The following is a 280014-nucleotide window of genomic DNA, read 5'->3' as shown; positions in this document are numbered from 1 at the left end:
ATAATAAAATTTGTAAGAAGATCTTTTGGAAGGACAGAATGCAACAAAGCTTAATAACAACAGACTCGGTTTGACTGTGCCTGTTCATGGGAGGTAATGGAAAGTGCAACACCCCTCATGCCCTCTAGCGCCGGTTTAAGCGGACTTCGATTACATAGACACATCCATGATCCAAAACGACCAGAGACTATACAACACTGAATCAAAGTATGGGGAGACTATCTACGGCCACCAACTGTTTTTACTTTTCTTATTAAGCTAATATTTTACAAAAGTCTTAATAAACCTAAAGAATAAAGTTGTAAAAAAAAACCAAAACAATAAAAATGTGATGATTATTTTGAGACCATGTTTCTAACCGAGTTACCAGTAATTACTAGAGTAGTATTTTCAGACAAAAATCTGAGGCCAAGCGCTGTAAATATCATTTACTCATACAACAAACAATAAAAAAAAAACAAAACAAAACAACAACAACAACAACAACCTAAATGAAATCTAGTTAAACTCATAGGCTAGGTAAAGTCAACAAACAAAAGCAAAATATATAATGAATTAAAGTACATGTACTAACGTTTTCAACAAATTACATAATCAATTGCAAGTCAAATGCAACCAAATGTGAGGAAATGTTGGTACATGTACATATAAAATGGCATACTAAACTTGTCTATATCTATCAAAAGTCGTCGCAGAAACGTCTGGCAAATTCTATTGACGTAAGAATGCTTTTTATTCCTATAAAGAATATCAGAAACATTCTGGTTATCCTCTTTCTGACTTACAAGTCGGCCATAACATAATCAGAGCTTACACAATCTCTTTAATAACTAGAAGTTCACACTAACTGTCATGATATCAAGATAATTGACAGTACCAAATTCTTAAAGTGGAATTATGCACATTTTTCAAGTAAAATTCCGGCTGAAATAGCTGTATGTGCAAAAAGGGGTGGAGGAAATTATAGATTTTAACCCAGTTTTTAATCTGTTACCAGTACAAAATAATAACTTTCCAAATATGACTTTTTTTATTTTGGCTGGGGCAGTCTTTTTAAGAAAAGTCAAACAGCACGCAAGAGTTGCTTCCCTTCAACTTCAGAAATCTCTACTTATACATTCTCGCATACCAGAGGTCTACCGTGGTTCCCCGGACGTCTCGGGATTTTGACGAACATCTGATGGATGAGAATGTACCTATAGGGATATCACTGCGTAGAAGATTGAAGAAAAGAACTATTATTTTATTAGTCCGATTTCTTTATTTCTAAAGCATCAACTTCCAATACTTATGCGCCATTATCGTTAATTTAACACATTTAAATGCATGTAGCAACCGGAGATTGCTTTTATAAAACTATAAAACATTCAACAAAAACACACTATACAGTAAGATGCGCATATTGTCACTTTAAATGTACAATAACCCTTACCAAAATGAAAAGTTTGCGGCAAATTTGCCGCAACGTTGCGGTAAATTTGCCGCAAACATTTTAGTTCACCGGAACAGAGTAATAAATGTTTGCAGGAGTTCGCCGGTAGCGGCGACCTTTCGGCAAACGTTTCGGTGACTTTGCTGCAAACTCACCACAGACTTTACTGAATTAAGAGTTTGCCATAACATCGCCAGAAACTTTATCATATGATTTTGTTCACCAAAACGTCACCAGAATCTTTTATCTATATTTTCTTCTCCAAAACATTCGCCATATGATCTTTTAATTATCTGACCAGATGTTAAAGTTCGCCAGAGGATTGCCAGAACAGTATCACATTACTTCTTCTTTATTTTTATTGGCTGCATAGAGTTTGGCTCCATTTTCAAACTGCCAAACAGTAGTTGAACATCGATGTATTAACATGAATTATTTATGTTTCTTTACTAAACAAAAACTTCCACAAAAAGATGGATAAATCACCGGAGTAAACTGTGTTTAATTCCGTGGATAAATGTTGCGATGTAAGGTTAGTTTTCACATTATTACGCATGCAAAACCAGAATGATTTTTATACGGTTAGCCTTTGTTTATTTCAGACATGTGTCACCTAAATACCATTAGATACAATTAATAGATTGCAATAATTTAGTGAATCTGCAAATTTATTAAGACATTTGCACACGGAGGAAATTTTTGCAAATCAGTTTTCAGCTTTCACAACGGTTCCTTTGAAATATTTAAAGAGTTTCAAACCCATGTAAGCATAAAATATATTTACTAACGACATACTTTATCATAATGATCTCGTGCATTTGTATTTTTTCTTTATAATTATTTTGAAAATACAATACAATACAATACAATAATTTGTATCATTAAATCATTATTAGCAGATGATATTTTGCTAATTTAAATAGACCTTTCTTACTTTTCTTGAAAAATACACCTTTGTTCTTCAAAAACAAAAAGGTCTGTTACTTTAGCGCCAAAAGTTTGCAGCAAATTTGCGGCAAACAAATTTGCATAATTGTTTGCTGCAAAGTCGCCGCAAACTAATTTGCATAAATAGTTTGCCAAAAGCTCGCCAGAACATTGCCAGAAAGGTTTTGGCGAATTTGCAGCAAACTTTTACCATGCAAATTAGGTTTGCCGCAAATTTGCTGCAAACATCATTTGCATATTCATTTGCATAAATTGTTTGCGGCAAATTTGCCGCAAACTCATTTGCATGGTAAAAGTTTGCCAAAAGAATGTTTGCGGCAAATTCACCAAAACGTTTGCGGCAAATTTGCCGCAACGTTCGCCAGAAGCCTGATATTTTGGTAAGGGAAATAAGAAAATGTCGTAAATGAAAGCATTCTATGTCTTCAAAGGTGTATGGACGGTAAAAAATGTTGAAATGCTGTAAGTTTCTACTCTTAAATCAATATTTACGTATTTTTCAACATTCCAACTCACACGAGAAACATGATAGTTGAACTAATTAACAAATTTATCCTTGATCAGTATTAGAGAACGTCATTGTGTTTGCTTTTAAAGTGTAAGATCAAAAGGTCTCAACCAAATAAGGACACAGGTGTAATATTTTCGTATGACAAAGAAGATTATTTTTTTTAATCAGTAAGCCGATTTGTATATATAATAATATTGATTTTGTATAAGGAATAGCATCTCATGTTTAGTCTGTTTTGCCTTTGAAACCATCCGTCTCATTACTGCTGAAATGAATATCAACTTTTCGTTTCAAGCCTTTCATTTAATAAAACAATTCTATGCTCAAGCCCTCATACAGTCGGCACATAATATTGTATAAAGTGATTTTTTTGTTCATACTGAATTATCGAAAGAATTGCATAAAGTAATAAAAGAGAGGCTCTGCAAAGCATTTCAACATGTTTAGAATATTTTATTCAATAAATTTAAGAAATTCATTGTGTAAAGACACAAATGTAATACTCTTTTTTTTCAAGTTAGCTATTTTTATGAAACATCGAAATTTCTTTTTTTCATGTCTATTATAGACAATGTCAAACGTAAATGTCAAAATGTTATAACGTGTAGATTAAAATAGGAGAACGGTGCCTTTGAGTGATAATGGCCATGGAAAGGTGATAACAATATTAGCCCGAGCTCCCATGTATTTATATGTTTATTACATGTTTTACCTTTCATATGGTAAGAAACGTTTAGTATGCCATTTTATATGTACATGTACCAGCATTTCCTCACAGAATAATTTTACAGCCTTTATAGTTGGTTCAAGTATTACAGTTAGTATTTTTAAGAGATAATATATCTCATTTTGTGATTTGTCGTTGAATAAAATCACTTAGTACATTGCGATTTGTGGGGATATGGGCCGCCGTTAGAAAAATATTGAGAAATATAGAGACCTATACCACATTGTAGATTGAAGTGACTTATCGCAATTTTCCATGTATCTCTTTCCGGGCACGCGACTGGAAAACGTTATGACGTCATAAAGATGATGGCTAAAGAGAAAATTAGAAAGACAGAAAATATGTGACTGCTGAATAATTACATGTGACAACGTCCTTGAAAAAACTATATTATAATGGTAAAAATTATATATTTAGTAAATGTAATGTTTATTCTAGCAGATCAAATACTTTTATAAAAAAGAAGATGGAATTTATTATGCTTAAATTGAAACATATCCATTAATGTCAGCAAATGATTAAATAACGATATTAAATGAACAAATTTCTGTTTATTGGCGCAGTATGATCGATTAAAAATAGAAATAGTCTGATTATCTTTCACTTCCATAGTCGAATAGCATAATTTTATATATCTATATACCCTTGTTATTTGTATGAGTGTGTCAGATCAGGTTAATGCCCCGACACTGTGGTCAGAACGCAAAAATCAAGGGGGAAAATCTGTTACATTGTGCAATCTCGAGAATGCTGTTTCTAATGTATAAACAGCTTAAAAACGTAAACTATTTTATAGTGTCTATTCTCCTATTAAAATTGATAAATCCAATTAATACATACTTCCCCGTAAACCTGAGTTAAAGACATCTCCGAAAGGAATCATCAGAAGTTTCTTCTATTATATTTTAGTCCAGCATATTAGGTGGTCTATGATGCCATCATCGTTTAACGCTTACAGTATATTTACGTTTTACATAAAGAACTTTATAAAACCAACACAATGAGTCCTTCCAATGAACAGTATTTGGTCACTAAACACATCCCTGAAGTTCGTATTTTCAAATTTCGCATAGATGATTAGTAAGATTATGTTGGATTCCTTAACTGCATATACAATCACATTAAGCTCGTTTCATAGATACTACCTGTGAGGCAGTTTGTAAAACCTTCTCCTTTTTATTGAACAACATTAATGTCCAGTTAGAGAGGTAATTAGCATTCCGTGATACCTATTTCTGCCTTGCTTGTTGCAGATGTTTTCGTATGATTTATAAAACGTTATACACAGTCAGGTGTGGTCATTATATTAACAATAATTCACGCATTCTTGATGATGTTTTCAAATACGGACAATCAGTTGTTTCTCGAATAGTTGATATTTTTATGCTAGGGAGGTGCAGTTATTAAATGAAACTAACTATTCAAAGACTACAATACTGCATCGCTTACGACTGACATATCTCCACATTTAAAATAGATTTAAGTACACAGATTTACTCAAGGTTTTCTCTCTATTTAGATGGGGAGTGGGGATGTTTCCTGTACAATCAGCCCAGGTAACTAGATACCTGGTTTATCGCACAATATCTTTGTAGGTCATGTTGTCTATCGGTTACATGCAACGTTAAAAATGCCTTTTCCTTTACCGTTATATAATCGTCAATACATCTTTGAAAGAGCGACTTTCAAGAATTCAATGAACGTTATCAATATGTTCTTGTGCAGAACTACCGCTATTATCAACTGCGAGAATATTCTACTAAATGTCACTATCGTAATTCGAACTTGTCGTGTTTTTTTTTAAACAAAATTTTAGCAATTTAAAACACTTCTGTTACAAAGTTTGTTTGTTTGTTTTGGGTTTAACGCCGTTTTTCAACCGTATTTAAGTTAACCTAACCGGTGTTCCTGGATTCTGTACCAGTACAAACCTGTTCTCCGCAAGTAACTGCCAACTTCCCCACATGAATCAGAGGTGGAGGACGAATAATTTCAGACACAATGTCTTTTATCAAATCCTCACGGAGAACATACGCCTCGCCCAGGGCTCGAACTCACGACCCCGAGATCCGTAGATCTGCGCTCTCCCTATTGAGCTAAGCGGGCGGGCTTTCTTTTACAAAGTGTATCAACACAGTAGTTATTTATCAAATTAAATGGAAATTTTCCCAAATGCTAAAATGATAAAATGTTTTAGTATATGCGGTTCTGGCCCGCTTATTTGGAGACATATTGCATATTTGGTGTCCAGTCCTTTGTCAGCTGAATGCTGCACTTTCCTCTTTTATCGTGTTAGGTAGTTCTTAAAGCCCACTGGTACTGAGCTGTTTGATATATTTCTGCTTTCCTGATTCGTCGGATCTTTAATAATGTTCTGCTTTGTTCTGCTTTCTGCAACGGCATGGGGAACATGTATAAATGGTTTGCTAAAAGCTTTAAGGCGTTCCATTGAAAGTATAGAACACAACTAATCAAAATAATAGTAGACTTGGTTTGACTGAGTTTGTTCATGAGAGGTTTAGAAAGGTGATATACCTCTCACGCCCTCTAGCACCAGCTTAAGTGGAATTCTATTATGATAATATTAAATTAACTCCATAATACTAAATGACCAGAGCTTTTTCATATAATTATTTGCCCCATCATTTTTGTGTTTCACATATCGTGTATTTAGTATCCCTTGCGTGAATAAGACATTCGGCTGTTGTCGGGGGCTTAATTTTATATATCTGTTCTATCACATTGGAATATGGTTGGATATAGAGTGTGAGCATTCTTGCCAAACTACTGTTTTAAACACACCAGCGTTGTTTTGCAAGGCGTTGGTACATGACGTTGCGATTCAGATAATAAATCTAAAACTGAATTATTATCTTTCTTTTCGCTTGAAAAGTCCTGACGTCATTTCTGTTTACGGACGTAATGTTCCCACCCTAACGCCAAGGCCATTATCCATAATGGCCCTTGGGCCAGTTATACTAATGCATTATTATATACATTACTATAAATAGTAACAAAGAAGGCGCTTAAAACGATCATTACGGCCGCCACTGACGAATCCATCATGATTGGCGTAGTTTGCCTCACGCCCATAATCATCATGGCCCCGGGTAACCAGAGCACCAGTGCGTTCTGACGTTCACGTCATGAAGTAACGTCATTATGGCGGGTGAAAGGGTGCTGATTCTCAAATAATGATCGTTTTATTGATGAAAAAAGCAATACAAATGATGCTTAGAAATTATGGAACATATGTAAAATGAATATGAAGCAAAGATATATATTAAAAAGGTCGATACATGGCTCGTGTGTGTCTCCTAGCCTAATTGGCAAACCTAGTTTCAGGCATTATGGCACTAGGTATGACATTATGACAAGAAGGCACAACTAAGCCTTATATTAAACTCTTATTTTCTTGCCTACCTAGCGGAGAAAGTATACATTTGTGCAAGCACACGCCAGGGATAGATACTTCTGTCTTTCCCTAGGGAAAATAGCACGCACTTAGGTGACATTACATAGTACTGACGCTATTCTGACGTCATAAACTATAAAAATAATGCTAGAAAATACCCAGATCTATTTATCACCACTATCTATTTTGAACGTGATAGTCAAGAAAAATGATCTAACATGCCTGCCTGTTTAAGACAGCCTTTTCCCAACCCTCGCTAACGCTCGGTTTTTCATTCCACACTGTCCTTCGGGTAGGGAATATAAGGATCTTACATGCCTGCCTGTGTAAGTCAGGTATTTCCCTACCCGAGGGACAGTGTGGAATGAAGAACCGAGCGAGGTTTTTTATCCAAGCTGTCCCGAGGGTTTATTTTCGTGCAAACAAAATTGGCGTAACGATATCAAGGATGCCCCTTTCCGCGAGATTTCACGCGCAGTCTGACGTCAATTACAAAGAAAACATGGACAAAATGCAAATTATAGCTAAAACAAAATTTCTTACGATAAAGATCAACGTTGAATCGACACGACTTTTTGAGTTTTCACTGGATTTAACAATAGTTTAAATACTAGTAAAAGCAGGAACTGTATTTGTATTGGAAGACGAATTACAAATGGGCGTGGTCGAGTCTTTTTGGCCGTTCTATTTAGATAATCCTGACATATATTTTTACTTTCTGGTACTCGTGGAAAGCAAACAATTTATTTTGTAGCAAGCTACTAAAACATGTAAATATAAGAATCGAATACTATTTTTGTTCGTTAATACGGGAATAAACCACATTGGGACTTCTTGCAAGTCATCAAAGAATCGTTAGCGCGATTCATGGATTTGCAAGTTTGTTCATTTGTAAGCTTATTTATAGTCGCCATCGGGAACCCATATGGCCGACTCCTCCAGAAGACTGTTAGTAATGTAAGTCCCCTGGTTTCGTAGTCAGACAGTGTTACCACTGGACCACTGCGTCCGTTCTGTCCCAATATAACACCGTCAACAGCCATTTATTATAACGCTTATGGTCAGAGACCACCAATTCAAAAAAGTACAGGGGACTTACTGGGAATGAGATAAGTGTATACCTGGGAATAAGGTAACGTCTGTGCGTTCTGATTGGTCAGTCATGTAAACAAACCCAGGAAGTGATTATTTTTTCAAAATTGATATTTTTTCACTGCATTTACAGTATTTTATTATACATTTTGACAAAATTTGCTACATTTAATGTGTATTGAAAAAAAGTTTTATCAAACAAATTTCTCCCGCCATGTCAATGATGTAAACAGGGGGTCATCTCATTCACACGAAAATTACTTAAATAAAGTATCACTATTCATATGTTTTTTCTTCCGATATTTTGGTAGAACTAAGATAGTTCTTGAAAAACTTGTAATTAGATATACATGTTTCGATGTATGGAAGGCCGTACACGCCATAATGTTACAATGTAAGTCTATGGGAAAACAATTGGTGGTCTCTAACCTTATATAATATCGAGGAATATATTTATGTCTTACTTATAGTAGTTATATTAATGAATCGTAAAGTTGACCCGGAATGACAATCGTTACTTTCCGTCTGATTACGTTTGACGTTTCAGCATTTTTCGGACGAAAGGGCATAGGTTCTGAGCTGGAAGGGGAAACCCTCCCTCCCTCTAGGGATTTTTGAAGACCCTACATTTAGAGATAGTACCTAAGTTTTTCATATCATAGGTTTGAAGTTAAAAAGCTTTGAAATGAAGACAAATGTCCATATATTTCTCAAAAACAGAAATATAGACAATATTTTCACCAGAAGTGCGGACTTATGAGCATTTAATATTTTCATGTTAACGAAAATTTTGTGATCAAGGAAATGTAACTCTTCTTGAACATGGAGAGCATAAACATCAAAGGGACATAATATAGTAAATATTTTCTAATTGGGTGCATTTGATTTAACATTCAACTTTGATCTGGATTGCTAAATAATGATCCATGATACTGTGTGCTAAAAATTTAGAACATCTGGAACAGTCTATTAACAGCAAAACTATGCTTTAGCAGAATCTAAATAGTTAAGCTCTAACTGGGACTCGAACCCAGGACCTCTCACACCTAAGGCAGACACTCTACCACTTCCCTATAACAGCAGTAGCTAATAGCTATGCAGTTTAATTGCTGGATTACATTGCGTGAACTGGAACAATAATCGGTGAACTCCGGAATATCGGCGTACTCGCTTTGTTACCTAACGGCAATTTTTGTGTAAAGAAAAAATATAATCTAAAGCTGCCAACGTCATAATCGGTCAAATCTGCCCAAATTTCTCTGACGTGTTGTTCAGAGTATGAACTTACTAACTGGCAGTACCAATGAAATATTACTTACACTGAATCTTTTATATGTGCCCTTTTTGCAGCTGTCGAACGGCAAAGACGGTGAGTTTTGTCCAAATATAAGTAATTATTTTACCAGTTTTGAAAGGATTTCAATTGATGAGAAATTACAGTTACAAACTAAATACCTTTCTGCAACACATGGAGTCATTAGCATTCACTGTCAATCAGTATTATGACTAAGATCGACTGTCATTCATTCAGTTTCAAAGTTTCATAGACAGAGTCCGTTGTTTACATTTTTATCGTAACCGGTGCACTTGTAAAAATCACTTTAGTTTGAAAAATCAAAGTATGCAAAGAGCTATGGTACGGTCTCTACTACATTGCTAAAAGCACAATGTCTGTAGAGCATATTTCTGAATTCCGTCATCTGGCGATCGGGTTTTTGATAATTTACATGTTTTATGCGTTACCTAAAAGATAATTTTGATAAAAATCAAAAGGCATGCATTTACGGAAGAAACAACTGAACTCATGAGTTTTGATCAATGATTTGTAGAAAGTATAATTGTCAACACTGATGCTTTTGTTTCTGAACTCTAAATCTGTCAGTAAATGTTGTAATTAATGTCACAATATGTTTTATAAATACAGATGCAAGGTATTTCAACAGGTCTAATTGACAACAAGTCAACAGAAATATCCAAAAATATTAAATGTTGTACATGTATTTTAACAGATTTCAAAGGGTCATAATGCCTTTGATTAAAATGTGGCTGCTGAACATAGATTATATTATTTTTTGTTAAATCCAATGTTCTCTGTCATAGGTTTGACTATATGATTAACGTAATAGAAAATACTATAAAATGCACTGTTTTGATTATCTCCCTTTGTGACATTGACTTCTTAATTTCATGTGTAATATTGAAAGTAGCATTTTCCTAACTATTCAATTATGAGTAGTCTCTATTTGGACAGCAGCATTATCTGTGTTTAACATAAAATTAAGAGCCTTTTGGAACTTTAAATTAGTTAGTACGTAACAGTTGTGAAACAAGCACGTCAATGAATTACTATATACATTACTTAAACCTAAAATATAACTTTATTCAGTTCTCAATTAATAGATTGAATATACTATCCTTATAAGGATGTTCAGACTTAGAGAATAGAAAATATGACCAAATTTAATATAAAAATGAATGCAGCTCCCCGTTGCTAGCTTACATTACTATACGTTACCAAATATATGTTTAGTGATTAAGTAATCTTTGCATGACAATTGTATCTGCTTAAGCAGGTCAACATCTGTTTATAATTTTAGATACTTCAATTCACTTAGTATTTTGTATGTATATAATAAAGATATGATCTGCGGTGGCAAATGATTAGCTGGTAATGTAACGTAGAACATTTTTACACTTCATTGTAAAAAGATACAATAGTCAACCCTTTACTAAATACAATGAATTTCTATAGAAAGTTTGCTTAATCGGTTTAAACGTTTCTCAATCACTGTGTGTTTCATGTATATAGTATCAACTCGGTGACAAAAAACTTCACAACATTTACATGCATTTTAATTGATGATCGGCATGGTGGCAGTAAGCTCATGTCCGTTCAGAGCTTTTGCAGAATAAACTTTATATTTGCCCAGAAGCATGCATGTTATGCTTTAGTTTGTTGATGTCACTGTATGCTGCATGTCCACAGATTTCGCAAACAAGCCTCTCAGTGCTATTATAGAATTCAACAGAGCGCTGATGTATATGGCTTAACTTGACGTACCCTGGTTTTCCTCTTCTAGTTTCAGCAGTGCTATGTTTCCTATATAAACAAATGCAATGTTTGTGCACGTGTTACCGCAAAAAGTCAATCGATGCTTTCTCCTTTGCTTTGAAAAATATTCTCTACAATCAGAAGGCGCCTCTTGTTGCCTATACCAGTTTAAGACAAAAAAGTATCGAGCATTTCCAAAGCTTATTTCACTAGTACAATTGTCAGTCTTTATCAGGGCATTTTACTGTGTTTGTAGTCCTTTCAGTTGTACTCACATTAATTTATAAGCAGTGTAGAATGTGCCTGCCCCTTTCTGCTTATATAGAATAAAGCTGTACATTTGGGTGAACTTTGACCCCATCTCCACTAGTGAAGAAATTACTCTTTCACCAGCATTCATACCAGGGTTGAAAAAAAAAAACACAACATATCTACCTGTTTCGCGACAATCCTATAATTAATTGATTTCTTTTAAACATAGTAAATTCTGAGAAAACTGGTAATCAACACTCTATAAGTTATCCTTTTTAATTATACAATTTATTTTCTTTTTTTTTATAACCATTAGACATATTGCAATAATGCTATTTATTTAATCATCTGATGTAACAACAATTTCTGCCTCTTAACAATTTTGATATAAAACACTTAACAAAGTAGACATTAAAAACTAAATTATTATACAATAACCACTTGACCAGTTTGGTAACGTACACTTTGTAGTGTAAATTACATACCCATTAGATGTATTGTTGGTGATTAGATATACATCTATATATAATGTACATGACATATTATGTTAATGATTACGAACAATAGTGCCAATCATAAACATGTTAACGGAAACGTATAAGACAGACTGTAACCAACAAATAATCTGACCGCCAGACAGCAGCTTCTTTGAATGATACCTCCAGCTATATACTTTTTAAAATTGATAGTGCAGAAGAATTCCGGTCGAAATATACATTCAAATTTAATGATGATTTAATAACAGTATTTTGGTAACTTGCACCTGGTAGTCTAAATTTTTATAACTCACAAGTGGTATCTTTTGTGACTAAATATAAATCTGTATACCCTAAAATCCCGAAAATAAGCCGCGGCTTATTTTAATTTTTCGTAAGGATTTGGTGGCTTATTATCGAGACCGGCTTATTTTTGAGTCCGGCGAACTTTGAGTACATATGTTAGAGATAGTACCTAAGTTTTTCATATCATAGGTTTGAAGTTAAAAAGCTTTGAAATGAAGACAAATGTCCATATATTTCTCAAAAACAGAAATATAGACAATATTTTCACCAGAAGTGCGGACTTATGAGCATTTAATATTTTCATGTTAACGAAAATTTTGTGATCAAGGAAATGTAACTCTTCTTGAACATGGAGAGCATAAACATCAAAGGGACATAATATAGTAAATATTTTCTAATTGGGTGCATTTGATTTAACATTCAACTTTGATCTGGATTGCTAAATAATGATCCATGATACTGTGTGCTAAAAATTTAGAACATCTGGAACAGTCTATTAACAGCAAAACTATGCTTTAGCAGAATCTAAATAGTTAAGCTCTAACTGGGACTCGAACCCAGGACCTCTCACACCTAAGGCAGACACTCTACCACTTCCCTATAACAGCAGTAGCTAATAGCTATGCAGTTTAATTGCTGGATTACATTGCGTGAACTGGAACAATAATCGGTGAACTCCGGAATATCGGCGTACTCGCTTTGTTACCTAACGGCAATTTTTGTGTAAAGAAAAAATATAATCTAAAGCTGCCAACGTCATAATCGGTCAAATCTGCCCAAATTTCTCTGACGTGTTGTTCAGAGTATGAACGTACTAACTGGCAGTACCAGTGAAATATTACTTACACTGAATCTTTTATATGTGCCCTTTTTGCAGCTGTCGAACGGCAAAGACGGTGAGTTTTGTCCAAATATAAGTAATTATTTTACCAGTTTTGAAAGGATTTCAATTGATGAGAAATTACAGTTACAAACTAAATACCTTTCTGCAACACATGGAGTCATTAGCATTCACTGTCAATCAGTATTATGACTAAGATCGACTGTCATTCATTCAGTTTCAAAGTTTCATAGACAGAGTCCGTTGTTTACATTTTTATCGTAACCGGTGCACTTGTAAAAATCACTTTAGTTTGAAAAATCAAAGTATGCAAAGAGCTATGGTACGGTCTCTACATATGTTCAGTAACGGTTTAAAAATTAGCTTATTTTCGAGTACCGAAATACTGAAGATACGGATGTCATATTTTTGCTTTTTAGTAAAAACATCGACGTCGGTAAATACTTATACTTCTGACATATCTGTTTTGTTACAATTTCTTCTTAAAATAATCCGATGCTAACAGATAATTATTCATTAAAAAGTTTTGTCTGGCCTAACAAACATTATACACCTATGATTTAATCACTCAACAAGTATGAATAAGAAATATTGTTATACATGGCCTACGCTTCAAAAACTATATAACCTTTTGTCAATAAAGTCTAGAAATGTGTTAATAAATTTGTCCAAATTTTTATACCATGCAAGTAAAATCAGAAACTAAGTATATGTAAGATCTTCCGAAAAGCTATGTTCGTGTTGGAGTTGTCAGTTTGCTATAAACATTGTAAATGTTTAATGCAATAAATTTATTGTTGTTGTTGTTGTTGTTGTTGAATAACTTTCACAATACGTGATAAACACTGCATTGTGTTATAAAGACTGGTCGTTTTGATTAATAGAACTGACGTGACCAAAAAGTTTTTGGGACAGGAATTTTATTGCTTTTAAAGTTTCAATCTGTCCATGTTTTTTTTTTTAAATCAGCACAACTTGCATTGTTTTAAGTTTTTTTTTATTCCAAGGTATGTTTTATTGCTATTTGGAAATAAATCTGCTATGTACACGTTGGTAACTTTTGCTATCTTAAAAGGTGTCCTGACAAAGTCATTGATACTATTACTGATACAAAAAATATGTACGGCTTATTTTTGAGTGCGGCTAATTTACGAGCCCTTTTTGCCTGTAGTGAAATGGTGGCTTATTTTCGAGACCGGCTTATTTTCAAAACCGGCTTATTTTCGGGATTTCATGGTATTTTCTCTATATACAATACATATTGTGTAAACCATTTGTGACGAACAAAAAGTGCCAGTTAGTATTTTCCGTAGACATATTAACGGTAACGTATAAATAGACTGTAACGTGCAAAGAACCCGAACGCCAGATGGTTGAATTCCTGGAATGATGCCTCTAGCTACGCACTCTCAGAAAATAATAGCGTAGAACAATCCATAGGGATAGGGAGGGGGTTAATTGACAGCTCAAGGTATAGCAGCTCATCCGGGCACCTGGCTTTCCGTTCCTGCCGGAGAATGCCGAACTACGTAATCAAACGGAAAATTCCGATTGACATGACGGGCTCATTACCTTAAGTTTTAGAGTATATTTATTACATTTGAAAACGAAAACATTGTCTTAAGGAAACTCTGTTGTTGGATGTATCTGCTACTCATTATTTAAGTACATTTTCTTGTATCAAGTAATTTGCTGCCATTTTCATGAGTCGTAAAAATCTGATGTTGAAATAAAGTCAGTTTAAATGTGTAAATACAATCATGAGTCAGTTGTCTAAACAACGCAAAAAGCGCGGCTGTTTCTACGTCAATACTTGGCTAAAACTATGCTAAAATTCTGTATGGTTTCTGTTGGTGGCAAAAGAAATTATTACCTTTTGAAAAACGGATGCTGATTGGGGGCATTATCTTCTTATAGCGGACACATAATAATCAGAAAGTAATCAGATCATATTCATTTATCACATATACGTTAGAAAACCTATGGTGCTAAACCAGAAATGTTATTGTGTGGTTAGCGTCTAAAGTATTCAGATGTCATAGATTGAAACAAAAAATGGACACACAATTACTTTCGGATGAGGCATACATCTGTACTGGAATTTATCTAACTGTTATAGGTATGTTTTTTCTCTTTTTTCTTTTTTATAATTGAAATACTTATCCAGAATTCTCACTCTGCAACATGCAGTACATGGGCCACCGTTGCCGAGTGATCAAGGTCGTTGACTTCGAATCACTTGGCTGGCCCTTACAGATGCTCAATTGGAGTCATTTTAGGGTCACCCTTAATTAATTACCAAAAGCTGGTGTAGGTCGTCGTATGACCTAAATTGAGTCGGTTCGACTTTTTTTGTTTCCATTACATATTGAAATAATATCTTAAACTTATATTCTAACATAGCTCGATTTGTCTGCTAGTTAAACAAAGAAGAAGTTCAAGCTCTGTATATCTAACAAATAATCAAGGCCTTCAAAATTTTTGTTGCGACCAAGAAAGAGCGCTTCTATATTTTATCTACTGTTTAGATTAAGGGCATATTAGAATAGAAATAATTTATAGCAAAAGAGTATTTTAACACTATTTATACCCTCGGGCGGTCATACGTACAAACAATTTCACTCGGGCTGCGCCCTCGTGCAATTATTACGCCCGACGTATAACCGCTCATCGTGCATAAATAGTGTTAAAGCATAACATAACATAACATAACATAACATAACATAACATATAGTTTATTCGACATAAAATTGTACATTCAATTCATAGTCGATAATCAATTCCAGTACAAAGTATGAAACGTGAGATTTTTTCCCAGAGAAATATTGTACACCTTAACAAGTACAAAGTGTGAAAAAATGTGACATTATTCTAATAGCCGTTAATAAAACATTATTAGAAGTATCAATATTTGAGACAAATTTGCCTCGTATAAAACGCTACTAGTAAATAAGTGTAATGACAATGTAAAAAAAGAAACGTACATTGTGTAGACATTGTTTTGAAAAATGAGTAAATGAATGAATATCATTATTTGAGACACATTTACCTCGGATACAGCGCTACTAGGAAATAAATGTGGTGACAATGTTGAAAAAAAGTACATTGCATAGAAGTTGTTTCGAACAATGAGTAAATGAATGAATAGGCAAAACATATACTTATTCAAAAATGGCAATTGCATAAAAAATATAAAATGGATTCGCAATGAAAATGCAAAATCACAATCTTTCTTTTAATGCATAGTACAAATATTTTGCTAGATTGATCAGTACTTTATTATTTGTAGCAGACATGAGGGTTTCAAATTCCTATAGCGTAGGCCACCTAAAAAAATACGGCTTGAAGAATTTTCGACGCAACTGATAGTATTTTGGACATACTAATAAAAATGGTATTCGTCCTCTATCGAATCCATAGAACAATTTCGGCACTTTCTTTTTTCCCTTTGGACATTTTCATGCCTACCTTTTTCTATTTCCAAATTATGAGATGACATACGGAATTAACTTAGCGCTATTCTATATTTATTGATATTTATAGTATTTAAATATTTTTCTTGTTCAAATTCATGTTTAAATAAGCTATATGATGACAACCTGCTCGAATTATTTATGTTTGAGTACCAGCTTTGTTTGTATATGTCAAGTATTCTTTGTTTTATAACTTGTAAGTTAACAATTTGTAAGTTAACACCATAAAAGATTAGATTTTCCCGCATCGACCTTGCTTCAAGGTCCAGTAGTTTGTCCAGGATTTTTTCTTCACGTTCCTGGTAATTATATATATCAGATTCTAGCTCCAAACACATGGATTGTAATTTATTAATGTCTTTCTGAGATTTTTTTAGATCCTTTCTCTGTGCCTCATGTTCATTGTTCATAAATGTTATTGACTGGTCAGTTTCAACGGTTTTAGTTTCTAAGTTTGACACCTTTGTTTCTATTTCTGATATTTTGAGGTTAATTAGTTTGACAGCCTGCTCGATCTGATAATTTTTTGGAAGCGCGGCCTTGATTTGTTTAACAATCTCTTTAAGGGACACGGCCCAACTCGGAGGCACAGAAGTACTATGTGTAAATACCCCTTGTGATTGCGACAACGGAGGCACATGCATTCCTTGCACATTCATCATGCCCGGGACACCGACCGGGTATTGACCGTTCATACTCATAACTGGGGAGTTGGATTGCATCACAGATTGTACATAATCCGTACTGTCCACAAAACTACCCGCTAAACTATCCGCTAACGTTCCGCCTGATGAACTCAATAATAGGGTAAAATGGGACACTTTACACTTTTCAGTAAATTGGGGTAAATATGGGTTACGTTCCCTAAATAAGATCATATGTTGAAAAAGAACATTCAGTGTTAAAGCCTATTAGGACAAAAGTTTTCTGCCGATGGAATTGGGAAATATTTTAAGAATCGATTTACTTAGACATATGTTGAGAGTATTACTAATTAAATAAAAAATAAGAAAACATAAAATTACACGCTGTAAACAATTATGCCTATTGTTTTCAGATGGTGCATTAAAATACCCTTGTTATGTTCCTGTCTAGTGAAACACACAGTAGAAGCAGTCGCCTGACTTTATAGATATATTTGCTTATACGTGATCGGTATATCGATAAGATCTTAAAGATATTTAATTTCGATACGGCTTGGTCATAAATGTGACGTCATGATAATTTTTGACGCAAGAAGCTGATTCTTGTATATATGTAATATCGGATTAAACTTGTTTGAAATATTGAAGAGTATTATGTATCATTGCAAATCAAGGACATGGCATTATTCTTTTAAAATTCTGTCAAAAAGTATAACAATTTTGTTTTAATGACTTTCATTTTAAATAATAAAGTGGCCTGTCATGAACCGTTGCGTTGACGTCAGACAACGACGTTATAAAACAGGTGCTTGTTTGTGAAATACGGCATGTCCAAAATATTCATCTTAGTATGTGTTGATACCTTAAGTTATAGGAAGAGTTGCAAAACGTAGGTATCACATTACTATTTCATACAAATGAGATTTTTTTTTGAGAAATTACAACATACTTTGTTTGAACGTTCCTTTTCAAAGTGTCCCACTTACACAAATGTATTAGGGTAAGTGGGACAACTGTTGTTAAAACAAAGTTCTCCATGATTTATTTTTGAACAAACTGGATGCTGGAAGAAAAAGGGGATATGCTCCAATGGATAGTACGCAAAATGGTGTACATATAACTGGACATAAACCCCATAAATTGTCAACGTTTAATCTTTTTCCACGAACGAAATGAAAAAAAGAAAGTAAGTCTAGTAATGATGAAACTCTGATATTTTGTAAGTATACCTGTCAACTACTTCACAGGCGTGGTCATTACCTATATTAGCTTACATGTATATAACTTGGGTGCAATTACTGAACATTTTCTACCTGATACCAAGTTTATCATGATCGAAGTCACTGTTTAGTCACAACAGGTTTATCTAAAGCGCGATCGTACCGTGATCGAACCCCTCCCACTTATTCCGCGTAAAATCTGGTGAGTTTTAGAATGTTTAATAGCCTGATAGGCTAATACTGATATTTCTTTCATTTGTAAAGAAAATTGTCGACAAATCTTATATAAATAAATAGTATTTATACTAGTGAAGCGAAGGAACCAACATGACAGTCAAGCCAACTGGGTAGTTCTTTTCGTTAATTAGACGCTACTCCTTTAAAAGATGACGTTGTATCAAATATTCAGGCTTAAGCAAACACCAAATATTGGCCAGACAACACAATTTTAGGTACAGTTGCCAACAGTTTCCGAGAGCATATGATCATGTGTCCCTCTAGATCTCTACTCTCCTAAACCCTGCCTTAATTCCCCACATATCCCACCCCGCCACCCTGAGTCTTCATGTACGCAAAAAGCTAGTTATTGTCCTTATTTCTTTGTGAAAAAAGACGCACATTTTAATTGTCCCGTTAATATTTGAAAAAACTATAGTTTTAAGACTGTTTAAAATTTTGATCAGTTTCAAGAGTAAAAATCACATAATATAATACAAATACATAATGGATTATGTCAAGTTTATGTTTAATTCACACATAGTTATTTACACTTAATACATTTTTTATTAAATACGATTTTATATGTAACCATGTATTGAAACAATAATGACATTATTTGGGCAAAAATTGGACATACTGATTTCTTTATGCATCCTTGTTTTACAAAACAGTCATAAATTGTAATTAATACTGAGCTATATTTTCAGTTTAGAATTCTTTTTTGATCTGTGGACCTGAATGATTCATTTGTCATAAATGCGACTGTAATATACACTATTTTAATACAACTAAAATGTCCGAAGTTACCCCAACTGGTGGGATAACTTGGACACTCGACCAATGTTTAATTAATTTATAGTTAATCACAGGTTATCAGGTATTTGTAAAAGTTTATATTCGTCATTTATTATATAGGTTACGCATACTGAAATATCAATAAATCCAGTTTATATTTTGTCTTTCTAAAATATTACTCAACAGTGTTTCTTTAAGTGTCCCAGTTACCCCATTTTACCCTATATGTCCAGGTGTGTAATGGCCGATATCCGTACCTGGTGAACTACTAGCCTTTCTCTTTCCAGCCCTTTTTTGTCGTTTTCTTTGGCCTTTAGTTAAAAACTTTTCCTGTGACATTAATACTTAACACTTCAGATCCAGTTTAGTATAAAAATTATCCAAGCACAATGTTTTATTTCCGGAAAAAAAATAATCCCGGAGAAAACTCGCACATGACTTCATACTCTGTTTACCGTTACATGAAGCAATCTTTAGCTATAAATTATTTCTTAAATATACAGAGCTTGAACTTCTTCTTTGTTTAACTGGCAGACAAATCGAGCTATGTTAGAATCTGCGATAAACAACGGTTGACAACGGACTGGTAAGAGAACATTATGACGTCAATTATGACGTCATATTGATGCAAGACGTTCGGTTCATTACTACTTGGATAAAAGAAACCCAGCATATTTTTTATCAAACTGTTTCAATGGCCATGTAAGAATGAAAACAATCAATGCCTTTTTGTGGTTTGTTGTCTAATTTACCACGGTTCATCGTCTCGGGCTATCGCCCTCGTGGTTCAATTCCTGCGCATCTGAACTCTGAACCGTAATAAATTAGACGGCAAACCACTCGAAGGCCTTGATTATTTGTTAAACAGATATCAGGTTATCCAGTTATATAGTTACATTATTTTTGTCACAGATTTTTGTCTAAAATTTATGACGATGTGCAAATTGGTACTGGTATTTAAAGCAGCTTTTCAGACCTAGAGTAACTGCTATATAACTGCCAACCCATCTGCTCGTCCCCCATAAATCCAATAAACACCTTTAACCTTATTTGCATCCTGCGATCATGTAATAGGTTTTAACTGTATGGTAATTGGCACAGTAAGGGTCAACGTTTAATAAAGTTTAAAGATTTTTTATTAATTGCATTATCCCTTTTGGACCTCACACACAGAGAGAAGTCGACTTATTCTCAGCATGTGGTCAGTGCAGATTCATTAGCAACACATTCAAGCCCTATGCTAAAGTCACAGAATGAAAGAAAGTTTAAATAAAAGGACAAAATGATTTTGAAATGGATAAAACGAAATTCTTTTAAACAATTTCCGTATTTATGGCAGGAAAACGATATCCTGTTAGAGATTTTCAACTTACTTCGACGCGAACTGCGGACAGCGGACTGCGTACTTACAGTAGGGGTTTTCTCAAAATATTTAAAGGTTCGCAAGAAAAAAGATACCTATGGTATATATGTTTCTTTTACCTATATGTGTAGTTACTTTTGCCTTCTCAATTAGTGTATTGTGATATAATTATCTGCTAATACAATACATACGTTTGAAAATATATGGATAGTAAACAGGCTACATTTAACACTCGTAATCGCAATTTTCAAATGTCATACTCTATTATTTTTAGTTCATGTCACATTTAAACGAGTCGACTACATAAATGTCTTCATGTAGAGCGTCTCTAGATTCAGCTTAATACCGGTACTCCGTCGCATTTTACTTGTCTTTAGCATGTTCTTCAAATATCCGTATGCTTTAACATTTGTTTTGATATTGAGACATTTCTTCTGCGCGACACTAACGACTTCGAACCCCCAGTGCAAGGATAATACTTCATCTTAATATGTTCATGCATTTAAAAAGTCAACTTGAAACGTGGATTTGAAGATAACGGCGATTCCTATAAAAAAACAACAGTTTGGGTTTAATTTGTGTCCGTCCATACGGTTCCTAGACTTGTATTTCCTAGCAACAACATAAGAAAAAAGCAGTACAAAATATTATTGTGAAAAAAAAAGATACATTTTGAATAAAACAAACGTCCGTTTAATTTTTGTTGCATAGTATAAATACCGTGTTCTCGTAGACTTCTGTACTGAAAAAGTCATTGTTTTTCATTAATTTTGATAACTGTAGAATGTTACATAAAATCATGAGAAGTTTAATGAAATATCTTAAATGATTTAGTTCAACACTTTGTCAAAACATACGGGAAGTTCTCATACATGCATCTTTCACCCCTGTCGAAACGAGATCCGATATATTACCATAATTTAGCGGCAACATCCTGAATTAGTTATGTATCAGCATGTTTGAAAATTAAAAAGAAAGAATATCCACTTCATATTAACATAATCTGATATCAGATTTTGAAAAATGATCGAGACAGGCTCGATCTTGATTACTGAGATCACGCCAAGACTGAATTCCTGGGCTTCTGTTTTCAAAACATTTTGGGTCTCAGTTAAGTTTGATAATGAAACATTGTCATTGATATCAATATTGCATGTTAAAATTTAAGATTTAAATTCATGACTATTTTCAAGTGGCTATATATAGATACTTGTCTTCAGGGAACTTGAACAAAGATTTAAACTCATGAAAACTCGAGGTCTATATTGGTTTAAAATTCACTATGTAGCCATCACGTATATCATGGTAGAGTGACCAGGAATACTGAATGAATTCAGTATCGTATAAAACTGAATTTGTAGGGTTTGAAATGGTTCAGAATATAATAATACCACGCGCGGCATATTTTTACCGCGATGCATTACAATGTCACGCATCGTACCGTGCATATTCAAAATTGTGCGTCATACAATAGCATTTCAGCGCCGCGCGTGCTATAAATAAATACGAAAGCCCATGCTCCATATACACTATATACATTTTTGATACCAAAAATGTTGTTGTGATCCCCTACCGTAAGGGTCGGTGAACCTCTTGCGGCGCAGGGGAAGTTGTCTTTCTCCTCACCAGAAGGTCATAGGTTCAAATTCTGGTTTACAGGGTATGTTGATCGTTGAATCAACAGCCGTTTTCACTGCTAGCGAATACTAGCTAGAACCTCACGAAATTGACAGCAAGCATATAAATAAGTTGCAGCACTTCAAATAAAAAAGAAGTTTGCGATGCAGATCCTCTAGCTTCTTGTTCATAAATAAGGTAGTCGAAAGATTTGAATATACATTAATCAAAAAGCGATATAAAAGGTAAAAGGGTGAAAAAATTTAAAAAATTTCCTCACACTGTTAAGAAAATATATTGGTAATTCATATACAATAAAACGGATATTGATAAATCTTATAGCTGTCTTTTCTCAGATATTTTAAATGAAAACAGTATTACGGCATTAGAACCGGATGCTAAATATGCATCTGTTCAGTTATGCAAAACTTCCTCATATACAGTTTGAGAAAACCCCTATAGTAAGTCCGTAGTCCGTGGTCCGCAGTACGCGTCGAAGTAAGCTGAAAATCTCTGTTAGGGACAAATACATACCGAAATATTTTGGTACATAGTTAACCTAAATGTTACTGGATATCCTATTAGAGATAAATAAATATCGAATTGTTTTGGTAAATAATTAACCTTAATTCACAGATGCCACCTATTAGGGATAAGATGCATGCTGGAATTTCTCGGTAAACTGTTGACCTGATTGTAACAGTCGCCTGTCTCATTACGGATAAACACGTACTGAAATTTCTCGGCAAGTTGTTGACATAATTGTTAAACTTGCCGCTATGGTTGGCGAAAATATTATATTACGGATAAATACGTACAGAATTTTCTCGGTAAATGGCTGACCTAGTTGTTACAGGCGCCACTGTTGACGAATATATCCTTTTATTTTGTTTTCATTTGATCCACCGTGGATAATTTAAGAGTTCTCTTAACTGATACTGGCGAAATAGGGCGGTACGTACACGCTTTTAAGCGTGTGGAATTTATCAGTAAATCAATCTGAGATTATGTTCATCAGTTACTGATGTGTCCTGTTTTTATGACAATATGAATTTGCAGGTAAGAAGATTAATGAAAATATGCATTGATCTTAAGGTGAACTATATTACTATAGTTACACTGTTTTTTTAAGTAAGTGAAAAGTGTTGAAAATGGCAAATATTTTTAGAAATGACATCAAGTATGTGCGTGCTTTCCCTCAGGGCTGTAACAATGCACAACTCTAAGGGCAATTGGCCAAGTCTTATGAAATAATAAAATCTATATGAAGATCCTTTGGAAGCATAGAATGCAACCAAGCAAAATAATAGCAGACTCGGATTGATTGAGTCTGTTCATGAGAGGTAATGGGAAGTGCAACATCCTCAACGCGCCTTAGCACTTGCTAGGCGGAACTCTATTACATAGATATTAACGAATTCCATGATCCCAAAGCATAACAACACTGAATCCAAGTACGAGGAGACTTCTTACGGCCGTCAAACGGCACTTAAAGAGTGTTGTTGTGATAATGAAACATCAAACTGGCGTGGGTTCGAGCCCCACTGGGGTCACGATCATGGCTTCTCATATGATACCATTACTGGTTTTTCCAGGAAGCGGACTCGAGAGTGGTTACAATAAGCTTGAAGCTTTCATCACAATCGAGCTAAAACAAATTAGTATAAACTAAACTGGAAAACATACTATGACGTTGTTCCAATTTTTTTCTAGAATATTTACTTTTTATACTATTTAAACCTTTATCTAGTTTTTGCATAAGCTCTCATAAGGGTAAACTGCAGTAACTGATCTCAAAGATAAAACTATGAAATATAATGCCATGCTTTTTTAAATTTGCATTAATTTTGGATCCAGTTTATGTGTGCTTTTAAGAACCAAAGTAACATATACTGGACTAAATGGATTGCCATAAATGCCGATCTAAAGATCAAACTATAAACACATTCTCCAGTTGGTTCAATTTCTTTCAGAAATTCCATAATTTTAGTATGTTTGCCTTTTTCATAATGGAAGTAACATGCACTGGGTACCATAAAGGCAATTTCGTAAGGGCTGATATAAAGATCAAAGTATTCATATGTTTTAGTAAGGTTGATTGTCAAAGAACTGACCTCAAGATGAAACCTGAAATATACTACGACGGTTCTTTATCATGTAATATTGTATTTCTTCAAGAAACTTGCATAAATTTTGATTCCTTAAATGATTTGATTTTTATCTAGTATGTTTGCCCTTAACATAACAGAAGTAACATTCATTTGGTAAATCAAAGTTAAAATAAAGTGCATAATACAGTGCTCCCAACTTGATTAGAGAAATTGTGTAACTGATGTTGGGCAATGGTTCAACAGATTCAACGGAGCAGCTTTTCGGAATTTTATTTCACATGCCAGAGTAGAAGTGTAATAATGTTCCACTCTTTAAATAATGTTAATGCTGTTTTAGCCTACTTTCAATATGATCTTATCCATTGATCAATGCTCTTTGTTATGTAAGGATTGCACCAGTCACAAGCAGAACGAGTTAGTATATTATGTTTTCTGCCGTTTAACGTTTTTATGTTTCTCAGTTAGAATTTGGGATCAATAAATTGTTTTGAATATTGGCCATTTTTAAATGATATATCACTTCAGTCCATCTAATACAAATATGCTTCTTTTGCAAAAACAATATATGCCGTTCAGGGTGATCCTAATTTAGCCGACATAGGGGTTTGCGAAAAAGTATGAGACAAATCGCATTGTAGTTAAATTTTGAAAAGGAATTGTACTTTATTTAAGGTCCAGACATAAAGCAATAGTGGCAGTAACATATTTTACATATTGTGACTACAAATGCCTGATGGCCATCCAAACTTATCCTTTGCAGGGGGTCATGCTTTCAACAACCAGTTTTACAAAATAATGTACTCCCAAACAGAAGGACCGAACAGCTTTTATCCGTAGTTAGAGGAATACAAACATACGTTTCTGTCCTGAAATAATGGTATAGCAACAATGCCAGCCACACTGAATACGGAAGGAAGAAAATTATGCAATAATGTAAATCATGTGGATCCTTCTTTATCTCCATAAATATTGACAAGCTAGCTTTATTTTCCTACGGGATGGGGCTGAAACATTTGACATCCTCCGTCTAATTATGAACACTCATAGTTTTCTCTTTATAGAAAGTTGATGTTATAATTAGCTTCTGATGTTGACAGGTTACAATCTTATACATGTAAAATCAAAACTCGTGCTTTGTAAAGACAAATTGTACACTGAACAAAATCTGTACTAAGATCTTTTGGAAACACATAGAATGCACCAACCAAAATATTGCATGGCTTTGTCGAATGTGTCAACAAATTTACATATATGGTAGTTAAACTGGCGTAGGGTCAATATTGGATTCGAGTCTAATGGCAAATTCGTGCTTTACAATGGCAACCATATAGATATTACAGGAGTATGCAATAAATTTTGAGACAGCAAGCAGTTCTAACTAACGAACATTGACTGCTGATACGTACAATAGCGTAGTCACAGAAGGCGATCGTGTAACAGTTTTAAATATTCCCCTTATTCAACCACGTTTTTTTATTTGCGGGAAAACAAACATATTGTTTTCCGTTCGTAACTATGGAAACGACAGCGGCATCAGCTGTCTTGCCTTGATTACCTATCTCTTCTTTGGGTTTACCGTATATATTTTAGAAGTTAAAACTATTGATTGGCAGAAATTGGCTGAGCATCTTTATTGCTATAGGTGTGACATGAAATTTTTACTAATTTTGGTTAAACAGCGACTTTATATTATTTTTGAAAAAAAAAAATCAAAGAACAATCTGAAAAATATTCACAGCTCGTTTGGCGCCTCAGTTAATCCATACTAAAATTTCACAAAGTCACCTTATATCGCTTTTTCGCAGTGCAATAATTCCACGTCTATTGTTATATAACTGAATGTTGCGTTTATTTTACGTAAACTAAACGTGATGGTGTGAGATTCCCTGAAAAGATTTTTCGCAAATGCGCTAGTCTTTCACTGAAATATTTTATCATTAGATATTACTTTAAATCTAAACACCCTCATCGAACATATAAACTAATGTGTATCTAGATTTGCCATCAAAATTTGTAACAATCATTTATTAAAATACTTTCAGTATTTTCTGCGGCATTACACATAAAGTTTCATGTTACATTAACCTATAAATAAATAAATCAGCATTAAACACAATACAGTATTTGTTACATACTCATTTCTATTATCCGTTAAGTTATAATGGTACCGGAAACGTCAATATTTTTCCATACATTGACGCCTGAATTTCATATCGGGTGCGTGACGTAATTCAATGTGTGTCGTTGTAGTAATTCTTTATTTAGTTCAGTATTGTCAATCTTATTCAGTCTACTGAACAAATTCATAATATTTACATTATATTTATACGTGTAGATACGTATGTAATAAAAAAGGTTATTATCTTTGCATCAGGTAATATGCACTCGTTCTTTAGCGGAAGAATATGTCGATCCTAAAGTCGCGCAATATTTCCGCTGCAGAACTCGTGCATATTTCCCGAATACAAAGCTAATTACCTATAAATACAGACTTATATGTTTATTGTATGTTTATACATGTATATAAATACGATGTGGTAACTATTCGTATTACACTGTAACTAGCAAACCCTTTTTATGCTTAAAAACACTGAATTTTATCTCATTAGCATAACTAAGCTTGGTATAAATGAGGGCTACATCTTGAACCGGCACATTTTTTTCTAATTTAGTAACATTGACACTGACCCTGACCCATTGACATAAATTCAAATGATCTTGATCTTGGTACAAGCTTCTGAAAGGTATTGATACAAACTTTAATTATTGAGAAGACATGGATTTTTGGCTGAAAATATTGTAACAGATATGTTGAACTTTAAGCCATCAGACCCTTGCACACAACCTCGTGTACCATAACACTTAACTTGACAAGATTTTCTAAATATTGACATTGATCAAGGATAAAATAGACAATCGGATTGAACTAAATGTCATTTTAACAACCTAGAAACTGTTAAGATTTAGTTTAAGACTATGTAAAGAAATTGTTTGAATTTTCTTGTGTTTCTAGAATAAAACCTGCAGTTTGATACATACACGGACTTTTTATCATTTCTAATTGATAAAATAGCATTTGTCAATCGTAAAAGCAGCTAAAATTACCAAAATTCTTAACTCTTAGCCTGCTAAATTAAAAAAAAGGACTGGTCTATCAATCAATTTTGACAGTACCATTTATTGTCAGGGGAAAACAAGAGCAGCGTATATATTACCTGTTATCTTTTTGTTAAAACTGAATACTGCTAAAACCAAAATTGTAGTATTTTCGAAGGGAAGACATATGAATTATACTTTTAGTTTTAATGGACAACAGTTAGAAATTGTTAATGAATATAAATATTTTGGTATTTTATTCAGCAGAAGCGGTTCTTTTTTCAATGCAAAAAAGTTAATTGCTAAACAAGGAACAAAGGCAATATATAGTCTCATGAAGAAGGCAAAGTCTCTCTACCTACCTATTGACATGCAAATAACTCTTTTTAACAAAACTGTCAAACCCGTTTTACTATACGGCTGTGAAATTTGGGGATTTGGGTAATATTGAGGTAATTGAGAGAGTTCAGTTGAACTTTTTGAAATATATTCCCGAACTTTAGTCATCAACACCCAAATGGTGAGACAGGTGTTAAACCGCTTAGTAAAGATATGGAATCTAGAATTATTACATACTGGGCTTATTTGGTCAAACCTGTTTATCCAAAATTATCTAGTTTGTCTTATAATATTATGCTAAGTTATTTTAGGTACACTAATCCTGTTCCAGCACGCATGTTTGAATGGATTAAAAATGTTAGAAATATTTTTATAAAATGCGGATTATACAACATATGGGACACTCATGATTTTGTAAATTACACCTGGTTGTCAGCCACCATCATGCAAAATTGTCAGATTTGTTTTTTTAAACAAGTGGTATTCCGATGTAGACAGCTCAAGTAAGTGTAAAATTTATAAATTATTTAAAACTGAATCTAAATTCGAAGACTATTTGTTAAAAACACCGTCAAAACTATTAAAGTTTATGATAAATTTAGAACTAGAAATCATCAGATGCCAGTTGAAACTTGAAGCTGGAATGCAGTTGATTATAATTTTAGAATATGTAAGTTATGTAACACCAGTATCGGAGATGAGTTCCATTATTTATTTGAATGTTAGTATTTTAGGTTAAGAAGGAGAAATTTTCTTAAATCGGAATATTATACACGACCAAATGTAAACAAGATCAACAGTGTAATGAATATTGCAAAAATAAATGTGCCTGAATACAATAAACTATGCCTCTTTGTAAAGGAAATAATTGCTAAAGTTATGTAGATGTCACAGTGAGAATATTAATACCATATTTATATATTCTATATGCTACATATAAGTTAGACTTAAGTAAAATGTTGTTCTCTCCCGATAATCATATATCAACTATATATCATTAATCATGTTTTTATTATCTACTATTGTATACGATAACGATTATTTGTTTCTATGCCTTTTTTGTTGCCTCACATGTTTAAGTAATATTATGTTATATCTCATGTTGTCATGTATTGTGACCTGAGAGAAATAAATAAAATTGAAATTGAATGACATTTTGTATGGTATCAAATTAAAGCACATATTGAGTTTCTCTCACTAAGTCTGTCAAATAAGACATCAATTTACACACATGCCGTGTTTGCAACAATTCAGAAATCACATAACAGTGGAACAGAAAAAGTGGAAACTCCACAGGTAGCTCAACACGACAAAAACGAAAATGTTGCAGGCTTGGTTTGATTGAGCCTGTTCATGGACGGTAGTGGAAATGCATGCTACCGTCCACGCCCTCTAGCCCCGGGTTGAGCAGAACTCAACATTTACACATGCTACAGGTACAAAAATCAATTAAAAACATCCGCAGATGTATTCATACGGCGCTGCACATGGAATGATACACTAGCGTGTAATTCCATGAAAAGCGGCGTATGGTCCCCAGTTAAAACAATGGGGTTGCCCTAAACGAGAAAACAATGGGCAGAACTAAACAAATGAAATTTAGAAGGCTTTACAACTAGCTTGTTTATTTTCCAGGAAATATTAATGATTTCTTCATCTGAAACAGTTTTCAGTTTTATAGAACTATTGCGACCCTTTAAACAGTTTTCTACTCTAAGTGGTTAGGTCGTCCTGAAAACTGAAATGTACGTGGAAGCCATCTACCCGTTTATATGATTTAGCAAGTAATAAATGATGCGCTTACACCTAAAAAACTTCCGGAGGGCCCCCGATAATATTGTTATAACTTCTGGCCCAACCCTTTTGTATATTTACATTGATGTATTTATGTTTGCTTGTTGTATGTGTGTATTGAATATGTATATATATACAATAAAATATGATTAAACTAAAAACTTCCGAATTTAGCTATTAATAAGGCTAGCGGCCCGGATGAAATAAGCCACCAAATGTTAAGACAGACGTCAAAGTCAGTATGTTTCCCGTTAAAAATCTTATTTAATCGATCACTATCTGAACAAATCTATCCGAATCAATGGAAACTAGCAAATGTTATGTCAATCTTTAAAAAGGGCGAAAAATCTTCGCCTTCCAACTATAGACCCATTTCCTTATTAAGCTGCTTAGGTAAAGTAATGGAAAGAATCATGTTCAAGAATATATATAATCATCTCCATTCCAACAACCTTATATACAAACATCAGTCTGCTTTCTACCTGCATGGCCATTCCACAGTCTACCAACTTATCGATATCTATAATCAAATATGTAAATCCAACAACCGACATGTATGGTATTTTGTGACATATCTAAGGCATTTGATAGAGTTTGGCATAAGGGATTAATATTCAAACTTAGACAGTATGGTATCTCGGGCAATATTCTCAACTGGATAGTTAAATACTTAAAAGACCGTTCTCAAAGTGTATTCGTCAGACAATCATTTTCCGATACAAAATATGTGGATGCTGAGGTTCCTCAAGGATCAATGCTTAATCCCTTACTATTTTTAGTTTACGTTAATGATATTGCTGAGTCACTTATAAGTACTACTCGTCTATTTGCCGACGACAGCTCAGTTGCAGTTTCTACCAAAGACATTCCTCTCATAGAAGAAATGTTAAATTCTGACCTCGAATAAAATTTCTTTCTGGGCAAAGCAATGGCTGATTAAGTTTAACCCAGATAAAACAGAAGTGATTTTCTTCGGGCTATCTAATTCCACGAAACCATTCCTTATTTTTGAAAATACACCGCTTAGTTAGGTCGACCATCATAAACATTTAGGAATAACTTTCAGCCAAGATGGCAAATGGCATGACCATATCAATAATATTTTGGTATCAGCATCGAAAGTGCTCGGATCTATGCATCAGTTAAAATACAAACTGAAACGCGTTACACTTAATCAAATCTATATAGCTTACTTAAGACCTCTTATTGAATACGCATCAATTGTTTGGGCCAGTTGCACGGAATATGAAAATAACTCTCTGGACAAAATTCAATATGAAGCTGCCAGAATAGTGACAGGTCTCACGCGTTCCGTATCAATAGAACGTCTTACACAAGAAATAGGTTGGGTCTCCTTGTCAGATCGTAGAAAAATTCAAAAACTGAATCTGATTTACAAATATAAGAATGGTCTTTTGCCAGAATACCTTAGGGAACTTTTTCCCAACTCTGTTGAAGATTCGACTCCATACAACTTAAGAAACAATTCTGACTTTGTCACGCTATCAAGACGTACTGAAATGTACTCTAAATCTGTCGTCCCGTCATCACTGAATCTAAGGAATGAACTCGATAATAGTATCCATGAATCACCGACGCTTGCTTCTTTCAAATCCCAGTTAAAAATATGTTCAAACCACCAAACGTACTTAAATACTTCTTATACGGAGAAAGATTACATTCAGTTCATCACGCACGCATGAGAAACAGGTGCAGCAATTTAAATTTTGACCTTTTTACCAACCATGATCCTATTTGCGCATGTGGAGATGGAATTGAAGATACAGAACACTTCTTTTTCAAATGTACCCAGTTTCGAAATGCAAGACTACAACTCTTTCAAAGTACTCGCTCTGTCCATCCATTAAGCCCACGCAAACTTCTTTTTGGTGCGGATAATTTGACTGGCTCACAAAATGAAAAGATCTTTAATGACGTACAGGTATACATAAAAAATACAGGACGATTCCTTTAACGAGTATAATTATAGTGCTTCCTGGTCACAGAATACATGTAGTATCTAGTTCAACAGGGTCGAGAATCGGGTTTGTGTGTGGGGGGGTGGGGGGGGGGGTGTCGGTCGGTCGTGTCGGTGGCATTGCAACAGAAGTACAACTATAGTTTTTGTATAGTATTTTTTCCCTTTTTTGTTTTCACTTTTTCTTTTCTTTTTGTTTGTGTGATTGAAACATTTTTCTATGTGTTTTTCTTCAGTTTTTTAAATTGTAAAAACCGCCAAAAATTTAATCTACAATTATTTGACGCAGTGGGACGGGCTGCTTATAATGTTGGTATAACTTAAAGTCCAACCCATTTGCTATTTTCATACTTTTGTATTAGATATGTGTATATTATGTATATAATGAAGATATGCAATAAAATATGATTAAACTAAAGACTTCCCTGCTTAGCCTATCAAATCATTTCTCCATACCGCTTGTCTGAATATTTAGGACGCTTCGTTATAACCTAATGTTAAAGTGGAATTATACGCATTTTTCAAGTAAAAATACAGCAAATATAGATATGTGTGTAAAAAGGGTGGAGGAAATTATAGTTTTTAACCCAGTATACCAAACTCTTCCTGTTACCATTACGAAATAATAACTTTTAAAATATGACTTTTCTTATTTTGACTGGGGCAGTCTTTTTAAGAAAAGTCAAACTGCTTGCAGGAGTTGCTTCCCTTCAACCTCAGAAATCTCTACTTATAGGTAAGGGAGATCATTGCGTACAAGACTGAAGAAATGAACTATTTTTTATAAGTCCGATTTCTTCATTTCTAAAGCATCACTTTTAAATACTTATGCGGCATTATTGTTAATTAAACACATTTAAATGCACAGCAACCGAAAACTTGCTTTTATAAAACATTCACCAAAAACACACTACGTGCTGTAAGATGCGCATAATGCCACTTTAATCTGTGTCAAATGAGTGCTTTCTTATGCATCATCAATCTTTTTCGTACAACTGAACAATGCACGGACAGTATAAAACACCGAAATTCTCGTGCAAAATTAGCAAGGGTGACGGGTTGTAAGATGCAGCTGTTATGTGTAAATGTTCATATGTATTAAACATTGTTGATGGTTTCATATTTCAGGTAGTGATTATTCAAGATAACAAAAACATTATTTTGGTTAGCCTAAATTACTTATCAAATTACAATACATGTACTGTACCACTTTGCATGATTATTCTTTATGATTTATGTCGCCATATTCCGTTTCCAAGAAAGTAGGAAATATTTCGCACTTAAAAATTCTGATACAATTCGAGCGCCATAAAACCTGACAAGATATGTAACGCCGGTCTTGACGCTTACTACACCTGTTACGACCTACTTCCATAAATACTGGCGTAAATAACATTTAATTTAGTAGAAACATGAATCCTAATCATTTTACACTTGGAGATCTTAAATGTTATATCTTTGTTTTACTGTTCGATTCATTTTATCTTATTTTATTTAGATTTTTTTTCAGAATGTTACAAGAAACAGTTATACAAGAAGAACTATAAGTGCAATGTTATAATATATAATACATAAATATAGCGGAAACATGTCATATAAATATAGGTTGTCTTCATATATGAAACGATTATTTAGAGATTACACAAACAGTCATGTACCTTTGACTTTCAAAGTTAGGAAAAAGCTGAGATTCCCCCCCCCCCCCCCCCCCCCCAAATTTCCAACAACTTTTTCACATGTGTATTTATTACGTATGCATAATCAAACACATCATTAGTCTGAAAATATGGGTATTTGGTTTTCCCAATAATCATTTTATTATGTAAGTTAAACGTTTTCATTTTGTCATAAAGCGAATGAATTTCCCGATATAATAAAACAAATATCAAAGGCCTTGTCTATTAACAGACAGTGTTTGATCATTTTAGGGGTGTGTCATCATAAACGTTGTGAGGTAAAATGTTCGAAGGGAAATAGTCGTGTGCGTGTTACTTACTTCCTTTGATATTTGATAAAGTATTACTTAGAATTGACAACAGCAGAAACAAAAATAAACTTCGTTTTAACATGCCAGCTAGTTCACTTTTAAAAAGCCGAATTAATGATGGATTCCAGCTCAAGATGAAAAGTTTACACCTCAGTTAACTCCCTGTTTTCATTGACGTCTGTTTTAGAACATGCCTAAGCCTACATTAAATTTTCCGTAAGAAAGCCCTACACACACTTAACACGGAACAGATTCTGTGTATTCTTTAGTTCAAATGTACTTGCGTATAAAGAATCTGCAAAACACCCACTATAAATAAACCTATCACATCTCAGGCAAACAAGTAAATATCGTACTTTCATGTCCTGTTCACATAAAATACTTCTACTGTTAAATAATTACATAATTCTAATATGAAGGAAATATATTTCATGAATTTTTAGCTCAACTGTCACGTAGTGACAAGGTGAGCTTTAGTGATCGCCCTTCGTCCGTCGTCCGTTCACAATTTCTTGTGAACACGACAGAGACCACATTCTGCAACCGATTTTTATTAAACTTGCACACAACTTGTTTTGGCATAATATCTCGGTTCTTTCAAATACTGGCCAGATACCATTATTGATTCCAGAGTTATGGCCTCTTAAAGGGTCAACATTTGATATTTTGGCTTGTGAACACGATAGAGACCACATTTTGCAATAGATTTTAATCAAACTTGCACACAACTTGTATTGGCATAATATCTCGTTCCTTTCGAAAACTGGCAAGATCCCACCATGGGTTCCAGAGTTATGGCCCCTTAAAGGGCCAACATTTGCTATTTTGGCTTTTGGCAGCCATATAGAGACTTCATTTATGGTTTGATTTGATACAAACTTGCAAAATATCTTTAACAACAATAGATCTTGGATTCCATAATGAATCCGTCAGATCCAATCATAGGTTCCGGAGTTACGACCCCTGATTGACCCCTGAAAGAGCCATAATTTGTTATTTTTTACCTTGTGAACGCGATAGAAGTAACATTTTACATTCCATTTTAAACACACTTACACACAACTCAATTCACAATAAGATCTCAATTCCTTTTGACAACCGGCCAGATCCAATATAGTTACTGGGGCAAAATTTTCTATTCTGGCCCTTTAAGCCATATAGAGGTTTCCTTTATGCTTTGATTTGATACAAAATTGCATAGAATGTTCATCTTGATGATCTCTAGGCCAGTTTCGAAACTGGGTCATGTGGGGTCAAAAACTAGGTCGCCAGGTCAAATCAGACGGAAAGCTTGTTAACGCCCTAGCGGCCACATTTATGACCTATCTTCATGAAACTTGGTCAGAATGTTTATCTGATGATTCCTATGCCAAGTTTAAAACTGGGTTATATGGGGTCAAAAACTAGATCACCCGCTCAAATCAAAGGAAAAGCTTTTTAACACTCTTGAGGCCACATTTATGACCCTATCCTCATGTAACTTGGTCAGAATGTTTATCTTGATAATTTCTAGGCCAAGTTTGAAACTGGGTTATGTGGGGTCAAAAACTAGATCACCCGCTGAAATCAGAGAAAAAGCTTGTTAACACTCTAGAGGCCATATTTTTGATCATATCTTCATGAAACTTAGTGAGAATGTTTATCTTGATGATACATAGGCCACGTTTGAAACTGGGTCATGTTGGGTCAAAAACTAGGTCACCACTCAAATCAAAGGAAAAGCTTGTTAAAACCGTAGAGACCACATTTATGACCCTATTTTCATGAAACTTGGTCAGAATGTTTATCTTGATGATTCCAAGACCAAGTTTAACAGGTGAGCGATATAGGGTCATCATGACCTCTTATTATTTGATTTAGCCTAGACTAGTCAAACGTCATAAATCTTGCACATATAGTTGACTGATGGTAAAGAATCTTATGCTTATAATTCTAACGATCGATTTATGTGCCAAAAAGTCATAAACTATCTTTTTTTTCAAATTTTCAGGAGTTCTTGCTGTTATAGGAAATAGCCTGGTGCTTGTTGTATTGATATGGGGTCGTCCAAATTTCATCAAAATCCACACAGCCCTTATGTTTGTAATAGCAGTGTCAGACCTGACGGTGTCCGGAGTGGCATATCCTCTTACAGCTATTTCCGGTTATTACAAAAGGTACATGGAGACGGTGATAAGCATGTATATTAAAACAAAACAACAATCTGATTTATACAGGTTGCGATCTTTGTACAAAACCGTTTTGAAAACATTTTTTAAAAACTTTTTATTTTGTTAAATAGGGGAAATATTACTAGTTCGTTGATCTGGATGTTTGTATCTGTACCAGTTTTTGTTAAAACTCGGGCCATAAGAAAAGTAACACAAGAAACGAGATGTGATACAAAATTCAAATATCAATAAAATATGTGAAAAGATACATTGAAAGGATAGAGCGCAACCAATCAACATAATAGCCTATCCGGTTTGATTTTGTTCATCATCGTAGCTTTACATTTAGTACTTAAAACGTAGTCCGTCAAACCAGCCTACTAGGGTGGTACTGGTTCAAAACCACAGTGAATTTATGATTATACTAGGTTTTGTATCAAATTGTTTGATTAAGTCTGTATTTTAAGGTAATCTTTATTCGATATGATATTATAAGTTATGCATAACACTTTCATAACTTCGGTCCATTTGCAATTTTCGATTTTGGGTTGTCACAACATCCATGTAAGCTGTGTTTTGGTACAGATATAAGGGTTGAAAATAACATTTATTTTCTGTGAAAGGCAACACCTTTGACCACTGCAAATTCGTTCGTTTATAGATCTTGTGATAAAGTTTGAATAGAAAATAATTTTTTTTTTTTACATAGACAAATACAATTTTACAGCAACAAGAAACTATAATGATTTCGAAATAATTTTAACGACGATAACTGAATGTAAATAAACCTTATTATGAAATGAAATCTTCTTTTCAGATGGTATTTTGACGAATTTACATGTAAAGCATCCGCCTTCATTGTGTATTTCTGCACAATGTGCACGATAAACTCGCTTTGCGTTATGGCAATTTGCAGATACTTCATCGTATGCAGACCAGAATTAGGTAAATGTTATTGAAAAATATCCATTAGATAAGAATTAATAATAACAATTTAAAATTATTAATGCTACTTCATAACTTTATTGACTACAACTAGATTGTTTTTCATGAAAAAAGTATGTCTCTCACCACTTACTACGCAGAAATTATAAAATAATAAATACCCCAAATTCTGGGCTATAACTCCAGCGAATACACAGCTAGACTTGGTAGCGGTATTTGCTGTGAAGTTTCAGTAGTATAGGAGAAGTAGCACAAATCAAAGGATTTGGCAAATCAAAGGTAATCATGAGTCCGCTGAAAATCGTTTAATTAGAACATTACGATAATATGCACAACTACGCTTTACAGTAATCACTTGAGAGGTTTGGTGAAATTCGGCCAAAATTGTATACAGCAAGTAGTGTAAACACCGTAAAAAGTGACAAATCAAGGGCCGTAATTCTGCTGAAAATCAATGAACCGGAATATGCCGATGATATGTAAAACTAGGCTTGTCACTGATGACTCTTATAAGGTTTGGTAGTTATCTGCCCAATGGTGTAAGAGAAGTTGCCAAAATATCATAAAGTTCGAAAAAGAAAGGGCCAAAACTCCCCTGAAAATCATTGAACCAGAACATGCCGATAATAAGCGTAATAAGACTTGACACTGGTCACTCCTGTAAAGTTTGGTGGAAATCTGCCCTGAGATAAGGGAACAGGCTAAACCATAATAAAATTTGACACATCAAGGGCCATAACTCTGCTGAAATCACCGAACCGGAACATACACTCGATATGCAAAACTTGGCTTGGTAACCATGGGTAACGGTCACTTTTATGCAGTTAAGTGTAATTCCTCCTGGTTTTATCGAAGCAGATGCCCGGTCTAGGTAAAATACAATAAACCAGAGGCCATAACTCCACTGAAAATGACTGAACCGACCAAAATATGCCGACGAAATATATATTACTCAACTCCTGAAATGTTTGGTGGAAATCTGCCCACATTTCTATTGATTAGAGGCGTCACACGGTAACCTTGTATATTCCTGATCGGGAAAGCAATTCCTTAACAGGCAATAAGATAATGTTAAAGGTCGACTTTGGTTGTCCAGGGGAACTTTCGGATGATTGAAATTTATTGCTAACTAATGGCTCACTGACCCAGCAATCTGACTACAAGGATTATCGCCAGTAGGGTGTGAAATGTCTAAGTTTCAAGGAATTCTAAAAGATTCCTCTGAATGTTTGATAAACATAAAACACATTGCTTATTTGTTGAAAATCTTTTAATCAATACAAGGAATATATTTTGAATTTGACTTTCTCTATGTTAATTTTCTTTATAAACGTTTTAATTGCAGCAATAATATTAATTGAAAGCAAAAGCATTATGTTTGGAAATCTTTATGGAAAAAAAAAATAGAATAATAAACCAATTAAAATAATAGTTTTGGTGTACTCATTGCATTTGGGCTTCATGATATTTTCCAGCAATACTCAGGATACAGTATACGGCACATTTTAGCTAAAAAGACATTTGCCAAGCAGTGAAAATCACCTACTGTAAAGCACATATATATTGTTATCAGATTTTACCAATTGTTGTTATTATTGTTGACAGACATGCAGAAGGACTGACATACAAACAGACACACACACAGACACAGAAACGGGCATACAAATTACTCCAATCAAGGCCCATATACATGTATGAATTTCATCAGGGTTTTGATATAATCCTCAAGTGAATGATAACATAAATTCAGGCATTACTTCACATCTGCAGTACACAACATTCTTACGCTCTCTTATGTTCTCTTTTTTTTCCTTGTTCTGGTAAGGTAGTAAATTCTATCCTCCTAAATTATCGATTAACTCTCCAAAACCGTTTATAAATACATTTCTGAACCAGAGGGTTCAAAAAGTTGAACGGATGGATGGACGAACGGACGGATAAGGGCAACTCTAAGTGCCCCCCCCCCCCCCCCCCCCAAATAAAGAAACGGGGGGGGGGGGGGCACAAAAAGGATGGACAAAATTTTCATGGCATCGGTGCATTTGACAGGAATGTAATTGCATAGACCATTATGATGAATAAAGTGAATAGAACATGTTTTATTTGTATGTAAATAATGAAAAGAAAGTGTTTTGATATTAAAAGAAATAACTGTATAATTTTAGTATAATGAATAAGTCAATCAGAAAAGTCAGTACTATAAACTAAACTACTAAACATATAAACATGAAATACTATTACTGAACTAGACCATATGAATATAATTATGATATGAGCCGTGCCATGAGAAAACCAACATAGTGGCTTTGCGACCAGCATGGATCCAGACCAGCCTGCGCATCCGCGCAGTCTGGTCAGGATCCATGCTGTTCGCTAACAGTTTCTCCAATTCCAATAGACTTTAAAAGCGAACAGCATGGAGCCTGACCAGACTGCGCGGATGCGCAGGCTGGTCTGGATCCATGCTGGTCGCAAACCCACTATGTTGGTTTTCTCATGGCATGGCTCATATAAAGTTTACATTCTTTTAAAGCAGCTAACTAAAATTGTACTCACTGAGTTTCTTATATGAGTTTGTCACTTGCATGCACATGTAAAAAGAAGACCATGATTTAGTAATACTGATTCTTTTTGTCATATAAGATATATATTTATCTTTTTATTTGAGCATTGTATTTCAATGTTTTATGTAATGGGTGTTCATATATCTATATATATGAAGAAATTGAATTGAATGAAATTGATGTTTATAGGAATTGTAGTATTATATTACTGTACCAATAAACATTTTGTAATATGTTAGGTTATGTTAAAGTACAGTGCTGATGTATGGTTCCTTTATTTTGATTCTTTCCTTCTTACAAAATTTTTGCAAAATCCTGAGATGACCTGAGCTAACCACAGAAATGTCTACAGATGTTATCAATCCCTGGAATTCACACCAAGATAATTTGTTAACTTTATGGCCTGAACCCACAAGGTGTTAATGATACGTGCCAATCATCCAAAAGTTTCCCTGGACAACCAAAGTCGGCATTTAAGTTGTTTTTTTTTGGTTTCTAATGTCTAATAATGTCACCCGCAGCAAGTACTGACATTAATGTAGTTAACAAGATACCGTCATTACAAAGTGTGACGATAATCGGATACTATATTCGGATTCGAGCTGCGCTCTCCAACCACAGCAGATATCTTATATATGAGTGAAGGAACCAAATTAAATTGTTAGGTTATCATGCGATAAAATCAGTGTTTGTACGTCATAGCGTCAAGTGTCATAGCGGCACGCTGAAATTGAAAACAACAGTTACCCGTGATGTTGTGGAAGAATCGAAACGAATAAATGTATGTTTCAACCGTGATTTTATCGTTATCTAGAGCATTGTTTGACGTCCAGATACAAAATTATTATTGAATCACTCAGGCTGTGCCGTCCTGATATACCGATTTTTTTCGCATCTGAAATTTAAAGATTGATTTTATTCAACGTTAAAATCACGGTTTGGGATACCTTATTTCTTAACTATCACTTTCAGAGTATTACATACGTGGACGGCGTATTGCATTCTGGCTCATAGGGATCGGCCTTTATGCTTTATTTTGGACGGGTTCCCCTTTAGTCGGCTGGAGTAGTTATGGACACGAGCCATTTCAAACATCATGTACAGTGAATTGGTACGGCAAAAGTACATCTGACGTGACATACAACTCTTTATGCATTGTGTTTTGCTATTGCCTCCCACTTGCGATATATATATTCTGTTACTACAACGTGCTGAAGAAATGCCTCATCAGGTCTAGTGTTTTTTATATTCCCATTAAAAATATTTCTTCTAGAATTCTAGTTCAATATGCTCTTTTATAACCTTTTTATTATACACATGTATCTCTATCTGTTTCTGGGGCCTCCGCCGCCAAGTGGCTAGGGTAGCTGACTTTGAATCATTTGGCCCCGACATGGGTTCGAAATCTCTCCTTGGGTGTAGAGTTCTTAACCATGTGCCCGCCCATGCGTGAAACAATGTACGAACTGCTGTTGTTGTAAAAATCATGCTTAACCTTAAGTTATTTAGTTAGCACAGACTGTTAAATACATGAAGATAAATATGCAGCTAATAATATATGCGTAACTTATCGTACATGTCATTTATATAATATTTTGTCTTTGACTGAGTTGACTCTGGCCTGATATTATAGAAAAGCATAATCATCATATATTTAGATAATAGATATGTCTTTATTTTTTTCTGTAGAAATGCCCCTGTTCCTGACTCTTCAAGTAACAGACCAGATAAGGACAGTGTGATAGAAGAAATGACACGAAACACAAAAATACGGGCATCAAGACACACGACATATGTAAGTCATAATAATATTTAACAATATGATTATATAATAAAGGTAGTTAACGATTAGCATCATATTTTGAGAAAAAAAATCAAGCAATATCAAATTATAGAATAAAAGTGGGGTTTTATCATGAAATTTGAACAGCATATAAAACATGTATATCACTTTATAAAACAATTGTCAATTTACTGATATATATATATATATATATATATATATATATATATATATATATATATATATATACATTGAATTCCGGAAAAGGACTGCGTAAATGGACCACAATTTCGGACCGTTCGGCACCTTTAGAAGCTTACTATTTTCAAAGAAATGTTACATATCTTCATTTTGATGCATGCATTTGCAATAATGTCCCAGTGCTGAAATTTCACATAACTAGTTCAGGAATATTTTATTTATATTTCTTTATAAATGAAATTCATTCTTGAAAGCAGCCAACTTTATCAGAATACTAGTATTTTAAGTATCAAGTCGTACGGGACAGTACGGTAGAACATTAAGTGGACAGGTAGATTGTTGGTAAAGTTGTTTATTTACCAAATATTTCTGTGTTTTGATGATATACTTCTAGATTATCCATGATTTACTTTTCTAAGACTAACGTGTATGGATGATCATTAAAATAGTTTTTCTTGGCTGTACACATGCTACATGACATCACGTTCACATAAGAAATGATTATCAGTTCATACGAAAGTGTGATTGCAGACAGTTTTTGATATGGCATTGATCTTCTCTGTTGTATTTTGCATCTACACAAGGTCAAAGATCCAGTGAAAATTTATTCGACTAATTTGCATATTATTGTAATGCTGCCACATTTGACTGGAAACCAGTGATTATCATAGATCTTTCAAAGGCTCCCACCAGATACCAGTCTGTATTTGTGATAAAGAGAAGAACGTAGAAATGTTCTACATATACCTTGCAAAAAGTGTTCTGCGTATCGCATTGATGAAATAAATATGTTTGGAACTTAATAGGTACAATGACTTCCAGGCTTAAGTATATATATATATTATATATTCGGTCATCAGAATAATCGCCATGGACAACAGGTTCCCGTTCAAAATCCTAGACCACTTCGGCGCATGCTATCTTATGGTGGCATATACCTGCCATGATATAGATAGGTAGCTATCGCGATGCTTAAAAAAGTTATCTTTTTAAAACGCAGTTTTCTGAATAGATTATCTCAATTGTCGAAAGTTTCCTGGAAATATTATTACGATAATTTACATTAGTATCTCGATATTTTTCGTAAGTGCCCACAGTTGCCATTAATTAGCTGGATAGCTATCTCGATACTGTCAGTAATTATCTTGTTATTTCGAACCTTTCTGAAACGTTTTTGAATAGCCTAAAGTTTCCTGGAAATAAAAAGCCCATCTAGAAAAAGTAATTTATTGCGATAATGTTTTAGATAATTGCACAACTTCAGTTTATAATATTATCGTGATAGCTACCATGTAACTCGCACTAATGCGAAATTCTGCGCTAAAATACTTTCAGGAAAGAAATAAAATACCTGGAAAATATTATGTTTTGCTGAAATGTTTTCAGAAATAACGCACACATTTCTTAGAAAGTTTACAATATTATCGTGATAGCTACCTAGGGCTCGTGGAAGAAACTTGCCACCATAGTATCTGTATTTATTGCTTTTAGATATAAACGCGCAACTTTGTCAAATAAGTTTATATTTTATGGTATAATCAGAACCTGTAATATAAGCGCAAGTAGTGCTTGAACCCCTTTATGTTTCACAAGCTGATTTTGTAAGTCAGTTATAGTAAAGAAAAGATATTGTTTTTTATTGGAAAGATAGTAAGACTTATAACAACCAGTTTATAATTCAATGACCGTAACTATGGTATTATTAATGGAATTTTACTTATTGTCAAACTTGACAGAGGTTTCTTGTCAATATACAATCTAAAACTTGTTCAAGAAATGTAGCCAAGTACCTATAACGTAATTACAAAGTGAAATAAGTAATGTTGGCAAATCTAAGGGTCTGTTTCTCGTGTTTGTGACCTAGGGGGCATTGTCGACAAGTTGTCATGTCTAAGGTTTTGCAGTTGAGCGTTGCCGGGAGTTGAACATTTGGGGCTTGGTAGTTTGGCGTGACCGAAAGTAGTTTCATTGCTCCCCGTTTCCCTGTTCCGAATCTGCGCTGCTTTTAATTTCTGTGTGACACATCACTGAATTGATTTGAACTGTCTAATGTCAAGATATTAGATGTATGGAATAGGCCTGAGCCTACGCCTTTATACCATGAGCAATGAAATGGTATCTCTGATGTTGCGATGTCTTAGACTGCTAAGAAACCATGTTTCGTGCCCTTTGCTAAACCACAGAGCTGGTGTTATCATTGTATTTCAAATATATAACCACTGATTTTTTTTTCTTCAGGCTACCTCTCACTTATGATTCATAAACAAATGATTTTCAAATGATTTTTATAATGAACTTAATAATTTCACTGACCAATGAAAATCACTTAATCTTTTTAACTTACAACAGACAACTATTCATGTTCAGCTTAGCCTTCTATATGCTCGAACTATGTCGACACGATGCTTTAATATTATAATATACGAATCATATTGTATGAATGCTCAGTCTATGTCTTTCTACAATATATCTATTCTGACTCCTTGCTACACAATATCAAAAACTTGCAACTACCGTAAAGGTATAACCACCATGCTTCGGCTCTTTTATTCGCCTTTAACCTTTAAGCATTTTATGTCTGTAAGTAGGAACCCTCCCTCTGTCTAACTATGTCACTACCTTAGACAGTAGCTGGATTTATAACAGGATTTACGAGGTCAATCAATATATAATAATTTAAATTGTTTTAATTCTTACAATGTAGAAACATCTATCTTTAAAATCATATCGGTTACTTGTTCTCAGATCGATACATTGCCTAGTGTACTTCTTAATTTTCGCAATCAATCTTTTCTTGCCTAAGATTATTTACAGTTGCCAAGGGAAACCCATATAGGCGACTCCGTCGGAAGAATCTTTACTAATTTGAGTCCAAGGAGAGGGAAAACTACAAAACAATTTCCACTTCCCGGAACTTTTTTGGTTATTTAGCTTGCCAAGTGTAAAGCACCCATTCACGGGTCTCTTTTCCAAGAGTTAATAATCTTAGTTGGAGCGTGTGATTGAACTCATGACTTATAAGACCAGTGCGTTTTCTAATGTTTATACATATTTTTCAGATATGTCTGGCACTGGTGTGCGCATTTGTTTTGATATGGACGCCATACACAATTTTGACGTTCTGGAATCTTATAACTACACCGGTGCCCGCAAGTGTACAAGTTTTACCAACCATGTTTGCGAAGCTCAACTGTGTAATCAATCCCATTATTTACAGCACAGTCTGTGACAGATTCAAAGAAGCTGCATGTAGAGTGTTTCGTTGTAAGAATAAGGTATCACCGGACCGTTCAACCGAACAAAAGCAGAATGAACATGTGTAAGTATATAAATAAGATATCTGCTACCTATTCATACAACAATGATCAGGAAGCATTTTGTAAGACAGTATAAAGAACACAAAGAGGGTTTCCCATGTAAGAATAGGATACTGCCTCATGGCAAAAACAAGAAGAATATATACGTACGTATATACCTTTGACAGACTGAGTATAAATACCATATATTGCGTTTCAATGTAGGTTAAAATTCAAGAAAGGACACGTATATGCTGTGAAAACCATGTGCCTCGATTGTTCTACTCTGGTGCACAGTATGAAAATGCCAAATGTTATATTGTCGCTTTTGAATACCTCAAAGGAAGCAAAATTACTCAACTACTAGTTGCTTCATAATAAACTTTCTATGACAGTCAACTCGACTTATTGAAAATATAACAACACCCTTCTATGCTTGAAGAGAACTTACTTAGGTACAAAAAGCTTGATCAAAGCTTTCCTAATCTAAAAAAGGGTAAACTGTATAGAAATGTAAGCGAATTTGTCCAACTTGGCACTGTGAGATTAATTCATAATGCCAAAGGCAAATTTGTAGTTTGAAAGCATATATCTAGTACAATGTAGTTGCTGAGAAACCATCTTACATGTAAATTGCGACAAGTTTTGCAAAATGTAAGTCAGGGTGGTGTAACCTGTCTGGACTTTGTGTCAAGTAGTTGAGAAACTAGACTGCATGTACCACCTTTGTGAGGAGGATAACGACTAGATACAATGTAGTCAAAAATGTTTAACGCTGACACTAAAAATTATCAAAGTACTTGCACAGTTGTTTTCAAATAAAAGTCCACGGACAAAATTTCTATGTACTGACAATGTACAAGCATACGGATATTTTTTGTTTCAATATCGAACATTTGTTACATTTTCAATGAGGTATTATAATAGGGAAACAAGGAATAACTAAATACTCTTTTTCAGTGACATAACGGTGATGACGTTAGAAGATAATCGGAGAAGATCTAATATACCACACACCCAAGTCATAGAGTTAGATGTACTGGATGAAGTTGTACAAGAAGATGGGGAGCTAATAGAAAATATATCAAATGTTATTGTTAGTAAGACTGGAGATAAAACTTTAGTTGAACCAGAATCGAAACTTAGTACATCTACTGCAGTTGACAAAAGAGAAAGAACTTGTTAATAAGAAACACAGGAGCGTAAAATGCACTTGAAAAGTGAAATCAGAGACATGAAACTAAACTTTAGAATCAGCTGTATTTAGTGTTAAGAAAATCTAAATCAGAAAGAAAGATTTCCAGATGTCTTGAATTCAAGAACAATCAATAAAGTCAGACACAGGGCTCCGAAACCTGAATTCACCTGAATCCAAATATACACAGTTACATGACTGATATCCAGACGTATGTTTAATGTTACAGCGCTACAACCGAAGACAAAAGACAGACTTATCTCAATACGAGTTAGTAAACACTACTTAGATGTGTAGGTTGATAATCGAGCTTAATTGGAAATGTGCAAAGATAATAATAGTGAAATTGAATCGGAAACAAAGCAGTAGAAGTTGAGAAGTCCATACAGTGTAAATAAACATGTCCACTATTATTACAAGACTGCTTATATAATAAAATCTACAGGAAGATCCTTTTGAAGTATAGAATGTAATCAAGCAAAAATATAAGCAGATTCGGAATGATTGAGCCTGTTCAATGGAAAGCACAGACACTTAAGATGTGTAACACCTGCCTGCAACCCCGCCCTTCTCCCCTTCCCACCCCCATGTGTTACACACCTGTATAACATTTTTTAGCATCATTGTTTACCCCCGAGGTGGATACAAATCATACAACAGAGGTAAAATTTATCTAAGCTAGTTCTAAAAAATCATATCTCACTGTTTAAATTCACACAAGACAAAAAATGGTCGCCGGAAATTTTCGTGTAGCCATCTTCATAATAACCTCGTGTTTTACTATTTTTGCAGTTTCCCATGTATTTCTGGTGTCCTTCAATGCAGTACATATTATTCTTAACGACAATGTTCATAATAGTACTTTATCGTCACTGCTGTCAACAGAATATGCGAGAATGTTTACAATTGACAAACATTTCGCTCCATTTACAAAAGCTTTTCAAAATCTGTGGCTTTCAGCTTCGTACGGTAAATATTCATCGCGCAGTGTGTGTGAGAACCAGCTTGAACCAGCATTGACTGCGCGAAAAACATTTACCATACTAAGTTTAAAGCCAGATGAGCCAAACAGTAGGTATTGTACTAACTAATAAAACTAGATACGAACAGAGATAGCTTTTAAAAACTTGATTTTAAACTATCTTTTTACAAATAATTAATCTCGATAACGAGGTTAAGAACCACATGATTGCAAGCTATATACAGCTGCGATTAAAGACATCAGACAACGACCTCTAAAAGAACATGATTCTATACTTTATGCAGTTACTACTTAGAAGACTGGACCAAGGGCTTTACAGCAACATTTCAAACTGTATACAACAAATTGTATACAGTCACGAGTCATGAAAACTAGACAAAAGCTGAAAAATGCCAATGCATCGAACTGCAATTATGACAACATTGATCGAACTCCATTGGAATGTTTTGGGCCTCCGTCACTGACTTAAATTCACTTTTCCCTCGCCGATTTGGGTTCGGCTCCTTGGTGTAGGTGTACAATTCATTCATATCAGGAAGCAACCCATGTGACTTAAGGATAGTCGGTGGCTGTATGCAAGGTGCCCGCCGGTGCCTCAAATAATGCACAGAGATGCACCCGGAGGCTTCCTCCGCCATCACAAGCTTGAAATCTAGCCATATAACAAATTTGTATCGGCGTGATTTTAAACCGAACAAAAATCGTTGGATTGATTAGAAAACTACATGTTTTTATTGTAAACTACAATTTCAAAAAATGAATGTCCCGTCAATTTTAAAAGAAAATCGGTTGTTGCAAGATTTATCCTTTCATTACTTAATGGGTTTGTTACTGAACCGGTACGGTTATTTCAGATGTAAGTGTAAAAGAAATCGCAGCAAGTTAATCAGACATTAAGTTAATCAGACAGCAAGTTAATCAGACATTTATTTCAGTGTTTGCTGTTGTTTGATGATAAACCGTTAAAATTATATAAAAATGTCTTTACTTGCGCATACTTTACTAATTTTACTTCCATTGAAGAAATGTGCGTCATAGATCGACATGCATCGGGCTATTATGACAATGCACATTCATTACTAAGAGGCGTGGCAAAAAAGAGCAAGTCTGATCTCTATTGACTTATAATGATATATATGCATACCTTTGACCCAAGGCGACCTTACATTTTCTTGTTGGAATATTTCATCGTTTATGAACCATGATATCAGAGATCAAGCGTATCACCTTTGTTGCCCACATTTTTTTTATAAAATATAAAGTGCTGCTACGAGACGTTGCTACAGTTGATTATGCATTTTATGCGTGGTAATTCAATAATATATATTATCACATGTTTGGCGTCGTGAAAGTGAAATAAAGCCTTAACATAAATTAAGACCAATTCTCTGTAAGAACCAAAAAAGTTGGAAACTCAGTCATAGATTTCCTTTAAACCGATTTTTTCTTGAAGAGGATGCAAAATTAAGAAAATCATGTTTTTCATTTTTTCAATATATGTCCCGGTTACCATGGAAACGAGGATGCAAATCCCCAACTTGCTTAATTTTCAAAAAATCAGGGGTGCATGCCTATTTTGTTATCTTGAAAGTACTAGAAAGTGTCCTTTATTTTCGTACTTGCAAATTTTAAAGGCAAATGAACAATGTTTCATACCAAACTAATATTTCCAAATATTTATTTGATTCTTGTCTGATCTAGACTTTCTTTTGCAAGAAAAAATATATTTATGGAGCAAGACATACGTTTATATTGTGCTCTACATCTTGAAAAGTGCACAGGTCTCAGTAGAAAAGTATATTTGTTTGTATAAAGAGAGAATGATATTTCAAAAAGAGACATAAATTGTAGTGGATCATTCAGACACATTCTTGAAGATTTGGGCCAAAGTTTATGATTTGGGGTATTTTTCCTATCTTTATTACCTCCCCTTGATGTTCTTCATTTAGGAAACCACAAAGAGCTTAACTAAGTTTACTTCCTGGATTATGCTGAAATCAGATTTCTACTCGGATTTTGCAAATATTTAGTATATTAGTGCAATTACAGTCAGAGATTTTATGCTAAATGGGCATGTGATGCTTGGATGTGTCCCTTCAAACTAAGTCCACGTTTGAAATTTGCTGAATAGCGACATTGTTTGGGAAAATTTCTCTAGCAGAAATGAGTCTAAAGTGTGGATAACAATCCGTGTATCTCCATAAGTGAAGTGTGTATCAACTGATTGAAGGATCAATGTTAAAGGATAACATTACAATGAAAACAGGTGAGTTTAAGAATATTTTGTTTTAATCTGACATGAGGAGTACGCATGCGCGAAAATACAAGTCGCGGAAATTAAAATTTTGGAATAAAAATCCTTTTTCTAAACAAATTGGTGATAATTTAGAAGCACATTTTGTACCATCCAGTGCAGTTCACCTCCATTAACATTGGTTTGTTCAAAAATAGTAGCCCCGTGAGGATTGTGTAGTGTATCTGCCTGCCACCGTACCTCTGCCCGGAAGCCACCTTGTACCCCACCCACCCGGTTCAAAATGAGAATGTTACTCCACCTGCTTTTGTGGACTTTGCTCTGCTTGAAGTTGATCAATGTCAATGATGAATCCAAAACACCACCAGTGTCCGTCGGAATTTGTGTGACAACTTTGAAAAATAGATTTTGGTCGCCTAAAAACATCTCCACTGAAAACAAAAACTTAACACTTTTTGCTTGCTTATTGTTACTGAGTGGTGATATTCAGACAAACCCTAGACCATCTGATGATTCACGTATATATCCCTGTGATCTTTGTGAAATGCCAGTCACTTGAGAGCATCTAGACGGTATAACATGTGATGGCTGTCCGATATGGCACCACAGATCGTGCATTGAATTGTGCTCGGCAGATTACGATTTGCTAGCTAGCACTCTCACATTCAATGTCTTAAGTCATTTCTTACGTATCTTAAGTTTAAGCTGTTTTATGAATAGGACTTAAGTTTTTTACTTAGACTTAAGCTGAAATCACCACATGTACAAACTTAAGTAAAATCTTCAACTTAAGTCAAAACTTATACTTAAGATGCTTTATGAATACGGCCCCAGGTCTGATTTCAAATCTTTATAAATGCTTGATTAAATGTTATTTTTTGACAGAATATTTATGAACTTTGTTTAGAATTTCATGTATCTTTAATCAAAGTGTAGCAAAGTCAAAATTATTTAATGTATTTCATACAATTGTTCCTTTTAAAATCATTTCAAGGAGGGGGAGGTCTATGTGATAAATTATTTTCACTAAAAGAATAAAGGAAAGATGTATATATTATACATTTACTTAAATAAAATTTATTAAATGACTGAAATAGTATATGTAAATTTTACTCATTTACAAGTTTGTGAGAGGAAACCTCTAGCTGGCTTGTAGAAGATCAGTAGTTCTACCCAGTAACATGATGTCACAAATAGTATAACTGGAGAGCATACCCCCACCCCACCATCACCCATAGTCAAATAAAAGACATTCAGATTGTTATTGTCTCACTTCTCTATTTTTCAGTGAGAGCTACATGGTAAAAGTAAATGCAGTCAAAGACCTCTGATATCACCTGAACATACAGAATTCTCAAGATTCTGTATCAAATGAAAATAACAAGGACTGCTAAAAAGACTTTCTATAACTTGCAAATGTGCAGTCTGTGACTTAACTGTCTGATCTAGGTAGTTTAGTGTTGACAAAATGACATTTCATATCTAAAGTAGAGGACACAAGTTTGAAATGCAGTATGTCACTGTGAAGGCAAAATGTTTAAAAAATAGTGTTTTCCAAATAGAGAGGCTGAAAGTGGGGAAACATCAATCAGTGTTTTTGGAATAAGTTATGGACATCTGAATAGTAAAGATCTGTCCTTTTTTTTGGATTGCCACAGACCAAAAGAGTGATTGGTGTCTCTGACATAAATAGAAGAACTCACACTGGATACCCTGAAAATGGAATTATGTTGTTTGCATGAATGTTTCTTTTTCAGATTTATGGAAAACATTTAGAATGTCATTTTTTAAAAATGTTGATAGTTGTTTAACCAAAGGCCCTTTCATGGAAAAATATCTTAACTCTTGACTTTAAATGAAAATTAAAAAAATCTGATGTTGTTTGAATACTTTTGCATGTATAACATTAAATTTATTATATTTAAATTTGATAAAATTTAATGTATTTTAAAAAAGATGCACTTGAACATAAAAAATTATTTAAATGGAATAGACACATGGCAGTCTTTGAATATTTGTAAAAAAACGCATGTTTTGCAGCTCTCATTAGATCTGGTTACCAGTTTACAGCATAATTATACATGAAGGCTTATTACTCACAAACATATGCAGATCTAATGGTATATTTTCTACCATAGATAATTTTATTTTATATGGATTTTTTAAATCTTTAAAAAATACTGAGAAAACATAGCAAAATAATGGTTGAATTAGTATACTTGATTTTGTGAGATTGTTATAACATTACAATTCTTTTTCACTCTTAAGACTGTATCATAAAATCATATTTTCTGATGAAATTTATTCTTAAAAAATGTCTGCAATGTAGATTTTAATGAATATTCATACATTTGTAAAGTTACCTATATTGTGTTAGGTATATATACTAACTGGCCAATGATTAAAGAGAACATCCGAGTTCCTAGCTGACTCTCTGACTAATTTAAGACCTCATTCATGTAACAACATCTATTAATCTTCAGAAATTCAGTAAAATTGTCATCTGTAAAACAGGTTTCATTCTAAGTAACATCCTAATTTACCCGCATGTATTTACTTTAATAAATAAAGTAGATTTATTTGTGTATTTTGATAAATTTTGGAAAGAATTAGGAGATATGTCTGCAACTGCAGTTTGTATTTACAGAGTATTTACTGGCACTGGAATGTGCATGATTAGGGGTTTTCTGAATAAACTTAGTCAAGTCTTAATCTACATTATCTATATAGCTATCCTTAAAAAGTCTGGTCATTGTCTTGATAGTTTGAAAGAATTATATACATCTAAATTTGTATGTAGCAAAATATTAACTAAACTGTTCTGTAAGATCATTTGATTTAATTTGATTGTTAAAGGAAGAATGTGTATCTTGGTCCAGAAATATCAATTTTTAAAATATTCTCCAACAAATCGGCTGGATGGAAATGGCTGGAATATTTGTATTTCAAATCCCAATAATTGAGCATTGTAATTTCGTTACATGATTAAGTTAATGTAAATTGATAACAGAAACGTTCATTTTACCATTGAAAGTATTTAAACCTAATAAACTTTCCTAGATTGTTATTACATGAACATACATATATATATATACTGTATATTTTAAATATGATATTTTTCAGTCTTGGATATACACTGTTATTTGTTCATAATTTTGAATTGTATTTAAAATGTACATATTAAATTAAATGGCGAAATAAACATGATTTTGCTTTTACTACCATTTGTTTCCAGGGCAATAAAGTGATTTCCAAAGGTGAAAGGACACTGTCTTTACACAAACACACATAGAATTTTTTGTTATTTTATCCAAAAATGTCATTTAATATATATAGCTTTATAGTAACTGCAGCAAAAAACAAGAGCTGTCTCCATAGGATGACACATGCCCCCGATGGCACTTTAAATGAATAGTTATGGCCGATGTTCGAGTTTAGGACCTTTGACCTACGGAGCTGGGTCTTGCGCGCGACACATCGTCTTACTGTGTCACACATTTATGCGTAGTTATTTTAAAATCCATGCATGAATGACAAAGATATGGACCGGACACGCCCATCAATGCACTATCATGAAAAAAGACCTTTAACATCTAAGTGTGACCTTGACCTTTGAGCTACGGACCTGGGTCTTGCGCATGACACGTCGTCTTACTGTGGTACACATTCGCAATTAATTTTGAAAATCCAACATCGATGACAAGAAAATGGACCAACACCCCATCAATGCATCTAATCTTCTTAATGTTAAGTTATGACCTTGACTAGAAGCTACGGTACCTGGTTTAGCGCAGCGACACGTCGTCTATGTGGTACTACATTCATGCCAATATATTTGAAAATCCATCCTCGTGACAAAGATATGACCGGTACAGCCATCAATGCACTATCCTATAATGTCTAAGTTGTGACTTGACCATTGAGCTAAAGATGGTCTTGTGCGCACACGTCGTTTGCTGTTGGTACACATTATCCAGTATTTGAAAATCCACCATTGATGACAAAGATATGGACCAACACGCCATCAATGCAATAACTTTAATGTCTAAAGTGTGACCTTGACTTTGAGCTAGGAACCTGGTCTTGCGTCGGACAACGTGTCTACTGTGTACACATAATGCCAAGTTATTTGAAAATCCATCCATCGATGCAAAGATATGACGAAACGAAATGGGACAGCCACAGATGACAGACCGAAATGACGACGAACAGCGTCAAACTAAAAATAGCAGATTAAAGTTCCTTAATGAAAAATGAATGTGACCATGCTTAAAGTTTGACAGCTGATTCGTACCATACATTACTAGGCAGTAAAGTTGTTATGAGTATTCCAACTGCTTTTAAACTCAAAATTAGTTTACCCAAAAGAAATAAAAGTGCATACAAGGCTTTTGAGAACTGACCTTGTGAAAATGCTTTAAGTTTCATAGATCATTATTATGGTTGTATTTTTCTTAATTCTGCCCAGAATATGCTTTAGGTGCCTTAGATACATTGACAGCTTGCAGATGAACTTTTCTTGTGTTATAGAATACAAAATTAATACAGAAGGTGCTTAAAAAGGTCTGAATTATAATTTTCTTGTACGTTGCCATGGTAACGGAGCATTCTTTTTAAATTCTAGTAAATGTTTTGGACAGTATAACTTTGTAGAATGATTATACATGAAATACTTTTGTTTTGCTATAATTCTGTATCTGGCAATGTAATAATACTTCAGGTTATTCTGTAATTTAGGCATAAAAGAGTTTGCTGAAAACTCATTCTTTTTTTGTCCATTTTCAAAACTCTCTAAAAAGCTCAAATATGAATGACCCACTAAAAGTCCTCCTTATATTGAAATGGATATCATTGCTCTACTGATTCCATACAAGTAAGATATTCAGATGTGTGCACTTTTGTTTCAATGAGAAGTTAAAAAATATATAGGCAGACCAATTTTTAAAGATAATGTAAAATCTTAAAGTGGGGTATTTAGAAAACTGTTGCTTCTAAAACTGTGAAAATGTTGAAAGACAATGTTTGTTTTAAATATTTACTTTAGGTACGTATTTCAGGCAAATATGAAAATTAGTGCTCTATTTCAGACATAGAGACCACTTTGTGTAAAGAAAATTGTAACATTTTAGAAAAATTTGACGCTCAGAAATTGCCATTTTTCGCAAAAAGTATCTTATTCCCGTTTCCATGGTAACCAGAGCTGATTCATATCTTTTCACTCTTAATTCTTGATATATGGCTTGAATACTAAAAAGGGTGCTTCTTTTTTCGTCCCTTAAAGAGAACTGGTCTTAAGTATTACACTAGTGTAATAAAGCTTTAACGTTGACGTCGTTGTAAGTATAGGAGACGTTGGACTAAATTACGTGGTCTATGATAGGGAAAAAATAAGAAATTTTGATGCTTCAGTAGGAAAAGCTTGCATGTGTTAAACACAATATTACATTTGTATATTTCCACGTTGAATTTATTAAACTCTCGGCATTTTATTATTTTATTCAACTCGTTTAATAAATTCAATGTGTAATATCCTCTATTTAAAACGTTGTGAATCGCTTCTAGAGGAATATGCCTTTATTATATATTTATATAAATTCTGTAAAAATACAAATTGTATTTACAAGTAAATACGAACAGGCAGAAAATAAATTCCGTATTGTTCTATGTTGGAATCATATTCTTTATCATGTGTGTGTTCAGACTTCCTTATTTAATATATTCAAATGTCGGTTCTATTATATCCAAACAGACAGAAATTAAAAAAAAATATAATGAAAGACAAGCCTTATAGATTTTCCGTCATGACCATTCTAACATCTTATAATTATTTAGAATGACTGCGAAATCGGAAAACTATAGGACTTACAGAAACTGGCCCACAGACCATACGTACACTTGATCGAGATATAAAATTTTGTGAATAAAAAGACAGTAAAAATTCAAAGATATTATTTTTCACTTCAACATTAATATAAAGAAACTGTAAAAATTTGGTCTGAACAAGGAGTCAAAATTGGTAAAAAATATCTTGAATAAGGCTAAATAAATCATATCGCTTATAGTATATGGAACTGAAAAGTCAGGAAGCTGGAACTAAGTTAGGACTAAGAAGTATTGATTTTAGAAGCCTTACCATGGCTTCCATAGGCTGAATCTAAACACCATAAGCCCCAACATGTTTTTTATGAAATTATGGTCCATATATATTAATTAATTCATATTCATTCAGTAATGCGGGATTACATAAATAATCCGCCAGCAATTAGCTTTATATAACGAAGAGTTCAGACTCTGTTCAACAAGGGTTGCATAAGACAGGCATGAATCGTTGAATGAATACTGGCGCTGAAGCATAGCCTCTAGTGGTGACTAATTCCCTAAAGTGCAATGGATGATTTCTATTTTAACGCCTACAGCTTTGTTGGCCATAGATACAGATTCAGAAGTCTACAAATGCTGGTACTTGTTTACATAAAGGTCAAGGTCACGTAATGAATATCGGCAATTTCCGTTTGATTTCTTGTTCTCCGTATGCTATTTCGGACTTTTCCGGTTGGTACGGAAAAAACACTTGCTCGTTTAACCTATATCAATGGCTGAAGGCTTCTAAAACTAGCATGAGATAATATATAATCGAACGGAAATTGCAGATGGTCATCATGTGTCCACTACCTTAAGTTTTCTATTTACTCCTCTGGTGGCAAGTCAGTGACGTCACACTACTTCATTCGAAATCTCAGTTTCAATTTTTGATTAGTTTCAACTTTTGCCGAATGTGGACAATTAACGAAGATATGGCTACATATAGTCAGATAAGTCGCAGTACGTATGGTGGAGATACGGAAGATTTACTTAAAAATGGCAATTTCGAATTAGTTGTAAAATAATTTGCTTAGTTTATCATAACATTGATTTAGCATCTAAGAATGTTACATAAAGCACAAAAATAGCTACAGTTACATAAACTGCCTTCAAATTTCGCTAGTTTAGGTTTCTTTTAAATAAACTTGAAATTTGGTGAATTTTGTACACAAAAAAATGGCGAAAATGATTTATGTAACTAAGAATTTTATATGCTTTATGTGATACTTTTATTGGATAAAGCAGCAGTATACTAAAACATTTGTCATTGACTTTTGAAATTTCAGAATATTAGGGCACTATTTTTTTTTTTAATTCTACGGACTTCTTTGTTTTGAATGAAGAAATATTATTTTCATGTATACCAATATTCACAATCGCTCTTCTCTAATAGGCACGACATCAGATAAATTACTTTTACACAAAGGAAAATAAAATAAATTATGGACCTTAATAATGGCTATAAAAGGCTCCTTACCGATTTAATGAAATTCAACCAATTTCATAACTACATGGCGACGTGGCATTTTGCTGTAAATGGTTTCTTGATATTCATCGATTTTAGAATGAGCCGATGCCGCAGAACTTAAAACTTAGCAGGTAGCGTCTTTAAGAATACACATCCACGACATAACTGAACCATTTTTGTTCGAAGAATCTTCGTGAATTAGGGATTTAAATTTGTGCTAGAGGTTGCTCTTTAAGTCCCTAGGTACACTGGGTGCGTGGCAATATAGTTGTAATTAGTAATGTGGCCTTAAAATACATATTTTTCTGAACTGCCTAATGAAATCCATCTAATGAAATTCAACCACTGGAATTCACCAAAGGAAATTTTTATCCAAATCGCCTTAGGATTAAGGGGACGTAATCCATAAGGTGTAAGTAGTCATTTGTTATAACGTTCTTGTGTGGTTGATGCAATTCACGCAAACTGGTACCTACGAATCGTAATGCTTAATACGAATTCTATACACTTTCAAATGAAATACAAGAGTAGAACAGCTTAGCTGTGCGACCATCTTGGCCTACATTTTAAAAAAAAATGACATATGAAAATGTTTCTCTCAGTGGACGGGGTAATGGGAAGACAGAGGATAGAAACAACAATACACAATCATCACAGCTGTAAGTGATATTTAAGATAAAGATAAACTGAAACGTAAAGTTTAAACAAAACTGTCACGATAACTTTTTACACAGTATAAGTTTTTGTCAAAATTAGCAATATATACTAAAATGAGTCATTTGTTTGTTGTTGGGTCACGGTATGCCTGTGCATTGTCGTCATTACATATCCCTTTTCTTCTTTTAATCATCACCTACAAAATAAGATTGAAAAGGATTAATATTTATCAGAATTATAAGAAAATGAGGGACATACACATACGCACACACATTTTTCTATTTGAGAGAAAAAAATACAAATACGCAAAGATTGGCATTGTTTGGAACGCCGCAGCTTTCTTACCTCGGGACACTTCATGTAACATGTCTTGTTGTATTAACTTGTCCAAATAGCTTTTTTATGTTAAAAAGCTATGCTATCTTGTTAAGATACCTTGTGATCTTGTCTACGTATCGTGTTTTTATGTTAAAAAACCTGTTTTCTTATGATCTTGTCTATGAGCGTGCGTTGTTGTTAAAAAGCTATTTTATCCTGTTCAAGTATCATTTGATCTTGTCTAGCCCTTTTTGCATGAAAGTACGTTCCGTAGACAAAATCACATGATACTTTAACAAGATAACATAGCTTTTAAACATTACAACAAGCTCTGTAGAGAAGATCATACAATACTTTAACAAGATGACATAATTTTTACAATAATAACACCCAGGTTTACAAGATAACACGGTACCTAAACAAGATAACATAGCTTTTTAACATAATTAGAAATTGTTAACACATTCTTTGACATAGCCACATGACCAGTTAACAAAATAAGACACTGTCTTGACAAGTTAACACCACATTTTTACAAGAAAACCTAGCTTAAAAACAAGCTCTGTAGACAAGATCTCACGGCACTTGCACAAGATAACTTAGCGTTTTGACATAATAGCACGCCCCTGCCGACAAGATCCTTGAATGACATGATAAAATAGCTCGTTAATATAATAAGAAAGTATATGTGCAAATTAACGTTGCACATAGTTTTTAACATTATGGGACACTGTTTCGACGAGTTAATACCACACTTTGACAAGACAATATGAACAGTTAACATAATAAGACACTGCTTTGGCAAGTTAACATCACACTCCCGTCTGCAAAGGTTTATTCTAGGCAATTCAATATGGCCTTTAATAAATTTAGTAGTGGGTCACCCAATGAACGTGTCGATTAAACAACATTTGTATTTCTATTTCTAAAGCAGATCAATGGTCATTTGACGTTTTTTTTCTATTTTTTCTTTAGCTCTGGCGGTCATGCTTTTTTGAAAATCTGGAATATATGAACATTCTTAGTAGACTGTTCGGTGAAACAGTGATCAGTTCAAATCCATAAAATTATTTCAAGATCGTACCAACAGTTAGGGACAAAATGTTGTTTATGAGATTTGTTTACATTAAGCTCTGGCGGCTCTGTTTATGACAAAAAGGAATAATCTGAACAATCTTGATAAAGAATCACCTAAAAACCTTTGTGTCTTATTATTTCAAAATCAGACAGGCAGTTTCTAACAACAGAATTATAAACGAGACCTGGCATTGGATGTTTTTGAGAAAATTGACAAAAAAAAAGAACAGTCTTGATAGAGGGTCACCAAGGATCATTTCTGTGCAATTATTTTAAAATATAAAAATATACATATATACATATATACGCGTGCACACATACTTTTATATGTGTATTTACGCCTATTTATCCATATAAGCAAGCACCTTCATAATTAAGCGAGCACTAAATATATATATATATATATACGTACACGAAGTAATTATGTAGCGCTTGCTTTTATGGAAGAACACACGTAAATGGATGTATATTTCTAAATAATATAGATGCACTAATGATAATTGCGTGCATGCGTATTCACTTTTACCTTACGTTAGTTTAAGTCAAAACTCACTGCTCTTGAACGAACATGATCAGCTATATTTAAGTTAGTTTAAGTCAATGGGTCAAACTTGACACACTACCGTTATTTCCTTATAGGCAAAGGATCAATTACCTTTAAAACATGATAAACTATACATTTATGTTAGTTAAAGTCAAAAGGAACACTGTTTTTACAGACATGTGCAACTAACTTCAAATTTGTTTCAGTCAAAGGTCTTTCATCTTGGACATAATTAACTACCTTTTATGTTAGATTCACGCAAACGGTCACTCGTTTTGAATAAGCATGTTAACTGCCTACATGTTAGTTTAAGTCAAAACGTCACTGATTTTGAATAAACATGTTCAACAATCTTTATGTTCGTATAAGAAAAAGGGTCATTGGTCTTTTATAAACATATTAAACTATACCTTTTGGTCAGTTAAAGTCAAAACGTCACTGCACTTTTATAAGCCTGTTAATCCGTTTTATGTTGGTTTAAGTCGAAAGGGCACTAGCCATTCACTAACATGATAAACGACCTTTATGAATGTGTAAGCCAAAGGGTCATTGAGCTTACATAAAGAACTAAATTTAAGTTAGTTAAAGGTTGCTGGATATTCATTTGCATGATAAACTACAACTGTGTGAGTTTAAGTCAAACAGTCATTGGTCTTTCATCAATATGATTAACTTTTTATCTTTTACTGACCTTGAAGGAACATGATAAATCCCCTTTTATGTTAGTTTAAGTCAAAGTGTTACTTGTCTTGGAAAACAAGATACACTACTCTTATGTTAGTTTTAAGTCAGAGGGTCCCTGATCTTGAAACACATGATCAACTAAAGATTGTTCTTCTCGTAAAAGGTATGTCTCCCACTTCTTACCACGCAGAAATTGCAAAATGCCACAAATAAAAGGCCATAATCAGGAAAAATCATTGAACCATAACATTCCAACGATATACACAATTAGGCTTGCCAGTGGTAACTCCTGTGGAGTTTGGTGGAATTCCAAGCAGTGGTGTAGGTGAAGTAATACATTTAAAAGATTTTAACGAATGAAAGGTAATGACTCCGTTGTAAATCAATTAATCAGAACCTGACGATAATATGCACGTCTATGCTTCACACTAATCACTGGTGAAGTTTGGTGAAACTCTGCTGCTTAACTGTATACAAAAGGTAGTGTAAACATGGTAAAATATGACAAATCAAGCCCAATAACTCTAATGAAAATCACTGAACCAGAACATGCTGATCATATGCATAACTAGGATTGGCACTGGCAACTCCTGTAAGGTTTGGTGGAAATCTGCCCAACGGTGTAAGTGAAGTGCCAAACTATCATGTTATTTGACAAATAAAGTGCCATAACTCTCCTGAAGTTCATTGAACCAGAACATGCCGATGATATGCATAATTATAAAGATTTGGCACTGATCAGTCGTGTGAGGTTTGGTGGAAATGTACCCTGTCATATAAGACAGGCGACTAAAACATCATAAAATTTGACGAATCAAGGACCATATTTCTCTTGAAAAGTCACTGAACTGAACTAAAAATGCCGTAAATATGCAAATCTAGGCTTGATACTGACTGATAATTTCTTCAAGGTTTAATGGAAATTCGTCTTATAATACAGAAGTGGTAAAAATATCATAACATTTGACATATAAAATCCCGACGATATACACAATTAGGCTAAGCAACTATTACTCTTGCGAAGTTCGGTGTAAATCTGAGTATTTGCGTGGACAGACAGACAGACTGACAGACAGCACTAACTCAATTACGTCTATCACTACATGGCATTACTACCTTTTTGTTGGTCTTACTCAAAGGGTCATTAGTTTTAACTGAACAGTCAGATCACCTTTATAACAATGTAAGTCAAAAGGTCACTTGAGCCGCGCCATGAGAAAACCAAGATAGGGGCATCCGCGCAGACTGGTCAGGATCCATGCTGTTCGCTTTTAAAGCCTATTGAAATTAGAGAAACTGTTAGCGAACAGCATGGATCCTGACCAGACTGCGCGGATGCGCAGGCTGTTCTGGCTCCATGCTGGTCGCAAAACCACTATGTTGGTTTTCTCATGGCACGGCTCACTTGTATTCCATGAATAAGATAAACTACCTTTCTGTCATAGGAACTGGTCTTCATAAATATGTTATATTACCTTCAGGTTGCTTTAAGGTAAAGGTAGCTCGACTTCCGTTCGTATGATAAACTACTTTTTTATCAGATTAAGTCGAACGTTTTCTGGAATTTCAATGGCGCGATAACTACGTTTAAGTTACTTATTGTCAAAATGTCACTATCTTTTCATTAAACATCATAAACTATCTAAATAATTTAGTTCAACCTAAATGGGCACTGGATTTTTATTTGAATGATAAACTATGTTAGTCAAATGGTCCATGATCTTTCATAAACATGATGCACTGCCTTAATGTTTGCTTAAAACTAACGTTTATTGATCTTATTTGAACAGGACAAACTACCTTCTATGAAGATTTATGTTGAAAGGCCAATGGACGATTAGAAGCATATTAAAGAAACATTATGTTAGTTTAAGTCAAAGGGTCATTGGTCTTGAACGAACATGAACAACTACTGTTGTTTCAATCAAAAAGTAGTATCATAGTTGAAACAAGAGCTGTCAACGTAAGTGACAAATGCCCCCGAACAAGAGCTGTCAACGTAAGTGACAAATGCCCCCGAAATGTGCTCAAGAATGCCAGTTGTCTGTGCAAAATATGCCAGAATAGATTAGGTTTGAATCATTTCGTGACCAGACCTAAAAAATGTTCTCATACGGTAACCCAGAATCCCTCCATGGATAGCAGTGTTATGGACCGGACACGAAACAGACCTTGTTAACCTTTGACCCCTAAGTGTGACCCTGACCTTGGAGCTAGGGGTCTTGGTCTTGCGCATGAAATGTCATCTTATTATGGTGATCATTTAAGTGATTTTGCCTTTGCGGCCAGTGCAGACAAAGATCCGTGTAGGCTGATCTTGTTCTGCACTATTCGCTATTTAAGTCAGTTACCTCATCGAATGTTACTGCGCAAATTGAACAGACTCGTTCATTTTAGAAACTTAGCAGAGTAAAGGTTCAGAGCAACGTTTTAAAACATAACAAGAATTAAAATAATGTACTTACTACAAGAGTTATCAATGATTTCCGTCACTATTGTGTTGAGTGCTGTCAAAGTGTCATCAGAAAATGCGAAAGCGTTGTCAGTAGCAACTGCCTGTAATTCACTGAGCGGTGCTAGGCCGTCGATTCCAACAGCAAATACCTGATTCGAAGGATTCAGTATTAATATTATCAGAAATATTGGAACTGGGGAAAAGCATATACCTATAATTACTTTCTTTTCATGTATAGATCTACATTTTCTTTATTATTCGTATGCTATTTAAATATGATTATTCCTACCCTGTTGCCACCGTTAATGTGGAGAACTTTCAGTATCTGCTTGTTTTCTTTGGTAACCACTTGGTACTTTGATTTTCAGATGGAAAATGATGACGTCACAATGATGTGACGCAGCTTCATTTTAGGATTTTAAACGAAAAATAATATTATTCTAATCCGACATTAAGAAATTTATAGCCGTCGGTCCTCAACTTAACGTTGATGTTGTTGACGACACTTTTTTAAGTAAATTGTGACGATAGTGGGAAACATATGGATGACTCTCATAAATAAATACTAGGTTATAACGGCCTAGATCTAGATCTATATTTTGAAAATATGCATGATAAAGCTATTTCGTATTCTGTAGAAGACAAATTGGGGTTTTTATCACAGTGTAATGTGAAAAGGTGTTAGATATTATTCAATTCCGATTATTTTTGCATTTTTGCTTAAATATCATACTTTTGTAGATAGGGCCTATTCTGAGATTAAGGCTACTGTCTTTTGATATCAATTTGTCTGGACAACGCTGATATTGGCTGGAAGTGGTGAGGTTCTGCCGAGCTTAATAATACTGAAGTTTGTTATTCAACAAATTTCGTTATCTAATCTCATAGGATACTCCTGCTGAAGACTGTCAGTAACTTTACAAGGATGAAAGTGCAAGAAACTGAAGTCGCTCCTTTTAAAATGGATGGAAATAATTCAAGCAATATTTTAATCCAATGAACAGACCGACACCTTGCCTTTCGAACATAGTTTTGTGGGGGTATAATTTAGCACACTGAAGATATCATTTAGTACTGAGCTTATTGCAAACTCCGAGCAGCGGTGCCCACCACCACCCACCCCCACCACCAGCCCCACCCACACACTTCCAGCGCTACATCAACCACTGCCGTCTCCAAAACTATTATTTGACTAAGGAAACAACACGACTGTTGAAAAGAAATTGACTTAATTTTTCAATAAATCACAAGCATTAGCCTTAAATCTTTAAAACTATTATTACTCAGTTAACAAGGAAGACATTATGAGTAATGCTGCAACTCGATCGTAAAAGAAACCTCCATTATCAATGAAAGAAATAGTAGAGATTTTTAAAATTAATCTTATGCTCTTAATTATCTAATATCACTGATTAATCAATTTGCATCGAACTTAAAACAAATTAAAAGATAGACGAAAAGAACGTCATTGAACATGTGTAGGCCTAATTATAGTAAATGTACCAGCGTGGAAGCCATCTGGTCTAGTCGCGTAATGACGGACAGGTAAACACTAATTTTTCACTTGGCATTGCCGCAGAGGTCTAAATTAAAGCTGTTTTCTGTTTAAATTTCATTGTTGATGTATGTTTGACATTTTGATAGAGAAAATGGGAGAGAAGGTTGAATTTGTTGAAGTTAAACTCAATTTTAGCATGAGTAGTACTTCCAGATCAGAGCAGTGTGATTTTGATGTGATTTTACAGTAAGCAAATGTCACAAGAGAAATCTCTCTTAGAAGATATATGACCCCTACTTTTCTCATCATTTTATATCAGTACAATCATAACTCTTTAAAATGAGGTAAGGCTTTGTTCTCTGAAATGGGCCTAGCTATGTTTCTTAGTTCTTTAAAAATGTCAATATTATATAAAATGTATAGGGAATACTATTTCATGTAGTGTGACCTGTATTGTCGACATGTAACACTTTCATGCAAAACGTTCTATCACTGCGATACAAAAATATTTTCCTGTAAGGAAATTCGTTTTTGTTATGACTATTCCATAAACTTACTCGGTGTCTTTCTGATAATATATGTCCGGGGACATTCTGACACAGATAATTCATGCATGGCCGTTCCCTGTCTATTTTCATGAAGTCGGAAAAGTCGCATGCGTTTGTAATGCAATGCTTGCTCACTATAATTTCGTGAGATTTACATAAGAATTTTTCCACAGTAATACTTAAGTGTTAAAAAACAGGTTTTTGATGCCTAAAATCATATACATTTAAATTCGATTTAATCTTCGAATTTCCAGTTTTATTTTTAAATTTATTTTTGTCATTAATGCAGTTGTCAGCTGACAAATTTATGAAAGGACTTAGCACCATACGGGCGTCAAAATATTCTCATTTTCAAAATAGACCAGTAAGTCAGGAGAGTATTACAATCAAAGAAATTAAAATCATTTCTATACTGAATTCCACTTGTCCTTCCACATGTGACCCCGTGAATATCAAACTAAAGATTTTAAGAAAGTGCTAATCTTTCAAATAAGCCTAAAACTCTCTGTATCACTGTTTTTTTTTTATTTTATTTACAAGAAGTGGAATAAAGAAGCTTGTTTTTGTTTAACACATCTTTAATATATAATTGAGCCGCAGCATGATAAAAAATCCGCGCAGTCTGTTCAGGATCCATGCTGTTCGCTGACGCTTTCTCTTATCGGCTTCGAAAGCGAACAGTATGGATCCTGACCAAACTGCGCGGATGCTAGTCGCAAATGCACTAAGTTGGTTTTCTCATGGTGCGGCTCTAAATCTGGATACGACAGAGTTTAGTCTATATATGTAATTTGTCAAGCAAGGACATAAAATACCATACCTCTATGCCCGAAATGGCATGTAAATCAGTAATGGCAGCGTTAAAGTCAGAACTGGATGAATACGTGTCTCCGTCTGTGAGTAGAATGGCGTAGTCAGGTACTCCGGCCCGGTTTGCTCCCGACTGAAAAAATTCTGTCGCTTTTTCTAGACCAAGATGTGTCCTTCTTCTTCCACCGTTGCGGCTTGAAATAGAAATTACGTAATTACGTAATTTGTATGAGATACATATAAAGGAAAACCCCATCATGCTGTATCCCTCCAGTCCTTTTCGTGGTACAGGTTTTTTCTTTTGCTGTTACATTAAACCTTTGCTGTTTTTTGTAAGGAAGAATAAACGACAATTAATTTTCAATACTGGACGCAGTTTTAGATAAATTGTTCCTATCAAAGGAAACCACGAAATCCGAGTTTTGTCACATAAGATGTATTTATGGAAACTTTTATCCCCGGTAATAACGAAATAATGTACGCGAAATAACGAGAAAAGATGTGTTAATAACGTAAAAAAACCCAAGAGGGCCATGATGGCCCTATATCGCTCACCTGCTATCATTGCACTTAAGGACAAGAACGTCAAAAAGCATAATCAAGATCAATCAAAAGAATAACGAAAAATATAATTAAAATTTTCCTAAAGTTTCTTCAAATAAAATTATTTTCAAATCAGGCCAGTAGTTTTATACAAGAAGTTTTCTGTATAGCCATACTGGAAAATGAGCCCTCCCCTAGGCGGCCACTTTTTCAATGAATCAAAATCATTTGAAGGAATTTGTTAGAGGGTCGCCCAAGAAACATTTGTGTAAAATTATTTTGAAAACGGACCAGCAGTTTCTGATAAAAAATATTTTGTATATAAGCATATAGGGAAAATAAGCAAAACCCCTTGGGGCCATGTTTTTCGCTGAATCAAAACTATTTGAAGGAATATAGTAGAGGGTCACCTAAGGAACACTAGTCTTGTTTAAAAATTGTTTTTGAAATCTGTTTTCTATATAGCTATATAGGGAAAACATGCCCAACATCACAGTCAGGGGCCATAACTATAGAATCCATGCTGCGATTATCCCAGTTCAAGATAGGAACCGAGATCTCATAGTTATACAAGTTCAGTGAAAGTTTGGTTAAATTCAAACCATAAATGAAGCTGCTATTTTGCAGACAAGGTTGAAATAACTATTTCTGGCCTTTTCAGGGGCTATACTCTGAAATACATAATGGGATATGTCTGGTTCAAAAAAGGAAGCACGATCTTAAGGTTATACAAGTTATGTGCAAGTAAGATTAAATTTAAATTGTAAATGAAGCTGCTATGGTGCAGACAAGGTCAAAATAGCTAATTTTGGGCCTTTAAGGGAGCATAACTCTGGAACCAATAAAGGTACCTGGCCAGTTCAAGAAAGGAACCAAGATCTTATAGTGATACAAGTTGTGTGCAAGATTGGCAAAAATCAAATCATAAAAGAAGGTGCTATTGTGCAGACAAGGTTGAAATAGCTATTTCTGGCCCTTTCAGGGGTCATAACTCTGGAACCAATGACAGGATCTGGCCAGTTAAAGGATGAAACCAAGATTTTATCGTGATACAAATTGTGTGCAATTTTGGTTAAAATAAAATCATAAATGAAACCACTATCGTGCATACATGAAATTGTTGACGGACGGACGCATGGACTGAAGACGGACGAAGGGTAATCGCTAAAAACTCACAATTACAAGAAAATTGTCTCGTTATTATTACAAAATATCGACTAGACCTTCAAAAAACAATAGGTATTATCGACCGACCAAGGCCAGTGGTCATATTAGTCTGAAGGATTCTTAAGTAATTTAGCTGAAATGTTTTCCAAAGTTCAGGCCCCGGTTACCTTGGACCTCTGAGAGTTTGATCCAAAAATAAAGAAAAATCTCCTTCCTACCTCATATACCTCTATGACGTTTGAAGGTTGTTGGTCAAAGGGTTCTCAAGATATTGTTGGGACTTTGTGACATTGACTTGACCTATCACATATTTCCCAAAATCTTAATGCGATCAGGCCCTTGAACGCCGTCTTGATCGGGTTTATTGTTGGTACTAGCTTTATGAAGTCAAAACGATATGGAATGAGCACACACGTAAGCTATTTGACATTTGATTTCAAAGTGTGATCTTGACACTCTACACGTCATATTGATGAACTAAATAATTTATTTTAGTTTTTTGAAAGTCTTTGCGGCTTAGACGACATTGCTTGTTGGACACGGGGTTAAGTTATTTGGCCGTAAATTAAACTACCTGCAAAATCGACCACTCCAATCGAATGAACCCAAAAACAAAATGATTCATTACTTCCCTTCGACGATCTTCTCTCTAAATTTGTTATATGCCGATATAAAACTTATCTATTTAAGGTAATTTTAGTATTGACCCTAGAATTGCGAACCTCAATTTTGTATTACATTTTTCAAAAATAAATTTTGCGGTTAAAACATTAAACTTAGAGTCAGACAAAACGTGAGCAAGCATTTAAAAGAAAAAGAACACCTTACTTGTTGATTACAACCCTTTGGGTGACGTCAAAATTATTTGTCTCTACATCCATGTTGAATGTATCTCCAGAGTCGATACCACCCGCAAAATCGACAATTCCAATCTGGATATCCGTCGGAGACACGAGAAATGCATTGACAAGAGTATTTGCAAAACCTTGAATTTTGGGGAATGTTGTAGAAGTACCAGAAGCATCTGTGATGATTATAATGTCTGCCTCCAGATCTTCACAATCTGTAGAACAAAGGAACAGTCATATAGTATTGTAGATCTACAAAGACTTATAAATAGATTTATCATCGCTTTAAAAACTTTTATACTAGTTTGAAGCGTAAATCAACTGATATTACAAATATATTTGGACTACAAGGAGTCTACAATATGCTTATTCTTGAATAAAATGAGCCGTGCCATGACAAAACCAACATAGTGGGTTTGCGACCAGCATGGATCCAGACAAGCCTGCGCATCCGCGCAGTCTGGTCAGGATCCATGCTGTTCGCTAACAGTTTCTCTACTTGCAATAGGCTTTGAAAGCGAACAGCATGGATCCTGACCAGACTGCGCGGATGCGCAGGCTGGTCTGGATCCATGCTGGTCGCAAGGCCACTATGTTGGTTTTCTCATGGCACGGCTCAAATATAATGCGATACTGGTATGAAGCTTGTCACAACATTTGGACACATTAGAAATACCAGTCTTGAACAATAGGGCCTTAGTTACCCTAGATCGCTCACGTGAGAAACCCCGCATGCATAAACAGATTTGGTAGGTGATTATACGACGGAAATGTCTGTGAAATTACTTTAAAATACTGCCAGTGTTTCCTGACAAGAATATTTTAAAAGATCCTGCTTAATAAATACGTACGGTGTACGTACGTGCGTGCGTTCGTGCGTGCTAGCGTGCGTGCGGGTGTGGAAGGAGGGGGTGGGTAGGTGGGTAAAGAGATTGGGGGAATGCTGACATAGGATACCAAGAGACAATATTAAAAAAAAAAATTTTAAAGTCTCAACTGCATATACATAAGAGAAAGAAACCACACTTCCGGGCGACCGTGTTAATTGTCGAAACGGAACAATTTGTATAATCTTAGTGTCAACCTAGAACATTTGTGGAAAAAAAACGACCAGCAGTTTCTTACAATGAGTTTTTTTAAGTTTCCACAATAATTGTACATATACATATATGTTTTTGACGAAAAAGAATAATTTGACCAAGCTTGGTAAAAGGAAACACAGAAGGACTGTGAAATTATCTTAAAATCGGGCCAGCAGTTTCATGCTAGAAGATTTTCAACTATATACATACAGGGAAAAGTCACCACGCACTCTGGTGGCCATGTTTTTGACGAATCGGAATAATTTGAACAAGCTTGGTAGAGGATCACATACGCACTATTTGTGTGAAATTGTTTTACAATCGAGCTAGCAGTTTCACAAAAGATTTTTTTAAATTTCCACTATATACATGTAGGGAAATGTGACCACAGCCGGTGGCGATGTTCTTCTAAGGAACAACCTTGTTAAAGGATTACAAAAGGACCATTTTGTGTGAAAATGCTTTAAAATCGGGCCAGCAGTTTCACAAAACAAGATTTTTAAAATTTCCCCTTTATACAGATATGGAAAAGTGACCACACCCTCTGAATGCCATACGTTTGAATAAATCGAAATATTTCAACAATCTTGGCAGAGGGTCACAGAAGGATCTGTGCAAATTTGCTTCAAAATCGGACTAGCGTTTTAGGAAGCGTTAACAACAGTAATTCAGTCATGTAACGGCGGGCAGTTAACCTAACCCGTGTTCCTGGATTCTGTACCAGTACAAACCTGTTCTCCGCAAGTAACTGCCAACTTCCCCACATGAATCAAAGGTGCAGGACGAATGATTTCAGACAAAATGTCTTTTATCAAATCGTCAAGGAGAACATACGCCCCGCCGGAGGATAGAACTCACGACCCCGCGGTCCGTTTGAAGTGTTTTTTATTTTTAAAGCTAGCGGTGCCTATATGCAACCAAGCGGAGCCGCTTGAACAATTCTTTAAGATGCATACAATCATGCCGAGTTTCATCAACTTCCAACACATGATTTCAAAGTAGATGTCATTTAAAGAAGTTTTGACGGACGGACGTCGGACGGTGAGTGATCACAATTGCTCACCCTGAACACTCTTAGCTCAGGTGTGCTTAAAAACTTTGTATTCAAGAACTATGTGCACAATCTAAATCTACGGGATAAAGCAGAACAATGTTTTGGCATGAATTATACATGCAAACAATTCTTAACAAGAAATATCGGTAAAACCGAAAGATGCTCTCCGAAATTTGCAATGAAGAAAAACAGTGCATCTCCTCTTGAGAGTGCAGCGTCCTATGAATATTTGCTGAATTCCAGTAGTGATTGCTGATAGGTACTCATGACTATGATGGCGCTATAGTTTAATAATGAATTATATTCAAATTGCAATAAATCAGTGAAAAATAATCCAACTGAAACAAGAAAGGTAATATACATATCTCCTCTTAATAGTAAAGCTTCCTATGAAGTATGGTTAAATTCTAAGCAGTGGTTGCTGAGAAATACTATAAAATTTTACTATAATATACTACTACTTATCAAAGGGCACTAACTCGGTATAAAATCGTCTGATAGGAATACGAAAAAAGTAGGCGCATCTCCTCTTGATATTGAGCCGTCCTATTACGTGTGCCTAAATTCCAACCAGTGAATGCTGAGAAATACTCCGGACAAAAATTCGAGGGCTTAGAGCAAAACTGGTCTATCTGTATACAGAAATAGCAATCTGACTAAAGTACATATCCTATTACGCTACGCATAGGATCTGACAACGAGCTATTGATAGCCTCGTTCTGACAACCCTTCCTCTAGCCAACCAAAAGCTAACTTACAAAATTCTGCAAGCTTTAAAAAACCTTGGATTTTGATATCTACAATTTTTATGTCGAAAGATGTCAGATAGCCGGTTAGCTCAGTCGGTAGAGCACTTGCTCTGTAAGTGAGAGGTCCCAGGTTCGAGCCCTGCAATTTTTTCTTACTCTTTGACATTCGAACAAGTTGTCTGATTGGTTAAAATAAAAATAGATTTGCAAAAATAAAAATAGCAATACTGGAAATCCAAAATATACAGAAGACGAATGTGAATGGGTCGTTCTCAGATCTTCGTATAGAAGATCAAGTACTTTAGTCAGATTGATAGAAATAGATGCAGATAGACCAGTTTCGCTCTAAGTCCTCGAACTGTACTATAGTACATATACTATTATTGAATAACTGGGTGTAAAATCATCCGATCGGAACACGAGGACAATATGCGCATCTCCTGTTAAGAGTGAAGCTTCTAATTAAGTTTTAACAAATTTCAAACAGTGTTTACTGAGAAATACTCCGGCCATTCGACCGAAAAAAGAAGACGACACTATGCGCATTTCCTCTAGATAATGAAGCTTCCTATGAAGTTTCGCAACATTACAGCCAGTGATTGTTGAGAAATATCCCGGTCAAGAAATATAGGACGGACGAACGAAGCGGCGACTATATGCTTCCTCTTCAGGGAGCATAGAAACTTGGTACAGTCAGAAAAGTCACATGACGAGTGATATCTACAATGAAAAAGCCGTGTCCTGGGTTTTACCCAGTATGGGTGCAGACAAAAACGGAATCGGAAAGAGATTAGAACATAACTTTATCGTTTAAAAACAGTTTTGGAATGCTACTCTTAAATGCTAAACGTAAATGAAATAATTGAATACACATACCTTCGCAACAGTCGTCGTCAAGAGAATCTACGCATGCGCCACATGCGCATATACCAGAAACACATTGTTCATCTGCTTCGCATGAACCGGTCCCTTCTGTATAACGAATTTTAAAAGCAAATAGCTTAATGAGTGTAATAAAGACATCTTGATAAAACGACAGTCTGGTAGAATTTGTTTTACATATTAACTTTTAATCAGTATACGCCCCATGTGGTTCTGGGACGATCTGTGTATGAAAAGAATTGGAACCACTGCCTTACCCTTGCATGATCGTAAGAGGCGACTAATAGGGTCTTAACACTTGATTTTGTTGTAACTATGTGATTCCAGCAGGTATGCAAATTTTGATTCCATACCTCATGTTTTTATTTCAATTTAAATGAGATGTGGAACCAAAATTTGTAGTCTTGTTTGGCGCCATATAACCTATATTGTGTTGGTGTGCCGTAAAACCCAAATAAATAAATAAATATTTAATCAGTATACAGTATTTCCAGAGACAACAATTCCAAATACTATTATACATATGTCAATTTAGTAGAACAATTCTGTCGACTGTGGAAGAAAACGCATTGCAATACAATACAAGGATAGATATTTACGGGTAATAGAAAACTGGAAGAAAAAAATCAGTTTCTCAATTGACGTTAATCAACTTAATGTGTTTAACGACCGTATATTTTAACGACGAAAGCATAGATCGAAAGCATATAGATTAATTTAGGAGACCTAGGCCTCAGCGGAAAGATAAAGTATTTCTTTTAATTCTGAAAAAAAATCAATATTTTTAACTAAATTTTGTTAGAAATAAGGCGAGTTAAAAATGGTCAAAATGTTTTTGTTGAAATCCTCTTGATCCCTGACTGTATACATACTTTAAATAGATTTTAGTTTCGCGTGCTTTGTTAGCAGATAAAACACGGTTTTGAGTTCAGATGTGTATTAATCTAACCACGAAGGCCGAAGGCCTGTGCGATTAATTTTGTTTGTTTGTTTGTTTTGTGTTTAACGCCGTTTTTTTAACAGTATTTCAGTCATGTAACGGCGGGCAGTTAACCTAACGAGTGCTCATGGATTATGTACCAGTACAAACTTGTTCTCCGCAAGTAACTGCAAACTTCCCCACATAAATTATCAGAGGTGGAAGACGACTGATTTCAGACACAATGTCTTTTATCAAATCGTCACGGAGAACATACGCCCCGCCCGAGGATCGAACTCACGGCCCCGCGATCCGTAGACCAACACTCTACCTACTGAGCTAAGCGGGCGGGCTCTGGTGAGTAAAGGCGCTTGTAAATGAATGTTAGCAATGGGAAACGATTTAGGATTACTGCTTAATGTGATAAGCATTATCCTCTTGTGAGATCTTTTACCTGAATGTTAGCAATGGGGAAACAATTTTCATGTTTCTGGTTAATGTTAAAACATATCTTGTACAATTATTCTGCTGTCTCTTAGCTTCTAGAAATCCGAGGTCGAATATTAGTGGCATTTTGCCTAAAATTCGATATAAAGCGATATAGCGGAAATGTCTGGCAAAAGTCTCTATTTGCAGATTGTTGTTAATCCCAGCCTTACAAAAAAAAACTGTAAATATGATAAACTAGTCCTTATAGCAAGGATGTCGTTTGTTTCAGTAAGTTTTAACATGTTTAAATAAAAGTTTAACCATACATAAATGTTTAGTGTAAATACTTTACTTTGCTGACGGATGCTACCGTTGGTATTTATAGTTCAGAACAAGTTAACCAAACTTAAATGTAAAGTGAAAATACATTACTTGGCTGACAGATGCTACAGTTGTCAAGGTAATAATTTGTGTCACACCGGCATTCTGAGTGAATACAAACTTGGTTAGCACCGAGGCAATCGTCATCAGATGTACAATTACCGCAGATAAGAGAGTCTGAAATACACGGAGACACTATATACCTACCTGTATCTTCTAACAAAAATGGGACTATGTTCAAATCGTTAAATAATTCATACTAGCAGATACTAACGTATTCAAACTGACATCAAAATCTGCTTTTCGCACGCCTTTACGCGCAAAACATTCTATATCATGTACATTTTGCAGTTATTTCCAGTGGAATCAAAACCAACTACGTTTTTTCTTTTATTCATGAAAGTAAATCTGCAGAGAAACAAACCATTCACCAGATGAGGGGCCTGGAGTCTTGACCTGACTTCTGATCAACAAGGTCGAATTAATAAAAATAAATCATTAACAAGATTTTCTATCTGTAGCTCTTGAAACCCCTAACTGCCACAAAGCAGAAACATTTTAACAAAACTTAAAATACAAAGATGTTTCTGACCAAGTTTGGTAAACACATATCAAGCGGTTCAGGTTGTAAAATATCTTTTTTTAGCTGTGACACATCATAAGTGTAATCAAATAAAACCATTTATTCTATACTTATTTTATCTATCCAATCGCGAACGTTCATTTGCAACACGTGACCGTACAATATATTACAGTATTTGGATGCACGTGCGTACAAAAATCCTGTATTTTCTGTATTTGGACGCACGCGCGTACAAAAATCCTGTATTTTCTGTATTTGGATGGTTCAACAGTCCCGTGTTAAACATACGATAAAGCCCGAAACGCGTGAAAATGTTCCGAATGCAAATCGGATGAAGTAGGCGCTCTATGTACAGAGTTTGATTATGCGCTTTGAAATCTTGATTTAATTTGAGTTTTTTTCTCTTTCTTTTTGTTTACAACACACAAAAATGATTCAAGGGATAACAATGCTATCTGATTAAGATATTAAAACGTTTGTTAATAATCAAAAACTTAAAAATACAGTAAAAAGGATCATCAGGTGTTGGAATATTTGAAAAGTCGATAAAAGAAGCCGTTCCGGACGAAACCTAGAAAATGGTATCAGCCATGACTGTCTGAGTAGCTACCTCAGCAATTTATATTTACGGGTTAAGAAACAAAATGGAGAAGATTATGAATGGCAACGGACGGGCGGTCAGCATCCAAAACATGTCTGCTCTATAACTCAGTTTTCGCTGGATCTTCACCAGACTTGCTGACAATGTTTGTGAGCATTACATCTCGGCCAATTTCGATAACTAGCCAAATTGTACCACGCACTCTTTGATTATAATAGTCCTTGAATTACTCGAAAAACAGGGAATTTAGCCTTGTCCGCTCTTAAAAGTCGAACAGTTTTCATCCGATCTTCACCAAACTGACAATGTCGGTGGGCATAATATCTCAGCCAAGTATTATTACCACCCAAATCGCCAAATGGCTGTTGTAGGGATGTTGCACCATATACCTTTTTTCATGATGATACGTAGAAAAAAAAACACATTCAATGAATTACGTATATTACGTATGAAGTGAAATAAATATATAATAAAAAGGTTATTTAAGGTCAAACATTGTATAATATATATTTGCACTCATACCAAGCTGGGAAAAACTAGAAAAGGCAGGAATACAATATTCAGTGAAACTTTTTAATTTAAAGTATTAATATAGTAAGATAAAATAGATATAGAATAAAAAAGGTTATTTAACATTGTACTGTACAATACGAGATATATTTGGACTCGTACCCAGCTGAGAAAACTATATTGAACTCGCCTAGCGGCTCGTCCAATATGGTTTGCTCAGCTGGGTACTCGTCCAAATATGTCTCCGTATTGTACAGAACAATGTTAAATAACCTAATATTATTAACTAGAAATGTGTCCATGGGACACAGATGCCCCCCCCCCCCCACTACATGACACAGATCAACTTTGGGAAAACAATATGTTGCTATTTAAAAAAAAATGCAATTTCTCTTGTGTGTATTTATGCTGATGCTGTAAAAAACTAATTTCTCTTCGTAATGACTGTAGGTAAATATTTTCGGAGCTACGCGCGACAAAACATTAAAATGACATTTTTTTCCTAGGTCAGGGGCTATAACTCCTACAATACTGAATGAATCCGGACGCGAAACCCCAGGTGCACAACTGCACATGCTGACCAACATTCCTGTAAACTTTGGTGACTCTAGATCAAATACTTTTGGAGCTACGCGCGACACAACATTAAAATGACCAGCTTTTAGCTAAGTCAGGGGCCATAACTCCTACACGACTGAATGAATCCGGACGCGAAACCCCTGGTGCATAACTGCACATGCTGACCAACATTCCTGTAAACTTTGGTGACTCTAGGTCAAATACGTTTGGAGCTAGGCGCGACACAACACTAAAATGACCAATTTTTACAAAGTCAGGGGCCATAACTCCTACACGACAAGGTGAAAATGTGCATTTTGAACTATTTCATGGGCAATGACTCTGGAAATAGGGGGTGGAGGCAGAAAAAAAAGAAGGTGCGCAAGTTCATATCATGATAAAGACTCATGCAAGGTTTCATCCATTTATATCAAATACTTTTTGAGCTAGGCGTGTCACAAGGTGAAAATGTGCATCTTTTAACTATTTCAGGGGCCATAACTCTAGAAATAGGGGCGGATCCACATGAAAAATAGGAGGTGCGCTAGTTCATATCATGATAAAGACTCATGCAAGGTTTAATCAATTCTTATTAAATACTTTTTGAGCTAGGTGCGTCACAAGGTGAAAATGTGCTTTTTTGACTATTTCAGGGGCCATAACTCTGAAAATAGGGGTCGGAGCCAGATGAAAAATAGAAGCTGCGCAAGTTCATATCATGATTAAGACTCATACAAGGTTTCATGAATTACATCAAATACTTTTTGAGCTAGGCGTTTCACAAGGTGAAAATGTGCATTTTTGACTATTTCAGGCCCATAACTCTGGAAATACAGACAAAAAATAGAAGGTGCGCAAGTTCATATCATGATAAAGACTCATGCAGGGTTTCATAAATTTATATCAAATACTTTTTTAACTAGGTGCGTCACGAACTTCGGACGGACGCACAGACGCACGGACAAAACCAAATCTATATGCCCCACCACGCACGGGGAGCACAAAAATTCTGCATTTCGATTATATACTTCTGAAAATGTTTTGGTCTGCAGTAATGAGGAGACCCTTGAAAAGTGGACGTTTAAAGAGGTCTTTTGCCTATTTCAGCGCTGGTCACATTTTACTGTAGTCAAGAGGAATCTGGTCAACTGAAAATGGGAGAATGTTCATAGACTGTTGTGTATTAGCTCTAGCGGACAATGAATACATTCAATCGAAAATATATAAATACAATTCAGAACGGTTCATACAAGAATGTGTCTGTCCAAACAATTGAACTTCCATCTTGCGGTTCATGAGAAGTCTTTCTGGAGTTATTTCTATTTTATGTTTTCATTTGGCGACCTTTAATTACAGTCAAACGGAACCAAATGAAAAAAAAAAAACCAAAAAAGACCTGAACCGTCTAAACACTCTTAAAACGTATATTTCACCATCTGATTCACAACTTGTGTGAATTAACAAGAAGTTTTATCACCTTGTACTTCGTCATCAAAATAGCTGTGCAAATGCGATTTCAAGTACTCTTAATCCTTACTTTACTAACAGAATTATGATGCTTATTTGAGCCGTGCCATGAGAAAACCAACATAGTGGGATGCGACCAGCATGGATCCAGACCAGCCTGCGCATCCGCGCAGTCTGGTCAGGCTCCATGCTGTTCGCTTTTAAAGCCTATTGGAATTGGAGAAACTATTAGCGAACAGCATGGATCCTGACCAGACTGCGCGGATGCGCAGGCTGGTCTGGATCCATGCTGTTCGCATACCCACTATGTTGGTTTTCCCATGGCACGGCCCATTTGTTAATGATGGCAGCCCTTTTTCTGCTATTCTCAAGCAACACTTCACCAACAGAATTATAACACTAATTTGTTTCTGATATACATTTTTTTCCCAACTAATATCAACTTGTACTTCACCAACAGATTTATTTTGGTAATTTGCTACTCATGAAAACTCTCTTCTATTATTGTCAACCTTCATGTCACAATCAGACAAATATGTTAACTTGCTAATGATAAAAAAAAAATGTTTTCAAACAATTTGCAATCTGATCGTCACCGCAGAATTATATTGGTAATTTCCTACTAATGAAAACTCTTTTCAATAATTGTCAACTACAGTATAACCTGTCTTAAGCAGCCAACCAAGGAAGTGGGAAAAAGTGGCTGCTTACAGCAGGTAATTTATAGAATGAATGACCATTTTGGAAAATGAGACAATGGCTGCTTAGGACATGCTGGCTGCTTAACAGAGGTGACCGCTAAAGCAGGTTTTACTTTTCTTCAAATACTGGTAACTTACTTTACAATTAGAAAATTAGTAATTTGCTACTAATGAAAACCCTTTTTTAACTATTTTCAACATGTGCTTTACAATCATTACTTTATTGCTAACTTGCTACTGATTCAAACTCTCTTCAACTACTGTCAACCTGTAATTCTTCAGCAGAACTATATCGCAAATCTGCCACTGATAGAACCTCTCATCAAAGGCTTTGTTAATCTGTCCTAAACCGTTAGTATTGCATTGCTAAGTTCATACTGATAAATGAGCCGCGCCATGAGAATACCAATATAGTGGGTTTGCGACCAGCATGGTTCCAGACCAGTCTGGTCGGGATCCATACTGTTCGCTAACAGTTTCTCCAATTCCAATAGGCTTTCAAAGCGAACAGCATGGATCCTGACAAGACTGCGCGGATGCGCAGGCTGGTCTTGATCCATGCTGGTCGCAAACGCACTATGTTGGTTTTCTCATGACATGGCTCATTTCATTTTAAAATGTACATTGTATTATGACTTAACAAAAAATACATTAATATGTATTACTATAGAAATGCAAGTGTATACAAATTTATCGAATTGTTAAATTGTTCAAACAAGTCAGTGCTTAATAAGCTAGCCTTATTCATTACTAAAGCCTTAAAACTAAGACTATCTAATATCAGAAATGAGATATTATACAAGAGGGCCATGATGGCCCTATATCGCTCACCTGTTATCATTGCAATTGAGGACAAGAAGGTCCTCAGTAAAAATATTTAAGTCAAAAGGACAGGAACAACAAAGGGAAGAAATTTAACCAAAAAGAAAATACAATTCTTACAAGGTACAGATATGTCAAAATGCACCTAAAAATTGGAAGTACCATCCATGTTGTACCACAGAAAAGTGGTCTTGGTTTTTCCCTACGGCCGCTAATAAAAAAGTTACTAAAAATAAGCTATGTATAGTAACGTGAAAGGGAAGTAATTAAAAAAAAATTGTAAGTGAACAAAAGAAGGCTCTGCCAAATAAATCTGTTGACATAAATGAAATTTCAGATCAGTATCTTCATTAGTTACGGAGATATACCCATTTTAATTTGAAATAAAGGGAGGTAATTTGACATAAAATCAGTCCATAGTTATCTACCCTGATTGTCTCAGTCCAACTAATGACAATTATGAAATTTCAAATAAGTCCTGTAAGTACTTACTGATATAAATCCATTTTGATTACAATCAGGGGAGGTAATCAGAAAAAAATAAGTCTGGAACCTACGATTGGATCTGATTTGTCATGGAATCTAAGATTTATTGTTGTTGAAGATATTTTGGAAGTTTGTATCAAAATAAAACCATAAATGAAGTCTCTATATGGCTACAAAAGCCAAAATAGCCAATTTTGGACCTTTAAGGGGCCATAACTCTGGACCCCATGATGGAATTTGGCCAGTTCAACAAAGAAACCAAGACCTTGTGGTGATACAAGTTGTGTGTAAGTTTGGTTAAAATCAAATCATAAATGAAGCTGCTATTGTGCAGACAAGGTCAAAATAGCTAATTTTGGCCCTTTCAGGGGCCATAACTCTGGAACCCATTACGGGATCTAGCCGGTTCAAGAAAGGAATTGAGATCTTATGGTGACACAAGTTTTGTGCAAGTTTGATTAAATTCAAATCATAAATGAAGCTGCTATTGTGCAGACAAGGTCAAAATAGCTATTTTTGGCCCTTTCAGGGGCCATAACTCTAGAACCCATAATGGAATCTCGCAAGTTCAAGAAAGGAACTAAGATCTTATGGTGATACAAGCTGTGTGCAAGTTTGGTTAAAATAAAATCATAAATGAAGCTGCTATTGTGCAGACAAGGTCAAAATATCTAATTCTGGCCCTTTCGGGGGCCATAACTCTGGAACCCATAATGGAATCTGGCCAGTTCAAGAAAGGAACCAAGATCTTATGGGGATACAAGTTGTGTGCCAGTTTGGTAAAAATAAAATCATAAATAAAGTTGCTATTGTGCAGACAAGGTCAAAATATCTAATTTTGGCCCTTTCAGGGGCAATAACTCTATACCCCATAATGGGATCTGGACACTTCAAGAAAGGAATCGAGGTCTTATGGTGATACAAGTTGTGTGCAAGTTTGGTTAAAATAAAATCATAAATGAAACCACTATCGTGCAGACAAGAAATTGTTGACGCACGGACGCACAGACGACGGACGAAGGGTGATCATAAAAGCTCACCTTGTCACTATGTGACAGGCGAGCTAAAAAAACTTCAGAACTAAATTTGAAAATGTGTAAACTTACAACAAGTATTGTTAACTTGTACTTCGCCATCAGGACATTCACACTTTCCCCCGGGGCCGCAAACCAGACCATTTCCGCTACATGAACTGCTAGAGTTATCACATGGGTCATCAAGCTCATCGCCAACTACAATGCAAAGAGAGGCCTTATTTTTAAAATTCTAACACGGCCATGACTTATTTTCCTTTTAAACAAAAAAGACTGAAACAGGTGTTATTATGCGACATACTGTTTATACGTCACAATTATTACGTCAAAGCGTCAGACTTCATAGCCCGGGAAAAGAAAACCACATAAATTAGGCAAATCAAATATTTGCTGAGTATCTCTCGAAATAATATACCTCAAACATTGGTTTGCCCTCGAATAAAATCATTATTTGTCGTTAGGATGTTGTTATATCACTCTGGCTATACCCTCGTGATATTATTCCTTCACATCTAAACTCAATACAATGTTTCAATTCAACGACAAATCATTGTAACGGTTTGAGATATATCATTTCTTGAGCAAAGCAAGACATAATGTTATAGCGATGACGATTGTTACTCTGTATTAAGTGTAAAACTTAAACCGATACTTTAAATATATAAAAATGAAGTTAACATGTTCAGTGGAGTAAAATGTAAAAAAATGTCTTGCAATTTAATAGTCCATATGACTAGAAAATGACTTGCAAACTTACAGCAGTTTGAAGATTTTTAAACAATGTTAAACACTATAATTAAACGTTTTGCTATTGAGCGTTCATCGCGAGCGTTTCAAATGAATGAAGTAAAATCAAGAAATGTTCATATACAGATACAAAAGCTAATGCTCGGATTAGTGTCTATTCAGACAGATCTATACAGAGATTCGGACTATACAGAGATTCGGATTAGTGTCTATTCAGATAGATCTATACAGAGATTCGGATTAGTGTCTATTCAGATAGATCTATATAGAGATTCGGTTGTTGTCGTCAGAAAGAAAAGTATATGGAATGTCTGTTTATGATGTTACACCTTAAAACGTTAAAGACACTGACCTCCAGATTTTGGCTAAAAATGATCTTTCTTTCAAGTTGAAGTTTGGTCATATTATAAACATTAGAATATGACTGTTTGTTTCTAAACTATTTTAAAAATGCCAAATAAAAAAAAAAAAAGTACCCCGTCGAGAATCGAACCCGGACCGCCGCCGCAGTAAAGAAGTTTCCCGCTGTCGTTACCAATACCGCTATGGAGGATTTTGTGTTTAAGCGCATTAAATTTAGATATTTACAAGCAAATTCGATAAATTGGTATCCCCCGCCGAAAGAGTTTGTGGTGAGGAATGGCAAAAAATTTATCCGGCATAAAGTTAAGGATGTTACTATGAAGCAAATAATTTCATAAGTCGAAATCAATTTAACAGAATACATAGTATAAAGTGTACATAATAAATGTACGATACGTTGATCCTGACTAAAGAAATTATTTTGAATGGAATATGCTTACTGCAATAAGCTTAGCTTTCAAAATTAAATGGAGTTGTTTGAAATGTGAGCTTGAAGTTTAACTGGAACGAAATATTGTCTTTGAGTGGTTTGGCACCAAGTGTTTCTGTTTAACAATTCATTTACATTTGAACTTAACAGAACAGATGTCCTTAGGAGAACACAATCAAGTAAGATATCTTGAACATGGCTTAGGACAAGGTGGGTGCGGTTACAACTTCACATGTTAAAGGTCTGAACACGTTTTGAAAAAAAAAGGAATGGAAATATAAAACTAAGTATTTATTAAATGTTGATTATAAATATTGATGGAAAATTAAAAATTAAAAAAAAATTGAGGGGAGGGGATACATGATTGGTGGTGGGCATGACTGGGTGGAAGCATACTGAAGAATTGGGCAAAAATCGATTCTGTTATCTTTCCTTGTTTATCGAGATCAACGCTATACCTTGTTGTCTCCCTTAGACTGTCTAGCTAAATATCGATCACTATCGGATATTTTTTTAGCGAGTGTTGCAGATCGTTATGGTTCGGCTATCTCCGCTTATCGTATCACGGGAGGTGCCGATCATAAAAAACAAGGATTATAGATTAGAGATCTACTGTAAAAACGTAGTTGGAAGGGTGATTTATTTTACACCAATTTTAAGGACCGGTAAAACAACAACGACAAATATAGTCATCTTTATATTTATCAGGTTACATACAGAGTAACAACTTGGTGTAATCTGTTTTTCAATAATGTAAAAATACAGAACGGAAAAAGGAAGACACTTTATATTTTACATTAAAGAAACTGAGACATAAAAACAAATATAAATACACAAAATCGTGTATGTTAGGTGAGCATAACATACATGTACATGAAACTACTATTATCTTAAAAGGTAGAAAGCAGGAAAAAAAAAATATATTTTTTAAAAGTGATTATAAACTTGACAGTTTCATTTTTAGTTATTATTAACAGATGTGAAATACGTTTTTTATAACATTCATTGGAAATGAAAATTTAAGTCATTAATCAATTAATTGTATTTAACTCGTCAAAAAAAATTTTGCTATGAAATGAACACTTGAAAAACATATTGTCACAACACTAAAGAAAAATGAACAGAGAAACAAACTAACAAGCATACTTGACAATGTAAAAGGTATCTTTTTATGACACTAGATCCTGTTTAATTGGAAGTGTGACCTATTTGCCCCCGAGCCAGTCATTTTGTAGTAAAGTATGTGCGAATTATGACTTCTCAATGTTTCTCAAAGGGACTAACTACTGGTTTAATAAATGTCAGATTTTTAAAATAAGAAGTGGAAAACCTAAGAACAAAACAAGCTCATCATAGAAAAAAGAAAGATTTAGGATAATGTGACAATAATGTAGTGGCAAGGTTATTCATAAGAATTATCACGAATATTTTTACTATATGAACAAGAGATTACAGATTTTTCATATCTTTTAGCGCATGCTATGCCTGCTCGAGATTAGCTGTGCGTACATTCAGTTCAATTCAATTTCAATAAACTTGCAAAAAGCTGTTGATTGGTAATAATATACAGTTGCAACGTGCATCATGTCTTATGATCTTTTTTATTTATTAACATCTTTTCCTGTAACATTAAAATTTTAATTTGCGGAAAGCTAGTTATTCCCAAAAACTATGGTTTGCCTTAATATAACTGAAATTATTCCCGCATTGTGATCATCACTTCTATAATTATCTGCAATAATAAAACGTATTTTCTAAGTTGCACACCTGGTTAATTGATCACATACCGCTCCATTTGCACAATATCGTTGTCTTTAAACCAGATTAATAAAAGATAATAATTTGAAATTATAGATAATTTACATACTCAAGCTTCTTTTCTAAATGTGTATAGCAAACAGTAAAGTATAGACCATTTATATACTTAGCTTCTTTTCTAATTGTGTAAATTTACCTCATGAAATTGTTATGACTTTTCTTTCTTCTCTCTATCTATCTATCTTTCTTTTATATTGATGCATGCAGCAAGAATTACTAATTAATAATAATACTCTGTTGTAACAATCAGGTTTCTGTATCATCGGCAGCTAATCTCCGAGCGAGTTCGTGCGTTTCCGCACGCGTTCGGAAATACCACGGACATGTGCAAATAAAGAAATAATACGAAAATCACCAACTTTTAAACGCTTAGGGAAGCAAGAAGACATTAAAATAATTTCAAAATAAAAACATATTTAAAAAATTTATTGTCTGTAGAATACTTCAATAGGATAATAAATATTCTCAAATTATGAATAAAGTGGCTACAGAGGAAAGAATAAGATACGTATCACAGGTTTTTGCTTATTTTATTCGGTAACTGTATGCCGAAAACAGAGACTGATAGTGGTGTTTTTTAACCGCCAAGGGAAGCATTAATTCTTCATTTTAGATAAATATTTTTTATATCTTTGTAAAGAGAAAAGAATGACGAACACTTCAATAGGATATTTCAAGGGGGATAATTTTACCGATAAGACGGCATATTTTACCTAATTGTTGATCATGATGATTGGTGGTGGGCATGACTGGGTGGAAGAGCGAGGTGGTGGAATGGTACAACTTGCATGTTTTGCATATTGAGATAAATATTCATGGAAGGTTTGAAAAGAAATCTAAAATAAGAAATGATTTTTTTCCGGGGGGGGGGGGGGGGGGGGGGGGGGGGGGGGGGGGGGGGCAGAAGGGATGTGACCAAGGCAAGGGGGTGACCAGGTGTGGGTACACAACTTCAGATGTTTATAATAAGTGTTCATGGAAAAATGGAAAAGAATGAAAGAAATTTAATGAAATTCTACCAAATGGTAAGTTTGTTATGTACAAATATGTGGATTTTTATACTATCAAAGGACAATAACAACAATGATCTAAATTAGTTTAAGTTTCATAGTTCTTAGTCAAATCTATCAAAAGTTATGATGCAGAAATTGCCATATTTATAGTACCCTATATAGTTAACACTAGAATTTTCTAAGGGCCATAACTCTGGTGTTACTTGGGCAATTTGACTGAAACTTGACGGGCCGCATAACCTCATAGTGGTGAACATGTATATGAAGTTTTACTTAAGTATTTCCAACCACTTCCTAGATATGGCTCCGGAAGGACGGACGGACGGACGGAAGGACGGAAAGACTACATATGGGTATTTATGTGGCTATTCTTTTGTTCTCTCTATTGTTCTTTTAGCCACGTAAAAGAAAAATAGCCACATAAAAGCCTTACGGAATGAATGACATCAAAGAAAAAGTACAGTTACCTATTGTTCCTATAGCCACTTAAGTATGTAAATGTTGGCTCGGACGGACTGACGGACAACGCCAAAACTATATCCCTCCGACTTTCCTTTGTTTGTTCGTTTTGTCCTCTTGTGTAGGCTTTGTATGTGTGCGCGTGTATGTTTGTGTGTTCCTCTCGTGTGTTGGCTTTGTGTGTGTGCACGTGTATGTGTGTGTGTTTGTGGTGTTCACGTCTGCGTGCTGTAGGTTTCGTTTTGGGGAGGCTGCGATTTTGGTACGTGGCATTCCCTGTTTGATATTTGTCTTTGTTTTTTTTTTTCGTCGGGGGATAATAATCGAGGCAGTTTACCTCGAGTAAATTTAATAAAGCGTTACAAATACTTTTCGATTTTCATCGTAATAAGTAGTAAAAACAACTAATTCTCATGTATTTCCGTAACATATAGTCTGTCGGTAACTTTCAAAGCATTTTTAAGAAATATAGCACTATTTTTCATATATCTAAAAACATTTTAGTTTGTTATCGAACTATCTGGAGACCAGTGCCTTTGAAACAATCCATCGGACTTTTTTTTAAAGTGATAGCAGATTTTTAATTTTACGTTGCAAAATGCCAGTGAAGATGACGTTGACATAATGTGAAAAGTTCACATGTAGACGTTGGCCATGGAACGCCGCTAGAACTTAACTTTTGTAACTTTCAACTGCCGCTATAATTGAATGCTGTTTTTACTGACGCTATATATCGCGTCAATAAAAGATTTTGTGCAACACCTATCACTGGAAATGGCAATTTCAACTTTAATAATAGTAGTCGGGAAATTTCGAAAAGAATGGCTGCCCATGTGTTGTAAACAAGTCATACTTGCATAATTAAATTTAAATTTTATTTGTAAATGGGCGCTTTAAACTTTGTATGATGTCAATAACAGCATGAGCTATACGTGCAAAAGGGTCAATGGTCACGCTTCTAGTATCACGAAACATTTGGTGAATAAGTAAATATTATAATTAAAACAATTGAATACAGGTTATAAGAAAGAAATAAAAGCCACATACTGTTGAAACTTTTAGGTGCATGCTTTATAGCATGTTTGCCTATAAAAAAAAGAAGCTATAAATGAATTTTATGCATTACCGCATATATAACCGTTGAACGTAAAATCGGGTATACATGAGCACACTCCAGCCGAGCATTCAGCATTGTCATCAATGCACGAGTCAGCGACAGATGTGCAGTTGTCACCAATGCGTGTACCATCTGCAAGTAATAAACGAATAAAGATATTGAAAGGAGCTGGTTTTTGAACTGAAAATGAAAGCATAATCTGCTCGGATGACGCTTGTGAATAATTTTTCATATTCTAATGCAAAATTAGCGTCAATACACCATAGTTCATGCATTGACGTTTGCATATGTTGAACCTTTTAGACTGTGTTATGTAAAGATTATGGCTTCAAAATATTTCCTGAACTTCTACTGTTTCTTTTTATTCTAAAACAAAACAGGAGCTGTTCATAAGACAACATGCTCGATTTTTCTCAGTGCTTGACTCTGAATTAGGCCTTTGCCAGTAAAAACTTCATAAACTTTGACCAAAACATTCTATGTTAAAAAGGGCATAACTTTGTCAAAATTCAAACCAGAGTTGTGGTAACTGTTTCTCTCTCCTGGTGAAAACTTTGATAGTAAATAACTATTTTAAGTTTCAAACCAAAAGCTTTGATAATAACACAGATATTGACTTTATATAAAAACCTTAAACCAAACAATTCTAAGTTAAAAGGAGGCATACTTCTGTCAAAATTCTGATCAGAGTTATTGTGATTGTTTCTCCTGATGTAGACGTCGATAGTAAATATAATTATTTTAAGTTTCAAGTCAAAAGCTTTTGACAGTAACAGATAATTTATGACTTTATATAAAAAACTTAGACCAAACAACTTTAAGTTAAAAAGGGTCATAATTCTGTCAAAATTCTAATCAGAGTTATAGGGATTGTTTCTTCTGGTGTAGACTTCGATAGTGAATATAACTATTTTAAGTTTCAAGCGAAAATCGTTGATAGAAACAGAGATATTTGATTTTATTAAAAAACTTTGACCAAATAATTCTTAGTTAAAAAGGAGCATAGCTTTGTCGAAATTCTGATCAGAGTTATGGGGATTCTTTCTCCTGGTGTAGTCTTTAATAGTAAATAATACTTTAAGTTTCAAGTCAAAAGCTTTGTTAGTAACAGGTTTATTTGACTTTATCAAAAACTTAAACAATGGCGGCGTCGAGCTAACAAAACTATATTAACAAAAATAAAATCTAATCTCGTAAACAAAATGTAAAATTGTATGTGTATTAAATATTTCTGCATTAAACTCACAGCACACGTGGTCAATTTGGACCGGTGGGGTTTCGCATTCACATCTCTGACTAGTGGAGCCACAAGCGAGTCCAGGGCCACATGAATTGGCGTCACAAGGGTCGTCCAAGTTAGGTCCAACTGAAAACAAAGAACGTTTTACCTATTTAAAACAGATATGATGGTGAAATATAGAAAAAATCCTATTTATACGGAGGTCTATAAAACACCTCAGCTCACAATTACGTAATTATCGTTTGGAAAAAGTGTAATTTGGACATCAATCCGTGCAGGTCTCCATTTTGTATAGGCATGCCCATGACGTCAGTATATTTCAAAGAAAAGTTATCTTATAAGTCAATTATATATATGAATTCAAAATAGTCAATGGCATTTTTGACTAAATAAGAATATCTAAAAAAGGTTTTCAATGATAGATATAAACCATTACATGTCTATATTACAGCATTTCCTATTGCAACAATATACGAAAACACTGATTTCAATGATGGGTGTAAATCTTTTAAATGTATGTATTACCATATTTTTCTAGTATAGCATTTTTCATAAACGTTTTCTTCTTCGTTCAATGACGGATGTAAATTCTTAACCTTTAACCTGCTGGAGGCAAATGATTCTGCCCGTGTGACCATGATCTGCACTGTTCACTATTCAGTCAGCAAAATTTTAGTGAACACCCCTTTGAATAATAAATGGTATTGTCCAAATTGAATAATGGACCAGTCCATTTTAGAAATTTAGCAGGGTAAAGGTTAAATTATGTATTTCAGCATTTTCCTAGTATAACAATATACGTTAACGGCGATATTTCAATTACGAATGTAAATCCTTAAATGCATGAATTATTGAATTTTAGTATTATAGCACTTAACATAAATAAATGGTGATGTTTCAATGATGAATATAAATTGTTAAAGTGTAGTATTACATCATTTTCTGGTGTAGCAATATACGTAAACAGTGATATTTCGATGATGGATGTAAACCCTAAATGTATGAATCATCGCATTGTCCTAGTGTAACATTATACATAAATGGTGATGTTTCAATGATGAATGTAAATTGTTAAATGTATGTATTACCGCATTTATCTAGTGTAGCATTATACGTGAATGGTGACGAACAGGCGCAGGTCCCTCCATTACACTCAGCATTGTCATCAATACATGTATCTAGTGCTGTTGTACAATCTTCTCCTATAAGTCTGCCATCTTAAATAAAACAAGTATTTCTTCCTCATGGCAAAATACAACAACAACTACAAAAATTGCTAAAAAGTAACTTTTCATTTCATTGCACCAGTTTTCGATAACAGTGTCAGCCATTCATATCAACGGTTACGAACTTTCTTCAATTTTGTGATCGAGTTAAATAAAAAAAAAATTAAATACCATCAAACAAATTAAATTCCGATTAGTTTTCTTCAAAATTTGCAATCAACGAATTTATAAAGATAATTCCTGCTCGCAAAATAAGATATTGGGACGATAAGTTTCAAATCAACGATCGTATTATTCTTAACTGGCTTGAGTATTAAAAAAATACCTTCAATTAATTTTACAAGTAGTTCTGACATATATATGAGCCGTACTATGAGAAAACCAACATAGTGGGTTTGCGACCAGCATGGATCCAGACTAGCCTGCGCATCCGCGCAGTCTGGTCAGGATCCATTCTGTTCGCTTTCAAAGCCTAATTGCAAGTAGAGCAATTGTAGGCGAATAGCATGGATCCTGCGGATGCGCAGGCTGGTCTGGATCCATGCTGGTTGCAAACCCACTATGTTGGTTTTCACATGACGCGGCTCATTTGTTCTTAAAGGTATTGATATATAAAAGTCACATTAGTGTTGGGTTTAAAGTCATGCCGACACAGTTATATATCGTTTGGCGACTCTTTCGCTTTTGATGGTGAAGGATCTGTCAAAGGTGACTCTTCGGGCATTAATTCAAGACGGGCGGGCACTTGGATAGAACCATGGCCCTTCCGTAAACCAGATGGACGACTTCCTCACATGAAAAATTCAAAACCCAAAACAAGGTCTCGAATCAATTCCGAGCGATGAAGAGAAACTTTTTAAAAGTCAGCGACATAACTACTATGGAGGCTCTGAAAAAAATAATATATTACACATACTTTCCTCACATAGACAAATCAGACTTTGTGATTAAATTCAAAATTTGTACAAACGAGGTAATCGTGTGCCTAATGCCTGACTTTAATGATTTCCGCTGCTTGTGTAGATGCTGGCGGGTCGATTTCTTGTAAGCAAAGAAACTGTCCAGGTGGTTTACACTAGGTCTCTGAGTAAAGTGCTGACTGTAACTGAACTAATGCCCGGATGGCCTACTATCATTTTCCTTTCAAATGAGAATAGTTGGAAAGTTGCATGTTATGCTGGAACGAAGACAAATATTTTAGAATATCGTCAGTAAAGCCTGACTTACCGCCTGTCAGTCAACAAAACGTAAACAAAATAAGTTGTTTAAACAGGCTGCCCTACTTACAGCACTGATCTTCGATCTGAACATATCCAGACGGACATTCACATCTGTATGTGTTACTGCTACATACTAGGCCTTGTTCACATGACAGTGTGTTAGGATCACATGGGTCACAAATGCTGGAACTAACTGTAAAACAACAAAAACGTAAACACTTTTATAACTGATGTTTTGATTAAGTCATCATTTCAAAAGTTTTGAAAGTTCCAAAAAAATGTAGAGTGTAATTGAAATCGAAATGGGCCTGTATTTTATAATTATATACATGTTTTGCATACATGAATTCAATCCATACATCATGTCATAAGTTATCGATTTGGAATAGACATTTTGCAAATTTTAATGTCAGGAAAGGCCATAATGCTGTCAAAATGTTAAATTGTAACTACAATTCATTTTGGCATATGTTTTATGATTATGTAGACATCCGTTTACTTAAGTGTGTACTTATGTATCAAAAATGACTTTAAACGGGTACACTGTGTCGCGGGTACACTGTATCGCGGTATCAAGCAAGAACCAGTGTATTCAGGGTTTTAAAAAAGTTCTCTTTTTAAAAATATCTACATGCTTATATTTTTACTATTAGCTTTACATTGAAGAACATGACTGGAACTTAAAGACTGGTTCTGTTTAATTATGCCTCAATGCAGTATATTTTTTTAAATATTTACCACAAAAGGAACCATTCCATATGAATCCTGCTATACAATCACAAATAGTGCCGTTGCATTCAGCATAATTGTCAATACATGTGTTCAAACCCTGTGTACATGGCTGAGTCACAAGTGTTCCATCTTAAAGTATTAAAAATGTATCCACATAAATCGTCATTAAATACATGTATGTAATGCACGTGAAAAATAATAGTTCGCGCATTTGAAACATTTAAACGAATCACGACAGATGCATGTAATCCACCTAAACAGTCACCAAAGTGATGTATACAATCCACCTAACTAGTCATTATAGAGATGTATGCACTCGAAGTTTGCATTAGAAGTGGTCCACATAATTAGTCATTATACAGATGTAGGCCGTCGATGTTTACTATAGAAGTGGAAAAAATCAGCCATTATACAAACGTATGCACAAGAAGTTTGGTATAGAAAAGGAATTTGACAGCTGTAAGCCGTTACACTTCACATTTAAAAAAAAATGTGGATACATATAAAAATCTTTATGCAATTATCAGATACGTTTTCCAGTAAATTGTTTTGAAATCCAAGCATAACTACGCTTTCTCTAAGCTCCGGTAAACCTTCATTCAATGTATATGAAGCAGAGTAGATTCAATAAACTTATACAATGTTAACCTTTTACAGTATGGGGAAACTTCCCGTTTTAAAAATCACGAGTTTCAGTACGTCCAAAACTGGAAAGCTGTAACTAAATATAGTAACAGGTGATTTTCCAAAAGGGAGTTTCCTCTATCATTTCGTTACTACAGTCATCTCTAGCTTAATCATACTTTCAATGTAACTTATAGTATCGGTCAAGCATAAAGTCCTCGGCTGATACTTACAACAGGCACCTGCTATCTGAACTCGGTCAGATGGACATTCACATCTGTATGTGTCTGGGTCGCATACGAGACCAGATCCACATGGAAGTGTTGAAGGGTCACATGGATCACACAGTTCAAATCCAACTGTCAACAAAAAACATTTTTAGCTAATGATCAAATTTACCAGTGAAGGAGGTCCAGTGATTTGATGGAATAATGCTATCACGCTGCATGAGAAGTGCAGCCTCCACAACCGATACACACAACTTTAAATTCCAATTTCATAGTCAGAACTATGACATGATTCTTTATATAAAACGCCGGTCCATAGTCTGTGCTATTGACCAGTCTATTGTCAACACTATACTTTGCTGGCTCGTATTCATGTATTTTATATGGGCAGCAAACTTTATACAAAAAACTAATATTTCACCACGTATCTACAGCTTGACATACTAAAGCAATGTGTTAAAAAACAGTTATAATCTGCTCTTGTATAGAAGAAATTCATCAAGTCAAAATGAAGTCAATCTGAATTTACATTGTTTACTTTTATTCTATGTAACGTATATTTTCATTTCAAAGCATGTACATTCCATTAAAAAATAAAGATATATATCATATATGAACACGAAAAGTAGAATACGAGTTGGCCGTCAAGTGACATCAACATTAACTAGAATGTGTCCTTAGAACACAGGGTGTGCCCGCCCCCACACCCCCACCCCCACACACACACACTGGTACATTTGTCACAAATAAGGGGAAATAATTCAAATATTTGCAGTCTTAATGGGGTATAGCCTAAACAAACATTTTATGAAAAGGATTCATTATTCTTGGCCATATATTTTTTGAGCTATGAGCATCACAAACAAAAAATCCACTATTTTGGCTATTTCAAGGGCCATAACTCTGTAATAAGCGCTAAGATTCTCAAGAAGAATGCCAAGTGTGCAAGGTAACATTATGATAAAGACTCTAGTAAGGTTTCATGAATTTACATCAAATACTTTTTCAGCTAGGCACATAATTAGGTGAAAATGTGCATTCTTTGACTATTTCAGGGGCCATAACTTTAAAAATAGGGAAAGGAGCCAGCCAAGAAATAAGAGGTGTGCACGTTTATATCATGATAAAGACTCATGCAAGTTTTCATCCATTTATATCATATACTTTTTGAGCTAGGTGCATCACAAGGTGAAAATGTGCATTTTTGACTATTTCAGGGGCCATAACTCTGAAAATAGGGGTTGAAGGCAGACAAAAAATAGGAGGTGCGCAAGTTCATATCATGTTAAAGACTCGTGCAAGGTTTAATCAATTCATATGTAATACTTTTTGAGTTAGGCGCGTCACAAGGTGAACATGTGCATTTTTGACTATTTCAGGGCCATAACTCTGAAAATAGGGGGCGGAGGCAGGCAAAAAATATGAGGTGCGTAAGTTCATATCATGATAAAGACTCATGCAAGGTTTAATCAATTTATATGTAATACTTTTTGAGTTAGGCGCGTCACAAGGTGAAAATGTGCATTTTTGACTATTTCAGGGGCAATAACTCTGAAAATAGGGGGCAGACCCAGATGAAAAAAAATAGGAAGTGCGCAAGTTCATATCATGATTAAGACTCATGCAATGTTTCATGAATCTACATCAAATACTTTTTGAGCTAGGCGTGTCACAAGGTGAAAATGTGCATTTATGACTATTTCAGGGGCCATAACTCTGGAAAAAGGGGGCGGAGCCAGACAAAAAACAGGAGTTGCGCAAGTTCATATCACGATAAAGACTCAAGCAAGGTTTCATCAATTTATATCAAATACTTTTTGAGCTAGACGCGTCACGAACTTCGGACGGACGCACGGACACACGGACAAGACCAAATCTATATGCCCCCACCACTCATGGGGGGGGGGGCACAAAACAGCCCTTCACACATCGTTACCCTCGAAACACCTGGACCTACACCAAAACGGACAAAATACTGTCACTTGCAAGCAAAACAACGGAAGAAATATTGTCTGTTCCTATATAGTGACTATACTACATTTAAGAAATATGTCATATCGTTAAAAAAAGTGATGACCGCTATAACCAAACATTATAGCATTATTCATTACATGTATATAAAAACAAATCTCCTACCACAAATTGTGTCATTCCAAATAAATCCTGGTAAACAGTCACATATTGTCCCATTACAGTCCGCGTTTTTGTCGGTGCATGTGTCGGGATTGAGTGTGCACGGTTCAGTTACACGGGTTCCATCTTGAAAAATAAATAAATATAAACGTGGTTTTAAAGAATAGTCTAAAACGGACGTCCCTTTTCATTATTACAATACCCCACTTTAGATATTTCTGACTTCAGATGTACCTCTTTCTGTAGTTATGTCTACAAGTTTTCAGTCATGTATGATTCCAATGGCTAAAGAAAGAAATATGTACAGGACAACACTCAGAGCGGTAAGTCGAAATTAACGAATGGACGTCTTTTAGAGCAGTTTCTATTCAATCTCATATTTCAAAAACATTTAGCATCTTAAATACTGACATAAAAAGCTATGTGATTACATGCTATATGTGAAAGTGTTTATTGACAACGTTAACATATAAGAATGTACCAATTTCTATGGATCGGCTTGTATGAAAACAAATAACACTATTTGGCATTTATTCCGTTAATAAACTGTATTAAGACTGGGCTTTTGACAATATTAATAAACTTAAAATAAGGTTATTTCTTTTTATTCAACAAACGCTTTACAAAACTATTGTTACAGGAACAAAACATTATTGTTTTGTAAATATATTTTATAATTACAGCAGTTTTCTCCCACTTGTACTTGATCCGTCGGACATTCACATCTGTATGTGTTCGGGTTGCAAACGAGGCCTGGTCCACACGTAGGCATTAAGGGATTGCATGGATTACACAGATCTTCTCCAACTGTAAATTAAAAAATCAGCTTCAGTAACTATGTAAAAACTATAAATATTTTTAATGAAGTCACAGTTTCTGGGCCTGAAATTGTGTTATATATAATATCATAGTGAATAAGCGAAGTGATGGTTCGGAATCATTCTTTCCATGCACTTTTGTCCAAACAAAGCAAAACTGATTACAATAGAAGTTGTAATCATATTCCTTGACATATTATGGCTTTTTAGATTCGTAACTTCTAACATAAGAATTCTAGTAAATATTTACTCGCATATTTTTAAATTGCGTGTGTATATCATCATACAATAGTTCGACAACACACGAACAAAAAATTAACATACATGTTAAACTTACAGTGAATATTACTAACAAGTAAAACTGCATATATATGCCGAATTATTGGAACTAAGTATGTTTTAAATGGTAACAGTGAAATCCTTACAAGACTTTCAGTCAGTCAAATGGTGTAACACAACTCAGCACAGAACGAGTTCCATACAAAATATTTAATTCCGTCTAAAGAAAGGTTATTACACGTTATATATAGTAATTATCGACTTAATGACATAAAATATGGTTGAGCGTTATACTGTAGATTAAAACTTTGAAATTATTAAGTGCATAAAAGTAGACATGTATAAATAATTTAACAAAACTTCTAAAGAAAAACTTGAATATCGCAGATTTAGATACATCCAGCCATACTATAACTAATTTCAGTACCAACAATCACTTAAAATAAACAAGTATTCAATTTTTACTATAACAAATGGCTGTTGCAGTTTCAGGAGCGGGTTGTATTCTGAAAAAAGTATCAGGAAAATATATAGAACATTTACAACAATGGTTATTTTTTAAGTTGAGTATTTTCGACGATGGTAGAGATTTATATAGAAGTGTCTGCATTTCTCATAGTGTAAGCTAGAGCTCACAAAATGTTACATTTATAAGATGTTATACTTAACCTCATTTGTAACCCATTATCAACAAGTTTCGAACTCGATCTAAAATTAATTTGGAAAATATTTTGACATAATTTCGTGTAGATCAAGTACAATGCTAGCAAAGTTTTCATATGATTTGACCTAGCGACTTAGTTTTGTGACCCAGTTTCAAAATTGACCTTAACTTCGTTAATAGTAAAACCCGCCACACGGCACTTGATAAACTGCTTATGTGATGGCTGATAAAATCTACAAGAAGGTCCTTTAGAAGCATAGATAACACAAATAAGCAATATGATAGCAGAGTCGGCTTGACTGAGTCTGTTTAGGAGAGGTAATGGAAAGTTCAACTTACCTAACGTCCCCTATATTCATAAAGACACACGTTTTGACCAGGTCTTCTGAACAACAAACAGAAAATCTGGCCTGTGTATTGTAAACAAGATTTGTGAACTAGCAATATTGTGCTCTGCCTTACAATCGTACAAGACGAACTTGACTGTTTTTGACATGGGAAAGGAACAAGTCCGACTTTTGAAGGATGATGGGGATACCGATTTCACATTTACTCAGTTTCAAATGGAGGTTTATTACTTACGACATTTAGATCCGTTCCAGATAAAACCCGCTATACAGTCGCAAATAGTTCCGTTGCATGCAGCATATATATCAACACACGTGTCTACAACAGTAGTGCACACCTCAGTCACTCGTGTTCCATCTTTAGAAGAAAAACAATTTTATATGTGACATTTCAAAAATAAATGAAATTATTGATATATAATGAAATTGTTTCACATTAATCAATTCTCTCCCTGTACAAAACATAATTTTGGGTCTTTTCCGAATTGTTAAGTTATCCATTTGTTTTAAAATATATAAACATACATGTTCACACACAACGAACACTGTGTTGAGATGGACATTTCTATTTTATTAAGTAGGTCTATGTAAACGCAACTGGTATAGGCTCTACACAAACAGGTTTTTACAAAGCAAGTTTGATTATTATGTAAGTTATATGTAAGCTATTCAAGTAATCGGAATACATTGTCAAATAGATATAAATTTCGTTCGATAAACAATGACAGTCATATTACATTTTTATATGTTTACTCGCGTATTTTAGAAAGTAGACCTGGTGTTAAGGTTTACTCACATATTCTAGAAAGGAAAGCTAATGTTTTTTATTTTATTCGTATATTCTTGAAAGTAAATACTTTTGTTCTTTTTTCGTCTATTCTAGAAAAAAAGTGATGGTGTTTATCTTTTCTTGCGTATTTTGGAAAGAAGACATGATACCTGCATTCTAGTAAGAAGAATTTATTTTACCGTTTACATGCGTATTCTGGAAAGTAGAAGTGATATGAATGTGTAATTTCTCGCAAATAATAGAAAGAAAATATGATGTTAATGTTTACTCGCGTATCAGATATTTTTTCCTGGGTAATAATCAACAGTTTCAAGAAGAAAACTTTTCATATTTACAGCAACCATCTCCAATTTGTACTTGGCCAGACGGACATTCGCATCTGTATGTATCCGGACTGCATTCAAGACTGGAGTCACATGAAGTTGTTGAAGGGTCACATGGGTGACAAAGCCAATGCCCAACTGTAAATAATTACCTTTATTAGATTTTTTAAGTCTTTTTTTTAATTTTGCATTGGTTTTTCACTTACCTGTTAATACATTTATTACATTTGTCAAATAAAATTCAGTATATGAAACAGTTCTTTTTGGGCCAGAAATTTATTTATAAACATTACAAACAGACGGACATGTTGCAGATTTATCGTATTTGATATATCAAAAACGATATGAGATAATATCTTAATACTTTATAGTTCTATTTAAATAATCCAAAACAAAACTAAAACTAATATTTCAATTTATATCTATTGCTTAAACATGTTTTCGGCTCTATGCCTTCATCAGTAACAACATAAATGATACAGGAAATGACGTCATGCCAAAACGACGTCGCCAAATGACGTTACATATTTTGGCACAAAATTAACTAATGTTTTTTTTTAAATTGTACCAATTATCAATGTATTACAATTTTTGTATAATGATTTTTAGTATTCTTATTAACTGGATCAAAAAGATGCAAATGTTTTCCACTGTAAAACTAATCTAGTACATGTATAAATTAAAGTGGAAAATAACAGCTGATAAAAATAAGTATTATAAAAATAAATACAGAGGGTTCTATTCAAACTATTTATAAACCACTTTGGTATTTAAACCTTTTGAATACAGTGTACATGTATCAAGTTGGTGAATCCAATATGTTTCTTTTAAAAGTCTGTGAAAACCATCAGAAACAAAATCAAAACTCATCTAACAAATGATTATCATAATTAAAATGAAGAGCAACATCTGATAAAAAATTATATATAATTCTATATAACTTGCATACAGCAGATAAAAACTTTATGAAATTTTGATAATTATCCATGGTTTGTTAGTACAAATTCTTGATTTTGAAAGTGTTTTTATATCAAGAATTCTGTGCATTTTTCAAGTAAAAATCCAGATGAAATAGAGGAGTGTGTAAAAATGGTGGAGGAAATCAGATGGCCGATACTATAAATTTCCGGTCTTGTAAGTATAATTTAAAGAAATTTTTACCTGTTAGAAAACGAATCAAATGAAAACGATGGGTGCACCTGAAGCGCAAATGTGTCCATTTTTTAGCACATGTGTCCATAAACGGCACAAATCTCAGCTAAATGGACATATGTGCTGAAAAATGGACACATTTGCGCTTCTGGTGCACCCATCGTTTTCATTTGATTCGTTATCTAACCGGTAGAATTTTCTTTAAATCATACTTACAAGACCGGAAATTTATAGTATCGGCCACATTTCTCCATCTGATCTGCGTAAAATTCACCGCTCAAACAACGTTGGAACTACTTGATCTGATAAAGCTATGACCAGTGTGTTGAAATTCTTTTGATTGGTGTTAATTAACTATTAGTATTTTACAAAGTATTCGAAAAACGAATCCGGAGTAGGTAGAACACAGGTTTGTGCTCCCATCAAAACTTGAAATAAGAAGACAAATGAAATCGAACAAACATCTTAGATCAAGAAATTTTTACTAAAACTGATATATTACCACATATTGAACCATTCCAGATAAAGTCCTCCTTACAATCACATACTGTGCCGTTGCATTCAGCAAATTTATCTATGCACGTGTCCAATGTTGGCGTACATGAATCAGTAACATGGGTACCATCTAAAATCAAAGAGAATCAATGCTTACCTCAAAGAAACAGCATGTGCATCATATAAAACGCTGTCCGGAAGTTTAAAATATATTAAATGCAAATACCAAAACGCTTAATGTATGGAGCTGTTGAACATACAGAACTTAACTTTAAGTGAAATTGACTGAGCTGCAGCTTGCAAACTGGATTCACAGGCTTATCTGCGTGCAGATAATTTAGAAGATATAACTAAATGCAGTAAACAAAGTGCCGTACCGGCGGCTGCGTTCTTGGAACGTGGTTTCTCCTGTTAGATTGTTGTCCTTGTTTTTAACTGATTTTATCGGTATCAAAATAAAACATCTGCTTATCAGACTGGATACAAAGCCAATTGCTTCATGTGTGTAGATAAGAAGTTATGAATGAATGCCGTAAAGCCTAGACTCAAATACGGTCACAAAATATTGCTTCATACTGAATGCTGCCTTAGTGTTAATTAATTGAAGCGGCAACACTTGAAAATGAATATTGATTATAATAGTACAATATGAACTGTTTTCAAAACTACAATGTTTTAATCCAATTTTACATTACTTGTGAAACTGTATATTAACATAAACATCCTAAATGACATACAGGTTTTTCAGATTATCTGTAAAAATTACAAAATACGTAAACTTTATACATTATTCTCTGTGAAAATCTAGCGCAGATATACGAGTGAACATGTATTCTTTGAAAAAAAGAATTGTCAACTAAAAATGACTGTCAGAACTTACAGCAATCGTTTCCGATTTGAACTTCGTCTGGTGGGCATTGACACCTGTACGTGTTTGAACTGCATACCAGGTTACCTTGACAAGTAGATGCCGAAGGATCGCACGGATGACAGAGATCGAATCCAACTGTGAAGATATATGTGAAAAATGAAAATACAAACTACTTTACTATTCCTCAATCCGAGTTGAAAAATCTCCCTTAAACAGAATTCGTATTTTGTATGAAAAATGCGTTATATTTCTGTAAATTTGATTATTCAAAACTCTCTCTCGAGACTTTGTATATCTATCTTTAGCAACAAAGATATAAGCATTGAAGAATCCAAGGAAAACCGTTGATTTTCATGAGATCAAAGATAATATTTATTTAATATTAAGCTAATGTTTGACGTTGAAGAGTGAAATCGAGCCATTGTCTTTTACATATTTTTGGTAGTTTATCGAAAAATAACGATGGATTATATTCAAAACTTTCACTGTTTCAAATCATGGGATTTTAGTTTATATTTTACACACTTTCTTATTAAAATTTTTAATCTTTATAGAAATATATAATAAGTTTTGGCCTTGAACTTTCTTATTCAAAATTTATCTTTTACACAACTATAAAACATGCTATGGCTGTGCACATACTTTAAAAATGATACGGAGTTGCACTTTCTTTTTCAAATTTCAACCCTTTACAAGATTTTGAAAACTGCTATGACCATGCAAAATTTTATTCATATCTTTATCCTTTACGAAACTATAAAACACACCATGGTCGTGCGTTTTCTTAAACAAATTATTATCCTTTAAAATAACTAAAGAACACGCTATGGCCGCGCACGTTCTTATTCAAAACTTCATCATTTACAAAACTATAAAACACGCTATGTGCGTACATTTTCGTATCCAAATCTTTATCTTTTACAAAACCATAAAACATGTTATGGCCTGCACGTTCTTATTCAAATCTTTATCTTTTACAACTATAAAACCTGCTATGGCCTATCTTTATCCTTTACAAATCAGAAAAACACTATGGCCGTGCACCTTTCAACAATGATAAACATTACCACAACTAGATCCGTTCCAAATGAAATCTGGCAAACAGTCGCACACTGTTCCATTACATTCGGCATAGTCATCTACACATGTAGGCAAAGACGTTGTACATTCTTCAGTGACCAGTGTCCCATCTTCAAATACATTAAAATTCAAACATTAAAAGTAATCTTGCCCAAACCAGCTAAAAATAACAAAAATAATATAATTAAAACAATCAGTGTATTGACAATAATATTTTTCAAATACCCCAAGGTCTCGTTATCAACATGAAGATTTTAAAGTATATTCATTAGCATATATTTACTTTTGATTAAAATATTTTATAATTTCAAACAACAGTTTCACTGCAATATTTCATCAGTTTTACTACAATATTTTGTTTCTTAGATATTGAAATCACTTCATTTCGGAATTTACGAAAAGTGTCATATTTACAGCAAGCATCTCCTATCTGAACTCGGTCAGATGGACATTCACATCTGTAGGTGTCTGGACCACAAACCAAACCAGGTCCACAAGGAAGCGTTGAAGGGTCACATGGCTCACAAGGATTCATACCAACTAAAAATGGAAACAGATGAATAGTAAGAATTCCAGATATTTAAAGTTAAACTTCTTTACAAAACACATTTGTTCGAAAGGGTATAAAGTGCCGTTTTGGAATAAACTAGACACTTATTACAAATCTTCCATTTTCAGTTTTAATTTTGAATATCTTCCAACTTGTTGATCATTACTTTTACAACAGTCTAAAAATGAAAAAAAAAGAAGAAAAATACACTACTTGCATCGTAAATGCTACAAGTTTCTCTTCGTGACTATCTTAGAAACCGTGTCCTCAACAACAATTATGAGCTTAATATACTTAAAGTGAATTTTACAGGCGTCTGAGAGTGAGTTCAGTACGTTGGAAAAGATAGCACACCATCTACGGTATACTTCGTAGTTAGCACTTGTATTAGTCCTGTATTGTGCGCTAGATAATATAGCACACAATCTACGATATACTTCGTATTTTGCATTTGTAGTATTAGCTCTGTATTGTATATTGTCAATACTGTTTGTTAAATCATTCTTATGTTTAAGGTAGTACAAAGTTCTGTTCTAAAACTTTACATCTTGCAACTTCAAATGCCATCTTTAGCTATTTTTACAGCGGTTTGTCTGACTGATAACATTTTATGCATGAAATGTCTATAAATCTGGTATAATAAATAAATAAATAAATAAATAAATAAATAAATAAATATAAATATAAATGAATATAACCCTCAGTTTTCATTTAATTCTAATGAACACGCAAGTACAAAAATATTGTATCAAGACATTTAAAAACCGAATGTCTACATCCAGTAAGCCTAACGTGTTCCACTGTAAGTGCATATATGCATATTTTTTAGAGTGTACGCATATGTCGAGTATGCCATACAGGTTCTGTTCAATCATGTGTACTACAAGAGCGTATATGCAAAACTATTTAGACACAGAATGAATTTTGTTACCGCATAAAGAGCCGTTCCAATGAAAGCCCGGATCACAGTCACACACTGTTCCATTGCAACCGGCATTATCGTCAACGCAAGTGTCCAGTATTACCGTGCAAACCTCCGTTACAAGGGTGCCGACTTTGTAGAAGAAATAAAATTTAACGTTCGTTTCATTTTTTTTCCCAAATATTTAGGACTACTTAATACACAGGATGTCGAATAATACGTGACACCATTTTTTTTTTATTGTTTTTTTCTTTTGTTTTGGGTTAAACGCCGTTTTTGTTTTCAACAGTAAACGACGGGCAGTAACCTAACCACTGTTCCTGAATTCTGTACCAGTTCAAAGCTGTTCTCCGCAGGTAGCTGCCAACTTTCCCACATGAATCAGAGGTGGAGGACGAATGATTTCAGACACAATATTTTTTATCAAATCGTCACGGAGAACATACGGCCCGCCCGGAGATCGAACTCACGACCCCGTGATCCGTAGATCGGCGTTCTCCATAGTTAGCTTAGCGGGCGGGTTGACACCATTTGTATACCTTTATTGCATTGCATACAACATACCACGAAATCAATTGAAGTACACCTAAATTTTAGTTTCATCTGATACATAAAAAGGAAGATATTTATCTTAGTTGTACACTTTTTCTGTTTTAAAGCTTCAAATATTCTTCTCTGAAGCGTAATGATTGTTGGCATAATATTGCATCTTTACATGACTAACAAAATAATTAAAACGTGATAAAAAGACTGAAAATAATAACAAATGGTTACATTTAAAAAAAAAAATTCATCTCGATAGATAATCAGCTCAACCACATTTTTTCACAGAAAAATCAAAAGCTCTGCTTACCGAGTTAACATAAGCGCTTACGCAAGAAACGATGCTAAATATACATATTTTAGACTTACCGCACACGTCACCGACTTGAACTTGACCAGATGGACATTCACAAACATATGTGGTCGGGTTGCACACAAGCGGGGATAGACACGAAGGCGTTGAAGGATCACATGGAGCACCCAAGTCGGAACCAACTGCAAAACGTCGTTTTCAATTCTTAAAATCACAAAATCAATTTTTTCTTTTCTCAGTTTGTGATTGTTTGAAACGTTAACAATTTTACCTTATTATTCAAATATCGAGTTTCGAATTTGCGTTTGCCGCGAAAAAAAAGAACTAAATGTAAACTTCATCCAGCCAGCAAAGTAAATATTGCAATTATCTGCTTTAAAGTATTGTAAAACGGGATGAACATGTTTATCTTAACAGGCCTTATTTTAAAGTATGGAAGTTTGCATCTGATTATCTTTCTTTGGGTGTTTGGTCATTTGTCAAAAATAGCGTTCGCTGCAGGCCTGTCATGGAGAATAAAGGTTTAAAGTGTGACAATATTTTACCACATTTTGATCCGTTCCAAATATATCCAGCTAAGCAATCACAGATCGTGCCGTTACATCCAGCATTGTCATCAATACACGTGTCGGGGGAATTTGTACAAACTTCTGTTACAAGTCTCCCATCTTCAGTATAAAAGGTAGACGAAATGTGTATTTACTTACTTACTATAAAGTAAACTTCTTATTTTTATCTTTAAATTTCAAATTATACATGAATGCAATAAATGGCAAGATTGTTATACTTTAACAGTGAAAAGATGAACCTTTCATTAAGTTATATCTGTCAATTTTACGTATTTATTTTTTTCCATCGCAAACTTAGTCGAAAATGCCATACTAAATTTTCCAAATAAACAGTACTAGATTTAAACATTTTTAGAGCATAGTGCAAAATATAGACAAACAATTTACTTATTCAACTATGGATTAAAACGCAGAACGCATATCATATCATATATAAAACAGATATTTACAGCAAGCGTCGCTAACTTGTACAAAGCCCTGTGGACATTCACATCTGTATGTGTCGGAACTACACACAAGACCGGGGTCACACGAAGAAGTTGATGGGTCACATGGGTGACACAAATCATGTCCAACTTTAAGAAAATATATCAGTGTAAATAAAGATCATAGGACGGCATGAAATTTTTTAACTCTATAAATAAATATACTACAATATCAATGAGATTTTTTTCTAATAACACTAGATGTATATATAATCCAATTTTTATATATTAAACTATCAGAATAATGATTTTGCACTGAAGTATTTTTTTTTTCAAAAATGCACACCATTTAACTTATTCAAATTGAAAATAGTAAGTCAAAATTTAGGTTACAACTTAAAATATTATTAAACAAAATTATTACGGAAATCAAACTACTTGAGAGCTACGACATATTTTCTGACTACCACAATATTTTTCTGCAGCTCTACAAATTTGAAAGGTTTGGAAAGGAAAATTTGTAAATATTTGATGTAATAAAAATGTATTACGGCAGATAGAGCCATTATAAACAAATCCAGGTTCACAATCACATATTGTGCCATTGCATTCAGCATAATGGTCGGTACAAGAGTCCAGTGCTGTTGTACATGCTTCCGTTACAAGTGTCCCGTCTTCAAATATAAGATTTTAATATTAACTGAAATACTCGAGAAGTTTTTTAATTGTCTTCTAGATATTTCTGGAATTATATTGTATTTCAAATATTTTGCACGAAATATCAGTAACATCTACCTGAATCCTGTTTTTAGAGCTACACGATTGATATATAACAAACATTTCATAATATTTGAAGCAGATATATCAGATGACAATTTCTTCTAGCGTTTTATTTTCTCTCTCTAATTTAAATTGGTTTGTTCTTACCTTTATAATTCTCTTATCCCAGTCTATAGTCATGGACTATAAATAAATTTACTCTCTGATTTCTACGGTGGAAAAACATTCAACTTAGCAAATTATTATTTCTTTTTGCCTTTGGATTAAACAAGAATGCTCCTATGATGACCTTTCCTATTTTCAGTCATGAGATAACTTTGACCTTGCCTTTTGACCAACTGACTCCTAAAGCAATAAGGGTCACCTACTTACCACCGGCAATAATATGAAGTTTGTGGACTGTAAGCCAAAGTTTTCTGCAGTTATTGAGCGGAAGCTTTTTTCGTATCGCGGTCAGTGTGAACTTGACCTTTGAGATACTGACCCAAAACAATAGGGGTTATCTCATGATTGCAGTCTGGCGATCGACTACAAGCCAATGCATTTTCTAGTTATTGAAGTTATTCTATGAAGTTTGTCTCTATAGATTCTTCAGACATAAATCGGAAACTGACTTCCAGCAAAAGGTAACTGTGTCATTGAACTTTGAACTACTGAACTCAACAAGAGCTCCGTCAAGCGGGGCAATATACGCCCGAAGGGTTACATCAGAGAATGGGAGAAAAATTTAAAGAACTTGACTGTTGAAGCCCAAAGGACAGGAATAACAAAGGAAGAAATTTAAAAAAAAATCCATAAAAAATATTCAAAGTCCACAAAAAAATCCTTACCAGGTACAGGTATGTCAAAATACACCTAAAAATTGGAGGTACCATCCATGTTGTACCACAGAAAAGTGATCTCGGTTTTTCCCTATGGCCAATGATAAATAAGTTTCAAAATAAGCTCTTTATAGTAAATTAAAATGGAAGAAATTAAAAAAAAATTATTGCAAGTGAACAAAAGGGATCTGCCAAATAAAAACCAGAGCAATGCAATGCAGAGCAATATACACAAAGCAAAGTCATAGTCATATATGACCTTTGACCCTTAAGTGTGACCTTGACCTTGAAGCGAGTCATCCGAAACATGCGCTCTGTACGTTGTCTCGGGGTGGTGAACATTTGTGCCAAGTTTCTTTGAAATCCCTCAAGCAGTTAAAGAGGTACAGAGCGGACACGAAACAAACTGATATGACCTTTGACCCCTATGTGTGACCTTGACCTTGAAGCGAGTCATCCAAAGCATGCACTCTGCACGTCGTCTTGGTGTGGTGAACATTTGCGTCAAGTTTCTTTGAAATCCTTGAAGGGGTTCAAGAGTTACAGAGCGGAGACGAAATTGCTAACGGACGGACGGACACCGGGGGTATAACATAAAACGTCCCTTCGGGCGTATAAAAAGCAAAAAAGGTCAGGTACTGGCCACAAGCATAATCACCCCATGAAGTTTAACGGTTGCATATCAAAGTGTTCTTCAATTACCGATCGGAAACAGATTTTCAGCTCAACATCACAACGACCTTTATATCTAAGTAACTAATATCAAAATCATCTGAGGTCATCTGCCGATCATAATATTATTTAACGTGCCTACTAATTTTGAGGTTCGTGTATTTTCCAGTTATCACTCGGAAACCGAGGGGACAGACGAAAAGATAGACAGACGAACGGTCCGATTACTATATGTCACCCGTTCGCGGGGTAACAACAGAAATAGTTTGCTTTCAAGATAAAATACTTTTATAAAGTATGATTAGATATAAAATGACAAGTCAGTTTCTGAAAATAAAATATGGTTTTATTGGTCACATTACTGTAAATGAAACGAGCATTGCTTTAAAGGATTTTTTAAATAATAATTTAGTTATCTCCTATCAGCACTTTAACATTGGTAAAATCATCTTCATTTTCACAAAATATAACAACATAATGTACTTTTGCTATAAATACATGTACATAAATAGATAAAGTATGTATTTTCAATAAGCAGATACGTTTAAATACCCTGATAAATTTGACTCAGTTATACGCACTTGTCTGCATGTCATCCAAACGTACAATTTTTACAGTTGGCAGGATAACTTCATTTTTTCCCATAAAATTTCCGATAAAAGACCCATAATAACAAAGAATGTCAATTATTTTAATGTGTTTTCACTTAATATTCGGAAGTTTCATATGTGACCCACTTAACCGAATTTCCGGCGCTAATGCCGTTTTTCATTTAGCATACGACGATCAAGTAACCTTACAAGCCTTCCCAGATTATTTACTCCTTAATTCCATTTGTTTTCAGTTGTATATAACAAACATGAATCAGGTGATAGATGAATTATCATAGGAGTATTGATTACAGCAAAGTAAATAAATAAATACACCGCTTCACGGATTCAAACCTACATCCCCGAAATTAAAAGTACAATAAAACACCGGTGACTCGAGCAGCAGGACTGCATCAAGCACTTTTCACGGTCCCCGACAGCTTTTCTTATATATTTTATGACTGGATCGATCCAAACTCTGGATAACTCAAACATTCTGTCATCCCCTCGCAAGTGCTACGGACCATCGGTGTTTTGCTGTATTGGATTTTAACCCTTACACTGCTAAATGTCTATAATGAACTTGTCCATCTTTCAATTTGGACAGTACCATTAACTTTAAAAAGAGGTTAATGAATTTCAAAATAAAGTCTGAATACAGAAACATGACTAGTAATTATTCGCAGCAAGTACATCATACGTTTATAAGATACAGCTGAATCTACAAAACTGTTTGTTTAGCACGATTTACTACATTATATGTTTACTGGATAAATAAGTCTAAAATAGCATCGCTTACAGCATGCGCCATCAATCTGTACTTGACCAGCTGGACATTCACAATGGTATGATTCCGTGCTGCACACCAACGGCGATACACATGGCAATGTTGATGGATCACATGGATCACATAGTTCGTCTCCGACTGGTAAAAAGAGATATTCTGATGTAAACTATCAAGCATGTGTATCGAGTCTATATAGACAACACCCATAGAAGACTGTTCGATGAAAGTTAAAGATACAGCAGACGCCTCAATTTCAAGAAAACTTTCCTGGTTCTTAAACGCTTCAGGTGTAAAAGCACTCAAATTCGGGAATCTTATTCAAATTTTAGTGACTTAAGTAACAGAAGGCAATGTTTCCACTGGACAACTTCGTCCTCTCTGAACACATAATGTTATACAATGTGTATCCTTGTTTAAGAGACACACATTGTAAACATATAAACCTGATGTATATGATAGTTACTCTGTATCATGTCGAATGAGTGGCAGCAAACCGTCGAAATTCATATTTAGTAAAGAAGGAGATGCCCAAGTTTTCTTTCTCGTTCAAACTTCTATGTATCCTTTCGTCTTGGTATACACAAATAAATGAAGCATAAATGTTTTTAAAACACAGAGTGATATGGTGATGTTTGTTGCATACAGCTGGTTTTGCTGATTGTCATATTCAAAGGATGGATTTGTAATTATTAGTCATACTTGTCAATTACAGTGGGTTTTGATGCTTACCATATTACAAGGCTTCGTAATTATTTGTCATAAACAATGAGTTTTGATTATTGCTATATTCAAAGACTTTGTAATTATTTGTGAATTGCAATGGGTTTTGTTGCTTGCCATATTCAAAGACTTTGTAATTATTTGTCATAGACAATGAGTTGTGATGATTGCCATATTCAAAGACTTTGTGATTATTTGTGAATTACAAGGGGTTTTGTTGCTTGCCATATTCAAAGAGTCTGAAACTGTTTGATGATCGTCATATTCAAAGGCTTCGTAATTATTTGTCATATACAACGGGGTTTGTTGGTTGTCTTATTCAAAGCATTCGTACTTATTTGTCATAAACAATGAGTTTTGATCATTACCATATTCAAAAGCTTCGTAATTAATTGTCATATACAATGAGTTTTGATCATTGCCATATTCAAAGACTTCGAAATTATTTGGCAATTACAATGAATTTTGTTGCTTGCCATATTCAAAGACTTCGTAATTAATTGTCAATGGGTTCTGTTGCTTGCCATATTCAAAGATTTTGTAATTAATTGTCATAAACAATGAGTTTTGATGACTGCCATATTCAAAGGCTTCGTAATTATTTGTCATATACAATGGGTTTTGTTGCTTGCCATATCCAAATGCTTCGTAATTATTTGTCATATGCAATAAGTTTTGAAGCTTCAGTTATTTGTCATATATAATAGGTTTTGATGCTTGCCATATTCATAGGCTTCGTAATTATTTGTCATATACAATGGGTTTTGTTGCTTGCCATATCCAAATGCTTCGTAATTATTTGTCATATACAATAAGTTTTGAAGCTTCAGTTATTTGTCATATACGATAGGTTTTGATGCTTGCCATATTCATAGGCTTCGTAATTATTTGTCATATACAATGGGTTTTGACGCTGAAATTATTTGTCAGATACAATGGGTTTGATGCTTGCCATATCCAAATGATTCGTAATTTTTGTTTTATAAAATGGGTTTTGTTGCTTGCTAAATGCAAAGGCTTCGTAATTATTTTTGCCATATTCAAAGACTTTGTGTTTATTTGTGAATTACATGGGGTTTTGTTGCTTGCCATATTCAAAGACTTTGAAACTATTTGTCATAAACAATGAGTTTTGATGATTGTCATATTCAAAGGCTTCGTAATCATTTGTCATACACAATGGGTTTTGTTGCTTGCCATATTCAAATGATACTTAATTAATTGTCATATACAATGGGTTATGTTGCTTGCCATATTCAAAGACTTCGTAATTATTAGTCATATATAATGGGTTTTGTTGCTTGCCATATTCAAAGGCTTCGTAATCATTTGTCTGTTCAATAGGTTGTGTTGCTTGCCATATTCAAAGACTTCGTAATTAATTGTCATATACAATTGGTTTCGTTGCTTGTCATATTTAAAAACTTCGTAATTAATTGTCATATACAATGCGTTTCGTTGCTTGCCATACTTAAAAGCTTCGTAATTATTTATCATATACAATGGGTTTTAATACTTGCCATATTCAAAGACTTGGTAATTAATTGTCATATACAATGGGTTTCCTTGCTTGCCATATTCAAAAGCTTCGTAATTATTTGTCATATACAATGGGTTTTGATGCTTGACATATTCAAAGACTTTGTAATTATTTGTGAATCACAATGGTTTTTATGCTTGCACTATTCAAATGTGTCATATACAATGGGTTTTAATGCTTGCCATATTCAAAGGCTTCATAATTATTTGTCCGTTCAATGGGTTTTGTTGCCTGCCATACTCCTAGACTTCATAATTAATTGAAGCAAATATCCGCAAAAAAAAGGAAAATATATACCACATTTGGAACCATTCCATGCGTATCCGGCAAGACAGTCGCAAACTGTGCCATTGCATCCAGCAAAATCATCAATACAAGTATCCAAGAAAGTTGTACATGATTCAGTTACCAGCGTACCATCTTGAATATACAGAAATAGCATTGGCGCATTATAACAATGTTTTGGATGTTTTATTTATTTGTTTTGGGTTTAACGCCGTTTTTTATAGTATTACAATAATGTGACGGCGGGATGTTAACCTTACTAGTGTTTTTGGATTCTGTACTAGTACAAACCTTTTCTCCGCAAATAACTGACAACTTTCCCATATAAATCAAAGTTGGAGGACGAACTATTTAAGATACAATGTCCTTTATCAAATCGTCCCGCCAGGGGATCGAACTCACGGCCCCGCGATGCGTAGATTTGTGCTCTTCTTATTTAGCTAAGCGGGCGGGTAACACTATTTTGAGTCTAAATACTACATTGCTCGGTTAAATCAAATCACTATGATATTTAAGTTGTAATTAAACAAATGTATATAAGGTATGCTGTTAATCAAAAAGGCTTTGTCAAAGCTCTGAGGAATTACTAATGGAAACGAAACACCTACACCATAAAAAGTATCATGAGTTCAAGATCAACATACAATGTAGACTGTAACAGTATAAAAAGCAAATATGTCGTAATTACAGCAGTTGTCTCCTATCTGTACTTGATTCGACGGACATTCACATACGTATGAATTTGGACTGCACACGAGACCTGATTCGCATGACGGTGTCGAAGGATCACATGGGTCGCCTAATTTAGGTCCAACTGTAAAGTGATGAATTTCCAAGGTATAGATTACTTGTGCGTACAGTGAATCATAAACTAATGTACAGGAACAAGACAAAATTGCAGCTGAAATATTATTTTCTTGTAAAATATTGATAAAAAAAAAATAAATAAGTGCAAACTTACTACTACTGTTATGTCATATGTTACTTCTTGACAATGCAAGGCTAAATATTAAAAGCTTTCATATACCCTTGCGGTTCGGTGCCAGCCTGGTTAAGGAGTTTGGGTAAGGGTACTATACAACATCATCGAGAAATGAAAATTTTAAGATAAAAGCAACTGAAGGTTTGAAAAAAAAAGGTTTGTAAGTTGGGATGGGGCAGGTAATTCTAAATAAAACCACTACAGCACAATTTCAAATGCTGAATAATATTCCAACTTACTGAGATATGTGTGACATAACATTTTAATCTTGTATGCATATTTTTGACTATGGCACGGGACACGCTTACGATCTTTCAGACAGAAATCCCAAACAAAACACCAGGTGCACATCTTCGCATTCTTAACAATAATCCTACGATATTTATTTGATAACTCTTTGTCAAATACTTTTTGAGGTATGCTTGACACAGATTCGGACTGACGGACGGAAATTCAGACAGATGTAAGGGCGGACAGACAGGCGGACAAATTCTAATGTAAATGCCCGTAACAAAAATTGTAGGGACACAAATAAAAATGTATGAATGGCTACGAGATATAACACGAGTTATGAATTGGGATTACCCTGAATAGTACAAATCCTTATGGCATGTTACGCCTTTGGGTTATGAGTAAACCCAACATTTTGTATCAATACATATATATATATGCATTATTTCTGTTTTGCTTATATAACAATCATTTCACATTATGAGTTATAGAAGTTTAAAAATTGATCACAACGTCTGGAAATTAACTAGTGTTTAAGCTCATTAAACTCTAATGTGACCTTAAACTTTTAAACAAGCTAGGGTACATGTAACGCATAATATTGTAATACTTCTGTCCTAAAACTGGTTTTCAGTTAATTATCTTCGAGTTTATATGTAAGGTGCTTTGAAACCCCGTTTTTCAAACAAAAGTTACGATCTCAAACTTAAGTTTGTTTAACATGTATAAATATGTATTTAATAGAATTTCAATAATTACAACAAAACTTTAACGTTATATTGAAAGAAAGAAAAAAAAACACCAAAATAATCTTACCACATCTGGAACCATTCCATATAAAGTCTGGTACACAGTCACATATTGTTCCGTTACACTCGGCATATTTGTCAACACACGTTGGAAGACTTGTTGTGCATGGCTCAGTCACAAGAGTCCCATCTTTAAAATGAAGCTAATTTGAAAATCGTTTTCAACGAGAATTTCATTACAATTAAAAACTATATAAAACAAGGCAGTCTGAAAGACAGCTAAATCCCCCGCCACTGCTATGGATAGTAATAGGGTAAACCTTTGACCTTTAGCTGTGACCTTGACCTTGAACTGACATGGCTGACTCATGAATTCTGCACAAAGTCTTGATGAGGTGATCATTTGACCAAAGTTTTATAAAAAATCCTTCAAGAGGTTTAGGAGATACAGAGCTCAAACCTTTGAACTTGAGTTGTGACCTTGACCTTGAGTTGACATGGCTGACTCTTGAGTTCTTGATGAGGTGATGATTTGACCCAAATTTGATGAAAATCCTTCAACTCTGAAGGCGTTTAGGATATACAGAGTGGACACAAAATGGAAGGCTCAAACCTTTGACCCTAAGTTATGACATTGACCTTGAGCTGGCATGGCTGACTCATAACTTCTGCACATTGTTTTGATGAGGTGATCATTTGATCCAAGTTTTATAAAATTCCTTCAAGGGGTTTAAGAGATACAGAGTGGACACAAAATGGAAGGCTCAGACCTTTGAACTTGAGCGAGCATGGCTGACTCATGAGTTATGCACATCGCCTTGATGAGGTGATCATTTGTCCCAAGTTTCAAATGAATCCTTCAAGGGAATTAGGAGATACAGAGCAGACACAAAATGGAAGGCTCAAACCTTTCACCTTCAGTTGTGACCTTGACCTTGAGTCGGCATGGCTGACTCATGAGTTCTGCACATTGCCTTGATAAGGTGATCATTTGACCCAAGTTTGATGAAAATCCTTCAAGGGGTTTAGGAGATATAGAGCGGACACAAAATGGAAGGCTCAAACCTTTGACCCTATGTTGTGACCTTGACCTTGAGTTGTGACCTTGACCTTGAGCGGACAAGGCTGACTTATGAGTTCTGCACATTGTCTTGATGAGGTGATCATTTGACCCAAGTTTCATGAAAATCCTTCAAGGGGTTTAGGAGATATGGAGCGGACACGAAAGTGTTACGGACAGACGGACGGAAGGACAGACGGAAGGACGGACGGAGACCATTCCTTTAACCCCCCACCACTTGTGGCGGGGAATTAAAAAAAAACAGGCGCCTTTATATAAACATCCCATACAACTCCTATCCTTTAAACAAAAATAACCTCTTTAAGTGTGTCGAATTCAACAGGTAAACCAGTGAATCGTGAAATAAACGGCAAATAGCGTTTAAACGTCATTTATTATGTTAGTTTTGATTGTACAACTGCGGACTGATTTACGAAAAGGTAACTGTTACTAACATTAAAAAATTAGTTTTAGTACTTAATCAAGCATATAATATTATAAAGGACGGATCACTATACGATGTTTTTGTTTCGTCTTATCAGAATGTGCCTGTTATTGCAAAGAAAGAACATAAAGCTATTTCATATCAAAACTTTAAACAAAGTTGTATTACTTCTTGTTCTTTGAATTATCGAAACTGGATTGAAATGTATCAAATTACGTCACACTGAAAAAAATTAAATATGTTTTCACGGGGTGAAAGATATCATTTTTACAAAAACTGGTAAAAGACGTTGTTTGTTTTACATGTAAGATAAGATATATTTCTGTTTTATCCATGTCGTTATGTACATACACGCCTTGTCTTACTTAATTTACTAAGAAAAGAAAATGCATTTAGTACATACAGCATGCATTTCCATACTGAACTTGGTCCGACGGACATTCACATCTGTATGTTAATGGGCTACACACAAGACTGGAGTCACACGTAGATGCGGAAGGATCACATGGTTCACATAGGTACTGTCCGCCTTTATTGGAAAGAAAAGAAAACGCTCCGGAAAGTTACAGATATGATTTAACTTAAAGTTAAATTTCAGTTCAGTGGAAACAAAAATGCTCAAATGTCTTGAATAGTGAATTTGCATTTGGCACATTTATGTACTTGTAGATACTAAGATACCTATATCTTTTTCAAAACTTTACAGTGTGAGTGTGGAAAATATAACGTTTACCGCAGCTAGAACCATTCCAGAAGAATCCAGGTATACAGTCGCAAATTGTACCATTGCACTCAGCATTATCATCAATACAGGTGTCCGTACCAGGCGTGCATACTTCCGTTACAAGTCTTCCATCTAACATTATAAAATAAGAGCACCCACATAATATTTATTTATTTTAAAATTATTTATTTATTTGGGTTTTACGGCGCACCAACACAGTATAGGATGTATTAGCGCCAAACAGGACTACAAATTTCGGTTCCACATCTCATTTACATCGAAATAAAAACATGAGGTATGGAATCAAAATTTGAATACCTGCTGGAATCACAGAGTTACAGCAAAACCAAGTGTTAAGACCCTATGAGTCGCCTCTTACGATCATGCAAGCGTAAGGCAGTGGTTCCAATTCTTTTCATACACAGATCGTCCCAGAACCACATGGGGCTCAACATAATATAGCAGCTGACAAACTAGCCTACGGACAGAGCTGTATTCCCACATAGGTTATGGGATAGACACAAGTCTGGGATAACAGGGCCTCTAACAGCAATTTTTTTACACTATTTCAATACCGTATGGGTCAAAATAAAAAGCGGATTATCAAATATAAGAGCTATACAGTAGGCTTAATGTGATATGCTTTTAACTTTATCTTATAAACATCGGAGTAGTCATAGGTGTCGTGGTTCATATATGAGCCGTGCCATGAGAAAACCAACATAGTGGGTGTGCGACCAGCATGGATCCAGACCAGCCTGCGCATCCGCGCAGTCTGGTCAGGCTCCATGCTGTTCGCTTTTAAAGCCTATTGGAATTGGAGAAACTGTTAGCGAACAGCATGGATCCTGACCAGACTGCGCGGATGCGCAGGCTGGTCTGGATCCACGCTGGTCGCAAAGCCACTATGTTGGTTTTCCCATGGTACGGCTCATATCTTGAATATCAAAATCTAATCGAATAAATATATAGTCTGGACCTAATAATTACCATATCTTAGATCATTAAGTTCTTTTGTTCTCTTTATAGCTTTAGATAAAATCAGGATTACAAAGTTACGAACCAGACAAGAAAGAATATTATTTACAATTCTTTGATATATCCAATCCTTGACCTTAGAGATATGAAAATGGTTCCGCACTGGGATTACAAGTACAGATGTACGTGTAACAAATTAAAATAAGTTCATGTTAATGGTTACTAAATTACGTGATACTGCTCTTTCACGGACAAATTGTAATTAGTATAGGTTTTTAGCCCAAAAGCGGTTTTATAAGAGACAAATATTAGTATCTCCTAAAATACAGCGTTATAAAAGATGGAAATCGCCAAGATGATATTTCAGTGAGAAATATAAAATAAAATTCTTCTTCCTATAATAATTACATATATTTTTCTTGCGTATTACCGCTTTTGACAGCCTTTCTACCTATTATATGTGAATGTGTTGCTAGAAATAAATAAATACTATATAGACAGTACTTTCTTCTTTTCGACATGAATCGAGAAGCGTGAACTTTCCAAAAAAGTAAAGCATAAACTTACAGCAGCTGCCGTCGATTTGTACTTCGCCTGTTGGACATTCACATCTGTATGTGTTCGGGCTGCAAACAAGACTGGGATCACATGAAAGTGTGTAAGGATCACACGGGTCACACAGGTCAGTCCCACCTGCAAGGAAAAATGTAAACTGAATTATCTAAAACTGTATTTAATTTCGGGGTTAAAATTTCTTGAATGTTTTTTTTTCGTTTTGTACCTGATCGACACGCTATTCATACACGTCGCTTCGGGTCAAAGGTTACTACTAAAGTTGCAGCAAGGTTCACAACGGTAAAAACAACAATAAGATAGCCATAATGTTTCCATATGAGTGTAAAGTTGATCAAATTATTCTTTGATACGAGATTCCAATATAACTTCACATAATATTAAGTGACGAAGAGTTTGCTGTTTTTAAACCTGTTATTAAACATAACAGGGTAGTTCATGCATTACACACCATACGAAACAGTGTACCACTAAATGAAGTTTCTAATAGAGCTTCGTGCTACATTTAGTACTCAGAGTCAATTTTTTTTTGTTGGATTTAACGTCGCACCGACACATGATAGGTCATATGGCGACTTTCCAACTTTAATGGTGGAGGAAGACCCCAGGTGCCCCTCCGTGCATTATTTCATCACGAGCGGGCACCTGGGTAGAACCACCGACCTTCCGTAAGCCAGCTGGATGGCTTCCTCACATGAAGAATTCAACGCCCCGAGTGAGGCTCGAACCCACATCGATGAGGGGCAAGTGATTTGAAGTCAGTAGTTTCATCAATTTATTGTCAGTAGTTTTATATCATGGACTATGAACTATCTAATGAAAACTTAATTACCGCAATATGAACCATTCCAGACAAAACCTGCCATACAATCACAAACCGTTCCATTACATTCTGCATAGTCATCAATACACGTGTCCAACAGTGTTGTGCATACCTCGGTAACAAGTTTTCCATCTACAAACAGAACATAAAAAGTTTAGCAGTTATTTCCATTCAAACTAGTTAAGTGTTGACCTAATTGTATGTAGCTGATAAGAAATACATTGAAGTATTTACAGTGTCCGAGTACAATAGACGTTGTAAAAACAGGAATCTTTAAATTTTCATCCCAAATTTCACACAATGGAATGAACACAATTCAGCAGTCACGATGTATTTTCAAGATCTGCTTTACGTCCAACTAAAATTAAATTAATGAAGACTTTTGTGATGATTTTATTTCACTAATATTTGCAAGTTACTGATATATACATACAGCATGCATCTCCATACTGTACTTGGCCCGATGGACATTCACACCTGTATGTGTCCGCGCTGCACACAAGACTGCCGTCACATGAAGGTGTTAAAGGATCACAGGGATCGCAAAGGTCTTCTCCAACTGTAAAGGAGAAAAGATACACCGAATCTTATATAAAAACTGCGAGACGCGGAAAAATGAACGATGGTGTTTATTGTGATATTGGCTGTGCATCTATAAAATGGAGTCAAACTTTACAAGAAATTCTGAAACAAATATAATGAAATTTTGACCCGCACCATGAGAAAACCAACATTATGCATTTGCGACCAGCATGGATCAAGACCAGCCTGCGCATCTGCGCAGTCTGGTCAGGATCCACGCTGTTCGCTTTCAAAGCCTTTTGCAATTAAAGAAACCGTTAGCGAACAGCATGAATCCTGGTCAGGATCCATGCTGTTTGCTTTCAAAGCCTTTTGCAATTAGAGAAATTGTTAGCGAACAGCATGAATCCTGGTCAGGATCCATGCTGTTCGCTTTCAAGCCTTTTGCAGTTAGAGAAATGGTTAGTGAACAGCATGGATCCTGAACTGTCTGCTTCCATGCATGTTCGTTTTCTCATGGTGCGACTCAGATTATAATGTATATAATGTGTAAATATCTAAATTAACGATTCTATCTATTAACCTATTAGTTTGTATTTTAATCATTTGACATGATAAGATTGTATGAAATGTTTTTCAATTTCGGAACAATTTCATGTGACAAAATCTAATGAAGTTTATGTCTGTTTAGGTCCCGCTTTTGCTCCTTTGGTTTATCAAAAGTAAACAGTTGTCCTAAAAAATCAGAAAGGGCCAACATATAGCTGAAAGTATTATCAAACGAACACAATACGCTATTATAACTCTTGTTTCTTGTTCCTGTCAAAGTAATAAATCAAAATAGTGAGAAAAAATATTTTGGGAATGTCGAGTATTTTTAATTCCAAAACAAACAAAAATGCATATTTTACCACATTTTGATCCATTCCATATGAATCCTGCTACACAGTCACATACAGTACCATTGCACGCGGCCTGTTTGTCAACACACGTGTCCAATGAACTTGTGCACGGTTCAGTGACAAGTGTACCATCTTAAAATTGAAATAGGGTGCATTGTGTGATATTCAAATACAATAATGCATGCTATATTCTTCCACCTGTGTGTCATATAATGCCATATTCATTCGCCAAGTTTACGCTATCGTTATATTTACTTGCCTTATTTCGTCTGTATCTGTTTATACTTTGTAACAATGATATATGTGGTGAAAAAAGCAATTTATTTCACATACTTAAGGTGATAAATCGCATTTTTGCTTCGCACATTCTGTTTACTGTAAGGATATGTTGAACAAACAGTATGGCTGTGACTGTAAGTTACATCTATTTTTTATAAAATCTCGCTATTATCTCCCTTTTAAAATAATCTTTGTAACTACTATTTATTTCTCGTTAACCCTAGTAAAAGTTTACCTCAGCAAAATTTAATGTTGTACTGTTCCATTCTAACTGAATAAACAACCAACCATAAAAATCCACATTTTATAGCAACAGCAACAGAACATCCAAGATAATGAAAAGTGAGTTGCTCTTTGTTTTCGTAATTTTCCATTTTATTGGTTACATGTTGCAAAAAACTATGTTTCTTATGTTTACACTTATGTTTGAAATGGTATATCTTGATTGATGAAAAATGTTTGAAAACCCAGAATTTACATACAAATTTCCTTTATCTTTTAATCGTTATCCTAATGCTTTGAGAATTCATATAATTTGCTTAAGTTCCTTCCAGATAGCAAAGACAAGTTCAAAATCTGGTAGACCACCTTTAGGCTTGAAAATAAGATATTCATTCATATTTACAGCAATCATCTCCAATTTGTACTTGATCAGGGGGACATTCGCATCTAGATGTAGAATTGCTGCATACAAGTGGAGAACTACAAGTAGAATCTGACGGGTCACAGGGCTCACACAAATCTGTTCCAACTGCAAAAAAAACAAAAATCATTAGAAAAGGTAAATTTTTGTCTAAATGAAATTTGAATTCTTTAACCTCTGAATTCTTAGGTTTTATACGTAATTCATTTAGTTTTATAGTTGTAACACAAGTACCTATATTGTAGGGTGATGAAAAAAGCGTTTTACTAATGAATAAGATGTTAGTTTACATAGGCAAACACTTATCAAGTGTAAGCACGAGAAAGTCATTATAAGTGCTCTGCCTAGTCTGAATATCTTACCGCAAATCAGACCATTCCAAGAAAATCCAGGGTCACAGTCACAGACTGTACCATTACATCCGGCATTATCGTCTGTGCATGTATCGAGATTGGCCGTGCATGGCTCAGTTACACGTGTTCCATCTTCAAGTATAATTTTAAGATATAAATGAGAAATTTGACATTATCTAGTTAAATAGACAACCATTAAAGGCATCAAGTTCCTGTTGACTTTAGAATGTCTACCTCAAAATTTTCTAGAATTATTGCTTAATGGAGAAATATGTATATTTTACTGTTGCATGTAGAAATTCTTACTATTTTTAGCCGTAATAAATCAACGAGGATAGCATTTTATGACGAAAAAAATCCAAACTGCCTGTGGCGGGTTTCAAACCCGTGTCGCTCAGCTGTTAGTGCAATGCTCTAAACACTCAGCCAAAGAGTCGAATCCCTGGCGCAGTTGTTAGAGATTGGCTTTAAACGCACATGCTATGCGTAAGCTATGGCAACACTTCCCCTTTTCAAAAAAGTCATCATTTATGATGACATTTAAGCCATTTTTGTCAAGAGATAAAGTATGTATCCCGGATGAGCCCCCACCTTACGACTTAATCAAAGACCATAGCATTTTATGACGAAAAATCCCAAATGCCTGTGACGGGATTAGAACCCGGGTCACTCGGGTGCTAGTCCAAAGATCTAACCACTGAGCCAAAGAGTCGACTCCCTGACGCAGTTGTCAGAGATTTGCTTTAAACGTACAGGCTATGCGTAAGCGCCATAACAAAATGAGCGTCAAAAATATAGTGTAAAACAAGAATGACCGTAGCAAGTTTACATCTGTTCCATCGTAACCATAAGAACGATATTTTAAAAATTTCCCTTTAGGTAAAAGACAATACTATTCACAATATATATGTACATCAATATAAAGTACTTCAAGGGGGGGGGGGTAATTGGAACTATTTATAGTTTCAAAATGTATTGATTATTTCTAAATTTAGCGTCAACATATTGTGACAGGGACAGTCATTACGGACTTAGAAAGTTTTGAAATATTGACTTTGACTTTCTTTGTTCACTGATAGTTATAAAACTGTCACGATATTTTAGTTAGCGTAGGAAATTTCGTCTGAAAGTTTTGTTTCATTTAGGAAAAGGGATTATCCCTAAAATAGTTTGAGAATTTTATACATGGAACAATATTCTTAGCCCTGAAATTGACATAAGATAATCTATAAATTAAAAAAAATTCTACTATCACCTCTATCACCTCTGTATTGTCACTGGCTGATTGTTCGAAAACGAAAAAAGAAGTTTTTCAGACATCTGGAAATTAATGTTGTATTTCTTAAGAATGCTTTGAAACTTAATTACTGACAGATATATGTTACGGAAACACATGGGAATTAGTTGTTTTACTACTTTTTACGATGAAAATCGAAAAGCGTTTGTAACGCTTTACTCGAGGTAAATTGCCTCGAATATAAATATCTATATTTAACGCGCAGTGAACAATAAATCCTCTATAGTGATATTGGTAACGACAGCGGAAAACTTCTTTATTGCCACGGCGGTCCGGGTTCGATTCCCGACGCGGTCATCTTTTTTCTTGATTTTGCATTTTTAAAATAGTTTAGAAACAAAAACTCATATTCAGGCTAATATTCATAATATGACAAAACTTCAATTTGAAAGAAAGATAATTTTTGTAGCCAAATTCTAAAGATCATTGCCTTTAAGAATGCTGAATAAGATGTATCTAGATCTTGCCAAATGAAACAAGTGAATGAATATTGCCATGCAAAACAAAGTCCCCTACTGGAAGGCACCTAATTTTCTCTACTGCAGTATAACATAATGAACTGATATCTGTCAATGATGTATAAACAATATTGTACTATATATACAATATAATATAACAAAGCACTTGGATTAAAATTTGCATATATAAAAACGTACAGTTGTTTTCATTTGTATTTTTTTTTTGCCGATTATATAAAAAGTTAACATAAAAGTTATTTATAGAATACACCTAAAATTTGGATGTACCATGCACAAAAAAGTGGTCTCGATTTTCCCCTACGGCCAGTAATAAAAAAAGTTACAATATAATTTATTTATAGTAACAACAAAGGGACATAATTCTAAAAAAGTGTGCCCCATAGTGGTGAACATTTGTGCAAAGTTACATCAAAATCCCTCCATGCATCCAAGAAGAAATGCTCCGGACAAAGTCATTCTTGAATTTGACATTTAACCTCTAAGTATGACATTGACCTTAGACCTAGGGACCTGAATCTGGCGCGCGACAATTCGTCTCATGGTGGTGAGCATTTGTGCCAACTTACATTAAAATCCCTCTATGCATAAAGAAGAAATGCTCCAGACAAAGTCATTCTTGAATTTGACCTTTGACCTCTAAGTATGACCTTGACCTTAGACCTAGAGCCGGGGCTTTGCGCACAACATGTTGTCTGATCAAGGGAAATGTTTGTGCCAACTGATACTTAAATCCTGTTTTGCATGACAAAGTTATAGACCGGACAGGAAAAAAATCCTACTGACCTTTGATCTCAAAGTGTGACCTTGACCTTTAAGCTAGGGTTCTGTGTGTTGCGCATGACACGTCGTCTCATCATGGGGAACATTTATGCCAAGTAATATTGTAATCCCTTGATGGAAGGCAGAGTTCTGGACCGGACAGGAAACAGACCCTGTTCATGCCTTGTTAACACTTGACTGCTAAGTGTGACCTTGACCTTTGAGCTAGGGGTCTGAAAGTTGTGTTTGACACATCATCTCATTATGAGGTACAACTGTGCCAAGTGATATTAAAATCCCTTTATGGATGGGAGAGTTATGGATCGGACAGGAAAAAAGCCCTGTTGACCTTTGCCCTCCAATTGTGACCTTGACCTTTAAGCTAGGGGTCCGGGTTTTGCGCAAGACACGTCGTCACATCATGGGAAACATTTGTGCCAAGAAATATTAAAATCCCTTCATGGATAAAAGAGTTATGGACCGGACACAAATTGCGGACGGACGGAATGACGGAATGGCAGAATGCGACGGAATGACGGAAAAGCGCATTCCTATAGTCCTCGAGACTGGGTTTCAACCAATAGGGGACTAATAAACCAGAACTTATGGAAAACCTATAAGAAATTTGGTTTGCCCAGAACTTACTACATAGAATTTGTGCATGTAATGATACGTTTTCAGCAATTTACGTAAGTATAAATAATGAACTAAAGCACGTAAGATATGACAGTTGTAAAATACGGGCACTTACAGCATGCATCAGAAATTTGCACTTGGTCAGATGGACATTCACATCTGTAAGTGTCTGAACTACACACAAGACTGGGGTCACACGAAGGTGTGGTGGTAGGATCACACGGTTCACACAGTAATAGTCCAACTGAAAATAACAATAGATATGTTATAATGTGATCGTAGGTCCTGTTCATAATATTATTAGGTTATTTAACATTGTTCTGTACAATACGGAGATATATTTGGACGAGTACCCAGCTGAGAAAACCATATTGGACGAGCCGCTAGGCGAGTTCAATATGGTTTTCTCAGCTTGGTACGAGTCCAAATATATCTCGTATTGTACAGTACAATGTTAAATAACCTTTTTATTCTATATCTATTTTATCTTACTGTAATAATAGTTTAAATTAAAAATGTTTCACTGAATATTGTATTCCTGCCTTTTCCTAGTTTTTCCCAGCTTGGTATGAGTGCAAATATATATTATACAGAACAATGTTAGACCTTAAATAACCTTTTTATTCTATATTTATTTCACTTCATACGTAATATACGTAATTCATTGAATGTTGTTTTTTCTGCGTATCATCATGAAAAAAAGTATATGGTGAAACCTCCCTACAACAGCCATTTGGCGATTTGTGTGGTAATAATACTTGGCTGAGATATTATGCCCACAAACATTGTCAACAAGTTTGGTGAAGATCGGATGAAAACTGATCGACTTAAAAGAGCGGACAAGGCTAAATTCCCCGTTTTTCGAGTAATTCAAGGACTATAATCAAAGAGTGCCTGGTACAATTTGGCTGGTTATCGAAATTGGCCGAGATGTAATGCCCACATATATTGTCAGCAAGTTTGGTGAAGATCCGACGAAAACTGAATTATAGAGCAGACATATTCGAGCCTCACTCGGGGCGTTGAATTCTTCATGTGAGGAAGCCATCCAGCTGGCTTACGGAAGGTCGGTGGTTCTACCCGGGTGCCCGCTCGTGATGAAATAATGCACGAAGGGGCACCTGGGGTCTTCCTCCACCATTAAAAGCTGGAAAGTCGCCATATGACCTATCATGTGTCGGTGCGACGTTAAATCCAACAAAATAAATAGAGCAGACATGTTTTGGATGCTGACCGCCCGTCCGCTGCCATTCATATTCTTCTCCATTTTGTTTCTTAACCATTAAATAAAAACTGCTGAGGTAGCTATTCAGACAGTCAGGGCTGATACCAATTTCTAGGTTTCGTCCGGAACGGCTTCTTCTAGCGACTTTTCAAATATTCCAACATCTGATGATCCTTTTTACTGTATTTTTAAGTTTTTGATTATTAACGAACGTTTTAATATCTAAATCAGATAGCATTGTTATCCCTTGAATCGGTTTTTTTTTGTGTGTTGTAAACAAAAAAACTCAAATTAAATCCAGATTTCAAGACGCATAATCAAACTCTGTACATAGAGCGCCTACTTCATCCGATTTACATTCGGAACATTTTCACGCGTTTCGGGCTTTATCGTATGTTTAATATGGGACTGTTGAACCGTCCAAATACAGAAAATACAGGATTTTTTTGTACGCGCGTGCGTCCAAATACAGAAAATACAGGATTTTTGAACGCACGTGCATCAAAATACCGTAATATATTGTACGGTCACGTGTTGCAAATGAACGTTCGCGATTGGATAGATAAAATAGGTATAGAATAATACGTAGTATTTACACTCTGCTGTAAAATCTGCGTAGGCGAAAATATACTTAAAAGTAAAAGGTCCTTGGTGCAAACAAATTTACTCCCATCGTTTGGCTGACAAAATTCAATAGTGCTTTTTAACCCTAATTATACTAATTGATAACTAATTGATTCTGCCTTTGGCCTTTGCGATCAGTGTAGATCATGGTCAGCCTGCATATCCAAGCAGAGTGATCATGATCTGCACTGTTCGCCATTCAGTCAGTATATCTTTTGTAAGCACTCCTTTTAACAGTTAATGGTACTGTCCAAATTGAAAGATGGACAAGTTCTGTATAGAAATTTAGCAGTGTAAGGATTAATCTAAATCCAAAATTGATTTCAAACCAGTATGCAATAGCCAAGTTTCAGTTACAGTCAGGAAGACTACTTAATTAAAAAGATTCAATTTGATAAGGTAGTATAGTATTACTAGTGTAAAACTGATAATTAAAATGGTCTTGTTAATAATCTGGCCCCATCTTATAACAAATGAATTCTCAGTTGTAAAGGATATGTAAATGGTTAAATATTTTACCACATCTGGAACCATTCCACGTGAATCCTGCTACACAGTCGCAGACTGTCCCATTACAATTAGCATACTCGTCAACACATGTGTCAATCACAGTTGAACACTCCTCTGTCACGCGTGTGCCAACTTATAACATAAAATGGGATCAATTATTTCAATAAAAATCTTCACTAGATGTTTCGATAATAGTTCAGAACTCATCTGTCGCACGTGTTCCAACTTCGACCATAGTTTTGATTCAATGAAAATCGTCAACTTGTGTGTCGATAATAGTTGAACATATGTCACACATACATAAATTGGTAATGCGTGAATAACGATATAATACGCCTAATTTATAACCTAAAATTAGGCTACATAAAGTTAAAATGCGTCAGCAAATACACATGAACATGATGGAATCATTTTATTTCTTTTCCATAAAATAACGTATGTCGGTCTAAACGGCTATTCGTGTTTTTCAAATTTAAATGATAAAATAAAGTGGACTGTCAACTTTTCATTGGGATTATTATTATTATTATTATTATTATTTAATTTGACTGACTGACATGAAGTACACTTAAAGTGTTCTCCAAATAATATTTATTTCACAAAAAACTACAAACAGAATTCTTTTATTGTTTATCAAAACATTTTTCCCAAGTAAACCTATGAACATCAAACATGAAAAACAGTCAGAAAAAAAAGGAGTCATTTTGAAATCAGCGTAAAAACAGCCAGTTCTTTCAGCTAAAAACTATGTGAACATGTAAAGTCAATTCTTCAAATATCTAAGATTTTCGTTTTCATTTTCATGCAAAATTTATAAATTTGACAATAAAGTTTAAAGCAATACATTAGGCATAGGAAATAGAGATCAATATAATTGCACCCTTACTAATCCTACCAGGTGTTCTGTATTACAAAAGTGCTTCTTTGTATTGTGACATTTTGATACAAGCAAAACTGTATTATCTGCACTATTAGTTACTTACTGGTTCTTCGTTTCATTATTGGCTTGTTGAAAGTTAATTTTTTACTATTTGTAAGTTGACAGAATCATAGGGACCATGTTTTGAGGGGTAAATCAAACACAAATGAATAAATCCTAAATGTTTTTGTTGTGCAAAAAAGTATGATATTGTGTCTAAAACAGTTTTCATTTTCAATTCAATTGTGTAATTGAAAGGGAAGTAAACTAATAGATATCTCTGCTTAAAAGTACTAGCCCAAGGCAAGAGTTGTCATTCTTTGTGGATCACAACTTTATATTTAAAATTAAAACTTCTGTTATTGATATTAACAAAACTATCATGAACTTCACATTTCTGAAATCATTTTTGGTTATTTCAAGGACTTGGAAATCAATTTCTAGACTTTATTTAATGTATTACTATCATTGAAAATTTTAGGGTCTATCCCTAAATACATATGTCGATAATCAGATTTTATATAAATTTTTGTTTTTGTTAGAACAATACCAAACATACGATACTTGTTAACATATTAACTTTGTAAAAAATAAACCTACTTAATTTTTCACACTTCGTTTTGAAGTCGTGGTTATAAACTTTTTTTATGCAACATATTTAAGACATCTATCTTGGCACTTGTCTTTGAAATTATGCAAAATGAATATATAACTGAGTCTTTATCTATGCAATATGAACATATTTACCGCATTTGTCTTTGAAATTATGCAAATTGAATATATAAACTAAGTCTTTATCTATGCAATATACATATTTACCGCATTTGTCTTTGAAATTATGCAAAATGAATATATAAACTGTGTCTTTATATATGCAATATGAACACATTTACCGCATTTGTCTTTGAAACTATGTAAAATGAATATATAAACTGGGTCTTTATCTATGCAATATGAACATATTTACCGCATGTGTCTCCGACTTGAGCTTGATCTGTTGGGCACTCACATCTGTACGTGTCTGGACTACAAACGAGTTCCGGAAGACACGTATTTGATAACGGGTCACATGGTTCACAAAGAAATTGTCCTCCTGTAAGAAATTTAAAAGCGAAAAATGTAAATAACTTGTTGGTATTCATATTGTCTCTACTGTAGACAGAAAAAATAATATCATAACGATTTTAAATGTCAAGATTAGATCGATAAAAGTTTGCAGTGAAAGGCTTCTAAGTGTTGGAATATAGGTTTGTATGGTTTGTTTCTTCTAAATAAAATCAAAGAAAAAGAAAAACAGCACAAACTTTACCACACATTGAACCATTCCAGACAAAGCCCTCCACACAGTCACATATAGTGCCATTGCAGTCAGCATATTTGTCAACACACGTGTCAAGAGCAGTTGTGCATGGTTCAGTCACTAGTGTTCCATCTGCATGTAGGAGTTTGTTTAATAAATATCACCTCGTTCGAGTAAACTTACATGTAATCAACTTGTATATTTCCATAGAAAAATTTATGTGGAATTATGCATAATTTTCTAGCCAAAATCTAAAATAATATCTTTTAACCCAATATACCAAACTCTTCCTGTTACCAGTACGCGATAAAACCTTCCCAAATACGACTTTTCTTATTTTGACTGGGGCAGCCTTTTCAAGAAAAGTCAAACTACATGCAGGAGTTGCTTCCCTTCCACTTCAGAAATTTCTACCTATAGGAAAGGGAGATCACTGCGTAAGAGACTGAAGAAAAGAACTATTATTTTATTAGTCCGATTTCTTTATTTCTAAAGTATCAACTTCAAATACTTATGCAGCATTATCGTTAATTTAACACATTTAAATGCACAGCAACCAAAACTTGCTTTTATATAAAAGTTACCTAAAACACATTATGTACAGTAAGATACGCATAATGCCACTTTAAAATTTACTATAATAGAATAAACGAATAAACGAGTAGGGAACTCTAGGTCAATAGAAAGATATATATCTTTTAGACTATCAGAGAACAAAATATAAGCGGAAGGTGAAATTTGGGATTATTGTCGATTAATAGCAACGAGAAGAGGATGCTAAGGCTGAGAAGAGCAACCGAATATTGGCGACAAGTGAATTGTAGGCCCCAAGGCTAGCAACCGAATGATTGGCGACAAGTCGATTGTAGGCCCCAAGGCTAGCAACCGAATATTGGCGACAAGTAGATTGTAGGCCCCAAGGCTAGCAACCGAATGATTGGCGACTAAGAACAAACGAGAATGGGACTCTAAGGACTAAGAATAGCAACTGAGTGAATAGCGACTAAGAACGAACGAGAAGTGGACTCTATGGCCTAAGAAAAGCAACTGAATAATAAGCGACTAAAAAGAAACGAGATGAGGATTTTCGGGCTAAAGAATAGCAAATAAGTGTTTGGCGACTAAGCTTTCTGAACTGTTTACACATGTTTCTTCCTAACAATGTACTAAGACACACCTTTTCTGAAATGATTAAAATTATCATGGGCTTTCTGTGATTGTGATAGACACAAAACGGGTATAACTGTCACTGAAGCATCATGTTAGGCCATCAGAAAGATGTAGAGGACTTCAAATTTCACTGTACTTGCACAAATTTGCAGCACTTGAATTCCAGTGCTCGGGCATGGGACCCCTGAACTTCGTCTAAATCCTTTATTTGCTAAGCTAAGTGGGCTAAAATATGCTTTAAATTTTCTTCTAAAATACCAAGTTCACTACATTTACGATACGCATTATGCTGATAACAGGTTGCCATTCCTTCATAAGGAGCTGTAATTTAAACGTAAATGTAAGCATGCTAAGTACCCCCGTTTAATTACCTATTAATGAAAGCATGATGTATAAACAGAAACTAGAAACATATTATGTTTACTGGACAGGAATGTCGTCTAAAAATTAACAATGTGTCAATAAATGATTTACAGAAATGATGAGAACGTTGGTAACTGTTGGTCATGCTAACAATTAAGAACTCAGGTCTGGACTTAAATTAATGTATTAATGTGAGAAAAGTTCAACAAACTAGTATTTCGGAACATACGTACGTGATGAATGGCGTACAGGTCTATAATATAACTCCAAAGAGGCAAATTAAGGCAAAGTATTCTCCTACTTACAACATGTATCTTCAATTTGTACTTGATCGGCGGGGCATCCACATACTGATGAGTTTAGACACACCAGGTTTCCTGAGCATGGGTTTGCAGGAGAACATGGTTCGCCAACATTGCCAGCAACTTAAAAACAATGACATGTTTTAGATATTTAAATATAAGAAAATATATATTTGACTGTTTTGTATCTAAATTTGATTAAAACATTGAATATGCTAGTTATTCCTATATGACGCATCACCTTTATCTGTGTAACGTCGTAGTAGTGTTTATATTCATTAAAACACACTTTTGCCAAATACAACGTCTAAATTGAATGTAAATAGTACATGATATTGTAAATTTATTGTGTGGAATTCAGTTTTTTTAATACCAGGTCCTATATAGAGAAGTTTTTTAGATTAGATATATTATTTTTAGATACTGTACATGTTAATTGTTAAATAAATAGAGACAATTATAGTGAAATCAAAAGCTACAATAGTTTTATTACAAGATATCATCCAATATAGCCAATCGAACATTTCCATTTTGGTCACATTTAAACACCTTTGCATTTTCTTAAGGCGGATGTATCATATTGATAAAAGAAACAAAATACATGAGCCGCGCCACGAGAAAACCAACACATTGTGTTTGCGACCAGCATGGATCCAGACCAACCGCGCAGTCTGGTCAGGATAAATGCTGTTCGGTTTCAAAGCCTATTTCAATTAGACACACTGTTAGCGAACAGCATGGATCCTGACCAGACTGCGCGGATGCGCAGGCTGGTCTGGATCCATGCTGGTCGCAAAACCACTATGTTGGTTTTCCCGTGGCATGGCTCACATATGAAAGCAAGAACGCTGTTTACCATTTTCAGATTTATCAAACAAAGTCATTTAAGATTTTTTTTACCACAGAAGAATCCAGTCCAGGTAAATCCGGGAAGACAGCCGCATACTGTATCATTACAAAATGCATTATCGTCTATACAAGTGTCACGCTCCGTAGTACATACTTCGTTCACACGTCTCCCATCTGCAAGAATGAAGTTGCATAATAAAACTTCATAAAACTCTAAATATCGTTTGCACAAGACCGTGTCAAAATTCCTAGTTTATACTTCAGTCACCCGTCTCCCAACTGCGAAGGAATTAACAACATAGTCCAGCCGGATCTACTTTTTATTCCAGTTAAACAAGGAAAACTGAAATTGTTACGTTTTAATGCAATTCGAATTGTTACGTCATGGCGCCAAACCATATTAACTGCATATATTTGACGGATATCGTCAAGTATGTACGAGTAATACTACATATGAGCCGTGCCATGGGAAAACCAACATAGTGGGTATGCGACCAGCATGGATCCAGACCAGCCTGCGCATCCGCGCAGTCTGGCCAGGCTCCATGCTGTTCGCTTTTAAAGCCTATTGGAATTGGAGAAACTGTTAGCGAACAGGATGGATCCTGACCAGACTGCGCGGATGCGCAGGCTGGTCTGGATCCATGCTGGTCGCAAAGCCACTATGTTGGTTTTCACATGGCGCGGCTCATATCATGTTCGATTCGAAACACATTTATCTTAACAGTCTTGAATAAAATAAGTGTTTATAACTGTAATGTAATTCCTTCGCATCTGAACTCGAAACAACGATTTTATTTAATGACTCAATATCATATTTCGTAAATAACTTCACTAAATTCTAAATCATTGTCTCTATACATGTCACAGTTTCAAGTTCATACTTCATTCACTAAACAAAAGTGCGGTCTCCAAGAATAAAATCACACATTAATAACTTCATTTAATTTCTAATTTAGGTGATTCATGGTTTAGTAGTTAAGATCATGGCCACTCAAATCAATATATGACGGACATATGGAATAAGGGACGGACGGACACTTCTTCCGGATATTCGGCACCGATTGCATAAAATACTATCATAAACTGACATCGTCTTGTCTACAAAGGTAACTTAAATTTATTATGTGTGTTATTTTATTTCTATTGAGTCTACTGATATAGATCCCGAACATCTCCAAAGCAAACTGTTAATGTATTTCATTTTAATCTTTCTTTATTGAAGAAAGAAATAAAATCTTCTAACACTTCATGGTATTTAATTATCAAATCATCTAAATAGCTAAACAAGAGGGCCATGATGGCCCTATATCGCTCACCTGTTATCATTGCACTTGAGGAGAAGAAGGTCCTCGGAAAAAATATCTAAGTCCAAAGGACAGGAACAACAAAGGGAAGAAATTTAACCAAAAAGAAAAAAAAAATCTTATAAGGTACAGATATGTCAAAATACACCTAAAAATTGGGAGGTACAATCTATGTTGTACCACAGAAAAGTGGTCTCGGTTTTTCTGTACGGCCAATAATAAAAAAGTTACTAAAAATAAGCTATTTATAGTAACGTAAAAGGGAAGTAATTAAAAAAAATACATATTGTAAGTGAACAAAAGAAGGATCTGCCAAATAAATCTGTTGACATAAATGAAATTTCAGATCAGTATCTTCATTAGTTATGGAGATATAGCAATTTTAAATTGAAATAAAGGGAGACAATTTGACATAAAATCAGTCCATAGTTATCTACCCTGATTGTCTCAGTCCAACTAATAACAATAATGAAATTTCAAATAAGTCCTATAAGTACTTACTGATATAAATCCATTTTGATTACAATCAGGGGAGGTAATCAGATATAAAATAACTCTGGAACCTACGATTGGATCTGATTTGTCATGGAATCCAAGATTTATTGTTGTTGAAGATATTTTGGAAGTTTGTATAAAAAAAAACAACTATAAATGAAGTCTCTATATGGCTGCAAAAGCCAAAATAACAAATTTTGGACATTTAAGGGGCCATAACTCTGGAACCCATGACGGAATCTGGCCAGTTCAAGAAAGGAAGCAAGATCTTGTGGTGATACAAGTTGTGTGCAAGTTTAGTTAAAATCAAATCATAAATGAAGCTGCTATTGTGCAAACAAGGTCAAAATAGCTCATTTTGGCCCTTTCAGGGGCCATAACTCTGGAACCCATTATGGATCTGGCCGGTTCAAGAAAGGAACCAAGATCTTATTATGACACAAGTATTGTGCAAGTTTGATTGAATTCAAATCATAAATGAAGCTGCTATTGTGCAGACAAGGTCAAAATAGCTAATTCTGGCCCTATCAGGGGCCATCACTCTGGAACCCATAACGGAATCTCGCAAGTTCAAGAAAGGAACCGAGATCTTATGGTGATACAAGTTGTGAGCCAGTTTGGTTAAAATAAAATCATAAATGAAGCCGCTATTGTACAGACAAGGTCAAAATAGCTAATTTTGGCCCTTTCAGGGGCCATAACTCTGGAACCCATAATGGGATCTGGCGTTCAAGAAAGGAACCGTGATCTTATGGTGATTCAAGTTGTGTTCAAGTTTGGCTAAAATAAAATCATAAATGAAACCTCTATTGTGCAGACAAGAAATTGTTGACGCACAAAAATAGCAAATTCTGGCCCTTTAAGGGGCAATAACTCTAGAACTCATGATGGGATCTGGCCAGTTTTTGAAAGGAACTGAGATATCATGCCAATAATGTTTTGTACAAGTTTGATCAAAATTGCTTGCAAAATGTGGTCTCTATCTTGTTTATACATAATTTATTTTAGGTCGATTGTGAAGGAAGTTCTACAACTTATATTAATCACTCTCGACACCTCATTCCTGATGGAATCCATCGCCACGAGGGTATCTATCTTGTTCACAAGAAATTGTGGACGGACGGACGGACGACGGACGAAGGGTGATCACAAAACCTCACCCTGTCACTATGTGACAGGTGAGCTAAAAAGCTAAATTTCCAGCTACTCAGAAGCTCCCCATCTATAATACATGTACCGTCATTATGACTATTGAAAAAAAATTGAAGCAGCATCTAATGTGACTATACCATAATTATAATCCCGATAGTTCAAAATATGCATAATAAACAAGCACGTTAGACTAATTTTATTAGCTTCCTGTTCTTCAGGAATGAACTGACGAGTAGTACAACGGTGTATAGACCAGGGACGAGGTCTTTTTGTGTAAGAAAGCCCTGCAAACAAGCTTCATGAAACCTCGAACGCGCATAGTGCTGTAGCTGATGGACAGGTCTTTCATACACTGAACACTCGATTCAAAATATAAATGTCAAAAGAAGAACAAAAATAAATATATTTAAAGTATACACAGCCGCCACGATAGCTGACTAGCATCAAAAGTTAATAGTGTTTGTAAATAATGAGAATTATTTGTTTGTACTTACAACACGCATTTCCATATTGCACGAAACCTGATGGACATTCGCATCTATATGTGTCTGAACTGCATACAAGACCAGGCCCACATGTAGAGTCTGAAGGGTCACACGGGTCGCAAAGGTCTTCTCCAACTGTAAGGGAGAAAATATACACTGAATAATATTTGAAAAAGGCGAAACTGTGGTGTTTATTGTAATATTGGCTACGCATCTATGACAGTTACTGTGTTTAGTTAAGTTACAATAAAAAGAAATGTTTAACTATTTAATTTTTATTTGCTCCTAACGAAAGCCTAAAGCTCATTTCTGTACACAGGCCGCTTTCGTTGTTTTTTGTTGTTTTTTTTTGTTGTTTTTTTTTGTGCGAAACCGTACGTGACCCTTGTATGTTTGGAATAGGGAATAACTAGTTGATCCACTTTTCCCGTAACAAGGGCTTCCTTTGATTTCTCTTGAAACATTAGAATATCAATCAAAATAATCTCTTAGAGTAGTAGTGGGAATTATTCAAATTTCAAAATGACTTGATTAATTTTGAACTTATCGTTAGAAACGCGTTTGACAAGGTACTTCCATAGTATATGTGAACTTTTTTGCATACCGGAAAGTTTAGAAATATAGTAGTTGGCCTAATTTTTATTGCTATATTGTTATTAAACTTCAAGAGAGAAAAAAATTTTGTAAACTTTCGAGATTTTTTTTGTCATTCTTTTTTTTTTTCATGGACTAGAATTTAACAAAGGAGGGGCAATACAAATCATAGTATTTAAGATATCTTTAAAAATATCGAACTGATCCTACTACTAGTACCACGCCAAAATAATAAAGATTAATGTATAACTTTTCAATTAATTTTTCTGAAAATCAGCAGCAGACATTTATGTTATTGTGCTTGCATTCTCATCTGTCACACTAGGACACACTGGCAAAATACTGATATTCTATGCTTGTTGATGTAGACAGTATATTTAAAGAATGACATAAAAATTATTCTGATGCCAAGATTGTTAGATATGCCTCCGTATATTGCACAGAATTTTCGAAAATCTCAGAAATTGTGTTATTTTAGAATATATAGTGGGAAAGTGGGAAAATAAGATAGAAACATCAACAAAATACTTTTCAAACACAGTGGATCCCAAAAGAATACAAGAATATGATAGAGTTTGAGAAAACAATTGTTCATACAGCGGAAAGCGCTCGGGTTTATTTTTAAATTTTTGACACTGTTTGAACATTTATTTTCCCAAAATCTGTGTGTATATATATATATATATATATGTGTGTGTGTATATAACCACATATACTGATCCGTGTAGAAGTTTGATGACACTTTATTGTTTCGTACGGTTTAGTTCACACACACTTATTTTAGTCATACATGTACGACGACTTTCCAGCTCTAATGACAGGCCAAGACCAGCAAGTGCCCCTCCGGAAATTATTGCACTGGCAGGTACCTGGTAAAAACCACCGTAATGACTAGATCAGGGCTCAAACACACAGAGGTAAGGGGTATGTATTTAGCTTTCTTGTGTCTGAATTAGTTTATTACACGATTAAACTATGAATAACATTATACTGGCTCCTTCTGAAGTTGAAAATACTTTGTCACATTTAAACTTATCACTTACGGCAATATGTCCCGTTCCAGACATATCCCGGTTCGCAGTCACACACTGTACCATTGCATTCTGCGAAATTATCAACACAGGTCGGCAGGGAAGTTGTGCACGGCTCGGAAACGCGTGTTCCATCTTAAAAAAAAACAACACAAACTGTTTTTCAATTGTGTATATAAAAACTACTAAATCAATCTTACCGTGGTTTAAAAATAAAATCACATCATTTGGTGTTTGCAACGACTGTTTAGAATAATCAATTCATTTGAACAATCTAAAATTGTGATGACTGTTTTCTTTCTGCGCATTCTTAACACTTTCTTTCCAAACGTTTGGAATACTAACAAATAATATCTACAAATAGGCCGAGGGGTGAGAGCAGAAGTAAATTTTGAGGGCTTAGAGCAAAACTGGTCTATCTGCTTCTATTTCTATAAATAGATAGACCAGTTTCGCTCTAAGCCCTCGATTTGTCTTTCTATTTATGCATTTAAATATCAATCATTTCGAAGAGATTAAAGAGAGGAGAATTATGTTATATTTACAGCATTCATCTCCAATTTGAACTTCCTCAGGTGGACATTCACATCTGTAAGTGTCTGAACTGCATACAAGACTGGAGTCACAAGTATTCTGTGATGGATCGCAGGCATCACAGAGATTGGATCCAACTGTAACGGATATGTAAGAGTGTTGGAACACATTTAAATGAACTTTGTGAAACAAATAGATAAGACATTTTTGCATTTCTATTAAAAGTGTTATCGTTAATATATAACTTAAAGACTGTAGGAAGTCGCACGACAGATGCTCTTAGATCAACTGTCTATGACTGGGAAGATAAACATTTTTTTTTTGGTTACAGTCTTTTGATGAACATGTATTCAGCGGATCAGACTTGTTTTTGCCCAGGGAAAATCATAACAATCGTGGCAAACGGATCTAAAATATGACAAGAAACAAATACAAAGTTAAAACTAAAATCAAGAAATATATTTGCAAACTGTGTTTCAATGTTTAGTTTTATCTGCAGTGTGTTACAAGTGTTTGCTCTATTAAGACTCTACCAATGAGGCAAGTCTACTTTCCTATCATAAACTTGTTAGCAGAGTGAAAATGCTATACAACTTACGACATCGAGACCCATTCCAATGATATCCAGCCATACAGTCGCAAATTGTACCATTGCATACAGCATAGTCGTCTACACATGTATTCAGGATACTGGTACAATCCTCGGTAACACGTGTTCCATCTTGCGGTAAGGTAATAATAGAAAGTTAATATATTTTTACCACAAAGTAAATTTCATTTCTCCTTCGCTTTGTTCGTCTATATTATTAATATGAGTCCTAGCTACGTATGTATCAATATTAGATGCGTGACGGGGTTTTCAAATTTCATTTTGCTTCCATTTTTAATTAAATTATAAATCGGCGAAACCTACAGAAATGACACCAGTTACAAACAATTCTGTTTCAGTTGCCATGGGAACCGAAACGATTTTCTGATTGCCCCATACAGCATCTCAATTTAAACTTAAAACAGATTATGGTTCGTGTATTGGAACTTCTTGAATAATCTCTTGATTGAAACCAAAGGTTTTCTATTCGTGAAAATAATACAGATAAAGCCTTTACCCTAAAAGATTATACAGAAAGACAAATTTATATTTTCAATAAAAATGGCTGCTATAACTTTTTACAATATTCAGATAGAAAAATGCAAATTTCAAACTTTTTGTACAAATACTTTTTACTTTGACTTCTTGAATATAGGCAAAATAAGAACAAGAGGGCCATGAAGGCCCTGTATCGCTCACCTGACCTGTTGACCTAAAGACCATCAAGATTAACATTCTGACCAAGTTTCATTAAGATATGGTATAAATGCGGCCTCTAAAGTGTAAACTAGCTTTTCTTTTAATTTGACCTAGTGACCTATTTTTTGACCCGACATGAGTCACATGACCCAGATTCAAACTGGACCTTGAAATCATTAAGATTACCATTCTGACCAAGTTTCATGAAGATACAGTCATAAATGTGGCCTCTAGAGTGTTAACAAGCTTTTCCTTTGATTTGACCTAGTGACCTAGTTTTTGACCCCACCTGACCCAGTTTTGAATTTGACCTATAGATCTTCAAGATTAACATTCTGACATAGTTTCATTAAGATATGGTGATAAATGTGGCCTCTACAGTGTAAACTAGCTTTTCCTTTGATTTGACCTGGTGACCTAGTTTTTGATCCTACTTAACCCAGATTCAAAAAGGACCTTGACAATATCAAGATTATCATTTTGACCAAGTTTCATAAAGATACAGTCATAAATGTGGCCTCTACAGTGTTAACAAGCTTTACCATTGATTTGACTCGGTGACCTAGTTTTTGACCCGACATAACCCAGGTTCAAACTTGACCTAAAGATTATCAAGATTAACATTCTGACAAAGTTTCATAAAGATACAGTCATAAATGTGGCCTCTACAGTGTTAACAAGCTTTTCCTTTGATTTGACCTAGTGACCTAGTTTTTGACCCCACCTGACCCAGATTTAAACTTGACCTATACAGCCTCAAGACTAACATTCTAATCAAGTTTCATTAAGATATGGTCATAAATGTGGCCTCTACAGAGTAAACTAGCTTTTCCTTTGATCTAACTTGGTGACCTAGTTTTTGACTCCACATGACCCAGATTCAAACTGGACATTGAAATCATCATGATTAACATTCTGACAAAGTTTCATGAAGATACAGTCATAAATGTGGCCTCTACAGTGTTAACAAACTTTTCCTTTGATTTGACCTGGTGACCTAGTTTTTGACCCAATATCGAACTTGTCCAAAACTTTATTGAGGGTAACATTATGACCAAGTTTCATTAAGATTGGGCCCAAATTGTGAACTCTAGAGTGTTAACAAGCTTTTTCTTTGATTTGACCTGGTCACCTAGTTTTTGCCCCCAGATGACCCAATATCAAACTCGTCCAGGATTTTATTGAGGGTAACATTCTGACCAAGTTTCATTAAGATTGGCCAAAATGTGACCTCTAGAGTGTTAACATGCTTTTCCTTTGATCTGACCTGGTGACCTAGTTTTTGACCCCAGATGACCCAATATCGAACTCATCTAAGATTTAATTGAGGGTAACATTCTGACCAAGTTTCATTAATATTGGCTCAAATTTGTGACCTCCAGAGTGTTAACAGTCAAATTGTTGACGCCGACGCCGACGACGACGGACACAGGACACAGGGCGATCACAAAAGTTCACCTTTGAGCACTTCGTGCTCAGGTGAGCTAAAAATGTTCTAACTAAAATGGCTTGTAAACTTGAGTTCGGTACATGGAAATATAATAAAGAATGGTCATAATTACAGCAGTTATTCCCAATTTGTACTCGGTCAGACGGACATTCACACGTGTAAGTGTTTGAACTACACACAAGTGGTGAGGCACATGTATCGTCTGAAGGATCACATGGCTCACAGGGTTGAGTTCCCACTGTTGATAGAGAGAAAAATGAATTGTTGATAAAGAGGAAATAGACATGATAAAATGGAGAAAAAACAACACTTTTGATGAAAAGGGCAATAAAACTCTTCAATCGCAAAATCTGACACTGCTTATAAAAACTAAAATTCAGCGTTAAAAGAGAAATAGTCTCGTTGATAAAAAGAAAAAGACACTTTGAAAATGTAAAATTAAAACTTTTGATGAAAAGGAAATAGTGCAGGGCGCAGTTGTTCGAAACTTTTACCGGCTGTTTAATTAACCGCCGGTTCAACTTTTTTTTATCTAAAATATCAGTCTTGGTGGAAAACATTGGTATAGTAATTTGATTTTTTCATTGTAAAAACATTTTATTGTCCATTATCCTTAACTCACATATTTGTTTTTCTAACCCTAGAAATAAATCAACCGTTAAATTAATCACCTGATAAAGTCTGGAACAACTGGATCCTGACGTTAAAAAGAATATAGCGTAAATAACGAGGAAACATACATGTTGATAAAATGAACAGACACAACAGACCATTTGATAAAGAAAAATACTTCATTTTCGATAGATATGAAAACTTGTTACCAAAATGGTAAAAAAGGCACAGTGCAAAAGGAGGAAAACACGTCTGCGGAACAGCAGAACATTATGCTTACAATAAGTAGATTTGTGTTTCGTATGAAAATATTTAAAGATGCTGAAATAGCTATGTATCTTGCCAAACTATGTAATAATAATGACGCCCTTCAATTTAACTGACTTGTATTAATACTCATTAAATTTCCTTTATCATTTAGCCTGCCGGCGGTAAGTGATTCTGTCTCTGAGACCTGTGCAAACTATTGTACAGGATGTTCGTAGTCTGCACTGTTCGCTATTCTGTCAGAAAATTTTCAATGAAGACCCCTTTGAATAATAAGTGGTACGGTTCAAATTAAAAGATAGACAAGTTCATAATAGAAATTTAGCAGGGTAAAGGTTAAGGAACATAACAGAAATATGTATTACCGCACACTGAACCATTCCAAAAGAATCCGTCCACACAATCACATACAGTCCCATTACAATTAGCATTCTTGTCAGTGCATGTATCCAACAGTGTTGTACATACCTCCGTGACAAGGGTCCCATCTTGATTAAATGAATAAACAATCAAATTTATCCTTAATATAAAAATATGATTAGTTCATGTACAAAAGAAATAGATAAAACATTTTTACCTACGAAATATTTATTGCTTGTTGAATAATTGTAACAGTTGAACATTGAAGTAATAAAGTCGAATAGTAAATATTCTACCTAAAGTATCTTTGATGTCACTGCATTACACTGATCTTGTGATAGGAATGGCTTACAATTGCTAATCTTGCAATAGTTTAGAAGATTTGCATTCGAAGAGGGAAAAAAACTGCATATGTTTGCCAAATACCTTATAAGTCGTTCAACTGTGGAAAAGCTACGGAACAGAGCGACTACCGGTCAAAATCAAAATGCCTAAGCAGATTTGCAGTGACATGGTTATTAAGAACTAACAATGAAAAGAGTGCGATCGTTAACTTTCAAAAATCACGAAATATGTAGTTACCATGAAAGCACTATTTGAGCAGAATAATTTAATTATATTAATTCAATCATATTTACAGCAATTATCCCCATACTGTACTTGGTCTGTTGGACATTCACATCTGTATGTATCCGGGCTGCATACAAGACTGGAGTCACACGAAGGTGTTGAAGGATCACATGGGTCACATAGATACTGTCCGACTGCGGGAAAGCAAGAACTTCTTGTAATTAAGGCAGGCAAATTCATGTATTTGTAATTAATAATTTAAAAATACAATATACGCAAAATAATGTTTAAATGCAGAACAAACAAAATTATTGCTCCTTGGTGCAACTAGAACATTAAAAGCAATATCAAATAAAACTACAGCATGCAGAGGACCTCCCGGTCGAGTGCGGCTATATTACTACACACTAAACATTACATATTACGACTTTGTCTATATAACAGTGTTTTTAATTTAAAATACTGCACAAAGTATGAATATGTAATGTTGTAAAAATAACTGAAAATAATTAGAGCTGGTAAGCTTTTTACAAAGTGTCTCTCATATATATGTCATTTTATTCTAACTTCTGATACATTCATAGATAAATTATAAATTGCGCTAGTGCTACCCGAAGAACTATATTTTACCGCTCTGCATGTTCTAGTGTTATCTGTAGACCTATTTTTACTTCTCTGTATGGTCTAGTTCTATTTCTACCAAAGGAGCTTTATTTTTACTTCTCTGCATCCTTTAGTTCCATCTGAAGACCTTTATCGTAACTTCTTTGTAAATCGATATATTTATACAGCTCTTCATGTTTTAGTTCAACATAAATCACTATATGTTACAGCTCGTCTTGCTCTAGTTCTACATAAATCGCTATATAGTTACTGCTCTGCATGCTGTTTTTGATTTATTATTGATGCGTGAAACGTCACACATGCGAAATTATAGGCCATGTTGCGACTTTCCAGCTTTTGAAGATAGAGAAAGACACAAGTGTTCCTCTCCGAGCATTATTTGTCGTAAAAGCGGACACCTGGATAAAATCACTAAAATTCCGTCAGGCAGCAAGTTGTTTCATCACATCAAAGAACTCTACATCGCGGGCGAAATTTTGAGCCCACAGCGTAGAGGGGCAAGTAATATGAAGTCAACGATCTAGACAACTCGACACGGAGTCACCCTGCATGCTCTAGTTTTATCTATAGAACTATATATTTGTTGCTTTCTTTGTTCGAATTGCATCTACGCGCAACAGTAATGTTGTTATGCATCATATTGTTTCACCTAAACTGTTATATTTGTGTTGCTCATCATGTTCTAGTTGCTCCAATAACTGTGTTGTTATTCTATATATTAGTTACATCTACAGAGCTCTGTACATTAAGAGCTATACCGTTCTTGTTCTGCATGCTTTATTTGCGTATATATAAAGAGCTCAAACTGCATTTTATTCTTTGGTTGTTGCTCACTATGAACGAAACATTGTTGATCTGCATGTATTCCCGATATAAAATAACATAAATATTAAACATAAAGTAACAGTTACCGCATATTGAACCATTCCAAAAGAAACCATCTTTGCAGTCGCAAACGGTACCATTGCATACAGCAAATTTGTCTGTACAGGTATTGATAACATTTGTACACACCTCCGTCACACGTGTTCCATCTTCACATATAAAATAAAAATGTTTTAAGAGAGAAGATGACAAAAAAGCAAACCAAAAATAACTTAAGATAGTGGACCCATAGTGACAATCAGAATTTTCCGTTTGATAACGCATTTCCGCATCCTATTTCGGAATTTCGTAATTTCACTGCTGGCTTGTTTTGAGCTACATCAACAGTCGTATAACACCTGAGTGGGATACGGAAATTACGTAACTGCACGAAAATGGCCGACAGCCAATACATGCCCAATGCCTTAATTAACTTTTTTGTTAGATATAACACTTCAATACTGTTTCAGTTCCATACTGTACAGTCAATCCAATCAGTGTTAAAAATTGTGTTAGTTTCTTTGTCAGATGATAGCAAGCACTGAAGGAATATGCTGAGTAATGCTTTCATGAACATATTAACATACAACAAAGACGTGGACATACAATATCGCTGCTAGCAGTGACATGTATTTGATTTACTACAGTGGTCCGTTAATGATGTGATTTAGAGGATCAATAGATGATGACTACAATTTTCATAATAGATATTCTGCTATCGTACCTTCAAAATAGTAAATATTTCACATACAACAGGACGGCTTCATTTCAATATCAGTTTTCTAATGTTTAATGCAAAATTGTAGAACGAATTAAGTTCTTGGTGTTAATTTTACAGAACTTATCCAGTTGTTGTCAAGGAAAAAATGCAATGCGTAATATTTATTGCGCTATATTTGTATTCACTTTTTTCTACAATCAGTGAAGACACACAAGCTATCAAAACCATTATACAGCAGAATCCTTTCTTGTGTATTTAACGTTTTTAAGAAATTGTTTTCAGAGAAACAGTGTTTATATAGGTGATAAAACAACTATACATTAACATACTTCATTTCATTTACTAGTACCATCGTAACGTGAAATTTGGAACGACAGTAATTGATTTACGCAAGGTGTTGTAAATACTAGGGATGTTTTGTTATGGCATTCTCCAGCTGATACTTACAGCATGCATCTCCAACCTGAACTTGGTCGGATGGACATTCACATCTGTATGTGTATGGGCTGCACACAAGGCTGGAATCACATGAATCTGTTCCAGGATCACAGGGGTCACAAAGGTCAGGTCCAACTGTAACAGATATCATCTGATTAAAAAAAGTAACAAAGCTACTGTAACATTTCCAGTTTGTTTATGCTTAATTGAATTTAGAAATTCTCATAAAACAATTTTTTCCTCGAATACTGCTTCTGTGAAAATCAACCAATACTCGCACTTATGACGCCTTTGGTCAAATTCCGTCAAAGAGGGATACGAACCCTTTACCGCCGAATTAATGAATGAGCAAGTTGGAATCTACAGCAAAAAAGAATTAAACTGAAAAAACAACAACTGAAAACATGCTCATTATCGTATATAAAAACTTCTGTGTTATAATTATTAGTTCAGTGTAAACCTAATAATATTGTAATGAATATATCATCATTTTCAGATTTCACAAAAGATAGATACACGTCCACGCAGCAATTAAACATGTCCAAGAGTAAATGGTGCTTAACATGTTATATTCAGGTTATTTTTTACTCGACATTAAAGTGGAATTATACGCATTTTTAAAGTAAAAATACAGCACAAATAGATATGTGTGTAAAAAGGGTGGAGGAAATTATAGTTTTTAACCCAGTATACCAAACTCTTCCTGTTACCATTACGAAATAATAACTTTTTAAATATGACTTTTCTTATTTTGACTGGGGCAGTCTTTTTAAGAAAAGTCAAACTGCTTGCATGAGTTGCTTCCCTTCAACCTCAAAAATCTCTACTTATAGGTAAGGGAGATCATTGCGTACACGACTGAAGAAATGAACTATTTTTTATAAGTCCGATTTCTTCATTTCTAAAGCATCACTTTCAAATACTTATGCGGCATTATTGTTAATTAAACACATTTAAATGCACAGCAACCGAAAACTTGCTTTTATAAAACATTCACCAAAAACACACTACGTGCTGTAAGATGCGCATAATGCCACTTTAAGTGGTTATTATATAAAATTGCGGTAGCGGTTAATGGGACCATTAAATACAGTCCCCGCACCACCGATATTCAGTTCAGTATTTTGTTTAAGCCTTTTATTTTTTGTGTCTGTTGAATTGCTAGTAAGTACACTGTTTTCATGTTTATTATTGGGCAAATATATTTTTGCTTGACGTTTGTTAGACATAACTGCTGACTGTTTTCTGACTACCGAAACTGGAGGATGCACGCTTGGGGCAGACTAAAGATCTGTTTGAGTGAACGCATCATAATATGTGTTCTTTGTTTGATTAAGATTTTGTCGATGACGAATCTGATGCTGCGTGTTTGTGAAGTGTTGTATTAGCTTTTGGCCTACCGTCTGGAAATCCAGTTCTTCGCTGTGTCACTTAGACATGAATAATTTCGATCTTCCATGTCTTGCAGTCACACAAAAACTAGGCTGAGTGTTGCTCAACGCAATTCATACACTCAGTGAACGAGTATAGGTTCTACTTTCATGACAATAGCCACTCTGGTTGCAATTTGGATACGTGTTATCTCCTTTGTACATGAAGTGTAGCAATGAAGATGATTTGGTATCTATATGGTGACTTTTGTATGCAGACAGCCAACTTTTATAAATGAGAAAAGAAATGGAGCGCTATAAGTAAGACGGGGTGGTTGTAAAGATTTTTTCCCAGTCGTATTTTTCTCATGCGCCTTGCAGCAGAATCATGTCCAGCAAGCTCTTGCACAACGTCCGTCTCTGATACACCAGCACGATCAGTACAACGGATGATCCCTGGTATGGTATGCAATGCACTGAGAAAGGCGTTATCTACAGTAGATTACGTGCATGTCCTGCGTTTTCTAATTAATTAGGTGAACTCTTGTATGCATTTGCCTAACAAAGGTCTGTACACCAGCTATACTACTGAATGTTTTTTTTTTCAATAAAAAAAGATGTTTGTCATTTTGAAAGTGTCGTCAGTAGGCTGAATCAGCAGAACCCATGAAAAATGCCATGTTTCCTGTGACTGACCGGTGAGAATTCGGCCGTGGAGAAGAATTCTCACCTTCTGTGCTGTCAGGGTCTGTTTCGGTGTGCGATCACTCATTTTCATATTTTTTGTCTGCATTTAAATAACTGAGATTCTTCACACTCAAGCCCCATCCGCCGCGAAGTCCAACAAAGGGACACATAAACAGAGCGGACACACTGCTCATACATGCTAGAGATTCTGTAGAAATATACTCTCACAAGAGTTTTACGATCTAATTCATATCAGCAGCTGTATTGCAAAACAGAAATACGGAATTTAAAGATTACGATTTTACCCGCCCAATAGGCCCTAAGCCACCGCCTTCTAGTTAAGAAGCAGACACACTACTCATCATACAATATGCAACCACTGAACACCCATTTTGACCATTGGCAATATCGTACATATCTGACTGGGTTGAAAACAAACTCAGAAGGTCTCCATTCTCAAAGACATTTTCTGATTCATAACAAAAGAAAAAAGCTTTGGAAAATTACTTACGGCAACGTGTACCATTCCAGATAAAGTCTTCTCGGCAATCACAGACTGTGCCGTTACATTCAGCGTACAAGTCGACGCAAGTGGGTAGGGAAGTGGTACAACGTTCAGTTACAAGCGTTCCATCTTAAAAAAAAAGAGAGAATAAAGTTAAACATATTGCACTACACGTAGCCAACAATAGCATTTGATGATTTATGAGATATCTAGGATTATATCATTCATTTATAATTACAAATCATAAAACTTTTTTCGGAAACACAACTAGAAAGCTAGAATTGATAGCAAATTTTACGCCAAACTTTAAATAAAAAGTAAAATAAGCACTGTACTCGCACTATAAATCAGATAGACGGACCGTTATAGAATATAACGATATTACATACTCGTGAAAATCATGCAATTGTTATTAAAATAGTTAAATGATATAAGGTAAACACTACTATGGAACTTGAATAGTATGGTGGCTTATTTCTACTATAGGTGTATAGGTAAGATTCGCAAATATTTTGTAGCATGATGAGCGTACGACTAGTTTAATGTTAATACAAACAGTTATTACTAATATGGTTCAAGTTTGCACAACTTTCTGGATAGTCATTTTAGTGTCAATTAGTTATTAGGTCGGTTATATTTCTAGAAATAATGTCAGAACCTAAAACTAATTCCAACATAAAGTTTTATTGATGAGTTATAATCTTTAGTTATTTATGCACCGCAGGTAAAATGTCCTCAAAAGAAATCCTAGCCAAACTCTGAAAATTAGGTGATATCTAAGGGCAGCTTCCATTACATTTTAATTTTAGTACTGCAAATTTATCTAAAATAAAATCCATTTAACGAAATATTAATTTCTTTATTCACATGCATGCAATACATAATAAAGCAGTTCAAGAAACATTTTAGAAATAATTACTGTAGCTGTTTATGAATTTCGAACAAATATTGATGTTATCAAGTACCCCACCCATCTACAGTATCATTGCGTTTACATGTTTATTTCACGAGTCCCTTTGGATGTCTTTTTTTTCTTGTTTCTGACTTTGAGATACACATTTTAGAGTTCAATCCCTTTTAGCTCCAAAGCCGACGAGTTTCTTTTAGAAATCTTTATGAATAAATTTGTTAGAAATTCTATGTTCCGAATTCTGCCACCCCGACGCTTTTTGACAAAGATGGTAAAATACTAATCGTATCCTACGCGTGCTTGACAGAAATCTTAAAATACATTTTTCTGATATGAAAAGAAAACAATATCTCAAAAATGTGACATGATATTTTTGAGGACTTTTTTTTCTGTGTTTCACTTCCTCACATACTACTTATTCCAACCAAAACATTTATGTTGGAATCAGTTCAACCCCAAAAGTTAAAATGACCAGCTTATATAAGTAAAACTAACAAAAAAGCTCCGGTAGAACGAACCGCCTAAAGCGATTTTTATTGTAACACGAAAATCCGCATATTTAGTTTGGTTTTGGTACCGATACTAAGTTAACTAGACTAATTTGGAGATTATTTGAGCCGCACCATGAGAAAACCAACACAGTGCATTTGCGATCAGCATGGATCCAGACCAGCCTGCGCATCCGCGCAGTCTGGTCAGGATCCATGCTGTTCGCTAACGGTTTCTCTAATTGCAATAGGGTTTGAAAGCGAACAGCATGGATCCTGACCAGACTGCGCGGATGCGCAGGCTGGTCAGGATCCATGCTGATCGCACATGCACTATGTTGGTTTTCTCATGGTGCGGCTCATTTCATGGTTACGTAGAATGTTTTCTTTCAAAAACCTAAGACAGGATATTAACATCATAGAAAGTTAAGAAGACAGAAGAGACTAATTATCTTAACCATGTCCTTAAAAAGAGTCTTTTTGTTTTGGTTTCGGTGGGTTTACACCGACACAATTAAGGTCATATTGCGACTTTTCCAGCTTATGATGATGCAGGAAGACCCAAGGTGCCCTCCCAGGCATTGTTTTTATCATGGCTGGGCACCTGTGTAGAACTTCCGTGTAGCAACCGGATGGTTTCTTCGTAAAGATGAATTCTACATCCGAAGCAAGTTTTCGGATATTTGAATTGGTTTTGAACCCTCCGGGCACTGTTTCAAGCAGAATCGGGCATTTGGACTGATCCAACGACCTTCCTTAAGCCAGCTTCCTCACATGAAGAATTCTACACCCCAAGCGAAATTCAAAACCCATACTGGTTAAACCCCGATAGTCATTCCGAGCCACGGATGCCCCTAGTGTACAATCAATATAGGTATCATGCAAAAGCTATACTTACAACATTCGTCTCCAATTTGAACTTGATCTGCTGGACATTCACATCTATATGTGTCAGAGCTACATACAAGATCCGATGCGCACGAAGGTGTTGACGGATCACATGGGTCACAAAGATCATCTCCAACTATGAAAACATTAAAATAAGCATATCAATTACAATGGAAATGGAAAACAATGTTGATTAATATACCATATCTTATCAATACACTTTTAAAGAACAACTTTAAACAGAAATGTTTCATAAACACTAGTGTAAAAGTCGCAAAAATGCTATTATATTCAATGTCTATATGCGCTATAATTCAGATTAATCAAATCTCAAAAGAAAAAATTTGGAAGCATTTAAAGTGGAATTATACGCATTTTTCAAGTAAAAATACAGCACAAATAATATGTGTGAAAAAGGTGAGAAAATTATAGTTTTTTACCAGTATAAGAAACTCTTCCGTTACCATTACGAAATAATAACTTTTAATATGAATTTTCTATTTGATGGGCAGTCTTTAGGAAAGTCAAACTGCTTGCATGAGTTGCTTCCCTTCAACCTCAGAAATCTACTTATAGGAAGGAGATCATGCGTACAAGACTGAAGAATGAATTTTTTAAAGTCCGATTTCTTATTCTAAGCAACATTTCAAATACTTATGCGCATTATTGTAATTAAAACATTAAATGCCAGCAACGAAAACTTGCTTTTTAAACATTCCAAAAACATAAAGTGCTGTAAATGCGCATAATGCCCCTTTAAGGCAACGAAATTATAGTGGAATTATTGGTCTGTAAAGTCAATGAAGGTGCGCTATCACACCAAACATTATTTATGGCCCCCGTTTAATTTCGGAGAAAACAATCAAAACTACAAAATTATCGATTTTTCAAACAGAGCATATTAGTATGAGCGTTTAGTACAGATAGTTGGATACGTTAAACCGAACTGTATTATAACATTGATCGGGATCCATAATCCAATAGAATCAGAAATAATTGCAACAATGAGTCAAAGTACGGGGCAAAGTTTATGATTAGTGCGAGACAAATAATTCGGCCATTTTATTAAACTAAATGTCGTTTTTTTTGTCATTTGTGTAATTAAATATCAGTTTTTGCAAGTCTTCAAATTAGTGTGTGTAGCCACTTACGACAACGAGAACCGTTCCAGATGTATCCCATGATACAATCACATATTGTACCGTTACAGTCGGCAAAGTTGTCAATGCACGTGTCCAATTTAGTTGTGCATGGTTCAGTTACACGTGTCCCATCTTTGAAAAAAATAAATAACAGCGTGTCAATATGTTCAAAACCCCCAAATAGTTTGCTTGTTAATTGAAATGAAATAACAACATTGCATAGTCGTTGTATTTTGTGTTGATAAACGTTACAAGGCATGTGACATTATCTAGCCTCCAACCCTACAAGTTTCTGGCATTTCTATTAGTTAAGAGACGTCACGTGCTGGTCCAATATATTCAATACCATATCGGGTAGGTAACCTTCTGAAATAGACTTTGTAGTGGTGTCAAGTTAACCAGGCTACTAAAGTACAAGGTAGTTAAAGTACAAAGTAGTCGCCGACAAGATAAGATCACCACATGATTTGAAAGTGACCACGCATACTCTTTTTCGTATCAAGTTCTAAATAATTTCACGCCAGATACGAATTTCCTTGACAATTTATATACAGTCACAAACAAACCATGCTACTAATAATAAATAATTGACTATTTCTGGGAAAGTTGGTTCCTTTGGCATATTACTCTGAGACTCTCTCTTTCTCTCTCTCTCTCTCTCTCTCTCTGACATTTCTCTAAACACTTAAGTATAACTGCATATGAATGGTTATTCTTTCAAAATATATATTTCATTTATTTAAGATATTTAATGTATAAAACGCAATCATGTATACATAACACCTTTAAGGACTGATACTTAGCGATATTAATGAAATTGTATTGTTAAATCACAACAGTTCAGAAATATACAAAGAACAACGGGCAGTCGGATTTGGGAAATCCAGTGCTTGTGTTTATACGAAAGGTTTGTCTACACACTAATTGATAGATCAAATGCTTCGAATATTGCGAGACAATATTTGATAATTACAGCAGTCATCTCCGTATTGTATTTGATCTGTCGGACATTCACATCTGTATGTGTACGGACTGCAAACAAGACTGGCGTCACACGATGGTGTTGCAGGATCGCATGGATCACAAAGGTCTTCTCCAACTAAAACAAATGATGATACATGCTGAACTATCACAGCGGTGTTGTTACACGTCTTCGAGGGACATGTACTGATAACTTATTCTATACAGTGGCTTAACTGGCTATTTTCTAGCCGTTATTAGCATGTGTATGCACATTTGATTCCCGAAAATATCTACATTTTACTTAATAATGTGAATTTTAAGTGGGTCGCGTTAATTTTATTAAATGATGAAAAGTGTATTATACACATTTTTTACAGTTGTCTTATCATACACTAATCAAATATCTTACTTCTTTGAAATTCACTGTCTGAGACATATAGCTGTTCATCTAAATGCTGTGTATTATTGTTATCATGTTATTTTTCAAACGTTGAATTAATACCGAGACACACTAACCTCTTTTGTTCAAAACGGTTTTAGAAAAAAACATCAATTTTACACTGTGAAATCATTTAACGACGTTGTTATAAAATGTCGTCGTTGTGGTAAAACGACTTTTTCAGGAGGACATTAATATTTGTATTTCAAAGTTTATAGGTAAGATAACTGTATTGTTTTGTTCGTTAGAATTAAATTCCGTAGACTGACGCAACCATAAAGACCACGAGACTTAGTTTCAACGAAAATGAATGCTTTCAAGGTACTTCAAGGTATCTAGAAGTAATTTTTGATAATGATACAATCTAATTGACAGAATTTGTTTTTAATTAGTCCCCCATTAGACGGCGTTTGAATTATGAAAATGAAGATTATGTGAGCCTACTAATAATTATTGACACAGACTCTTACAAACTGCGCTTCAAGAAAATGACGCTGTCTATGGTAAGGTAGCTTTATTGAATTTAAGAAACTCTAAAGACAGCGTTCTAATATTATGTTCAAATAGAGACCTAACTATTTTAACGACATTATGCTAATAACATATTATTACCGCATTTAGAACCATTCCAGACAAATCCTGGTTTACAGTCACACACTGTTCCGTTGCAAATGGCATAACAGTCGGTACACGTATCCAACAAAGTTGTGCATGGCTCAGTAACGAGGGTCCCATCTGCATAAATTCGGTTATATATAGTCACTTCTCATAAAAAATTCTAGTCTTAATGTCCTCCAAATTTATTTCCTTAAAACTATAAAACTCTTCCCCAGAAGTTAACTATCGGTCTGTTTTACTCAAAACATTTGATTATTTTTTAATGATAATTTGACCAAAAAACATGAAATTTTGCAAATTATACAATACAATTACGTCAAAAATATGAAAATATAAAATCGCATAAATAGCTTTACACCAGTAATCGCCTAAAAGCACTTGGTCAAATTATGTAAATGACAAAATTATAACATTACAGCATTCATCTCCATATTGTACGCGATCTGTCGGACATTCACATCTGTATGTATCCGGACTGCACACAAGTCCTGGTCCACACGATGGTGTTGAAGGATCACATGGGTCACATGGATCTTCTCCAACTGTAAGTAGAAATATGTTCTCTAGGTTATCCCCACACAGTAAAAGCAATCGATACATATAATGTATTGTGCGCATGCGTGAATACCTTTTGTTCCTGTGCTAATGCGAAAATTGGATGCGTTTTACAGCAAGACTTTTTAGCAACTTTTGTATGTAAAATACGGCGGCTTCTATGCTTTTGATGGAGGCGGAAGACCCTTATGCCCCTCTGGACATTATTTAAGACACAAGCAGTCGCAATGGTAGAACCATCAATCTTCCGAGAAACTGTAAAACGTTCACACATAAATAAGTCTACCCGATTAGGGATTTAACCAACAGAAATAAGGTTTAAGTAAGTTTGTGGCCATAATCATGCTGCTGTGTAATCATTGTAGATATATCTAAACAAATGTGAAATAACTGATCCTTACCACAAATTGACCCGTTCCAAACGAATCCGGGTAAACAGTCACAGATCGTTCCGTTGCAACCAGCATTGTCGTCAATGCACGTCGGATAGACAGGTGTACATACCTCCGTCACACGTGTTCCGACTTCATTCATGAAAATGTATTAAGTAATTCAATATCAAACTTACAGTAAAATATGGACGTACATTATTAATCATTAATTACTGCACTAGTTTTTCTATTAAATAACACTTATACATAATCAACCAGATAAAACTTGATGGGAAATGCATATACATGTAAATCAAAATTTGTAGACAGAAAAAAAATGATAGTAAGTTGTTGGCCAATCTGACTAAAGTACTTGATCTTCTAAACGAAGATCTGAGAATGACCCATTCACATTCGTCTTCTGTATATTTTGGATTTCCAATATTGCTATTTTTATTTTCGCAAATCTATTTTTATTTGAACAAATCAGACGACTTGTATCAACAAGCATTTGGCTGAGCCATCAAAATAGTGCCAAATGTCAAAACTAAGAAAAATGTGCAGTCAGTCCAGGGCTCGAACCCGGGACCTCTCGCTTACAGCGCGACTGCCCTACCGACTGAGCTAACCGGCTGTCTGACACTTTACGTATACCATGACATATGATTTCTTTCAAAACAAGAGGGCGTAGTCGCGATGTGGTCGTCGTAAGAATTGTAAATATGAAAAACCCAGGCTAAATATAGATTTACAAAATGTTGTAAAAAAGGCTCTTATGCGCGGATAGGAAGGGTCTATCAGTACAAGGCCTTCATTCATAAGAACGTCTCTTCAAAATACCTAAAGCGTAGGACGTAATTATAACATTACTTATCAGATTGGTTGTTTTGCAAAAACACTTATAATTAAATCAACCATAAAGTTGATAAACACAATAAAGATGTAAAACAAAAAAGAGTAAGTGTTGCAATAACATAAAACATAAACATAGTCTTAAAATTGTGAAAATTGACAGGGAACATGATATAAATAAAAAAGTATTACTCAGATTTTATTATACTTAATAGGTTCTATCTGATTCTAAAACTTTCGATTTTTGACATACATCTGTGAGCATGCAACTTTGAAGTTGTACTATGAAAAAATGACAGTGACTATCACTTGAACTTGTAACTACTTTAACAACATGACAATTATCTTACCATTGAACATTTAACATTTTAACAAAATGTCTCAATACAAGTTTGTACAGTACTTCAAGACCCACCACAGAATAAACGTATTCTTTTGTATTTCAATGATGGTAATTATACACGAATTGCATGATAAAAAAGTGAAATACAAGTACAAACTGACAGTGACATATGTCAGGCCAAGACAATGTGTTTGATGTTTAAACATTTTAATGAATGAATTAGCATTATGCACAGATTTTGATGTCTTAAGTTGAGTTTAGACCGCACTTTGTTTCTACAAAGAGAGATAGTTATCTATCTATGTTTTAAACCTATACTGGAAAGAGACTGATTATTTTGATAAATTTAAATATCATTATGGGAAATAATTTTATTACAGCAGTTGTCTCCAATCTGAACTTGGTCAGATGGGCATTCACATGTGTGAGTGGTTGGACTGCATACAAGCGGCGAATTACATGTAGATGTCGAAGGATCACATGGATCGCAGAGATCATTGCCAACTGTAAAGGAAAGATAATTCGAAGTTAAGTTGTCATTATTGATAAAGGTTAAACTTTCGGTCCATTTTGGTATTTTGAAATCTGCTATAAAACAATTACGATTTGTACAAGTCCGACAACAGTAATCCGGTGTTTGACTGCTCTGGAGTTTTGCACGATCAGATATAAGCTATCTGTATGAATCTGGAGGTAATAAATCTTGGTTAGCAGAGGAAAGTTTGGTACAAGTCTCTAACCATAACAGCAAAAATGATTTTACAAGGCTGCTTGTAAGACCAATAGGCAAAACAATATTTTAGAAGAAAAGAATGTCGCCATCAATTTCATATCATATGTAGCATAGCACTGCGTTTTTGGGAAAATCAACACGCTAAATTACATAGACAATATCCAATAGCTAAAGTCACGTTACTGGAACGCAGACCCATAACACAGAGCCTTACAGTAGTATGTCGTACTGATGTCTACAAAACTGATATGTGCACTGAAACAGATAAACAAATGGAGGACAAATTAAACAAATAAAGGATCATATATTCAATTTTACAATAATGGAATCTGGCTTAAGTCGGTCCTAAGGGCGTGAGGGGTTTGCACATTACATTATCTCTCATAAACAGGCTCAATCAACCCATGTGTGATATTATTTTGCTTGGTTGCTTTCTATGTTTCCACAGGATCTTATAAATTTTATTAACCATTAGAACAGCAGTTTTCGTGCCATTTGGCGACTGTTGAAAGTCTCCCCGTACTAGTGTTAATATATTTTCGAATCTTGGAATACATAAAAGATTTCTACTTAAGGCGGCGCTAGGGGTCGTGGGGGTTGTTGCACATTTCATTGACTCTATCAAAAGAAGTAAACTATTATTTTGCTTGGATGCGTCCTGCAATTTTTAAAAGGATATTCTTTTAGATTTTATCAAACAAGTAAAGAAAGAAACAGTTCAATACTTACGGCAATGGGTACCATTCCACGTAAATCCTGGAAGACAGTCACATATTGTTCCATTACATGCCGCGTAGTTATCAGAACACGTGTTCAACTCAGTTGTGCATTCTTCTGTTACACGTGTCCCATCTTCAATAAAACCCAGTATCACGTGTTAAAATTGTATAGTGAATCGCGCTTTTGCCGTTTCTCGGCAACTCAAGTGCCGTTTTACCGAAGTACATCGAAATTAAAACGAAATCTTACGTGTATTTACAAATGTAAGTAATTCGAGACAATCCACTGGATGTGAAATATATCAACATCTAATTGCGACAACATATTTTTCTGTTTTGCAAAGGGCTTTATATTTAATAAAAAATAAGAACAGGACAAAAAGAACTGTCCAGCTTCTGGAAGTCAAAAAAACATTCAATACACATCATGTTTCGAAACAGATAATCAAAAGCGTTAATAATATTATTTTTTGCACTTAAAAACAGTATACTCTTCATAGAAATTAAAAGAATGCTTTCTTCAGCGACTTCCCTTATACCATGCTTATTCCTTTTAGCATCATCATTGTACCTGTATTCACTATTATAATGAAACCGATAAGCATTGTTAAAGTGACACTCTTGTAGTTTACAATTAGATTTTAAGGCCATTTACGGGAAAACACACCCCGCGCACAGCATGTAATTAACAGCATATCCTCAGGCAAACTTACAACAACTGTCCCCATATTGTACTTGATCTGTCGGACATTCACATCTGTATGTATCCGGGTTGCACACAAGACTGGAATCACACGAAAGTGTTGCAGGATCGCATGGATCACATAGGTTCGGTCCAACTGAAAGAAAACAAAGATAAGTTACGTGGTGATGATATCATAAATTCTGCTGACATGACGAAATATTTACACCTGGGTGTAACACTTGCCTTCTTGCAATATTTGCGTAGGCGCAATATTTATAGGATTTTGTTCGCTTGCAGTAAAGGTTTCTAAGTGCAAATGCCTTTATCTTTTATTTTCTTTGTTTGGAATACTAAATTAGACAAGTAGGTTCCTTTGTTTTAAGAAACTTTACACAATTGTAATTAATTATGAGATTGATAAAGTTAAGACATAGTATGGTACACCGCAGACATTTTTCAATATAGCAGCATCTTCAGGAAACTGAAGTTTCATACCCTGCTTAATTTCTATAATGAACTAGTCCATCTTTCAATTTGGACAGTACCATTAACTGTTAAAAGGGGTACATACCAAGAAGACACTAGCTGAATGGCGAACAGTGCAGATCATGCACAGATTGCACGGATGGGCAGGCTGATCATGATCTGCCAGAATCAATCGTGTCCAGCATGATAAGGGTTAAAATCATTGTGCAACAGACAGTTTTACATCTTGTTGAAAATATATTCATTACTTGAGATGAAATATTTTATAATTTATATGTTTAGAATATGTAATATTTTTTCTTACGACAATGAGAACCATTCCAAATGAATCCTGGCTCACAGACGCATATTGTGCCATTACATATAGAATTATTGTCACTGCACGTTGATAGACTGTTTGTGCATGGTTCAGTGACACGTGTTCCATCTGAAATAATGGATTCCGAAGTAGAATGTATCAAGATCGTAGTACAGATATTCTATAAGATGATATGATTCAAAAAGCATGTTTTATACAGACTACGTAACAATATCTTAATTTGAATGAATTCTGTAATGATATGCTCATCCAAGCTAAAAGGTCCGTCTTAATACACCTTACAAAGAATAAACATGGATAAATATCCAACAGGAAAAGCCACGGCTCCCCAAACTACAACCCGACAACAATGTACGCATGCGCAGTCACACGACAAACATATAAACAAAGCAAAATATGATATTCTAACGCGACCATACTTTGTCAATTTTTCAGAGGGTATTAGTGTATATAGACATTGAACTTACCAGACGAGTTGAATAAAACAATAAAAACAATAAAAAACGAGGCTCTGCTGAGCATTTTATTAATTTTATTTAACAAGTTTAATAACTTCAATGCGTAAAGACACAAATGTAATATTCTTTTAATCACAGGTAAGCTTTTCCTGCTTCTTCTTTCCTTTACCTAATACAGACAAAGTCAATTCAACCAACGCCACCTATACTTAGAACGACGTAAAAGTCAAAGCTTTATTAAACTAATGTAATACCTAAAACTATGTAATGGCTTTACTTCACTCCTACAACGTCAAACATGTGAAAGATACGATTTATGACATTTCTCACATGTTTAGAATATACCTGTTTGATAACATTTTCAAATTCTAACAAAGTCGAACAATGCAACAGTAGAATTTCATTTATTTTACGGCTACTTTAAGTTCACAAAATCACGCGAAAATTATGGGGTTTTTTTTGTGTGTGAGATTATATCATTTATAAGGATTCCGAGGTGTATGTGTTGATTTTCCATGATATTTGGTCAAATATCAATCCAAATTTAAACTTCTTTCTCAGGTTTTACAGAAGAAAAAAGTCATATTGTTTATTATGAAATTTTGTGATGTAATACTAACAACAGTATTATTATGTTAAAATCAACCCATGGCATGTTTGTGCCATTCTCGCATACCAGAGGTCTAACATGGTTCCCCGGACGAACTCGTGATTTTGACGAACCTCTGATGGATGAGAATGGTTTGCGCTTACGCTGTTTACAAATAGTTAGGTATAAACGGCTGGAAAATGGTGTATGTGTTATTGGCAACATAATTGTAAAAAAAATACCGGCTATATTTCATACTTACAGCACGTATCTCCGTATTGTACTTGATCTTCTGGACACTCGCATCTATATGTGTCTGAGCTGCATACTAATGAAGGATCACATGATGGCGTCAATGGGTCACATGGGTCGCACAGATCTTCTCCAACTGTATAATAACATTGTACTATATTAAACAATATTTAATGCAATATTCGTACTTAAAATCCCGAAAGTCGTAAGTATTTCACTGTAACATTACAGAAACGTTTAAACATGTTAAACCAAAAAAAAAAAGAAGATGTAAGAGGTAGTCAGATAAAAAATTTCTGATTATCTACAGAATGCCTTTGTATATTAGTGTTATAAATTTCCTACAAATGGAGGTAACAAACAGTGTCAAACTGTATTATTAAAACAATTTGTAACCACATTTAAATCACTGAATAGTGTGTCATTCTGGGTAAAATTAATACATATAGCCTTGGATTAGATGACATTTATGACAAAAGGTATTTATTTACATTCTAGTAAAATAAAGTTCAACCTTAAATCACATCAAAAGCAATGTAACAGATGATGTAACAGTGTGTAACTTAGATATTAGTGCAAGATAAACAACTTCCCTAAAACCAGATACATTATCACATTATGTATGGGGGCCTCCGTGGCCGAGTGGTTACGGTCGCTGACTTCTAATCACTTGCCCCTCATCGATGTGGGTTCGAGCCTCACTCGGGGCGTTGAATTCTTCATGTGAGGAAGCCATCCAGCTGGCTTACGGAAGGTCGGTGGTTCTACCCAGGTGCCCGCTCGTGATGAAATAATGCACGGAGGGGCACCTGGGGTCTTCCTCCACCATAAAAACATAAAAAGCTGGAAAGTCGCCATATGACCTATCATATGTCGGTGCGACGTTAAATCAAAAAAAAAAAAAAAAAAAATACCATAATATAAAACAAGATATAACAAAATAAATTACGGCATTTAGAACCATTCCAGATATATCCAGCTACGCAATCACATACTGTTCCATTGCATCCGGCAAATTTGTCAATGCACGTAGGAAGGCTTGTCGTGCATGGCTCACCAATAAGTGTTCCATCTAGATTTGAGTTATAAAAAAGCTTATGTCAGGCTTCTGAGCAGTTCAAAAATAAACAAAACAAAGTTCTAATGTGAATCATCAGTTCGTTTCTAGAGTACATTTTAACCCTTAGCCTGCTAAACTTCTAAAACGGACTGGTCCATCATTCAATTTGGGCAGTACCATTTATTATTCGAAGGGGTACAGGCTGATCTTGGTCTGCACTGGTCGCAAAGGCAAAATCACTTGCCGCCAGCAGGCTAAGGGTTTTAAAAAACAATGAGGTTTAGGAAACATTTGTATGAAAATAGCTGTGAAAATTTTTGTACAATTGTTTCAAAGGAGTTTCAATAAATTATAGACTCGATCCAAAACACTTGAAATAGAAATTTTGGATAAGACCTACATTTACTCGCGTTTCTAGTGCGTAGAAGTGGGAGACCTCTGTGTCGCGTTCTATAAAAAGCAACTATGTATTTAATACCCAAATGGAATCCCTCACTTTTACATTCGTTTAATTCTAAACAGTTTTGTTCTTTTTTGAAAACAACAAAACAACTAACTGCGACTGGTGTACACGTTCTTACTTCGCGTCTGAACGCACGCTACATACGGTATAAGAAATGTACATTTAAATGCATGCATCCTATATCATTACGTGACAATTGTAAATATATTTAGTCCGTCTTGAAAGCGTTGTGACCACTTTAATGTTCCATTCCGTCTCTGCGTGACGTTATAGCCTTGTGAGTTTATTTGAAATTGTAAATATATACATGGGCCGCATTTGTTAATTGTTTCAATGTAAGTATGTTCTTTTTGTACAGAACATTTCAACTACATACATATAAAATCTATGTGAATGTCATAACTGCAAACAAAATAAATGCATATTTACAGCATTTGCCTCCAATTTGCACTTGGTCGGTGGGACATTCACACCTATATGTGCTTGGATTGCATACAAGACCTGTTCCACAAGATGGTGTCGAAAGGTCACATGGGTCACATGGGTCGGTTCCAACTGTTAAAACAATGTTTACATGAAATCAATTTAAACTTTGGTTTATTATTAATCAATATCAATTTCATACACATTCAAATGATTTTTTTTTTGTTGATATTTATCCAAAATGACTACCCCAGTCATTGTAGCTCTTATTTTAAATTAATTTTCATCTGTTTTTCTTTACTTTGCTTATCAAAATGCCTCTGCTTATCTGTCAAGTATAACTTAACTTGCATAAAAAGACGTCTGATTGAGTGACATGTATTTTATATCATATCCCATACTTCCCAAGGGAAGTGATAATGCAAAAAATATAAGCCAAATGTCTTTTGGGCAGACTACAAGATGAGGTATAACTTGCGTACTACGCTTATTTGTCCTAATAAGCATGACAATGTTGCAAGTCGAGTTTGTAATTTTGGTTTGTAAAATAATAAAATTTTGTTATCTCAAGTGATATAAGATGTAATCATCTAAGAGAATGGCCAACAATTAATTATCCCATTCCTTGTAACAAATAAATAAATTCTGTATTAGTGGATAACCCATTTCCCAAACTGATTATAGAAATGTTAAAATATTGCAGGGTTTCATCTTTTAAATTACCAAGATCGTCAGAAAGTGAGAGATAAATGAAAAATTCGATTATTGCTTTCAAACATCAAATGTAAAAAGTTTGATATTTTCATCTAAGAATAAAGCAATTTACGGCATTTTGTGCCATTCCAAACATATCCGGGTTTACAGTCGCATATTGTGCCATTACATTCAGCACTGCAGTCAATACATGTGGGTAGACTCGTTGTACATGGTTCCGTCACACGTGTTCCATCTGTAATTCGGAAACCAAAATGCTTGAATGCACATACCGTACGTGTTTCATATATTGTTACACAATAATAACGTAACAAATTTCCTAATGCAACACCTGATTTTAGCCAATATCTTACAAATTTCTGAAAATACACTTAGTTTAAACATATTTATTCCCAAAATAGTGTACATATATTTATACGTATGACATACTGTAGTGAAGACAAAACAGGAAAGGATAAGCATGAAAGGCAAGTGTTATAGAATTCTTCCCCTTTTGCGGACAAAATATAACAGTATGGGCATATCGAGCTTTAATCTGTAATGGGGCTAGGAATATAGTCTTAAGATATGAAAAAATAGATACATGAAAAAAAAATATTAATCGCTGTGAATGTAAAAAATGGAAAGGGGACAATGTATATGGTAGAAGGAAAGTATTTCCATAAATGTAGAGATTAGAACAAGTCAAAAGTAGAATAGAAGAGAGAAAGTGGGAAGAAATGGGAATGTCTCAGGGTTGCTGACCAAATCTCTTACTTTCGGAAATATATGCCTGTACATGAGTAAATATAGTCATGTTATTCTGATCAGATAGGTCTGGGTTTCCAAACAAAATAGTATCCAAGTCAATTTCGAAATTCCGCAGATTATTAAGAAGATCGTTGCGACAAAGATCGAAATTTCTGCATTCAAAAAAGAAATGGAAATTAGTTTCCATCTGTCCACACTGGCATAATGGTGTAGGAGAAATACTTTTTTAAATAAAGATGTTGATTCAATGCACTGCACTTAGTTCGTAGTCGTGTATGGAGCACCTTTGAATTTTTTCACAATATTAAAAAGAAATGCTGCGAATAATATTCTTTTAATAGCAGCATGAAATAGTATTTATTATGTTGTTCTTTAAATGACCTTATCACATTCTTATAAACGACATTAACATATACATAAAGAAAAATTACGCTTTTTATATGTGTGACTTTTTTAAGGAAGGGATTAAGTTTGTAAAATAAACAAAATTATATGAGGACACATCTTAATATTGTTGAAAGTTTAATATATTTTTAGAACTTATTTCGAACTTTCAAAAATGTTATTTTTTTGAAAATATAAACAAAATGATTTGTTAAGTATTAGTATACTAACTCTAGATGCACGTGCTCAGTACATTTGTAGTGCTTCCATGACAGGTGTGCGATCAGAAGTATATATGTATAACAGTGCAGAAATATACACTAAATCTTAAAAAAGGTTATAGTTAAGTTGATTAAACATATCATTATCCCAGTTCGATTCAAAGTAGCTATCTATTTTACACGTACCATGTTTAATTTACTGTAAATCTACATCTTTAATACGATCGTTGACCAACAAGTGACTTTTATTGCGAGCTGCTTGGAATGACTTCCAGATTATGAGTCAGGGGTATATTTCATTCAATTAGGGTTGTATTTACTGATTAGTAGGAAAGACCGCTATGTCTCACGTAGATCAAAATATATTTAGTAGGTAAATACTAAAGCAGAATAAATAATATAATTACAGCATGAATTTCCGATTTGAACTCTGTCCGTTGGACATTCACATCTGTATGTGTCTGAACTGCATACAAGACTGGGGTCACACGAAGGTGTGGAAGGATCACATGGGTCACATAGGTCCAATCCAACTGTAAGTCAAAACGCAGATATACATAAATATAATTATTTTATTGATACAATATTTGTGACGCAGTGCACTGTCCTCAAGGAAAAGTAATGACTGTCGTCTAGGAAAAGACAGAACGCTAAACAAAAAAAAAATGAACTGGCCGACCTTCAAAATTTTTAAAATTATTTCACTGACCAATGATATGATGCAAACCGGAAAAATGGAATCCTCATGTAGCTTTGAAGGGAAGTATCTATGTAATATATGCATTAAAACATGCAATACATCCAACTGATTTTGTAAGATACAAAAGCTAAAAGTAAAGCATATTATATAAATAACACATGGCAGTGAGTGAGGGTGCTATTGATATTGTCAACCCTCAAAATGTATTAACGCCCGAGCCGATGGCAGTGAGGGTGTTATTGATATTGTCAACCCTCAAAATGTATTAACACCCGAGCCGATAGCAGTGAGGGTGTTATTGATATTGTTAACCCTCAAAATGTATTAACACCCGAGCCGATAGCACTGAGGGTGTTATGGATATTGTCAACCCTCAAAATGTATTAACACCAGAGCCGATAGCACTGAGGGTGTTAATACATTTTGAGGGTTGACAATATCAATAACACCCTCACTGACATGTGTTATTTATTTTATTATACCGAAGCAACCAAAACAAGAAAAATATTAATAGCAACTGAAATTTTAATAACACCTGCGCAAAGGACACCTCTGCGCAGGTGTTGTTCAAATTATTACCCGGGGATTATTCGAAAACGCGGATCGGCGTGAGAGACATTAAAATTAGTACATTTTGAGAGATAGGGATAAGCATTAGGTGTTTTACATCAGGTATAATAAACATCAATATCAAACACTTCTCTGGCAAATCAATGTGAATTACCGCATTTAGAACCATTCCACATGAATCCTGCCACACAGTCACATATTGTTCCATTACAATCAGCATATTTGTCAACACACGTGTCAAGACTTGATGTGCATGGCTCAGTTACACGCGTTCCATCTTAAATGAAAATGTTATTCAAATAGAAAATGAACAAACTTGTCAGGCATGTCTTTGAAACTGATTTTCAAAGGTGCTTATTTCACAATAGATATGCATTGTGTTTTGAAAAAAAAACACCCCCACCCCACCCCCCCCCACAAAAAAAAATAAAACAATAGAAGTAGATCATAATAAAGGTTCATTGTTTCCAAGCGGTGAATGCACTCAATCTCCCATTCTAAAATCTTATGAAAATAGTGTAACTGCGTTGAAACACGTTCATTGTCTCCAAGCGGAGAATGAACTCAATCTCCCATTCTAAAATCTTATGATAATAGTGTAACTGCGTTGAAACAAGTTTCACGAGGCACCCGAACTTATAGACAAATTTTGTTCAAACAATCTTGGCCAAGGTTTGTGAATATCCAGGGCAGAGTGTACATGTTCTTATGTATTTCCATGATGTTTACTGGTATAAGAAATTCAAGAATTTAATGTAACTATTAGATATATAGGCACTTCGAATGAGCTTTACTTATAAATTTATTATAATTGATATATGCATTAACCCTTAGCTTGCTGGCCGCAAGTGATTCTGCCTTTGCGACCAGTGCAGACCAAGATCAGCCTGCACGTCCGTGTAGGCTGATCATGGTCTGCACTGTTCGCTATTCAGTCAATAAATTTTCAGTGAACACCCCTTTGAATAATAAGTGGTACTGCCCAAACTGAATGATGGACCAGTCCATTTTAGAAATTTAGCAGGGAGGTTAAGGGTTAATGCCCAGTGAATATTGTCAATGACCTCAATGGATATGTATTAAGGTTGTTGGACTTTTTTATACCCAGTTTAACCTTTACCCTGCTAAATGTCTAAAGTGAATTCGTCCATCATTCAATTCAGACAGTACCACTTATTATTCAAAGGGGTGTTCACTGAAAATGTACTGATTGAATAGCGAACAGTGCAGGCCATGATCAGCTGATCTTGGTCTGCACTGGTCGCAAAGGCAGAATCAGTTGCCAACAGCAGGCTACGGGTTAATGGTGACTTCGGAATAAATATAGACTAATATTGATCATTTAGATTAAGATCTCTAACCATACAAACATTTAAGAAGAGTCTGTTAACTTTAACAAAACACTGTGCAAATTCTTTCGAGCTATTTGTGTCTTGAGCAATCTGTAACTGCTGAGAAACCACCGCCAGGTGCCCAAGCGACACGGTATCTTCTAAATATAGCGTAACTTAGGTCTTTTTAAAAAAATTCACTTGTGTGATATTTGGGTTTTAGTCAAGATTCAGATTCACCCCCATATTAACTTATCATGGTACCATATTTGGTAAAGGAATCTATAGGCCTATTACTTATTCGTGTTTCTTGTTGACAAACTGCAGTTGATAACTAGATCTTTATTATTTCACTTGCTAGTTTGGGTGTGCGATGAAGTGTACGTCACGGAAAAAAGAGCGATCACTGGATTTCGGTTGGTTAAAGCATTTAAAAGAAGATTTTGTGCTTCAAGGGTGTCCAGGTTTGTTACTGGATTCATGGTGATATTAATGCTTTCACAGAAAATGCATTTCCAAACCCTACCCCAGCTGGTATTTCTGAATTTGTCATACATAGAGTCATCAATGTTCTTGCAGTCAACATGATACCAGACATTGTACTTGTCATACTGAAAACATGGGGTTTGACAATTTTCACAAGGGAATACTGTGGAGTTTCCTTCAAGGTATTGATCAACCTGTTCACTATTGAAATGGTATCATTAGATGGTATTTTCTGGTCCTTTTGGATCGTAGAGTATGCTCAGTTTTACTATAGACGAATCTCTCTTAAACCGTTGCTAGGGGACATGAGAGGTGATGCACATTTCATTACTTTTCATAAACAGACTGCATCAAACCAAGTCTGCTATTAATTTGCTTGATTGTGTTCTATGATCCCAAAGGATCTTCTTATAGATTTATCATATCATATCATATCATTTGACAGGGATAGAATGTCAATTAAATAATGTCTTAGATGCACTTATGTCATATCAACAGTAAAAAGAATAGTAAATACGCATAACGCTTACAACACGTGTCCATGATCTGTACTTGATCAGTTGGACATTCACATCTGTAGGTATCCGGGTTGCATACAAGGCTGGGGTCACATGAAGATATTGCAAGATCACATGGATCACATATGTCTGGTCCAACTGTAGAATATAAATTCTTTTGAATATGTCATAGATTTGGATGAAAATAGCAGTCTCACTGTATTAAGATAGAAAACTCGTAACTATATTCGGCAATTTCCGTGCGAATACGTTTTCTCGTCTGCTTCTTTTTTTTTCATAATAACCGGAGAATGCCGAAATCACAAACACAGAATACGTAATGGAACGGAAAATGCCGAATGCCATAACGGGTCATCTACCTTACAGTAAAGTGTTTGTGTCCGTTAAGATATGCACTTTCAGTATACTCCAGTTTGACTGGTAATGTTTTAAAGTAGTATTAGAAGCTAAAATAAACATAAAAACTATTACGTAACCCTTGGTTATATCGAAAATGAAAAAAGCAGTAGTAGATATGACCAGTTCGACAGAATGATAAATAAATCAAATAAATTAATAAATGAATTATGTACTTCCGTTAAAATATGCGATCTTAGTATACACCAGTTTGATTGGTGATGTTTTACAGTGGGATTTGAAACTACAATTAACACAAAAACAATGAAAACACTAACGTCCATCCTACAGTTCTAACATTAAATTTCTATTTTCAATATCATCAGGTTAAATAAAGGGGAAAAAATAAACTTGTTTTGTTTTGTTAAAATTATCATATCAACACGGTGCCTGTACCACGTGACTTTTATGGCTATGTGTGGGTATAAAAACCATAAACCATAAACAACCGTCGGTTCAGGTAACATTTTTCATGATAACTTTCTTAATCCTGCACCAATTTTATTCAAATAAAGACGAGGGCCCGGTCATAAGAAAGATACAATCAAGGCCCATCAGTTTGAGAAGAATAAATTCGTATTTTTGTCGAAAAGTGCAACCGCGCATTTTTCAGTCAGATTGCCGACGTGCTATGTGTGGGTGCATTCTGTTAAATTCGTTTATAAAACTCTTAAAAATGCGTTCAACGACAGGGCAAATGGAACCTAGAATGTATTTTTACCTTGTTTGACAGTTGCAAAATGATCGTTAAGAAATATAGCGTATTCCTCTCGTTTTTTAAATAAATAAAAAATGCTATGTGTGGGTGCCGCTAAATTTATGCTATGTGTGGGAGTAAACTGTAATCAGGTAATGCGTTTACGCTCTGCCATTGAACGTGCATATATAAAAAGGTGTTATAACAGCACGTGAGCGCGAGAATCTCTCTGTTAACACACGTTTTCTCGCCTGTTAAAACACCCCCGAAAAGTGACAATAACAGCAGTTTTATGCTAGAATAAACGTTAAAACTCTGATATATGTTTGAAGTAAAATTTATGAAAAAGTTATTTCCAATCTCCTTCAGTTGTGTTGAAGTGTTTTTTTTTATCTTGATGCATAAACAACGTTTTTCATAAACACGCAATTGAATCAGTGTCCCTAAGGTAGTTTTAAAGGGCAGTATGTGTGACAATATAGTGTAGAGCATATATCGTAGCCTTGGATGCTCCATTGTAAATATTAATTCCGCTGCTCACCTAGTTCGTGGTTAGTTGCAGCTAAAATGGTATTTATTGTTTGAAACAACACAAATTACTACTACTACAGGGTTGTAGTTCAAACCACTTTTCAAGCATAAAGAAAGGGCTTCAATCCCTCGAACGAAAGTAAAGCACCTGCGGTAGTGCATGTAAAAAACTGCTATTAAATTCATACCACACACGTAACACATGGAGTCATTTCATCAGAGTCGCTAACCTACTTAAGAAATAATATATCTCATCCAGTGATTTGTCGCTGAATAAATCATTGTTTGCAATTCAGATGCAAAGGAATTATATCACGAGGGCGCAGTCTTGTTAGAATGAATGTAGGCGCTTACAAAACCAATATGTAGCGCGTCTATCGCTAAAAGTACAGCCAAATATTTTTAAAGAAACACTCAATCAATTACATTTCTTGATTATTAAAATTTCAGTTTATGATTTTAGAAGAGTTCGTCCATGGTCTGTTGTGAGATAATATCCGTCATTATATACGGTCATAGCTTTTGTTTTTTGTGTTGGTTTTGTAAGCGCCTACATTCATTCTAACAAGACCATTGCAGGAAATAAGGCTCCAAAGAAATTATCAAACAAATTAAGAATAAAATTGTTTGTTATGAAGTAAGTGAACTGTCCAAGGAACTTCTCTTAAAATGATCTAACAGACATAATTTTACCAATATTTTGATTGTCTTCTACTTTGTTAGTGATAAAGGACACTCCATTATACTTATCTACAATGACCTGCCTCCGTGGTCGAGCGGTTAAGGTCGCTGACTTCAAACCACTGTAACCTCTCATTGATAGAGGACCGTAGGTTCGAGCCCCAGCTACCGACTATGTATCTTAATGTGAGAAAGTATGCAGTTGTTTACGGAGGATGGGAGTCCAGTATACTGGTACTTCCCAGGAACGATGGTTAGGTGAACTGCCCGCCTCATATGACTCCGACTGTTGAAAAAGGGTGTTGAAATCATTGTTTATATACGAAATATTTTCAATAGTAAAATGGGTAAGTCAGGCAAGTAAACTCTACATGCAATATGATTCACCTTGTTGTTTGGCACGGAAGAGTTCACCATATTGTCTTACCTTTTTACTGTTTCTGTATATAAACTTTTGTCAAAATATCATTCTTAACTATGTGTTTATATTTTCGTGTGAACAGTTAAGACGCAATACTGACGTACAGTGATTTAAGTTTGAATAACGACTCTGATGAAATGACTCCATGCTTTATGTCTGTGGTATGAATTTAATAGCAGTTTTTTACATAAACTATCGCAGGTACTTTACTTTCGTTGGAGGGATTGAAGCCCTTTCTTTATGCTTGAAAAGTGGTTTGAACTACAACCCTGTAATAGTAGTAATTTGTGTTGTTTCAAACGTATAGCGCAAAGCTACAATAAATACCATTTTAGCTGCAACTAACCACGAACTAGGTGAGCAGTGGAATTTACAATGGAGCAGCATCCAAGGCTACGATATATGCTCTACACTATATTGTCACACATACTGCCCTTTAAAACTACCTTAGGGACACTGATTCAATTGCGTGTTTATGAAAAACGTTGTTTATGCATCAAGATAAAAAAACAACACTTTAATACAACTGAAGGAGATTGGAAATAACGTTTTCATAAATTTTACTTCAAACATATATCCGAGTTTTAACGTTTAAATAATTATGTTTGATAACACGCGCTCGTAATCAATAACAAAAATGAATCTGACGCGCTATTCTCTATAACACAGCGACTTTCTAAAAAAATAAAAAGATCAGTTATGCTAGATGGATACTCATTTCTATGAACGTAACACGAGTAAGTTAAAACTCACTTAGTGCAAGTAGCTCAAGCAACGGTATCATTTTTATGAGTTTACTCCCACACATAGCATAAATTTAGCGGCACCCACACATAGCATGTTTTTATTTATTTAAAAAAACGAGAGGAATACGCTATATTTCTTAACAATAATTTTGCAACTGTCAAACAAGGTAAAATTACATTCTCGGTTCCATTTGCCCTGTCGCTGAACGCATTTTTAAGAGTTTTATAAACGATTTTAACAGAATGCACCCACACATAGCACGTCGGCAATCTGACTGAAAAATGTGCGGTTGCACTTTTCGACAAAAATACGAATTTATTCTTCTCAAACTGATGGGCCGTGATTGTATCTTTCTTATGACCGGGCCCTCGTCTTTATTTGAATAAAATTGGTGCAGGATTAAGAAAGATATCATGAAAAATGTTCCTTGAATCGACGGCTGTTTATGTTTTTTATACCCACACATAGCCATAAAAGTCACGTGGTATAGGCACCGTGATCAACTTGATTTGTTTCAATAAAACCATAGATGTACTAGTTTTCTAAATTTTAGCTTGATACTTCCGTTCTTCCATCTTACCTATGCCATCTTATGATCTCTTATTGGAAAATAGTATATATCATATATAGGTAACTCAATAATTTCTTACGGCATTTGGATCCGTTCCAGACGAAACCAGGTATGCAGTCACAGATAGTTCCATTGCAAGCGGCATACTTGTCAACACATGTGTCCAGTGCACTTGTACAAGGCTCCGTGACAAGTGTCCCATCTTTAGAAAAGAACAGCATATTTTAGTCTATACATGTATTAAGACACTATAGTCTATATGAGCCGTGCCATGGGAAAACCAACATAGTGGGTATGCGACCAGCATGGATCCAGACCAGCCTGCGCATCCGCGCAGTCTGGTCAGGATCCATGCTGTTCGCTAATAGTTTCTCCAATTCCAATAGGCTTTAAAAGCGAACAGCATGGAGCCTGACCAGACTGCGCGGGTGCGCAGGCTGGTCTGGATCCATGCTGGTCGCATACCCACTATGTTGGTTTTGTCATGGCACGGCTCATATTAAGATACTATGTTTTTTTCATAGGAGGTGACAAATGAAGCTATTAGCTTATATATTAATGTCCCTTTTTGTCTACCAACAAACGATAGATAATATGTGCTGCGACGGCATTTTTGCTGAGATAGTTAACGTGAAAGGACAACAGAAATTTAGAAAATATTAACTTTCTTTGACGCAAAATCTAGTTGGTTGCCAAACTACTTTATTCTCAAATAAAGAACAATTCATAATTTAACCACAAGTTCCAAATTCTATACTGAATAAGCTTTTTCATTCCTTTCTATTGTTTTCCCTATTCAACTGAATACACTTAAGTGAGCAATTCAAAATGGCTACAGCTGTTCTGAGTTTCAATATAATAGGGTTATTATAACAGTAGCTCGATCTGGGATGCTGTATTCGGCTCTCATGGATTTTTGCCAGATCGGATCTCACGAGGCGCGCAAGCACCTAGTGTGATCCGACCTTGCAAAATCCACGAGAGCCGGATCGAGCTACTGTTATACACGCCATGTACCCGGATAATCTTAACTCTGTTCAGCGACCCTAACTCAGTGCCAATATGGCGGATGTAAAGCCGATACAACTTTGTTTTCTGTGTAATTACGATGTATAAAGGAATGTTTCTGTTGTTATATCTATCTCCATTGGTCAAGTGTATATTTATTTCAAAATGTATCATGTTAAATATATCAGCCCTTGTGTTTTCAGGTAGAAAAACGACGAACAAGGCAACTTTTTCAATGAAAACATTTACAAAAAATCTTTAAAAATACTTTTATGCTTTTGATGCCTCGACTATTTTGTTGTTTGAAAGCAAAGATATACTGCTTTATAGGCCCGTTTACACAATGTCGTTAACCAACTACATGTTGACACAATGCATGTTCAAATGTACTGACAGCGAGAAAAGGGATAAAAACCTAACTTTGATTTGATAAAAACCGAACTCAGTTTACATGAGGAATGGATAAAAACCTAACTTACACGAAATTGTGTGACGGATAAACACCTAACTGACTAGTATACTATAGAAATGAATGAGCTGACATGTACATGGTCTGATTATTGTAAACATTACTTTATAAGCGGTATTGTTTTCAAACTTTGTCATTAATTTTACAAGATGTTATATGTATGCCCACTACAGTCAAATATTTTTTTCATAATTTCAATATTATGCAAATAGCAATGTTTGGAAAAATCTGGATAAACCCTCAAAAATAACTTAGTATAAAAGTCAAAACTATTATGTTATTATATAAGAAATTATTTAATACCACCGATGTTCGAAGTTCCGTACTCCCCACCCCCCCCCTCTCTCTCTCTCTCTCACACGCACGCACGCACGCACACACACACACTGTTTCAGAAGAATTGTGTTTGTTTCAAATCTTGTATATCGTATAGTGCAAGAGATTTTTTATAGAGGTGCTAATGAAATATTTTTGATATTGTTTAAATGGGATTAGATTTATAATTATTTGTTAAATATGATATATTTCAGACGGTAAATAGGGAAGAAAAGTGTGTGTGTGTGTGCGTGCGTGCGTGCGTGCGTGCGTGCGTGCGTGTGTGTGTGTGTGTGTGTGTGTGTGGTGTAATGGGGTGGGGGGGGGTGATGCATGGACTGACGGGACAGGGGTGTGGGTATCCTTACATTTTTCACTTGTCCACGGACACTTAAAAATCCACTTGTCCATAGTCAAATTTCACTTGCTCTGATTTGTAATATTAAACCTTCATGAAAGCGCAAATAGACTGGAGATCGAGTTCTTTATGTAGGACAATGAGAAGAAAAGCATATCACAGTAACTGTGATAAAAAATAAGCTGTTGAAATATTTGCCTTTTAACGTTTATAAAAGTCTGAAATCGCGTAAGCAGTGTTCGGAATCTTTTGAGGTCATGCCCGAAACACTGCCCACGCAATGTTACAAAGCCAGATGAATTCTGAGAAAGGCTGTTAAAACGTTCCGACTTGTTTTAGTCATACTTGCGATCTCTGTGTGCTTTTGGTTTTAATTTGGCTGACTACTTCCTTTGACAGTGACTTATTGTCTCAGCAGTTGGAATTCTACTTACAAACTTGTCATAATACTGTTTTAAGTTGTTTACCTTTCTGATGTCTTTAAATGTCCTTTTAGTTCTGTGTGTGTAACCCTTGTTTTCCTTTTTTAGTTTTTGTTACAGAATGCTATATGCTGATGATGCAAATATTTTTCTTCAGCTGCTTTAAGTAGTTCTTATTCTCCCTTTAGCATGTATATGATTTCTTCTTTTATGTGTGTGTTTTTTAATGCATGTTGTAAAATGTGACTCTTCTTATTTTTGTGTAGTGTCAGCAGTAGTATAGTAATTGTTTGTGCGAGCATTATTTGGCCCTACCTGACCCTTTGCCCCTCTTTTAAAAAATTCAACACCGGCCAATTCAAATTTAAAAAATCCAAAACCAGCCAGAGTGGGGCCAAATAATGCTCGCACAAACAATTACTATACTACTCATGTATGTGAATAATTTGTGATTTGTTTCTTATCTACTTAGAGCCAGATGCTTTATTTGCTTTAATGTGCTTTAACATATTTGCATTTTATTACAGCGGTTTTACTTATGTTGGGCTTATTTACATGTGTTTGTCGGAAAATAGCTTTAAGCTAGTGTTATATGTTTATATTTATTCGACGTTAAATAAATCTTCGTGTATCTAAATCTTCTCTGATATTTTATCATAGTCACCGAGTTACAGTATGCGCGAGACCTAGTCAAAGAACCCATTATCTTTATCACCTCCATACACTTGAAGCAACACATAATCTCACAATCTAAATAATATTTTATGTTTTCTCATTTTATACCTGAAAAAGTATGCTTGTCCGGGACACACAGACTGAAAAATGCACTTGTCCGCCGGCAAAAAATCACGAGTCGGATAAGTTGGACATAGGAATCCCATATCCCTGCAGGGGTGGGTAGGTGAAAGAACTTCGAGCATCAACAGTCCATAAAAAAAGCACAGACGAACAGCAGTTTTCGTTTGGTTAGGTGTTTATCCATTCTAAGTTCGTATTTATCCAGCACTGTATCCTATACCAGTTAGGAATTATCCGCAAATTTAAACTCACCTCATAATCAATACAATTTTTAAGCTATAAAAATCAATTTCAAACTTTGATACTGTTAAACATTGTCAAAGAGATGTTTATGGAACTAATACATTTAATAAGTAAGGTCTTACTGCAATTTCTGGTACTTTAAAACAGTTAGAAACATAAAATATGTTCATTTCGAAGACTTCTTTGAGTACATTTAATGAATTCCAGCCACATAATGTGACATTTCGATTGAAATATTTAGTGCACAAAACATGCTATCAATACATGATATTATGACTATCAAAAGTTTTACGATAACATTGCATACTAACATAAAAACATGAAAAAAGACAAGGAAATTAACTACATACATCGTCTTTATGTCAGCCATGTTGGCACTGAGTTAGGGTCGCTGAACAGAGTTAGGATTATCCGGGTACATGGCGTGTTATAATGACCCTTTTGTTATATACATCTACCTTTTTGTTTGTTGTTTTGTTATTGAACGAAATCTACAATATTTATCGATATTAAAATGGAACTAAGTGATGTTTTTATATGCGCTATTGATAGAACTGTGTCAGGTCATGCATATTAATGAAAGTAGTCCGGCAGCATACAATACAAAATGTACAATACGGAATTTAAAAGGTACAATACACGATTTTTTTTCTACCTGTTCATATTTAATTGTGAAATACAAGCCGATTCTTTTACAGAATTTATTTAGGTATATAATAAAACTGAATATCACAGTCAACTTGAATACCAATAGGATATCCGCCCATTCACCACGACCCGATGGCACTCGGTAGACTTGCATTACAGTTTTAACAAGGTGTTATTTCAACAATTTAATGTTGGCTGTACTGCTCAATTAATAAATATCTTAATCATTATTAAGTTAAGGAAAGACAGTAGTGCACTAATGAAAATACTTGTTGCAGTTGATTTTTCTAAGCAGTTTTATAAGGGAGGTAATCAGTAAATCAATACTTACAGCAGTCATCTCCTATTCGTACTTGATCAAGTGGACACTCACACCTGTAAGTGCTAGAACTACACACAAAAGAACCGCTGCACGTATCGCTCGACGGATCACATGGATCGCAAGGATCTTCTCCAACTATAACAAAAATATAACATATAATGCAATTAACATTTACCCTGATAAATTTCTAAAATGGACTGGTCTATCATTCAATTTGGGCAATACCATTTATTATCCACAGGGGTGTTCAAAAAATCAATGACTGAAGAGCGAACAGCGCAGACCAAGATCAGCCTGCATGGATGTGCAGGCTGATCTTGGTTTGCTCTGGTCGCAAAGGCAGACTCATTTGCCGTCAGCAGACTGAAGGTTGATAAAAAAAATATTTATGGTCAATACAATGAAAAGGGCAATGGCACCTTAACATGTACTGGTCAGATATAGAGCCATTCCATGGAAACATAGTACTACAAGATTATTTATATTCTATTATGTTAAAAATGTATTCGAATTAAACAGATCCATAGTTTGTGCTAAATCAACGGTTTATATCCAACACTACAATTAGCCTTGGCTGAAGACATAACCTGATTATGAAAACTGATTTATTTCTCATAACAAAAAAATAAACAATTATTGAACGGCTTGTCTGTCAAAATCAAAACTATTTACACAAGTTTCGACTACTAAATCTGATACGATAGACAATGCAATGAGTTTGAAAAATGCATTTCAAATGTACTCACCGCAAATGGAACCATTCCATACAAATGGTGGTATGCAGTCACAAATTGTACCATTGCATGTGGCGTAATCGTCAATGCAGGTGTTAGGGGACGTTGTACACGGCTCGGTAACGCGTGTCCCATCTGTAACAGGATCGAGTTGGTTGATAAAATTTAAGCCTCGTTTACATATATTTATATATAATATTGATTTTTTTATCACTTTGAAAAGATCTGATTAAGACAAAAGTAACTTGATAAATCAAGTTCTAACCTGATTTTGCTCGGGGTTAAACATATGATGTACAGGACAGAATTCGTAGACAATAAGAAAAGATAAAACTAGGCGCCGACAGAATTTTATTAGGATTTGTTGGTTATAGTGTGGTCTTGTTTTAGGGTGGGGTGGGAGGTTTGCTCCGTTTTGGAAGTCGCCTAGTTTAAAAGAAACGTTATTCAATGATAAGCGTAAATGAATTTGCTAATAAACTGAAATTTGTAAGAATATCAATTATATTAAAAAGATCAAGACCGACAAAATATTAGCAATAATTTTACTTATATCATTTTTAGAATATTGAACACTTCAAGAAGCTGATTGACAGGTCAGCGCTGCTTTCGGCTCGTACTGATTAATACTATATAGGTCGATTCATTTGCATAAAATCAAATATATACTATAGAATATTTAAACATGTTTTACACTAAATATTGTACGAGTAAATAAATATTTTTTTAACCAATGAAATTTTTTGAAAGCCGGCATAACCTATTGTCCATTTTTCTTTAAAACAGAAAAACAATAAAACTTACAGCAGTTGTCTCCAACTTGGACCCGATCCTCGGGACATTCACATCTGTATGTGTTCGTGCTGCATACAAGACCGGAACTACATGAAGGTGTATTAGGGTCACAGGGGTCACAGGGGTCTGGTCCAACTGCAGAAGCAAACATTATATTGATGAGAACCGAAGGAATTCAAATCAAATTACTTTTTATACAAAATAGATAAGTGTCAAACTATAGACTATCATATACAAATGAATATGATACAGTCCGCAAACTCTTGGGATCTGGATTCCAACTCTACCGCCCCTGTCAACTGTAAGTCAATATATCTCTGCATTTTAAAACGAAATGACCATCTGGTACCCAGGGCATGGGCGATCCAAAGCGGGTATCCAGCGCAAGGAAGTGTTCCCAGTGTCAGTTTCTCTCTTTCCAATCTTGTAGTATTTAGATCATTGATAGTAAGACGTGTATTTCATAAAATATGCTGAAATTTTGACAAAACACGTTCTATGATCACCACATATGTTTCGTTCTTGTTAAAATGCTAAAAGATATTGACTTACAGTTGACAGGGGCGGTGGAGTGGGGGGTCCTGACCCCAAATGTCTGTGATACAGTCGTGGATGTTTATTTTATTTACAGCTTACACGCCAATTCAAGTGGAAATGATAATTCATGTATGGTTATTATTAATTATATGATTACATAACAGCCTTGATACTCGACTTTGGAAAGTGGAATTTGCTTAGGTCCAAGACATTATAACATGGCTACTTTAGAATATTTTAACTGGCGGTTTTATTAAATAACTGTATATATGTATTACTGTAATATGAGTCACAAAACAAAGAGAGGTATGGATGCAAATTTTAGTACTGAACACAGATGGTCATTTTAATATGATAAAAGAAGGTTTTTATTACATAATCGGTCAGTTTGTCAGACAAACAGTATAGTTTGTTTTCATTTTGCCGTATTTTTTATTCCTGCCGTTTTTCTGTCGTGTTTTTGTCGTTTTGTTTTTCTTTCTTTTTCTTTTTTCTCTTTGATTTGGTCGTTCTACCTTATATTTTAGTTCATGACATTTTGAAGTTCTGACGGAAAGATGTATGTTGTTGTATATAAAAGTTTACCACATCTTGTGCCGTTCCACACAAAGTCTGGTTTACAGTCACAAATTGTACCGTTACAGACAGCGTTGTTATCTATGCAAGTGTTGACAATAGTCGTACAACGTTCACCTATTCTTGTCCCGTCTACAAAAACAATAATTCTATAAATAGATACTTTCCAGAAATAGTACATTATATCCCTATGGGGGATGTTCACATGGAAGCTCTAGAGAAGGGTAAGCTGTTGTGTAAATTATGCTTACTCCCACCAGTAAAGTAACCGACCAATCAAAAGTTGGGCCCTGGAAATATGTAAAACTTTTTTTCCCTGCACATTGAACGCTGTGATGAAAAGCAAGGAACCAGTAAACCCTACCACGCCGTGGAGTTTGCAGAGTTAAGCTCTTCAAGAGGGAAAGTATGATTGGTGTACTAACTTATACCGTTCAAATGGGTTGACGAGTATAGAGTCGGTCTCTACTCTACCCTAGAGCTTCCATGTGAACTTATCCTTTGAGACTATTTTAGGGTAATATCTAACAGAGGGTCTGTTGAATGGTAACATCTCTATTAACTACTCATTTTTGTGTAGCTGTTTCACTAAACTTATCTTAACACATTTCTTTTACATTTTCTCGTTGTGCTGATAAAAAGGTTACATGGTTACATTTCCATTCAGACTAACTCCTCAATTGACCGTGTGTTCCAGCTTTCTTTTGATAGCAATTCAGAATAATAAATTCAGATGAAACATTAAAATGCTATAATTCCATAGCCCATTCAACATTTTTCTAACCTTCTAACCTTACCCCTGGACTATATTTAAACAAAACAAAAAACTAGAGGCAGCTCGATGCTACAATAGCCAAGGAGCAATAAAGCAGGATTTTATTTATAAAAACAGGCATGCGCAATCGATCAGCATATATGATGCTATTTAGGAAGCCGTGTCATACTCACATATACCCATATATAGTAAAGGCACGCACGGCAGACTCAAATGAATGGCGATACTTACAACATTCTCCATCCACGGCGACCGTGTCATTAGCACATTCACATACACCGTTATCAGAACATTCTGTATCTGCCTGAGTGCACGAGTCAGGGTCTTGAATACACGGGTCACAGAGCGTTCCATTCACTAAAACAGATATTAATTATTTACAGGTTTGGTCTTCAATCAAAACACCTTGTAATGACATTACTTTTTATGAAGTATAATATTCATGGATTCCTTGGAAGTGGTAAATGGTCTATTTCGGAGAGAAAAACACAATTAACTGTGTCTTTAAATCCATAGAATCCAATGTCCATGGTTCTTCTAAATTTTTTGAATAAGTTTGTCTTTATATTTCTCTTTACTTTATTTCAGATTAAAAGCCCAGATCATTATTCCGGTCCACCTTGGCAATACGTTAGTATTTTTGTTGAAAAAACAATGAAAGAGGCTTAAGTTTTCGAATCCCTGTTTTTTTATCTTGCTTGCTTTGCGAACAAATAGAAAATGGGTTGACAGGCTGAGGCCCAGCAATTGCAATATCCAAGTATATTAACCCAATGGGACTCTTTCTAGATGAAAGTTGCTTCTTTTTTGCGTAATTGCTTGATGGTTTACCAGTATGCATTCAGTCTCAGAGCATTAGCACCATAAACGGGTGGCTAACTTGCTTTTACAAAAGGCTACGTTTCTCATAACAGATCTGGTGCAGTCGTTCTGCGCATGTCGCAAAAATACGCAAATGGTTGCATGTCCGCACGCATTTAGTGTATAGCATGTATAATATACTAACTAAAGGTTAGGGTTATGATTACCATGGTTATAAAATATATACATTAATTTAAAGATAAAAAAATCAAACCGCTTGAATCCGGTCTGTAATATATCCTGTTTTTAGTCATAGCCAGAGCTATTTTAGACGGTATTTCGTATACACATTTAACCCATCCTAAGATATGCAACAGATGTAACTTGTTCATAGTTACCTTCTACGCATTGCCCAGCGTCGTTTACGTAATATCCCGTCTCACATACACATATATTTCGGTCAGTGTCACATTCTACATTGTCATCCTTACATTGATCAGTACTGTTACAGGGGCCACCGAGGCAACTTTCTGTCATAAAAAAGGAAAAGAAGAAATATTTACGAGTATCGTTTTCCTCTCTTCCAGCTCTCTTCCAGAACTGAATTGAAGGAGACAGCGTATGTAGCATCTTAAATTTCACGTGTGAAAGATATTTCAACCTTGCACTAAAATAAACAAAGTTTCGTTTAATTTTATTACTTACAAATCAAAAAAGTTTCAACATCATAAGCAAACTTAAGACACACGATGCTTTAATATTGATAAAATGTATTTTTATTTCTGTAGATTTTTAGATTTTAATATGTTTATGTTTTGTAGTATACATGCATATCTACACGGATGCATGTTATGGAAATTTCTAATATTTTATAATTAATATTCTTCCGTGATGAAATGTAGTTCCCTACAAACTGGTTATAATTAAACTGATACACTCAATAGTTTTAACATATGAGCCGTGCCATGAGAAAACCAACATAGTGGGTTTGCGACCAGCATGGATCCAGACCAGCCTGCGCATCCGCGCAGTCTGGTCAGGATCCATGCTGTTCGCTAACAATTTCTCTAATTGCAATAGGATCTGAAAGCGAACAGCATGGATCCTGACCAGACTGCGCGGATGCGCAGGCTGGTCTGGATCCATACTGTTCGCAAACCCACTATGTTGGTTTTCTCATGGCACGGCTCATATATATATTTTGTTGCGGGGGTGAATCCTTAACCCCTTCCAACGCCCCTCCCTAATACAATAACCTGATATTAAAACTTCTTACGTTCTATACATTTTCCATTGTTATCGAAGTAGCACGGGCGGCATTGGCACGTGTCATTGATGCACAGAGCATTTGGATCTCGGCACTCAATGTCGTCGTCACAAGGGTGTCCATTAGGTACCTCTACAATTATTAAAAAGATCCATATTGTATATAAATATGCAATAATGTACAATATAAATTCTTAAATACCAAAGCATATTTTACTATTTTCCCGCAAAAAAGGTCATTTATTTCAAAAACACACTATTTACAAGTGAAAAAAACACACACTATTTACAAGTGAAATACTGAAGTTTCAGGTCTCTATAATGCAAACTGGATAAGAAAGATATTAAAGCTTTATACATTTAAGATTTTGCAAGCAGACGTAAAATGGCTTACTTTCGGTACAGTTTCCGGAATCATTAAAGAATCCTTCCGCACAAACGCATGTACACGTGCATGGGTCACATACTGTATTGTTCCCGGCACACTGAGAATGACAGTCGCACGTGCCGCCAAGCGGAACATCTGTAAACATAAAGAATTTGTGCTCGTAAAATATTTGTATATCATGATGTTAAACTGAAATACTTTGTGCATCCCACATATAACTGACATTCATTTTTGGAATTCGTGTTTGTAAGTCGCATTATTCTTTAAAGTAGATATTCTATAATAACAGTTATGGCCTGACCAACAAGAATGAAATAGATAGTTTGCTACAGTTGAATTAAAACGTATTCGCTTACATTTAAATAAAGTGATAGAATAAACATATCTGTTGTCGCTTACCCGGTGTTGGTACACACTTCTGTTTAAGACAAATCTGCAATGATATGAAAAAATATAAGACTAATCTTAGGTACAGATCAAGCTTGCCATATTCCTTTCTTATTTCTAAAGACAGTTATTTACAATAGTCATTAGAATCTCTATTTGTCCTAACTAAGCAGACAAATACTCAATTAAACCAAATTTAAATTTTAGGTGCCTCTCTTTGTTGATACCATTACTGTAACAGTGATTACTATCCTTTTATTGGAAGCTTGTCATAAAAATACAATTGAAACCAGATATCTGATACTCATTTATCTCAAAGTCCCGGTTATCTCGAAGACATTTTCAAGTCCCGTCACAAAAACACATACACAAAATATCATCCGCGCCATGGGAAAATCAACATAGTGCATTTGCGACCAGCATGGATCCAGACCAGCCTGCGCATCCGCGCAGTCTGTTCAGGATCTATGCTGTTCGTTTATGGTTTCTCTAATTGCAACAGGCTTTGAAAGCGAACTGCATGGATCCTGACCAGACTGCGCGTATGCGCAGGCTGGTCTGGATCCATGCTGGTCGCAAAGCCACTATATTGGTTTTCTCATGACACGGCTCATATCATTTTCAAGTCATTTCGGTTATCTTGAAGCAAAACGCTTGATCTCTTGGAATTCGAGAGATACCGAATTTCAGCTGTTACATTTCTTACATGTCTCCTCATATAATTCACCTTGCATATCTGTGCTATATGAAAGGTATCAATACTTTCTTGCTGAGTTAAAGTCAAATCTTGAATAAGAACGTTTTTGAACGTTTATCTCTACTTACATGTGGAGGGTATTTTTTTTTCAGATGAAAACTCTTAGAGTAGAGTAAGCTTTCACGCTATTATACAAAAGCTGAAACTCGACATCTCGAACTAGCTTATCTCAAAATTTCCAAGTCCCGTCCCGAAAAAAACGTGCTCAAAATATCATTTAAATCGAATTAATACTGCCGTCTGTAAAATATAATTTTGTCTTGGCAGTAAGTAAAATTGCTGTAGCCCTGTCCATTTTGCCCTACCATTGACAAGCTTAAACCAGTCACACAGCACAGGTACATGGTTGGTAGAGTGATACTCTTCTGTGAGAAGGTACGAAAAGCAGTTTAATACCATAATCTGAAAAAAAATCCGATATAAAACACCAACTGACCTCAAGCAAACAGTTTATATCATTCAGTAAGTATATATAGTTACCTTTGCCTTTCCACATGGCGTTCCAGACGACACCTTTACATTACAAACACAACTCCCGTTGCGTGTGCACCATATATACCTTGAACACATGAATTCTGGGAAAAGCTAAAAAAAAAAACAAAACAAAAAAGTCGAAACTTTCAATTAGACAATATATTTCCTGTTAATTTGTATGCACAGCATTTCTTTTTTGTTACTGAGATTAACTGTTCTGCTTAAAGGGAAAGGCAACGTTGTTCTTATGTTAATTTCGTCAGCTGTGATTTCTTAAAACATTTAAAGAAGTGAAAGAATTTTCAAAATCAGACTAAAAATGAGAAAGTTATGAGCATTTGAATATTTGGTCAAATAGGCGGCCATTTTGTTTCCATGGCAACAAAAACAAAATGGCGGATTTATTAAATTTTTAGATACACATTTGAACCGTATTTACTTATTTCAGTAAAATAATTTCTCTACTTTTTCCAACTATAATGAAAGAAATTATCCTGTTTTACACCTTACACTCAAAAACATATGAAAATTAATCTATTTAAAGGGTTATTTGCTAAATAAAGAATTCAGCAGTGTGTAAATGACGTCATAAACACACTAAAATGGCTGCCTCTATGATCAGCCATTTTCTTAAATTTCAAACTGCCATATCTTTTTTCAATAGTGGTCCGATTTTAAAAATTCTTTCAGCGTTATAAAAGGCTTGAAGATGGCTTTTAGATAAAATTAATTTATTTTCAGGCTTTCCTTACCCTTTAAGATAATGCAATAACTGTCCCCTCCATATAACTGTTTAATTTACTTTTAGGGCATACCGATAAATATTATGTAAAAATTGTTCCAATAGCATATCTAGCGAGTGCCTTGACTTCTTTCAGTAGAATTCATTACCCGAAAAAAATAGGACATTTTTATATTCAATTTTGAATAAGTGAAAATTAACTTGCGCCACCCGCTTGATTCCTGCCTTTCAACTTCCCTGGACAAAGCAAGCTTTTGCTAAATTTATAACTTCATAATACAGAAGTTGGCAGTTACTTACGGAGAACATGTTTGTACTGGTACAGAACCCAGGAACACTGGTTAGGTTAACTGCCCGCCGTTATATAAATGAATTACTGTTGGCAAACAAAGTTAAACCCATAAACGGTACGGATTGGTCACGTTAGGGAAGAAAAATGTGCAGTCAGTCTGGGGCTCGAACCCGGGACCCCTGGCTTACAGGGCGAGTGCTCTACCGACCGAGCTAACCCGCTGTCTGACACATATTCTCCCCTTACTTGACCAAGTCTGTACCGTGACACAAACAAACAAAATCTATTTTACATGCTGCACAATATCAAAGTCTTTAAGATTTAAGACAAGCACGTAGCAATATAATATGATATTTGTTTTGCTTGTACCATTTCTTCTTGCACCAAGTGCAGAACCATATAATGCTGTTTTATTGCATGTACAACTCACAGAGCCATAAAATGTTGGGGTTTTTTGCCTATAGTACGCACAAAACCATTTGTTATTTTTGCTTGTACTACACGTAGTCATACAGTATTTGGCTATTTATTTCGCTAGTACTATGTGCATTATCATATAATGTTTTTTTTTATTTTCTACCACGTGCATAACCAAACTCGTGAAGCCAGACAATGGCATGTTTCTTTCTTTTACCATGCGCGTGTCATGTTTGTTTTTATTTTTCCAGGAAGGCTAGGCGGTTATACATAACCTTTATAAGGAAGTGTGTTTGAATTGCAAAATACATGTAATCATTATGGCTCTACAAACACAAAGGCTACTAACATTTCCTTGCCCTGTCGGGTCACACTGTACAGAGTCATTGCCCCATTTATCCTTGCATTGATCGTTAGTAGAAAATATTTCTCCAGGTAGAGGTGTATGTGCCCAGTCGTCCCATTTCTCTTCATCAAAATCTCCTCGTACTCGCATACAGTTGTCATTGCCGTCATTCAAACTATAATTGTTAACAGGAGTATATAAAAGGAAAAATGACGCTTGTCAATAGACCTGTAACATGTTTACACCCATTTTATTCATTTGGTTTAGAGCTACTCGCCCACAGTTTGGGTGAAATTTTTTATCAGGTTTATTTCCTTCAAGTTCGGCAATTAGTGTATATATGACACTAAAAATAACAAAGTGGCTGAAAATAAAAATTTGATATTGGTAAAATGCAAGAGGAATGTAAATTTTCTGCATTATTTTAAAAGCATTGCAACGGTTTGCTCTCTGGATTATAAGCAATTTCAATTTCGTACGGACGTATGCACAGATGAACAACAAGACTGAGAAAGCCAAATTTATATCTCTCCATCTTCTGCGGGGATAAAAACATGCGATTGAAATATAACCATTTAAAACTTATTTTTTTAATCAGTCAGGCGTGGAGTTAACGGTGCATTATAAATCCGGGTGCAGACGACGCATTTAAGGTTAACCTACTGATATATGACAGTACAATACTAGCACTTGTATGGGCTGTTTAAATCTTTAAATTTTTGAATGTTAACGTTTTACTTTGAATGTATTGATATAATTTTATATCAGTAGAATAAATGATTTGAAAAAGTTTCAACCTGTGTCATTTCCCGAATTGATATTGAGTACATCAGCAAACTGAAAACCAAACTGTGGCGAGGCGTATGTTCTCCGTGACGTTTTGATAAGACATTATGTCTCAAATCATTCGTCCTCCACCGCTGATTCATGTGGAGAAGTTGGCAGCTACTTGCGGAGTACAGGTCTGTATAGGTACAGAATCTAGGTACACTGGTTAGGTTAACTGCCCGCCGTTACATAACTGAAATACTGTTGATAAACGGCGTTAAACCCAAAACAAAGTTACAATCGCCTCCTCCTCCACCACTACCTCCTCCTCCCGCCACCGACATCCTCCTCTTCCTTTTCCTCTTCCACCACCACCACAACTACCTCCTCTTTTTCTTCCTCCACATCTTCCTCCTCCTCCTCCTCCTCCTCCTCCTCCGCCACCTCTCCTCCTCCTCCACGACATCCTCCTCCTCCTTTTCCTCCTCCACCACTACCACTACCTCCTCCTCCGCCACCTCTCCTCCTCCCCCACGACATCCTCCTCCTCCTTTTCCTCCTCCAACACCACAACTACCTCCTCCTCCGCCATCTCTCCTCCTCCACGACATCCTCCTCCTCCTTTTCCTCCTCCACCACCACCACTACCTCCTCCTCCGCCACCTCTCCTCCTCCTCCACGACATCCTCCTCCTCCTTTTCCTCCTCCACCACCACAACAACTACCTCCTCCTCTTCTTCCTCCACATTTTCTTCCTCCTCCTCCCCACCACCTCCACCATCTCCACCTCCTCTTCTTCCCCCACCACCATCACCTCTTCCTACTCCATCACATCCTCATCCCCCTTTTCCTCATCCACCACTACCTCCTCCTCCTCTTCCTCCACATCCTCCTCCACAACCACCACCACTTCCTTCTACTCCACCACCTCCTCCAACATCTACCTCCACCTACTCATCCTCTCTTCCTCCCTACTCAGGCGATGGTTACAGAAGCTCCTTCACAGCTAAAGTCGTTCCAAGCATAATAGAGAAAAGTTGTACTTAACGTTTTTAACAGGTATATAGTAAAAACCAATTCGTGTTCAATTGACTGTCGCATAAATCGTTATTCACTATTTTTATAGTATAACCGTCTCGTTATACCTTAAGTCAGATTTCATTACCGTTTTATTCGGGGAGAATTTTTTACTGCTTTATAACATGTTAAACCTAAATGTACACTTTGGTCTTCTGTTTTCTTATGTACTGAATATTAATTCGGGTAATTACACAGGTTGAAACTTTTTCAAATCATTTGTTAATTAACAAACCACTGATATGAAATTAAAAAAATACATATACATTCAGCCGATACAAGTAGTGTACTTGTCACATCAGTAGGTTAACCTTAAATGCGTCGTCTGCACGTGGGTTTACAATGCACCGTACTCCACGCCTGACTGACTTCAAAAATTCCCTCCAGATGTCGGCTTTATATAGAATACATAGGGAACTCACTCCATATACGTATGGGACTCACTACTCAATTTTGCGGCGTACGCTAGTTCGCCGCGGGCAACCGACTAGGGTTCGTTTGGCTTCAGCACGTGATGAATCCGGGTAAACGATGGTCACCCGTCTTGCGAGATAGGCAATGCGGACCATGTTTTGCGATACATAAGTCGGTAACATTGGAATTGGGTAATACATAACGTAGAAACATGCAAAGAAATATAATACTATTGAACAGGAACAATGGCCAAAAATAGGCTTTATGACAGGAGATTAAATACACATGTAAAACCAACGTCGTGATTTATGACAGTCCTGTAAAACCAAAGAAAGGATATAAGAAAGCCCTGTAAACTCGATGGAGGGTTTAAAGATAGCCCTGAAAAAAATATAAAATTATAAGAGGCGCTTGTTATAGCTATACAAAATGACCGTATTCACGAGAGCCCTGTAAAAATTAAAGAACAACACCATATCAAATCAAAGTCCAGATTGATGATAGCCATGGAATATCAACATAGGTGATTATGTTAGCCCTGTAAATTTAAAGCAAGGGTGTATCAGAACCATATGAAATCAAATGAGGGACTTATGATAATTATAGCCCTGTAGAATACACGATGTGGTTTGTAACAGCCTTGTCAAATCACCAGGTGTATAGTAGTTTTGTAAAATCAATAGCCCTATAAAATCACCGGATGTATAAAAGTACGAGAATTATGTTAGCACTGTAACATCAAAAGAGGTGTTTATAATAAAACTGTAAAATAAAGGGAGGAGTTAATGATAACCTTGTAAAATCAAAGGATTGATTATGATAGTCCTGTGAAATCAAAAGACAGTTTTAAATAATGACAGTCCTACAAATTATGTTACCCTGTAAAATCATAATAGGGGTTTAACCCTGTAAAATAAAAAGGGTGGTTTAACAATTGCCACGTGAAATCAACGGAGGGTATATTAACCATTTTCAAATCATCGTAGGGGGTTACTGAAAGCTATACCAAATCAACGGAACAGTTCATGAAAGTATTTAAAATAAAAAGAAGAGTTTATGGAAATTTTGTTAAGAATAGAACTATTTGATAAACGAGCATTATCTTTACCAACAATCTGTCCTACAATTTCCTACTGCCCTGTACGATGTATACTGAATATTTTGAAAACGTTGTCCCCCTTTAAAAATGAATACCATTTGTAAAGAAATGAAAATAAACAATTGCTGAAAACTATGTTCCACCTAGTTATGTGAAATTTCAGTCCTGGAACATTATTGCAAATGCATCGAAAAGAAGATATGTAACAGTTCTTTGAAAATGGTGTGTTTTTAAATCACTGAACTGTCCGAAAGTGTAGCCCCTTTATGCAGTCCTTTTCGGGAATTCAATGTATATATTAGTATACTGACAATTGTTTTGTAGAGTTATATACATGTTATACATGCTGTTCAATTGTCATGTGAAACAACCCTTTCTTTCTATGACTTTGTGTTATTTGAAAATATTTTTCTCAAAATGTAAGGCTAAGCGTTAAATAAACAGAGGGCATTGTGTTAGCTCTTGCAACATTATTATGAGACGCCATGTCATTTTTCAGTGACGTTACGGAGATGTAAACATGTGTAATCCGTGCCAATCCCTAATTTCATAACAACGTACATACAAGAACAGAACTAGAAAAAGAATACAACACTAACACTTACTTTTTTACATATTTACAAATGCTAGAGACTGTACAGTCTGTGATATACCAGTTCTGTCCCCAAAATCCTGGATTCTTGGTCTTCAGGCTCATGTGCTCCTTCATTAGGAAGTAAGCGTTTCTGTTACAATTTTTGTCTTCATCATTGTAAGCATCCAACCTTCACGTAATATATGGAAAACAGTATTGACGTTGCAAGTACACTGAGATTTAAAAAAAACAACATATGTTATAATATGGATGATTGTTATCCATGCAATCACACCCTGCTTGTATGTTAGTTGTTCACAGCATGTGACGATTTTCAGGTTTTAATGGCGGTGTCCCTATGTACATTATTTCAGGCACGGCCGCCAACTGTGTAGAGTAACCAACCTCAGGTAAACAGTTGAATTGTTTACTCATGTAAAATATTGGGCAGGGATCGAACCTGATATGGTTAGAAGAGATGGTTAAATTTACGGCTCACACCGGGGCCCTTGTGTCATGCAGTAATTTGGTTTCGAAATCAGGTCAGTACAATAAATTACAATGATTACTACCTGAAGCGCATTTTTTTCCTTATCTTGATCAGTTTTTTTCCTCGAATATATTTATAAATAACCAAGCCTTGCTAGCTTATTGTCTGCTAACAACTTTTCAGAACCCAATGTCAAAACTAACTCGAGGAAAGTAACGAGCCATTTTGTTTTGAAATCGAAGTGTCAAGATTATCATGATTAAATGACTTTTTCCTAAAAATGTCTGTCAGATTTTCAATAAAAAATATCTGCATCAATGTCCATACTTTTAAACTAGCTAAGGTTTTTAAATTTTATTAGTGATTCACTTTAATCTGAAAGACCTGGAAATAATGATATTATCTAGTGAATGAATATGACTTTTTGGTGATACATTCAAAGCTGTACGAGATATTTTTGAAAAACAAAAGTTGTTACGACCCTTTCATTTCTGAAGTTCGTCATTGATTATCAGTCTAACAAGATCCTATTTATTTCTCTATTAAACAGAAAAGACTGAAACTATGTGCTATTATGCAACACAAACACAGTTTGCACGTCACAGATATGACGTCATAGCGTCAAGCGTTATAGCGGCGCGCTTGTAAAGAGAACCACATAAGACACTTACCATTTGTGAATATCTTCTCAAAGACGTAGATAATACTGCTTAATAATAATAATATAATAAATAGTACTGTATACAAATAGATCTATATCACGAACATTGACATACTCTTGAATATTGTAACACCACTTGCGCGGCGTCCTTATGATATAATTCCTTCGCCACTGAACTTCAAACAATGAGTTTGTTCAGTGACATAGATCTAGAATCTATCACTGTGTCAAATATATCACATTACTAATTAATCAATCATGTAGATCTATTTAAGAAAATCCTGACTCAATGTATTAGATATATCTACAGATTTCTATGTAAATAAAAATAATACATACCCATGCATAATTCCATGAGCTACTTGAATTTCTACACCGTCTCCCCTCGCTTCAGTTACTGTTACTCTATAGTATTGATTGCTGTGACACATTGAGGGTCGCCATGATACAGCTGAAAATAAAAAAAATTATATATTACTGGGCCAATTCGTTTCACATTCGCGGCAGACGCCTTTTTTTTCGCTGGCAACTGACTAGGCATTCGTTTGGCTTCCCGGCACCGTCCGGGTCTATCCGTCGTACGCCGATGTGTGCCTGTCTTGCGAGATAGGCAAAGCGGCAAATCATATGTTTTTGCGATATAAAAACGGGTAAACATTTGGAAGTTTGGGATTAATACCTGTAATGTAGAAATAAACCGCAAGGAATATTTGCTTTCTTTTTTTGAACAGACAACAATAGAATATTATTACAAATTGGAAATTCATCTTTTTTTATGTGCAGCTCACGTGGCCGGTGTACGCCGAAGCGCTCGTTTATTGAAAAACTGACGATATTTTTTCCTTGTTTTTCACGTGACCGGCATATCCGGGGTTGAGTGAAATGAAGTGGGCCATTGTGACGCATTTAGGCACAGGTGCCCGTCCAGTCTTGGTGCTCATATGGGTGCCGCCCCCTCCAAAAAAAAAAAATAAATAAATAAAAGCACTGTTTTCAGCCAACGAAAAAAAAATTTTTTTTTTCGTATATATACTCTTATATGGAAAAGGTGCTTGTGTTGCCGTAACGCTATAAAGGTTTACTAGGACACGCTGTGGAACAACCAAAATGTCAAGTTCAGTACCAATGCAAGCTACCCTGCTGCCATTTACACATCGGACATTTAGAAAACAGTTCTATTCTACCTAGTACACATTCTTGAATAACTTACATTTCAATTCTAAGACGCCAACAACGGAATAGGTTTTCTACTTTCGTTTTGAAACAAAATGGCCGATCGTCACTGTTATTTTGCAAGTGTGTAGACAATTTGGCTTGTTTGAATTTAAATGTAGGTTATTTAAGGCTGTTTACTAGGCAGAACAAGATTGGTTACTGTTTTATAAATGCATGATGTGTAAATTGCAGCAAGGTAGCCTCTTCTGTTACTGAACTGGACATTTTGGTTGTTCCACAGCGTGTCCTAGTAAACCTCCATAGCGTTACGGCAACACAAGCACATTTTCCATGTAAGAGTAGTCTATATATAGGATTTTCTTTTCAATTTTTTTTTCGTTTTAGGATTAAAACAGTGGTTTTTAACTTTTTTGGGGGTGGGGGCGGCACCCATATGGGCACCAAGACTGGGCGGGCACCTGTGCATTTAGGGTCCACCTGATAAGCTTCAAATAACAATAATGTAAAAAATAGTTATACAGTGAGGGTAGTGAAGATACAACTGCAAATAACAAAAATAATTCATAAATTCTATCAAAGTTATAGCATATCTTGTCATTTCATTAAGATAAATGAGTTTTTGTTTTGAGGTTTATTAATTAGTTTTTTTTTTTTTTTTTTTTTTTTTTTTTTTTTTTTTTTTTTTTTTTTACAGAATATTGCATAATTATGTTTCTAAATCTTGTAATATTATTGTACTGAATTTTAATGTATACGATTAGCATAAGGCCGATATTAGTGTCCACATGAGCTGATGTGCCATATATTGATACTGACTGAAGTAATGTGTGTGTTCTCCTTGATTATAATAATTTTGAGTAGGAGAACCATATATTTAGTGACACACAGGAATTAATGTTATATCAAAGTCAAAGATTTATTCTTTATTCTATTATAATTATAATTATCATTGATAATATTTTCATACTTGCTGTGTTTCTTTACAGGATTTCATGATTTGTAGCAGGAACAACAAATTTAGCAAACTGGTACGGAGTCCTTTAAGTTCCATAGCGTTAAACTAAACGCGTTCGAAAATGCAGAAAAGTAGAACGCGAAATGTTGATTGGGAATTTTCACATTTGTAACAGTTTCGACCAAATATTTGAGTAATTATTCAGCAGTCTGTAACGCGAAAATGCGTTTTCAACCGCTTAATTTATAGCATTAGTATGTTCGGTATACGGAAATGTTAATTTTACATGTACTTACTTCTGAAATAGTCCTGCCATTTACCGTCCTCGTAAAGTATAATGTTAAACCTGAGAAAGAAAGCAACAAATTATTATACCAGTTACGCGTTCATACTAAGCGTAATAAATTGCTTAATGAATAGTGTCAAATATGAACTTAAATGATAATTTTCAAGCGAAAAATTAACTCCAATGTTACAAAACCACTTACTTATAAACTATTTTGAAAATTTGGATTTCAATCTTCGAGCTGGCTCTAAGTTCAAAGATAGCATGAAGTTAAAGGTGCTGAATTTCGATCTCCGAGTTGACTCTTAGTTCAAAACTGGCTCGAAATTCAATTTCGTTTTTCAGTCTTCGATGTCAGTGTTAACTTTTCCATGCTTAAATATTTGGTGAATTTCTTCAAAGATGTAGACAATTATCATCGATATTGTCTAAGAATTGAAATAATATATCTCAAACAGTGATTTGCTCTTGAATACATTCATGGTACATGACATCTTAACTCCAAGCAGTAACCTTATTCAACGACAAATTACTTGATAAGATAATCATTTCTTATTCTATTTCTGTGTCCCCATTTTTTTTCTTCGAAAAAGGCGTGTGAAAATAAAGATGTGAACATATCAGCTGATACATGTAGACCGACTTCAACTGCCAATGTCGTTTTAGAAAACTCTTTTCGTTTTGAAACTTTTTAGAATAAACACAGAATGACTGAATGGCGAACAGTGCAGATCTTGATTGGACTGCATGGATGTGCAGGCTGATCATGATCTACATTAGTCGCAAAGGCAGAATCAATCGTGTCCAGCATGGTAAGGGTTATATAACCAGCATCAGCCCGTAAAGAATAAAACTCGGCCCAGTCAGTATTGGTTTTTAGAACAATGAATTAAGTAACCTGTATTACCTCATACAGAATACACAAACTGATTCCAGCCAGTTTGGCTGTTGGCAAAATATTAATTTCTTCAAGCCATTAAATTTTGTTTGGATGTCGATAGTAATATATTTGTTCAAGCCATCAAATAACCAGCATTACCTCACAACAATACAACAAGAGGGCAATGATGACTCTATATCACTCACCTGAGTTTAATTGCTTGCTTGATGGTCTATCTAAGCTCTGGGTCTTATGGTTTCAAAACATTTTTAAAGGTTTTCCCTAAATAAGCCAATGTAAAAACTGTTGACCCCGGGGCGCAGTCAGTTTTGACCACAGGGTCATTATTTGAACAAACCTTATAGTTGACTACAAGAACACTACTTAATACCAACATCTAAAGTCTGGGGCTTATGGCATGTATGGTTTAAAACAAGAATTTTTTAAGATTTTTCCTTATACAAGTCTATTTATACCATGTGTCCCCCCACCCCACTACCCCGGGGCAGCCGGTTTTAACCCAAGGGGAATAATTTGAACAATCTTGGTAAAGGACTACTACACGATGCTTCATACTAAATGAGCCGTGCCATGGGAAAACCAACATAGTGGCTTTGCGACCAGCATGGATCCAGACCAGCCTGCGCATCCGCGCAGTCTGGTCAGGATCCATGCTGTTCGCTAACAGTTTCTCCAATTCCAATAGGCTTTAAAAGCGAACAGCATGGAGCCTGACCAGACTGCGCGGATGCGCAGGCTGGTCTGGATCCATGCTGGTCGCAAACCCACTATGTTGGTTTTCCCATGGCACGGCTCAAATATCAAAGCCCTAAGCCATGTGGATTTGACTAAGAAGATTTTTCAAAGTTTTCCCTATATAAGTCTATATAAATCATGTGCCCCCAGGGCGGGGCTATATTTGACCCTAGGTAGATAATTCGAACAATCTATGTAGAGGACCGAGATCTTAAGGTGAAACAAGGTGTGTGCAAGTTTGGTGAAAATCCAGTCATAAATGAAACCGCTTTTGTGCAGACAAGACCTAAATAGCCAATTTCTGGCCCTTTCAGGGTCCATACTTTGGAACCAATTGTGGAATACGACTGGTTCAAGAACGGAACCGAGATCTTATGATGATACAACTTGTGTGCAAGTTTGGTTAAAGTCCAGTTATAAATGAAACTGCTATTGTGCAGACAAGCCCAAAGTAGCCAAGTTTTAGCCCTTTCAGGGGCCATACCTCTAGAACCCATGGTGGAATATGGCTGATTCAAGAAAGAAACTAAAATATTATGGCGATACATGTTGTGTGCAAGTTTGGATAAATCCAATGAAAAATGAAACTGCTATAATGCAGACAAGATCAAATAGCCAATTTCTGACGTTCATCTAGACAATGCTACATACCAAATATCAAAGGCCTAGGCAATGTTACATACCAAATATCACAGGCTTGAACTTTCAGACAAGAAGATTTTAATTTAATTTTTTCCCTATATATGTCTATGTAAAACTTGGGACCCCAGGGCAGGGCAGGGCCTCTATTCACCCCAGGGGCATAATTTGAATAATCTTGGTTGAGGACTACTAGGCAATGCAACATATCAAATATCAAAAGCTTATGCCTTGCAGCTTCAGAAAAGAAGATTTTTAAAGTGTTTACCAATATAAGTCAATGTAAAACTTGGGACCCCCTGGGTGTGGCCTCTTTTCAACTCAGGGGCATAATTTGAATAATTTTCATAGAAGACTATTAGGCAATGCAACATACCAAATATCAAAAGCCTAGGCCTTGCAGTTTCAGACAAGAAGGTTTTTAAAGTTTTTTTCCTATATAAGTTTATGTAAACGATGAGACACACGGGGCAGGGCCTCTTTTCACCCCAGGGCAATAATTTGATCAATCTTGGTAGAGGACCACAAGGCAAAAACCAAATCTCAAATTGTGGTTTCAGACAAGAAGATTTTTAAAGTTTTTTCCTATATAAGTCTATGTAAAATTTGGGACCCGGGGCGGGGCCTTTTTTCAACTCAGGGGCATAATTTTTAACAATCTTCATAGAAGACCATTAGATGATTTCACACGCCAAATATCGAGGCTCTACGCCTGGACAAGAAGACTTTTTAAGTTTTTCCTTTGGGTTTCCATGGCAACCAGAGTTCTGCTTGGAACAACATCATTTGAACAACTTTGGTAGAGCACAACCTTATGATCATTCCTGTGAAGTTTCTTTAAATTCGGCCCAGTGTTTTCAGAGGAGATGTTGTTTGAAGGAAAATGTTGGCGGACGGACGGACGTACGACGGACATTATGCGATCACAAATGCTCACCCTAAAAAGTCGTTCGAAGCGGCCATTATGGTCGACATAGATGGATCTCAGTTTGCTTAATTAACGCGCCATAATTATAATGACCCCGGGTAACCGGAACGTCAGCGCGTTCTGATGCTGACGTCATGTAGCAATGTCTTTATGGCGGGTGAATTGGTGCCGGATCATTTTGATTGATTGTCAAATAGTGATGACATTGTCGATGAGCATTACAAAAATACGAAAATACCAAGATAAATGCGAAGTGAAGGTATATAAAAATGTCAATAAACGGATTATAGTTATTTCGAGCCGTAATGTCACATCTAATTTCATAAGGGCCTCGGTCTAGGCGCAGCCAATGAGTAGGTTTAGAGGATATTACACGAGTGTCTTTTCATGTTGAATTTATTAAAAGAGTTGAATAAAATAATACAATGCGAGGCTGTGCCGAGCATTTTATCAATTTTATTCAACGAGTTATATAACTTCAATGTGGAAAGTCACAGATGTAATATTCTTTTTATCACATGTTAGCTTTCCCAGTCGAAACATCAAAAATTCTACTTTTTTTACTAGATATAAACAAGTCAATTTGACCAACGCCTCCTACACTATAAACGGCTTTTTTTTTTACACTAGTGTATTATCATTTTAAGTAATGGCTTTATTACACTCCCGCGACGTCAAACATGTGATAATACCAGATAAAGAACCCTATTGTACGGCTTTCATTCTAGCCAACACATTATTAGCATTACCTCGTAAAGGCTACAAAATAATCCCACTTAGTGTTGCTGTTAGCCATATCTTTGTTGATTTTACTAGCTTTTTTTAAGGCATCAACTCCTTTGGAGAATGTAGTTGTAGTACCGTCAGGAAATGTCTTGGTTTTATAAGTGCCCTCAGTGAACGAAGATGTCTGTAAATACATAATAATAATTCATTCAATCTGTGTAAAGTCAAAATTAACTGTTTTTAAGCAAAGAAGCGAGGTGTTATAGAGGATACAAAAACTAGATCTGATGAACTGAATCTGATGTTGCACAACTGAAAATATGCAATTCTGTCTTTTTTTGCCATTGGTTTATTTCTATTCTGATGCAAGACCGGTTTTAACTCAGTTTCATAACCGTGAAACCAGATGCAGTATTTTCCGAGGGACTACGAGTTATATTGTAAAGTATTTTGTTTATATGTAAATTATAAAATAACATATAATAATGACGGACACACGGACAGGAGTAAATCAGTATATCTCCCACCACATCTATCTGCCATTACACGACAGACCAGATGGCTCCCATGCTGGTTTCTTTACTATAGTTAGGCCTTATGTGTGTATAATCAAGAGCTAAAAAGGAGAGTAACTCATAACTTACTAATACGAAAGTTATTTTTCTCGTAAATTATACTCATCGCTGTCTTCCAACAATATTCCAAGTTTGGAGTCAAATCTCTTCTACTATATTCATGTTACTGATAAAGAAAGCCTTTTCCAACAGGAAGGGGTGATGATAAGTGTTGTCAAAGCTGTTGCTTGCCATGTTCTCTTTTGTTATGATGTATAATATCATTCAGGATAGCATATAGGTTAAGCAGATTCATTTAAACACGTGTAGTATTTGGTATGTATCAACCAAACACATCATTGCCACAACTACAGCCGTGTTCACCACCTTTATGTGTTTAATATACTGATTTATTCATCTGATGTGTTATCTTGAATGATTAGTAACTATATGTTAGCATGTTCTAAACATGTGTAGCCTTTGGTATGTGTCAACAAAACACATCATTGTCACAACTACAGCCTTTATGTATTTAATATATTGATTTATTCTTAAATGATTACTGAATTATCACAGCTTTATCTTCTAATGTGTTTTAGAATTTTTGCATGCACTCAGTCTTTTTTTTTTTCACGAATCTTAAAGTTTTGAAAGCACAGCTACTAGTAATTGAGCCGCGCCATGAGAAAACTAATATAGTGCATTTGCGACGAGCATCATCATGGATCCAGACAAGCCTGCGCATACACGCAGTCCGGTTAGGATCCATACTGTTCGATTTCAAATACTATTGCAATTAGAGAAACCATTAGCGAACAGCATGGATCCTGACCAGACTGCGCGGAAGCGCAGGCTGGTCTGGATCCATGCTGGTCGCAAACGCACTATATTGGTTTTCTCATGGCGCGGATCAATTAATAGCTTGCAGTGTAGAAACAAAGTTTGATCGACCTAAATTTAACTAAATACATCAGGTACTGTACACACTTCTATAGTAATCTTATAAAACCAGTAGAAAGTAAACATATAGTCTGGACCTCATAAATGTAGATGCCGAATGTACAGAACAGTAGCTGTAAAAACAAAGGACATTCTTGTTTTTATCAACTTTTTATGCAAATAATGAATAAATACCATAATGGAAACACAGTAGATTACACCTGTTCTTTGGTAGGTCTTTAAGGAAGCGGTCATGTAATGGAAATAATTAAGTATTCTTCGTATGCGATTTCGACATTTCTCGGTTGGTACAGAAAGGTACATTAAAGGCCGGAGAATGCCGAAGTAGGCCACGGAGATGACGTCATCGTTTGAAATTGCAAAGCGCCGTTATAGGTCTGCTACCTTGAAAGCACAGTAAACGAAGCAATAAATCTTGACTTACTTTTGTGATCACAAGATCCACTAAAATCACACGAAGACAAGTAATACCACAGGTTCCATCGTAATTTTCGAAGTAAGTTTTCAGACATTTGAATCTGAAGTCAACCTGTAATTTCAAAAACACCGTTAGACCTGTACATAATGACACAGAACAGACATGTCTTTGTTAGCGAGTTGTCTTTTTCAACAGTAGCTAAAACCTAGCGACAACCTGTATAAAACAGCCACTTGGCTGACATAGGCCGTCAGTTAATATTGCAAATTGACTTTCCGTTCTAATTTCAACTTTTCTTACGCTAGCGCTTTTCTTTAGCGCCCAGAATGTTTGTGTTCCCTCGTCCTTAAAGTGGCATTATGCGCATCTTACAGCACGTAGTGTGTTTTTGGTGAATGTTTTACAAAAGCAAGTTTTCGGTTGCTGTGCATTTAAATGTGTTTAATTAACAATAATGCCGCATAAGTATTTGAAAGTGATGCTTTAGAAATAAAGAAATCGGATTTATAAAAAATAGTTCATTTCTTCAGTCGTGTACGCAATGATCTCCCTTACCTATAAGTAGAGATTTCTGAGGTTGAAGGGAAGCAACTCATGCAAGCAGTTTGACTTTTCTTAAAAAGACCCAGTCAAAATAAGAAAAGTCATATTTAAAAAGTTATTATTTCGTAATGGTAACAGTAAGAGTTTGGTATACTGGGTTAAAAACTATAATTTCCTCCACCCTTTTTACACACATATCTATTTGTGCTGTATCTTTACTTGAAAAATGCGTATAATTCCACTTTAATATAGGATTGACACACTGCAGATGATGTTCAACCATTTGTTTCTTTGCTTTTTAAGATGCGTTGCTGTTTATATCAATTGCACAGAAAAATCAAATGAAGCGGGGAGAAAAGCAAGTCAGTCTTGTGCATGCCGGACAGGATTTTCTCGAGTTTTTGCCGTTGCTAGAAAAACTCGTCTTACATCCCGGGGTGTAAGACGACTCACGTGCTGCAATTTATGAATGAATGCATAAATTCATACGCTACTATCATAAAGTAGTGCTAAAAAGAAAAACATTCGTTTTACTTCATTTCTTATATTTATTAACGAATGCAGCATGCAAGGAAACGAATCTTTTACTGGTTGAGGGTGCGGATGGAAATATATCTGGCCCCTTTACCACATAAACAGTAACCCTCGAGCCAGATATTTCCATCCGAAACTTCAACTATTGAAAGATTCTTATATTATTTTCCGTTGCTTACATCTTCTACGCGCGGAACAAAAAACTAACGGCACTTGACATGCGGGAACATTTTTTTCTCAATGTAACCTTAAATTTGAGACAAAAAATAACAACAATAAAACAACAACAAAGAAAACACTGTGGAAAATGGTCCTTAAAAACTGTATCGTGCAAGATGAACATCATTAATTTTATCTTGTCTTGGCAAACGTTGTGGCTCTTACAAATAAACCCTCAACCACAGCGCGGTTGTAAAGTATATATCTGTAATTGTTAAATATGAGCAGAAGGGTAGGATAGAGAACTTCTTTAGTGGACGTTCGTAGGTTGCAAATCACTTACCATGCATTTATGTGCGATCATCACCGTAAGTCGATTTTTTACATGATATAAAGCAATCTAGCTGATACGGTTAATGCAAGACGTTCACCTCAAAAAGGTTGATTCTTCACCTGGGAACGAGGAGCCTGGGAGCGAAGAAAGTAAAATCCTAATTACTCACCTCCGCGAATATACTGTAGAAATATTTTGTAAGTCTCTCCTCAGCCTTAGTCTCATCTCCTCCAAATTTTTCTTTGTAGCTATCATAAGAAAAAATAGATATTTTGGGCGATAAAACATTAAAATATATTAACTAACACTACTAAATTTCGAACATACCTGTATTACGACATGTACGCCTAACGCATATTTAAAGATTCATGCAATAACTGGAACTGTCGTTGTAAATTACAAAATATAGTTTATATGCTGCGAGGTAGTTGCTATGCTGCAAATTAATTGATACGACCCCTTCGCATATTTCCAGCTTCACCAAAATGTCAAAACTTAATTTTTGAAAACTGTTAGTCGCAAATGTTCAACCTAGTTCAAAATAGTCATTCCATGTTGCCAAAGATTTATGAAGTATTTGGAAGTTTCAGTACCATATGTCCAGAGAAACCTGCTTATATGAAAGATAAAGTTTGACAAGCTGTAAACGTCAAAAACTTCTATTTGAGATCATGGCTTGTAACGATGTTTGAAAACATCCAGCCAATTTTCCTCTTAGAGGCCGCTTACATGCAATTTCCACAAAATTTCTCTGTTAAAAACAGCTGTCTGATGACATGCGCTAGATTATTTGAAGCCATTCCATCTGATATAAGCTTACACACAAAAGTTTTAGAAAATGTTTTTAGCTTGAATAAGAGGCGTAATTTTGATAAAAGATAAGCCAGAGTGAGGAAGCTTGCAACATCAGGCCACCCCATAACGCCAAAGACGTGTGCAAAATCTGAATAATTTGCTTAGTTAATTCCCAAAGAACACGCTTGCATGCCAAACTGTTTCAAAATTTTAACAATAAAATGGGGCATAATTTTGATAAAAAGCTAGAATTGTGGTCCATGAGGTCATCTCAATAATTATACCGAAGTAATGTGCGATGCTTTAAAGCGTTTGGCCAGGTAGTTTTAAGAACGCTGCTTACATTTTGTACATACAAAACTGTGAACAGCATTTCTATCATATGTTAAAAAGGGCTATAACAGAGACAAATTAGCTGGTAAAGTTATGTAACTTGCATAGTCAAGGCAACTTCTGATGCCTGAGACGTGTGTAAAGTCTTCACGCATTTACAAGGGGTATGACGTCAGTGGTGTCTTCCGGTGGTTTAAGTGAGAAAATTGTGTTTATCGGGTAAATATGGCTGATTTTGTTGACAAATCATCACCGTAGGGCGGATATTTTGCCAAGTATGTGAGTTTTTCTTTTACTTTGGAAACATTGCATACGTGCATTCTGTGACCACGCTATTTATCTGATTTAGCCTGGTAGTTTTTGAGATACCTGCTTACATGTAAAAATTTACCTGAAATTCCAAGTTTAAAAGAGAAAAAAATATAATGACAAAAAGAGGTCAGAGTTATGTCACTTTTCCTGTGAGGTCATTGTATAATTCCAAATACACGTGTAAAGGTTGGAAGCACTAGGCATATTGGTTTTAGGGAAACCAGCTTACATGGAAAATAATTATGACATAGAAGCCGACAAAATGATGAAAATGATTACTTTTGTAAGAATAGAAATCAAATAGCCGAGCTAAAAAGGGGCATAATGTTGGCAAATTAAAAGCTAGACATGTGTAACATGTCGTTAGAGGTCATTGTAGCACTCAAAGAACATGATCACTTGGACCATTAGTTTCTGAGAAACCTGCTTACATGCAAAACCTTGACCAAACAAAGTTTCCAAGTTAAATCGGCATAATCTTGACAAAATAAAAGCTAGAATCATGCAATTTGCCCTGTGAAGTAATCTTGTGTATTAAGTTTGAAAACATTTAGCTTATTAATCATTGAGAGACTTGCCTACATGCAAAACTTCTAAGGCACGGACGCTGTCTTTGACACCGGCGAAAGCCTGAGAGAAAAAGCTCCCATACTTGTTAAAAGAAGTCTTTCTCTAATCAAAACACGTGTTCAAAAGGATTTTTGTTCATGTTCTGTCCCTTTGAAGAATTTTCAAATTAATGCTTACCATAATGCGACTACGTGCAAAACGCAACTTTTGGTTGTTTTGGTCAAAGGTCAGTGTTGTTTGGTGTAATCAGAGGTTAAACATGCGCAGAATTTTGTGTACGCTTTTCAGTTCAGACCTTTGAATAAAGCTCAAATAACTTGGCACAATGACGTGAGATGACGTGCATAATACAGTGAGTGAGTTGGGTTTTACGGTGAATCGACACAAAATGGTCATACAACGCCGAAATACAACGCCAATCATGTATGTTCATTGCCAAAACATCCGTTTAAGCTACATGTATGACCAGAAACATATCAGTTTACCCTTCCATATGATGGGACTCGCTGCTGTTAAAAAAGTAGTGTCTCGTTTACATATGAGCCGCGTCATGCGAAAACCAACATAGTGCGTTTGTGACCAGCATGGATCCAGACCAGCCTGCGCATCCGCACAGTCTGGTCAGGATCCATACTGTTCGCAAACGCACTATGTTGGTTTTCTCATGGTGCGGCTTATATGTAAATTATAATATTTGCAGATTTCTATTTCAGTTCAAAATTCTTCTTTTGTAGAATGACGGTTTTACTAAATTACCATATTCAGACATATAGTACTTACAACTCCCAAACGGTGTCGTCTGCAAGCGCCTTGACCTCAATGATGTCACAGTCAGGAATCGAAGAATCTGATCGCCTCCTTCTCACAAGCCCTATAAAAGACACATCCAGCAATGCAATGCTGAAAAATGTTGCGCAATTATGATAACACCCTCTTTTAGCTGTGACTACACCTCCCAGATGGTATCCGGAAATAAGAATCAGGACTCGTACGGTTCATTTGGCTACACAAGTAAAGATATTTAAATGATTTAGGTTTTTTTTACAAGAATTTGAATGAAAAAAATCGAAATTGTAAACAAACGTTCGAGTCACACAAGCTCAAGTTATTTTAGAGTTAGGATTTTCGAAGAACGATGCTATGTTTCTACTAAAGGATATAGCTGCGTTAATAGATGTATTGCAAGTACCTACATAAGTTGATCATCCCTCTCACTTGTAATTGTTGTTTTTTACTGACATACTTGTCTTTGTGATTCACCTTTTTTGTAATAGAAAAAGCTAAAAAGTAGGGTTACAAAATGCTGTAAGATATGCACTTTAAATGTATTTCCTTGACAAATTGACAACATTTTTAATGTAACGACACTATGGGCATTAAATATACAAAAACGGCGAGGAGTGATCTAAGGATTTTTTTGTAGCTACTCAACCCAGTGGTTGTGTGTTGGAGTCCCACAAGGGTCATGAACACACCATCTCATACAACAATGGTACAGGTTTTCCAGAAAGCGGACTAGAAAATGAATCAAATGAGCTTGAAAAGTTTGAAATAGCTCAAATAAATTGTATCTACCAATTATACAAACACTCACCTTGGGGCGTAGGGGTGTCCTGGGTGTCCCCGGTGATCGGTGCAGTATCCAAGGTATATATTGACTTGCTTAACTCTTCCAGTTCGGGCAACGCCCGTTTCTGTATGGTGTGGTATTTCAAATCTTCCGAAGAATAGTCTGGTTCAATTCGGAAGGACTCGCCCTTTATTTCCACGGAGCCGAACTGCAATTTGATAAGATTATATATCTTTAATGTTTGCGATTCAAACACAATCATTACAATGTCATGTTATTTCACCGTCATATAAATAATAGACTTGACATTACTAAGACAATAAAGACTGGCATTACTAGTGACAATCTTGTTGTTATAAAGCAAAGTGAGCTGTTTTTCACGTTGCACGTGCAATGTATACTTTTGTAACACAACAAACAGCCTTAAAACTACAAGCGTTAAGAAATTTCAGACATGGAACATATATCACAAAAGACATTTTGAAATATTAGAAATTAAGAAAATTTCAACGAAGTATAAAAAGTCCATATCCACCAGGAATGAAGACTCTCAACATTTAATTGCGTTTTATTCCATATCTACTTCAAGCATTATTCTATAAATTACCAGTGCCACATTAAATGACTTTAATAACATATACAGTATAAACTGTAAAAACAAATCTAGGGGAAATGGAAGTATGGTCAGTTTTAAGAAATGGCCTATAAACACAAGCATATTTACACTAATTATGGTAAAATGACAAAAAAGAGGCTTCATGAGCAGGTTTTGCAGTTTTTGCTGATTCGGAGATGTTCTTTGGCACAGGTGTATATGTATTGTTTTAGCAGAAAAGAAAATACTTATAACTATAATACTTATAACTTTGAAACTGATTCTTTTTTTTTAAAAAATCATTATTTTTTTCCGGGCGTTGATTTTCCAATGTAAAATCATTGTTTCCTTGAATAAAATGATTGCCTCCTCTAACAAAAGCAACTATGTCAGAATGTTGTATATCATTGACTTTACCAGAGTACATAGATATTCAGTCAGACATTCAACCAGTAAGGAGGCGCCATTTTCTTCACTGTGATACACGCCGACACGTGACTGAAAAAAAAATAAAGCAGACGTGAAAATTCTACAAGGTTAGCTTTTAAAAGAGCTTGTGAATCGTCTCAAAAGTTAAAAGAGATGACAGGTGTACACATGATGAACAAGTCCATAAAACCATCCAAGATTTGTGTACATTCAGACGTTCTATAGTTTAATTATAGGTTATCAGCACGAAAGTTTCGTGCATTTGTGGGAACCTAGAATGGTTGTATATTCTCCACTCGCAGAAATTGTCTTAGACTCATACATGTAATACAAGACCTATGTTTGTATTTCTTCCTTTAGTTTTTCTACAAAAGTATACACGACATTTCGTTTGACCTTACCATATAGTCATGTTTTATTTCACCATGATCATCTGATAGTCTCACGTTGGTTTGAGTGAAGCTATTCCTTGTCAGATTCAGTACCAGTAAGTGTCCCTTTGCCTGGATGATGAATGTCATTTTGTCCTCAAAGTCAAACATGTGAGAAGACTCGCTTTCAGTGTCTTCAAATGCCGACTCGCTACGCTTTATTCTGTGCACGTGTGTATGTTGTGTGACATAAGCTGTAGAAGATATATTTTCAGATACGTAATATTTCTTCAATTTTTTACTCACGAAAGCTTGGATATTCTTAAGTTATTGAGTGCAATGCAAATGAAACAAATACTGTTGGGTAGAAATGATTACACGTGTACCATAAATGTTATCCTATGACAGTTCTAGTCTTATTTTCAAATCTGTTTAACCCTTACCATGCTAAATTTCTATAATGGACTGGTCCATCTTCCAATATGGGCAGTACCATTTATCATTTGAAGGGGTGTTTACTAAAAATTTACTGACTGAATAGCGAACAGTGCAGACCATGATCAGACTGCACGGATGTGCAGGCTTATCTTGGTCTGCACTGGTCGCAAAGGCAGAATCACTTACCGCCAGCAAGCTAAGAGTTAATAGCCTTTGTGATATACTGGGCAATTCCTTTAAATGGGTAAGACACCATTGACATTGTTTATTTGGTTTAATTCACATCGACAAAATTTATGTCATATTTTTACCTAGTTTATAAGTTATATTTACCAAATTCGGATTCTACTTGATTATCAACCAAATCGTCGAGGATGATGTTCTGCGCAGATGTTAAGACCACCAAGGCCGCCAATACCAACATTGGTACCAGCCACGGCTGGTCACAGTTATACATATTGTTACTGAAAAGAATGATCAGTTTTATTGAATTTTAGCAAAGACAAGGAAAACAAACAAATAGAAAGATATCAGCTGATACTGATAAATGAATGCATACAGCGAACTTGCCCTTTCCGAACCAGTTTTTAATTTCTTATCGTTTTACTTCGTCAAGTTTATATTTGAAATATAAATTTCATCTTAAATGCTGGACAAATATATGTCACGATCAAAATAACGTGAAAAGAAATTCGAAACAAAACATTGTTTGTAACAGATTTCTGTAACTGATCAGACTGGCACTGTGCGTAATCCGAGTCATACTCGCCTATTCCGAATCACCACAAATGAACTAAAATGGGTTTCTTATTACTATCCACAACAACATAAAACTACCATCTTGAATCGAAAACTGAAATTATTTTATGTTAGGAATAGAAATAATCGCATTTAAGGCCAATAAAATGACTTAAACGATAGGCATGACATCCTTCTTTGGCATTATTGAAATATGCTGTTTTAAAACAATTATGTGGGCGGTCTTGTCCTTCGTGTGAATAAAATAGTTACATGGTATAATAATACCTCCGCCTTTTTCTTTAACATCTGGCCATTGGTAAAAATAATAACATAAATTAATATTTTGGACACACTGAATCGGCATTTTTTCTGCAATCTTTAAACAATATGCAGCAGAACAGAACAGAACTGAAAATGTGTGATTCGGAATAGGCACAATGTATGCCATCTTTATTTCCTCTTTAGGCATCTCAATGGTCAAGTTGTTTTTAATGTGGGATATATGACTGGAATGAACGTAAAATTTCGTTCTTTTTAATCTCCCTTTCGTTTCATTTCGTTAAGAAATTAGAACGCAAACGCTTCTTGAATCTGACATTTTTGTTTACATTCGTCAGATTTCCACATAAGAAAAACTATAGCATTTGGACAATGTTGCAAATATGGATTATGTAAGAATAACTTGAACATTTACCAGCAATGAATTATTAGTTTAATGCATTAGATATAAAACCAAAACATGGCTTACGGTTTTTCTTGACGTATGCGCGACGGCTGCTTAAAATCTTGGAAACGAGTCAATTAACAGACTGGTTCGGAATAGGCGAGTTCGCTGTACTATAGTTCAGATACGAGCGATATATACTAAATACTGAGTTTATATTTATCATTGCATTGTTTTAATTTGACTCGCTGGTAAATCATATGATAAATAAATACTTAACATATTTTTTCCCGCCATATTCCCGTAAATATCTTGGGTGAAGGTCATTTAACAGCTGATTAAAACTGTACATTTTGATTGGTGGATAAAAAATTCCACAGGTTTTCGAATGGAATAGATAATACTTTCTTAAGGGATGTGCAGCTCTGAGCTGTATTGTTAGACAGTAAAATCCATTGCAAGACTCCTGTGGAAATAGCTTACGCCAGAAACCTGAATCCCCTCGGTAGTGAAACTGCGGCAGAGTTCGACTACAAACATGCCAATTCTGCCACTCTGATACGGAGTGATCTCCCGTAAACGATTTAGTCAACTCGTCCCCTAGTCAGCTCGTCCTAGACAAATGTTCTTTACAAAATTCAGAAGACAGTGAAAACAGAATTAAGAAGTCACATTTTCCTTAAAAATCTTATTTTAATTTGTACATATTTAAAACAATGTTCATCAGATTATGATATAAATTCAATCTAAATAACTGAAAGAAAAATCATTCTTATAGGCTTAAAGTTAACATACGAAGGGGCGGTCGGAAACTATCTAGACTTTTTGCTCTTTCTCAAGAACCGTTCAATATCTTTCCAATATTCTTTTTTATTCTTTTTCAGAGTATTCCCCACCTATACGTCTATACATTTTTCCATCTTAGTAGGAGCTTTTATAATCCCTCTACAAACCATGAAATAGACCTACGGCTGAGGTACCGATCTACGGCTGAAATCAAAGCCACCCTAGTCTCATATTTGTTTCCAGCGAGTCTTTTTTCAGTTCTGTAAAACAATAAAAGTCACAGGCTGTACGGAAGGTGGGATAACAATTGCCACGTGAAGGAGTTGATAAGTTCTACTGTAGATGAGGCATTGTCATGCAAAAGGACCTTTTCTAGGATAACCTGGGACGCAACTTTTGTAGTTTATCTTTGAGTTTTTTTTGTCAAAATTACTTCTGAATAGTATCTAACAGTCAAAGTTTGACCTTTTGGCATGAAATGAGCCAGTATTATTCCACGTGAATTCAAAGAAGCAACCAGCATAACCTTGCCAGCAGAGTGAGACAGGTTAAACTTCTGGGCAGGTGGGGAACCAGCTCGTTGCCACTGATTTGCCTGAACTTCTGTTTCAGGTTCAGCATAATGAACCGACACTTCATCCCCATTGACTTTTCCGATCCTAAACTGATCGGCTACCTCCTACTATGTTTTCTTCTTCTTCTTCGCCCTACACTGTCAGACTAGTAGCCTCGATGAAACTTGTGGTTTGCCGCTGATCCTCAATGCCTCCATACAGTTTCTGGTGGATTGAGGTATCTATCGGCCAAGCCGCAACTCGCTCCTGGTCATGCCTTTTACATTTCTGGAGTATACGCTCCGTAGTCTGATCTTCCTCATCACATGGACAGGATGGTGATGGTGCCAGTCTGTATTTCTTGTACATATGAGCATTGAGCTTGTTGTGCCCTGAGCGAAGTCTGACCAGCATCACTTGTTCAGACCGATCAAGGAGATGAAAAGCATCTTCCTCTATCCTTGGTCTCGTTAGTGCCTTGATGATGTCGACTTTCTCCTTGTAGCTCACGGCTGTTGTTGGTTGTTCTGACTGAGCTCCTAGCTTAGCCAGTTGGTCTGCCTCTTCATTGCCTGCAAGTCCACAATGGGATGGAATCCACATACGTGCTACTTTGCAGGTGATACTAAGGCTCTGCATTCTCCTTGCTAGCTGTGGAGCTTTATTGTCGATCAGAGCTTCCATGACAGACAGTGCATCTGTGAGAAAGACGACTGAGGAGCTTTCTTCTGCCGAGTCTTCAATCATTGAGACGGCCTTCATGAGTGCTTCAGTCTATGCCTTGTAGTTGCTGAAGTGTTTTCCTGTGGCCTCATGTAGTGTTTCTCTCTTGCCAGACGGGTATAGAATGAAAATTCCTGCTCCTCCATCTTTGGTGGCGCACGTGGCTGATCCATCTGTACAGACTTGTCCATGTTTACGGAGGATAGTCTTCATTGAGGCTCTTCCGAATACCTTCATCCTCTTGTTTCCCGCGGCCAAGGGGAGGAACACAAGCAACTGAAGACAGATCATTCCCTAGAGGGTTTATTATGTCTTCTCTACCTAGGAGAGTTGGTATGTTCAGCTCAGATTCGAACTCTCGATTGAGTTTCTTTGCCTCGTGAACGAAGCTGCTACGTTTGAGCCGATTTTTGGTGTAGCCACCCAACCTGGCTTTCATGCAATGGTCTTGAAAAGACCTGAACTTCTCTGCATATTGAAGCATGATCTTTGCATGTCTCCTGTCAGGTAACGGCTGTGTACCTGTGAACTTCTCCATGAAAGAGATTGGTGTAGACTTTGTAGCACTTGTCATGATCCGCAATGATTGGTTTTGAACCTTGTCTAGAGCCTGTTGGTTAGATGTGGCAGTAGTGAACCAGGCAGTTGAACTATACTCTAAATGGGTTCTCACTGTTTCTGATATAGTATACTGTCTTGAGTATGTGCTCATTTGCTCTCCACGTTGTTCAAGCAAGTTTACGCATCATGGCAAGCTTCCTACGGGCCTTCCCTTCTGCTTGAGTAATGTTGGGTCTCCAGGTTAGCCGTTTGTCAATGGTTACTCCAAGGTATGTTGCCTCGTGTGTAAGCAAAGTATTTTCCATCTTGAATTTGCCCGCCCTCTGCTTTGACGACAGGGGGAATAGTGTGGTGGACGTCTGTATTGATCGCGACACAACAATCCTCAGCCAAAACTGAAAGCTTGTTGATTGCTTCTTGCATCCTGTTTGTGGCTGTTGTGACATGTTCTTCCTTGCACCATAACACCAGGTCGTCAGCATAGAGTGCAGAGTTAACTCCTTTCGGTAGTTCAGACACCAGGCCATTGATGAAAAGCAGGAAGAGTGAAGGGATAAGACTCCACCTTGCGAGACACCATGACGCAACAAGAACTTCCTACTGCTGGCATGTTCTAAGCTGCCTCTTGCTCTTCTGTTGTAGAAGTATGACTTAATTCACCTCAGCATGTGACCTCCTACTACACTCCTCATCAGTTTGACGAGGAGTCAATCAGTCCAGTCTTGAGTGAGGTTGGGTGCGCACCATAAACCGGTTTAAGCTCTCCAGTGGTGTTTTGGCCACTGACCGTTCCAAGTCGGTGCCCCACTGTGTTCCTTTGTTTGTTCGTTTTGTCCTAATGTGTTGGCTTTGTGTGTATGTGTGTGTGTGTGTTTGTGGTGTGCGCGTCTGCGTGCTGTGGGTTTCGTTTTGTGGAGGCTGCGTGTTTGGTACGTGGCATTCCATGTTTGATATTTGTCTTTGTTTTTGTCGAACGCTCTCTGAAGCCAGCTTGTTGTGTTGCGAGTAGGTTGTTAGTCTCCATGTAAAACTTCAGACGTGCATTCACAATCTTCTCCATGGTATTTCCAACACAACTAGTCAGACTGATTGGACGATAGCTTGCAGCCTTCTTTGGATCCTTTCCTTTCTTATGGATGAGGATCATGACTGCTTCTTTCCATATCTGTAGGAGTAGTCCTTGTGTCCAGCTGTAGTTGTAAATTTCCAGGAGTTTGCAAATTGCTGCAGTGCCTAAATGGGTCAGCATTTCATTTGTGACTCCATCTGGTCCAGAAGACTTCTCTGTCTTCAACTGCCTGAGAGCTGTCTGTAGCTCATGTAGTATAAGACTCTGTTTCATGCATTCTGGTGTCACTTGACTTGTCTGCCTTTCCCTTTTTTCTCTTCGGGTTTCTAGGGATGTTGGAAACATCTTTGTAATTGGAGGCAAGTGTTTGCTGCTTGTTTACCCGTCAACAGTTCATCATTCTCTTCCAAAGTTGTTGAGCCTCTCCCTGTGTCTTCATCGTTCAGCTGTCTCGTCAATCTCCACAGCTTTTGACCATCTCGCTCTAGGATGAGCGAGGCTGTTTTGTTTCTCCTTCTCTTCCTCTGTGCTTCCAGTTTGTACCTGAGGAATTTGGCCTTGGCTCGCTGTAGAGAAAGGTTACTTTCTTGTGAGGGCCCCTGATAAAGCAGATAACCAGATAAAATTTGAAAAATTAAAAACAAGCTTTTCTTTCTAAACGGAAGGTAAAATTTGTTATACATTCCTAAGCAGGTTTCTTGTTTCTTTTATTATTATTTCAGAACTGCAACTACTTTTCTTTTTAAAATAAAGTGAAGAAATAGATATCATTTTTAAAGTTGATAGTAAAATAAATACGCTTTTTCCTTTTCTCACTTATTGATTCAGTTATCAAGTTGACTGTCCTTCCAATAAACAATAACCCCTGTTTATTGAAGTCATTAGCACCCATCCGGGTTACGGAAGACAGAAATCCCTTGGCCAACTGTCAAGTTCTAGGCCTATAACTTGAAGAAACGTATCGGTTCAAGATGTAAGAGACGCCTACTTTGGCTTCGTCTGTAAATCCGGACATTTCGCAAACTTAGCTACCTTTTTTTTATTTAGTTTTCCTTGATTTCTTTTTAATTTCACAATAGTTTTGACTACTTTCAGAAATCTGATATCAAATTCCCACGGGAGTTTACTTCACCGGTTTGATTTTTACCCTCCCGTGTGGGTAAACACACTACTTACAACTTAATACAAAATGAGGTTGATCCCTGTTCGGCTTTTTAGGGTAATTTTCCTCCCATTTTTGTATGTTATAAGGTACAATAGTACTAAATAGGTAATCAAGCAGCACTTCCGGGCTAGTCAGATAATGGCGGAGATCCACATTTTCCCCCTGTTAAAGTGGCATTTTCATGTTTTATGTAAGCCAGTTCCTGTTTTTATTTCATTGTGGACCTATACTTAACATTTTGGTAGCATTTTCAAGGAAATGTTTTGCATTTGTAGAAATGTAAACAAACCTAATTACTCATGTGTTCTTACCCACATTTAAGCTGTCAGTTTGGAAGCTATTCCATAGTGTTGACCTGTCACAAAAGAATCTCTCTTAGAAGATACATGACCCCTACTTTTCTTGGTGTTTTTTGTTTTGGTAGTTTACAGGTCTTGGTGTTATTAGGTGGTTTATAGGTAATTTAAGGTCAAGAAGACGTAATAGAATGCCATCTAGCGGACGTCAAACATTACGCTTGACGACGCCACGTCTTTACGTTCTAAGTGTTGACGTTTAACAGCTTGTATGCTAAATATGTCATTTCGCAACCAGTTTTTCGTCATATTTAAACAATTAAATATCTACTTGTAGTTCATAAAAGGAGTGGATATAACTACTGCCTATGTAAATATATTTTCTGATATTATTCTTTTCCACCAAATCTAGAATGAACGTCTTGAAGCAAAAAAAAAAGTATTTATTTACGTTTAGAGTAAAAATATAGCTAATATTTTGTCAGCATTTGACCGTATTCATATTCAACACTTCCACAGTTTTTATCAGTATGTGTATTTTTTTTTCAAATTTGAATAACGTAGCTGGATATAACCGCTTAATCGCTGTCATTTTTAACTTTAGCTTGAAACAAAACCGGGTGATATGAATGAATTGAAGTATAAAATATGAAATATCGGTGACGTTTCCAAACTTTTACACAAAACTTTAGAACCCAGGTCCCCCGAAATGACCGCTCAGTCTGTTTTAAAACAGCACTATATCAAAAACGGTAAAGATTCAATATGAATAAACGGGAGGGTAATGATAACAATGAACTTTCGCGTTTTAACGATTAACTGCTAACTACATTTTGTTTTATTATAATCATATTTGATTGCTCTTTGTGTCATATATAAAACAATAAAAGCATATTTTTACACAAAACAAAAAAGCAATTTGGTCGGGTTACAAGTTATTTCAACTTAGGCATATACAGCCTTTCCTACAATGTTAACTTTCATCTTTTTAAATGAACATTTTAAACTATGATTACAGGTGCAATTCAGATTTTAAAATAATCCCAGTTTTGAAACTTCAAATATAACTTACCCTTAGAAAATAGCCTCTTGTCTAATTCACCCAGTCAAAAATTACCCCCATCTCTCATGTCGGACCGAATGACACACTGGTTGGTTGGTGCGCCCGCCCGTCAATCGAGCGGTCATAGTCTTGGTGTCCGGTACGGTCTCTCTATCCGTGATAATATTTTTCAATGGGACAATTGTAAGTTTCTGTGGAAGAGTTTAGTGCTTGTAAAATAAAATCCAAAAACAAACAAAAATTATCCCCGGTTAATTTTGACTTTTAAGTTGTTCGAAATATGCACAGTGATAACAACATGAAGTTAACTTCAGACGTTAAACGTGTATGGACACGAAATAAATAAATTAAAGTATTGTATTTGATAACCATTACGCCGTTTCTCAACAACCTGCCGGCGGTCTGCTTACACAACTTTTCTTTATAGTTTTTTAACCAGTAGGCATATGCTCTCCGTAAGAATTGACAACTTTCCCACTTCATGGAGCGCTGTAGCTAGTCGGGCTCGAACTAATATCTCTAGATTCCGGAGAAAACTGTATTTAACTATTTATGAAAGAGTTGAAACGGGTTTAAACCAAATACGAAAAAATATTTAAAAATGCAACAAGCCCTTGAATGAAGGCTGCAAATAAATCCTACAAACAATGTGAACTTGGTTGAAAAACGTGGGGAAAAGACTAACGTTTGAACTGTGCTTAAAATTCCCAATTTTCATAGCACCGTAGGCGTGAAAATGAGCCGGTAGTCAAGGAATCTTATAATCTTATTCTATTCAAAAACATTTCAGGGACATTTTCAGAAAATTAAAAAAAAATTGGAGAGAAGGAGCAGTAAAATGTTTAATAAGAAGTAATTTTTTTTTTCATTACGCTTTTTTTGTGTGTAACATGCATTCAGGTATACAAGTGTAATAATAACAAGAGCTGTCACAGGAGACAGCGCGCTCGACTATTTCGATGCTGGATAGTGAAACTGGGCACATCTGAGGAAACTAGAGCTGTCACTAAAGTGTTTAATGACTCCAATTGTGGATGAAGATATTGCACAATAGCCTGAGTCTATGTCAAAAATATCAACTTAAAGTAATAAGAGAGGTAAAGATAAAATGTATCAAAACACTATATAAATATATCCTAAGCAAAAAGGGGCATAATTCATTAAATATTGGTGCCAGAATTATGCAGCTTGTGTCATATAGTGTCGGTGATGATGTTGAACAACTATTTTAAGTCTGAATCAAATCCATTCAGTAATAACAGAGACAGAGTGAAAGTGCATCAAAACTTTAACCTAAAATTCTAAGTAAAAAGGGGGAATAATTAATGAAAAATTGGTGCCAGAGTTATGCACCTTGCGTCATATGGTGTGGGTGATGATGCTGAACAACTATTTTAAGTTTGAATCAAATCCATTCAGTAATAACAGAGACAGAGTGAAAGTGCATCAAAACTTTAACCTAAAATTCTAAGTAAAAAGGGGAAATAATTCATGAAAAATTGGTCCCAGAGTTATGCACTTTGTGTCATATGATAAGGGTAATGATGTTGAACAATTGTTTAAGTTTGAATCAGATCAATTCAGTAATAACAGAGATAGAGTGAAAGTGCATAAAACTTTAACCTGAAATTCTAAGTAAAAAGGGAAATAATTCATAAAAAATTGTACCAGAGTTATGCATCTTGTGTCATATGATGTGGGTGATGATGCTGAACAACAATTTCAAGTTTGAATCAAATCCATTCAGTAATAACAGAGGTAGAGTGAAAGTGCACCAAAACTTTAACCTGAAATTCTAAGTAAAAAGGGGGAATAATTCATGAAAAAATGGTGCCAGAGTTATGCACCTTGTGTCATATGATGTGGGTTATGATGTTGAACAACTATTTTAAGTTTGAATCAAATCCATTCAGTAATAACAGAGATAGAGTGAAAGTGCATCAAAACTTTAACCTGAAAATCTAAGTGAAAAGGGGGGATAATTCATGAAATGTTGGTGCCAGAGTTATGGACCTTATGTCAGATGATGTGGATGATGATGAGGAATAAGTATTTCAAGTTTGAATCAAATGCATCAAGTAATTACAGAGATAAGTTGAAAAAAGAGAAATTGCACCAAAACTTTAACCAAGGTGGGGACGCGGAAAGACGCCGACGCCGACGCCGGGGCGAGTAGGATAGCTCTCCTTATACTTCGTATAGTCGAGCTAAAAATCGGAAAGAAATCGGAAATTGGCTTACAAAATTAGAATACGCTTAAAATGAAATTCATGTTGTTGTAAACTTTTTTGTGATTAAGTTATTTTCCCCTAAAATACAACCAGTTCTATGTAAAATTTTGATGCACAAACACTGCGCGTGAAAAGTGGGGGAAGGGGAAAATTAAAGACAATACAGCGAAAACGAAATCTGAAACTGTCGGGTTTTTTTTCGCTAATTTTACAGTAAATTAAATTTATATGATGATTTTAGTTTGTTTTTTTTTTAATCTATGGAACAGTTTTTCACACTTCTTAGCCATTCCGCTCGGAAACAATAATTTCATAGAAATATTTTGGCATGCTTTTTGCATAGAGTAAGCATTCCTTCGGCGGACAGTCGGAGTATATATTTGAAAATTACATCACCGTATAGGTTTCAACGGGCCAGTTACATTAAATGAAATAAATTTACTTTTTTAATTAAATGGACGCCCCGAAAGTAAAACAATCGCCGTGAAAACGGCAATGTCACAACTTCTTAGGGCTAGGCTAAAATGTGATTTGTCCAGATATGGCTATAAATAGGCTAGTTTGGTCCAGTGAACATTTCATTGCAATTTACTGCAAAAATTATGAAAAATAAAAATAAATCACATTTTCACTGTTGTGGGTGTTTTTTTTTTTTTTTTTTTGTTTTTTTTTTTTTTTCAAAAATGTTTCAGAGCCTAGATATTATCCATTCATAGCAATCAGAGTGGAGAGTTTGTATATTTAACAATGGTTATATTATTTGCTTGCAAATTTGAGTAAAAATAGAAGAATAAGGCAAAAATAAGCTTCAACTAGGAGAAATTATTAGAAGTTATGTCGCGACAAGTATTTTTGAGGAAAATTGCTGCAGTGACATGCGTTACTGAAAATGTTATATAACCTTGAAAACATATTTTATCAAGCTAAAACTTGAAATGTTTCATGCAAATAAGCTAGTGTTACTGTAAGAATGAAACCGGCACTATTGCAGGATGCCATTTTTTTCTATAGCTGAATGTTTAATCATTATTTTGCGTTTAAAACGATTTTTAACGAAAATCCCGTACCTTCTATACGGCGAGTTTGGTGAAATCTTTTTTACATAACATTTTTTACTGATTCATAGTATTGTTTCGGTATTACCTTAAGAACAGAACAGAACAGAACAGAACATATACTTTATTCATTTTAGAAATGAGCCTGAATGGTTCTTATTCTATACAGACACATTTGATAGCATTATACAAGGTCAAAATATATTATTTACACACACAAATACAGTTTAAATTACAGAATGTTAAATTGCAATACATAAACAAAAAAATACAACATATCTATCTAATTTGTCAATCATATAAACCAATCTAGTAAATCAGTCTAACGAGGTGAACTATCATACTTTTACCTCATGGTATGATAACAGACATTGACACTAAATTAGAACTAAAATGCTGACATTATGTTCTTACATGAAGCGTAACTGTTCTCATTTTCAACGCCTTTTCAATAAAACTACATAATTTTTTTAAGACTTTGTTATTTTCAGAGCTAAACAGTTCCAACAGTTTAAACATGTTTGGCCTGATAGAATATTTTTTGGTTTATATTCCTTTCTAATATCTTTGTACTTATCACAACGCAGGATAAAATGATATTCATCTTCAATGTCACCGTTATTGCACATCTGACATTTTCTCTCTTGCCTTTCCAGCCTGTTTCTGCCATATCGAGCTGACTCTACTCGTAGACTGTGAGCCGATATTCTTAGTTTTGTTAGCAAATGTCGATGATGTTTGTTCTTGGTAATATTTAGGTATGGAGCGTATCCAAAGTCCGGTTTAAGATACTTATACACTATAGACAATACTTGATTGGAATTAACATTTTCACGCCGATTTTGTAAAAAAAAACTGTCAAATAGTCTTTGTTTAAATTGCAAAATGAAGGATTTGGGTTCAACTGAAAATGGATTATCCCATACATAACCAAATCCATATCTGCATAACAATAGTTTGACATTTGATGACCAGTTTGTTTTACCTTTATCACAATCTTCAAGAAAGCTTGAATATATATATTGTAATATACAATTATCAGTATATAATAATTTGAACCAGTATTTCATAATTCGTATATATCTATTAATATACAGGGGAAATCTTCCCAATTCACCATACACACCTGCATTACTCGCAGAAATTCTAACATTTAGTATACGTTTACAAAAACGCAGATGTACTCTTTCCATTTCCTTTGCCTTAATCATACCCCAGACTTCACACAAATAGTTTAATATTGAGCTAACAAAAGAATCAAATAACTGTAAATAAGTTCTCGGAGAAAAATCAAAATATTTAATATTATTTAATAACATATTCATAGCCTTAAGTGCTTTACATACAAGCATTTGTTGCTTACAGTTAAAAGAACCTGTGTGACTAAATACAACGCCTAAATAGTTAAACTGCTTAACAACTTCTAATCTCATACCATTATAATAGAAATGTTTATTTTCTTTCAAACGACCTCTTTTGCGAAATACCACAACTTTTGCCTTTTCTGTATTAACACTCAGACCCCACATGTCACAGTAATGTTTTAATGTATCTAGATTGCTTTACAGTTTTTCCGGGGTTTCAGCTAACAATGCTATGTTATCTGCATAGAGTAATACAATTAAGAATGTGAAAACGTAAGTATAGCGGAGGAAAATTCTTCCACATTATGAATGGTAGCTCAACCCCACGAGAGCGGCTTTTTTTTCAAACAAGAACGAAACCGAGATATTTTTGTGATTTCAATTTTCAACATTTATGGTATATTGTTCTTATTCAAGTATTCATGTAAGATTTAAAAAACAAACAACATTGTATCCAGCGGAATGATAACGCCATCTCTCTGAGTGGGAGCCCAGTTCTGCGGGAATTGCCACGACGAAAAAGAAATGACTGGTAATGAGTAAAATCCCGCCTTTTTTATTATAGGTGTATATAAGATATATATTAAGATATGTACTTTTTTATGACGGGTTTGACACCTCAGCAGTATATTAGTTGTTATAATATGCAAAGTTCACAAAAGCTCATTAATTCTATACCAAAACTGATTAGTTCTGTTTAAAGAACAGAAGCTGTTGATAAAATGTTCCATTTGAAATGAATGTCAATTGTATTTTGATATTTTTGAAATTTATGTTCGATAAGATCATCACTTGACCAAAGAAGACAGAAGGATATAGAAAAAGAGCTTCAGCGCTTAGAGACGTCTAAAATTTATTTTTGTCTTACGGTTCCATCTGGTTCAGTAAGTTATAAAACTTTAGTCATTTTAGTTTGAAAATTTGACAATGATATTTAAATTATAAGCATTATTTTAAAGCAGCATGCCTCCAGATCGTTCGACAAAAAAAAATAATATATCTTGAAATAAATGCTTTATTTCTTAAGAAGGCTTTAAAACTTAACTACTCACAAACTTTATGTTACAGAAATACATGAGAATTTGCTGTTTTTACTACTTTTTGCGATGAAAATCGAAAAGCATTTGTCACGCTTTTACTCCAGGTAAACTGTCTCCATTATAAATATCTATATTTCGAAGTCATTATTCACTACTCCAGCTATAGCGCTATTAGTTACGATGACGGGAAATGTCTTTATTGCCGCTGCGGTCAAGGGTTCGATTCCCGACGCGGTCATCTATTTTTTTCTTGATTTGGAACTTTTAAAATATGTTAGACACAAAAATTCATATTCTAATGTTCATAATATGACCAAACTTCAATTTGAAACAAAGATTATTTTTTAGCCAAATCTGGAGGCATGCTGCTTTAAAGGACTTTTTGACGATACTTAAGTGATAATTGAACTTCATACATTTATAAAATATCTTCAAATACAAAATTGCATTAAAAAACCCGTTCCGATAAAAGCACAAAACGACTTTAAAATATAGGCCTAAGAGCCGTTGGCTTTGATTTCGTTTGCAAGTCCGGAAATTTCGCAAAATTAGCTAACTTTTTTCTATTTAGTTTTCCTTGACTATTTTTTTTTAATTTCACAATAGTTTTGACTACTTCAGACATTTGAAATCAAATTCCCACGGGAGTTTACTTCTTCGGTTCGATTTTTTCCCTCCCGTAGGGATAAACAAATTACGTACAACTCATATAATTGTTTGGGTATCAACTTAAGAATGCGAAAACGTAAGTAAAGCTGGTTCAATCCCGCGGGAGCGGTTGATTTTTCAAACAAGAACTAAAACGAGATTTTTTTGTGATTTTAATTTTCAACATTTATGGTATATTGTTCTTATTCAAGTATTCATGTAAGATTAAAAAGAAAGAAAAAAAACATTGTATCCAACGGAATGATAACACCATCTCTCTGAGTGGATGCTCAGTTCTGCGGGAATTGCCATGACGAAAAAGAAATCGCTATCAAAACCTAAGCAAAGCTCCAAGTGCGTCTACCAAAACAGTCTATGATTTTTTCCGTTGTCTGACTGACGTCTAAAATTTATTATCTTTTTACGGTTCCATCTGGTTCAGTAAGTTATAAAACTTTAGTCATTTTAGTTTGAAAACTTGATAATGATATCTAAATTATAAGCATTATTTTAAAGGACATTTTGATGATACTTATGTAATAATTGTTGACTTTCGTACATTTATGAAATATTTTCAGATATTAAATTTTATTTTAAAAAAACGTTTCGATAAAAAGGACAAAAACTACTTTAAAATATAAAAGTCGGCTTTGATTTCGTTTGCAAATCCGGAAGTTTCGCAAACTTAGCTATCTTTTCTCTATTTAGTTTTCCGTGATTTTATTTTAAATTTCACAATAGTTTAACTTCTAGAAATTTGAAATCAAATTTCCACGGGAGTTTGCTTCACCGGTTCGATTTTTCCCTCCCGTGAGGGTAAAACACATTACTTACAACAAATGTAATTGTTTTGATATCAACTTAAGAATGTGAAAACGTAAGTAAAGCGGGTTCAATCCCGCGGGAGAGGTTTATTTTTCAAACAAGAACACGATATTTTTTTTGTGATTTTAATATTCAACATTTTTGGTATATTGTTTTTATTCAAGTATTAATGTAAGAATTTAAAAAAGACATTGTATCCAACGGAATGATAACATCATTAGCTCAGTTCTGAAGGAATTGCCATGGCGAAAAAGAAATCGTTATCAAAACCGCACTAATTTATCGCACGGCGTCAAATGTGAATTAGGCATAAGCAAAGACCCAAGTTCGTCCACCAAATTAGTTTTTGATTTTTTTCCTTGTTTGACCGACACTCTCATTTTTATAGTTATTCATTTTTTATATCTGCTTCGGACTGTTAAAAAAGTAAAATTCTGTTTTTTTAATATAGGTGTATATATTATGATATATATTTTTTCTGACGGTGTTGACACCGCGGCAGTATTTTAGTTGTTATGATATGCAAATTCGCTATAGCTCATTAATTCTATACCAAAACTGGCTAGTTCTGTTTAAAGAATAGAAGCTGTTGAAAAATTTGCCCGTTTTAAATGAATATACATGTAAATTGTATTTTTATACGTTTGAAATTTATGTTCGATAAGATCATCACTTGACCAAAGAAGACAAAAGGAACATGTTTTTGCTATATGGAAAAAGAGCTACGTTAAAAATTATTATTGTCTTACGGTTCCATCTGGTTCAGTAAGTTACAAAACTTTATCATTTTAGTTCGAAAACTTGATAATGACATTTAAATTATTACCATCATTTTAAAGGACCTTTTAATGATATTTAGATGATAATTGAACTTCGTATATTTATAAAATATCTTCAGATACGAAACTGCATTTTAAAAAGCGTTCCGATATTATAACAAGCATGAAAAAGCTAGAGGTGTTTTTAAATTCTTCAAGTCTACATTGGTCATAGTTTTCTTACTAATTTTGGCAGTTTGGAAAATAACGCCAATCTTTTCCACGGAGTATGTGTAAAGTACGATGATTTATTTTAATAAATCTCATTCACATGTATTTTTGTCAGCTGTTAACAATACTTTCTAAAGTCTGAAATATCTGAAAATTCAATAATTTTTTTTTTTTAAAACTGGATTTTGACAATTTGGAATACAAAAGCATAGCAAAATTTAATGTCGAATAAAAAGGAAAAAATATTTACTTACATTATGTTAACCCTCCTAGCGATTCCTGCCTTTTGACGGACAAGTATTCTTAAAAATCTAAATATCCGTTTGAAGACAAAAGCATTTCACTCCTCAAAGTTTGTCTTCAGAATAAACTCATATATTTTATCTTTATGGTGTTTTGATCTTTTCCATTAAAAAATTGACAAACTGTCAAGCACATCTGGTCATCATTTCAGTTTGATGAATTTCTCATCCATCAAATTTCGATTTAATATCAACAATAATTAGTTTTTCTTATTTTTCTTCAGAAGAATTTATCTACTCAAACTTAATGTTTTTGATTTGTCAACATTTACAAACCATGGGTCTATTTTACACAGTTATTGTGGGTTCGAAGCCTACGTTTGTATGAAAATGGAGAATGACTTCACACGTATACATTTTTATACAATTTCTATTTCTTTCCTATAAAGTGTTTTAGCATGTAGCTGGTCCTTAGGCTTGTCATAAAGTTTAAAGTGAAATTATACGCATTTTTCAAGTAAAAATACAGCACAAATAGATATGTGTGTAAAAAGGGTGGAGGAAATTATAGTTTTTAACCCAGTATACCAAACTCTTCCTGTTACCATTACGAAATAATAACTTTTTAAATATGACTTTTCTTATTTTGACTGGGGCAGTCTTTTTAAGAAAAGTAAAACTGCTTGCATGAGTTGCATCCCTTCAACCTCAGAAATCTCTACTTATAGGTAAGGGAGATCATTGCGTACACGACTGAAGAAATGAACTTTTTTTTATAAGTCCGATTTCTTCATTTCTAAAGCATCACTTTCAAATACTTATGTGGCATTATTGTTAATTAAACACATTTAAATGCACAGCAACCGAAAACTTGCTTTTATAAAACATTCACCAAAAACACACTACGTGCTGTAAGATGCACATAATGCCACTTTAAACCGACTTTCTGTTTTGATGCTAACTACAGGTAAGATATCCTGAAAATTTTATAACAATCTATCAACACAATTGATAAAAGTAAATTTAAATGTTCCATTTTTTAGTGATCAAAACAGATGAAATTTACAATAAAAATACCTAACTAATATCTTTTGGATTGTTCAATCCAAACTTTATCAATATATTTTGAAAAATTAAAACATTCCTATTTCCAGAATGATATATAATCTGTGGCATTGTCTTATATTTAAAGGGATATCAATGAAATCAAGAGAGATTTATTATCTGATGTTCTTTTATTTTAAATTTTTGTAGAAAATGTAAATATAAAGATTGACTGTTACGGTATAAATATCTGGCAGATCAGCTTGAGCGATTCCTGGATTTAAACGCACAATAAACAGAATAAGATTCAATACTTCACAATAGATCTAAAATGAATTAGAATAGACTAAAAGCTCATATTAATTCGTCTTTACATTTTTTGTTTTGTTTGTTTTGGGTTTAAACGCCGTTTTTCAACAGTATTTCAGTCATGTAACGGCGGGCAGTTAACCTAACCAGTGTTCCTGAATTCTGTACCAGTACAAACCTGTTCTACACAAGTAACTGCCAACTTCCCCACATGAAACAGAGGTGGAGGACTAATGATTTCTGACATAATTTCGTTTATCAAATAATTTTTTATATCTTTGTTTTAGATATAAGCATATATATGAAAACTATTGATTCAGTGTGGTCAAAGTTCCTATATTAAAGCTTGCAACATCTGGTTATCAAAATTAAACGCCTGTTTGAACATTTGTCCTCATTAGCATAGAAACACTGAAGTTATTTTAACTTATTCAAATTAGTTTGTACTTTGCCTTTTTTTCATTTACAAAAAAAAAACATCAACTTTAGTTGATAGCTACACATTTAAATTGCATGATACGCAAGAAAATTTCTTCAAAATACATTGTCTGGAATAGAGTTGTTCAAATTATTTTATACTGTGGCTTTTTTCATTTATATAAAACTTTAGTTGCTAGCTACACATTTAAATTGCATGAAACGCAAGCAAATTTCATTTTTTAAAATGACATTTAGCAAGATAGTTTCAAAATACTTTCGTCTGGAAGGGAATATAGTAATAACAATGCAGGGACAAATTAAATCATTAAAATTTAGCATGCTGGACACGACTGAGTCTGCCTTTGCGACCAGTGTAGATCATGGTCAGCCTGCATATCCGTGCAGTTTGAACAGTTAATGGTTCTATCCAAATTGAAGGATGGACAAGTCCATTATAGAAATTCAGCAGGGTAATGGTTAACATTCATGCATCATCTTTTGATAATTAGGGTTATGTCACACACATCATTCATTCGGTTGTAGGAGCAGGCTCACTAAAACCGAGCCTGCAACAATGTTCGATTATGTCGTGTTGAGCGACCTGTGGTTTTCTATATTTCTATTTTCCTACTGTAATAAAGCAATAAAATTACCAAGAATTTTTTTCCAAATATACATTAAGCTACAGTATGGAGACAAATGACCCACTGCAGATCTCGTGTTAAATTATTGATTTGATTTAGGCCTAATGTTGTAAATATAGTTTAACCATTGTTTGCACCGAATTACCTTTAATTAAAGGTTCAACTAAAAAAGATAAAAGTAAAGGGTAGATTTCCCGGAAGCACTGAGCACCGCAAACACAGCTATAGAGCCATGCATTTGCAAAGCCTGCCCACAACAAAAAGAAGCTGTAACGGAAAAAATATTATAAACGGGTTGATTAAAAAATCCAATAAGTACATTTAAATTTTATATAAAATACAGAAAAAAGTGTATCGGGGGGAGGGGGTTGATGGAGGTGTTAAGTGAAACAAGGATGCATATGCAAAAGGGATGCTAAGTTCCTTAAACATAGTTACCCTTCATTATAAACCAGCGTAGAAAATAAAGACAAACACAGACACACCAATAAATATAAAATACACAGATAAACAAACAGACAAGTAAGATATAACAATACTGTGGGCACCGCCCAAGAAACACTGACGCACAAACAACACACGCACACATAAGCAGGAAAAAACAACAGTCGGGCACCGCATAAGGACGGCCGGTGTAATGAAGTATTTCGACCCCCATAGAATAACGACCTCCGGTCATTATTCTATAGAAAATGTGACTCCTTTCCTGTAAAATATTGACTCCCCTTATAAAAAAACTGACTCCCTTTGAAAACTCTATAGAATAACGACCCCGGTCATTATTCTGTAGAAAAACTGACCCCTCCAAGTAAAATACTGACTCCCCAGAGATGACTCCCTCGAATCTCCTAGAATAACGACCCCGGTTATTATTCTATAGAAAAGTGACTCCTTCCATGTTAAATACTCACTGCCGAAATTACCACATTCGAACTCTCATACAATATCGATTCCCGGACAAAAAGTTACTCTTTCCGTGTAAAACACCGGCTCCTAAAAAGACTTTCGACGATAATATCTATTAAAAAGTGATCCCCACCAAACCTAACGGACAATTGAACTAGATCTACAACTCTAATACCCTCCATTGCCAATAGTTAACATTTTGATTGTACTACTACTACTACTGGTGCCGCTACTTCTATTGCTATTACTACATGTACTTCTTCTACTACTACTACTACTACTACTTCTACTACTACAACTGCTACTACTGATGCTACTATACCTGCTTCCACTAATACGTCTTGTACATCTACCTCTTCTTCTCCTGCTGCTGTTGTTGCTGTCACTTATTCCTCTGCTGCTGCTGCTACTACAACTGCCACTACCACTGCCACTACTACTACTACTACTATTACTACGACTACTTTCTATTGTTGCCGCTACCGTACTTTACTGCCACTGCTAAGTATTGCAACTTCTATTAATACTAAGTTCTATGCTAGCAGTTTCTTGTGCAGTTTTCTTCAGAAGAATTACTTCATACCGAAGTTTGCAGGGATTATTGACACTGGTGTGTTTTGTGAACGCATTGTGAATTGTTATTTTCCTGAAAAAAATGTTTACACCAAGATACAGCGTCTAGAAATAGAATCCCTTTTCCTGTTGCGGTATGCTCTGATTTCTGTGTCAAGTGATGGTATCTGGGGCTAATGGTCAAACGGAAGGACGGACGGACAAGGGCAAATCTATATGCCCCCCTCCCCCGAGTGGGGGCATAAAATGCAGCAATTAGGCCTTAGATACATGAGTTATCACTAAATTTGACCAAATGACCGGGGGTCGTTTTTATGGGAGTCAATATTCTTCGTGAGGTTCAGTTTACTTCACGTGGGGGAGTCATAGTACTATGATCTGGAGGTCATAATACTATGACTGGGGGTCACTTTTTCTATAGAATAATGACCGGGGGGGGGGGGGGGTCATTATTCTATGGGGGTCGAAATACTTCATTACACGGCAGCCAAAATTAAGATGGACACGATAACTTACTCATGGTAAAAGGAGAGGGATGCAAAAGCGTAAGGAAAAAGGAGGGAGAGGGGGCGATGTGTGTAGTGTGGAGAAAGAGGATTGAAACGCTTACAACAAACAAGACAACATACGCAACACAAAATTCAAAACGGACAGAAACAAGTTGAAAAAATAGGGGCACCGACTTAGAACGATCAGTAACCTATATGGGGGAAAACGCGTTTAGGGCATGCCAACCTCAAACTTACCCTATTTTCAACAAGTTAAATCACACAATGTAAACAAAATCAGTTCAACTAATGTGCGAGCGTGTTCCTCTAGTGGAGAAAGGTTAGAAAATGTTCACGGGATTGTGGAATTTATGCCCTTCATTGCTATTAAAGATAACTGGAACACGCTGATGACAACTAAGGAGCATGTCTGGATGTGACCTGTGTAATTATCAGAAGCCGGACATGTCTATATCTACAATATATGAATATTCGTGATGGTGTGTAGGCTAATTTTCATGGAGGCTGTGGTAGAGTGAATCTACGAAATCAAATGCCAAACGAAGAAGTAAAATTGCAGTTCATTTTAAATTCACCAGTTTTGACCCAAACAACGAAATTTCGTAACAGAGACATCAAACGATTTAACAGCAGTCATATTCAAAGACAAAGAACCATTCAGCAGTGCATGTATATAGTCGACAGGCCTTTACACAAAATGCATCTATGAATGTTGACCAATTTACAATAATGATAAAACAAACCCATAATGGAAAATAGTGAGGCACCGCCTTCACCTACACTTGGGTATATAGTGGGGCACCGCCTTCGCTTACATAATGATAAATAGTTAGGGACCGACTTCACCTACAATAGGTTTACAGTGAGGCACCGCCTTCGCCTACATAAAAGTATAAAGTGAGGCACCGCCTTCGCCTACACAAAGGTGTACAGTGAGGCACCGCCTTCGCCTACACTTGGGTATATAGTGAGGCACCGCCTTCGCCTACATAATGATAAATAGTTAGGGACCGACTTCACCTACACGTAAGTTTACAGTGTGGCACCGCCTCCGCCTACATAAAATTATAGAGTGAGGCACCGCCTTCGCCTACATAAAGGTATAAAAACAAGGATGAATATCCAACAGAGAAAGCCACGTTCTAAAAACGCAGCCTCCCAAAACGTAAAACTAGCACGCGGACGCGCACACGACTAGAACACATACACGCACGCACGCACGTACGCACGCACACACACACAATGTATGCACACAAGGACAAAGGACAAAACAAACAAATAAAGGAACACAGTGGGGTACCGCCTTGGTACGGTCAGTGTCAAAGTCACCACCGGGGAGCTTAAACCGTTTTATCTAACCTCACTCTTAGTCTGCACCTAAGGTTTACAGTAAGGCACCCCCTTCGCCTACACAACTACACAAAGGTATACAGTGAGGCAACGCCTTCGCCTGCAGAAAGGTATAAAGTGAGGCACAGTCTTCGCCTACATAAAAGTAAAGTATACATTTAGGCACCACTTTGCCTACACGGTACAGTGAAGCACCATTTTCGCCTACACAAAAGTATAAAGTGAGGCACATCCTTTGCATACACAAAGGTTAACAGTGAGACACCGCCTTCGCCTTCATAAAGGTATACAGTGAGGCACCGCCTTTGCCTTCACAAAGGTATACAGTGAGTCAACACCTTCCCCTACGCAGAGGTATAAGACAGGCACAGTGAGGCACCGCCTTTGCCTACACAAAGGTATACAGTGAGGCACCGCTTTTGCCTTCAACAAGCTATTTAGTGTGTCACCGCCTTTGCCTACATAAAGGACAGTGATGTACCGCCTACACAAAACACAAACATAATTATACAGTGAGGCACAACCTTTGCTTACACATAGGTGTACAAAGTGGCAACGCCTTCGCCTATATAAAGGACGGTGAGGCACCTCCTTCGCTTACCCAAAGGTGTATAGTGAGGCATCGCCTTCGTTTACACAAATGTGTACAGTGAGGCAACACCTTCCCCTACACAAAGGTGTACAGTGAGGCACCGCCTTCGTGTACACAAAGGTGTACAGTGAGGCAACGCCTTCTCATACACAAAGTTCTGTTTACTCAAAAGTACTAGTATAATGAGACACTGCCTTCGCCTACTCAAAGGTATACAGTGAGGAACCATCCTCGCTTACACAAAGGTATATAGAAATAAAATCTGGAAAGTAGATCCCTCGGAAGCATGGAGAACAAGGCAAACAGTGAAAATTGCAGACTCGGTTTGATTGAGTCTGTTCATGGGCAGTAATGGAAAATACAACACTGCCCACGCCCCCCAAGCACCGGCTTAAGCAGTATTCAATCTTCAAATCTAAATGAGTTGAAATCAATGATCCCGAAGGACCAGAAAATATAACAACACTGAGATGAAGTCGGGGCGACTTTTTACGGCCGCCACACAGCACTTAACACCCGCTGTTGTGAAGTAAATAAAATCTGGAAAGTAGATCCCTCGGAAGCATCGAGAACAAGGCAAACAGTGAAAATTGCAGACTCGGTTTGATTGAGTCTGTTCATGGGCAGTAATGGAAAATGCAACACTGCCCACGCCCCCTAGCACCGGCTTAAACAGTATTCAATCTTCAAATCTAAATGAGTTGAAATCAATGATCCCGAAGGACCAGAAAATATAACAACACTGAGAGGCACAGCATTGGAATCAGCTTGTTAATTGCTCGCAACCCCTCACAATTTAACACCACAATATCTAAGTTATACAGTGCCAAAAGGAAAATAACAACTTTGAAACATATTGTACTGGTATAAAAATCAGGAATACTGGTCACTGGGTAGGACTAGTTTTAATTTATTTAGTTGAATACGGCGTCAATCTTCAAAAACAAAAAAAACAAAAAAAAAACAGAAAATAAATAGAATGTTTTATTGTTTCAATTGAGCAAATCACTGTTAAAAACAATACCCTTTACAAAATAGTATTTTTACATCTTTTTAATCTTTTAAAAGTCCGTTCTGACAGCAGGTGACCTATTTCCGCATTGATAGTCTGTGTTTTAGTTACATGATGCATTCAAGCTTGTGACTGGTTTTCAATTTTGCATTCAGTAAATACTTCAGTCCAAGAGAATCTTATAGCTTAAATATAGAAAAGTGGAAACTTCACAGGTCGACCAACACGACAAAAACGAAAATGTTGCAGGCTCGGTTTGATTGAGCCTGTTCATGGACGGTAGTGGAAATGCATGCTACCGTCCACGCCCTCTAGCCCCGGGTTGAGCAGAACTCAACATTTACACATGCTAAAAGTACAAAAAGCAATTTAGAGACATCCGCAGTTTTATTCAAACGGCATTGAACATGGAACCTTCAATGATACACGTGTTGAGGCGTGTAATTCCATGAAGAGCGGCGTTTGGTCCCCGGATAAAATAATGGGTTTGCCCCAAACGAGAAAACAATGGGCAGAACTAAACAAACTGGAATTTAGGAAGGGGATCTGAGGTTATGGACCCTGCGTATCACAGGAACTGTCAAAAGACACAATTAAAAAGCAGGCACCATATCCAAGGGGTGATTATACAATACCCAAGGCTATGAAAGCGGGAGTATTGGAACCACCCAGGCCGAAATGGTCATGTTGAGAAACTAAACAGTACCAGTAACACGACATAAAAGTCGTGCTGAACGATCTGAGAAGATCGAAATATAACAGCCCTGAATGAATGTACGGGGAGACTTTTTACGGCCGCCACACAGTCTGGCAGATAGCCCTTATACCTTTATTTATCATTATGACATTCTGTGTTTGTCGAGTCTAACACTTTTCTTGTATTTTATCAATAACTAATTAGGATGAGCAGAGGGTTATATGCATTAGTTATTCATTTAATGTGATATATCGGAAGTTAATTGATTTTCATTCAAAGAGAGAATGCCATAATGCTATTATTCTATTCAAAATCACAGTTAAGTCGTATTCAGAGCAGCATGTTTTCGTGCCATTTGTCCAAATGTATTCACGTAAATATAGTTGTACTTTTGTATTTGAAGTAAAATGTACACGTGATGTGACCGTCAGCGACCTTCAATATATAAAACTTAGTATACATTGCGGCACTGGTGGTAGCTGCCAACTAAAACTCAGGTAGCGGTAAAATAATGAAACATATAGAATTACATGATGTAAAAACACGTGATGTAGAAACACATGTTTAACTGCAAAAATGTTAACTTAAAGTGGCATTATGCGCATCTTACAGCACGTAGTGTGTTTTTGGTGAATGTTTTATAAAAGCAAGTTTTGGGTTGCTGTGCATTTAAATGTGTTTAATTAACAATAATGCCGCATAAGTATTTGAAAGTGATGCTTTAGAAATGAAGAAATCGGACTTATAAAAAATAGTTCATTTCTTCAGTCGTGTACGCAATGATCTCCCTTACCTATAAGTAGAGATTTTTGAGGTTGAAGGGAAGCAACTCATGCAAGCAGTTTGACTTTTCTTAAAAAGACTGCCCCAGTCAAAATAAGAAAAGTCATATTTAAAAAGTTATTATTTCGTAATGGTAACAGGAAGAGTTTGGTATACTGGGTTAAAAACTATAATTTCCTCCACCCTTTTTACACACATATCTATTTGTGCTGTATTTTTACTTTAAAAATGCGTATAATTCCACTTTAAACAAGAGCTGATCATGAATGAGAGTCATGCCTCATCAAAAGCTTGTTTGATTTGTTTTTAGTTTAAACATACTTATTTCGAAATTAACATAAACAAGTATAGATTCTACATTATTATTACACAAGTACGAAAGGAGTTAGGACGGAATCAAACTTAATATAGAGTTCCTCTCCCTACAAAAGGTTTTTGTCATAAAAACAGCTTTAAATGCATTTACAATTTTCCTATATAGTGAAGGCAAAGGTATTGTCATAAATGTAAAAATATCAAGTACAAAAAATGGAAGTTTATAGAATATTTTTTCTTCTAATTTTTACTTTTTTCATTCTGTGATTTGACTTACAAATACGAATGTAAGGGATTCACTTCGGGGAATATATTTTAATTACACTGTCCTATAACTTTGACACATGGCGGAGGTAAAGAAGGTTTGCGCGCAATTAAGCAATGGCACTGCCGTAGAGGGCCCGCTTCGAATGCGGGAGGTCGTGGGTTCGATCCGTGACTGCGTCATACCAAAGACGTTAAAATGGTACTAGTAGCTTCCTCGCTTGGCGCTCAGCATTAAGAGGATAGTGCTAGGACTGGTCAGTCCGGTGTCAGTATAATGTGACTGTGTGGAATATAATGTCACGTGTCTACGGCGTGATATTCCAGTGAGGCAGCACTATAAAGTTTGGTATTGTGCTCACTGCTACAAGTAGACTGTCGTTATTGTTGAAAAGACGTTAAACCCGAGCATGGCAGAAACAGTCCTGTTCAAAGATGTGTTTGGTTTGTCTGTGTTGTCTCTGTTCATTTGTCTGTATTTTTATTTGTTTATTTTGTCGTTTACATATAAATACAGATGCTGATGTTTTGACGATAATGCCAAAATGAATGTAGAAATGTTGAAATAAAAGTTCCTATTATCAACATTGAAGTTCGTAAGAAATATCTCAAATATGAATAGTTTTATCATATATTTAAAACGAAATAAAGGAAATGCAGTTTTCCGGAAAGGGGAATGGTTGCAACTGAAAAAAAACCGTAAAACATATTCGGTCAAAGCATTCATACTGTGAATAACATTATTTTAGAACAGTTTTCTGTTGAATACATTCATGAGTATGGTTACTTAAGTCGACAAAATGCTGCTGTATTTCTAAATATCGTGGTAACCATTCTTACAAAGTATTTGTATGTTTTAGACATGTTCTGATAAAAGTTTAATATTGATATCCGGCCGACCTAGGTAGTTATTATTATATTTGTACAAAGAATGAAGTCGGTTTTTAAAGGTTTGTGTGCATTATAACACCAAGGAGACGTTAAAAATACATTATGGAAATATACATTTTTTTTTCTCCACCAAGCGTATGGATTTATTTTTATTCTTAAAGTTTAGTTTGTTCAATTTGTATTGAAATTCCACCCTTACTTAAAGAAAAAGAGACGCCCGCCGCTCCCTGTAGATGATTTATTTGTTCAATTCAATGCAGATATTGCGCAATATGGCAATATCAATAAACCAAACTATCTTGGAAAGATAAGCATCTTGATTTTTTTATTTATGAGAGTTTTACATCAATCGGTAGAATAATATGAGCCGCGCCATGGGAAAACCAGCATAGTGCATTTGCGACCAGCATGGATCCAGACCAGTCTGCACATCCGTGCAGTCTGGTCAGGATCCATACTGTTTGCTTTCAAACCTTTTTGCAATTAGAGAAACCGTTAGCGAACACCATGGATCCTGACCAGACTGCCGGTCGCAAACGCACTATGTTTGTTTTCTCATGGTGCGGCTCATATGATCAGTGTAATAAGTATGAATTAGGGAAAAGTTTCTAATATGACGATAAAGGATTTTCTTACAGATTTTATTCATTGGCCGTGATCATGTAAAATTACATGAATATCAATTTGCGTTTTCAAATATGGCAGAGTCATTAGGCTTATTTTGAAATGTCTTAAAGGAATTTTGTTCAGTAAAGCAATTTTCGTTATCTGAGGTACGCATAACAGACGTAGCAATGGATTCTGTTTCAACTAACTATAGGTGATCGGGTATCGTTCCATAGGCTTTAACTGTATAAATAAAAGAAATTATCTTTACACAGGTTTTACATAAGTGATTCCGGAATTGTAAAGTAGGAATTGATTTAATCTAAAAAATTCAATAGTTATTCCCGCTGTGAAAATAGCGATTCATTGACTGGTTAAACATTCCTGAAAATTGAATCATTAGCAGTCGCTTGGCCATCATTCACCTGAAATTGATCACAGGATTCTGACACACAAGTTCAATATATCTATAGACAGATAACTGCATGATCACTTGTGATGAAATGATTAATATTCTACACAGCTTAATTTCTATTTATTTTCTGTCGCGGTGAATAGAATTTCGATATGTATGGGTCTGTAGATCTATAAAAAACGGTTGCTTTTTCTGTTTTGCGTCCGGTTGCAGTGAATAGAATTTCGATACGTTTGGGATCTGTAATTGTAAAGAACCGTTTTCGTGGGGATTTTAGAAGCTTTAATGATTCGGTGTTGTAATGAAAAGGTGTCTGTAAACATGGACTTCAAAATACTGATCTTACTTGCTGTCACAGGTAAAACTTTTTATGTCATTTTATCTTTTGTATAATTTCTAACTACATCTTATACAGAACAGAATGCTTGGGACTTTAGGTGTAGAATTTAAAACTATTTTCCTTTAACTTACTTCCAAACTACCTTTTTCGTGAACTTCTTGGAACGTTTTTTTCTGCTTATCAGAGGTCGCATGTATATAAATTTAATTACACTTATTAAAAAATAAGAGGAATTGTTTTGACTTTAAACAAAGTTAGAACTGTGGTAAAAATGTTTCACGAAAACCATTTAAAGCAGGTTAAGATTAATGTTTATAGACTATTCCAAGAAATTACGTCGAACAAATTCAAAACAGTTCCGTCTTGAGAATACTTTGGTCCAATTTCACCCTCATTCAAAGTACTAAAAATGAAATTAGAACAAATAAAATTAATTTACTGTCCATGATTGACAAGATTATGCCATTCAGAGCTATTGCATTCTGTTTTAATCCATTTAGCAAAATTGCTATGTAAGAAATAAATATGTCCGACATATCTATCTCAAGACTATCTTATTCTTTATTTTATGATGCTACAAACTACATTAAACAGATTTTGAAATTTCAATTTGGGACAGAAGGGAAACAAGTGTTCAAGTACTAATATTTTTAGCTTTTTGTCGACTGCTTTCTGCCACCTAACAAGTTCTGATTCGGGGCTATTGCCCTAGGCTGTCGAAAGCTTGCCTGTCTGGATTCTACTGAGGATGTAATTTTATATCATGTACACTTGTTTTCCCCTTTTTTATGATATTCCATTTTTAGTATTTGATAGGTGTAATTCGGTGCAATGTCAAATTTAGTCCTTTTTTAAAGATGTATTATGATATTAGATGTAAAAATTGTATTGAAAAATGACCGCATTTAGGGCAGAACATAAGACGGAAAAGTTTGAACTATGAGCGAACCCTTGTTGACGCCTTGTATTGTATTTACAGAAACTTATCAGCCAGAAGATCACTGTTTACATTCTATTAAACAGAACCAATATCTCACACACCTTTCAGAATTATTTACAAATACTGCCTTTTGAAGGTTATATCACTATTCTCATATTAAATCGATTAAATTTATAGTTTAATTAAGTACTACCGTAACGGTTTTAATAAATGTCAGCATTACAAAAGATACTCTTGCTTTTTATCTTCATTTTCTTTCATGCCGCTAAAAACGTTCATTTAATTAATTTGCCGCCATTTTTAATGTAGTACAATATTAGCAAAGTATCTAGGGCTGCTAACTGTTTTTTAACAGAACACGTTTGAGTATATAAGGTTTTACTTTCACTCATTTTCTTCTTCATTTTATACCTAAAGAATTTCTTCCAAAAACATTACTCCTATGTTTTTATTTCATAGGGAATAGGTATTTCATAGGTTAAACAGTAAATATGAGCATTCCAGAAACAAAATATAGAAAAAATTCTCCGTGGGATATTTCCACTGTGAATTTTCTTTTTTTACATTTGGACTTAAAAATACTACAAAAAATCTTACATAAAATGACGTTAGGCATAATATTATAGACCTATAAACTACCATGCTTTTATTATTTTACATTTCCTCCATTGGCTAAAAGTCGTAACTGGAAAAAATTCCCAAAGGGAATCCAAAAACGAAAGTATCACTTACGGGATTTCCCCAATGGTGGGGGGAATGATTATATTCAACTTTCCAACACCAGATATAATTCAGACACATTTTTGTGATTGGGTTGTATCAAAGCACCGAAAGTCTGCCTGTGTTGTTTTTGATAATCAAAGCACTGAAAGTCTGACTGAGAATTAACAATATATAGGGAGTAGGGTTTACGCTCGAACATTTCCCATCCGATCTTATACTAATATTCAGATGATTAGGCAGTTGTGGGAGACATGCGCTTTTCTCAAAAGCAGCTCTAGTTGTCTTTACTTTTGTTACTGAATCGACTTTATTTTTGATTTCACATTCTTTCGTGATATCGATATCATATTTCATCATTTTGGAATGTCACATATTTTCGCGATGTCATATAACAAAATCAATTTTCAGAGTTTGTGAGAAAAAAATGATTTTAAAATTAACAATGTGAAATGGAAGAATGTATCATGTATCTAGTCAATGACAAAAACACAAGGGCCTTACTTGATATCGCAATATAAGGAGAGAAATCATATAATTCTTTACATATATTAAGAATCTGTTCGATAAATTGATTTATTCAATTAATATAGTAAAAATTACAATTTTATCAAGAAGTTTATCCATGAAATATACTGAGTATTAAAAAAGAGAAAACTCAATTAATTATTTAGTGTTTTCCACAGTGATATGGATTTCACATGATTTGATGTTCCTTAGGGACTGGCTTAATTGTCTAGATTTTTGGAAAACACCGAATTCTACTAAACTGGTCATGTAAGAATTAGCTGACAGAAGCTAAATGCGTTGTGTTGCTCATGTTGTTTCAGGCGTTAGGTGTTACCTCCTAGATGAACTGTTCCGGAATGTGTCCTCTGATTACCAAGCGGAAACAAGGCCACTATGCAAATCACCGTCCGTAACTGACGTATATATAGACTTCGCATTGAGACAAATTGTTGACTTGGTAACTATAATCTATTATTATATGTTCTAAAAATAACCTAAATGTCATTGGCCGAAACCGCTCATCATCTTTCAAAATATATTTCATGTTTAATGGTTTGTGGGTTTTCCCCCATAAAACATAACTTTCTAAAAATAGAATGGAAGTTATTGTTACTTTCAAGCAACAAATATTTGTTACTTATTCATAAACCCGGACCAATATAATAAAACAGTTATTGACTCTTGAGACATTGGATATGATGTGATATTCAACGGATCTTCCGGTGAGTATCACATCATATCCGATGGCTCAAGAGTCAATAATTGTATAATCTGAACTCTTTCATCTCATATTTTGCTTCTCTCTTGTCAGAAAATGGAATATTTATTCCAAATGTCTTTTTTATGATCAAATCTGACTTAAACCGGTATTAGATGGTGTACTTTAGTACCTCGGTCAAACGGACTATGTTGTGGTACTCGACTATTTTAAAATATTTTTATCGTCATTTGCTTCTCTGCACTACACAGATTCCTGTTTCGACTTTAAAAGGATCCAGTAATGATTGGTAAAACTTCCAGGCTTGATCAATTTACTTTACTGAAATAAATGTTTTGGGGATTAATTAATCGCCAACAAAAGTTTTCATTTAAATTAAGAAATGACTGTTACAATTCTAAGATGTTAAAATTGTACTTTGATTCAGTGTTCTTATATTTTCTGGTCCATTTTATAAACAATAGAGTCTTTGAATCCAAAGAATCTGAAATATTATATATCATACAATGAGAATTGATTTATGTGAAATATGTGATATGTAGAAATTTTATATATATATAGTCTCTTGTAATTCAAATTTGAGTGGCCATTTACTTGTGTTTTATTATGTATATGTCATGTTTTTATACTGTAAACATGTAAATGGATGAGACTGAAATAAATAATAAACTCTGTACAAAATATGGTATTGACACAAATAATAGATCAAACATTAGTGGACATTTTGTTTTACTTAATTTAAGCTTTGTTTCGATTTAATGAACTTCACACTTTTCGAAAACATTTACTTTGTATTTAAGAGTCTCCGTGTAATGAAAATGTGTTTTTTTTAGCCAATAACTCTTTTTCTAACAGGACGAGCCTAAACAGTTCTTGAACTCGATACTGTGGGTACGAATGGTGAGTAGCTATTACGTCTAGTAAAAAGAGTATTCAAAACATTGGAAATCAAATACAAAAAGGGATATAACTCTAAAATGGTTATAAGCCAGAGTTATGAATCTTACTCTCAATACTTTCTCTCACTGCAAGTTACCTTTGTGTCAAGTTAATGTTAATCCTTAGCCTGCTGGCGGCAAGTGATTCTGCCTTTGCGACCAGTGCAGTCCAAGATCAGCCTGCACATCTGTGCAGTCTGGTCATGGTCTGCACTGTTCGCCATTCAGTCAGTATCTTTGTGGTAAGCACCCCTTTTAACAGTTAATGATACTGTACAAATTGAAAGATGAACAAGTTCATTATAGAAATTTAGCAGGGTAAGGGTAAATTCTTTATTTACTTCAAAATAATCGAGAGAACGGGCCAATATTCTAATGCACCCTTCCTACCCCACCCCAGCTAGTTTAGGGGTATAATTGATTATGTCTTGAAGTCAGCAAGTAATCTTGTTTAGAAGTACATCTTTTGTGAAATGATCATCACGAACCGTTAATCGATATGCGTTTTTATGGCACAAAATTAAAAATAATCATCAAGCCCTTTGTTTGCTCATTGTCGCTCTGTCGGTTCGTTGCTCAATTTGCTTTCCTGTCAATAAATTGATAATGCTAAGGTCAACAGTAGTCAGATTAATGATTATCTGTGGTCGTCACTAAGTACAAAAATAACTAAATAAATATAGTTTTTTTGATCAGCAGTGATGCCAACAACATAAAGGACCCTGTGCTACAATATATATAACTAGCCACGTTCCAGTGTATGTATGTATGTATGTATGTGTGTATGTTTGATGTCATTCCAAAATCCATATCAGTCTACGGTTTGCTGATGATCATATAGCAAATAAAAACTTTCGTCCCACATCTGTTTCCGTAGAATCACAAGCAATTGGAGACCTCGAACGGTGCGCAGTTATAATCAATGACTAGATGAATAGAAACAACTTCAAAAACTGAATTTATTATGTTTGAAAGCAGATCTCAATTGAACAAATGTTTTACAAATTCGATTAACATTGCTGGTGATGATATCAAACATGAAAGCACAATTAGATATATTTGTGAATTTCTTAACAAAACCTTGAACTATAAAGATCATTAAATCGCAAATGTCGTACAGCCATGTTGAATTACTAGTACATACGAATTATGAACATCCGATAATATTTAACAAAAGCAGCCACTGAAATATTAGTTTTGTCTCTATAGTTATTTCACATCTGGATTACTGCAATGTCATACTGTATGGTGTAGCTAACTGTGAGGTGCGTAAGATGCAACGTATTCAAAACATGTGCGCAAAACTTGTCCTTAACAGGAAGAAATTTGACAGTTCCAAACAAGCATTATATGACTTACATTGGTTGGCGGTGAAAGCAAGGATTGAGTTTAAGATAATTTCTGCCATGTATAGCTATCACATTGGTAGAGCACCTATGTATTTACAGAGTATGTTCCTAGTAGACAAGGTTTGAGATCGTCAGAAAATTCTGAATGTCGTTATGTTGTTCCATACAACAAGTGCAAAACATTTGATGATAGAAGTTTCCGTACTATTGGTCTAAAACTGTGGAATGAACAGCCGTTAGAACTAGGCAAAAGTAAAACACTTGATACATTAAAAAAAATCTTAAGACACTGTATTTCAGGGACTTCACAGCATTGTTTTAAATTTTTTGATAATTGTTTTATATGCGATACCAGCAGGTAGTTTTTTGTACAATTGTAACATTTCAGCAATTACCGGTATATTTTCAAGGTTTGTTAAATTAAATGTACTTGCTGGTACAGGCTCTATGGGAAGAGTAGTGTGCAGTATTTCTTTCTTTTTTTTAAATAATGAGTGATGGTACCATTACCCAAGTGGTTTGAACCTCTATATGCGGCCCGTCTGGGCGTACCATGTAAGGCTTTAAGCACTGGTATTCGGCAATAGGGGTAAAATGGCATCGGGGTTATAACTCTATACACGGTACATATTCTGTAAGCTTCGAAGTGAAGGTTACTGCCAATTTTCTTTGTCAGCAAGTTAAGTTACCACAGAGTGTCATTGATCTACAAAACGATACTATTAGAAGAGAATGTTCATCAGATATCGTAGTTTTTTTTATAATTAAGGACAGCAAGTTTTTCAATGAGGATTGATAGAGTTACGATAATTGCTATTTCAGAATCCGTTTTGATCGCTACATTTTTTATCGTTTACCTTTCGAATTTCGTCGGTCAGTCAGTGCACGTTAACGAATTCCTCTTTGAAGTCGGATGGATTCCGAGTCAGTTTTTATGTGAATGAATAAAAAAAGATTGAAAAATATTTGTTCGATATTTCTTTATCTTTGAATGAAAAAGAAAAGAAACATGAAAAATCATGCATAAAACAGTGTTATGTCTGTATTAGTTTCTGTGCTTTATTTTAAAATCCATTCAGAAATAATGAAAATCATACCTGAATCGACGCTTAAATTAGTAACAGACAAACCCAGTAGGCGGGAAATAGTGTTTACAAAAGAAATCATTATTTTCATCCTCTGTATCAGCCAGAAGATCTCTACTTATAGAAAATCCGTAAACGAAATGGATGTCGGTCATTCTAAATTTTCCGCATTGCTTCAATACGTTTTTATTGTAGCATTTGCTTGTACCTGGTGATTCAGTGAATCAGGCTAAATATAAAGTTTCAGACTTAGTTTTATTTGTGTAAGTACCTTTAATTCTAATATATTACAGGAATGGGAAGATTGCAGGTTGACATGGAATGCCAGTCGGTATGAGGGAATCAACGATATCATTATCCCACAAAATAAAGTTTGGGTTCCGGATCTTACCCTATATGATAAGTAAATACTTAGCTATCTCTGAAATACTGTTAAAAACGGCGTTAAACCCAAAACTAACAATTTACTAGTTGTTGTAAGTAAAACACAAAGCAGCAGGTTTGGGGAAGGTTTGCTCCACAGTGACCTAAAACTGAAAGTTTCTGACTGGAGTAAATTGTAATAACTACAGATTTATCAAACTGCATGAAATAGTTTGCAGTTTATTCATTTTTCAAGAAAAGGTCTGATTTAAATAATACATTTTTAACTTTAAGGCTATTGGGAGCCTTTAATTGTTAGCCAGTTTTTGTAACAAATAGAAAAAGTGGAAACTCCACAGGTCGCTCAACACAACAAAAACGAAAATGTTGCAGGCTCGGTTTCATTGAGCCTGTTCATGGACGGTAGTGGAAATGCATGCTACTGTCCACGCCCTCTAGCCCCGGGTTGAGCAGAACTCAACATTTACACATGTTAGAAGTACAAAAAACAATTTAGAGACATCCGCAGATGTGTTCATACGGCGGTGCACATGGAACCTTCAATGCTACACTAGTGTGTAATTCCATGAAAAGCGGCGTATGGTCCCCAGTTAAAATAATGAGTTTGCCCTAAACGAGAAAACAATGAGCAGAACTAAACAAACTGGAATTTAGAAAGGGGATCTGAGGTTAACAAATCTTAGGTTTTCAGCGTGAGCACAGCTGTCGACCACAACCAAAAAGTCACCATAATATATTAATTTTTGTGAACGAAGCTAGACCTACTGTCAAAATATTGTTTTGGCCACGAAAGTAGTCCAATAAGTATGGCAAGACATGCCTATTTTAAAACACTCTTTGGTTATAGAAATATTCAGTAGATTGTAAAAAAGCTTTTAAGCAGTATTATAATTATGTCATAAATTGCTTGATTTTTGCGAGAGTGCTCAGGTGAGTTATTGTGGTCGCTCGATGTCCGGCGTCCGTCTGTCGTCTGTCAACATTTAGCTTGTGTATGCGATAGAGGCTGTATTTTTATACCCCCCTTCGAAGAAGGAGGGGTATATTGTTTTGCAGAGGTCGGTCGGTCGGAATGTAGACCAATCCGTTTCCGGATGATAACTCAAGAACGCTTGGGCCTAGGATCATGACAATTGATAGGGAGGTTGGTCATCACCAGGAGATGACCCCTATTGATTTTGAGGTCTGTATGTCAAAGGTCAAGGTCACAGTGACCCTGAATAGTAAAACGGTTTCCGGATGATAACTCAAGAACACTTGGGCCTAGGATCATGAAAGTTGATAGGGAGGTTGGTAATGACCAGCAGATGACCCCTATTGATTTTGAGTCAGTATGTTAAAGGTCAAGGTCACAGTGACCCTGAACAGTAAAATGGTTTCCGGATGATAACTCAAGAACGCTTAGGCCTAGGGTCACGAAAGTTGATAGGGAGGTTGGTCATGACCAGCAGCTGACCTCTATTGATTTTGAGGTCAGTATGTCAAAGGTCAAGGTCACAGTGACCAGGAACAGTAAAATGGTTTCAAGGCAATAACTCTAGAACGTTTAGGCCTAATGTCAGGAAAATTGATTGTTAGGTTGGCCATGACCAGCAGATGATCCCTATTGATTTTTAGGTCATTAGGTCAAAAGTCAAGGTCACATTGGTCAGGAACAGTTAAAACGGTTTCTGATCTTGTCCAAAACCATAGGGCCTAGGGCTTTGATATTTGGTATGTAGCAAATCTAGTGGTCCTCTACCAAGATTGTTCAGATTATTTCCCTGGGGTCAAATATGGCCCCGCCCCGGGGGTCACATGGTTTATATAGACTTATATAGGAAAAAGCTTTGAAAAACCTCTTGTCCAAAACCACAGGGCCTAGGGCTTTGATATTTTGTATATGACATCATCTAGTGGTCCTCTACTAAGATTGTTCAAATTATTCCCCTAGGGTCAAATATGGCTCCGCCCTGGGGGACACATGGTTTACATAGACTTATAAAGGGAAAAACTTTGAAAATCTTCTTGTCCAAACCACAAAGACTATGGCTTTGATATTTTGTAATGTAGCATCATTTAGTGGTTCTCTACCAAGTTTGTTCAAATTATCCCTCTAGGGTCAAATATGGCCCCGCCCCAGGCGTCATATGGTTCATATAGACTTATATAGGGAAAAACCTAGAACCTTCATGTCCATAACTTACATCATTCAAATTTGGACCACATGTATTGTTTTGAGTGGCAAGATGAACCTTGACATGAGTTGACCTTGATCTTGACCTAGTGACCTACTTTCACATTTCTGTAGCTACAGCCTTCAAATTTGGACCACATGCATAGGTTTGTGAACCGAAAAAAACTGACATTAACCTAGTGACCTACTTTCACATTTTTGAAGGTACAGGCTTCAAATTTGGACCAATGCATAGTTTTTTGTTCCAAAATAAAATTTGACCTTGATTTTGACCTAGTGACCTACTTTCACATTTCTCAAGCTACAGCCTTCAAATTTGAACCACAAGCATAGTTTTGTGTACTGAAATGAACTTTGATCTTGAGATTGACCTAGTGACCTACTTTCACATTTCTGAAGGTACAGGCTTCAAATTTGGACCACTTGCATAGTTTTGTGCTCCGAAATAAAATTTGACCTTGATTTTGACCTAGTGACCCACTTTCACATTTCTCAAGCTACAGCCTTCAAATTTGAACCACATGCATAGTTTTGTGTACCGAAATGAACCTTGCTACTAGCGAAAATGTAGAATCTAAGTGAAAATTATTTTAATCTTACATTTTTTAACTTGATGTTGTTTAAAAGCTAGATTTAGTAGTTATATTTTTAATAGTAAAAATTTACTCATGTTATTTGCGCAGTCACGCGCATTGCAAACAAAGTCCCGACGTCAGTCTTAAAACACCTCTCATATGAAATCGCTGGGTATTTCTATGATTTAAAAAATGGATTGATTTTGATTAAATTGTTATTTTGGGGGCTGTAATTAACTTGGTCGTTGGTATGTGTTGTTTTTGGCAAAATTTGTGGACCAAGGCAGGGTCGAACCCAATTTTCTGTGTATGAGATTTCTTTGTTTCTTTTACACTTTAAAAATAATACCAGAGGTCGTACACATTTACGCTTTCTTGTTGGTATTTATATACATCTGTATTTTTATTGAAGTATATTTTAAAATAATTTGAGCCGTGCCACGAGAAAACCAACATAGTGGGTTTGCGACCGGCATGGATCCAGACCATCCGCGCAGTCTGGTCAGGACCCATGCTGTTCGCTAACAGTTTCTCCAATTTCAATAGACTTTAAAAGCGAACAGCATGGATCCTGACCAGACTGCGCGGATGCGCAGGCTGGTCTGGATCCATGCTGGTCGCAAACTTTAAAAAAAACCAACATTAAATAAAGATACAATTACAGTTCATCCAGGTGTTGGGAAATCTGAAATACGTGCGTGATAAAGCAGTCGTTTTATTTGAAAAAAAAATAGAAGAAAGAAATTAAATTTTGAATTATTTTTTTTTCTGATGAGAAGTTTCTAAGAGGTTATACGAACAATCCATCAGTAAAGTTAACCTTCCTGGCGCTTGTTTCATTTCAAGGCCTACTTATGCATTTGCGATGTATTTTAACCTTAGCTTTTGTATACAGCCTTTGCTGTACTAGTGTATGAAATTTCCTGCAACTTCACCTCATGGTATATTAGCCTCTATATTAAGCCTCTAATAGAATCCACCAATGTGGAGTTGTCTTTCTTCCTTTTCCTCTTCAGAAATGTGAAAATGATTTCAGGATCGACAACTCTGCAAAAATATTGCTTACCGTGTAACTTTACATTTCAGTGCTGCAGCAGACAAGTTGTCGGGCATTGACGATTATAATTTGGTGATACACAGCAACGGTGTGATCAACTTCAACTTCCCATCACTTCTAAGGTTAATATCTTTTGTGATAATGAACTAAAAAGTGATAAAGCTTTCTTGCTGAACACTGACAACTCTAAAACAAGTGGCTTTTGATATGAAATATATTCATGTAAAGTCGAAAATCACTGCCGGCTTCCCGCAGGTAAAATATATCGGGCAGATATCGGACTAATGTAGTTTTCAATACAGGCACAATATCAGTTATGCCAAGTTGGCAAAATTCTGATTTTGCTCTTATTTTTTCTTGTTTTGATATCTGATGTGTGACACAAATAACATTATATCTAAATTTCAGCTTAAATAGTTCATCTGAATTTATTTTAATAGACTTCAAACATTTTCTGTTGTCACTATCTGACAACATGTGTAAATTGATAAAAGCTCTTCCCGCAATAATCCAGTTATAATTGGGGATTAAAATGGCTTGATAGGTAGGACTATCTGCAAGAGCGGCCACATGGCAATTATGTAATATTAGGAAGTTTCTGAAATTCTTAAATTAAATGCCTCAAAATGATCAGATCAAGACTTAAGAATTATATACTCAGTCTTAGATACAATATATAAGCAACTTGCGTTAATTTTTAATCGTTTTTCATAATTTAAAATTTAAGGTACTATTTCTACGGTAATGTTTCAAACAGGTAACGTGTAATATTTATGTCTTTCTTATTGTCGGACCAATATTCTAACCCGATACAGGGCCTATATACGACTGTTCACTGGGTTTTAGAATAACCGATTTCTTGACAGACTACAACTATAAGTACATACGGAATGTTTATTCGATCTTGACTATTTAATTTCATCATGAAATATTCATTAAATGGGCCAGTCTGTAGCAAATCAAACCATATTTAATCTAACGAGGGTAAATAGTAAGTACCATGTATGGGACGGTTTAGTTTCTTATTGTCAACAGACCTTTCATTACAGGTTAAATTTTATAACTATTGATACATATTTCTTTAAAAAACAATTGGGTCTCCCTGGCCGAGACGTTAAGGTCTCTGTCTCAGAATCACTTTCCTCATCATCCCGCTGAGATCTTGATAAGAGATGACTGGTAAGAAGATCGGGGTTTTCACCCGTGTGTCATTAAAAGCTCTTCTAAACAAACAAACAAACAAACAAAACTTTTAAAAGTAATGTTTCATTAGTAGGTAAGGCCACCATTTAGTCATTTAGATGCTGTTCTTATTGGATGGTCTTAATTCTTGAGTTGCCTTTCGATGTTTGTTATCAAAATGCCTGCTTCTTTAGGAATGCAATTCTAACTGTAAGTATAGGGGTCAATTTAGATTCTCCGTCTATATAAATATTTTCCAAAAATACGTTGGATTGATAACGTACGTTTTAGTTATATACCAGTAATGACACTCGGCATTTTCCGTTCATTTCGCCGTGTGCAATTTGGTATTCTCCGGTTATAATGAAAAATACCGAAGGTTGCCGAAATCGCATATGGAGGATACGTAAACGAACGAAAATTGCCCGGGCTTTTGTTATTACGGGTGCAATAGCTTAAAAGGCCACCACTGGGCAATATTATCTTTCAATCAAGGAAAGACCAGAAATGCTTAACTTGCCCTGTGATAGAGTAAAAGTTTTTGTGATATCAGATGATTCATAGAATCCAGTAGCGAAAAGGCGTAACGGACGATAACGCCAATAATATAATAAACAAATGATAATTGCGTCACTCTTATCAACACTTTGATCTACATGAATCATATCCTGCAATTTGATGAGCTTTATGTTTTACTTTTCAATTGCAATATGTGATCATAGTGTAGCCCACCTAATGAAAATACGTTGCAAATAATTAAGTTCTGTTTGTAAATGAACGGGCATCTGACATATGGTATATTCATTACGCGCATGCTTCCTTGCTAATTCAGGGATGATTTGTCTTTTTAATTTAGACTATAACACTGATAATAACCAAACTAAATATGACTTTTAGATCAGTTTTTGTTAATTTGGATTCTGCTCGAAAGTGATAACAAACTGTACTAGTTGGACCAATGCCACCTGTGTCTGGTTATATTCGGTTTTATGTTGAACTGTTGGTAATTAATTGATGAGTATTTAATTGGAACAGATATACAATCTGCTAGGTAGCATATCTTAAACAGAGATTATCAAGTAAATGTACATAGACAACTATTTTTACATAGTACATGTTACATACTGTAGAATGATTTAATTTCGTGGGAATGGTTCTGGCCAAAACAGTTAGTCCATGTTAATATGGATTTGTAGATTTTAAGTTTTGAGCATAAAAATGTTATTTTCTCATTGGGATTTAATTTCGTGCATTGACGAAACCACTGATCAAATGAAAATTAGACTCCTGCCCCATCCCACGAATATTAATGGTTTTACAGTATTTAGACTATTAGGACGCTGTTTTACATCAGTCAGTTACCATTTTTCAGAAGTGTTTGTGCTGTAGATGTCACACACTTTCCATTTGACTTCCAAGTCTGCAATCTTACTTTTGGTTCATGGGCATACAGTGGTAGACAAGTTGACGTCATTAACGTTTCAACAAAGGCGGATATGACGTCATATATTCTAAACTCAGAATGGCATGTCTATAATATCCCGGTTAATCGCGTTGTGACATATTATGGACAAGATCCCTACCCGACATTAGTAGTTCAACTCCTTTTAGAGGTAAGATTATGGGAATGTTTCCTACAGATATCCTTTTATTTCATTTTAGATGTTAACCTATAGCTACGCTGAACAGCAATCATTTTTTATGGCGTCATTGTCTGCTTTATATCCTTTTCTTTTTTTTTTCGAGGTAAGTTAAAACTGTGACGTAATCACAAGTTATCAGCAAACACAATTCATAATGTCGTCGTGTACCATATTCTATTGTTGCTTTTAATGGTTTTAACCAAAATCGCTTTTTGACGTCATGACAGGCTCTGTATTTTGTTGTTTTACTAATAAATCAAACACCGCACATGACCTCATCGCATAGTCTGCACCTTCTTGTATTTTTAGTTAAGTTAATAAGATATGGACTTTCATCAAATGCCTAATATGACGTCATTACAGATTCCGTATTTTAGATAGAAACTGGTTTACTGAAAAGTTTAAAAAACAAACAAAAAAAAAAAAAAAAAAAAACCAAAAAAACATGAAAATGCGTTCGACACGAAAACGTATTTGTATTCCGAACTGATGTTCATCGGAAACATCGATTATCTTTTTCTTGTAAAATGACGTTTTGTGCGATAAACATTCGTTTTTCTTGTTATAAAATCTGTCAATATTTTATGGAACCGGCTGTTTAATAACATATCATAAAGTGAAAGAGCTCTCTAAAGCCCGTTAACAGGATATAAACTCCGGACAGATTACAATATGGCATGTGAGACGAAATCACATGAGCATATTAAGTCTTAGGCATTGTGTTTGTCGTGGTAATAAAAACATGATGTGTATTTAGTTTAAACCGATTGCAGATAAAGTTTTCACTCCGTTATTTCTGTTTGAAGACCGCGGTCATATTCCAATCTCACTTGGATTCAAACCCATGACTACTAGATAAAGAGTCTAACTCTCTTATTTGTAGAAACTTGTATTCCATGATTGGATGCTCGAGCCGGGAGCCAAAAATGTTTTCATCCCGGAAGTCGATGATTCTACTGAGATGCTCTATTATAACTTGAAATGAGCCGCGCCATGAGAAAACCAACATAGTGCGTTTGCGACCAGCATGGATCCAGACCAGCTTGGGCATCCGCGCAGTCTGGTCAGGATCCATGCTGTTCGCTTTCAAAGCCTTTTGCAATTCGAGAAACCGTTAGTGAACAGCATGGATCCTGACCAGACTGCGCGGACGCGCAGGCTGGTCTGGACCCATGCTGGTCGCAAACGCACTATGTTGGTTTTCTTATGGCGCGGCTTAAATGGTTCCTTTAGACTCGTCCATTGGGTCTACAAGCGATATTTTACTAGTATTTAGAGGCATAACAATTAAGAAAATATGCCGTCTTTGTACATTTTGTAACCTGAAGACTTTAGTGTGAATTAAGTGGGAACTCTCAATGTAGACTATTAAAAACCGAGAAGTGAAGTAACCAGTTTAACAATTTATTACACAATTATGCTTGCTTTCATAATGAATATCATCAAACCATCAACGTTACCGTGTTGCTTTATGGGCTCATATCAGTAATAATGACCTCAGATATGGACACATCTTTAATAAAAAAAAAAAGTTTGTCATATTATAGTGTACATAAACCCTTCCAAATTGACAATAACGCTGCTGGATTAATCTGCAGTTAAAGCAAAGTTGTATAGATTTGTGACATTAGTATGTGTCTAGAGACCAATGAAATATTTCATTTAGCTACACCATTTAAATCGAGCCCAAACAATTTGTTTACTCGTAATAAGAGAACAGATTTTCTCTGTTGAAATTTTTGATATTGACAACAAGACAAGTTTTATCTCCAGCTAAAGCAGTGTTTGAGGCCAACTCAAATTTATGTCAAATAGTTATTGAATGACGAAACGGTGAATATCCAAGTTTATAGACCATACCAAGGCGGTACTCAATGGTGTCGATGTGCTAACGTGAATATCACCTTGGCCGAGTCCATTTACTTGGATATTGGCCGATATCATCATGCAATAAGTAATTTATAGTATGACTACAGGGTTCAAATTTAGACAAGCATACAAGCTAAATGCTAGTGGAATTTTAAAATAGCTAGTGGGTTTGAAATGTACTAGCTAATTTCAGCTAGTCAATAATATAACAAGCAAATGTCTTCAGAGCTTTAATAAACTTTAATTGTTTTGAAGGTACACATTTTTTCATGAAAGGAATGTTATCTTTTATGTTTATGATATTTTATTGCTCAACAAAAATGGCACAAGCTATTTTAAGCTAACAGAAAACATTTTTGTTTGTGACTGGCTGCTAACAGAGATCAATCAGTAAGTTTTGGCCAGTAAAACATTAACAGAGTAATAGATATTATTAACTTTAGCCGGTAGCTTTTCATTTTAGCTAGTGATCAAAAAAGGCACTACCTAATTTCAGCTAGTACAAACTATTGTTAAATTTGACCCCTGGTCTACACTGAAAAATAGCAATTTTATAAAATATAAATGTCAGGTAGTTCATAAGAATTTTACACCTACCTGTATTAACTCGGTACTCATTTAGAATTTTTTCAAACGACCCAAAAAGATATAGAAACGAATATGACACGTGACCAGTTATCGACCAATGAGATAAGTGGAATGTTTTTTACTTAATTAACAGAAACGGTCAGACAATATAACTATTATACATATAAATATTTATGTTGCGCAATGGTCTCTAGACACTTCCGAATCAGGAAACAATGCAAGTATTCAATGTATTGTGCGCAAATATTTATCGGACACTCAATAATTTCTGCCGATATATTTAGGTGTTTTCATATGAAAGTAATAAGCAATTAATAAAGACAAACGATGATACGGCAGCACAGTGGTAAGACCTCGGACTCTAACACAACTATTTAGTTTCATTTATTGCTGCGAATTTTCTCGTTCTTATTTCATTGTAACATGATGTTATATAACATAATTCACCTGTTTCTGGTTTTTTTTGGGTTTTTTTTAATATACTTGGCAATAAGAAAGTTTCTTTAGATGACATATGTGTCATGTATCAAAACTTTTTGGCCAACATTTTACACAATGAATTTCAGAGAAGAATGCTGACTGCGTACTAGCATATTCCTTTCAATAAATTAACATTAAAATATGTGCTGAACGTGGCGATTGTCTTCCCTATTTAGATATGGAGATAAAACATTAAAACAAGAAAAATAATGTGCCAGACATAAGACCCTAACCCGAATAGTTATGATTTGTAATTAAACGCCTTAATCACATAGCCGTCTGAAAATATGATTTCGTTCCGACGTCGGTAAATTACCACCCTTTCTATTGAACTAGGAACATTTTACAATGTAGTATATCGCCAGTCACGGCCCAAATTCATTTTCAGGCTTCGCATAGTATCATTAAAGTACAGTCAGTTGTACTTACTACCTGCTTTTAATTACCAAAGTGTGGGGTCTTAATGTGAATAAACATATTAAACACACTAGATGCGATATCTGATATGATTGGACACCAGATGTTAATGATTTGTTTAAGTTGGGGAATAAATTAGAAATGTATATTGATTTAGCTTTAATTTACAGCTTCTTTCTTATCTAAATGAATAAAAGACAAATATAGGGAAAACATATCATATTGATTAAACCGTGCCGTGGTAAATCTTCTTAATATGTTATTTTGAGAAAATCAAGATACCCTGAAACAATTAAATATCATTTTAAAGAATATTTTGGCATACTTCACTTAGAAGATAGTACTAGAAAACAAAACTACAACACAAAATTCTTCTTTGATAAAAAAAATGCGATTTATTATAGCACCTGTTCAAAAATGCGACTTTTTCTAAAAAAAAACAATCATACTCTACTTGAACTGCTTAATACCGAGATACGTTTTAATTATAACAGATATCACACACGTCAGTGATGAAAGGGAAATTCGTAATCAGAAGCAAAGATCATATTATTCAATAAACTTATCCATGTTATATTAAATTTTCTGAATTATTATCTCCCTTTGACTGTAATACATATATATATATATATATATATATATATATATATATATATATATATATATCTCTCTCTCTCTCTCTCTCTCTCTCTTAAAAGTACTTGATAAATACCTACCTGAAAAATGCATACAAGTCACGTGCAATGGGCAGTTAAAGCTTGGCTGTACCGAATAATAGAGCTCCGTATCTTTTTAGTCTACTACCTATGTTTCACCCAGGGGATTAATAGTTTGGAAATTCGGTAGATACGTATAGAATACAATGTGTAGAACATGAACATTATTCTTATCTTCATTTGCCCGTCTGTCTGTCCTTCTGTCAGTCATAAATGATTGATATTGTCATAAGCTGAAATGTACAAGATGTTATTTCATGTAACTTGTTACATGGCGGATATGCACATCCTTTTATTTTGCTGCTATGGCAAAAATATGGTTGCTATGTCAACAAATATCCCAAAATATTATAAAAAAGCAGATTCCGTGAAAATTTAAAAAGTACAAACACTATTTTTTTGAAACTAACCTTATAGATGGTTGGGTATTTTGAGAATATGCAGATTCTTCAAATTTTTTTTCAATATAGAAATGTGCTTCCTATTCCAGCAAATACGATAAATGAGCCGCGCCATGAGAAAACCAACATAGTGCATTTGCGACCAGCATGGATCCAGACCAGCCTGCGCATCCGCGCAGTCTGGTCAGGATCCATGCTGTTCGCTTTCAAAGCGTATTGCAATTAGAGAAACTGTTAGCGAACAGCATGGATCCTGACCAGACTGCGCGGATGCGCAGATACTGGTCTGGAATCATGTTGATCGTAAATGCACTATGTTGGTTTTCTCATGGTGCGGCTCAAATGTTCCTTTCGACAAGGGACTTTAATTACTTTATGTTGTTATTCATACTACTGGTACCCATTTTCATTTCAGAGAAGACCATTGTTTTATGCACTGAATTTGCTGTTTCCCTGCTTCCTTATATCCTCTGTAGCTGTACTCGGATTTCTGCTGCCACCTGCCTCTGGAGAGAAAGTCAGTCTAGAAATCACAGTGCTCTTGTCCCTTGCTGTGTTCCAGCTCATTGTTCTGGAACTGATGCCTCCGAGCGGGAAAGTTTCTTTCATGGGTAAGCATTTTTCTGATTATCAATGATTTGTACTTTTTAACAAGCCGTGTCTGTTGACATAATGAGAAATTCTGTTCCGTGTTTTTTGTTTGCCGCCGCAGTTACAAGTGGGCTTTTTTGCAAAAGCCTTGAAAAGGGATTTGTTTATTTTCAGCTGCAATGATTATTGTCTGTCAATATTATCAGAAACGCACGTACCATGTTGTTTGTTTTGCTTCGATTACAATGTAATGATTATTAACAGAACGCGTATTTTTATGCAGCAGGGATAATAACCAGATGACAAAATTCCACACAAATCGTACGCTCATTCTAAAGCGACTGGTTTAAATCAGATGTCTGATTTTCCAATAAAAGCGATTAATAAAACTGACAACATTTTTTTATGGATCAGTCGCTTAAACAATGCCTTCTGCTCTCGGTGCGTTACACTGCGCCTAGAGACCAATTAAATGTTTCATATAGCTACATATGTATTTAGACATGAACATTTCAGTTTCTCATGTTGCAACATCATGAGTACCTTATCGGTTTTGTTTCTGGCTCTATGACATTTAGATGCTTTATGAAATGATAGAATCGAATTATAAACCTTTTTAATCATTAATGTAGTGTATTTAAGGACACACTAAGGAGTAGCGGAGTGACCTCCTTTAACATGATTTTTCTCCATATTCCTGAAGAATAAACATGTGTAGCATACCAAAATAAAGATGAAAGATTGAACAATACCATGGTACTATTTCAATAACATTTTATGCATCATGATTCTTTTAAGATAACAAAATATGTAAAAGTCTAGTGTTATCTTAAAACAGATTCAAATCTTTCATCAGTACTTCAAATGAGCTAAAATTTTGTGTGCAATATGGGAGGCCCATAAACTACCAAACAGTTTCACAAATGTTCCCTAAATTGCCAGAAAAAAAAGAGTTACAGACAAATCAATTATTTTGGGGTATCTGTTTTCTTGCCCCCTATGAATTAACAGTGATATAATTCAAGAATGGGTTTATTTATTAAAAAACTGTGATACACTTTTATAGAATATCTTTCAAAGGATCAGACTGACAATTTTTATGTAATTTCCTTCATAAATAAGGGAATTGAATCAATCAAACACTTCACCAAGTTGTGAATTTATGTTCTGAGAACACGAAGAAAATGCATAATGAAAATGGTCGGTATTTCTAACCGGGTGCTCCGGCCTATGCCTAGATTGATTACTGGGAAGTAAATATGACACCTACTGTGAACACAACAGAAAATAAGTTGTTCTGTCCATCGTTCGTCTACTACCTTAAACCTTGCTGTAGTTCCTCTGTCACTAACAACATTTCATAATATTCTAAGAAAAGGGTATGATAACCGGCCAGCAAACGAAAAAGAACTAGCCATTTGAATAGTATCGATGTGATGAAATGGTAGTCAGTTGGGTGCTCTGGCGCCATCGTTCTTATCACCAAATATGGTTTTTATGGTAAACGTATGCTGTGGAACTTAAAAATTCAAACTGAAATCATTCTATATTGTGACCTACACATATGATTATTTCAGTTGTAATTCATTGATTTACAGTACATGGTAATTTACAAATAGAAAAAACATGGTGACTTCAGTTCTCAAAATGGCTGCAGTTTCGTTACATGGCTAGTGTTTAGATGTCTATATATATGTATTTTTTTATTTTCAGTTCAATTTTCATTATCTTTTTCGCCAGTTTTAATATTGCTCATAGTTTTTTTTAAATTGAGAAATGTTTTCTAATTCCCCTTTAATCTGGGAACAACACATATATACTTTATATACTCCACTGTGTTTATCCTAGTGGACCGCATATCTGTCAACTTGCCAGAGTATCACCTTGCATCTATACAGCATATTTAACGAATAACCTATAAACATGTCCTGTGAATATATATGGACTGCGAACCTATGAAATTGTCAACTTGTTATCCTGCAACTATTAATCTGAGTAGACCAGCTTACGAATAACTCTTATATTTCTGCAGTTATGCTAGGAATCATTTCAAGTGAAATACAAATGTAAAAGTGTCATGTCATGATCTTTAAAGACATTCCATATGCATCCTTCACTATAACAATTTATTTTCAATACTAACTTTAAAAGAAAAAATAGCTAATTTGACTAGATATATAAACTTAATTTGTTTGCAGAGCTTCTTCACAATTCAATGTCATGTATAATTAACAGTCATTTGTAAAAGAAACTTCGACTTTTTATTGGAAGCACTCATAATGGCATTTATACTGTGCCCAGCTATTCGTGTATTGTGTTCTATTTTGAAGCCAACACACAATAATGTTTATAAATACAAACATTCTAATGTTAACTTATGCTTACTTAGACATTATGAATAAGTTGTTCATGTTTTCAAATAAATTTGGTGTAATTATATCTTTACTATACATTCGAAGTATATACATTCAACAGGATCGCGGAATATTAAAAAAAAGTCAAGTCATCCTAAATGCAGTTTTACATTGTTATTTTTTTTTCTACATGTTTCAGGTATGTATTTTATCATATCGATGGTGTTGGTGGGTTTCTCATGTCTTACGACAGTTATTGTTTTGAATATACACTTCAAAGGCTATGAGGTTCGCCCTTTACCTAGACGGGTCCGACGCTTCATACTAGTACCGCTTGCACGTGTTATGTGCGTTAACGTCGAGAAACAGAAGACGCAGATGTATGCCGTACCAGTGGTAGGTGAAATGTTTTTTTTTTTGTTGTTTTTTTTGTTGTTGTTGAGTTTAACGTGGCACCGACACAATTATAGGTCATATGGCGACTTTCCAACTTTGATGGTGGAGGAAGACCCCAGGTGCACTCCGTGCATTATTTCATCACGAGCGGGCACCTGGGTAGAACCACCGACTTTCCATAAGCCAGCTGGATGGCTTCCTCACATGAAGAATTCAACGCCTCGAGTGAGGCTCGAACCCACGTCGATGAGGGGCAAGTGATTTAATGTCAGCGACCTTAACCACTCGGCCACGGAGGCCTTGGTATAGATGTAAACTTTGTGTTACTTATAAGCTATTTGAAATTGTCACCAGTACGTGTTCTGGATAACTAGTTCTGGATCCAGTTGTTCGAACTTTAACCCGCTGTTAAACTAACCGCCTGTTAAATTTTGAATCAAAATATTAGTCTAGTTGGGAAAAAACAGGCATGATGTTTTGTTTTACTGCAAAGACTTTTCAGTGTTCATTTTCCTCAACTCATACATTTGTTTTTCTGGGTCTTCTAAATGTCATAATATAACCCTAAAAGTTAACCAACCGTTAGCTTAACCGCCTGTTAAAGTTTCGAACAACTGGGCCCTGGTGTCCTGTGGAAAGTATTGGCCGTACGAGTCAGAGATCTTTGCAACCGATGTCTGGTGTTTCTTCCGAGTAGTTATTTTGACAGGGGTAGACATCTCAGCAAAAAGATTCCTAGGTAATACAATGATATCAGTGGTGATGAAGTCTTATTCCAGTTATTCCACTTTACATTTTCGACACCGGAAGTTAAGGCAATGGAACTGTAATGACACTTGGCAGGTCATTAGGCATTCTCCGGACGCGAACATAGGCAATGCATAGATGGTTTTCCGTGTAAAATGGAGAGCACTGAAATCGCATACAGAAAATGTGTAACTTGCCCCATTGCCATTACGTGTTCAACTTCGAATAAGTGTAACCACACTGGTGGTAATACCAAAATCACAGTCTTTCAACTCACTGAAAGTTTTTGTGATATTATGGTCGAGAGTACTCGCCTATTTATTTAAAATGACTTTGTAATTTGATGTGTAAAGATACACGGTTAAAACATTCATTTTTATACGTTTTTAGAAACGACGCAGGTCGAGTGTTGTAGAGCGGAAAATTCCTGAACTTAACGAGAATGGGTGTTACCGATTCCAATCATTTGATGAAGTTGCTTTGCGGAGGCTTTCGACCACAAGCAGCCACTTGGTGGAAGCCGAACAACATCTTTCCCAGGCTAAATTACAGAACGGAGTTCACGTGTCCAAACAGTTGGTACCGATCATAGAAAATATAAGCGAAAAGCTTGAGTTGATAAATAGACAGTTGGAAGTAGAAAAAGAACAATTTTATGCAGGATTTGAGTGGCGGACTCTTGCATTAATACTTGATAGAATGTTTATGACCGCCTATATTTTGTTTTTGATGTGTGCTTGCTTGTCATTGTCATTCACATTCATTATCTTTGACAAAGCTCCGGGACATTGGGGAGACACAAACTAATAAAACACATGCACCTGATTAACATTTATAACTAAAGCTGTGGGTCAGTGAAAAGGAAACTTAAGGTACCTATTCACAGTTGGACCATTATTTTCGATGCTAGCATGAAAAGCATGTAACATTCTTGTAATATAAATGTTAACAGCACTCAGCCTTTGAAAACAGGTTTTGTTTTCACTGTACATGTCAGCTTTGGATTCAGAACTGCTGATAAGTAAATCTAAATATTTTGTCTACATAGTTGTTAAATTTACTACATAGTCTACATAATCTACACAGAAACTATATTCACATGTGTCTTAAATCTACAAAGTAACTACATTCATATCTGACTGCACAATTGTCATTATCCAGAAACATATGTCGGAAGTGATAGCGATTTTGAATATTTCTTTTTTGTAACCGGTAGTGGCGTAATTTTGACGAGGTGATGTTATTTCAGTCTTGATATCTGAGAAGACAGTGGTTGCTGCTCCGAAATGAAGAACAAATATCCATTCGACTGATAAAGAAATAATCTTAATTTTCTTATTTATCTTTCTGATTTTTCTAAAAGAAACTTTCATTTATGAATACGACGTATGACGTCACGCGTTAATACATATACAGCAGTGAATAATTCCGCTTCCTTAAAGTGGCATTATGTGCATCTTACAGCACGTAGTGTGTTTTTGGTGAATGTTTTATAAAAGCAAGTTTTCGGTTGCTGTGCATTTAAATGTGTTTAATTAACAATAATGCCACATAAGTATTTGAAAGTGATGCTTTAGAAATGAAGAAATCGGACTTATAAAAAAAAGTTCATTTCTTCAGTCGTGTACGCAATGATCTCCCTTACCTATAAGTAGAGATTTCTGAGGTTGAAGGGAAGCAACTCATGCAAGCAGTTTTACTTTTCTTAAAAAGACTGCCCCAGTCAAAATAAGAAAAGTCATATTTAAAAAGTTATTATTTCGTAATGGTAACAGGAAGAGTTTGGTATACTGGGTTAAAAACTATAATTTCCTCCACCCTTTTTACACACATATCTATTTGTGCTGTATTTTTACTTGAAAAATGCGTATAATTTCACTTTAAAGAAGAACGAATCTTATGTTTAGTGAAATCTACCTCGTTTTCAGAAAACTGAAGGAAGTTTTCAAGCAGAAGAATTTCAAAACAAGGAAAGGTTTATGAAAATATCACCCATTAAGTCAATATAAATTTCGGATCTTACTGTGGACAATGATACTTTCTTTTCAATATAACATATAGACATAAACACACTAAAAACCTGACTTTCTTTATTCTATATAAAAGTTAAACAGTACATTCCAGGACCCATATGGGCATAAATACACTAATTAGCTGGCCTTCTTTATTCTTTATAAAACTGAAAAAAAACAACATTCCATGGCCCTTTTTTTCATGTCTGTAACCTACGTTTTCGTGAATAACCTTGTCAGTGCTAAATAATAATAAAAAAAGGAGGCAATTTTGATGCAAGAAAAGTTGTTCAGATTAACAAACACACTTTAAAATAGCTTTAATTTATAAATGTGAACTATTTGAATGAAGCCACAGCCATGAGACTACCACTTTCTCACTTGATTATGGCATTTAGTGTTTTTAACCCGCTGATTGTCTCTTTTGCAATGAAAATAAAATTAAACTTTCTCAATTTCGAGGAAAAAACTTGGCATAAAATTTACAGGCGTTCATTTTTTAATCCCATTGATTGATAGAACAGTTAGGTTTTAACTTTTGCAAATGTTGCCATCTGCGAAGGGCTGCCAGAAATATGTGCAGAATGCTGTAAAGATATTTAAATATCAGATAAATTGATTTGAATTTACATTTGTCCTAAAACATTGCCAAAACGATTCTAAACGGCATGAAAGTATTTAGGCTGTATTTGAGTTATTTTTTTGTTTGTGGTCCATTTAATAATTTGAAAGTATATATTAGTTTTATTAGATCGTCAGCTTAGGATAACATCAATAAAAATGTATCATATGAGTTAAGATAAACAACATGTGTTTCATTTTTATGGAAAGTGTTGATAAAAAGTATTTGTTTAGTAAAATAAACAGTTTTCAATTAGGATGCTTTCTTGACTTCATTAATGCCGTTAATCTGTTTACGCACAATTGCGATATATACTCTATAAGAAACTTTTAATGACCCCCATCCCCACGACACCACTTCGATATTTATTGCAATAACTTTCATAATTCTGATAGAAAATTTCTCATACTTTTAGACAAACATGTTGTGTAAAACATACATAAAATTTCAACGAAATGGATTTGTACAAATGCATCATTCTAAGTTATTAGGATAAAGAGGAACATATACATTGTATTGAACTTTAACTGATACAGTCAAACCTGTGTTAAAGACCGCCTCTAAACAGAGACCACGTGGTTCTAAAAACTACATGTTTTCTTTTCCCATTTTGACATTTACAGTGTATTTTAACCTGTGATTAAAGACCATACCTTGGCTCCCCCTGCTGGTCTTTATAGACAGATTTGACTTATATGTCCAATATCAAATCCAATTTAAAATTAGTTTTCTAGATGTGAAAGATAAATTTGGGATTTTGATTTACCTTATTATGAAATTAGCTCCCTTGATTTTAGACATTTACATGAATTTTTTGTAACTGATGCAAAATAAAATAAAATGATGTCGTTACTTTACTTGATTGTGTTGACAGTAACACGTTATCAAAAATATGTTTTACTTAATGAGTGAGAAATTTAAAAGAAATGTATTACAGTTGAAACTCGATTTCTCTAACTACTTATATCTGAAATACATTTTTCAAGTCCCATCCCATAACACGTGCACAAAATATCATTCTAAGGCGAATTTCAGATATCTCAAATTAATACGCTCGGTCCCCTGGAATTCGAGATACCTAGTTTGAACTATATTTGTTTTATCATTGATTTTGCTAGGATACCGAAGAAAGCTTCGTAAGAAGTTTCGTTAAGTGTATTAAAATGGACAGGTCATAGGACTGATGAAACGTGAATTTATGCAGAGTTCTTTCGTAGAGATTTTTAGATTATGATCTTTGACGAGCTTTTTTACCATTTACATGTTGTAATACAGCTTGTAAATTATGCTACCGGTATAATATACAGAGGTAAGTAGTTATAGGTTATTAGCTTTGTATCGGGAAATATGCACGAGTTCTTCAGTGGAAATATTGCGCGACTTTAGGAGCGCAATATTCTTCCGCTGAAGAACGAGTGCATATTTCCCGATACAAAGATAATAACCTTTTTATTACATACACATCAACACGTATAAAAATAATGTAAATATCACGAATTTGTTCAATAGCCTGAATAGGATTGACAATACTGAACTAAATAGAAAAAATAGTGCAACAACACACATTGAATTACGTCACGCACCCGATATCAAAATCAGGCGTCAGTATATGGAAAAATATTGACGTTTTCGGTACCAATGTAACTTCACGGGGAGTAGAAACGAGTATGTAATAAAACCCGATATACAACAGCACATATTTATTGTGAGAATGATCATTAATACTATAAATTTTTCTTGCTTTTCACAATTCAAAACGTTTTCGAAAAGGGTGAAAACTGTTCTCCAGGAAAACGAAAGTGTAAGTATATGAAGTGAATCTTTCATTTGGTTATGAAAATCATTTAGAAACTTTTAAGTAAAAAGTTTCTATACTCAAATGAAAAACGACAAATACCTTGATTATTGTCCTGTGAAAAAACAAAAACATTTTCATTGATGAAACCCTTATTTAACGTTTGTATACGTCACCTGTAGTTTTGTTAACGGGGGGGGGGGGGGGGGGGGGGGCGGCTCTTCTGGTACCTTGGCACGGCGGGGAGTTTTGGACGGGGGAGGCATTTTGGGTTTGGCAATGTTCAATTAGCCGTGCTCGGCTATCAAGTCCAATATTGTACTCATACCTAAAAGAAAATAAATTGCCGCACATCTTCTATATGAAGCGTTACATGGCTTGAGCGTTTAGAAAACAAGAGCTGTCTGATGACAGCGCGCTCGACTATTCGAAGAATTGACTGAAGAATGGGGTCAAAATATTTCCACGGATATTCAGACAAAAGAAATCAATAGATTAGGCAAACAATGTTCCTGTATTACTTTGATTTCGATAAGTCTTGCACTAAATGGCAATATATGAGCCAATTTCAAAGTCCAAAAAGGGCCATAATTCAGTCAAAATTGTTATGTACTCTTGCCTACAGATGGAAATCATAATGATAAACAAGCGTTCAAAGTTTAAAAGCCATATGTCAAATAGTTTTGACAAAACATGGACTTGTATGAAAACAGAACCAATTTCAAAATCCAAAAAGGACCATAATTCAGCCAAAATAGATGACAGAGTTATGTTCTCTTTCCTACAGATAGAGGCTATTATACTAAACAAGTGATAAAAGTTTCAAAGCCATATGTCAAACACTTTACAAAAAACATGAACTGGTACGAAAAACTTAACCAAGATTTCTAAGTCAAAAGGGGCCATAATTCAGCCAAAATCCTTGATGGAGTTATGTACTCTTGCCTATAACTGGACATGGTGATGGTAAACAGGTGTTGAAAGTTTCAATGCTTTATCTCAAAAGACTTTGTCAAAATATGAACTGGTACGAAATATTAACCCAGGTGTCTAAGTCAAAAAGGGCCATAATTCAGCCAAAATCCTTGATGGAGTTATGTGCTCTTGCCTATAACTGGACATGGTGATGGTAAACAAGTATTGAAAGTTTCAAAGCTTTATCTCAAAAGACTTTGTCAAAATATGAACTGGTACGAAAAACTTAACCATGATTTCTAAGTCAAAAGGGGCCATAATTCAGCCAAAATCCTTGATGGAATTATGTACTCTTGCCTATAACTGGACATGGTGATGGTAAACATGAGTTGAAAGTTTCAAAGCTTTATCTCAAAAAACTGTAAAAATATGAACTGGTACGAAATATTAACCCAGATTTCTAAGTCAAAAAGGGCCATAATTCAGCTAAAATCCTTGATGGAGTTATGTGCTCTTGCCTATAACTGGACATGGTGATGGTAAACAAATATTGAAAGTTTCAAAGCTTTATCTCAAAAGACTTTGTCAAAATATGAACTGGTACGAAAAACTTAACCATGATTTCTAAGTCAAAAGGGGCCATAATTCAGCCAAAATCCTTGATTGAGTTATGTGCTCTTGCCTATAACTGGCCATGATGATGGTAAACAAGTGTTGAAAGTTTCAAAGCTTTATCTCAAAAGACTTTGTCAAAATGTGGACTGGTAAGAAAAACTTAACCCAAGGTGTGACGCCGACGCCAACGCCGACGCCGACGCCGACGCCGACGCCGACGCCGTGGTGAGTAGGATAGCTCTACTTATTCTTTGAATAGTCGAGCTAAAAAAATGTCTGTATCACAACACCTCTTAAATTTAATAGAATTAACGAAAATTATATGCCACCCTTCTGAAAAGAAATGAAAACTTGATAGAATTTCATTGAAATTTAGATATTATTATACACTTAACATATCTTCTAAATCGCAACCTTGATATTTTGGCTATATCCCACTGAATGTGTAACCTTACTGTTAGCATTACGTTTTAAAATTTCAATAAAGTTTAATCGGGCAATCACGTACATAGGATATCAATTTCTGTTCATTAAAGACGGGAATATCACCGAGTGAAAACCATGCAGTTGTATTATTTTCATTGATGGCGTAGGTATGAATTTTTTATTTACATAGCAGAATGTTTTACCTCCCTTTATGACTCTAACGGTAAAAATTCATGTGCAATATTGAATGACGTGCTTTTCTTATCATGTAGATCACCGCAAATAAGAAATAAATGAGCCGCGCCATGAGAAAACCAACATAGTGGCTTTGCGACCAGCATGGATCCAGACCAGCCTGCGCATCCGCGCAGAGGCTTGTCTGGATCCATGCTGGTCGCAAAGCCACTATGTTGGTTTTCTCATGGTGCGGCTCTAATGTATTTTATAGTCATAGTAAAATATGTGAAAGTCACATTATAATCAAAGTCATTATGTCCTTTTTAAAGATATTTTAGTTTCGCGTAGGAACATTTGTTGTGTATAACAAATAAAAGATATTTACACCGATAAATGCTTTCAAAGAAGCGATTTTCTGACTTTTTCATCAGTTGTTTTACTTTCCGAATCTTTCGTTTGAATGCCACGAGTAAGTTTTGCAAAGCAACAGCATATATTTGCAAACAGTGGCAACATATATTTTGGATCAGGCTTGTCCCTTTCGTTTTTATATGTAATTAAACTCGCACAAATTCCTACAAAAAGTGTAAATAATGTTCCAACTGTAGAAAATAAAGCATAGGACAGGGTATAAAGCTTCCCTATTCCTTTCACACTTTTGTCTTGACTGACGTTATACCCGGTTGCCGTTGTTAAATTTGAGATCACTTCCGGTTTTGTCGAGAAGTCAGTGATATTAGCAGAATATCTTGTCGTTAGATCCAACGTTACATTATTTAACGGAAGACTTGTGTTCGTAATTCTTGAAGTATTACCAATACACGAGACAGTTGGTGGAAGTGGTAACGGTTTGGTACGTGGTATGTCACGTGATACAGTTGATCCAATACATATCCAGAATGTAAACACAATCCCGGCTACCCCGCCAATGATTGCCCCTTTGTCTGTAGCCTTTCGGAAGAACATAGACAGAAAGAAGATACCAACCAAAGGTCCTGTCGCAGCTCCCATAATGCTGAACAAAATCTGGGTCAGAGATCCCTCAAGCTGGCTGAGTGTAAAGGCAACGGCGATCCCAATTCCACCGAATGCAACTACCACAATCTTAGCAAGCACGGTAAGAATGCTGTCAGATAGAGTAAAATGTGGCCGAATAAAATCTTCGATAGTCACTGCAGAGAGACCTGCTAAAATGGATGACAAAGTACTAAGTGAGGCACTGAATAAAGCCGAAATAAACAGGCCCGAGAGGCCTGGGTAGTCACTGAATATTTCTGCGATCATGTACGGAACGATTTGGTTAGGGTTACGAATACGTCCGGAAGAAATTGGATCACAAGCATTCACGGTGTAATATGCGAAACAAACTAATCCCACCGACATCGACATCGTTTGCATAAGTATAAATACTGGTCCCGCAATATACATGACCTTCTTAGCATCTCCGATGGTAGGAGTCGAGTTAAATCTTTGTATAGTTGACTGACTTAACGTTAAGGAAAATGAGCCGACAAACGAACCAATCAAAACTGTCCAGAACGTATGCCGAACAGTAGGATTTGGATTAAAGTCGAATATATCGAGTCGCCCAGTTTTTATATTCTCCTTGAAGACAACTTGAACACCGCCCGTGTCTACAGTACCTTTTATCAACGTAGACACGATTCCCACAATTATTATTACACATTGCAAAACATCAGTCCATATAACGGCGAGAATTCCTCCGATTGACGTGTAGATAACTGCTGCAGCGGCAATACCTATGATGGAAGCCCATACGGGCACTTTCGTCACCGACTGGAGAGCTATTGCGGGTCCTAGCAGTACGATCCCCATATATATACTCTGGGATATGATCCCTATAGTTACACTAAGTATTCTAACACTGTTGTTGCCATACCTTAGTTGTAGATAGTGATAAACACTGGTTATTTTCAATGGGTACATGAGAGGAACAACTATTCTAGTGGCGACGTAGATTGCCGCACACTGCCCCACATTAAACAAACAAATCATGTATCCGAATAAGTACACTTCCGCCGGAAATCCAAGAAGCATTATGGAGGACTGAAATGTCACTACGAGGGATAACGCTACCGGTCCATATTTCAACTTCCGGTCTCCATGGAAGTAGTTTAAAGTTGTATTCTTTTTTCGTCCAGCTATAGCAAAGTATATTCCAATAGCTACCGAAGCCAGCACTGTTAGCGAAAAAACAATGTAGTCAACGATGGTAAATGTCTGTTTTATTGCGGCCATTTTTCCTGCTTGAAAGTGATGTAGGTATGTCGAGGATAGTTATTTATTCTTCAAATCACATAGGATCTTTATTTCATAGCGGTCGTTATTTTACAAAATCTATTCATTTATAACCGAAGTATTGCCATAAAACGTGAGTTGCATAGTTTTGAAACGAGAAATAAAAAATCTAGCCAAAGTCTTATTCCAACCTTCAGTTAGCTTGCACTCAAATTGATAAACTTCTAAATTTAAAGCTTGAAAGAGAGCAAATCTGATAGAAACAAGAAGTCTAGCCAATCACAACCGTACAAAATGTTTGCGTAATGGGACCATCGTATCATTGGAATGCCAGATAAATGTAATGGAAATAAAATTTGTTTCTAAGATACTGACTTATTATCATTTAAAAGTTATCAAAATGGCCCTAATCGGTTAGCATCTGTGTTTAGTAGAATTAAAGCGGATCTCTCGGATAAACCAATAATATTTTTAAAAAAGAAGATGAGGTATTTTATCAAAATGGTTGTTTACATCATAATCGTGTTACTACTTTATAACCCTAATAGATGTTTTATTTAGAGATACAGCTTACGTTTCGGTACAAGTGAAAAGTCTATGATATGATCAGAAAAGCAAACACGAATCCTTACGATTGTCTTTCAAGCATCTCGTTAACAAATGGATGCTAACATTTATTTTGAACGACTCCATAACGTTTAAAAGATATACAGTGCTCATCTTCACTAAAATATTATTAAATTGAGTCTGAAATTCAGATATAATTAACCTTTGCATAGTTACTGTTCATTTTCTCAAGATTTCTGTGTTTTGTCTTAAAAATTTTCCTTGCATCTTCTTGATGATACTGTGCCAGTTCATATTCCCTTTTGAAGTAAAAAATACAGAGGAGACATTTCGTGAGTAGTAATCCTCGCGAACATACTCAAAATTTCGATTTCGCGATATTTTGACACAGCGAAAATATATGCTTTTACAGTAACTTGAAATAATTCATTCTAAGCTGTTGTGGCAGTTGTGGCAGTTGTGGCCGAATTGATAAGGCAGTTTTGTCGCGACCAGGAGGCCGAAGGTTCGAGCCATGTCTGAGGCTGTATGTGAGCCGCTATCTATTCAAAAGATGGTATCTGGCATTAAAGTGAAAACTAACAATTTCGGTTTCACATAACGTTTAGAAACTGAGAAGTAAATTAGCGTTTACACATCAACAATACCGATTTTATTTAACTGTTAACTAAATATAGATTTTATCTACTAGTATTTCTATAACGGAAATAAAATCGAGTAAATATTTGTCGATGAAAAGCATCGATTGTTTAAGAGGAATATCCTGAAATTTTAAAGTCATAAAGTTGTAGCGATGGTAACTTTAACGTAATTTGTGAAAAACCCGCTTTAAAACAAACGCTCTATACAAGATAAGAGAAACTTTATATCAGATTGGATTCATTATTTTCAGACACATTTCGAATATTTATGTTAAAAGAAAACAACAACAAAAGTAAAAAGATAATAACCCATTTATTTAATACTCCCCGCCAAGTTTGATAAAATCTCTCGACCGAAATTATTTGAACATACAGATTCTTTTAATGCACAATATAACAGTCTATGAAAGAATTGGATTAAAGACCCACCACAGCCTAATTATCTACTTTTCCCACTCCACTTAAACTAGATGAAAATTATTTTGATAATTCAATACGATAGGTGGGCAATTTACGACCTTCCTGAATCAATGTGTATTCACAACTTAATCTACTTAATAATTCAGTCAGTTTCTTTTCAGTACAGTTTAAAAAACATACATTAGTAACTATCTTACACTATGTAACAAAATGTGGTCAAAATATAACTAAACATTTAATGCACTGCATAATGATCCATTAATTCAACAAAATAATTAGACAATAAACCAGGGTCTTTCAAAAATGAATTTTGAGTGACCGTGATTAAACACATTGATTATCTTGGTCGAATATTTGACACTGTCAGTTTATAATTAGATACTTGTATTTCTCGGCGCGTTCATGCAAATCATGATTGTATAAACACACACATTTTTTTTATTTTGCGGTGGGTCTTTAATGAAACGTACGGAGCAACGGTTTATCGGTCGACTTGTGATAGTATTGCATATCTTCTCGCGCCGCTTGTACAGATAAAAAAGTTATCATTAATGATACCTTCAATCTATATACTGGCGTTCGTGAAATCAATGTAGACTGATAAATTGAATCTGCAGTATTACCTAAGGAATATTATCGTATACAATGTTTTGAGAAAACCGTTAAATATGGATCAGTTCTCATGGGAGGAAAAGTTGTTACATAGAATAGTGGCTGGATATTTTGAGAAATAAATGATACTATTTTTTCGCAAGAGATTATTTTCAAAATGCGCTTGTTGAATTCTAGACTTACAAAGTCTGTTGAGATCAAGTAAGCAATGATGATGTGTTTTTCTTTCTTCATACAAACACTGACATTTTATCAGAAAACCCTTTTCTCTCAGAGAGAATGTAAACATTTTCAGAAAGTACTCTTTTAAAGAGCCTTTTATAGCTGAGATATTTATTTAAAAGGACACTAATGACTAATGCCAGTCCATTTTTTTTATCTCTTCATAAAATATGCTTTATTCATTCTCTATTTTAATATCAGACCGAGAGAAAAAATAAACCGAGACTAAAAGAATGACTTGTATGACACAGCAGACCATAAGGTATTTTACAAAATTTATCTGAGCCGCACCATGAGAAAACCAACATAGTGCATTTGCGACCAGCATGGATCCAGACCAGCCTGCGCATCCGCGCAGTCTGGTCAGGATCCACGCTGTTCGCTCTCAAAGCCGCGCAGTCTGGTCAGGATCCATGCTGTTCGCTTTCAATGCCTACTGCAATTTAAGAAACTGTTAGCGGACAGCATGGATCCTGACCAGGCTGGTCTGGATCCATGCTGGTCGTAAACGCACTATGTTGGTTTTCTCATGGCGCGGCTCAAAGAAACTTTTTAACAGATGAAACTGCAGTTTCTGTACTTGGGACGAAAACTGCGACAGGTCTGAGTTCTTTTTCATTAAAAGATAACGGACATGTTTCATTATTTCCATGTTTTATGCATCAAAGTACATACAAAACAGACATAACAAAATTTTAATACCAGTAAATTGTTATGCAATTATATATGCAAAATGTATAATCAACGATAAACAAAGCAGTGAACTTTCTCCAAAATATATGTGTCTTTAAAGAGACTTGAAACATGCTACTCCTGAATATCATCCATTTCAAATGAAATTAGTCCTGATATCATTTCATTGATCTGATCTCGTGGCTTCCTTGCACAGAATCGTGTACTAGTATAACCAACGTTACCTAGATATATGTGCTACGTTTAACTATAACTTATATCTTATGTGACATTTTTTTACAAAATACATAAGCAGAAGTTCAACAATATATTCAGTATTTAAGTTACATTCAACACAATATATGTTAGTTTTTCTTGGAAAAAAAATAACGTACTTAGCAGAAGAACCGCCGTCCCACAATAAGGTAAATGAGCCGCGCCATGAGAAAACCAACATAGTGGGTTTGCGACCAGTTAATGCTACGCTTTGGATCTGAAGACGTGCTATTGATAGACTCGTTCTGACGACCCAAATATCCAAATATACAGAAAGATGAATGTGAATGGGTCATTCTCAGGTCTTCATTTGGAAGAGTACTTTAGTCAGATTGAAGGTTTGTATAATAATTGGCAAAATTATATAATATATTCTGGCATGAGTGCACCTGACGCGGATTGTTGATAGATTTTACAAGTCTTTGAGCCAATAATACTTTAACACATTTTGTATCATCAAGGTTACACTCTCTTCCAAAGCATAGTAACTTTCGTTTCTCTTTTTCACTTTCATTTGGTATCATTCCTATGAATAAAATCCATGAAAAGACCTAGCTAGTGCAATGCACGTGCGAATTCTGATTGGAAGAGACTGTGTATAGTTCACGCATTATCTGTGTTCGCGTTCGAGAGACTGTATGTGTGTGGCCACAGCTCACATCTGTACAGTGCCCTTGAATGTACAATTAATTGATGTTAACGTTTTATTGTGAATACATACAATCCTTCATCGCGAATTCCACAATCTGCTTTGATGAACTCGATAAGTCGTTTAATCACACAAGTCTCATTACTCATGTTCTTTTTTCTCTCGCACATTTACTTAATTAAACCCAGCAGCATCTTAGATAAGTTGTATTAGTATCTTTCTATTAATGAAATTTGATGGCATAGGTTCATAAAATTGTCAAATCCGTCTTTTGTTAAGGAAATAAGGCCAATGCCCTAGGGACGGACAACTATAGCTTATATTTTCTATCTTAAAACTGTGATTGAAACTCTTTAGTTTATTCATCAGGTCATCCGCGAATGTAATGTTACAAACCACAGGTACCTTGCGGCTGGACATACAGTCGACGTGATTTGACCGTTATTTCTCCTATTTGAAATTTACATATAGTCACCAAATAACCCACAGCTTTAGATTTAAATGCTTATGTTTTAAATATCCAGAATTTGCCGATGATATTAAAAAGTGAAAACGCATGCGCACGGGAGTCTCGCTCATTTTACATATCCTCGCGAATTTTTGTCGTTTTCATTGCCAACCCGGGGATTCAAACAATTTCCGTTAGTTGAAAAAATGGCGTGAGAACTACCTTGTCATTTTTTTTAATATCATCGGCATAAGGAAGCATTTAAATCTAAAGTTGTGGGGTATTTGTGATTATATATGCAAAAAATTTCAAATAGGAGAAATAACGGTCAAATCACGGCGGACTGTCAACATAGCTTTGTGTCCAGCCGCAGAGTACCTGTGGTACAAACGTGAATTCTTGCATAAAAACTACTTTTTTCCACTGGATCCGCCCATGTATAAACTGGAGAAAAATCGTGTGCAAACAAGGCAATTCACGTGCTGTTAATACATGATTTTTATTTTTGAAATGCTTTGCCAGGGTCGTATGTATGTATTTCTGCGCAGACTGATATTTGGCATCTGCATCTTGTTTCTTCCATAATAACCTCTTCTTGTAGCATTATAGATACAAATTCAATGTAATCCATAGTATGTTTAGCTGTATCTGTTTCCAACCCCAAACGTACTGCCCCCATCAATGTACGCTCTAGCTTCTCTTAGAGTTTACTCCCTTTACAAAGCGTCTGTTCAGTTATTGTAATTAACTGTGAATAAATAAGTATCGCGTGTAACTTGTGCTATTGCCCGTTTTTAGGTATTATATTAAGGATTTTTGTTAGTACCAGTCGATTTGTTTTTATCTGATTGTTCGCAGAATTCATACAATAAACCTCGAAAGCTAGTCACTAGCTTCGTACTCATCCGTACTCTGTTTGTTCGTACTCAGAATAATTCGAATTTAAAGTTGTTATTCTTAAAATAATTGTGTTCCTGTTTATCAAATATTTTAGTTATATGCATAATTATGTGTAATGTAACGTTTGTAATAACTAAAAATAAAAACAAGATGCTCAAAAACCTTCAAATCACGCTTTTAGTAGTGTTGTTGTTATGTGTGCCCCGGTTATGGATATTTAAAACATGTTTACCGTTTCCAAGAACAACAAGAATGGTAAATAAAAAATGTACCGGAATCGTCAAGTCATCACATATGAAAACAATGCATTTAGTCGTCGTGTTATGTTTTTTATGCAAGAATAGCGACAATACACGTTTGTTTTGTGTATTAACGTCTGCAGAAGCCCGCGGGATTATTTGTGACCGAGACCGAAAAAATGTGTATTATCCCTACAATAAAACATTTGTCAAATCAGTCACATGACTATAGTTTCATAGGATGGATGGTCTTAGTATATCCTGATATCCTGAAAAGTTCTTATTTAATAAATGAGAAAAAATGAGATTCTAATGATTTTGTTCCAAAGACTATCTTAATATAAACGAATCAAATGGTTTTAGAAGAAGCTTCTTTAAAAACAAAAGTGGGCCATTGGCTCTGATGGAGTAACAGATACGCAAGATACGTGAAATTTAATCTAAGTTTGAAGCTATGGTGTTCAGACACGTCTAGAACGTTTCTATCAAAGATAAAAATGTAAAAAGAACCCAGTTTTTCGTTTATGGACGAAAAGCTCAAAAGCATCTGCCTAATTTTAATAAATTTATCTTGAAACCGATTTTAATGGTTTATCGGTCAGCTTGTGGTAGTATGGCGCGCGGTTGCATAGATAAACAGTCAATGATATCTTCACTTTATAAAATTAATAAAGATTAACAAGTGGAATCTGCAATTATTGCCTACGGGATTCTAAATAACGTATAACATTTTGTGGGAAAACGATAAAATATTAATCAGTTATCGAGGGAGAAGAAAAAACATTCACATAAAACATTATTTGTTTTTCTTACTGACTGAATATTTTGAGAATTTAACGAAGATAAAGAAGTTTCGTTGTTATAAAAAGAAAACTATCGAATCAAAGTAGCAACATATACAGTACTTATCCCTAGAGTAAAATATTCTTATGGAAAATTCAAACACGTACGGTACGAACAAAATGTGAGAACTAAAAAAGAATCTTTACGTATGAATAAATTATTTCATATATGATGAAGATTCAAGAGTGTATTAAAATTTTTGATTTTCTATTGCTATGGTCTGCGATTTCTTCAATTTTTGCTGTGATTTTCACCGGTAAAAACCCATATTATGATATTTTGGCAAAAAGCGGGAAAGACCGAAAGATCCTCTTTTATTCTGGAACCGAATCGCGCATTAATCACTAAATCCGCCATAGCGGTATTGGTAACGACAGAGGAAAACTTCTTTATAGCCGCGGCGGTCCAGGTTCGATTCCCGAAGCGGTCATCTTTTTTTTCCTTGATTTGGCATTTTTGAAATAATTTAGAAAGAAAAACTCATATTCTAATGTTCATAATATGACCAAACTTCAATTTGAAAGAAAGTTCATTTTAGCCAAAATCTGGAGGTCAGTGCCTTTAAAGGACTCTAACGACTAATGCCAATCTAGTAGATCTCTTCATAAAATATGTTTTATTCGTTCTCTATCTTAATATCAGACTGAATGTAGAAGTATCACCGTCCTACAATAAGGTAAATGATCTCTGTACCAGGCGCCACAGGAGATCATTATTTTGTTCTGTATCTGATAGAAGTCTTGAAGACTCGAATCGCAACATGCGTACACAAAAATTAGATTTAATTGAAAGGTAAATTATAGTTTTTTTGCCTATTTGTTACCATGCGATTGAACCTTTGTATAGTAGCTGGCAAAATATATTTACTGAAAATGTTCAGGCACGAAATCAAGTGCTTGGCGCGGTTTGTTGATATATTTTACAAGTCTTTGAATGGATAATACTATAGCACATTTTGTGTCGTCAATGTTACAGACTCTTCCAAAGCATAATAATTTTCGATCGTCTATTTCATTTTCAATAGGCCACATTCCCAGGAAGCCTAGTTCAACGTTCGTAAGAATACTGTGTGGAAGAGACTGTGTATATTTCACGCATTGTCTGTGCTCGCGTCTGTGTGTCTGACAGGGAAGACCACAGCTCACATTTGTACAGTGCCCTTGAATGTACAATTAATTGGTGTTAACGTTTTATTGTGAATGCATGCAATCCTTCATCGCGAATTCCATAATATGTTTTGATGAACTGGATGAGTCATAGTGAATTACTTGTTCAGTCACACAAGTCTCATTACTTACGTTTTTTTCCACACATTCGACGACAGTATCTTTGCCTAATTTCCATGATTTCATTGCGTTTAGTCGTTAACATTTACTTCATTAAACCCAGCAGCGTTATCTTAGATGAGTTGTATAAGTATCTTTCTATTAATGAATTTTGATGGCATAGGTTCATAAAACTGTCAAATCCGTCTTTTGTTAAGGAAATAGGGCCCATGCCCTGAGGACGACAACTGTAGCTGATATGATCTATCTTAAAAACGTGATTGAAATTCGCTAGTTTATTCATGAGGTCATCAGCGAGTGTAATATACAAACCACAGGTACCTTGCGGCTGGACATACAGTCGGCGTGATTTGACCGTTATTTTTCTTATTTGAAATTCTTTACATATGTAGTCACCAAAGGAAACCACAACTTTGAATTTATATGCTTGTTTAAAATATCCAGAATTTATCGATGATATTAAAAAGTGAAAACGCATGCGCACGGGGGTCTCCCTCTTTTTACCTATCCTCGCGGATTTTTGTCGTTTTCATTGCCAAGCCGGGGATTCAATCTACTTCCGTTAGTTGAAAAAATGGTGTGTGAACTACCACAGGAGTCTGAAATTCTATCAATAAGACCATAGAAGTCTATCTTTACAAAAAATACCCCCTATATATATTAAATAAACACCAGGAATGAAACGTCAAAAACCCAGGGTCCCCTGAAAATACGCACGGAACACAGGGTGATCGCAATTTAGCGAGCGTAGTTTAGAAATAACACTAAAATACACCTACCACATTCGACAGCATTCAAATCTGATACACTTTACAAGAGTAATCAGACATTTTCTGAGGTTTCTGAGATTTTCAGCTGTCGCCGAAGCCATTCGCTGACGTCACAACAACAACAACAATTACAGCGCCGAGATAAAGATAAAATACTTATTTTATTCTTTAAAATTTGTACATAGAGTAAATAAGTATTAGAATATTTATATGTTTACATCAGTCTATAATGTCCCCTAGATTCCTTTTGCAATAAAAAGATAATTTACAAAATTTGATTGGGAAAACCCGTAAAGGGAGGTTACTCTTTGGATAATCCATTTTACGATGCAGCGGAATATCTAAATTTCAGTAGTAAAATTTGATACTTGGTGTACAATGACTTTTTTTATGAATAGAGCAATATGAAAATGTCTGTTATGTAATTTGAAGGTAAGGCAGTACGGGAATTGCTACTTTCTAATTTTATCCCGGCGCTGTAATTGTTGTTATTGTTGTGACGTCAGCGAATGGCTTCGGCGACAGCTGAAAATCTCAGAAAATGTCTGATTACTCTTGTAAAGTGTATCAGATTTGAATGCTGTCGAGTGTGGTAGGTGTATTTTAGTGTTATTTCTTAACTACGCTCGCTAAATTGCGATCACCCTGTGTTCCGTGCGTATTTTCAGGGGACCCTGGGTTTTTGACGTTTCATTCCTGGTGTTTATTTTATATACATAGGGGGTATTTTTTGTAAAGATAGACTTCTATGGTCTTATTGATAGAATTTCAGACTCCTGTGGAACTACCGTGTCATTTTTTTAATATCATCGGCAAATTCTGGATATTTTAAAGAAGCATTTAAATCTAAAGTTTTGGGGGTTTTAGTGATTATATATGTAAAGAATTTCAACTTGATAGGAGAAATAACAGTCATATCACGGCGTGCACTCAACACAGCTTTGTGTCCAGCCGTACCTGTGGTACAAACGTGAAATAAAACATTTATCAAATCAGTCACATGACTATAGTTTCATTGGCTGGATGTTCTTAGTATATCTTCAATTGCTTGTGTAGTTATGCATATTCATATTATGACCTTTACGTTGAGATAATATGTGGTAGGTTGAAAAGGCCAATATGCTAGGTAAAGCTTTAGATAATTGTCCTTTGTTTCAGGATGCGACAGTCAGATGTAAATACTGTCACAAAAGATTCCTGACGTCTGAAGCAGTTGCTCATGTTGTAAATATTCATCTTGAAAAGAAAGTCGCAATTACAACATTGAGGCCATGTGGCAAATTTAAAACAACTGTTTATGCACAGTCTTGGTTGGTGTATTTATTCTTTTCTATTTTTGGACAGGGCATTCTGTAGTATCTTTCGTCAACACTTGTATCAAACCACTTTCTTCATCATAGGATATTTTTGATTCGTCCTGTCCGATGTCTTATCCTAGTAAATCAAACGTCCGTGTTTTAAATTTGCCACAGTCATACATATTAATCCGATAAACCGCTTCAGAAAAAGGTAGCCTCTGCAAATGCAGCAATTAGATGTACCCTAAATTAAAGATAACGGATTTGATTTCAATTCAGTGATCAATCAAAACGGAAACCAATAACCGCTGTTCACGAACATTGGCACATCCATTGATAGAAATACAATTTATTGCATTTGTTATCTATTCGTATTTTACTATATATGTCATTATACTGCACTTAGTTTTAAACTTTACAAAAGACTCATACCGTACATTATATAACCACAATACTGTGCCTTGGATAAATATATTACGTTAGAAGATCATTAGCGCCCTTTTTAAATAATAAAATTAGCCAAAAAATATCCTAACATAGCTCAAGAAACACCCTGGTAGTAATAAAAGTTATCATAAGAACTCTGTGACATCTTTAGAGTTATCACATGAATTCCGTAACATTTGAAAAATCGGGCATGAAATTGTTAGAAAGTGGTTTATGTTTGCATCTTTACACTAAAATTATACTATTGCATGTGGAGAGGATGAAGAACGTGAAAAAGAAGAACAATATGTATGAATAAGCAAACGATTTCGATATTTTACTCAAAATGTCTTCATTTCAAAGAAGTGGCGCTGATTGTTAGACTAAACATTTTTTTCTGACGTATAGCACAAGACATCAGAGCAACCTTGATCATCAACCATTAGTTTTACACCCCATTCTCTCTATTTAAAGATAAATAATTACCATTTTATCCACCGATTCATTGGCTCGTCATTCAGACATCAGAAGAACTCTGTTACGTTTTCCAGGCACTCCGTAACAGTTATCAGAAGAAAACATGTCAGGTTATCAGAAGAACTCCATCCTTCGTGTGACACTTCCTCCCCTGTGTTTTGTATCAAATCATTTATAAATGATAATTTTTTAAACCTTAGGTGCAAGCGATTTCTTACTCTCAATGAATGTATCTTTTGAATGATACATATTTCATTTTTATAAAATAAAAATTTGACGAACCAATATACGGTTAACCTCAGCACGAAGTTATTCTAGCGTCAAATGCAGACCATATATGATGCCGCGCGATCATGCGGTATCGTGATCAAAAGGTTAAAGTAAATGATTAAATCGTTTTAGTTAATTTGCATTTGACTGTTTTATCCGACGTAATGAGACTAAGTCTTAATGTGATTTTACTTGGCATACAATTTTGCGTTAATAACACGTACTTTACAAAATAAGAAATTGCCCAATGATTTATTAAATCTAATGATACTTTCGATGCTGAAAAGAAAGAGGTGCGCTTTTTCGTGTTTTCACCATCGTACTTCTGACATTTCACCATCGTAGTTTCGACATTTCACCATCGTAGTTTCAACATTTCACCATCGAACTTCCGACTTTTTATCGTCGTACTTTCCAGTTTTCACCACGATCGTAGAGTCATGTTTTCAACATCGTACTCTTGACTTTTTACCATCGTAGTTTAGACTTTTCAGCATCGTACTTTGGACTTTTCACCATTGTTCTTTCGACTTTTCACCCTCTTAGTTTCTACTTTTTAACAGTAGTATCGCCTTGCACATGCGCTCTGGTCCGTTTACCATTACACGAGGTTGAACGTAATCATGTAGTCTGATGATGAAGGTTTCTTTCGTACATGTATAGATATACAATTGTTGAGGCGAATATTTCGATCTTCATAAATTTGAGACTGAATGAAACTATATAATATATGCATTGACAAACACATTTATAAGTCTCTTTATATTATAGTACTAATCAGTGTTGTTTTTTTTTTTCTCTCAATGATTTAAAAATAAAGTCGATGTCTTTTCAATGGGGATGGACACACGCTTTAAATAATAACAGTAAAATAAGTTATAAAACATAAATAAGCATCATTTTTGCAAGAACTTATGCATTAACAGTAGTATTACTGTCATAATAATGCACCTTCGGAACTCTATGGATATAACGAAAAAAAATTAATCTTTTTTTTTCTCAGTTTCAATTGGAGATCTATGGATTTTAGTCTTTAAATGTTGAAACATATTATTTGGTGTTTGGAATCGGGCTCTATTTGACCAATTACACCCTAGAAAAGACTGCTGATAGACGTGTTTAACGGCCAGTCTGGTGTAGGCCCTAGATCCAAATTGTAGGCTGAGCTTTCTACGAGTCAGGTCAAGAAGCGATCAGTTTGCTCAGTCCAGATGAATCAGCTGACTGTCGCTGAAAAAAGAACTAACAGCTAGAGGGATCCTTGTTGGTCAGTTACATATGTATGGAATCAAAGTTGGGGGGCGGGGGGGGGGGGGGGTGTATTTACTGTTGCAATTTAACCGTTGATTGAAAAAAAAATGGAATACACATATGTGAAATATGTTACTCTAAAACCGAATTACAATAGATTTGTATAAAGTCACTATTAAATCAACATGATTTATGCTTAACACGATTGATTCTGCCTTTGTGACCAGTGCAGATCATGATCAGCCTGCACATCCGTGCAGTCTGATCAAAATCTGCACTGTTCGCCATTCAGTCAGTATCTTTTTGGTAAGCACCCTTTTTAACAGTTTATGGTACTGTCAAAATTGATAGGTGGACACATTCATTATAGACATTTAGCAGGGTAAGGGTTAAGTTAATGCGAAGAATCACTTTGCACGATTTATTTACATTATTTCATTTAGGATATAATTGTGACATATATTTCATTTGATCAAACGAAATATCTACCTAAAAAATGTTTATTTATACATGTACAAAAAAAAGAGTTATACAATAAAGTACCTTCATCTTCAGATGACATGATCACATTTTATCCCATGTAATGGTAATCAGACCTATGCGCATGGGCATCGCAATGTTGAAAAGTATAAACTACGATGGTGAAAAGTCGAAAGTATAATGATGGAATGTCGAAACTACGATGGTGAAAAGTCGAAAGTACGATGATGTAATGTCAAAACTATGATGGTGAAAAGTCGAAAGTACTATGGTGAAACTTCAAAGTACGATGGTGGAATATCGAAACTACGGTGGAGAAAAGTCGACACCACGATGTTGAAACGTCGGAATAACGAAAGTACGATGGCGAAAAGTTGAAATTATCATGGTAAAAGTACGTAGTATTTCCGACTTTTTTTCGTTGTTCTGACTTTCCACCATTTTAGTTTCGTTATTTAGACTTTTCAACATCGCAGTATCGGGGTTTCGAGCTCATATTATGCGGCGATGACCCCAACGGGACATCGTAAGTTTAAGTGTGATTAATATAGTGAAGAAGGTTTTATGTTATATAGAAATTGTTTGTCTAAAACAAGTAAATTGCAAAACTGTGTCTTAATAGATTGAAACAAAAAAGATAAGAAAATTTAACTGTTTACTTTATTCTGATTGATGCGCAAAAACTTTTGTTTACGCAGTTTAAAAGCTTTGAAGTAACATTCTTGCATAAATATATATATGATAACAGATAGGTCCTGCATTAACACAAAATATTTTCTTGGAAATCAGCTACAAAAATCAACAACAATAAGAAAGAATATATCAGATTGGGCGCCAGTAAGGGCCTGCCATGAACCCCTCCCCACCAGATAATTTTCAAAATATTTTCTTGGAAATCAGCTACAAAAATCAACAACAATAAGAAAGAATATATCAGGTTGGGCGCCAGTAAGGGCCTGCCATGAACCCCTCCCCACCAGATAATTTTCAAAATGAGATTTCAAGGTAATAATTATTTCAGAAGAGTTTTGCATTGTCTATATTCACTTAGTTGTATCTGTCTGTCTGTCTGTCTGTCTGTCTGTCTCTCTATCTATCTGTGTGTGTGTGTGTGTGTGTGTGTGTGTGTGTGTGTGTGTGTGTGTGTGTGTGTGTGTGTGAGTATGTATGTATGTATGTATGTATGTATCTATCAATCTATCTGAAAAATATTAATAGAATGTATGTCCTTGTTGCGAGCGACTAATGGCCGTCTTGGCCCTTTTGTTTCTTTTCCTGTCCGATCCGGTATGAGTCATGGACTTTTTTATGACGCATTTGAGCGTATGTTATCCACAACTGTAGTGAATACATGAAGTATTTGGGCAGATGTTCACCACAAATTGTAGAAAAGTAAATGTTTTTGGGCGAATAAAAGCACGAAGTATTTGAGCCGATGTTCTCTACAAACTGTAGAAAATAATATTTAGGTGGATATTTTCAACAAACTGTAGAGACTACATGAAGAATTTGAATGTGATGGGAATATAACGATATGTATGTTAATGGCGTCGGATGCATTGATAACGTCAGTGACGCAAGTTATGTCATATGTTTCTGCGTCAGTAAAATATTTATTAAACCATAGACTGAATGTGACTTGTTTCCCGTTTAGAGAAACAACTGCAAACTATTTCCATAACGGTTACGTTAGAGACTAATATATGCCCGAGTGAGAATTGTCCACGTGACACATATTTTGTAAAAGATGCGTACGCGTGCAGTCGAGTTTACAAGAACACAGCATGCAAACCTGAATTTAAGGTTAAGAAGTAGGCCTAGAGAAACAAAAATCAAACAACACCAAATCATAGAAAGAAAGTGTTGTTTGACATGAAAATTGAACTGCATGTAAAGCATGTATATCACTTTACGAAACAAGTGTGATTTTTCCGACAATAATAATGCCTAACTTTACATCTTTTCGAAAAAAATAAGAGATTCTTTTCGCCGTCCTCGGATGAAATATATTGTTATTCAGGGTAGATAAAACATAGTTATCTCCCATTAACGTTAAATAACAAGTATATGTATTAGTATTGCAATTTAAGAACCAAATTCGGATATTCCGAACTTATCCGGAAAGGAATCCACCGTGTACGTTTCTAGCGCTTTCTTATCCAAGCTACACACAATTAAAAACGTAAAACTACTTTTAAGGACATGTCACGGCTGAAATATTTTTAAAAGCATTATTACAACATACAGTTGGTATTAAAATTTTGTTTACAATACATCTACTCATTAGATAAATCATCAATATCTATGTGAAAATAAGAGATGCGTTTTGTCTAATTGCGATACTGTACGTTGCTCTAATTAGTGACAAACGATGGAAACAATAGGAATTCTTATTTGATCAAAACGACAGGAAGGTAACAGTATGTTCTTTTATCGTTTTAATTTATTAGTTTTAAGCTGCAATATAGAAGAGCATTTTTAAGAAAATGAAACTGGAAGGTAGAAATAACATCAAACTTTTAATTAGGTTACGATTCCGTGATCATACACCTGTCAAAATTTGTCATTAGTTTTCACGATCTGCCAAAATTATTTTTATCTCTCCATTCTGCATATGCAACGTTTTTGTAAGTATCTTGGTAGGATATTGTAGTGTGTAACTTTACTTCACATTGTACATCAGTATTTGTGGTTAAGGTCATTGAAGTCTCAAATAAGAATGTTTATTGTTTTAGTTTTTTTTGTAATTTATATTTTATTTCCATAGAAACTCCTTTTACATGTTCACGTAATATAGCATGAATCTTTCAATAAATCGATAGCATGATATTTTGAATTACAAACAGATGACTGCACATAATACATAGTGACATTGTTTTATTTTTATTGTTTTAGTTTATTGACTGTAATAAAGATACCAAACCCCAATCTTAAAGGTCCAATACTAAGGAAAGTGAACATCTTAATTTCTTTTAAAAAGCACAGAAACTATTTCATTTTATTGGAAAATGAAAGTTGGTATGTAGAAATTCGAAATAAGTCGCAGTATATGTACAATTATTTTTCTATGAAGTATGAAGAAAGTTAAAAAGACCTGGGGGGTCATTCTGTCGATTCATTGAAATTTCAACATAATACACACACATTTCTTTGAGTTCCAAAGACCTTCTGTAAATTTTGACCTGCTAATCTTCATTATTTAGTGTCTTGCAGAAGTCTATGCACTGGCTATGAAAAAAATTGCCAACTAACTTTCCCTTAGTAATGGACCTTTAAGACATAAGTATTGTTACTTTCTGGTGTGTAAAGGAAACTATTAGGTTGAATCATAACGTAATGATGTTTGGAAGGAACTGAATATTCTTTGTTTTTTGGTGTTTTTTTTTTGTCATTTACTGGAAAGTCAAAACGTGCCTTAAGTGCCCGCATATTAGATGTTTATCCTGCTGAGAACATTAAACTTACATACCCTCAGTACAAACAAATGATCAAACCTGTTTGGAGACACAAAAAAGCAAAAGCTTGGATTTATTGGAATAATCTAGTGCAGGGTGGCCAACCCACGTGACATTTCTGTAACGTATACACGGGAAAATCGTTATTACTTTACAGACTTCTATTAAATAAAAAGCATCGAAGACAAAGAACCGAGTGATTTCCTCGGCACAAAGCGTCTGCCATATATTCTAAATATATTCCTCAAACACTTCGCCCAAATGTGTTTTCAAATATCATATGTGTAGGTAACGTACTTACAGGGATTTCTAGTAATAGTAATATTATAGGAAAAAGTGTTACTTTTGTTCAGCGAATTTTCCCATGCGTTCATACCAGACAGTCGCCCTATAGTAATAGTATAGTGTAAACTTAATTCATACATTTTGAAGACTAATTTGCTTACAACTTAATCAACTCTTGTCTTTTTTTCATATGTCTTATTTATTTCAGATTAAGAATCAGTGCGTGTAATTCCTGCTACATAATCTTTATATATCGACGAAAGTGCGAGTAAATAAAATATATAATAGTCAGACAACCTAAATGCACGGAAGTAATTGTTTCTATGAGCTATTTAAACGATTTCAAATGAAAGTTGGTCAGTGGAATTGTGCAGACCATCTTTTAAAAAAATATGTTTTAATTCTTTCTTTTAAAAAAAATGCTAGTAAAACATGAGAACTTTAATCAAGGTCGATTTATTTCTTTAACTTCATACAGATTATTTACACATAAGGTTTACAGACATAACCGCATGGATCTGGGCAACATTTTTCATTGCTACGACACACGCTATCAGATGCAAAGCAGTCTGTGACCCGTCTACTGTCGTCACAAGTTCTTTGTGTTACTTCTGGGCAACGACCGCGTTCAGAGCTTGAACCGGTGCTTCTACTACCTGCACCCCTATCACCACCTGCTCGCATTCCTCCTCTTGACGGCATAGCACGTCCCCCAGGTGGCATACTACCACGTGGTGATCCCATTCTGACATCGAAACTGCTTCTACCTCCTGCTGAACTTCTACTCGTAGGTCTAGCAGAACCCATTCCTCCAGCAAAACCCATTCCCCTAGCAAAACCCATTTCCCTAGCAGAACCCATTTCCCCAGCTGGACTCATGCCCCCAGCAGAACCCATTCCCCTAGCAGAACCCATTTCCCCAGCTGGACTCATGCCTCCAGCTGGACCCATTGTTTCACGAAAGCCTATTGCTCCACCGGGACTAATTCCTCCATCATAACTCATAGCTCCAGCGGGGCCCATCGTTCCACTATAACCACCAGCTCCTCCTGGACCTACTCTTCCAGCAGGAGACATATGTCCCTCTGGGCCCATTCTTTCCCCATAACTCATTCTTCCTCCGGGACTCATGCCTCCAGTTGGTGTAACTCCACCGTGACCAGTTCCTCCAGGATAACTCATAGCTCCACCATCATAACCACCAGCCCCTGTAGAACCCATTCTTCTAGCGGCAGTCATACCTCTCTCCGGTTCCATTCCTCCCCTATAACTCATTCCCCCACCAGGACTCATTGTTCCACTGTAACTCATTGATCCATCAGGGCTCATTGCATCAATATAACCACCAGCTCCTGTAGCCCCCATTCCTCTACCTCTCTCTGGCCCCATTCCTCCCCCATAACTCATTCCTCCGCCAGGACCCATTGTTCCACTGTAACTCATTGATCCATCAGGGCTCATTGCATCAATATAACCATCAGCTCCTGTAGGCCCCATTCCTCTAGCGGCAGTCATACCTCTTCCTGACTCCATTCCTCCCCCATAACTCATTCCTCCGCCAGGACTCATTGTTCCGCTGTAACCCATTGGCCCAACTGTTCCCATACTTCCAGCAGGACTCATTGCATCGCTATAACCCATACTAGGGCCCATGCTTCCAACAGGTCCAGCTCCAAAACCAGGCCCCATCATTGCACCAGGTCCCATACCAGGCCCCATCATTGCACCAGGTCCCATACCAGGCCCCATCATTGCACCAGGTCCCATACCAGGCTCCATTATTCCACCTGGACCCATTCCACCTCCATCAACTGATAATAAACAAGTGTACAAAGTTTCAAAGCTATAGTTCTTATAGAAATCTATAAAAATGGACCTAAATAAAAAAGTTACTCATATTCTCTTAGTATGTAAAGGGTCATAATTTAGACAAAAAGCATATTTGAGTTATGGGTCTTGGCCTACGTACTCACCTAATGACGATAAGTAGATAGCAAAGTTTCAAAGCTAGTGTTATATAGTATTCAAGTAAAGTGGACATAAACAAAAACTTTAACCAAGAAATTACAATTTTCTAAGTATAAAAAGGGCCATCATTTTGACATCATGATAGGGTTATGATTAGTCTACAATTTAATCTAATGATAAGCAAGTGTCACAGTGTAAAATTTGAAAATTGTAGCTCTGATAGTTTTTGGGAAAAAAATAAGCAAAATATTTAACCAAGAAAATCAAATTTAAAACAAATGTTCTGGTTCTTGGCCTATGTTGTAACCTAATGATAATAAACAAGTGTGCAAAGTTTCAAAACTATAGTTGTTATAGCTTCTGAGAAAAGGTGGACCTAAACAAAAGTTTTAACCAACGCCAGACGCCGATGATCAAGTGACGACAATACCTCGACACTTTTTCGGAAATCAGACGAGCTAAAACATAACCTAAAGTCTGTTCCACCAATACGTTCCTTTTTGTTTATCAAACCATGTTTACTTTGTCGATAAGTGTTGTAGTTTTGTCATATGACACCGCAGTTTGTGTAAACCTTTGGAATGGAACAGACTTTAGTACATGAACCACAAATATCATAAAATAAACGTACCGGGTGCACCACTAGCGCAACATACTCCTCTACGTGAATATCGTTGGAAACAATATGTCCCTCTTGAGCATGTCGTATCGTCAGTACATCTCTGAGACCCTCGAGAACCATCCAAACACATGCCCCCTCCACCACCTCCGAACCGGCCCCCTCCGCCACTTCCGAACTGACCTATTTTTAAAACATAGCTGAACGATTAATAGATTGCCACAAAACAAAAAATGAGCTGCAATATGGGAAAAACAGCATAGTGCATATGTGACCATATATGTGACTGTGCGGAAGCACAGGCTGGTCTGGATCCATGCAACTCGCATCTGCACTATGTTGGTTTTCTCATGGTGTGGCTCAAATGTTGAAAAAAAA

The 280014-nt window shown here is 35.1% G+C and overlaps 5 protein-coding genes across 5 annotated transcripts in view; 1 reads left to right on the top strand and 4 right to left on the bottom strand.

The window, feature by feature from the left end:
- Positions 1-57039: 57039 nt before the first annotated feature.
- LOC123565479 (transmembrane cell adhesion receptor mua-3-like) lies at positions 57040-159230 on the bottom strand. Its single transcript, XM_053549483.1, has 68 exons — positions 159114-159230; positions 158294-158419; positions 157291-157413; positions 156352-156477; positions 155028-155150; positions 154266-154391; positions 153563-153685; positions 152479-152604; positions 150936-151058; positions 150396-150521; positions 149974-150096; positions 148933-149058; positions 147969-148091; positions 146828-146953; positions 144538-144660; positions 141979-142104; positions 140858-140980; positions 139391-139516; positions 138758-138880; positions 137626-137751; positions 135374-135496; positions 134787-134912; positions 134254-134376; positions 132626-132751; positions 129229-129351; positions 128332-128451; positions 126503-126625; positions 126161-126286; positions 124284-124406; positions 122031-122159; positions 118754-118876; positions 118374-118499; positions 117479-117601; positions 116479-116604; positions 116055-116177; positions 115217-115342; positions 113681-113803; positions 113351-113476; positions 111510-111632; positions 110169-110294; positions 109493-109615; positions 106948-107073; positions 103837-103959; positions 103310-103435; positions 102837-102959; positions 102348-102473; positions 101445-101567; positions 100378-100503; positions 99951-100073; positions 98893-99018; positions 98020-98142; positions 96378-96503; positions 95488-95610; positions 93826-93951; positions 93148-93270; positions 91018-91143; positions 90167-90289; positions 89496-89621; positions 88071-88199; positions 86989-87108; positions 85752-85874; positions 79868-79993; positions 73085-73210; positions 71299-71394; positions 67518-67752; positions 64990-65173; positions 62134-62272; positions 57040-57241 (listed from the first exon to the last, which is right to left on the bottom strand). The coding sequence occupies exons 13-68, from the start codon at positions 147997-147999 to the stop codon at positions 57231-57233; spliced, it is 6921 nt and encodes a 2306-aa protein (XP_053405458.1). The 5' UTR covers positions 148000-148091; positions 148933-149058; positions 149974-150096; positions 150396-150521; positions 150936-151058; positions 152479-152604; positions 153563-153685; positions 154266-154391; positions 155028-155150; positions 156352-156477; positions 157291-157413; positions 158294-158419; positions 159114-159230; the 3' UTR covers positions 57040-57230.
- Positions 159231-163435: 4205 nt separating this feature from the next.
- On the bottom strand, positions 163436-183328 carry LOC128558853 (neurogenic locus notch homolog protein 1-like). Its single transcript, XM_053549065.1, has 13 exons — positions 183147-183328; positions 181879-182050; positions 178860-178893; positions 178467-178595; positions 177205-177336; positions 176237-176362; positions 175240-175362; positions 174127-174252; positions 173335-173457; positions 172598-172723; positions 168085-168207; positions 163961-164099; positions 163436-163568 (listed from the first exon to the last, which is right to left on the bottom strand). Exons 1-13 carry the CDS (start codon positions 183326-183328, stop codon positions 163436-163438), a joined length of 1668 nt encoding a protein of 555 aa, XP_053405040.1.
- Positions 183329-229321: 45993 nt separating this feature from the next.
- LOC123522937 (neuronal acetylcholine receptor subunit alpha-9-like) lies at positions 229322-254630 on the top strand. The gene is made up of 10 exons (XM_053549481.1): positions 229322-229923; positions 232396-232532; positions 233649-233693; positions 236459-236568; positions 240387-240479; positions 242912-243152; positions 248069-248264; positions 250798-250994; positions 252132-253182; positions 253628-254630. The coding sequence occupies exons 1-9, from the start codon at positions 229851-229853 to the stop codon at positions 252546-252548; spliced, it is 1509 nt and encodes a 502-aa protein (XP_053405456.1). The 5' UTR covers positions 229322-229850; the 3' UTR covers positions 252549-253182; positions 253628-254630.
- Positions 254631-258702: 4072 nt separating this feature from the next.
- Positions 258703-260562, bottom strand: LOC123565481 (sodium-coupled monocarboxylate transporter 1-like). Its single transcript, XM_045359348.2, has one exon. The coding sequence runs from the start codon at positions 260560-260562 to the stop codon at positions 258703-258705; it is 1860 nt and encodes a 619-aa protein (XP_045215283.2).
- A 16924-nt stretch (positions 260563-277486) lies between these two features.
- The window catches only part of LOC123522939 (collagen alpha-2(I) chain-like), a 6342-nt gene continuing 3814 nt past the window's right edge, over positions 277487-280014 (bottom strand). The window contains exons 2-3 of the mRNA XM_045300474.2: positions 279649-279819; positions 277487-278860 (exon numbers count right to left, since the gene is read on the bottom strand). Of these exons, the coding sequence (XP_045156409.2) occupies positions 277533-278860; positions 279649-279819 (1499 nt within the window). The 3' untranslated portion in view covers positions 277487-277532. The remainder of the gene's footprint in view (positions 278861-279648; positions 279820-280014) is intronic.

Source organism: Mercenaria mercenaria, chromosome 8 (genome assembly GCF_021730395.1).
Source record: "Mercenaria mercenaria strain notata chromosome 8, MADL_Memer_1, whole genome shotgun sequence".
NCBI classification, from domain to species: Eukaryota; Metazoa; Mollusca; class Bivalvia; order Venerida; family Veneridae; genus Mercenaria; species Mercenaria mercenaria.
This window is presented reverse-complemented; position numbering and strand designations above follow the sequence as displayed.

What these genes read in the sequence shown, in the direction of transcription:
- LOC123565479 (XM_053549483.1), bottom strand. Translation starts at nt 147,999, where the DNA reads ATGGGATACATCTGGAACGGTTCTCGTTGTC. An exon ending in ACAAATCGACGGCAGCTGCT is followed by an intron (nt 113,804 to 115,216) that starts GTAAGTTTATGC and finishes TTATAATGTTAG; the next exon opens with ATGGAAGACTTGTAACGGAA. An exon ending in TCAGATCGAAGATCAGTGCT is followed by an intron (nt 88,200 to 89,495) that starts GTAAGTAGGGCA and finishes GTTTTATTTAAG; the next exon opens with ATGGCAGACTTATAGGAGAA.
- LOC123522937 (XM_053549481.1), top strand. Translation starts at nt 229,851, where the DNA reads ATGATTCGGTGTTGTAATGAAAAGGTGTCTGTAAACATGGACTTCAAA. An exon ending in GATCTTACTTGCTGTCACAG is followed by an intron (nt 229,924 to 232,395) that starts GTAAAACTTTTT and finishes ATGTTGTTTCAG; the next exon opens with GCGTTAGGTGTTACCTCCTA. An exon ending in GATCTTACCCTATATGATAA is followed by an intron (nt 236,569 to 240,386) that starts GTAAATACTTAG and finishes TTTACATTTCAG; the next exon opens with TGCTGCAGCAGACAAGTTGT.
- LOC123565481 (XM_045359348.2), bottom strand. Translation starts at nt 260,562, where the DNA reads ATGGCCGCAATAAAACAGACATTTACCATCGTTGACTACATTGTTTTT.
- LOC128558853 (XM_053549065.1), bottom strand. Translation starts at nt 183,328, where the DNA reads ATGTCGTGGAGGAGGAGGAGAGGTGGCGGAGGAGGAGGTAGTGGTGGT. An exon ending in GAGAGGTGGCGGAGGAGGAG is followed by an intron (nt 182,051 to 183,146) that starts GTAGTGGTAGTG and finishes TAACAATTATAG; the next exon opens with TTTGAATGACGGCAATGACA. An exon ending in CGCTGGGCAATGCGTAGAAG is followed by an intron (nt 176,363 to 177,204) that starts GTAACTATGAAC and finishes TATCTGTTTTAG; the next exon opens with TGAATGGAACGCTCTGTGAC.